Source organism: Barbus barbus (assembly GCF_936440315.1).
Source record: "Barbus barbus genome assembly, chromosome: 15".
NCBI lineage: Eukaryota > Metazoa > Chordata > Actinopteri > Cypriniformes > Cyprinidae > Barbus > Barbus barbus.
In genome coordinates, this window is record NC_136743.1 from 30,802,089 (window position 1) to 31,090,446 (window position 288,358).

Consider the following 288,358-nt stretch of genomic DNA (forward strand, 5'->3'; position numbering starts at 1 on the left):
AACATAATTTATTAGGTTAATGTTTGACCAGGAGAGCACAAATAAACTTACATCAGAGTCAGCCACATGAGCACTCCCGTTGTCATCAACACTTACAGTTGTGTAAAAAATACGTCACATATTGTCTGTTCATATGGCATGTACTGTGTATATGCTTCAAAATATCTTTGCTTACTATTTTTATGCACAATAGCTATCCCATTGCAATGTATATATTCTATATTGTTAGGATTTGCATACTTTGCCCATGTTTTATCAACAAGTCATGCATTTTGTGGGGGGGGGGACTGTTAAATGTCCTACCCCATAGCTTTAAAAAAAATCATTTTATATAACAAACCAATGTTTTGAAGGCTTTTAAATGCGTGTTCTGTGTGCATTTATTGGGTCTTTTTACTCAGTCCTGCATTTGGATGATCTGAGGACTGTAGACTCTTTCCACCCATCCAAACAGCTGTTTACCTGCCAGTCATCATACTCTCCAATGCTTGCATCTAGTGCACAATGTCCACATCAAAGTAGTCAAGACTGTTATAAAAGCCCACTTGTAACTGGGGGAAGAGCTTCACAGCTGTTGCTGTTAATGGGAGTATTGTTTGTAGGTGAGAAGGTCAAATCCACAGCTTGACTGTTTAACCCATTAATTTCTGTTCTCTATACACTATCACTTCCTTGTTAATGCAGGTATAAATAATGTTCATGCCAATGTGCCATGTAGCCTTTGAGCACCACCTTCAGGCTGGTATGAGCATGCACCTCAGTAATACTGGAATCACATTGAGTCGTTTCTTGTATGTATGTCAAGAGTTAAAAAGCTATTTCATTGTGTAATGTTGTTGATATGAGTATCTGTCTTTATTACACTTTGTTATAATTTAACATTTCACTGCACATTTCTTGTATCACTTTTCTAACAATGTTCAAACATACACTGCCTAATTCAGTATTCTCAGCAAAACTGGCTGCTTTGTTGACAACTCCAGTCTGTCTCAATCTTCATCTGCTTGAAGTTGCAGGTTACCCAGGGCTGCACCAATTCTCAGAAATCTATCCATTTTTGGTGTAAGGTTGATTGACACGACGTGTGAAATAATTCTGAGATCCTTCAGTCTGCATATAATCCACTCCACGTGATTTGCTGGTGGTGTCTTCTTGTTTAGAAGAAAGTAAAGGCAGGTATTGTGATGTTCACCTTCCTTTCACATAGTTTTACATACATGCTGACTAAAGTAAAATAGTATATCAAATCATTCTATCTTTCATAACATAGTTGAGAATTATCTTTGTAATGATCGAGGAATCATCAAAGTTTGTTTAAAAAAAAGCCTGAAACTCTAATAATTGATTGGTGAATAAAGTAAATAATAATGATAATTATTATTAAAAAAACATTACATTTTTTGTCTATGCATGTGTTTTTTATTCTTAAATCCTGGTGTTCTCTACAGAGGACATAGTATTAAATAAGAATAAAATAATAATCTTTTCTTTCTTTCTGTCTTTCTTTCTTTCATGGTTCTCAGGAGGATGTTACGCATTATTTTGAACACGTGAACTGTTGTAATTTATGCTTAACATTGAAATTGTATTTCCTTTTCGAAATAATCCATTAAACAAGTCGCCATATTTTAGTTCCGTCTCAAGGACACGCCCACAATTTCAGAAATATAATTAATATTCATGAGGCGCCGCCCAGTGGAACCAAATATTTTAGGAACTCAACAGATTGTAACACCGGCCTAAACCGCTCCGTGATCACGTCAGATATAGGATGTGGTTTCTGTCTTACCCTGAAAGTGAATTCTCATTTTGAAAACGAAATTTGATCTCAGCAACTTACTTTTGGCTTAAATTATTCTGTAATAGACCTACCACGAAACCGAAAGTGAAAGTGTAGAACTTTCAGTCGCTGGAGAGATTTGCTTGGTGAGTACTTTTATGAAGGTACGATGCATGTTCTGTATGATAAATGATAAAACTGTAAATATGTAAAATGATGTCTGAAGATAATGTAGAAATCACCCGCTTGACCAGTAGCGTGTTAATATTAATTGGCAACGCGCGAGGCTACATGTTTAGTGGCACATCCGTTTTTCAGAGGCATATTCCACAAAAAGATGTGGCATGCACCACTGAAAACTGCGGAATGTGACATCTCCAGTAGTGACTGACATAATGTACATACTGAACATATGCACTTATGGCACGACGATATTTAATTGCTTGTACTGTGATATTGCTTTTTAAACATATGCTTTAGGCCTTCTATGTTGGAGCTAATTTATACAACAACCATTAGGCTTCTCCAAACTGCAAGGTTTTATATCTGTCTCGTGTCCTGCTGTGTTAATACAGAATGACTTGCAGTAATATGTACTTTAACACTAACCCAATACAAAATAATGTGTTAATTTGTTTTGCTCATACATCCTAGTTTCTCCAAAATGCATAACTTAACACAGCTTTTGCTATTTACATATGTATTGACAGTTCAGTTGAGCTTTGCCATTTGTTATTGTATTTGTTTGTTTTAATTTAAAAACAGAGGCCACAAACTGACTGCATTTTTGAAAAATGTTATTATTTAATTTACATCATTAAAATAATAGATTAATTATAAATGATTGCCCCTTTCCCCACAATGTAAATAAAAGTCATTAACAAATATTTGCTTTCTTTTTTAAAAAGTTATATTTAAAATAAAGGCCTACATATTACAATACATAGGCCTATAGTGTGGCTTAGTTGTGACGTCAACATCTGGAAGACTAGCTAGTTCCCTCAAGGTTTTCCCATGGGGTTTTATAATGGAGGTTTTTCATTTGTGAGTAAAATAAGATCTGTGGTAAATGTAACTTGACGAAACTTTAATGCTAAATGTTTGTTGTCATGTTATTCTACTGATATAGATGTGCCAGTGGCTTTAATGTGTCGTCAGACTGCTAAATCTTTAAATTAATATTTATAATTATTTTATTATCGTTATGTTTTTCAGGGGGAATTCACAATATTTTTTTATTTGCCTGGGGTGCACTGACATCACAATGATGTCATTTATGATGATGCTCTGTATTCTCATTCTAGTCACATTACCTTTAATATTAATATTCATGATTCATATTCATGAGTGAAACTTTTATGTTTATATTAGTTCTTAATATTAACCATAATTATATTGCAATATTAAATCATTTATATGAAGTCTCTGAGACCTCTGAGATCTCAAATGTGTTAAATAGATGTTAAAAAACTATTTAACTCTTAAAACTACAGCTATTTATAATATCTATGCTTTGTGAGCCATATTTATCAGCCACTGGTGAGGTAGGATAAAAGTGCCCAAGGACTTGAAGCAGAGCATGTTGGTTAGAAATTGTGTCCTTTTTGACACGGCCCTGATGCCACATCACTGTGACGCTTGCCATCAAAGTGCTGTGAGAGTGAATCAAGAGAAGTTGGTTGGCAATAGGCTTGTTTGTGTGAGATGAGCAAAATCAGTACAATCAGACTGGTGATCACCACAAGATGCATGATAGTTAGAAATGGGATTGTTTTCACATTAAATAACAAGTACTTTGGGTGTTTTGTTCATCATATTTATTATCATATGACTATCATATGATGTATTATCATATAAAAGCAATAGAACTTAAATTACATCCAGTTTATTATAGCAGCAAAGCACATGAGCATGAATCATGAAAGATCCCGTTGACTAATACGAGAAGGGAGAACTGTTTTTCACTCCTCTGCAGCCACATTCTCTCATCTACTTTTGAGGCGAGACACATCTTAAATCAGCTTAAATTCTGCACTCCTCTTTTTTCTTCTGTTCTTTTATAGCACAAATATAAAAATACATATTTAAATAAAGTGATAATGAAAGTAAAGCGTCGATTACAAACAGAATGCAGAAAATTTGAACTTCAGAAATAAGACAATAAACCTCCTTTATTTTAAGAGCTTTGAAATTAAGATAAAGATGAAGACAAAATAGCTTGGATGTATTGTTGGTTTTCTTTCCTAAAAAAGCAATGATTAAGGGATTTTGACAAATAAAGTACTGTAACGAATGTGAAATTGTGCAAGCAGCAATAAAAAAATTATAATAAAGTACTCATTGTTTTAGAAACCAAACAACAAATCCTTTAAGAAACGAGAAAAACCTAAATGCAAGTTGCAGTTAATACATTTAAAACATTCAATCCAAAACAATTGTGTGGATAATCCCAGAAAATATCAAAAGTTACATGGGAAATTGAACACACATATAAAAAATAAATAAATAAATAAATAGTATATTTTAATATAAGACGATTTAGCTGAGAAACAGTCAAAAAAATTATTATTCTCAAACCAATTGCTGAAAAACTGTTTAATTTTGTGATTCCAGAAATCTGAAAAACTTTTTCAAAACTACTCTATGTGTTAAGACCAGGTGTAAATGCTCTCCGAAACACTTTTGATTTAAATCTGATTGATCAAACCACTTCAGGAGGTGGTCTGAGCTGCTTTCCAGATGAAACTGGACAAGTTTAAATGCATCTGGTTGTTGAAACCACATATGTTCAAATAATAAACGTGTAAAAGCATAATATAGACTATATGATATGACATGACATGCTTTTGGTCAGTGCAGCTGGGGGAAAGCAACTGCGCTCGCTCAGCTGACTCACAGTTGCAAGAGATTTTTGGAATATGTCATCGTGACATCAGAGCAAGGCAGACTGTCCTTTGGACACATTTTTAACTGGCATGTGTCTTGCTTGATTTGTTCTGCACATATTTAGCTCATCTCAAATGTGCCTCTTGTTAGTCTTAACAGTTACTGATTATCATCACCTGTGTCTCATTAAATTTTTTGTTCAGTTATTTTGTAAATAGATTAATAAATCAAATCAAGCTTATTTATGCCTCCAACAATCTCATTTGTAAGAAGCTGATGCAAGACTATTCAGCATTTTGGCGGTTGCAACATAAGCTCATTGGAAATACGTGCCTCTACCTACATTTCTGTGAAACTCCTCAAAAAATGTACCTATACATACGAATCGCTGCACTTTCCAGTTGAAATGAACACTAGAGGCATGTAAAATTCTGACAACTTTTATTCTTTTTCACACAAAGTATGATTTGCAGGTCCACAGTTTTGATTAATATAGTGTAATTTTCACATAATTATTTGAGGAATATTATGTTATGAACTACACTATCAGGTAGGTTTAGGGTTGGGTTTGGTGTAGTGGATATTTCCAACACGATAGAGTATTAACTTTTAGTGACACTCGTTTGAATTATGAACCACCGCAATACATGCCTATATCAACGTAACAAATATGTGCTTTTGAACCCACAAATTTAGTGCCACTCATTGGAAGTTTCACTTTGAAACTGCCGCGAAATGTGCAATAAGGTACATAATAATAGTGCTGAAGAAATGTATTTAGAGGCATGTATTTCGAATGAGCCTGGGTTGGGCAGATAATAGCCTGTCTATGTGCCCAGTGTTTGTACGCCTACCATTGTGTGTTCAACTTAAATCATGCAGACAGATGTCTGTTTTAAAACTGTGGTTGAGTATTTCACTCCTTGATTTGTTTAACAAAAGCCTACTTTGAGATTATGTAGTAAATTAGCTAAAAAGTGAAATGTATATAAATAATTACCTTTATTCAACAAATCGTCTCCTCTGCGTCAACCTGGAGCCTTTTTGGAGAGTATCCACTGAACGTAAACAACGTATGCTGTTCTGTGTCAGCTGTGTCATGCGGATACGTTGTTTACTTTCAGATCAAAGCGTAAACAACGTAGGCAATGTAATAGCGAGAGAGAGATTGTATTAGATCAGGGGTGTCGAACTCAATTCCTGGAGGGACACAGCCCTGTAGAGTTTAGCTCCAACCCTAATTAAACACACTTTATCCAGCTAATCATGTCCTTCAGGCTCAGTTGAAAACTATATGGTTTGTGTGTTGGAGCAGGGTTGGAACTAAACTCTGCTGGGCCCTCCAGAAACTGAATTTGACACCCCTGTATTCGATTGTCTGTGTTAGTAACAGAGAGAGTATGTGTTTGTGTGTGAATTACTTGTGTATGTGCAGCATCTCTTTAATAACAGAAAAGCTGTTTAGAAAAGTTTACTTCAAAAACATTATCAAACCATTTAAGTTTTTTTTGTATGCTTTATTTCATTATTAAATTAAATATTGTGTTGGTCACTGTTCATTCACACATATTTTATTAAGTCTTTTTGTAGTTTAATAATCACAGACTCAAGTCCATATTGTGATTTTTAATTTAATTAATTGTATAGTCCTATTTTAATTTATTTTTTATTTTTTTAATTTCATGCCTGGGATTCTGCGATTCCATCTGTTTTGCACATTATCGAAATTACAGGGCAATATTGTAGTCCTAATTATCAATTCAAACATAGGCCGATGTTAATTAATTACCTTGTGCAAATAATTCTTCTACTGATTCAAAACTTTGTTTTTCTTTTGTGAACAGTTGTGTGAGGGATTATCAGATCTGTGTGCAGTCCAAGTGTGTGGTGTGTAGGGAGGTTCTGGAAGATTCAGTCTCTATAACCTGTGGACACAGTTTCTGCTAAAAATGCATCTGTTACTTGGAGAAGTTGAGACGAGCAGAATATTTTGATTGCCCTCATTGCAAAAAGAGATCCAGAACACATTCTGTTCCACAAACAGTCATGAGAGCATCCAGTTCTCCTGACTCTAACACACAAGCAGCCCTACAGGAGGAGACCGGAGACCAGCAGAAAGCAGAAGATGATAAACTTAAGAGAGTCAAAGACAAGCACAAAACCAGAATGAAGAACAAGTACGAGAGCTTATTTGAGGGAATGAAACTCCAAGAGAATGAAACCCTCCTCAACAGGATCTACACACAGCTTTACATCATAGAAGGAGAGATTGATGGAGTGAATGAAGAACATGAGGTTTTACAGATGGAGAAAACAGCCAGAACACAACACTCAGAGGACACTTCCATCTACTGCAATGACATCTTTAAAGCCTCACCTGAACCAGAATGTGAGGAGAAAGACAAACTCAGGGTAGTTCTTACTAAAGGCATTGCTGGAATCGGAAAAACCATCTCTGTGCAGAAGTTCATTCTGGACTGGGCAGAGGGAAAAGCCAATCATGATGTAGATTTCATGTTATTACTTCCATTTCGAGAGCTGAACTTGATTCAAGATCATCAATATAGTCTTCACAGACTTCTGCTGGACTTTCATCCTGAACTTCAAGATCTGGACTCAAAGACTTACGAGGAATGCAAAACTGTGTTTATATTTGATGGTTTGGATGAAAGCAGAATCACACTGATGTTTACAGACACTCAGAAAGTTTGTAATGTGAAAGAGACTTCATCAGTGGGTGTGTTGATGTCAAACCTCATGCAAGGAGAGCTGCTTCCCTCTGCTCTCATCTGGATCACTTCCAGACCAGCAGCAGCCAATCAGATCCCCTCCAAATACATCAACCGTCTGACAGAAATTCAGGGATTCAATGAGTCTCAGAAGGAAGAATATTTCAGAAAGAGAATCAGTGACCAGCATCAAGCCAACAGGATCATCTCACACATCAGAAAAGCAAGAAGTCTCCAGATCATGTGCCACATCCCCGTCTTCTGCTGGATCTCATCAACTGTGCTTCAAAAGCTCCTGAAGGAAGATCTGAGTGCAGAAATCCCCCAAACTTTGACTGAAATGTACATCCACTTTCTGCTGATTCAGATCAACATGAGGAATCAAAAGTATGAAGAAAAATATCCAGAGAAACTCATGCAGTCCAACAGAGAAGTGATTGTGAAACTTGCTGAAGTGGCTTTCAAACAGTTGATGAAGGGCAATGTGATGTTCTATGAGGAGGACCTTAGTGAGAGCGGCATAGACGTCACTGATGCCTCAGTGTATTCTGGGATTTGCACTGAGATCTTCAAGGAGGAATCTGTGATTCATCAGAGGAAAGTCTACAGCTTTATTCATCTAAGCATTCAGGAGTTTCTTGCTGCTTTTCATGTGTTTTACTGCTACTTAAGCTGTACAATGGAGACCCTGAAGGTTTTTGATTCAATGCATTATCTGCATAAAGGAGCAGTAGATAAAGCCATTGGGAGTGAGAATGGACAGCTGGATCTGTTTCTGCGGTTCCTGCTGGGCATCTCACTGGAGTCCAATCAGAGACTCTTACTGGATCTACTGACACACACAGAGAACAGCTCAGAGAACATCAGGAGAACGTCACAGTACATTAAAGAGAAGATCAAAGGCGGACATGGACTCTCAACAGAAAGATCCATCAATCTGTTCCTCTGCCTGTTGGAAGTGAAAAATCAGACTCTGTCCAGAGAAATTCAGGAGTTTGTGAAATCAGACAAACACTCAGAGAAGAAGCTCTCTCCTGCTCAATGCTCAACAATCGCCTACATGCTTCAGATGTCAGAGGAGGTACTGGATGAGTTTGATCTGAAGAAATACAACACATCAGATGAGGGTAGAAGAAGACTGATACCAGCTGCGAGCAACTGCACAAAAGCTCTGTGAGTACACCATAGTATTACAATGATAGATTTTATAAAGTAAAAAACAATGTCTTTTGTTAAGTTAATGATGCAGCAACATGTTATATTAGGCTTCTATCATATTAAGACAGAATGCACAGATCTATTAATTTTACTGACACTCGTCTAATTCAGACAAACAAGAAGGGTGTGTGCTCAGAAAAATGTATGTCAGAGCATGTGAATACAATCTTTTGTTTTAACAAATACATTGCCAAATGTTTGGCAAGGCTTTAAAATACATACAAACAATACATTTGATTAAACAAATGTAAAAAACTGAACTGTCACCTGAATGTAACCATGATAAAGATAAAAACTATAATAATCATAAAGTAGCCACTGAACTGCAGCTGATAGATCTAATATTATCATATTGCACACCCCTACATACAGATTTGGAGTGACATGAGGTTGAATAAATAATGACAATTTTAATTTTTGGATGAATCATACCTCTAATGCCTGTTAGAAATAATTAGCATTTAAAAAATCAACTGACAGCACATTTTCATACTTTTCCCCCTAGATTTGCTGACTGTAGATTCACTGCTCAGTATTGTGAGAGTTTATCCTCAGCTCTTCAGTTCTCAAACTCTGCCCTGAGAGAGCTGGACCTGACTAATAATGACCTACAGGATTCAGGAGTGAAGTTGCTCTTTGATGGATTGAAGAGTCCAAACTGTAAGCTGTGGATACTTAGGTATTTATTAGGATTTAGCTGTTTAATTTAGCTGTGGATTTATTGTTGATAAAGGTCTACACTTTCTAAAAACAGCAACAAAAAATATATATATAATGGCCCCGAGAAGCAGTGTCTCCTTGCCTTCTGAGAACCATGGTTACATGCGTAACCTGAGATGTTCCCCTTCAGGAACTCGAGCTGCGTCGAGCCGCTATGGTAACGAGGTGCCCACGCCACCAGACTTACAAATCCCTGCCTAGTATGGAAAAGTACAACTAAGGCAAGAGAAAAGGAGCCAGGAGTGGCTAAAGTGGGCGGGGCCCATGTCCCGAAGGCCAACTTCTGGAAGACTGAGTCTTGATCCCCAAGGAGAGGGGAGATCAGAGGACTCGAGGCTATGGAATAGCATCCTGATCCACCACTTTGCATAAGCTTCTCTGGCTGGAGGCCTCAACCTCAGTGCACCACGGAGGAAACGTGTAACTAGGGGATGTCTACCCACTGCCTGGCCTCGAGAGGGGCTTGGTAGGCCACAATGTCCGCCACGTAGGCCATTAGGGTGGAGTGGGTCAACCCTGTGGAGAATCAGGCCTGCAGGTACTCCAGCACTGTACCAACTGGGCAGTTAACTGGGTCGAGCTGGGAGTCTCCGCACCATGAAGTGAAGAGTCTCCACTTCAGTGCTTATAGTTTCCTTGTTGAGGGAGCTTTGGATTGGAGGATGACCGGAGACCGGAGGCTATGAGCTGTGCCCCCTCAGAGGCCACATCCACAGCCTCCACAGCTCTGGACGAGGGTGGACGATAGCCCCGCCTGTGAGAGGTGATCCCTCCTGACGGGAAAGGTGTACAGACTAAGCCTCGGCCAAGAGAGAACCAGAGGGGACAGTGCGATGTCTTTTGAGTCGCAACAGGTCCACCTGAGCCTGGCCAAAAACTCTCCATATCTGCTTCACCACCTCGTGGTGAAGCATCCAGTTCCCGGGCCTCGGGGGACTGCTCCCATATTGAGATGCCCAGGAATGTGAACTGCTCAGCGAGAGGAGTTTGCCCTGGAACCACATAAGGATCTGGTGTGCCAGCCTGTAAAGGGGGCGCAAACACAGACCTCCCTGGTGGTTGATGTAAGAGACCATCGCTGTGTTGTCGGTGTGCACCAACAAATGGTGATCTCTTAGGTCCGGGAGAAAGTGTTTCAGTGTTCGAAACACTGCCAGCATCTCCAGGCAGTTGATGTGCCACGTGAGATGGCGACCGCTCCACAGTGTTGATTGAGCTAATATCAACCAAACGTCGATGTGCTTGAGTATGCCCTGGAGTCACAGAGGAGCCAAAGCAGCATCCACACACTTTGTGAAAGTGCGGAGTGAGAGTGCAAGGCCGAAAAGAAGAACCCGGTATTGGTAAGTTTTGCCCCCAAAGCAAACCTCAGGAACTCCCTGTGATGGGAAAAGATGGAGATGTGGAAGTATGCGTCTTTTAGATCGATTGTGACAAACCAGTCCTCGGACCTGGTCTGAGGCACGACCTGCTCGATAGAGAGCATCCTGAACTTCAGTCACATGACTGAGCGGTTCAGTTGACTCAGATCTAAAATAGGCCGCAACCGTCCATCCTTCTTAGGAACGATGAATTACTGGCTGTAGAACCCAGACTCTCTGTCGATGGGAGAGACCACCTTTATGGCCTCCTTCCTCAAGAGAGTATTCACTTCTTGTTCTATTACCAGAGCCTGCTCGGGAGCCACCAGTGTGGGAATGACCTCGTTGAAAGGCAGCGGTGGAGCGCCGAACTGAATGCAATAGCCTCTTTCTACAGTGTGCAGGACCCAGAGACACATTTGCCAGTAGTTTCCATGCTGCCAAATAGTCTACTAAGGGAACCAGTCTCTTGAGACTGTCCTCTGCTGTGCTTAGAGCTGCTAGCTCTGTGCCCTGAAGCGGAGGACCAGCAGGGGACGGCCGCTCTAGCTGCTCTAGTTACGTTTGTGGGCAGAAGAGACTTAGAGAAGCGCTCGCTGGAGACCGCTGCGCCCTGGAACACTGGCAGGGTTGATCTCCTGAGGGCACTGAGGAGAGACGGGCACCGTGTAATGCGGTGTACCCTGCTCTTCCCCAGAGGGGCCTGCCCTCATAAGTCCTGGGCCATGGGCATCAGGACTGCCTCAGCTAAAGTCTCCTCTCTCCGGGGGGAAGAAACAGCGGGACGGGCTTCTGATCCCAGAGAGCGGGCGCTGGATCTGGTGGAAAAGGAAGAAGATAGGGGCTCGCCTATCTCCATTCCACCCACCTGATCCATCTGCGATTCCCACGAGCACAGCCGCCGCTCCGCCTCGACGAAAGAGCTCCTTCCTCAAAGAGACCCTTCCGGGGGCGAAGCATTCACAGCGGCAGCTGCTCACAGTGCGGACACACTTCCTCAAGAGCAGACTCTGCTTGCTTTGCCCCCAAGCAGACAATGCACAGACTGTGTATCCCCGCTCATAATGTAGCGCGAGCAGGGAGAAACACACAGCCTGTAACGCAGCCCGCTCTCGCCCTTATGTTTAGTCTTTTATGCTGCTTAGACATTACATAGTGTAGGGACAAACAACACTATAGAAGACTCACAAACAGATAGGGACTGACACACACAGAGAGCTTGCTGAATAACAGGAAGCTGATGCCGGTTCCACCACACATGCTTTTAAGCATTACGTCACCCCACCCGTGATATCTTGCCCATCCATTGGACTGATTACACACGTGATTCAGAGCGTGGTCACACTGACGACGTTCCCATAGTGTCTCGACGCAGCTCGAATTCCTGAAGGGGAAACTTAATTTATTTCTGAAGCATTAGACTAGTACAGGTTAATTCTCACACATAGTATTTATAGCTCCTGACCAGCTGTGTGACAATGAAGAATGATTACATCAAAATTTATGTCAGAATGCAGTTTTCCCTTTTGTTCGCATGCCAGTGATTATCCTTCTGTGTGCCATAGTTTGCCGACCCCTGCTTTATACTTTGGTAACAATAATACTTAAAGGGGTGGTTGACTGTTTTTTTTCCTAGGCTTGATTGTGTTTATAGGTGCAGTCTAACATGTTAATGTTTCGTTTGTTAAAAAACACATTATTTTTCACATAATTTACCTTTATTTCCACACCGCTCTGTCCCTTCTCCTATAAACGTGCAGATAATTTCCTGCTTTTATGAAGCCCCTCCCTCAGAAATACATGATAGGCTATAATTGGTTAGCTGGCCCAGTGTGTTGTGATTGGCTAAACCGCCTCTAGAGCGTGTCTGAATGTCCCTGCCCTTAGCTCAGCGGCATGTGCTCCGGTTGTATTGTAAACAATGGCGCCATCTATATTGCTTATCAATTTGAGCCCGATTGATACTCGGAGTATATTAGTGAATAGGATCATGCAGAACCTGTGCAAGCACGGCTTTTAATGACAGGCCTAAGTTTTTTGTTTGTTGTTGTCTCATACTTTTAGATGCGCTGTTATTTGTAAATGCTATTGCTTCTGTTAGCTTTATTTATTCTGATTAAAGCTTTAATACAGTACGGCAACCTCACACGCGTCCATGTATAACGCTTCTCATTGCTACAGTATGTGAAAATGAGTGTATTCATTGAGCTGATGATCTGAATGAGAGAGAGAAAGAGCGAGGGAGATGCAGAGTGTGTGCAGAGCAGGGCGACACGAGCAAGAGTATTAATAACCGCTGTTAGAACATTGGTTTTGAAACTTGTGAATCCATTAGAATCGTAAGAAGACAGAATCGCGATTTATATATGAATAGATTTTTACGTGTACCCCTAGTTTTCTCTTCCTCTTCTCTAAAGAGGTCCCTGCTTGATAAATATGTCAGGAAAGCCTAGTAGATATTTACCGCATTTGATTACTACAGGCACTATTCTAGCCACACTAGTTGAGTTCTACTAGCTCAGTTTGCTACACAGGTGCTTGATTTGTTTGACTTCTTAAACTGCATTACATTAGACTTTGAGTTTGCAAAATTTATGTGGAAAAGGTGGAATGGATTATCTTAAAAGTGAGTTAATATCTGATCTTATAGTATCACTGTGTACATGCTTACAAGGTTTTCAGATACCAGTGGAAAAAAATAAGAAGTGATTAGTGTAATACCAACTCAGTTGGTGCATGACTCCTCTCTGGCTGATGTTTTGTGTTGTGCTTCAAATTTTGTCAAATAAAGTGAACTTCGACAGATATGCTTTGCTTAACAAGTAGGCAGTAGTCAAATTTCAACGAAACATTTAATTTAATCTTTTATCCATCATGACAATCGGCAATGGTGTCCATGATCACAGTTGCAAAACACCCGCATATCACATCCTAACTTTAGTTCCACCACAGATTATGTGATGTTCGTCTGCATTTGGCCATATGCTTCCCTGACCAGCCCTTAATATATAAACATTATGTAACAGTTAACATTTTAAAACATTTTTTAACAGTATGATTTTTTCTGGTATTGGTACTGACTACTGAACCTTTTGTGTTGTGACATCCCTAGTACTGATGTACTATCAAAGAGGGCAAATAAAACATTGTATAATAAAATGGCTGTGTAATGATTTTCCCCCCATTGTTCTTTTCAGATTGCCCAGCTGTAATCTCACTGGTCAGTCCTGTGAAATTTTGTCATCAGATCTACAATTCTCTAACTGTACCCTGAGAGAGCTGGATTTGAGTAACAATGACCTGCAGGATTCAGGAGTGAAGCTGCTCTCTGATGGACTGAAGAGTCCAAACTGTCAGCTGCAGATACTGAGGTGTGTAAAAAGAGTATTTTGCATAGATTAGGGTGCAGACTGCTGGGCTACTCTTTAGTTGTGTTGTATGTAATAGGAATTATGCAAGCACTTTGTTTGAATAGCAAAGAATTGCAATATGTTAAATGCTACTCACATGTAAATGTGTGTTGTTACGTTAAGTTACATTAATGAATACTAGCAATTGATATTGATAACATAATATTGAAATTACATTTCGTTTTAATTAACTTTTCAAAACCTAAGTAATACTGACCCAACATTTGAATGGTACCATGTTTGCAGTAAACAAGCCAGTAAGTTCAAAGGCCAAGTTAAATGTGAACACAGCCTGTTAAAGAAAAAAAAAATCTGTGATAAAGGATGCTGTGGGTTTGTTATGATATGGGCATAAGGTATACATTTTATTAATTAATTTCTTAAAAAGGTCTTATGAATTATATTTGATTTGAAAAATCTGAGGAGGTACAATTTGAATGAGCATGTCATTTCTAGTTTAAATGACAGGCACTTACCTGTTATTGGTTAAATACCACAGCACAGCTCGGTGTCAAACAAGCTGATGCTGAAAAATATATTATTATACATAAATTCTATAAGATTGGGGCTGGTCGATATGACTATATCATGACACAGGGGCATCGCTAGTGGGGGGAAAAGAATGACAGAGTGCCTACTGGCCATCGGGAACACCGGGAAATTCCATTCTAATAGTGGTCCGATCGCCAAAATGAGGGAGACCTCCCCGATATTAAGCGCTGTTTAGAATTACAGTGCATGCAAAACCGCATAAAGCAAATACTCCAAAAGTGTGAAGCAGAACTACCCGGTGCATCCGCCAGAGCCAGATCAGCCACAATTTATAAGTGATAAACAGCGCAAGTCGTGACATAGAATTGTGTTATACTCATGTGATATGAGAACATTAAAGGTTCTGTAGTGATGCTGGCTGAAAACAGCCACGACATTTAGGTTTATTGGAAAACGCCAATAGGCTTGTCAATTTAGCACCATAGTAATTAACTTGAAGTTATTAACACTGTACAAATAGCCTATGCGTTGACAGAAATGTATTTATTAAACGTGCTACTGTTATTACATATTGGGGAATATTTTAATTTTATAGAAGGTGTTTTGTAGTTTCTTCATGTTTACTTTTTTTTAACTACAAATTTTATAGTTTGTTATTACTTATTATTTATATTAAAAACCATATGACCATGGTTTTACTTCTTGTGGCCACCATTCTACTAATACTAGTCAGCTAAACTCTGGATTCTAAGCAAGAACTTCTTTCTTTTTAGATGTTTAGTTCTAATGAACTTTAATTGAAATAAAATGTTAATTCAGTAAGGCCCTGATCAAAGATAAATATCAGTGTCTTATATAAATTAGGTGTTTTTACAAATAATAAAGTTCTTAAAGGGAGATTCACCCAAAAATTAAAATTGTCATATTTACTCAACATCATGTCATTCCAAACATGTATGGATTTCTTTTTTCTTTAACATAATTTGAGAAATTCAAGAAATGTTTGTCCATATAGCAATCAAGAGTAACCAAAATGGTTTGGAAACATTCTATAAAATCTTCTTTTGTATTCAACAGAAGAAAGTTGTTTGGGACGACACGAGGGTGAGGAAATGATGACAGAATTTATTAGCAGTAACTTTCCAGCAGTCTAGCTCAAAATCAATGCTTTACTGTCAAGTGACAAAAATGCATTATTAAGTTTGTTGTATTTGTCGTGAATTCAGTAATATCTATCAGTATTCGTTTCTGTCCTGTTTTATTTGTTCATTTATTTACTCGAGTTGAAGGCTCTAGGACCTATCAAAACATTCAAGGGGGAATTTGTGGGCCGGATGGGCTCGATTTCTTGAACGTGATTTTGAAGGGGCCCCATAGCAAACTCAGTGCACAGGGCCCAGAATTCCTAGCAACAGCCCTGTCATGACAACAATATAAAATATAAATTACTAGAGATTTTGCTATAAAAATGGTTTTATTCTGTTGATATACTTGAACGGGTTTTTAACTTTTTTTTTAAAGGAATTTTTTTTAAGTTGCCAGCCACCACCAAAATTGATAATTTTCAAAGCCCCCAGAATATTTTGTTGTGTGAATATCTTAATATGTAAAATGTCAAAAGAAAGAACTGTTTTGTTTGTTGTTTTTTTTATTCTAGCTTCATGCATTTTGTTTTTATCAACACTTGAATATGGGTAAGTTTAATATAAAAAGAACAAAAAGCAGAGAAAATTGCATTTTTGTCAAAGACTACGTCTGGATCAGATTCAGATTCAATGATCAAAACATAGATGGAATGGATTGCTTCCATCAACACCCCCAAAGCTTGCATGGTCGTATACCACTTTCTGGATTGATGTTTTATTCGGTATCGTTAGGCAGTTTTGATTTATAATGATTAATGTTTGATGATCACATTATTTTACATATTTCTGCTTTCTGCTTGCTTGTTTTTGTTTCTTCTTCACTGTTTTAAACCAGACGTTCAATAATCTTTCAAAAGATGTATAATAGCGCCTCCTACCGTATACCAGTGAAATCACGGAAAGATGGAAAATTCTGTCAATGGTGGTGAAAGAGTTAATCACGTTAACCAAATTTAGCATTTTTAGGAAAAACGGCTTAAATATCTTTTGTTTTAATCAATAGCAGAAGAAGCTAGCATGCCATTAAAAAACAACAACAACAAAAAATGATGATGATTATAATGGAATCATATGGTTTGTTTAGATCAGGGGTCTCCAACTCTACTCTATCAAGCAACCCTGAGCATCTGGATTAGCTGGTTCAGGTGTGTTTGATTGGGGTTGGAGCTGAAACCTGCAGGACAGTAGCTCTACAGGATCAGGGTTGGAGACTCCTGGGACCAGATGCAACTGCTTAGACTAGTCTTAAAAAGTTAGTCATATAGTTAGTTTTTTACACGACTGGTCGTGACTTTTTAAAGTCAATTACTAAAAAAAAAGTACACTGGTCCAATTTAAATCAGAAAAGTAATACTTATTACCACATGGCTTACTGATAGTTGGTCAAACTAATTCTTAAGACGCTGTCTTAACATAGCGTCTAAGTTTATGCAACTGCCCCCTGATTTAGGCTATATTAACCTGATCCCTAATCCTAAAGCATAGGTTTTTAACCATGCTCCTGGGGACCCACTGTCCTGCAGAGTTTAACTACACACTTATCAAACATACCTGAACTAGCTAATCAAGGTCTGCAGGATCGCTTGAAAAATCACATGTTGAAGCAGTTTGGAAATAAAATTTGCAGGACATTTGGTCCTCAGGAGTAGGGTTGACGACCTAGATTCTAAAGCAACCCTTACACAAAATTGTGTACCTCATTGGATTCAAAGGGAAACATCCTGTGAAACATTTATGATCCTTTTTATCCAGTGAGAACACGCAAAATGTGTTTGTAGATTATCAGACTGTTGATGTGTGTGTGTGTGTGTGTGTGTGTGTGTGTGTGTAGGTTGTCTGGCTGTATGGTGACAGAGGAAGGCTGTGGTTTTGTGTCTTCAGCTCTGAGTTCAAACCCCTCACACCTGCGAGAGCTGGATCTGAGCTACAATCACCCAGGACAATCAGGAGTCCAGTTCCTCAGTGACAAACTGAACGATCCAAACTGCTCACTGCAGACATTCAAGTATGCGTCATGCTGTGTGTGGTGTAGAGAGTGAACATGCTTGTGTCTTGAAACAGAAATGTATAGAATACAGTGTTCATATTAGAACATTGTCAAGCCTCAGCCATTTGCGTTGTGTCTCCATTTTAAAGGCTCCATGTCTCAGGAGAAACAGGTATCAGGTCTTGTGCAATTAGGTATCTAGTTAAGGTATTGCTGTTATAAAAATTAATCAAACAACAACAACAAGAACATTTTTTTAAAAGAAAATCACTCACTTTTCTTGGCTGCATCCTGCTATATAAACAGCAAGTTGTTTGCAAAATGCTAGAATGTTGCATAATATACTTCAATATAATCCATTATTCCAATAGCATAAAAAATGCAGATTAATAAAAACAAAAGTTTTTTTTTTTTTTAATTAAGAATGACAGTGCAGACATGAGCAGTGTTAATAGAACTTTTAATACATAATGCGTATATGGATTTGCCAAACTGAGGAGAAATGCCACAAAATTTAAGTTTAGAAACCTGAAACTAGTTTATTCTTCATTGTTTTTTATGCTGACAGTTGTTAATGTAGTTCTTAAAATAAAAATGGATCTTTCATAATATAATCTAATAATTTATGTATTCTTAAAAACATTTGTTTTGCAGATAAAGCATCATGAACAAAATTGCTAGAAAAGAAGGGTTAATTAGAACAGTCTATGGCTACATTTGGAATAAAAAAAATATGGAAAGTGAGATCATGCTTTTGTATTTTTGTGTGTGTTTGTGTTTATAGTGTGGACCATGGAGCAGAGTTCAGGATTACTGCAGGACTACGGAAGTGTAGGTCTAAACATACACATTCACAGATAGTGATTGTTGATTTGTATGTACTTCTCATCTCTCTTTTTGTGTTCAGATGCCTGTGATCTCACACTCGACCCAAACACAGCACACACTCAAGTCATCCTGTCTGAGGACAAGAAGATGGCAAAGCATGCGCAAGACCATCAGTCGTATCCTGATCATCCAGAGAGATTTGAATGTCTTCAGGTTCTGTGTGGAGAGAGTCTGACTGGACGCTGTTACTGGGAGGCTGAATGGAGTGGGACGGGGACAGAAATATCAGTGTCATATAAAGGAATCAGCAGGAAAGGAGGAAGTGACTGTATGTTTGGATTCAATCAAAAGTCTTGGAATCTGAGTGGCTTTTATAAACGTTTCATTGCCTGTCACAATAATAACAGCACTGATATACCTGCCCCTTCATTTTCATCTAATCGAGTAGGTGTGTATCTGGACTGGTCTGCTGGTACGGTGTCCTTCTACAGTGTCTCTGACACACACACACACACACACATACACACATTCAACACCACGTTCACTGAACCTGTCTATGCTGGATTTGGGGTTTATTATGACTCATCTGTGTCTGTGTGTCACATGGTACAACAAGGATGTCAAACATAAAAATAGGATTTTTTTTTTTTTTTTTTTTTTATAAAACATATTGTATATGTTATTTTTTCCAGTTTTGTACATAATCTCTCTGAAAATGCATGTGCTGTACATGCTGTTTTCTAAAGGAATTTACAGACAGCCACTGAATAACTCCGAGCAGGTCCTCATTGTCACCTCATAGGGAAAGCAGGTCAGAAATTAATGGGGGGTTCTGTTATTTTGCCTTCAAAATTCAAGATATGGTTGTAAAAAATGCCACCTTTATATGTTCAGGTTTATGTATATATATGTATGTAAACATAGTTACGCGATATCAATCGAGCAACAATACTGTTTTTCTAAATATCAGCATTGCAAATCTGATATTGATTTTTTTATGTGCAATACACAAAAAGTGAATGTTAAGTGACTTACAAATAAATCCACAACATAAGTTTTATACACCCTCGGGCTGTTTGTTCCTGACTGAATCCCTCTTTTGAACGAATTGGTCGAGCCATTCATTACCATTCATAAATTAGTCCTTTTGAACAACTCAAATGATTCAAACAGTGTGTAAGTACATCTAATGCCACTTTAAATGCAGCTTCTGTGCCATACTTTTATGAATATATATGTGTTGTGACAGTAATAATACTGTTACATTTGATTAATAAAGTAATGTAGGTTACGTAAATTAGAAATGAATATATAATTAAATTAAATAGAATTAATATAGGTCACATAATTGAAATGAAATCAGCATGTTTTTAATGAACTTGTACATATGAATACTAAAGTATTTTAACCCCTACATGAGGTGTCAGTATAACAAAAACATGTCTGTATAAGAAGATCAAAATAACAGGAATTTGAATGAAAGTGTCTACATAATGCATATCATAATATAAATATAGCAGTCAACATTTGAAGTGGATCAAAAAACGTTGACTTAAACTGGTAGCCTATTGTTTTGGTTTTAGGACAACTTTGATGAAAGGTTTTGATCCACTTCAAATGTTCACTAGTGTATTTTAAGTAATTTTTAATTTTATTGGCGTAGGCCTGTATAGTAAATGAAATTGGCAGGTTTTCTCCAAACCATCTGTTCTATTTCCTTGAATTTTGAGTAAGGAAGTAAAACAGAAACCGAAAGTAAAAACATTACGGCTTTCCATTGACCAGGAGGGAGTAAACAGCAGGACTGGCGAGCGGGATCACAGTAAGTTATTCATTAAACACGGAAGGCATATACAAATCATTTCATAGGAGTTGAGACAATTAAACTGTAAGGATTCCAGTTTTTAAATCTGGTCCTGCGTGTAAATATGGTTGCTTTCTGATTTCGAAAAAAGTTGCTTTCACATGATCCTGTTAGGACTTCTGCTTTCAAGCAATTGTATAAATTATGCTACTAGATTATACATCCTGCCAAGATCTCTGTTCGACTTGATCTGCTCATGTTCCAGAACAAACCGAGTTGTTACAAAATAACATTTAACAGGTTAAGCTCTTTTAATTGTTTATAGTAGCCTAAATTACAACCACATCGGAATGATCCACCAGACGACCTTAAAAACTCATTTTGTCAGCACTAAAAATATTTCTGTATAACCAATTACAGCAGTTATTAGCCTATATTTAATCTCTATTGTTAGGGAAGAGTATATTTACATTATAAGGCCACACTCTTACCTTTTATGAAACCCATATATTTTACAGCTGAAACAGAATGACTTAAAGTTATCGGATTGCTGTTTTTAACACTGTCTGTCATCGCTGTTATCATTTCTAGTCAAAACAAATGTCACACATGACTTGGATCGCTGACAGGTCTCTTATTTAACCTGCTAGACAGGGTTGCCATTTCTCTGAGAAAAAAAGAAAAGAAAAAAGTCCTGCACAAAAAGGAAAGAATATCTCTATATATCTTGGGCATTGGTGGGCATCTCTCAGATTGCGCCTTTGATAATTCAAATATAGAGATAGTCATTCAAGTCAACGAACACTAATTTGCTTTACATTTTGGACTTTTGTCTGCATTCTTTGTTAACTTGTTCTTCATATTTGTTTCCATTTTGAGAGCTGATCTTGAAATGTGATCATCAGTACAGTCTTCACAGACTTCTTGAGTTTCATTTAACAGTAATACAGGGATAATATCTTGTAGTGTGTGGGCATCATTATATTTTGTACAGTTGTGCAACAGCTGTGGAGTTCTGTGGCAGTTGAAAAGTTGAATACATTTGCTGCAAAACAAAACTTCTCATCTTTCATCTTGATTACATTTTGATCACGTCTACTTTGATAAGTTGCCATTCCACATTGACTTGACAAGAAAATTTGTTCTTAAAAGTTTTTTTTTCTCTCTACTGAAATACTTAATGCTGAAAACTGAAATAGAATGTGTTATTAAAACCTGTTTCTTTAGTGAAAAGATGGATGATCTGATCCAGGATCAGTCCAGATGTGGAGCTTGTGAGCAGATTCTTAGAGATCCGGTCTCTATCACATGTGGACACAGTTTCTGCAGACAGTGCATCAGTTTCTACTGGGATCAGTCAAGAGTAGCCGAGGACTCTGACTGTCCTCTGTGCAGAACGAGATCTAGAACACGTCCTGTTCTACAGATGCACAGAGTCTGTTACACACCAGCAGTCCTGCAGGTGGAGAATGGAGACCTGAAAAGAGTCAAAGAAAAGCATAAAACCAGCATGAAGAACAAGTATGAGAGCTTATTTGAGGGAATCAAACTCCAAGAGAATGAAACCCTCCTCAACAGGATCTACACACAGCTTTACATCATAGAAGGAGAGAGTGATGGAGTGAATGAAGAACATGAGGTTTTACAGATGGAGAAAACAGCCAAAACACAACACTCAGAGGACACTTCCATCTACTGCAATGACATCTTTAAAGCCTCACCTGAACCAGAATGTGAGGAGAAAGACAAACTCAGAGTTGTTCTTACTAAAGGCATTGCTGGAATCGGAAAAACCATCTCTGTGCAGAAGTTCATTCTGGACTGGGCCGAGGGAAAAGCCAATCAAGATGTAGATTTCATCTTTTTGCTTCCATTTCGAGAGCTGAACTTGATTCAAGATCATCAATATAGTCTTCACAGACTTCTGATGGACTTTCATCCTGAACTTCAAGATCTGGACTCAAAGACTTACGAGGAATGCAAAGTTGTGTTCATCTTTGATGGTTTGGATGAAAGCAGAATCACACTGATGTTTTCAGATGCTCAGAAAGTTTGTGACGTGACAGAGACTTCATCAGTGGGTGTGTTGATGTCAAACCTCATGCAAGGAGAGTTGCTTCCCTCTGCTCTCATCTGGATCACCTCCAGACCAGCAGCAGCCAATCAGATCCCCTCCAAATACATCAACCGTCTGACAGAAATTCAGGGATTCAATGAGCTTCAGAGGGAGGAATATTTTAGGAAGAGAATCAGTGACCAGCATCAAGCCAGCAGGATCATCTCACACATCAGAAGGGCAAGAAGCCTCCACATCATGTGCCACATCCCCGTCTTCTGCTGGATCTCATCAACTGTGCTTCAAAAGCTCCTGGAAGAAGATCTGAGTGCAGAAATCCCCCAAACTCTGACTGAAATGTACATCCACTTCCTGCTGATTCAGATCAACATGAGGAATCAGAAGTATGAAGACAGAGATCCAGAGAAACTCATGCAGTCCAATAAAGAAGTGATTGTGAAACTTGCTGAAGTGGCTTTCAAGCAGTTGATGAAGGGCAATGTGATGTTCTATGAGGAGGACCTGAGTGAGAGCGGCATAGACGTCACTGATGCCTCAGTGTATTCTGGGATTTGCACTGAGATCTTCAAGGAGGAATCTGTGATTCATCAGAGGAAAGTCTACAGCTTCATTCATCTGAGCATTCAGGAGTTTCTCGCTGCTTTTCATGTGTTTTACTGCTATTTACGCAGTACAACAGAGACCCTTATGGTTTTTGATTCAATGCATAACCTGCATCAAGGAGCAATAGATAAAGCCATTGGAAGTGAGCATGGACATCTGGATCTGTTCCTGCGGTTCCTGCTGGGCATCTCACTGGAGTCCAATCAGAGACTCTTACAAGATCTACTGACACACACAGAGAACAGCTCAAAAAGCATTAGGAGAACTTCACAGTACATTAAAGAGAAGATCAAAGATGCACATGGACTCTCCACTGAAAGATCCATCAATCTGTTCCTCTGTCTGCTGGAAGTGAAAGATCAGACTCTGTCCAGAGAGATTCAGGAGTTTGTAAAATCAGACAAATACTCAGAGAAGAAGATCTCTCCTGCTCAATGCTCAGCGATTGCCTACATGCTTCAGATGTCAGAGGAGGCGCTGGATGAGTTTGATCTGAAGAGATACAACACATCAGATGAGGGTAGAAGAAGACTGATACCAGCTGTGATCAACTGCACAAAAGCTCTGTGAGTATATTATCTTGCAAAATTAAGTAATATTTGCCTTAGATGACAACATTTCAAAGGAATGAATTAATAGCCAACAAAACGTAAAAAAATTAAGAAATATAATAAGAAATATAGTTAAGTACATGGTATACTATACCACCATTCTTAATTCAGTATATCCTAAAGCATGAAACTAAATAAAACCTATGGACCTTTTAGGACATAACACTACGACTAACTGGACATCTGCATCATTTGTTCCTTGTTGTATAGACTCGCTGGCTGTAATCTTACTGATCAGTGTTGTGAGAATGTATCATCAGCTCTACAATCCTCGAACTCTATCCTAAAAGAGCTGGACCTGACTAACAATGACCTGCGGGACTCTGGTGTGAAGCTTCTCTGTGATGGACTGAAGAATCCAAACTGTCAGCTAGAAATATTAAGGTAATTATGTGGAGTATTTTTGTACACTGTTTGTTATGGCTGTAAATAAAAAACAAAGTGAGGCTATAGTGTTTACAATTAACTTAATATAAAAACAAAAGTCATTCAAATCAACAATGTTGTCTGTTAGATAGCACGTGTGTATATGTGTCTGTATGCACGTCCTGATTTTGCTGAGTTAGATGTGTTCCTGGATCAACATCTTTGTTGACCCTGGAACAACATTTTAATCCAAAAAATTTAGTCTTGACCATATCCCTACACCTAAACCTAACCTTAACCATGAGTAATACCTAAAATCAGAGGAAATGATAGATGAATGACACTGATGTACAAGAACCAAACACTGATTGTAAGCCTAAACTTCATAAAAGCTATAAACTGGTTCTTCCGATCTGATTGGTTAATCACAATGTTGTTCCAGGGTAGACAAAGATGTTGATCCAGGAACATGTTGCACTTGGTAAAACCAGGTTCTGCGTGTCTGTGAATAGGTTGTCTGGCTGTATGGTGACAGAGGAAGGCTGTGGCTTTGTGTCTTCAGCTCTGAGTTCAAACCCCTCACACCTGAGAGAGCTGGATCTGAGCTACAATCATCCAGGACAATCAGGAGTCCAGCTCCTCAGTGACAAACTGAACGATCCAAACTGCTCACTGCAGACACTCAAGTATGTGTTTTATATATTTTCAAACTTAATTTGATTGCCTCTCTGTTGCTGATCTCTTTTCAAATTTTGGGTTTGAATCAAAGTATGATCGCATCATTATGTGACTTTCACCATGAGCAGGAGATGTTTACGACTAAACTAACTCAGGCCAAAAGGATGCCAGCTTCATTGTTTTATTAATGCATAATGCATTGGATTTACTACAAAAATGACACATACTGTAGAGAGCAAATATACAATGTATACACTGAAAAAAAAAAAAAAAAAACTGTAAAAAGACTGGCTGCAGAGCTTCCAGACATATTCTGTTAAATTACAGAAAATAACCATTTCACAAAATAATAAGCAAAAACTGTAAAAATACAGAATAGACTTTACGGTCAAAATTCATTTAATTACAGAATATTACTGTTGATAATTTGTTTTTAAACTATGGAAAAACGGATACATTATGTCAAATTACATAGAAAAACAACCAACTTTCAGGTTAATCTCCATAAATGTTATGTTATTTTATAAAACTGATCTGTCCATCCACAGTAATTTACTTTAAAAGTACAGTTTTTCCATGTACAATAACTAAGAAATAATTGATAAAAATGCAGTAAGCACATATTTAAAAAAAGTTTGTATATTTATAGGACCAATCCTTTTTACAGAAACAATCTCACAACTTCAACCAATCTCTGTAAATTAAAAGACATTTAGAAGTTATTTTGTCTACCTAGAATAATCTCGTTAAAATACAGATATTAATAATTACAATAACCAAGAAATGTTGTATAAAAATGTAGTAAGTTCTTAATACAAAGACAAATGTCTGTAGATATACATTTTAATCGTTAATTTTCCAGAAATATTACAGTTTAAAATGTTTGGACAATAGAGAAAGGAGCATAGCACTTAGAAAAAATGTATAGCTAAATTTATAGAAATTAAATTAATATAATTTACTTTAACTTAGCTGCATCATATTACTACCTAGGGCTGTGACTGTCCAGGATAAATGCAATTTTCATAATCAACGATCCAATATGTGACAACAGTTTACTTATCCTCAGGCCTCAAGATGTATGTTTCATCCTCATCAGAACACAAAGATTATATAAATTATTACTTATAAGATTAATATGCACCATAGACATAATACCATAATAACGATCTTCAATGGTAGGCTAACAAAAACACTTTGATTGAATGATGTGGTTCAAAAATTTGTTTCCCTGTTTTGACAGGAATAATCTGTAAATATTAAATAACATTTTATGTAAAATTATACTACTCTGTGAAAATACAGAAAATTTCCATTTAAAAAACAGAAGATTTATGTACCAAAATACAAGCAGTTATCTGTAAATTTAATGGTGGAACTTTAAAATACAGAAAATATCTGTAACAACTTGTATTTCACCGTATAATGAAAAAAGGGAAAAATTCTGTAAAAAAAAAAATTTCCTGTAAAATAACTTCTTTTTTTTTAACAGTGTATGTCATATGTCAATAGCAGCTCACTTCTGTGATTTGGAAAAAAAAATTGCATTCATGTTTGCCAGCAGCTATCACTATGGAGCTCTTGCCTGGTCACCAACTGAAGCTAAGCAGGGTTGAGCCTGGTCAGTACCTGGATGGGTGACCATCTGGGAAAACCAAGTTGCTGCTGGAAGAAGTGTTAGTGAAACCAGCAGGGGGTGCTCAGCCTGTGGTCTGTGTGGATCCTAGCACCCCATAGTGACAGGGACACTATACTGTCAAAAAGCACCATCCTTCAGATGAGATTACCTTCTAAACCGAGGTCCTGACTCTCTGTGGTCATAAAAAATCCCAGGAAGTTTTTTGAAAAGAGTAGAGGTGTAACCTCGGCATCCTGGCCAGATTTTCCAATTGGCCTCTGACCATCATGGCCTCCTAATCATCCCCATATTTACTGATTGGCTGCATTGCTCTCCTCTCCACGAATAAGCTGGTGTGTGGTTGGCGATCTGGCACACTATGGCTGCCGCCGCATCATTCAGGTGGATGCTGCACACTGCTGGTGGACTAGGTGATCCCCCTCACAGTAAAGCACATTGAGTGTCTAGAAAAGCACTATATAAATGTAACAAATAATATCAACATGGAACCATACCACAGACCACTTTATAAAGTGGTCAGATTAGGGGTTTGAATTCAGTGTAGACAGTGAATCGATTCACTTCACGATTCATTGTTTTTCTATTCAATTCAGGAACAATTTTTGCAAATTCAGAACAATCCGTTTGAAAAAAAGACTTGTTTCAATTTCAATTATTGATTTGATTCTGTACTTTTTAAGTACATTCATAGAGGTGGAGACATTCCCTTTCAGTCTGTCAAGTTCGACGTAATGTCAAGTCACTGACGTAAATGGGATCCCTATGAAAACGCCACTATTGCTGACCCCCTCCAGTGCCCTACGGAAGCCGGCAAGTCCCCCCACACCAGTTGGGACGGAAGATAGGGCGGGGCTAGGCAGAGATGAAAGCCACTGCTGTTCCGTACAGTGGGTATGGATAACACAGGGAAAGCGTACTCCAAGTAGGGGAACGCTACGGAAGCCACATCCTGCGTAAAGGAGGTACCATATGGAGATTACACATATGGACTGGCCAAGGGCAGTACTACATATGGAAGTCTCTGAGGTAGACTCAGCCAGCCTGGGGTGAGATCAATACACAGCAGAGACGGCAGAAAGTCTCTTCCAGAGAAAGACACGGGCTTCTCAGATGCTTCTGACTCCAAAGGAGGAGATGGCGGGCGAGTTGCGACATGCGACAGAGACGTAGACTGCCTTGGTGGTTGATGTATGCAACGGTCGCAGTGTTGTCCATACAGTGTCTTACTAACACCTCTTCCAACAGCAACCTAGTTTTCACCAGAGGTCTCCCATCCAGGTACTGACCAGGCTCAACCCTGCTTATCTTCAGTGGTCAACCGGTCTTGGGCTGCAGGGTGATATGGCTGTGGTATATAGTTGGGATATAGTTATTTATGCTGGGGAAAAGGTTGTTATTGTAAGGCTGTAACTCTAGATGCCAGTGAAATGTCACAATAATTATTAAGTTATTCAATCAATAATAGTGATTCTCTCTTTTTCATTTGTTGATTGATTAATTAATGACACAGACAGCGGCAGGTATATTAGGCTGCTGTCACTTTAAGACCTAATGCACGTGTTTATATTCACTTAAAACATAGCCAAAGTGTTAATGTGATTACTTGGCAAGAGGGGCATTTTGAAATAATTATGTTTGAATTTGACTGTTCAAATGCAATTAAAGCATTTGATTTTAGTATCAGTTCCACACAGCTGGCAGTTGCTGCTCATGCATGCAACATGATCCCTTGAAATGTGATCAAATGTAATTGATTTGAATTGGTTTAACTCACTGAACTACAAGTTATTGTTGTTAATGGCACTCATGTTTCATTAAGCTGCTTTCTGCAAAAAAAAAAACAAAAAAACATGGAATCTTTTTGCATAACTCTTTCCTCGCAATTGACTTAAGTTTCCAGCTTCTAAAAGAGTACTGAATGTCTGGATCAAAACACGATTAAATAACAGAAACAAGTGATATCATATGTAAGCAGATGCATATGTAAAATAACACGATTATCAATGTTACCAAATGAAATGACGATCCACGAAGTGGTACTGTGTAAGCTTTGGGGGTTGTTGATACAATACATCTACTCTATCTGTTTTTTATCGTTGCTCTGAATATGATCCAGATGTTGTCTTTGAACAGAGCCTCTGCTTTTAAATAAGAAAAAAAAAGAGGATTTTCTCATCTTTTTGTTAAAAATGTTGCTTGTTTCATGAAATTTACCCGCATTCAAGTGTTCTTGTTTAAAAGCAGAGGCTCTGTTCTTTCTTTTGACATATTGCATGTTCAGTTATTCTTTTTTTTTTTCTTCTTATTTTGTAAAAAATATTTTTAAAAAAAGCTGGCCGTGGCTGGCAACTTTTTTTTTTGTTATACTGGTGGGGAAATACTTTGTATGTAAATGTGTGTGTTTTGTGTATCAGCAATATGCATTCATAATGTATGTGTATTGTTGTGTTTATAGTGTGGATCATGGAGGAGATATTAGGATTAGAGCAGGACTGCAAAAATGTAAGTCTACATACAAACACAAACTCGTACATTTATTTATTTATTTGCAAAAACAGATAACTCTGTATTTGTAAATTTTCATAAATCATGTTTTTGTTTTGTTTTGCATTCCAAAGTAATATCAATGAAACTGCAGATGGGTTGTTTTGATTAAGTAATAATAACAAAAAAATTAAAATACAGGTAACTTACAAAATTAAAGTTCATTGAAAGTATGTTTTTATATATATTAATTTATTATTATTATTTTTTTTTTACAAAAGCAGATAACTCCACATTTCATGTTTCAGAGGTAAACAAAATCAATTTCCTTTGTAATTGCTAAAATAGTGGGGCTTGGGTTCTAATCTGCCCTCGTATATTTTTCCCCCTCATTAAAACCAAATGTGTTCATCAGTGATGGTTTGTGTGCAGTTTATTTTGCGATTTCACCTAAATTAATAGAGTCTCCACAACATTTAACAATAGATTGAAGCACTCATCAAGTCGCCGGGCAACAGGTGTTGTGCCGAATTATGCACCGTGCCAGATTATGCACCCCCTAGGTTTAGGAGGAGGTGTGGAGGAGGGGTTAGGATTAGGCAATCAGGTAGTGATTTCAACGAGGGGGTGCATAATCTGGCAGGGGTGCAGAATTCTGCATAACACCGGCACTTATAGCCAATGAGCACTCAGCATGATTTTAAAATCAACATGTGTAAGCAGCAGATCACCACTTATTTTGAACAAATTAACACAATTAATACTCTGCTAGTCAACCTAGAGATATGTTTCATTTGTAATAGTTAGATAGTCTTTTCTAAAGTGACTAGCAGCCATGTCACCTGACCTCAATACTGCGCGCTGATTCGCTAAATCAGAAAACGTGTTTAGGGTTCAGAACGTGCTATATGCAGAGAATAACGCATGGCAGTCAGTTCATTTTTTTAAACGTGGTGTTTATCGGTTTTTGCAAATGAACTCTTCAAATGTTTCTCTCTTTTTCTCTCGTTCTTTGTGTGTTCAGATGCCTGTAGTCTCACACTAGATCCAAATACAGCAAACACCCATCTGATTCTGTCTGAGGGAAACAGAAAGGCAACATATGTGGAAGAGCTGCAGTCATATCCTGATCATCCAGAGAGATTTGAGCACCATCCTCAGGTTCTGTGTGGAGAGGGTCTGACTGGACGCTGTTACTGGGAGGCTGAATGGAGCGGGAGAGGGACAGAAATATCAATGACATACAAAGGAATCAGCAGGAAAGGAGGAAGTGACTGCAGGTTTGGATTCAATCAAAAGTCCTGGAATCTGAGCAGTTTTTATAAGAGACTCACTGTCTGTCACAATAATGACAGCACTGAGATATCAACCCCTTCATCCTCTAATCGAGTAGGTGTGTATCTGGACTGGTCTGCTGGTACTCTGTCCTTCTACAGTGTCTCTGACACACACACACTCACTCACATACACACATTCAACACCACGTTTACTGAACCCGTCTATGCTGGGTTTGGGGTTTATTATGGTTCCCCAGTTTCTCTGTGCTAGACTGAACAAAAGAGTTGAGGTACTTGGACATAGGACGTGGACTCAATTATGCAATTATGACTTAAACTGACATTTTGGAATGAACATAAAATGATGATAAAAAGACATTATTAAACGTCTCCCACTCAAACTCAGTCATTTAATCACTAGGTCTCAACTTAGACTCGACAAGGGGGACTCTGACCCAACCCTATGTGAACAACCTTTTCTAAGGGGAAACAGAACAACAACAAATTGTCACACACAATGTTTGATTTTTTTTTTTATTATTATTACTGCAGTATTCTATTTTTGCATCATCATCCAGATGACATAAATAAAACCTGACTGTTACAGCAACAGGGTCTTTAATGATGTTGCATTCTAAATACATAGACATATGGAGCTGGTGCCCCTATAGCAGCTATAACAGCTTCCACTCTTCTGGAAAGGTTTTCCAATGCGTTTTTGTTTTTTCATGTTAATTTTTTGCCCATTCATCCAGTTGGATCCTTTCCAGTTCATCCCAAAGATGTTGAATGGGGTTGAGGACAGGACTCTGTGCAGGCCAGTCAAGTTCTTCTACACCAAACTCATTCAACCATGTCTTTATGGAACTTTGTTTTGTTCACTGAGGCACAGTCATGATGGAGTAGAAAAGGGTCATCCCCAAACTGTTCCCACACAATGTCTCAGTATGCTGAAGCATTAAGATTTATCTTCACTGGAACTCCAACCCCAGAAACACAGCCCAATAGCATTAACCCTCATCCACCAAAATTTACAGTTGGCACAATGTGGTCAGACAGGTAACATTGTACTATCTGCCAAACCTAGACTTGTTCATCAGACTGCCAAACAGAGAAGTGAGATTTTTCATTACACAGAATAGGTTTCCACTACTCCAGAGTCCAGTAGCAGCGTGCTTTACACCAGAGGTTCTCAACTCAAGTCCTGGGGACCCACCGCTCTAAACAATTTGTCTCAATCTGTCTCTTATGCCGAGTTCACACTGCATGATTTTAAAAGTCGTCAGATCACCGTTGTTTTCACACTGCCCCCTGGGGTAGCATTAAGTAGCTGGTGTGTTCACATTGCACGATGGATCTGTGACAGGAGGTTACACACTGCATGACTACAATAGGAAGAATCGCCGACAACTCTCTCTAGTCCGCAAACTACATTTCACAACCAAACGTACGCAAGAAGTGATAAGGGAATAACGTCAGATCACGCTGATATTGTGGTCTATAACTCCTCCCCGAACTTCCCGCTGCCCTATAGCGTATCTTGTTGGCAAATAAAAATGTATACTTGTGCAGTGTGAACTCGGCATTACCTGACACACTTAGTAGAATTTCATGGAGTTTTCTTCTAATGAGCTGATAATCTGAAACAAGTGCATTAATATGAGAAAGACATACAAAATGTGCAGAGCACATCAGACACTTGGCATTGCACTTTGTGATGTGAGGCTTGCACGCAGCTTGGCCATGGAAACCCATTCCATAATGCTTCCACCAAACAGTTTGTGTGCTGATATTAATGCAGTGGAAGTTTGGATTTCTCTAGCTATGGAATCAGCAGAGTGTTGGTGACTTTTACGCACAATGCATCTCAGCACTCGGTGACCCGCTTTGTTACTTTACGTGGTCTTCCACTTCATTTTTGCCGTTCCTAAATGCTTCCACTTTTCAATAATACCACGTACAGTTGACTGTGTGATATCTAGCAGGAAAGACATTTTACAAACTGACTTATTGCAAAGGTGGCATCCTATCACAGGACCATGCTTTAATGTACTGTGCTCTTCAGAACGACTCTTTTTCCATCACAAATGTTTGTAATGCAGACTGCATGGCTTGGTGCTTGATTTTATACACCTGTGGCAATGGGTCTGATTGAAATACTGGAATTCAGTAATTAAATACCTTTGTCCATATACAGGATGTATTGTTTTTAGTTTAACATTACTTTTACTGTTTGAATTATTTGTTTTTCTAATTTTATTCTTTCCCACCTTGTATGTGTCATAATGATAAATAAATCATAAATCATTTGTTTGTCTTAGGCCTACATTTTTAGCAATGGGAGGATGGGATCAATTTGATAACTTGGAGTTAAATTGTAATATTATATTTCCAATAGCCAAATTGCCTCAACATGCCCACATACAAAATATTTGCTCATATTTGGAATTAGGACATCATGATAATGCAAACAAAGATCATTTTATGTTCATTTCTGAATCTTTCATCTCTTACATAGGCTCTTCTTGTTCATGTGATCAAACCAGAAGACCCAGTATGGAATAACAAGGGAATGGATCATAAAAGAAAAATAAATGGCAAATTATGAATAAAAATAAATAGTGAAGTCAAACGGTTCAGCACTGGACTATATGTAAGGCATCTTGGTTTAAATCTAAGATAAAGGTTTAATCAGGTAATTAAATTATAGCGAATTAGCCTGTATCCTGTATTTACTTTATTGTGAGATTGTGAGAGAGACTAGCCTTCATATTTTGTCAGTGTGTTGTCATATCTTCGAGCTAATCTAATTTTTTTAATTCATAATCGGTTAGTGCTATGCTAAGCTAGTAGGCTAAGTTGTTCTAACAATCTGTTCTAAGCTGTGCTAACAAGAAAGGATAAATGTTTAATTTGATGAAGAGAGTGTGGAAAGGGCAAGGTTTTTTTGTGTTGCCGTTAGACTGCAACTGTTTAACATTTTGTCTAGATTACATAGAGTGGATAGAATATTATTATTGGGTTCAACACCTTAAATGTGTGCTAATAAGGGCTTGGGGCAGTTCTACCGGAGCTGGAGTTTTGTTTTGCATTATGCAGTTTTCTGGATATAATGAATGGTATATAATGAATGAGAGTGTTTCTGAGGGTGCACCTCTTTGAGGAGTAAAGCTTCTTAAGACAGCTCAGTGTATAGTGAGCAGTATTGTTCCGTTACGCCCTTCATAATCACTTCCACACTTCATCTATCTATCTATCTATCTATCTATCTATCTATCTATCTATCTATCTATCTATCTATCTATCTATCTATCTATCTATCTGTCTATCTGTCTGTCTGTCTGTCTGTCTGTCTGTCTGTCTGTCTGTCTGTCTGTCTAAATTTAATATATTATGTTAATATAAATTGTTAATCATATTCAGTTATCATGTTTACTTATTCATTTCTTATCAAGGCCAGGAGACAGCACATTTCCACTCAGTCTATACATTGTAATTTGAGTCTTGTGACATTAGTGTGCAGTGGAAATACAGCCATTGAGGTAACAATCAGACATTATGTATAAATGCTGATAAGTATAAAAGGATTGCATTATTATTAATAGTTCAGGTAGCATATAGCTGTATATGTTGGTGTGAGTTTTCATTACAGCACAGGTGTAGATTGATCAGCTGCTCTCCGATCCTCTTTATGCTGAGCTCTGCAAACACATGCGCGCACACACACACACACACACACACACACGTGATGCATGCACACACACACACACACACATGCGCTGTGATGCATACACACACACACACACACACACACACACAGTCTCTCCTGTGCTCCATTTCACGCACATCCAGGAACAGCAGACAGGACGCAAAACAAGGTGACTCCTGCAGAGGCCATTCAAGCAGGTATATTCACATTTCTGCTCTTCTCTGCTGATATTTTCACTTTCATGTCACTTACTGTCATATGAAGCTACAGAGAGTAGATTTAATCAGACTATGTCCTCTGGCACTGAAAGTAAAGATAGGTCAAGTGATTGTAAATGTGACAAGTACAGTATCATCTGTCATGATATCACTATAGAGTACAGTAACATTAATCAAAACAGGATTATATATATTTTGTATGCTACTGCTACATGATATCTTTTTTATCAAGTGCTGAGTGTGCAGTTTTTCTCTGTGTTTTTGATGTCACTGAGCCAGTGAGATTTCTTTTATTATGCTTGAATTTCTGCTTAAATTTTTGCATTAATGTTTCAGCTGTGGCATCATCAAGGATAGACACATGAACAGAGTCTTATCTAATTAGATTGAAATTAATTATACCAACATTAAAACATGAATATTTAAATATATATCAAGGGTGAGAAGAACCAGAGGGGTGTAAGTTGTACGTAGATTATTGAAGTATGTTTTACAATAAAATACTATTTTTGTATACTATGTGTTACTTTGTTTATTTGTAATTATTCGTATAATTTACTGTACTTGCAATTATTATAGGAAAATTTAGTTGTTATTATAGGCAAGGTTTACAGTCAGAAAAAAAGTGCAAAACCTATCAGTGTGATGGTACGCTTTCAAAAGGATAACATTTAGGCACTAATATGTATACTTTAGGTACTAATACAGTATGTCCCTTTAAGGTACTAATATGCAGCTTTAGGGCTAAATAAGATACAAAGGTTTACTTTTGAAAAGGTACCATTGTATCTTTTTTTTCACCGCTAAGTGCTGATCCTGTTTTAGGGCTCTGTCAGTAGACAGATGTTCAGTACATTGTGAACTACAGTAAACACGCTTAAAATAGCAGTGTGTGCTGAAACCAGAGAAACCTGCAACATTATAAACCATCTCAAGATGAGCTGTGAGAATGAGAAAGTGGAATTACACGTTAAATTCAAATGAAGCTAAACTGATAAAGATGTAAGTGCATGTCTTACAGTAATATGCTGTTGACAGATGTCATCATTCCACTGAATCTAATACGGTCATAATCTTATAATCCCATATGCATAATCGTAGAAACATGCATAATTTGTTTTAATGCATATGTTCCATATACATAACGCACACAACAAGAAATTATTTGAACAGTATTACAAATCCATTTGTTGATGTTAATTGTCCACATTCTCAGCTCTGGGCTGCATTTCCCAAAAAGCATTGTATTAGATCATGCAAAACATTGGCATCAGTGTTCTCTATGATCTACTTAGGCTTATAACGCTTTTTGAAAGCATAGTTCTGGTCTTGCCAGTCTGTCTATATCATTCTATGCATTTGTTTATATTTATAACTTTTATCAAATGTTCTTCTTTTCTCATGAAGCACCATGTTTTTCCTATACCCTTCTCTGTTTTTCTAGAGCCAGATCAGTAAACAGTTTGGTGTCTATTGACACAGCTTCATCTGTGACCCCAGAGACATCATCATGTCAGGGGACAGTAACCAGGGTGACAAACCCCAGAGCAATGGAGTCAGAAATCACAGGTATACCTTTGCTTTCCTATCTCATTTTAAAGTGTGTATTCATTTTACACTGCCTATAAAAAGGCCAGTTTACAGTGTTTGCAGATGATTATTATTGTTGTTGCAACTGATTAATCGTGCTGTTAAAACTTCATTTTTTCTGTATAGGGTCTTTAAGAAGTCATAATTATTGTTTTCACAAATAAAGGCCTTAAAATGTCAAAATGTCCAGGCATTAAATGTTGCATACACTGAAGAAAAAAAAAAAAAAAAGAATGCCTTCCTCAGTATTTTTATTTCTTTTCAAGAATATGAAATATCTAAAGAAAAAAAAAATCCATATACAGTACATTTACTTGAGATGAAAAAGGAAGATATTAAGTCTTGTTTTCTGAGAAATGGAACAAAATTAAATGAGTTTATGTTTTAAACAAAAACAAATATCTGTCAATGGGCAATGCAAACTTTTTTTTTTGAGCGCATTGGAAATTGTTTGTTCATGTTTTAACCCTAAACTCACTTCAAAACTTCTTATCTTGTATAATTTTGCAACTAAACATCTTGATTTAAGGATCTTTAGACATCTGCACTGAATAAAAACAAGACAATACAGAGAAAGAGCATCTCTTTATTTGCAGAATGATCAGAAGGTACAGTAAAAGTTAATTGTTTATTTGTAGACCTACATTATGTAGCTTTAAATTTAATGTGGACAGCTACAAGAAGCCAGTGCAATGAAACCAAAAAGAGGAACAGTTTGGACTAGTAAAATATTATTTAATTTACATACTTTCTTATGTTGCTTACATGGATCTGCAAGTTGTGATTTAAGACATAAATGTTCTGCTCCCTTCTTGGTTACAGGGTTACGGGGTTAAGCCTGGTTTATCACAGCATTGCTCTCTGTCATGCAGCGATTGATTCAGCTCTAGTATATTTTTGTTGATGAAATTTCTCTAAAGTTACTCAATATGAACATTGTTTATTGAACTGTATCAACAGAATCAAATCTGCCATCGTACTATTGATCTAAATATCAGCATGGCTGTGATTAAATTAAGTGCTTATATTAAAAACAACAGTAATATTGCTTAAATATACTGGCTGGAATACATGTTTGCATGTGGTGTTCTCTGATTACCTGTGCAGTTCTGAACTCATAGAGAAATGTTTTCACTCTCCTACACTCCTACAATCATGCTGGAGTAGGTCAGCTCTTCCTGCTGCAATGTTCTCACGAAACAATGCCAGTATGTGGAGCGTTCTCAGAAAATGCATTGGGATGGTAAGTCAAATATGGCTATATATGCATAAATATGTTTGCATGATGTAAGCAGTGCTCTGGTTTGTGAAGTGGATCTTCTGCTGAATTATTTTAACTGACTTGAGTTGAATAATGACTACTGTCTTCAGTAGAGCTGCTTGAATTGAACTTGTTTTATAATTGATGAACTGTGCACAGTTATTAAACTGAACAGATGACATTTTTTACAGAATAATCTGTATTATAAAGCGCTATAAAGTAAAGGTGACTCAAGTTCTGATGTAAAAGCAGTCTGTTGATCAATTATTATCATCTTTAAATCTTCACAGGAACTGTCTAAAATCACAATGCCGGTGGTTTTTAACGAGCCTTTGAGTTTTCTTCAGAGATTGACTGAATACATGGAGCACACATACCTCATCCAGAAGGCCAGCGCTTCACAAGACTCCATCCACAGAATGAAGGTAAATATATTTGTATTTTTTTAGGCCAAGAAACCCTTGGTGAATAGAGAAATAGAGCAGAGACCTACTGAGTAAAACAGCGTAAGCCTGGCCTATATTACATGCATATGGTACCATTAATGTATTCCAGCATGATGTTTGCATTATAATGCCATTATAATGATTATGATGGTTACCAGAATTCAGATTTTACGTGGATTTTATGTTTTAAATGGGAGAGACGATAAAAATGAGTTTTTTAACTTCAGCTTTGGTTAAGATTAATTTTAGATGGTATAATTAGATTTCTCATAAAAATATATTTTAGGTCAAACAATAACAGGTAGGTGCAACTCATGGCTAAGACCTGAATTTAATATGCTTTCATTTAATTACCTTCAGTTTACAGAATTTGCATCATATAATATGTTGTATTTATATACGATTACATACAATTTATATGTATAATATTAATGAATTTTTTTTATAAATAAATAAAATATAATTAATTTTGACTTTAAGCAAAAGATCTGAAGATTTATAATTATACTCAATAAACCTGAAATGGTTCAGACATAATCACCACCAAAACTCTATGGTCTCTACAATCCCTTTCGCATGTTTATATAATCTTTTCAAAATATATTTTTCAGTGTGTGGCAGCTTTTGCTGTGTCAGCTGTGGCCTCACAGTGGGAGCGAACAGGAAAACCCTTCAACCCGCTGCTCGGAGAAACCTACGAGCTGCTCAGGTCAGTGTTTCACATCAGCTGATCAGTTATGAGCGAACACATCAATGTTTCAAATGAACTGTTTTTGTGTCATCAGAGAGGATCTGGGGTTCAGATGGGTCTCTGAGCAGGTCAGTCATCATCCGCCGGTCAGTGCCTTCCACGCCGAGGGCATAATGAACAACTTCATGTTTCATGGCTCCATTTACCCAAAGCTCAAATTCTGGGGAAAGAGTGTGGAGGCCGAACCGCGGGGAATCATCACCCTAGAGCTTCCTCTGTGAGTCATTTACTGCCTTACATGGACAGCAGTAAACATGTGCAGCATGTGTTTATTACTGTAAGGAAAGGAAAGGGAAGTGGTGTGTGGCCAAGTATGGTGACCCGGAGCAGTGGGCAGCCAATGCTGCGGCGCCCGGGGAGCAGTTGGGGGTTCGGTGCCTTGCTCAAGGGTCTCTCCTCAGTCGTGGTATTGAGGGTGGAGAGAGTGTTAGTTATTTACTCCCCCACCTACAATCCCTGAGACTCGAACCCATGACCTTCAGGTTACAAATCCAACTCTCTATCCATTAGGCCACAACTGCCCCTTATGAGAGGGCAAGAAGACTTCTTACATGTAAATTCAGCTACATGATTGACTTATGTATTGTTAATTTGTTGTTTTTCAGCCATAATGAAGCTTACACCTGGACCAACCCGATTTGCTGTGTTCATAACATTATCATGGGACAGCTGTGGATTGAGCAATATGGAAATGTTGAAATTATTAATCATAAGTAAGAGCATGTATTGTCCACAGAAAAATGTGGTTTGAAAAGAACAACTAATATGGAAGAACGACTAATAAGGTCAAATGATTTTACTGTGCTTTTTAACAGAACTGGGGAAAGATGTTGTTTGACTTTCAAACCGTGTGGCATCTTTGGAAAAGAGCTGCATAAAGTTGAAGGATACATTCTTGATAAAAGGTATGTAAACACTACTAAAACGACAGATATCTGATGCTAGTTCTGTCCCAGAGAACCTATAGTAACTAATTCAGTTTGATATGACTGTGAGGTGTAGTGCAGAATGTGACGTTAGCTCTGGTCCACTGCTGTGCTTTGATTGGATATGAAGTGAATAACAATTCATGTTGATCTTCCACTTCAGTCATTCTACTGACTGACTATAAGTAACTTTGCAAGTACATGTCAACTTATTTTAACCCAAACCTAACCGAACAGTCTACTGATACTCTAATGAGAGCTAGTTGACATGTAGTTGCAAAGTTACTAATATTTAGTACAATGTCTAAAGTGGATGATCAAAATAAAGTGTAACCTTGACTTTTTGTATCACTTTGCTTGTCTGTGTTCACTGCACCATTTAGGAAAAATAAATAAATAATTAGCCCAAAATGGGCAATTAAATAATGATGTCAACTTCTTGTTAATATAACATATATATTTAGTTTTTATATGAAACCAGTAGCACACTCACAATTATGAAATATAACACTCACAAATGTTATACAGTATGTAACAGCTGCTAATGTTCAGTACAGTAGCAAGATTGCAAGTGATGTATTTACATAATCATACAGATTTGACATGAACTGGTATTGATACTAGTTTTGACTTGATATTTGACTGAACTGAAAGGGAAAAAAAAACTGTAGGGCTGGAACTAACAATTATTCAAAAAGTGGTCAAAAGGAAAACATGGTAACACTTTAGACTAGTGAACACTATTCACTATTAAGTAGTTGCTTATTAATCATGCATATTACTAGTACTTATAAAGCAAATATTAATGCATGATCATATTTCGGATCTTTTAACCCTACCAAATACTTAAACATAACTACTACAACAACAACTACAACAACCTCAGTAAGCAGCAAATTATTTTTTTGACTTAATTGTGTTCCCTTAAAACATCTAAAAGCATAAAAAAGGTACATCAGTACATGGCCACATTTTCTTTGTCTGTCCAGCAAAAAAAAGGTCTGTGCTCTGTATGGCAAGTGGACGGAGTGTTTGTATTCTGTGGATCCAGCGACATTTGATGCTCACAGAAAATCTGCCACAAAGCGCTCTGAGAAGGACAGGAAGGGAAGCACACAGGTGACTGATCATGATCATGATTGTACTGCATGCATTTGATTTGTTGTATTTAATAACATCAATCAATGTCTAATGTAATGTGCTGTACAAGTGTTGCTGACATACAGACTTGGGTGTTTTGCAGAGTAATAATGCGGATGAGGAGCCGGATGAAATGCCTCCTCCAGAAGCCGAGACGGTGCAGGTGATTCCAGGGAGTGAGCTGATCTGGAGGATATCCCCACGACCACACAACTCCGGAAAAGTATGCAGACTATGCCATCATTTATCAACACAGACTATTGTTATTGTAATGTGATCCATTACCAAACATCATATCATTACCATTTTAGCATTAAATATCATTTGGGCTCGAGATGAGCAGCACCAGTACTTTTTAAGTGACCGTAATGATTGGTCATAATGTAACTTACTGAATTAGAATCTGAACTACAATGAATTTTCTGAATTAGAAAGAATTTGTGCCTCTGATTCCTTGAGATTAATTTCTAGTATGAGGGCCCTATTGGGAGGATTTGTATTGGCTATGGGACACACACACACACAGAGAGACACACACACACATACAAATATATATGACCCTGGACCACAAAACCAGTCATAAGGGTCAATTTTTCGAAAATTGATATTTATAGATGATCTGAAAGCTGAATAAATAATATTTCCATTGATGTATGGTTTGTTATGATAGGACAATATTTGTCTGAGATACAACTATTTGAAAATCTGGAATCTGAGGGAGCAAAAAAATCTAAATATTGAGAAAATCTCCTTTAAAGTTGTTCAAATGAAGTTCTTAGCAATGCATATTACTAATCAAAAATGAAGTTTTGATATATTTACAGTAGGGAATTTACAAAATATCTTCATGAACATGATCTTTACATAATATCCTAATGATTTTTGGCATAAAAGAAAAATGTATAATTTTGACCCATACAATGTATTTTTGGCTATTGCTACAAATATACCCCAGCGACTTAAGACTGGTTTTGTGCTCCAGAGTCACATATATAAGTGTAAATTAACGTTTGTTTCCACTCTGTAACATGCCGATTTTTTTTTGTTTGGCTTTTTTTCTTATTGCACCGATTAAGTTTATGTTAAACACAGACCGTAACCAAAATCCAGAAGCAGAACCAGAAGTGCTAAAATGCTAAATCCCTTCAAATGATTACATCATCAAAACATATTGTATGTAATCTCTGCAGCACTCTATAATAACAAATATGCATAATGACAAATAAAGGTCTGTATGATGCATAAGTACATAGACAATTATTATAATTTTCTTTTTATCATTTGGATTTTACCCACCCCTCTTAGTTAAACTAATATCTATGTATAAAAATAAATATGCCTGTTTTGTGGCATATCGTCACTCAATTTCTTAATTTCTTTCTTTCAGTATTATGCTTTCACATCATTCGCTCTGCAGTTGAATGAGCTGGACACAGAGATGGAGCGAGTTCTTCCACAGACAGACTGTCGTCTGAGACCTGATATCAGAGCCCTGGAGAATGGAGACATAGGTACATCAACCTCTTATAGACTTATAATGAAATACATTCATTTAACCAGTAAACTCACAACCACTGCAGATTCATTTACAGTCTTCACAAGAAATTCAGTGCTATGCGTTATCTTCAGCTCATGCATTGCTCTTGTGTCATGTGTTTGAGCTTAAAATTTGCATAAAAGTATTTACTTTTTTTTTTGTTAATTTAAATAAGGCTGAAATAAAATAAAGTATAAATATTATATAAAAGAACACGTAAACTAAATAATAAAAAAAAAAAAAAATATATATATATATATATAATGTAAACTAACTGAAAAAAGTTGAAGTTGAAGCATTACAATTAAAACTAAAACTGAGAAGAAGAAAAAAATTAATAGTAATTAAATAATAATAATAAAAAAAAAGCTTCAACTTCAACAAAAGTGTCAATTTGTGCATTCTCTTGGCTTTGCTATCACCATTGTCTACTGTTTGAGCTACAGGAACACCACCAATATGCTAAAAAAATAAACAAATGATTACAATTAAAATCTATATGTACTGTGTGTGTATATATATATATATATATATATATATATATATATATATATATATATATATATATATATATATATATATATATATATTTGGTCATTTAGCAGACACTTTTATCCAAAGCGACTTACAAATGAGGACAGCAGAAGCAATCAGTTGTAGTATTAAAACAACCAAAAACAAATCTAAAACTAAACGCTAAAACTTTATAAATACTACCTATACACGTTAAAAATAAAGAAATAAAACTAAAAATGAAAAATGCATACAACAAAAATTTAAAAACATAACATTAAAATGAAAAACAAAAATAAAAACAATTCAAAATAAAGAACAAAAGGTATAAGAGGATGATTCTAACAACATTAAGCCAAACACCAAAAAACAACTACATACACTGTATTGCCAAAAGTATTGGCACCCCCTTCTAATGAACAGGTTTGACTACTTTAGTAATTTCTATGAGTACAAATCTTAATGTTTAAGCATATAATGATATTCTAGGGAATTGTGTTCTTCTAATTTTATAGCAACAGTTTGGACAGAACCCTTTTCTAACATAATTCATGTATTTAAAAACTGTATTTCCATCTCTGTTGCAGCAGTTTTGGACGTGTCTAAAATGACAGTACCTTTATGTACAAGTGATTGGTGTTTAGTGATGAGTTTTTGGCTCAAGGTCTGCATTTAAAGTCACAGCAGTCAAGTTCTTCCACACTGACTCAATCAATCATGTCTTTCTGAACCGTGTCTTATACACAGAGACACTGTCATGTTAGAATAGAAAAGGGTTCTGTCCAAACTGTTGCTATAAAATTAGAAGCACACAATTCCCTAGAATATCATTATATGCTTAAACATTAAGATTTATACTCATAGAAATTACTAAAGTAGTCAAACCTGTTCAATAGAAGGGGGTGACCCAATACTTTTGGTAATATAGTGTATGTGTATGTACAACCACACACGCACACACACACACACACACACACACACACACATACATATATATACAAACACATTTATAAATTCAATATATATATTATTTCATTTTCATTTAGTTTGTTGAAGTATTAAAATAACACAAATTAAATAAAACAAAAATTTAATAAAAGACATATACAGACATAACAAATTCAGACATAATTTAACTACAATTAAAATAAATAACAAATACAAATCACGACAGTATAGTTTATCAGTAATCCTAAGAAATATCACTGCCAAACACACATGCTAAAACAACAACTTACTTATACATAGTCAGAAATTATTATAAAAACAGGAACAGAAGTGAAACAAGTACTACTAGTAGAAAAGAGGAGAAATAAAAAGCAATATTTATATCCTTTGCTGGTGTCCCAGAGTCGATGGTCTTTACACTCTTCGGTCTTCACATGAAGAGGCCTTCACGCGACAACTGCCGCGGTAAACTACGCTTTTTTATACCCGTCTAACTAAATACTAATTGAATTTAGCTGGACACACTTTCCTTATTTTTCCACAACAAATGGCCAAGCAAGCGTCGACACTGACAAGATACTCGAGACCGAACAGGATATCAGCACGTCTCCACACAGTAAACAAAACAAGCGTTTTCTAGCAGCGATAACTGCGCTAAACACTAATAAGACAAGTACATACACTAACAAGCTGCTTTTAACTTCCGCTGATAAAGACTGCTTCTCTCAGTATTTCTTTACACTATTTTCTGCTGCCGCTTGAACACATTTTCCTTATATATATATATATATATATATATATATATATATATATATATATATATATTTCAAAACATTAAAAAACTGCAGTAGTATATAAATAACACTATTTTGTTATTTATAAAACACACAATTTTGCAATGCTAACTGGATATTAAACACATCAACATCCTGCCCTCGAGGAATGTGCGACAGATCATCAGTTTATGTTCCTGTTTATATATAATGACATAATAGAAGACTGCTTAACTGTAATATACAATATGCATGTTCCCTAAATGTGGATGATTTGCATTGCTGCTGTTTCCAGATGCAGCCAGTGCAGAGAAGAACAGTCTGGAGGAAAAACAACGAACGGCTCGGAAAAATCGCTCCAAATCAGACGAGGAATGGAAAATAAGGTTTGAGTTAATAAACACCCAACAACAAAGCATATACTGATGGGTAAAAGTGCATAACTCAGTTCTGAAATGACTGTATAAGAAGACTTAGTTTTATATGCAGGTATGTAGGTAAAGCAATGGCATTTCATTAGTTTTGGACGTGTGGAGATTCCACAGCATTTGTTACAATAACATCACACACATCACAATGAACATGGTAGCACTTATTTTTACAGTTTTGTTCCACATGTACATACTGTGTACTTATTACAGTGATTACAATCACTTGGTAATAAATGGGTACTTACACATGTAGTCATTATATTACTTAGGTAAGTACACTGTAAGTACTACATAATAACGTGCAACCGTGAACTTAAGTGCTGTGAGTAAAGCCAGCATTTAGATACACAATGCCTTTATATGTTAAACAATGTGATGATGATTTGTCTTCATCAACATTTATTGGTTTTTCTGCAAGCTAATTTATTTTGAGGATGGACGGACATGATTGCATTGATCTTAACTTTAAGGTCAAACTCATGTTCACATGCAGGTGGTTTCATCAGGGGCCAAACCCTTACACCGGAGCCCCAGACTGGCTCTACACCGGCGGCTACTGGGACAGGAACTACTCACACCTGCCTGACATATACTGACCTCAAACTACTGCAAACATCTGGGGGAACGAAGTGCCCTGCTGCTCAGGAAATGCAGCTGAGTCTATATTATAAATGAGTGTCCGGTTTGGTGCTACACCATGATTATGACACAAAGTCATCATGACATACAGTAAGAGCACAAGATCTAACCTGAGCTTTATCTTTTAGCCCATTCAAGTGTAGTATTAATTTATATAAAACATATTCAAATATAACAATAGATATGTGAAATTATGTTTGTAACGGCACAATAATTTGTTGAAAACATTTGGAACATTTAAACATCCAACGTTTTCATTTTTATGGAAACTTTTAAACAATATGGATTATTTTCATACAACTAGATATAGAACAATAGTGTTTTTCATACAACTCATTTGAATAGAGTCTACATTAAAAGAAAGAATGATTCATGAAACATAAATATCCTGAAAACAAATATGCTAATATGATGAGTTCTGATGCACAAAACGAGTTTTCTTCTCTTTGCCATTAAAGTGAATGTACTTCATCTAAACATAGGAGCCTCTTAAACATGCTCATATGGTGTGCTCTTAAAATAGACTGAATTTTGAAAAGGGCTCTTTGTTGTGTATATATCCATTAAACAGCTGCCCCCTAAAATAAAATGCACATTTTATCATGTAAACGCTGTATTTTTCATTCCACATAACACTTTTTACTGTTGCTAAATAAAAGGCTTTCTGAAATGTTTGTGTGTTTAAATGTAAATTATATGGATAAATCTTATAAAAGCATGCCCGGTCCTGTTTCACCCACATTTTGCATTAAAAGAAGCTTATTTTAGGACTATTACAGGACTATGAAGAGGCACGACAGTAAAGCTCTGTAGTGCCTGGGTTACCACAATTTAAATCACACTTGGGGTTCATAACTCATCACTCATGAATCAATCTGTAACACGACAAGGAAAGGACTCTCCAATGGTCTGGCCATATTGACTGCAATCCTTCGGAAAAGACAGATGCTGGTACAGTACAGTATATGTGTACATCAGCATACACAGATGATGTTCTCCCCATATGTTTTGCCAATCATGGGGTTTCAATGTCACATCAGCCTCTTGTAATTGGGCAAGACTAACAAGTACCTTCAATCCCAGCACCTTCAGATCCTCAGGAGACAGTAGATACAGAGATGGAGAACCATGCTGTAGCCTGAGGAATTGTAGCTGACAGAATCCACGTTAAAGGTTCGCTGTATCTCCTCATACAACATTTAATTATATTATTCTCAGACTTTAAGACGCATACAAACATGGTTGCTCAAACACTTTCAGTGGCTTCACCTACTCCATCAGCAACCCCATCATATGTATTTAGACATAAGTGTCTTTTTTTCCCTTCAGAGTGTCTGCGTTTTCTTTCCTTACATGATTGCTGGAGCTGAGTGATTACAGATCGCTTGCTCGGAGAGACTGGAGACTAAATCTCTGTCACTCCCCTCATATACACTGATCCAGACTGACTTTCAGTACAAGTCCACATACAAAGCTTGATGTTTTGGCTTCTTTTGATACTGTTTTCACTGAAAGAGATTAAATACAAACATATCGCTTATCAATATAGCTTTTATAAAAACAATTATTATTAAGGGGATAGTTCACCCAGAAATGAAAATGCTGCCATCATTTATTCACCCGCATGTCATTCCTAACTTGTATGGAACAACATTTCTTCCTCGACATCTGTACCATTTCTGCACTCATCTGAAGTGGAGTGCATGTCTAAAAGCGCCCCGTTTGATGTGGCCATAAAGACGTCCCGCATCTAAATAAATGCAATTCTTGTCGAGAAAAAAAAAATACAGAAGGTGCAGTTGTGAGTGGGGTGACAAACCCTAGCTCCGCCCCTACGTTAAATATTTTTCAGGTCGTTAAACTGGAAAAATTAATCGCATGCGTTAACACGCTGACAGCACTGATAAAAACATTAATAATAGTGACCAGACACAATGAAAAATGTTGGGCAGTTTTTCTTTTTATTACCGTATGTTGGGTGATCTTTTAAAAGCGGTGTGGAGTATAACATTTTAGTGCATATGTCCGCTTCACCTTTCTTACATCATCTTTAATATGTCGTCTACACACAAGTTCGGGGAGCGTCCGGCCTTGAACCCGCAGGACGCGTCTGAGCCGCATGATTTAGGGAGTTTGAAGTTGAATGGGTTTGTGCCAGAACATCCCACCTGCTGGCCGCCGGGACTACAGACGCTCTCATCAGATGGCAGTTTTGGTGTTTGTAATGCAGAGCGGGTCAACAGACGTCTCCATCACAAGTATCCCTCTCGACGAAACTGTTCCTGCAAGATATCCTTGTACTCATCAAAGCCTCCATCCACACGGTGAACTCGCCCGGCCTCGCAAACCCAGAGCTCCTTACAAACTATCCGGATCAGGCGCTCGTCGTGGGACACCAGAACCACTCCACCCTGACAGAGAAAACAACTTATCAATTACAGTCAAACCAAACATTATTCAGACATAATTTTAGATTTTTTTTTTACTAGTGGGTGCAGGACACTATAGTTAATTTATATAAGTGAGAATAGCAAAATAAAGTAAACTGTGATATATATTATACCCAACAATTCTTCTTATAGTGGACTACCAGTAAAACTGAATAATTTTTGGTCCCAAATGTTTATCAGACACTTTGACCTGACCATGTTTTGTTTAAGTGCTTTTTCTTTAATTGCTAATGCGACCACAGCCTGAACAAAATTAAGCATTGCTTGGTAATTGGTATTATCTAATTGTGTACTTGCATTTAACAGCTGACAGCTATTCAACCAAATTCATTACATACCTTTCTATCAAAGTTATCTGATATTATCACGATGAATCTGTTCTGACACAGTTCTTGTAATTTTTTATTACCAGGCATTTTCTAAACTATAGCGAATAAACTGACGATGTGAGAAATGTTGAATGTGTCTGAATAAATTTTGGTTTGACTGTATATGATGGAGAAGCTTCGACTAATCCTGTAAACACATCAGAGCGCATTATATTTGCTGAGGGCAACGGGAGAAGATTCTGCTCTTACTTTGAAGTTGTTGAGGGCTTTTGCCAAGGCTTCAATCGTCTCCATGTCCAGATGATTCGTCGGCTCATCCAGAATGTAGAAGTTGGGGCTATAAACGAAAGACAGATTTGTTAACATCTGTCAAAATGAGGGTCATGATGTTTAAATGAGGTTTAGAAGGTGCAAATGAGGGTCATTCAGAAGGTCAGCCTGTGAAAATGAGGGTCAGGTGATGAAAATGTGGGTGTGAATGAGGGTTAGAGGCAGGAGCATTACAGTTAAAAAAAGAATAATTGGAGACTAAATCTCTGTCACTCCACTCATATAGACCGTTCCCGACTGGTTTTAAGTGTAAGTCGACATGCAAAGCATTTTTGTTACTTTGACATTAACAATTTTTTTTTTTTTTGCAAGTTGCCATAACAGCATTTCGCAATTTCATTTAGTTCAACTTGATGTACTAAACTAAAACTTAAAAGAAATAAAAACTACACAAATAAAAACAAACAAAGAAACTAAACAAAATGATAAAACACAAAATTACTAAAACTGAAAAGAAAACTGAAAAAATAAAAACTAATTAAAAATATAAATAAAAGTAACTCAATGCAACTAAAATAGCACTGATTAAAGGGTGATCCATATTGATCCCAGCGTGTAACATTTTAAATCAGATAACTTAAATGTGACCCTGCAGCACAAAAGCAGTCTTAAGTCTCTGGGGTATATCTGTAGCAATAGCCAAAAATACATTGTAAGGGTCAAAATTATCTTTTTTTTTATTTTATGCCAAAAATCATTAGGATATTAAGTAAAGATCATGTTCCATGAAGATATTTTATACAATTCCTACCGTAAATATATCAAAACTTAATTTTTTATTAGTAATATGCATTGCTAAGAACTTCATTTGAACAACTTTAAAGGAGATTTTCTCAATATTTAGATTTTTTTGCTCCCTCAGATTCCAGATTTTCAAATAGTTGTATCTCAGACAAATATTGTCCTATCATAACAAACCATACATCAATGGTTTACATTCATTCAGATGATGTGGAAATCTCAAAATTGACCCTTAAGACAGGTTTTGTGGTCCAGGGTCACAAATCAGAATTGTATTAGATAAAATGTTATTTCAGTTAACTAAAACCATAAAAAAAAAAAATCATTACTTAAACGTTAATTGAAAATAAAATATGAAAAACACGTTTTAATTCAGTTAGTTGCCTTTGCAACATTTCTCATTTTCATTTAGTTTAATTTGATGTACTAAAATAACTAATACTCAAACTGAGTGTATATACATATACATATACACTGAACAAAATTATAAACGCCACACTTTTGTTTTTGCCCCCATTTTTCATGAGCTGAACTCAAAGATCTAAGACTATTTCCATGTACACAAAAGGCCTATTTCTCTCAAATATTGTTCACAAATCTGTCTAAATCTGTGTTAGTGAGCACTTCTCCTTTGCTGAGATAATCCATCCACCTCACAGGTGTGGCATATCAAGATGCTGATTAGACAGCATGATTATTGCACAGGTGTGCCTTAGGCTGGCCACAATAAAAGGACAATATTAGGGATGCACAATATATCGGCCACCATATCGGTATCGGACGATAAATGTTCATTTTTCTGTTATCGTTATCGAACCGATAAGAAAATTAAATAATTTAAATTGTAACAATTAAGCATCAAGCTAATTAAACATATTAATGAATAAAAAATTATAGTTGCATGATACAATACTAAAAGAAAACTAGTTAGATGCAGCAGGAGCGAAAGCTTGACTCCATGAGAGTGTGTTGATGTTTGTTTTACCAGGGCATGGTCATCTGAGCGAAAGCCACGCGACTCTTCTGTCCTCCTGACAGACTCGCCACCGGCCGCGTGGCCAGTTCCCCCGTGATGCCATACCGGCCCAGCTGATGACGGTACTCCTCCTCTGTTTGACCTGATGCATAAAAACAGCAGTGTTCAGATAAACCTACTTCAGATTAGCAGCAGTAGTAGTTAGTTTTATTGCCATGTCAGCATCTATGGCTTCCTTAATATTGGACAGAACATTCAAACAGAAATAAATAAGATTTATTATAAATACATTTGAGAAATACTATGCTTCAGAACATAAAACAGCCGTGCATTTATCTACCATAATGTGTCATATTAGAGAAGCTGAATATTCAAGAGCAAGCATTGTAGGGGGAGTTAAATGACACTGTATTAGTTATTATTTTCTCCATCCAAAATAAGCTTAGAGACATTAAGAAATGTTCTGGGTCCAAATACTAATTTCACGTCGACTTCAAATGTGTCGGTCACAGATGATGTGACATAAGCAACAAAGACCTAGAACAACCGGTCAGCATCTCAGTGTGTGGCTGTGAATGATGGGACTCTAATATCTTCATTAATGAACAAGACTTGAGTGATCAGAAGGGTCTCTGTAGGGGTCAGTGATGTAATCCTGATGATTTCTGATGAGAATGTAAAGTGCCAATTTGAGGCAGTACCAGGAAATCTGTTCAGCAGCAGTTCTATTGAGCAGACGTTCAGGTCCAGCTGATCCACGTGATGCTGACTGAAATAACCGATCTTCAAGTTTCTGTTTGAAAAGACAAAGACAGAAGTAAGAGACAGACAGACAGAGAGGGTCTAGTGTCTTCAGCGTGAGAGTGAGGCTCACCTGTGAGCGTATCTGGTACCGTTGACCGGCGTCAGCTCTCCCATCAGCAGCTTCAGTGCGGTGGATTTACCAGCCCCATTCTCACCCACCTACAGCCAGACACATACAACCAATGAATGAGTGCAAAACAAAACAAGAAACCCTACTGTATCACATGACACATGGATTTCTAAGGCCTCGAAATGTTCAACATGATCAAAACTTTGCTGTTAAACCTGTCACACACACAATATCCTTCTTCTCTTCAACCAATGAATGAGTGCTCTCTGTTAACTGAGTTACTAAAGCAAAACAAGAAACCCTACTGTATCATGTTTCCTACCGCAAATATCAAAAAATTTTTTGATTAGTAACATGCATTGCTAAGAACTTCATTTGAACAACTTTAAAAGCGATTTTCTCAATATTTAGATTTTTGTTTGCACCCTCAGATTCCAGATATTCAAATATTGTCCTATCCCAACAAACCATACATCAATGGAAAGCTTTTTTTATTCAGCCTTCAGATGATGTATGAATCTCAATAAAAAAAATAATAATAAAGACCCTTATGACTGGTTTTGTGGTCCAGGGTCACATATTTTGTCTACAGTTTCAATAAATTGTTCCATTTAAAAAAATATATATAGATTTTTCCAATTACTATGGCAGCAAATGTCAGATCTCCTATTGCAAATACATACGATGCAGATGCGAGACTCCAGATCAGCCGAGACGCTGAGGCCGTTGAAGAGCATCTGGTCAGGCATGTAGCCGAACTCCACCTCATCCAGCTGCAGGATCGGAGGAGACAGCTTCTCAAAGTTATCCGGAAAACTGTGGGGAGATCAGAACAAAACTCACTTTCACTTCTGAGACGAGTCGATCCGTTACACAAATACACGGGAAGACGGAGCAGAACTGACCGTAGGATGACTTCAGTCTCCTTGACTAAGGGCTTGAGTTCAGGCCTGTGAGACACACACACACACACACACACGGTGAGCCTGCAGCGAGTGTGTGTTTGATCAATAATAAACGTGTGTTAGTGACGTCACACTTACAGTTTCTCCAGCAGCTTGAGCTTGCTCTGCACTTGAGCGGCTCTGTTGGCGTTATACCTGAACCGGTCAATGAACACCTGAGAGAGACACAACATTAACAGAAGATTCAACTTGAATGTTTTCGATGGATAATATAAATGCAAGTTGAATTTTTTGTATATTGAGAAAATATTGAGTAAGGAAGTGCTTTTTCAATTCTGGTGAATCAGTCAATAAAACCTCCACATTGATCAACTCCTGCTCACAATATTACTGATACAAGCAGACACGTACAATGCATTCAGAAATTAGGGCTGTAATCAACCAAAGAAAATCTTGGTCGACTGAAGTCCTGAAACTTTCGACTAAAAATCGACTAAAAATGACGTTGTGGAGAAAAAAAAAACGTACGTTACATTAATTAGATACGCACTGTGCTCAGTACTTGGTAGCCTTGTTGTCTGCCTAAATTAATTATAAATAAACATAAAAAACTAATAGGCTATTTGCAGTATATTAAATCGTTTTTGGCCTAATTATTTTGCACTGAAATGAGTCTGACACACGAGTCTGTCGTCTCTGACAGCGGTGCATCACGTGTACCTGCACAATATCATAGCCTGTGATTTCTGAAAACAGTACTATGTTGTCAACTAGTGATATCACAAGAACTTTTGAGGAATGTGCAACATAATTTAGAAAATTATTTTTGTCATATGTTATAAGTATAACTGTCAGACACTATCATTTCAGCCGCTCTGCGCAGCTCGAGAGCGAGGCTGAACATAAGAGCTCAGCTTCGCGGCTGAGACACGAATAGACTTAAAGCTTTTACTCTTAATAAACACAAAAGGCGCGTCCACTTTAATAAAAAAAGAATATTTATTAAACAAAAGAGCAGAAACCAAATAAAGTGCATAACTGAAAAATAAAGCATCTTAGGCTCAAAACTAACACAAACAGTGGGCACAGCGCAATTGCGCAATATTGTGAGAACTGAGAACTGATCGCGCGCTGTGTGAGAACTGAGAAAGTGGAGCACTTCTATCAGAGTGATTCCGCTAACTTTAAGTTAATCAACAACGAATTGTGACTCCTGGGAAAAACGGGATGTCTGGTCACCCTATCCCTATAACCATTCAGTTGCTGAGGCCATTGTTTCAGATCGCTAGTTTGCGTTTTGGTAGCGTATCCGCCCACTGCGGCTGCCATACTGTGAGATATACAAACGCCCCTCATCTGATTGCGATCCAGTGACAGGGACGCACATTTTAAAAGACAAGACAGTCAACTTAGCCTATAGGATGTATTTTGAATGTCCGGTAGTCCTCAAATAACATTTTAGTCCCGTCTCGTCTCGTTAACGAAGACGCGCATACATTTCGTCATAGTTTTTATCATCAGATATTAATTTTATCTCGTCAACTTCTCATCTTAGTCACAGAAAAAAAGTTTGTTAACGAATATTTTTCGTCGTCCTCTTCGTTAACGAAATTAACACTGGTTCTTTGGAAGGAGACAGCTTCTTGTTTTTACACTAGCTTGTTATTAAATAAATAATATTCAGCATCAAACCTTCTAAAGCCTACTTATCTGTCTCTCTTCTCCAGTGGGTTGGGCTAATCCAAAAAAAGTGAAAACAATGGGGGTGTTCTGAAAACAGACTGTTACCTGTGAAACAGGGGTGCTCTGAAAACACCCCCATTAGCAATTAGTGCTTTCCACCTGATGAAATGAGCGCGGCCAAACTGATGAAATGAGCGCGGCAAAAAATCGACCAATCAGATTTTTGGTCGAACCAGACCATATCGACCAATTAATCGACTAATCGACTGGGACGTTACAGCCCTAGAAATTATTTAGATCCCTTCAGTTTTCTTTCTTTCAAGTGTTACGTTACAGCTAGGGCTGCAAGATTAGGGGGGGAAAGAATATATAAAAATTCAAACTGCAATTTTCCAATAATGAATTCTAACTGATAAAAAAAAAAATCAGGTTTTCTTTGCTTTGTGTTTGTAGGGCTGCAACATCTGGTCAATTTTGTGATTTTGTACTTTATTTATTCACTTTTTAATGCCATGCCAGCATCAAGGCTATTTTCATGGCGATCACAGAATAAATTACACAAGGTATACAATTAACAAAAAGTAATAAAAAGACATTTCAGATCTACACTAGGCAAAACATTCTAAAATACAGTGGTGTGAAAAAGTGTTTTTTTGCATGTTTGTCACACTTTAATGTTTCAGATCAAACTAATTTAAATATTAATCAAAGACAACACAAGTAAACACAACATGCAGTTTTTAAATGAAGGGGTTTTTTATGAAGGGAAAACAAAATCCAAACCCACATGGCCCTGTGTGAAAAAGATTTCTTGTTTTCCTTATCTTTAGTGTGTTATGTAGCTGTTTGTGCATGTATAAGATCTTACAAAGCTCATAGTCTCCCACAAAAGGATTTATTCTATCTAAAAGAGAAGGCTGATCCAGACCGAGCTAAAACGCCTCATTCAAACACGCCCTCACATGTCTACACCACGATGTTGAAACATTTGCGTAATGCCGCTCCATATGTTCACGCACAGAAAGAAGATGTGGTTTCAGTAACCGCAGTAGTGTTGATGCAGCCGTGACAGAGAGATGCTGTGTGTTTCTGTGCGACAGCAAAAGCACTTTATTTAGCCTTCTGAAAGTAGACGCATTTAGGAATCATTGGTTAAGACTTGTTTACAACACAACAGCACAACCCTAATGTTTGAATTTGAGCAACGCATTTTATGGACGACAGTTTGTGAACCTAGGAGAGTACAAGGCTGGCTGTGAAGGCTATTTCTAAAAAAAGAAAAAGGGTCAATTCCGACTTTGCCATGACAATCTGGCGCTTCTGAACCAGCGTCTGTAAGTATGTTTTGTTATTAGTTTAAGTATTTGCTATTGACTGTTCAAATGCGGAGTTTTGCACATAGTGTGTGTGTGTGTGTGTGTGTGTGTGTGAGAGAGAGAGAGACAGGGTCACAGTGGAGTCAGCTGTCTTTACCGCGGCTTGTGTGCAAATAATTTGAAAGATGAATCTCTTATGGAAAGGGGCGTTACATTTCCGACACGTGCTTGTGGTGTTCGGCCAATCACAATGCACTGGGTCAGCTGGCCAATCAGAGCAGACTGTGCTTGTTGGATGGAGGGGCTTTGTAGAAAACGACGCGTTTGAGAGAGGCGGGGCATAGAGGAACTACAATAATGTACAGTATTTCAAAAACAATGTGTTTTTTGAACATTTAAGCATGTCAACATATTCTCTTACACCAAATACACAAAATAATGATATTTAAAAAGAGCATCATATGACCCCCTTTAAAATAAAAATAAAAAATAGCAAAATAATTTTCTTACACTTACTGTAAACCATCAATCTTTAATTTTGACAGAAGGCCGCAGGGAGCCCCTAAAGCTTTTGTCAATTTCTGTTGCTGTTCAGTAGAAGTTTAGGGAAATGGTTTCCGAATGCACGCTAAAAGGTCTCAGAGCAGATTCAGAGATTATGTGGATCATTTATTATGAACTGAACCACTATAAGACACTGACAGAACGGCGGATAATTAGCTGCTCATGTGTGAATGCTCATCTCTGAGACATGCAGCACATATATTTATATACTTAAATCAAAGCTTTTGCGATTTCAGAAAAGCCAAACTGCGATTTTGGTTTATTTCAATTAATAGTGCAGCCCTAGTTGCAGCCTCAATTCATACAGAACTTAATTAATTTAGCTTTATAATGACAGGAGGACAATAAAAAATGATAAATGAATTTTAAGGACTTGGGTGACATAATTGCAGTCTCACACAAATGTAACATCTGCTTTCTCCTCCTTCAGACATACTGCCTAGTCAAGGAACATGTTCTCCATCAGTTCTGCAGAGAGATTGGTTGACGTGCTCTGGTACCTGTATATGTTCTCTGTACTGTAACTGAGCTTCATATTCTCTATGCTGGTTCTTCAGTCGGTCTTCTTTCGTCTTGATGAAGTTCTCGTAATCGCCGCGGTAACTCTCCAGCCGCTGAGAGTGCAGGTGTATGATGTCTGTCACCACCGCATTCAAGAAGTTACGATCGTGAGACACCACGAGGATGGTGGACTGCCACGTCTAGAGAAATAGAAGTACAATTGCTTCAAAACTTTTCGCAGAAACTACCGTCTTACCATATTAATGAGGTTTGGGCCCTTGAGACATGTTGTTCCTATATTCATTTGCATTTATAACGGGTAAATGCCATAGCTTCAGCAATTAAAGCAAACTAGTGAACTCTCTGAAAAACACTTACTTGTAAATAGTTTTCCAGCCACAGAATGGCTCTTACGTCCAACATGTTTGTGGGCTCTGAAAAGAAGTGATGAATAAAAAAGCAGTGATGTAATATATCGATATTTAATGCTGAGTAGCAATATTACCACCATACTAAGAGTACATTTTACTCACCATCAAGTAACAGCAGATCAGGCCTGGAAAAAAATAAAAAAAATCACTGAAGCAGTACTGATTATTTAACCAAGCAACCTTTTAAACTAAACTAACTACAGTATCTCACAGAAGTGAGTACACCCCTCACATTTTTTGTAAATATTTTATTATATATTTTCATGTGACTACACTGAAGAAGTGACACTTTGGTGGAGGAGCGCAAGGTCTCTAACATCCATCAGCTCCGTGATGTCATGGAGGAGTGGAAGAGGACTCCAGTGGCAACCTGTGAAGCTCTGGTGAACTCCATGCCCAAGAGGGTAAAGGCAGTGCTGGAAAATAATGGTGGCCACACAAAATAATGACACTTTGGCCCAATTTGGACATTTTCACTTAGGGGTGTACTCACTTTTGTTTCCAGCGGTTTAGACATTAATGGCTGTGTGTTGAGTTATTTTGAGGGGACAGCAAATTTACACTGTTATACAAGCTGTACACTCACTACTTTACATTGTAGCAAAGTGTCACTTCTTCAGTGTTGTCACATGAAAAGATATAATAAAATATTTACAAAAATGTGAGGGTGTACTCACTTCTGTGAGATACTGTATGTGTGACCCTGGAGCACAAAAGCAGTCATGAGTAGCACAGGTATATTTGCAGAAATAGCCAACAATACATTGTATGGGTCAGAATTATCTATTTTTCTTTTATGCCAAAAATCATTAGGATATTAAGTAAAGATCGTGCTCCATGAAGATATTTTGTAAATTTCCTACCATAAATATATCAAAACTTCATTTTTGATTAGCAATATGCATTGCTAAGAACTTAATTTGGACAATTTTAAAGGCGATTTTCTCAATTTTTTGCTCCCTCAGATTCCAGATTTTCAAATAGTTGTATCTCAACCAAATATTGTCCGATCATAACAAACCATACATCAATGGAAAGATGATTTATTCAAATCTGATGTACAAAGATGATGAGTTTTTTTTTGGTCTAGGGTCAAACATTATAATTATTATTTAAAATATATGATAATAGTATAATAATATTATTTGTAATAAAAGTGCATAATTATTATTTATCAATGTTATAATGCTTTTTTTTTTTTTAATTCTGAGTAATAAACTTACCGTGCAAACAGGGCTCTTGCTAAAGCTAACCTCATCCTCCAGCCTCCAGAAAACTCCCTACAATAAACACACACATCAATAACCACTGCAGAAATTTATAAATCAGCCAATATTACTATTTACTGAAGAGATGAGGACCAGAGAACCATTATTGCATGGCTCGGACTCACTTGGTTGTTTGCTGTTGCATTTTGGCTGAAAAGCCTAAACCAGCAAGAATGACAGATGCTCTGAAAGAGTGTGAAAAAACATTTATAAATAAATATTGTATGATCTTTTCATTAGACTGTTTGACTACGCTTACATTGTAGTATGTCAAATACTACATAAGAATATAAAACTATTGTGAAACATGTATTGAATGATTAGAAGTCTGATCTACTAATCTAAGAAAACTGTAAAATGAGCTTACACCTGTCTGAAAAATACACATTAATTATAATTTATTTGATAATACACACAAATCATTTTCTGCTCACCTGGCTGGTGCTTTATCTGCTTCGATTTCTTCCAGTTTAGCATAAATTTCCGAAAGACGAACACTTTCTAACCCATCTGCACTGAAAGATTGAAGACAGAAACAGGAGTAGATACAATGACAACTGCAAATGTTTTAGCTGAAAGTACAAATGCATTAATCACATGCACCTGCAAGATGGTTTTTTTTTTCATCTTATTCAGTTATGTTTCTTTACATTATCTCTGCACTGTAAGCTCCAATATTACTTTCAGTTGAAAATTATCAGGTGGTTACAATTAACACCTGTTTGCTGTTTAAATGCCAAAACGGTGCACCTGCTAAATGAACGATCTGTTTATACTTAAAAATATATATATATTTTGCTTGAGAAATGTAGCATTGCATCAGTGTCTCAGCAATGGATGCTCTGCAGTGAATGGGTGCCGTCAGAATGAGAGTCTGATAAAAAACATCACAATAATCCACACCACTCCAGTCCATCAGTTAACATCTGGAGAAGACAAAAGCTGTGTTTGTAAGAAACTAATCCATCTAAAATATGAGCTAAAATACGAGTCCTTAATCCATAATAACACTTGCTCACTGCAAAAAAAAATTTATTACTCAGATTTTTTGTCTTGTTTCTAGCCAAAATATCTAAAATAAAAATTCTTAAATCAAGAAGGATTTTCTACACAAATAAAAATAATTCTAATTTTCAGAAAAAAAAAAAACTAATCAAAATTAAGTGAGTTTTTGCTTGAAACAAGCAAAATAATCTGCCAATGGGGTAAGAAAAATAATCTTGTTTTCTGTTTGACATAAGATTATTTTTCTTAGCATTATTTAGCTTGTTTCAAACAAAAACTCACTTAATTTTGACTTTTTTTTTCTGAAAACAAGACAAATATTTTTACTTGTCTAGAAAATCCTTCTTGATTTAATAATTTTTTTATATTTTGGCTGGAAACAAGACAAAAAATCTAAGTAAGAAAAGTATTTTTTGCAGTGCTCCAGTGAAAAAGTGTTCTGGTCTGAATCAGGAGAGAAATCTGCACAGATCAAGGACTGTTTACAAGCCAAAACAGCTCTGAACAAATATGTGGCTGGATTTTGATGCGAGAGACAACAGGAAGCGTTATGATGGATTATAGATTATTTTGGCCAGAAATGATGGTTTAAATTAAAAACGTTTTGATGGATATTTTTCTGACAAACACACAGCTTTTGTCTTCTCCAGATGTTAACTGATGGACTGGAGTGGTGTGGATTATTGTGATGTTTTTATCAGCTGTTTGGACTCTCATTCTGACGGCACCCATTCACTGCAGAGCATCCATTGCTGAGACATTCCTCCAAATCTGATGAAGAAACAAACCCATCTACATCTCTATTCCTTTAGAGATTAAACAAGGTTAAAAACAGCAAAACATCCAGCACATGACACTACATGATGGGCTGCAGGTGACGTACGTTCCATTGGCGATGTGTGCATTGAGAGTGCGCTCCTCCTTCAGCAGCTCCTCTCGAACCGTGTCGCTCTCTAGAACGCTCTGTAGAGCCACGGTGTCGTCTCCGGCCACCTCCTGCTCCACGTGCAGAATGGAGATGTGCAAAGGGACGCGTAAGCTGCGACTCGCCAACATCTTCAACAGAGTGGTCTTACCGAGCCCATTACGCCCAATGAGACCGTAGCGCCTGCCGCTGGCCAGAGACAGTTCAGTGCCCTGCAGCAGACACCTGCGAACCAACAAAAAAACACGCTCTGAATACACTTATGTTTAAAATACTTATCTAGTAATACAGCTATTAAAGCAATAAAGATATTCACATATGTTCTTGCAAAAGAAAAAAAAAAACATTCATTAGTCATCCATTAATTAGTCTAACTGCTTGATGCTTACGGTTGGCAAGCAATGTGGCAACTTTATTTGTACTGCATTAATATAAAATTCAATTATGATAGAAAGCATTAATTATTCCCATTTTACAGTGACTTTAAACGCGGCTCACTAATGAGAAATTAGAATTGGACCAATCGTTTCCTGATTCACTTTAAGTCATATTGTTGAGTTGAATGTGAGTTTGCAGTCTGATTAAACTAGTACTGCTAATTTAGCTCATTTTAAAAAGTTTCAAGAATCGATATGGTCTCAATATCTATTATACAACCCAGTTAGTGACATGAATCAGTCTGATGAATCCTTCCCTGAATTAACTCACTGAATCAGTTAAGTGTCATTACTTTTACTGTCGTGTGTCTCAAAACAAAGCCAGTTTTGTGTACTTCAGGTTCACAATGTCTGAAAAATCAGCATGTAGTAATTGTCTTACATTTCTGAAGTCCATTTAGTTTGGATCTAATACAACTCATACAGATCCCAAACATTTTCAGAAGAAATGTATTTTATAATTGACTAATTTTTGTGTTTAGTTTAGTAGCCAGTGTTTCTGATGATCATCAGTGATTTCTCACCTCTCCCCAAAAGACACGTCAAAATTCTCAATGCGGATGTCGTAACTTCGATTCTTCCCAGATGAGTCGACACGATTTTCTTTCTTACTGCTCGCCTGACTGGCCGAGGCCTCCTCCAAAACCCTTCAAACACATCCACATACAGAACAGCATCAGATATAAAGATATTACTCATCAGATCTCCACAAAATCAACATCATTAGTCGGCTGATTGCATTAAATCATTCTAACATGAAAACCTCAAGTGGGAGAAAAACAGCTCCTAATTCTCCCAGCAGTCAGGACCTTCAGTAACAGATCTCAGTACTCACAGTGGAGACGGTGAGGATTTCTGTGAGTCTTTCTCATTTCTGCGCTCATGTTTGGCTTTCAGTTTGGCTTCAGCTTTCTCTAGTTTCTTGGCATCCACAGTCTAATAAAACAGAAGAGGTTAATAAAGATAAAGGTCCTGGACACAGTAATCAAAGTTGTACAGGCAGATAAGAAGATCTTACTGTACTGGGATTCCTCTTCATCATCCAGATACCATGAACATCGTTAGCCGTTGATGCTGAAAGAGCAGAAACATCTGAGACACTGAAGAACAGTGAGGTATTTTGAACTGCACTAGAAACTTTAACATCATTTTCTATGCAAAGATATGGAAGCCCGTTTCCGCCACTGAATATAAAATAAAAGAAGGTTATTGTGACTTTTTATCTCACAATTTGGACTTTTTTGTATCAGATATAAATTCACAATTGTGCGAGTAATAAAGTCCAATTTTGAGGCGATTCTCTCTTCAACGATTCTGAGCTTGTTTTTTTTCCTGCATATGGCACATGTGCGGCCGGCTTCATTGCACAGAATTTGCGCTGTGAGACACGTGCACATTGCTTGAGAGTGTGTGCTTCCACCCGCCGTGTTTTACTTTAGATATGCTTTCATTTATGCTGTTTGTAATGCAGTTACTATTAGATGCACGAAACTCACGCACTGACAGACTGTCACGTGCGCTTTGTGTTTGTTTGTCCTGAAGCTCGATTGCTGCGGTTAAATGCACTTGCATTTTTGAATACTTTTATATGAAACTGATGTACACACAGTCAGTTATGTGTTCAGAGCAGGGCAAAACATCTGATATATTGAAATATATCTGTGCATTAGTGTGAATGCAGCCTGTTAAAGCTGCCACTGTCTATAATCTCGTCAGTAATAATCAAACAGCAATAATGCAGAGGAAAAAAAGAAACTATAGTCTGTAAACTTTCAGATACTTAAAGAGCACTTATTTTAAATAAGTAATTGTTTTAAAAAGTAGCCAGCTTATTTAATAAAAAAGTAAATTTTGCACAAAATAATTTTGATAAATGTGCAGTAATATTGAATTGAATCATGAAACCAAGATTCAAGATTCCCTACTTTTAAGATTGCAGTACTGTCCCACAGAGATTCCAACTATAAACAAAAAGCATAGAAACTCCATTTTTGGTTACGATGTAAAGTTGTAAAGATGTATTTGCACAGCAGAAGAATTAATTGGGGAAGAAATGTAGATCAAGAATCGTTTTGGAATCGGATCGTGACTCCCAGAATCGGATAGGATCGTGAAGTGCCTGAAGATTCCCACCCCTAGTTTATATCACGCAATTCTGACTATAAGAGTTTATATCACGCAATTCTGACTATAACTCGCAATTGTGAGTTTATTTCTCAAAATTTAAAGTTTATATCTCGCAATTCTGATTTTAAAACTCGCAAATGTGAGTTTATATCTCACAATTCTGAGGAAAAAAGTCAGAATTGTGAGATGCAAACTTGCAACTGCGAGAAAAAAAAGTCAGATTTGTGAGATAAAAAGTCGCAATTACCTTTTCTATTTTCTATTCAGTGGTGGAACCGGGCTTCCATACATAGATGATCATCAGGCATTTTCACAGAAGTTTTATTCAGATGTTTGGAGACACAGGAGAAATGGTTGTGTATTTCTGCCAAAACCTGAATCCATTACCAGTATGACTTATGCCATCTAGCTGTTGTGCATCATCACTGAAAGCATTAAATGAAGTATAATAAATCAAATGAATACTTTATCTGTGGTCTCACCGGTGTCAGCAGACACTTGTGATAACTGCACTGGAGCCTCCAGCAGCATCTGCTGCTGACCAGAGTCACATCTAGTCCTGAGAACAACAAACATGATAATGCATTAGGATTTGGGTTATATATGATGTTCTCATCTGCCATCCAGAGCACAAAGGTTCCCATTCAACGCTCTTATCAGAATCACGTTTATTGCCAAGAACAGTACATGTACGATGAATTTGTCTTGGTAAATCTGTACTTGACAAGACAACAGAAAATCAAAAATAAATAATAGAAACAATGAGGTAACAATTTAAAAGATAAATTTAGGAAGATAAAACAATTTAAATATAAAATACAAAATAAACATTTTGTTAAACATTAAAAACATTTTCTCTACATTTGTGCAGAATATGTAAAGTGAGGCAGTACATTTCTGAACTTGTGCAAGATGTGCAGTGAGGGGCCAGTGCAACTGATTACAGCCTGAGGTGTGTTTCTTATTGTAAAGTGTAATGTCCATGGGCGTGAATAAGAAGCCCTCATGGGTCCTGGGTATTGTTGATAAGGGCAGTTACGGATGGAAAGAAACCATGTTTGTGGTGTGAGGTCCTGGTCCTGATGGACCCCAGCCTTCTGCCAGATGGGAGTGCTTCAAAAAGTTTGTGTCCAGGGTGAGAAGTGTCAGCCACAATCTCCTATAGTCCTGGAAGTGTACAGGTCCTGAAGAGATGGAAGGTTGCATCCGATTACCTTCTCAGCAGAACAAATAACACGTTTCAGTCGGCCTTTGTCCTTAGCAGTGGCAGCAGCAGACCAGATGGTAATGGAGGAAGTGAGAATGGACTCAATGATGGAAGTGTAGAAATTAACAATCATTGTCTTTGGCAAGTTAAACTTCCTTCAACTGCCTCAGGAAGTACATCCTCTGCTGTGCTTTTTTAATTAGAGAGCTGATGTTGAGCTTCCACTTGAGGTCTTGAGTGATGATGGTGCCCAGGAAGCGGACAGAGTCCACAGAACACATTACACAAGATAATGGAGGCAGGTGGGGCTGGGCTCTTCCTAAAGTCAATCACTATCTCCACAGTTTTTACAGTGTTGAGCTCCAGGTTGTGCTGATTGCACCAGGTTACCAGAAGGTAAATCTCCCACCTATAGGCAGACTCATCCCCATCAGAGATGAGCCCAATGAGGGTGGTGTCATCCGCAAATTTCAGTAGATTGACAGACTCGTGACAGGAGGTGCAGTTGTTGGTGTATAGAGAGAAGAGGAGAGGAGAAAGAACAGGGAGCCAGTACTGATGGTTCGGGGGTCAGAAACATGTTTTCCCATTCTCACATGCTGCTTCCTGTCAGACAGGAAGTCTATGATCCACCTACAGGTGGAATCAGGCACATTCAGCTGGGAGAGCTTGTCCTGTAGCAGAACCGGTATGATTGTATTGAACGCAGAGCTGAAGTCCACAAACAGGATCCTGGCATAGGTTCCTGAGGAGTCCAGGTGCTGGAGGATAAAGTGGAGAGCCATGTTAACTGCGTCATCTACAGACCTGTTGGCTCTGTAGGGGGTCCGGGAGAGGGTCTGTGATGGATTTGAGGTGGGACAATATAAGGCGCTCGAAGGACTTCATTACTACAGATGTCAGGGCGACAGATCTGTAGTCATTTAGACCTGTAATCCTGGGTTTTTTGGGGACGGGGATGATGATGGAGGTCTTGAAGCAGGCTGGCACATGGCATCTCTCCAAAGAGGTCTTAAAGATATCTGTAAACACTGGAGACAGCTGATCAGCACAGTGCTTCAAGGTGGATGGAGAAACAGATTCAAGTGCGGCTGCTTTCCGAGGATTCTGTCTCTTGAAGACTCTGTTTACATCTCTTTCCTGGATGGTGAGACATTCCTATTCTGGGGCTGGAGGTGGAGGGGGCCATTAAGGTGTGGAGCTGTGAAGAAGCCTCAGCTCCTGCTGCGGTGAAGCTGATGAGCTGATGTTCAAGCTGGTGTCCCGGGGGATAGTATCAGGACTGTCCCGTCGTCTTTCAAAGCGACAGTAAAACTCATTCAAGTTATTGGCCAGTCGTTAGCAGAGTGGGGGGCTTTAGCTTTACAGTTTGTGATCTGTCGGAGTCCTTTCCAGACAGAAGCCGTAGTATAGCAGTGATCCAGAGTGTTCTTCTCTCTGGTGGGACATTTAATAGATGTCTGTATTTGGGGAGTTCACTTGTGAGATTTCCTTTGTTAAAGTCACAGAGGACAATAATAAAAGAGTCTGGGTATGTGTGCTCCACGCACAATATCTGTTCAGCAAGCGTACACACCGACCGGTATGAATGAAGCGAACTCTCGAGGGTAGTAAAAGGGCTTGCAGTTAATGAAAAGTGACTCAAGATCAGGAGAACAGTACTGCTGAATCACCGTCACATCATCGCACTGCATACGCAAAGGTGAGCAGACCAAAATTTCCAAAAAATTAACAGGTGTGTCGATGAAAATGGGATATAAATCCTTAGGGACTGTAGCTCTAATGTTCATGAGCTCTTCTCTGGTATACGAGCTCAATGCATCATCACAAAAGACCGTTTTAACAAACAAAACTACACAAAACAAAGCGCACCAACACACCGAGGCGCCATCTTAAATGGACATCTTACACAGACAGAGAAAGTGAACTGAAGGTGAGTATATGACTAGAAGCATTACTACAAAACAATAAATAAATAATTATAATAAAAAAAATCAATGTTAACAAAAGTTACCTAAACAAACATTCAAATGTATAAATTCTGCGCATCAAATCTAGGACACTTCAGCCATCTACTGGCCATTACTGTCATAACATGATTTTGACCTGATGTATTTTTCACTAGATGGCAGCACAGTGCTTGAGAGGTAATGACGTGTACCACTAACATTTCAGTTAATTAAATATTGTGCCATATGGGGAATTTGTAAAGTTCTTCTCATGCATTGTTTGTCATGAATGTGATTCCTGGATTTCTAAACTTAAACTAAAGTATAAGAACAACAGACATGTGTTCTTAAAATGAAATGTTAACTTGAACTATATATTTCTGAAACGTAACAAAAGTAAACAAATTTGAAAAAGTGTGTACTGATAACATAGGCCACATAAAAATGGCTAAACTAAACATTTGATCAATAAATATGAAATATGAAAAAGTCAGTGGAAATATCTAATACCATAGAAAACTTTTTCTTTTCAGTTTCTTCTTCTGAATAAAAAAAATAAGTGTAAATGACAAAGCGTTTGCAATTTAAATGGAAATTTAACTGTGACCAATTGTTCTAAAGCCTTAAATGAAACACATACTGCAACATAAAAAGTAACATTGTGATAAAAAGACACAATTATCTATTTTTTTTCTATTTTATTTGTATTTTTTAATAGGCTTCCAAATAATAAAATCCTTTCTAGACAAGGGATGTAAGCAGTTAACCAATCACCTCAAAAAACACCTCTGTCAGTTAATTCACATATTATTTACATATTTACAATTAGTTCAGTATGATTAATAAGGGTGCTACGAATAGTCATTTTAAAAATAATAAATGTTAAATGTATTAAAAAAAGGATCGTTTCTCATCAGTTACCTTGTGCTTTAACTTATGGCACACGCAGAAAAATGTCCTCTCACAAGACTATTATATGATACACTATGTTATTTATTCTCTGATAATTTCAGCCTGTATCACTTTCCAGCTGTTAGTCTATGTTTGGAGCTGGAAAGCAGACAGCAGGTTAACAAACATTTAGAAAAAACTGAAATCAAGACGAGTGCGAGTGTGAAGAAACAGATGCCCTGCTCATTAACTCTCAGAGCTGAGGAAAATATTATATTAGTCAAAAGCTGATTATGTGTTTCTAAACAAATACTAATCAGAAATAATGAAAGATAGTGTCTGATAAATGTATTACCCCTTTGTAGAAATCTTTTTTTCTCCCCACACACACAAACTTGTGCATGTTTATGCCTCATGCATGCTGTCCTAAATCTGCAGGATATTTGATTTGCATAATTCCTTTAGCAAACTGGACACTAAATCAATACAGATGGCTCATCATCATCAGACACTCCTCTCTGTTTCCATGCACAGCATGAACATCATAAACAACAGATTTGAGTAGGATCACTTACAGCTTGAGTGTGTTGAACATCTGGAAGCAGATTTTTCGGATGTCGTCTTCATTCTTGTCACCGACCTCTTGCAGAACGTCGCCGATGGCATCAAACACTTCCTCTCCATCCTCGAAATCTGAGCCGCCGCAGCCCAACACGCCTGCAGGGTAACACACACACACACACTTAGCACACCTGTGCCATGTTATTAATATACAGGAATCACAGCTGAAGAACTAGGCAATGCAAAGATGATTTACTCCAGACATATGTGACCCTGATCCACAAAACCAGTCATAAGGGTCAATTTTTCAAAATTGAGATTTATACTTCATCTTCATCTTTCCATTGATGTATGGTTTGTTATGATAGGACTATATTTGTCTGAGATGCAACTATATGAAAATCTGGAATCTGAGGGAGCAAAAAAATCTAAATATTGAGAAAATCTCCTTTAAAGTTGTTCAAATGAAGTTCTTAGCAATGCATATTACTAATCATAAATGAAGTTTTAATATATATATGGTTGGAAATTTACCAAATATCTTCATGGAACATGATCTTTACTTAATATCCTAATGATTTTTGGCATAAAAGAAAAATACATAATTTTGACCCATGCAATGTATTGTTGGCTATTCCTACAAATATACCCCAGCGACTTAAGACTGGTTTTGTGCTGCAGGGTCACATATTACATCTCTAGGTTATTTCATATCTTTACCAACATGCAGATATGCACATGAAAACATTCAAGTATTACAATACTTTTATTTGTATTTTTACTATAAAAATAATGGTTTGGTTTTAATTTACCCACTCTGGCCATTAAATACAAATGCATGCATTTTTTAATAAATAAATACTTAGACAAAAATCTATAAAATTGATAGCACAATTAATTAAGACAACTCTTTTTTAATAAATTGGATATAAATATTAAAAAACATAATTACAAAGGAGCAAGTGTCCCCAGAATACCAATATCCTCCCAAAGTGTCTTATTGTGTTTCACTTTAAGTTCAATAGGTCACACTGCTTCACAAAATACGTCTTTATTGCTTGTCATGTTGCTATACAGAAGAAGCAAAATAGGACTTATTCATGCATGCCACCGTTTCATATCACAACTTAATGACGTTTACAGTTTAATTCCTGTAAATGACCACCCAGATCTCATATAAAGGACCCCAGCAGAGGACAAATATAGCACTGGTTACAACTGCATCCTATATTAAGTAATCACAGTGGCACGGCATTTTAGGTCATGACAGCGAGATTTGAATGTCTGCTTGCATTTGTTTACTTTTGTTGATATTATTTCATCTTTCTGAATGACATAACCCATCGATCACGTGATCTACCTTTAACTGTTGGGTTATTGCTCGTTTAATAATTGTGACATATTATATAATATTAATGAGGAGACAGTCAATCATCTGTCTGGCTGGAAACATAACATTATTTCACATAAACTGAAATTATGACTTGATTGAATGTTTAACTCCGGTGTCTATTAAATTATTTAAAGAAGATTGTCAGGAACTCCTCCGATTCAATGACACAGTCTGTTCAGCAGCACTACTTTATATAACAGCGCACATACGGTGTAGCATAGGCATATTAATGTGACATATATGTACAGTACCAGTGATATAATCGAAGAGTTCGGAGTCGATCAGAGGAAACTCGTTCTTCAGTATCTCTACATACGCCGCCATCATTCACACACACCGGGCCGGACTCACTGCGCATGCGCGGCGGCGCACAAATAACACGTGCTCGACGCCGCATCAGAAAGCTTTAAACAGATTTATTGCTTTGAGTGATTAAATCTACTAAATTTACATCTTAATAAACACACCGAGAAAGTTCAATAGCACAAAGTAAAGATTAAAAAGGATTATTAGCCTATGCATAATAATCAGAATCAGAATCAGAATCAGAATCATACCCGGCTAATAATAGAATAACAGAACATTAATTTAGTTTAACATTATATTCATAGCATATTTATACGTATTACTTAGTAATTTAGCCTATTCATAAACAGACAGTAGAAAGAGACTAAATACTGTAGAATATCAAAACACTATATAAAACTAATATTGATTTGATCTGTTTGTTTTCAGACCTATTTTATTAATTATACTATAGTCTAACTTAATATTTTGAAGTGACATTTTTAGCATAACTCAGCATTTGCTGGACAAATACATCTTTGAACAATTATATATATACATAAACAAATTGTATTTATTTGCAAAGACTAATATGTTCAGTAGTGACAACTTTAGTGTACATTTACTTCAAAATCATGTCACTTAAATAGCATAAAAATCAGGCTCAATTAATAAAATCAGGCTAAACTGACTAAACTTTTGATTTCAGAAGCAACAGGAAAGTGATGCAAGAACAAACTATCTTTATTCAGTTAATGCTTTGGGTTTGGATCATAACATTCTCACGAAACAGTCAGCAATTAATATCATAATTGTTTTTTTTCCATTGTGGGACTAAAGTTTGAACAAATTCAGCAGAATGATCCTAAATGTTTACAATATGTACGATTCTTACTTCCGTGTGCTCCAGGAACCTGTTCTGAGATATATTTCTAATAGTTAAAGGTCTATGGTGTCCTCAAATATCATTTATCATTCTTCTCTATGATTTAATTGTCATTTCTCAGATTTAGATTTGCATTTCTATTATATAAACGTTACTGACTGCAGCTGCATGACATTGAGACAGTCAATTTTATCAAAAACACTTTATTTTTTCAAAACAGCACATTAAACAACTACAGAAGGAAACAATTGTGGCAATATATGAAGATGTAAAAAGGAAAGAGAAAAGAGAAAAGAAGGGGTCTAAAGAGCCATCAGAGAAAGCGAAGGGACTCATGACTGAGTGAAGGATGGAGGTTCAGTACTGGAAGCTGCGTTTGGTCTGAATGTCGTCCAGGATTTGCTGTAACTCCTCATCCTCAAACCGGCCTTCCAAACTGATGAAGAATAAACATAATATAAACAGCTCATTTTCAGTTCAACAGTCTCGTAAGACATCAACCCAAATGTATTGAATGTGTTCTCTGAAGAAAACACTCATATAGTCAATAAGCTGTTAACACTAATTAGTGCTAAATGAGTCTCGTTTCAGACTGATGATTAAATCAATGTAATTTCCCCGTGTGAGGTCTGTTTCTCTGTGTAATGCAGGCATGTTATCATGACTGGAAGCTCCAGCTCACCTGGGAATGAGGGCCTTGGCCTCCTCTGCAGCCTCCGGACACAGATTGGCTAAACTTGCCAACTCAAACTTATGAAGCTTCTTCTGCAGAAGCAAGCTGTGAAACACGGCGGTTATCATTCATATGAATATCATATTCACTAAATGACACTAAAATTAATGAGTACAAGGGGAAAAACACCACACTACATCTCAGAAATAACCATTTAGTTTATATTAAGATTAAAAAATGCAAGTCCCATTATCTTCTATAGTCACAATACGATGCTTAGAAGAACATGTGGAGGTGTTTACAATAGGGCTGCAAGATATGGCTTTCTAGTACCATTGTCAAGTTTAATTAATTGCAATTTAATGCTCTGTGGTTTACCAACTGAAACGTAAATAACAGTATTATAATATTACAGCAAACTAAAATTATTTTTATTACTCTTTTTTTTTTTGTATTCATTTAATAGCATTATTACAATATATTTATTTTAGTTATAGTCACACTGAAATTGGTCAAATATAGTGGAAAGAGATTTTAACTGAAATTGTTTTTTTTGTAAAAATCCAAATATTCAAGATTTTCCCAAACCATTCAGCCCTAAATTGACTTTACACACAAACAAATAAATATATCTACCCACTAACGAGTGGGATCCTTTTTTTCCCTCAAATTCTCTCAAAATGTTCATCTGATGAAAATTCCTCAATGTTGTCATATTGCAAAATATAAAGTATTGCAAAGTTGTTGTTTTGTTTCTTTCAATATCAGATAGCCCTAGTTTTTTTTATATTGATATGGTGCTTTTAACAGTACAGATTGTGTCAAAGCAGCTTTACAGTATTAAATAGGAAAAATGTGTCAATATTGCAGAAGGAGTAAATAGTAAACACTCAATTTTCAGTTAAAGGCAGTTCATCATTGAATTCAGTGATTTCATCATCCAGCTCAGTATTAATATCACTGCTCCTGCTCGGAGCATGCAGAGCAACTGCTGCAGAATCCAGAACTGCTGCTATAAACAGATATAAGAGCGTGAGAGTAGTGTCAGCTGTGAATTCAGCACGTGTCTCTGTATTATCCAGTGTACTGTGTGTAGGGCTGACCTGCGCACACTGGCGATGGTCTCTCTGTTCTTGAAGCGGCTGAATCTGGCGGTGTAGTTGAGGGTCTTCATGAAGACCTCCGACAGCTCCTGCTCGTCCTCCGCGCTCTCGTTCTGCTGCTTGCGATGCTCCAGCAACATGTGGACCTCCGAGTTCAGCAGCGTCTCTGCGTTCTCAAACTCTGAGACAAATCAAACATCGTGAACACATCTCCACAACAACACCCTGAACTAGACGAAGCAGTCAGGAAATCAGACCACACGCGTTCAGACGGTGCATTCTGACAGTCGATTCAAACACAAGGTAACAAGGACAATTTTACCTTATTTTGGTGCGTGATGGAGACAGTCAGAATGATCACAGCGATAGGAATATAAGCTATCATTTAACGGTATCACTGCTCTTTAATGGTAATCTTATTTGCTTTAAACAGAAAAAAAACCTGAAACAAATTAAGAACATAATTAACATTGCTGTAAATTCACCGACACTGTAAAAAAAAAAGTTGAGCCAATTTAAAATTAAGGCAACCAGCTTCAGCAGATTTGTGAGTTCTCTCAACTTATTTTTGTAGGAGATTCACAACTTTTGCTGTGTAAACTTAAAACAATAAGTTGAGAAAACTCAAAAATCTGCTGAAGCTGGATTAATTTTAAGTTTTTTCTTTTTTTGTTTACAGTGCGGCGCGGCGCTCTGTCGGTGAACATCATTTTGTAGAAAACTACTGTATAACACTTTATTTGTTCACATGTGAACAACAATAATAATAATAATAATAATAATAAGTGTTGAAAATAATAATGTATAGAAAAATAAGCCACATTAACTAGTTGCTTAAATTAATGCGAATATATAAAAGTTTACTAAACAGCAACTGCAACAACAACAATAATAATATTTTTATTACCACAGTAATATTAATAAGATGTTGTTTAATTAACAGTATCAATACTCTTTAACCGTATTCTTATCAGTTCATTTTTTAACGCCAAAAAATAAAACATAAAAATAAAACTGAAACAAATTAAGAGCAGAATTAACATGTATATTTTGAAAAAAAAAGAAAAATATATATAAACTTTTTTATAATTAAATAGTAATTCAACTAAACAGCAATTATTGAACAAATCACAATTATACAAACAAAACAAATGAATATAAAACATTTATTTGTAAATACAGCAGCGTGTTTAAGGATGATATACAGGTGTGGGTCATAAAATTAGAATATCATGAAAAAGTTGATTTATTTCAGTAATACCATTCAAAAAGTGAAACTCGTATATTAGATTCATTCATTACACACAGACTGATATATTTCAAATGTTTATTTCCTTTAATTTTGACGATTATAACTGACAACTAATGAAAGTCCCAAATTCAGTAAATGAACACCAGGATAACTCAGTGCAGGTAAAAGTAATTATTAAAGAGACACTAAGTACAGAGAAACTAAGTACAAGCAAATAAAGTCAACATATAAAACAAACATGCAAATACATTTAGGAGATCCAACAACACGAAACCTGACAGCATGTCCTTACAGTCGAGCTTATAATAATGATCAGAGTAACCTCTAATCTTCTCACCTTTAGGAAACATGAGCTGAGACGCGTCCTCCTCCACATCTCCCACATGCGCTGCTCCTCCTGCCGCCATCACACAATAACTACTGAGAAGAAGAGCTAACTGCACTGTTTACTACATACTACACCGCGCTCGGAATGAAACGCATTCTACTTCCGGTCATGAGAAGAAGAAGAATAAGAAGAGAGGATTGAGCCGCAGCGCCACCTAGCGCTCTGTGGTTAAATGCAGGACACTCGTATATAACACTTTATTTGTTCACGTGTGAACAACAACAGTAATTATAATAATGTGTTGAAAATAATAATGTATAGAAAAAGAAGCCACAGTCTCACTTGAAGCCAATCAGAATGTACTAAGACACACTGTCGTTGTTGACAGGCTGAACCCATGAAGGTTGAAGCTGAACTTTCGTTTGAAGATAGCATTTGCCTGTTCATTTACTTGACTTTTCAGCGGTGAGCTGACATATTGTTTTCCATTTTATAAGTTAATAATTATGTGCCATTGACCTTCACAACAGCAGATCAAAATGACTCAAAATTAAAGGTATATTTTGATAATTACTTAATTGTCAGTAACACATATATTTCATGTTGTTTTTTGTATGAACATGTTTTTATGCTGTCTTGGCTTGTTAAAAGATGTGTTCATCTTAAAATTGATCTTACATGCATTTATAAAACGAGTGTGCTGTGGCCATGTAAGCTAATCTTGCTCAAATATAGTAGGCCTATAAAACATATTTTCCCCAAAATGTGAATTTTAAATAATTGCTGTTTTCTTGCATTTTTCATTTCTCTCATACTGTGAAATCTGCAGTATAGTGTTTACAGTTCAAATGGTTAAATTATTTCATTGAATGATGCTGTTCGAAACATCTGTATTTCAACAGGAACAGTTGGGTAACAGTCCACGGGGAATAACGTTCAACTATGTCTGTCCCAACTATTTAAAGACCTGTAGCAGGCATCACATTTGAAATGAGCTCATTTTGTGCATAAAATTGTAAAATTTCTCAGTTTAAACATTTGTTATGTTATCTATGTTCTATTGTGAATAAAATATTGGCTCATGTGATCTGAAATTCTTTAAGTTTTCATTTTATTCAAATTGAAAAAGTGTCCCAACATTTCCTGAATTCAGGTTGTAAAGTGTACGGTCAGTCTGATGTAGGGCTCATTGTATGGCTAGGCCAAAACTCTGCTTGTGACAGCTCTGTTGCCTTGTGTTTCTCATACAGCTCTGGGATTTCAAATTAGTTGTGTGATGGTATTACATACCACTTGTTAAGTGACCGGATCAAGTGTGTTAGTTGGTACCATGTGGTATCTTATGATGAACGCTGTACAGCCAGCAGGAGCTCTGGTATTGACTCTGTCTTGTTGCTCTCTTGTTTCTGTTTTTCATAGACATAGATCACATTACTGTCTTGCAATTATGGGACCAAATGCCTCGTCTTTTTTCATTTTTTTTTTCATATTCGTCATCCTTTCCTATCAAAATGCTTGCTACAGATGTGAGAACCAGAAAATTTAACCTGTTCCAAAAATTTTTTATGACGGACGAAAGTTTCGGAGGCATTGTGTAAATGTGATTGACACAAGGTGAGGTCGTATTTATTTTTTAATGTGTGAAAATTTCGGACGAACATTTTTGACTCTGAGGAGGGATGAACCACAAATTGGTGACAGAGTGTAGGACGTCCAAAGCTTATCGATGGTAGAAGGTCTATGTGGTGACAAGTTTAATGATAGGCAGGTGCAGGCCGATCAGAGCGCCCATGATGACCCTGTCCTCAGCCCCGAGAATGGCCACATGAGCAACAGAACTGGACCTTGGAGCAGTTGAAGAAGGTTGTCCGGTCTGATGGGTCCTGTTTTCTTTTACCTCACATTTGCTTGGCGATGTAATGGCATGAGGATACACTGTGGGAAGATAACCAGCTAGTTCAGGGACTGCTCTGGGCAATGTTCTGCTGGGAAGCCCTATTTCCGTCATGCCACATGCCACCTACCTAAACCTCATTGCAGACCAGGCATTCCCTGATGGCAGTGGCTTCTTTAAGCAGGATATCGTGCCCTGCTGCACAGCACATATTGTTCAGGTGTGGTTTTAGGAGCATAATGAAGACTTCAAGGTGTTGTCCCCATCTCCAGTTTTTTCTGCTTGAGTATCTGTGGGATCTGCTGTAGCAACCAGTCAATCCATGGCAGCTCCACCTCCACCTACTTATTTGACCAGCCAAGGTACCAGCACAAAAACACACTAAGCTAAATATTGCTTAATTATCATTATCTAAATAAATAAATCAAAAACTGAGATATAATGTTTTTAAATTTCACACATCCCTAATCCACATCAATGTATCAATACAACTCTATTAAATATACAACTTAAGGTCCATAGGCTATTTTTGCATTATACTCTCAATTACCACTAACAATATTTTGGACTTGTTTGTAAAAATCATGTTAAATGTATTTAAATAGGACACCCATGCTCCTTCTCCAAGATGCTGTGGTTATAACACTTAACAGCAGGGCCTTTTGTTTAAAGCCACTTGGTAATGTATGATTTCTCCTGAAGGTAAAATAGCTGAGCACCGGTGAACAGGGTTACTTAGCCAGACTTAGCTGTTTGCAAGTAGTGCTTATCAACTGGTAATACAATCCTGCAGTATGGGAACAGTTAGAAAGAAACAAAAACAGCAGAAAACTAAAACAGGGTAAAAAGACAATATTTTATTAATTTAAACATAAAGTTATCAGGATGCTTATCCATTCAAATTCAGTAACAAAAATCCACATTCCAAGTAGCCTGAAAGAAAGATTAAATTACATATTTTCAAAGAAGAAATCTTTTATTTTTTAAAACAAAAACACTTCCTGAATTGATTGTGACATCAAATTTGACTGCGATACCTTTTACCTTTGTCAGAATTTACATTTGTAAACCCCTTTACAAGACATTCATCTAAGCTAATTTTAAACATTTAATAATTAAAGCCTCACCTGTAAAATCTTTTTTTCTTCCTTTCAGTTTTAACTGTATTTTATGGAAACATATGAAAGTTGTCTTTGACAAATTGCTTAGTTAAATTGAGTACTTTATTTAAATTGTTTTATGAACTGAACTTTGGAAGTCACGTTTAGTTACAATGGCTTATTCAATTTAGAAATTGGACATAAACTTCAAACAAAGTATATGCATTATTAGCAAATTTCAATAATGTGGCAGAGATGATTTAGAAACAAATGGTATTTTGGTAGAAAAAGACATTAAACTTAAGAAACTGAGGAAAAAAAAAAAGTTTAAGCACTTTAATCCATCAACCCACTATCTCCAACTGGTATCACTTAATACCTGAATTGGGCCTCAAATGTATGGGTTGCTTTCCAAACTCACTATCTGATGATAAATTAGAGAATATAAATATGAAGTCTTTCTGTTGCTCATTTCATTGAACATATTTAATTTGTATATCTATAAAACACCTCTTGAATATCGTGAAGATCAGCATCCACCTCAGTGTCCTCCTTGAAATCTACATTTGTCCTGTTATGTCTCTGTTCTACTGACTGATCTAGTATTTGTCATCATCTGCATCGCTGAGAGTTTCACCGCCAGCGAGAGAGACGCTCTGAGCCAATCTCTTCCGGAAGTGTCCGTTGGGCACCTGCCAGCCTATCCGCGACCTTGTGCGCATCGAGGCGCTGACCGTGTTCGCACGGCCTAGGCTGGTGGCCACTGCTGCCTCAAAGGTAAGAGTTTCCATAGGAGCGGCAGAATCAGGGCTGTGCTCTTCGTCTTGTGGGGCGAGGAAGGAATCGGAAGGATAGCGGCGAGCGGATGAACCCAGATATTCACCCACTTCAAAATGGGTACTTTCCTGCTGTCTTGCTTCCTGGTCTTCAGCACTGTCATCCCATAAAGCAGTACTACAGCACCCTATCATCTGCTGGATGGTTGCGTCATCATCGTCATCATCATTATCATCATCAGCATGAGATGAAGGTTGCGTGTGGCACACTAAGGGTGAGTAGGAGATGTGAGGGCGTGAGCAGGTGGAGGTCTGGGACAGGCGACGCTTGCCGCTCGGGGTGCTGGACTCTGAGGTGGAGGGAACAGGGCTTTCGGAGCTGTTTCCCTGCGGATAAATCAGATTTCAAGTATTTAGGATGATAATCCAATTAGTGTCATTTAAAGTTAAAGGGGTAGTTCATCCAAAAATGAAAATTCTGTCATTAATTACTCACCGTCATGTTGTTCCTTCGTTCATCTTCGGGAAAACAAATTAAGATATTTTTAATGAAATCCGAGAGCTTTCTGACCCTCCATAGACAGCAATGCAACTGACACTTTCAAGGCCCAGAAACGTAGTAAGGACAAGGTTAAAATGGTCCATGTGACATCAGTGGTTCAACCATAATTTAATGAAGCTACAAGAATACTTTATGTACTTTATGCGCAGAGAAAACAAAAATAACAGCTTGATTTCTTCTCTTCTAGTCGTTATTTTTCTTCTTCTCTTCTAAGTCGTTATTTTTGTTTTCTTTGTGCATAAAAAGCGCAAAATTGAAGTGACTGTTTTACCGATGTCGTTACTACGTTTCTGGGACTGGGAACATTTCAGTTGCGTTGCTGTCTATGCAGGGTCAGAGAGCTCTTTGACTTCATTAAAAATATCTTAATTTGTTTTTCTTATTAGTGAGTAATTAATGACAGATTTTTTTATTTTGGGGTGAACTAACACTTTAAGATACAGTAGGAGCTTAGGCTGATGATACAATACTTTTTGAGCAATGTTGCTTTCAACGGGCAATCTGTGAGACACAGGGCCCACGACCAATCTTAAGTATCCAGGTAGAAATTTGCTACCCATTCTCAATCGGAAAGTGCCCTAGCAACATCACTCAAAAAATTTTGCCCAGTAAAATTGCTCAAAAAGTTGTCCCATGTATCATCAGTCTTATAGTATCTTAAAGGGATAGTTCACCCAAAAATGAAAATTACCCTATAATTTACTCGCCCTCAAACATCCTGTGTATATGGCTTTTTTTCATTCAGACAAATACAATCGGAGTTATATTTAAAAATGTTATGGCTCTTCCAAGCTTTATAATGGCAGTGAATGGCTGTTGTGAATTTGAAGTCCAATAAAGTTCATCCATCCATCATAAAAAGTGCTTCACACAGCTCCAGGGGCTGAATAAAGGCCTAAAATGTTATTAACCGCTATCTCTAGCCTTCGCAAATTATCATACGCGCATTCACGAGAGTGGCATTCCAGTAGAATTTATGATGGATGGTTGCACTTTTTTCTAACTTCTGTTGGACTATTGACTGTCACCACCCATTCACTGCCATTATAAAGCTTGGAAGAACCATACATTTTTTTTTAACATAACTCCGATTGTATTCATTTGAAAGAAGAAAGTCATATGCATCTAGGATAGCTTGAGGGTGAGTAAATCATGTTATTTACATTTTTTGAGTAAACTATCCCTTTAAGCTGATAGCTGGTTTCTAGATGGCCAAAGCAAGTCATCTGCTGTTTGATCAGTACCAAAAAACAGCTTGACCCAGTCTTGCTCTGGATCTGAGTCTCACTGCTTAGTGTCACAGTTTGGATCTGGATCTTGGTTTATGGTCCCTGACGAAACCTAAACATAGAACAGTTCTTTCTTCTTTCACGAGTTCACACTTACATATATTTAGCACGAGTTACGTAATGCGTATTTGGCGAGTATGGTAATACGTAGTTGGCGTGCTGTCCTGGGGAAGGGCTCTGAGCTCGGGAATGGCCCGAACCCAGAGTATCCCCCCGTGGTATGGTGAGAACTTAGTGATATTGGTGGAGAAGGGGTGGTGGAGGGATGCTGATAGACCGTCAAATGAGTGGAGGTATGTCAGCTGTATTTATGTCCGTGAGTTGATTGACTTGATTGCGTACCACTTGTGTTTAATTAGGCTAAGTATCTGACGTGCTCCTCCCGAACTTTGTTAATAAAACATCATTTAATTTCTAGCTGTCCAGCAGGGGGCAGCATTTGTAGCATAATGTTCAGTTACACGTAAATGAAACATCCTTTAGTTTTTTTTCTTAAAAAGCTGTGAGAGATCATGTGAAAGAACCTTTTCAAATAGATGTTTGAGCTGCTTGTTTACCTGTCTGGTGACCCCATGTATGCGCTCCTCACTGGGAGAGCGGGAACGAGATTTAGAGTTCGATTTATCCGGAGAAAGTAAGAACCGTTGTTCTTTTGGTCGTCCTCGCACCTTTTCCATGTACTGTGTCTGGTCTGAGTGGGACACTGTAAATTGTGAAACAGATGTTATACATCACAGACAACATACAGTAGGTTAAAGGGTTAGTTCACACCAAAATGAAAAGTATGTCATTAATTACTCACCCTAATGTCGTTCCAAACCCGTTAGACCTTCGTTCATCTTCTGAACACAAATTAAGATATTTTTGATGAAATCAGAGAGCTAACTGAACCTCCATAGACAGCAACGCAACTGAAATGTTCCCAGGTCCAGAAACATAGTAAATACATCGGTAAAACATTCCATGTGACATTACTTTTTTTGCACAAAGAAAACAAAAATAACAATTTACTCAATCATTCTACTCCCCCGAGTTACGTCGTCCGCCATTTTAGAGAGTATCACAATGCATACGCACACTTTCGCCTAAGCATAAACAATGCTGATTATTTGGGTACTCTCCAAAAAAAAAAAAGTATTCTCGTAGTGTCGCAAAACTGAAGTTGAGCCACTGATGTCACATGGACTGTTTTAACGATCAATTTACTATGGTTCTGGACCTGGGAACATTTCAGTTGTGTTGCTGTCTATGGAGGGTCAGATAGCTCTCCGATTTCCTCAGAAATATCTTACTTTTGTGTTCCGAATATGAGCGGAGGTCTTACGGGCTTGGAACGACATGAGGGTGAGTAATTAATAACATCATTTTCATTTTGGGGTGAACTAACCCTTTAACTATGGCACACATTGAGTTATAAACAAGGGATTTAATATCTTATACTGCACGTATTTTCATGGGGATTCTCATAAAAGCATGACTACAGAACTGTTCAAGCCAAAGCAGAGCAAAGGGTAAGTTATTGTGCTATATGTGTATTTTATGTGCAAGAAATAGGTTAAATTGTTCAAATAATATTTTCCAATGAGCATGCTGTAACTTTCAGAACTTCCTCCTAGTCCTCTCTAGAGTGTTTGACGTATGAGCATGCAATTTATCAGCTCTTGTCTCTTGCAGGGTGACTCATTGGACAAGCGTTGGCTGGTGTATTTGTGTATTCTGGAGTTGTGCTGTGTCTTCTCACTTTACAAGGGAAATGCAGTAACCAACCTGCAGCTTTGTAGCTCTTCTGTCTGGTTCTGAATGCATGTTCAGGTGGGCGATCTTCCCCCCACATGCCATTCAACCCTGATTCATCAACCTGCGCATCAGCATCACATTAGATACAGTCAGCACAACATCTTGTCAATCTATAACTCATCATTCTATAGTTTACTTTTTATTATTTGTAATACTATAACTCATAATATCTATTCCAAGAAAATTATTTGTTTTTACTATTTTAAATTGTTAACCTCCTGATAACGTATTGTGTTGTAACCAGAAACCAGGTGAAAATAATAAATTTTTCCCTGTCAACTATTTCAATATGAAGACGTTTTAGCACCTGAGAGGCATCGTTGTCTTCACTGCTGTCTGTACGGTGGGTCATGGGCTGCAATAACAGCTCCTGTGGTGATATGGGGCTTAAAGCCACAAACCCTCCACTGGTCCTACAACACAGAACCACATCTTTAATACATACACAATACTGTGAGTGAAACTTTAAACACCTATAATGCAAGTCACTATGCAGTGTACATAACAGTATAGCTTATGCTATAGTTTTTATGCTATTAAGCAGCAATGATAGGAAACATTTGTATTGTGCCATATATTCATAAAATGATGCATGCATTGGAGTATATATTAATACAGTTCAGTTATGTGTTATTTTAGAACATGACCCTTCTTTGAAGACAACTAAACTTACAAGGCTGATCCAGCACTGTGAGATATCAGGGGCAGGGCGGCAATTTTCTGTACAAAAGAAAAAAAAAAGTGAAATTATAAAAATTTCTACTGTAGTATACACAAAACATGTAACATGCAAATAAAAAATTAAAAAAGCATGAAACGAGTACATAAAAGTCAGCCTACCTGTGCCTCAATCTGTTGCCTCAACTTCTTGGCTTTGCTCTGTTTAAAGTAATCCATGATCATCATAGAAGCATAGATCTTTCCAACCGTCATGTCCGTGTCTGGAGTTACACATATTCACAGTCATTATGAAAGTGCAACGGATTCATTTACATCAACCAAACCAAACTTTTAACATAGGCCAGTTTAATGCTCATAACACTGTTAAAATAGAAAGGTGTCATGTAATGCTTACGGAGAACCTAAAGGAATAAGGTGATGCCAAAAAAATGAGATGGCAATGCTTTTGCATTTCCACAAGAAACTTTGCATTTGCTTGCAAAACTTTTGATGGAAATACTATGAAGCAGGAACAAAAAGTGTAAACTTTCGTGAGCAAATGCAAAGTTTCTCCGGAGAATGCAATACTTTGGAAGAGAATGTTTCTTGTGAATGCAATACTTTTGCGAGCAAAATTAAAATCACTGAAAAATAATGCGTCCGAAAACGCTTAGGGAATGCCTTCAGCATGACCGCGCTCTGAATCACGTGTACAATCAGTCCAATGGAAGGGCGAGGCGTCACGGGCGGGGGACGTCAGGACCAGGAAGCTTAAAAGCACGTGCGGCGGAGCCGGCGTCAGTTTCTCTGCCATTCAGCAAGTGCTCTGTGTGTCTGTCAGTCTGATACTTGTTTTGTGAGTCTTATTTAGTGTTGTTCGTCAAAATCCTATCATTAAAAGAAAGCACTGTGTTCAAGGCCACACACAAGTCGAAACATAAGGGCGATCACGGATCACGTTTCAAGCTGTGTGTTCCTCCCTGCTCTCACTACATCACGAGCGGGGATACACACAGTTTGTGCATGGTCTGCCTGGGTGCGAGGCATGCGGAGTCGGTTCTTGAGGGAGCCGACTGCCCACACTGTTAGCGGCTTCCGCTGCGCACGCATCGCTCTCGGAGGGCTCTCTTCGAGAAGGGAGCCTTTGCGAGTGTTCCTCAGGGTGCTGGCCCCGCTGCTGCCGAGGCAGAGCGGCTGCTGCACTCGTGGGGCTCGCAGGCTGATCTGGCAGAGGGAATGGAGACGGGCGGGTACCTATATTCTTCCTATCCTGCAAGATCTGGTGCCCTCTCCTTGGATTCGGAAGCCCGTTCCGCGGTTTCTTCCCCCTGAGCTGAGGGCTCGACGCTTCATTTCTTTTCCTCCGAGGAGGTTGATGTGGTGAGCGTCGACGAGGATTCGCCTCCTCAATTGCCCCAATATGAGGAGCTGCTGGAGGTGGTTACTCGAGCGGTTGCCAAGTTAGACATCGACTGGCCCAACGAGAAAAAATCTGAGCTGCAGAGAAGCAGGTTAGATGAACGCTTTCTGCGAGCAAGGCCACCACCTCCACTCCGGAGCCTCCCGTTTTTCCCCGATCTCCACACTGAGATGTCGAGATCGTGGGCTAAGCCATTCTCGGCCTGCCTCTTCACCCCCGCGTCTGATTACTACTGTAATGTGGGGGGATTGAGTGATCGTGGGTACAGAGCGATGCCACGGGTTGAACAGATGCTCACAAGCTATCTGTCGTCCGGGGTTGCATCGTCTCTGAAGGCTCCGGTTTTGCCCACCAAACCACTACGTACTACATCTGCGTTGATGAGCAAAGGGTATGCGGCAGCAGGTCAGGCTGGTGCGTGTCTGCACACAATGTCTGTGTTACAGGCGTACCAAGCCGAACTGCTGAAAGAGTTGGATGAGGGCGAGGAGTTCAAGCCAGAAGATATCTCAGAACTCAGGAGGACCGCTGATTTAGCTCTCCGCGCCACCAAGGAGACCGCCCATGCCATTGGGCGCTCCATGGCAGCTATGGTGGCAGCGGAGAGGCATCTTTGGCTGACTCTCTCAAATATGAGTGATAAAGACCAAGTCTGCCTTATGGACGCCCCGCTTGTGCCTTCTGGCCTGTTCGGCAACGCCGTCAATGCAGTCGTCGACAGGTACCAGGAGGCCTGTAAACAAGCGGCGGCGTTCCAGTGGTTCCTCCCTCGCCGCTCTCGAACTCTCAGTTCGAACTCTCCCGCCCAGCGGCCTCCTCCGCATACCAGCTCCTCATATAGGGACACACAAAACCAGAGCCCCCGCAGAGAGGCCAAGGTCAGCGGCGCTCTGCGCCGGGGATTTCTAAGCCCAAGATGGACCTGCGGGCTGTCATTCAGGCTAGGAAGTCCTCGGCGAAGAGGTACTGATGTATGTGGTCCAGGACTTCTGAGGGCGACCCCTACAGGGGTGGAGCGGTGGACACCGCATTACACGGTGCCCGTCTCGCTTCAGTGCCGTCAGGGGATCGGTCTGCCAACCCTGCCGGTGTTCCTGGATGCAGCCGTCCCAGCGAGCATTATTTTCAGTTCTTTCCGCCCGGAGACGTAGCGGAGCTGAAAAACTCGCCACCTCTTCGGAGGTCTCTGCAGCAGTTAGATCAGTTGCCCCCTGCAGGTGCGCCGCTTCTAGCTGCTCCTGTTACACCAGAGGTCAGTCTCGAGAAATTGATTCCCTTAGTAGATTACATGGCGCCGTGGAAACTGCTGCCAAATGTATCTCTTTGGGTCCTGTACACAGTAGAGAGAGGCTATCGTATTCAGTTCGGCGCTCAGCTGCCGCCATTCAATGGGGTCACTCAGAATCTGGGTTAGGAAACTAACCCTAACCCCGACAAGAAGTTAATACTCTGCTGAGGAAGGAGGCCATCGAGGTGGTCCCTCCTCACGAGAGACAGTCCGGATTTTACAGCCGGTACTTCATAGTTCCAAAGAAGAATGGAGGGCTGTGTCCCATTTTAGATCTGTGTCAGCTGAACCGCTCAGTCATGCAACTGAAGTTCAAGATGCTCACAATCAAACATGTCGTGTCTCAAATCAGGTTCGAGGACTGGTTTGTCACGATAGATCTAAAGGATGCGTATTTTCATGTCTCCCTCCTTCCAACTCACAGGAAGTTCCTGAGGTTTGCTTTCAGGGGCGAAGCTTACCAATATCGAGTTCTTCCCTTTGGCCTAGCACTCTCACCCCGTACTTTCATGAAGTGTGTGGATGCGGGACTGGCCCCGCTACGGCTTCAGGGCATCCGCATACTGAATTATATCGACGATTTGTTGATCCTAGCTCAATCAGAGCAAACGGCGGCTCGACATCGAGATGTCGTTCTCGCCCACATGAAAGACCTGGGATTAAGACTAAACGCCAAGAAAAGTGTGCTTTCTCCATTACAGAGGACCACTTAACTGGGTGTGGTGTGGGATTCGACCACGATGCAGGCACGCCTGTCCCCTGCTTGTATCGAGTCGATCCTCACGGCAGTCAAGAGAGTGAAAGAAGGCCAGTCACTAACTATCAAGCAGTTTCAGAGACTGCTGGGTCTCATGGCAGCTGCGTCCAATGTGATGCCTTCTGGCCTGCTGTACATGAGACCCCTATAGTGGTGGCTCAAGACCCCTACAGTGGTGGCTCAAGGCTACAGTGGTGGCTCAAGACAAAGGGGACCAACCCACGCCGCACTTTCAAGGTCACGAGACGATGCATACGTGCCTTAGACATGTGGAGGAAACCTTGGTTCTTGTCCCAGGGCCAGGTACTGGGAGCTCCTTGTCGCCATGTAGCACTAGCGACGGACGCGTCCCTCACCGATTGGGGAGCAGTCATGAGTGGCCACCCTGCCCCGCGGTCTGTGAAGTGGCTGCCGTCTGACATGGAATATCAATTGGCTGGAGATGCTGGCCATGTTTCGAGCACTCAAACACTTCCTCCCAGACCTAAGAGATCACCACGTGTTGGTGTGCACCGACAGCACGTCGGTGGTCTCGTACATAAACCACCAAGGAGGTCTGCGGTCGCGACCCTTGTACAAGCTGGCGCACCAGATCCTTGTGTGGTCCCAGGGCAAACTCCTCTCACTGAGAGCAGTGCACATTCATGGGCATCTCAATGTGCAGATATGGAGAGTGTTTGGCCAGGCACAGGTGGACCTGTTTGTGACTATAGAGTCAGCGCAATGTCCCCTCTGGTTCTCTCTGACTCCTCCAGCTCCTCTAGGACTGGATGCTATGGTGCAGACTTGGCCGAGGCTTCGTCTGTACTCTTTTTCCCCTATCGCTCTGCTCCCGGGAGTTCTGGCGAGAGTGCGCCGGGACGAGGTCAGTCTACTACTGGTAGCACCGTTCTGGCCGGGCCGAGTATGGTTCTCCGACCTGATTTCTCTCCTCGACAGCACTCCATGGGAGATTCCCATTAGGAGAGATCTCCTCTCACAGGTGGGGGGCACTATCGTCCACCCTTGCCCGGAGCTGTGGAAGCAGTGGGTGTGGCCACTGAGGGGGCACAGCTCATAGCTTCCGGTCTCTCAACCGAGGTTGCTGAGACCATCCTCCAATCCAGAGCTCCCTCTACGAGGAAACTGTATGCCCTGAAGTGGAAGCTCTTCACTTCATGGTGCGGAGACCGCCAGTTCGACCCAGTTAACTGCCCGATTGGTACAGTTCTGGAGTTCCTGCAGGCCCGTTTTTCCGCAGGGTTAACCCACTCCACCATTAAAGTTTACGTGGCGGCCATTGCGGCCTACCATGCTCCTGTCGGTGGTAAGTCAGTGTGTAGACACCCCCTTATTACACGTTTTCTCCGCGGTGCACTGAGGCTAAGGCCGCCGGTACATTCACGTGTCCCCACATAGGACTTGGCTGTGGTGCTAGAGGCTCTTTGCAAGGCTCCCTTCGAGCCCATCGAGGAGATATCTGACAGACTCTTCACTATTAAGACTACCTTCCTTTTGGCTATTTCCTCTCTAAAGAGAGTTGGTGATCTTTAGGCCCTATCTATTTTCATATCTCTAGGGTTTAAAGAGAATGGTCTGAAAAAGAGAAAATAAACAGTGAGCAGCAGTTCTGTGGGGGAACATGCCTTGTTGAAGTCAGAGGAGAATGGCCAGACTGGTTCAAGCTGATAGAAAGGCACCAACACACGTCAAACCTCGAAGCAGATGGGCTACCGCAGCAGAAGACCACACTGGATGCCACTCCTATCAGCTAAGAACAGGAAGCTGAGGCTACAATTCACATAGGCTCACCAAAACCGGACAGCAGAAGACTAAAAAAGTTGCCTGGTCAATTTTTGCTGCAACATTCAGATGGGAGAATCAGAATTTGGTAAAACAACTTGAAAGCATGGATTCATCCTACCTTGGATCGATGGTTCAGGCTGACGATAGTGGTGTAATGGTGTGGGGGATAATTTCTTGACAAATTTGGGTCCCTTAGTACCAATTGAGCATCATTTAAACACCACAGTCTACTTGGGGATTATTGCTGACCATGTCCATGCTTTTATGACCATAGTGAATGATCTTGTGATGGATACTTCCAGCAGGATAACAGGCCATGTCACAAATCTTAAATCATCTCAGACTTGTTTCTTGAACGTGAAAATGAAATCACAATACTCAAATGGCCTCAACGGTCACCAGATCTCAATCCAATAGAGCACCTATGGATCTCGTCATGGAGGTGTATCCAACAAATCTGCAGCAACTTTGTGATGCTATCATGTTAATATGGACCAAAATCTCAGAGGAATTTTTCCAAGGCAGCTCTAAAAGCAACGGGGATCCAACCTGGTACTAGCGAGGGAAAGTGGCCGGTGAGTGTGAATGGAAGTATATGTCCACAATTAATTTGATAACATGTTGTCAACAAGGTGGTTCTGGGCACAAATGTAGATAGGCATAATTTGTTAAACAATTTTAAAAACTAAACAGAATGCTGGCACATCAGAAGGCACATTAATCATAGCAGCTGACAACAAAGGCATGTCAAAGAGTCAGACTACAAGGATTCAAAAACTGGAGACAGGTTCAACTAAAAAGTGTTATTTTGTCAGAGCAAAAAACTTGTGGGCAGCCCTCCAACATATAGCACAGTTGTGCCTCAGGCAACCTAAGTTAAATCACAGCTAAAGGGCCTTTGCCTGTTCTGTTCTGTTCTCCTATCTCTCCTCCCTGTTGTTTCCTGTCTCATCTACACTGTCCTGTCTAATAAAGTCCAAAAGTATAACAAAACATACTTTTGTGCAAAAAGACCCTTCAAACAAAAACTCTAAGGCAGGGTTCCTCAACTCTTTCCCTGAAGGGGCAATCTACTGCAGAGTTTAGCTCCAACCCTGATCAAACTCACCTACCTGTGATTTTCAAATGATCTTGAAGACTCTGATTAGCATGCTCAGGTGTGTTTGATTAGGGTTATATCTAAACTCTGCAGGAGTGGGCCAGATTTGAGGATCCCTGCTATAAGGTATAGGCCAAGATCAGGGGTGTCCAAACTCAGCCCAGGAGGGCCACTGCTCTGCAGAGTTTAGCTCCAACTTGCCCCAACACACCGTCCTGGAAGTTTCCAGTTTGCCCAGTTAGCTGGTTTATGTGTGTTGTATTGGGGTTGGACCTAAACTTTGCAGTACACTCGCCCTCCAGGAACAGGACTGGACACCCCTGTCCAAGAAGGTTAAGACCCAATCTGGAAAGTACCAATTAAAGACTCATGATCAAGTATAGAACTCAGGATACATCAGATCCTCAGTTTTACCCTGCGTGACCAAAGTTTGATCTGTCTCCCTTCTCAGGAAGTGGCCAACTCTTATATGGCCCCTTCTACCGTAATTTACAGTCTTAAAAATTTCGTCCACGTCCTAGTACTCTTTGAAGAATGTAGATTGGGTCTGTTGCTCTGATATCTTCAGGAACTGTTGGTACTGTTTGGAGTATAATCCCGAGTCCTCTAAAGTTATGCATCTCTGGAAAGGGTACAGGACAGCCAGAAGTGCTGTCTATGCCTTTTATTTTGTAGTTAGAGGCCACTCCTTGATTGCAGCAGTACAACTTCTGAGGGCCTTATAACTATTTTCCATTGCAACTGAGTCTCACCTTTGTTGATGGGTACCAGAAGATCCAGAGTCTTTTGGGACAGGTGTGGCCAGGTGACACTTATCTCCTTCTGCAATTCGATGTCCAACTGTAGCCGGTCCTCACCCCCTGATAGGACACATATGGCGTCAAATAAGAGATAAATACAGTAGATAGATAAAAAAACTGATTGCATACTTTGCATCCTTATAATATTTAAATGTAAGAGTATTTCTGTCACTTATGCAGTGCTGGGATTTCTGAGCATTTTGGGATTTCTCCCCATTTATTCCTCTTCACCAAGCTGTCATGTGCAAGACTGTTTTCTCATCCCTGGCATCTGCAAGAATTTCAGCCTCTTCTCCTGTCAGCCTAGTTTTATTTTTCTTTACGTCCTGCCCTGTTCACTCAGATACTGACGCTAGCCTGCCCTTCTAGACTCTGTTTGCCTGTTGGCCTGCTCTCTTGGCTCTGAACCTGGACTATTTCCTGGAATATCCATCTCTTTCATTCTCCGTGGACTATCTTGCTGGTTTGCCTGCTGACAATCTCTGCCTGGCCAAAGTCCAGGCTGTATTACAGTTTTTTACCATTCTTTTTCCTCATAGCTGTTTAATGTTCAATAATTTGCACTCCAAGTAAATTATCTGCATTTGACTCCACCTTTCACTGACTGGGACAGCCATTGGAATTCACTAAATAATTCCAATATAGTAATGATGTGGACTCTTGTTGCAGAGGTGTCGCCATATAATCATTAGTGTCCCAGTGTGTAATAAGCCAGGGTTCTTTTCAGTTCCCGAATTTATGTACACAATATACTGATGCACAACATAGGGAGCTTATAGAGACACACCCATACAGGTGTGGAGCAGTATGAATAAATTATGCTATAATTGTCATTGTACTTCTATTCTTTTAAAGTACTGATTTACAATTCTGACCTCTAGCGATTTTCATCTCCAGTGCAGTGCGGATCAGAGACATCAGTGTTGATGTGAAGTGAACCGTCATGTCCTCATCGACTGGCATATTCATCAGCACCAGTCTCTGCCAACAGCAGCACAGCGTGGTTGCAAAAATTTATGATCTAAAATGCTCAGGTTTTTAACAGTTATTAGTACTAACATTAAGTATTTTTTCTCTATATTTCAGTGGCACACAGCAAATACTATATTAAACAAAGAAATACATTTGCAAGATACAACTTTTCTACCTTGTAGGCAATTTTGGCAGGACACTTCTTTCCCAATCCAAGAGGTGGAGACATGTGGGTTAGCATCTCGTACATGGCAGTGTAGTGAATACGGCCACTGGAGGGGAAAAGCAATGGTATTCAGTTCTTTGTGATTCTCATATGAACAATGGAGAATAGCATTTATTCTTCTCCATTTTTGCATACCACACTTCTAAAGAAAGAAATGCTATCAAAATATGCCACATTATTTTGCTGTACAGAACATGCTTCCTCTATACTTCTGAATGTACACAAAACAAAATACAGTAAATCCAACATACTGTAAATTACAAAACAGTGATTATTAATTTCTCCAGAATGAAAATGACTGTTTTTATGAGTAAGTCATTGAGTCAACAATTCAACAGATTTGCTCAAAAAACACTAATTCACTTTCTCAATGTTTTGCGATTGTACATAGCAGTGAGGGAAAGCACCTTTCATTTGCCTGCTGTGACAAATGCAACAAAGTTAGGTAAAGCGATGTGTGCGGATGCTTAATGGATTAAAAAAAAGTCCTCTGCCATCAGAGGGAGGTGTAATGTTTGGGGACTGCATAGAGACTGAATCCACATAGACTTCTACCTGTGGGCTTTTGTAGACAGGAGTGGGATAAAAAAGTTGGAGGACAAAGTATATAATTGTTTTTTGCTTAAAAAATCCATCCCATACAAATCTCTAGTTGGCTACTTTATTTCAAGTTTTTGTTGTTTCAGGCTTTGTTGTTTGGGTCGCTGGGCTATGAGAAAAGCTATTTTCTGCACTACATGCTGATCTCCAGCTGTCTAAATTTGGCTTTATCCTTGGTACTCTTGATGCCAAAAAGCTCTTCAGTTCTTTCTGAAAAGAAACACCTTATGCTACATATGAAGTTTAATGAGTTCATGGAAACTAATATGATAATTATGAAAGTGAAATATGAGGGGTATGTTTACAAAAACAGTAGTGTTTGAATACACAATAAACATGAATAGCATGTTTTAAAAGAAAAAAAATCAGTATATCATTTTTCCACCCTATCACTGCATTAAAGCCTTTAAGACAAAAATATCCATAGAACCCAAGCCACTCTTGACAATAAACCCTATTCAGAGCACTTACTTTGCAAACTCTGTTTTTTATTCATTATACACCTATATCTTTACAAGAGGAGACAACAAATCACTCCAGGCCAATATTCAGTTCTGCATTCTATCCAATCTTCTATTAACACCTTTCTTAATGTTTATTTTATCTGAAATGTAACAGCATTAAATAAATACGATCTAAATTAACATCTTTGGTGGTCCTAAACAATTAATGCTGCAATCACACCATATTGTAATTACTGTAATTTCGAGATGGCAACACGTGATGTTCTACTTGGAGCTGTTCGCACCCTTGGACTCGGACCCAGAACTATCGCACTACAAATGCCTAAACATAGCGCCTAATGAATCTGAGGTGGTCAGGTGGTACAAGTCGCAGCTCTCATAAAGCTCCCACTTCACAAGTTCTAATTATGAGTTCTATGAGGACGTGAAGGCTTTTTACAAGTTGATATCTTGTAATAACGGTAATTACGATATGGCTTGAATGCACCTTAACCCACACACACACACAAAAGCCCTAACAACCATGTACTGGAAACTAATGAATACAAAAATTAATTGAAAATAAATAAAAATTAAATTAGAGTTCAAAGTACTTCAGCTTTATCCTTGCTAACAGATAAAACAGTAGGTACTGAGATGGCTTTCACAACATGCATTAATGAATTCCTTCATCGTACTCTTAAAAGAAATTGATCTTTTTCCATAGTTTCCTGACCTTACTGAGTTTAAACTAGCTTTGGCATGGAAATATATTACTTTTATGACCTTCAGACACAGCACTTTCATATAGTTGCTCTTTTGTTGGTTTGAGTGCTTCTGTTGTCCTCATTTGTAAATCACTTTAGATAAAAGTGTCTGCTAAATGACTAAATGTAAAAGTAGTCTAAATTCATAGATTTATAGTTTTAATCGCCCTCAGGTTGCATTTGGAAAATAACTTAACACCGATTAAAATCTAGTAATTTTAAATTAAGCAAATATATTTTCAACAGAATAATTGATAATTAAAAAAAATCTTTAGTTGCAGCCCTAGAGTGAATGCACATTGTTCGGTACATACTAACACCACACAGAAGGATGTTAGGGTAGGCACGTACAAACCCACCTTTCTTTGAACAATCGAGGCCCTGTCTTCCTTTTCATCTCACATGACATCATCCTTCCCTTGAAAGCCTGTAAACAGAAGGATGTGGCCTTCAGCTTTACTTACAAGGGACACCTGTTTGCTCAGTCATCCGCTGACTTCCAAACACTACGCTAAATTCCATCTCAACTCCAGCCCTGGAGCATACAACGATAACTGCAAGATCGGCTTCCATTAGCCTAGAAGAATTTTTGACTTTCTAAGTATCGACATACTGATGTCCACTAATTGCCATTCGAGGACAGCCTTATTGAACAGCTCACAGTAAGTCCTGAATCCAGCCCAGGCCAGTTTTTCTTCTGGCAGCACACAGGAATCTAAAGACCCGTCAGAAAATTACAGCAATTTCACCACAACAAACTGAAAACATCCGTCCGTGTCTGACGCGGTGAGAAATGTAGCCAAATGTTCTGTGCATATTTGGTTCAAACAACTATTCAGTTTGATTCAAGCACAACATGTTTTATGCCATCTGGGAAGACACAACAACAACTGTAAAAAGCAATAACGATAGTCCCACTCCTCCATGGGTTTTGGTAACAATTTAATAATCCATATTAGACATTCTACTAACTATTTACAACTCCATGTCCACTAGCAGTCATTAGAGTCTGCTTAATGTCTGCTAACACTTTTATTTTGATGCTCCCCAAAACACTGTTCTGACTATAGGTGACTTTGCACATACATGTCAACTTATTCTACTAACCAATGGTCTTCTAATACACTAATGAGAGTTAATTGGCATGTAGTTGCAAAGTTACTTATAGTTAGTAGAATGTCTATAGTGGATTGTCAAAATAAAGTGTAACCAAAATTTTTCTTGAAGGGTGAAGGCCCAGGATATTTGCATATTCATAACTACTGTTAAATGTACTAACATATAACTGAGTTGAACTACTGAACAGAGTTGCATCTGTATAAATGAATAAACCAAGCGAAATCAAAAGGAAACATGATTGTGGATGTTAATGTATTAATGTAATGTACTGGTGAAGTGCCTCTATGCGTATGACAGTAAGACCAGTACAAACCATTAGAAACTATATTATATCTGACTTTCCCGTAGGTACAGTAAGTGATCTGTTGTGCTTACCATGCAGCTCGGTCATATTCTCCCCAGATACGCACAAACTCATCCAGATGGTGAGGTCCAAGAATGGATGAGTCTCGGGTCAAATACTCAAAGTTGTCCATAATCACAGCCACAAATAGATTCAGCATCTTAGGAAAAATAAAGTGGCAATATTCTGGATGAAGACCAAGCGCACAAATTTCATTAATGTAATATTATTAAAATAATTACTCTTTTTTTTCTATTTGACTATGATTTAAATTTAGAGGGATAGTCCAATCAAAAAGCTTTCATCTTCAGAACACAAATTAAGATATTTCTGATGAAATCCGAGAGCTTTTTGACCCTCAATTATTAAGTAATTATCACATTCAAGGCCCAGAAAAGTATTAAGGACGTTGTTAAAATAGTCCACGTGACAGCTTCATGACGGCTCCATGTGAAGCAATGAGAATACTTTCTGTGACTGACGCGAAGAGAAGAAATCAAGTCTTTATTTTTGTTTTCTTTGCGCACATAAAGTATTCTCATAGTTCCATAAAATTACGATTGAACCACTGATGTCACATGGACTATTTTAACAATGTCCTTACTACATTTCTGGCCCTTTACGTGTCAGTTGCATTGCTGTCTATGCAGGGTCAGAAAGCTCTCAGATTTCATCAAAAATATCTTAATTTGTGTTCTGAAGATGAAGGAAGGTCTTACTTAATAAATGATCTTGTCCTGTTTAGCTTGTGTATTCATCTAGTTTATGCTTTAAACTTGGCATTGTTTGCTACCAATATTGTTGGCTTTTTATGACAAATTGCTTTCTTATCATTTCAGCTGACAGCAGACATCCCAAAATATAACTGGTTGTATTTGTTTTGCCCCCTGCGCTGATTCTTGTACTGAACTTGAGTAAGACGTAACGCAGTCTACCCCATGCTCCCCTGTACATTTCAGAATTCTGAACAGGACGTTGATAAAGTCTCACCAAAAATGAGCTGAAAAAGATGAATGAGACAAAATAGAAATAGGCAAAGTCCGTGCCACAGCCCCCTTCATGATCTGGAGAGGTGAAAAGTGGTGGGATTGAAGGGTCCAGTTCACACTCCTTCCCCTCGAGACACGAGAGCATGATCTCCTGCCACGACTCTCCTGTGGCACTTCTGCAAGACGTAAAGCAATATATCTAACTATATATATAACTAGAGCACTCAAACACCTCTCTTGTAGAAGCATAAGAATGAGTAAATGACAGAATTTTCATTTCGAGGTTACATTTACATTTTTTACATTTATGCATTTAGCAGACGCTTTTATCCAAAGCGACTTACATTGCATTCAAGTTACAGTTTTTACATTTTATCAGCTTTTGCTTTCTCTGGGAATCGAACCCATGACCTTGGCATTGCTAGCGCCATGCGCAACTATTTGAGCTACAGGAAAGGTTAACTGTACATTTAATTAAACTATACATTTAACTATAAACAAAAGAGAGAATGCTAGTCTAATTCTATTAAAAATAAAGCACATAAACAACAGTATTATTTTTTCTCTCTGTGTTTGGTGATCTTACCTAAAGAGCAGCATCAAGGCACCAAAGAATGTCTTGAAATTGTTGTGTTGATTAATGTGGCTCTCATCATTCAATTTAATGTTACCAAATACCTAAAGAAAAAGATAAGACAGATTATTAGAATCAAGCATATTGTCTAAACTATAGAACTTATTTCATACCACTATTCAAAAAGCCAGACTAGCAGGTTTTTGATTCTTCTAAATTTCTGGCATGTTGTCAAAATGGAAATAATCATCTAAATGTGTGCCCTAATAAAGATTTTGGGACAAAAGAATCACTGCAAAAGTTAGGACAGTTTATAACCTTTAAAACACTTAAACACACACCAGCTCATAGATACAGATGAATATACAGATCATTTATAGAGACTGAGCTGCCAAAATACAAGTACATTCTGATGTTAGGGGAAGTCTTCAGCCAATACCATTACATTATAAAGTTTATGGGTGAAGTTTACATCAGTTTGATGATATGAAAAACTTACTTGCATGCCAATAATGGCATAAATGAAGAAAAGCATGGCAATTAGAAGGCAAACATATGGAAGAGCCTGAAACAAGAAGAGATTGAAAAGAATGTTGTATAAATCTTTCCTTTATTTTTCCTTTCCTTCATTATATATACATATATATTATTTTTTTTATCCATGACAAACATTTTGGTTATTTATTTTACATTTCCAGACATGGAAATCACAATTTTAAAAGTCTGTGTTTTTTTCATGACCATGCAAACCCTGAAGAATAGTGGTGCATTCAGTACAGATGTGATTGTACCTTGAAGGACTGAACAAATGTCCACAGCAGAATCCGTATTGTGTAGCCTTGTCTCAACAGTTTAATGAGTCTAGCTGCCCGGAAAAGCTTCAGGAAACTCATATTGATGGTGTTCACAGACTGAATAAAAAGAGAGGGGCAAGAAACTGTTGTAGTAAAGATTACTTGATAGACGATTTAAACATGTATCTTATTTTAAGGATTTGTAGATATCTATTTACTAAAAAATGAAGGGGGTGGGGGTGGTAAAAGATAACATACAATACATGTGGCCCAGAAACCCCAGCACTGAAACGCACTTCTGATTCATATACCGTATTCCTACCTGTAAGTCTACCACAATTTCAGTAATACTGCCCAGCACAGTGATGAAATCAAAGATGTTCCATGTATCACGGAAGTAGTTCTGTGAGATGAGACCAGAGTGACAATAATGAAAATGATGAATCAATTCAAGTACGTTAAAAATATATTCTTCATTGAAGGGATAGTTCACTCAAAAATGTATTTTCTCACCCTCACGCCATCCAAGATGGAGGTGACTTTTTTTCTTCAGTAGAACATTAAAGGGGATTTGTAGCTGAGATTGTGGTCCTTGGTGATTCATGAAATGCAAATCAATGGCTAGCATCACTTTGAGAGTCAAAAAACCATACCAGGAAAATGAAAAGTGATATATGTTTTGTGAGATATGATTTTTGACTGTCAAAGTGACGAAAGCCATTGACTTGCACTTAATGAATCAGGCCACAGTTTCCACTAAAAATCTTCTTTACTGTTGTACTGAAGAAAAAATAAAGTCACCAACATTTTGGATGGCCTGAGGTGAGGAAACGAACAGCAACTTTTCGTTTTTGTGTGAACTGTCCTTTTACCATCAATGTGATGTTATTAAACTCACAATGAACCCAAAGGCGAAAATCTTTAAGATGCATTCCAGAGAGAAGAGCACAGTGAACGCTGTGTTGAGGTGCTTCAGGACAAGGTCGTAGGCAGCTGGCGCCGAGTGGAACTGAAAAGCATTACGATTATAAATCACAAATGCTGTATGCACCTCAAAATATCTCATTTAAACTATTTCAGCTAAAGATGAAGAACATGAAAACCAAGAGCAAATATAGAGCTTTACTTTTTCAATTTACACAATGCGTTCCAAGCTGGAATATTGTATGTTGAAAGTTATACCTTCATCATGAGCACTACTGTGTTGAGTGCAATCATGACTAGAACCGTGTACTCGAATGATGGCGACACCACAAAGTGCCACAATCGGTACTGGAGGGTCTGTCTGTTCTGAGGCATGTATCTCGTTAGGGGTTTTGCACTGATAACAAAGTCAATGCATGCCCGCTGGAAGAGTGAGATAAGAAAGCAGCGAAGGAACATGCAGGTTAGTACTGCTGATTAGAAACCTTTATTATTTGTTCATGCTTAGATCAGACTCTTCTTCATATTAATGACGTTAATATCACTAAATGAGGTTAAGGGCAGTTAATAAAACCTAGCTATGTGGAAAAATATGAAACAGCTTGATGTGTGATCCAGTATACTGGATACTGGAGTCGTAAATCACCTCGTTTTTCTCCAAGTTGCAGTCCTCCATCATTTTGTCTCCCTGCTCCTGGAATGTGATGATGATGAGAGCAACAAAGATGTTGACAAAAAAGAAGGGAAAAACCACAAAGTATATGACATAGAAAATGGACATCTCCATTCGGTTCCCTCTGCTTGGGCCGTGGTTTTCCTCAGTCACATCCACCGAGTGTTGGAGAACTCTGTAGAAAGCATAATGAACATCCAATGAATTCAACAAAAAATTATTTTGCCATTTATTTACTGCTACATGGACTGAATATGATGTTTGTTTTCCCAAAGCATGGCTCCGTTCTCATTCAACAAACCCGTGGACATTCCAGGGTTCTTCTATAGTGGTGAACGGAAACATTTCTATGACTTTCCAAATTGTGAACAAATATAGAGAGATTGATTGTGTTGGTCAGAAGAGAGAAAGATGTCAAATTTGACATTAGCCATTGTCACACTCGTTCTGTAAATGAGTGACAAAGTAAAATAACTCACAGTATAGTGTTACAAATGTATATTACATTTTTGAATTGCTAAATATATGATGGAAACGCATCATCTCAGTCTGTGAAAAGGGTCCATTTTCATTATTTAAAATCTGCAGCATTAAATCTCTTCCTGCTTCTTCACAGACATGCGACTCAACCCACGCTCAATTCGTCAGTGACAGTCCACATTATTTTTCCTGCCTTTCAACCACTGATTCTTGGCATCAACTATTAAACAAGCATCTCTCCACATGGATCCCAACTCAACATTAGTCTCTCTCAGCAGTAACACTGTAACATAAGAATCATAACAAACAGAGGTGGCTCGCCAATTCAGAGTCTAAACTGATGTTTTCCAACAGGTCATAAATGCTGACTGTACTCCAGAAGTCAATTGTGACACAAAGTCTTCAGACAGCCCATACTTTCTTTAAACAACTTGGCTGGCTGCTTATAGGGATTAATGCGAACATCTTTGAGAATTTGCCAATAATTACCAAAGCTAGAGAAAATAGTTGTAACAAGATAAGATCTGTTATGATATCCGCTCAAAGGTGGACCTGCAGGAACGGTTTCAGGAGATCTCTGAGCAGTTATCTAGACTGTGCACGCAGTTTATTATTGAATGCAATTAGCAGCATAATGGCTTTCATAACTGCATAACCTTGAAGAAATGTTTTATGTGTAGGCTAATCTTTCTATGAATCTCCTTTAAAACGATGGAATACAATCATTTAAATAACAGTATAAAAAAGCATTTTCTTGCCTGGAGTTGCAACATTTGCAACAACTATAGTTCTCTGTTACCCACATCCTAATTCTTTTAAATTATGATGAGTATGAAGTTGGATTAAACAATAGAAAGAAGAAAAGACCTTCGGTTGCATTTCCATTTCTTTAAAAGTCTGGAATATTAATATGGGTGTAAAAGTAAACTGTGTCTTCAGTCCACTGGAGTTTGCTCTTCCTTCTTTAGCTTTTTCCTGGGTTTGCTCGCACAACATTTGTTAAGATCGTTTAAGTACTAAGAACTCTTTAAGTTCGTTCCAAGCATCTTGGAGAAGGTGGCACAGTTTTTTTATGGATGAACCCCAGACTGACTTGAAGATGAGATCAGATCTCTGCGTGGGCCATACCATCTGTTGTGGGACTCCTTGTTCATACGAAAATTTCACTGGATTATAACAATATTTGCAAAAGAAAAAAACAAACAAAAAACACACTGGCATACTAAAACACAACATGAATAACTGTCGTAAAACTAATGTTTTTATGCCACATCTAATATGCAGAAGATGTTGCACAGTTCTTGTATGTTTCAAGGTTTTAGGAAAGGTTCCGGTAACTGTCGAGGGATTTTGTTCATTCACACTGCCAAAATCTTTCACAATGTGACATCTATTGTGCTCGACGAGAAGCCCAGCTCTTTCATGTTTGACATTTGCCAACATTTCTGGCATTCTGGATCCGATTTGCATTTCCACAGAAGGCTGTCCGGTAATTTGACTGCATTTTCCCAGAATCAAAGCCCAGTGCTTCATTCTGATGGCATTCACTCCTCTGATTTTGGATAGTTTAATGAGCACGAAAGCCTTTTTAACATATTAATTTATTTAAAATAAATGAGATCTTTCTAATTTAAATATGGTCATTATATTCCATTCACCATTATGTCTTTAAACAGGCACTTATGTACAGAGAAAAGCATTATCTTTATGAAATTGAATCCATTAGCAAACAAAAAATGCTCAAAAGTATTCACCTCTACATCGCCATTCTCCAGAGGAGGTTTAGGCAACCTGTCTGAAACCAAAACGTAGAGAGCTAAATCTCCACTGACACACATTTCCTTGGCAGATGTGTTACAAATACTTGAGAAGGCAGCAGAATAGCCTAACATCAATAGCCCTGCACTGACAAGACTCTTCCTTGCAGGAAAGTCTCTATCCCTCTCAGATCTCAGAACAATCTTGGGAACTGACCAAAAATGCATCATGATGCCAAATGCTCAAGCAAGTAAGACACATCCAGGCCTTCCTATTGAGCCATGAATCAAACCAAACATACAAGAAAAATCACAACACTCCAAACTTTGATTTGAAGCAAAAAATATTTAGAAAATCTGACAAAAAGACAAATAAATAAGTCTGTGTATGTAACGTCTTTAATCATGGACAGAAACTACAATCCCATGAAGCACTGTGAATGACAATCCATTTAAAGCAATGGAGAAATATAAAATAATCCATTCTCTCAATATATATATATACAGTATATATATAAGGGTTTTGAGAGAATAGTGATTACATCATTTGCAGTGCTTCATGGGAGTGGGCGGGGCTAAATATCTGGTTTGGCATGTTTGCTTGCTGCAACTTTCTGATTGGTGGAATTTTCTGTACTGCACCATGGGTAGTGTAGTTTTTCACCAGGGATTGTGCTGTTAAACACGATTGTTTTAAGCATAAGTTGAAATAATGCGAACTGACAGCTTAAAAAAAAACATATTCCTTCAACCCACAGTTAGCTGCTAAACTATGCAGAGTTTTGGCCTTCCAGGAATTGTGTTTACGACCACTGCGGATAACCCTGCTTCACAAAGCCATTAATAATTGTGACCTGATATATTAACAGGTTTACGAAGTGTTCTGAAACCATCAAGTAGTTTTAACCTAATAGCAAGGCAAACAGAGGTACTAATTTTAAATTTTTATGAAATATACAACAGTCTGGTGCAGTATATAATGAATGGACATACTGTGGCCATCCCTCTCCGGTGGACACAGTGAAGAGCGTCAGAAGAGCCCAGAGGACATTATCATAGTGGAACTCATGTCTCCTCCACTCCCGCTTCTTCACCTCCTTCCTGTCCCTCCCATAGTCAATGTAGTAGCCTCTACACAACACAGAACAATTCAAACCATGGCAGACAAACAAACAAAACATTCATGAGAGAATACTAATTAGAATATGGTGAAAAAGTTCATTTTTTCCTGTAACTTATTTCAAAAAGTGTAACTTTCATATATTTTAGATTCATTACATTTCTAAAATATATGAAAGTTTCACTTTTTTGAAATGTTACAAGAAAAAATTATCTTTTTCACCATATTCTAATTTTCTGAGGTACACCTGTATATATAAAGCACACGGTTGCACTTACTGGCATTCTTTTTGTGTGCCCATCGATGCGTCGGTACAGTAGAAGAACTTTCCCTTGAAGAGCTGCACTGCAATCACAGCAAAGATGAACATGAACAGCTTGTAGACGATGAGGATGTTGAAGACGTTCTTCAGGGATGTGACCACGCAATCGAACACAGCCTGCAGGACAAAAGAAATAATCATCATATCGCACATCCCTTCTTAAACAGATCTTCAACCAGCAATGCAAATTAGATACGTTTCATATGCAGCTTTTTGCCATTTACAGAATGATGCATTCCAGAAAAGTATATTATCTAATGCAATCAACATCACAATTTTACCTAAAGCCTTCAATTAGTCAAATTAGTTAAATTAGTGTAAACTGTATCATGATGAACATGATGCACACAGCATTGCATTGTCTACACTTTAATTTGCAAGTGATCAAATCAAATGTTTGTGTTTTTTTAGGCAGTACAGTCATTTTCTGGCATGCTGGTTGCTATAGTAATGATATCAAGTCAGTCCCATGTGACTTTGCTCTACAATGACTGGAAACTGAAAGCTGAATGAAAAAAAAATGTTTTAGACGAGTCTTTCTTTCTTTCTTTCTTTCTTTCTTTCTTTCTTTCTTTCTTTCTTTCTTTCTTTCTTTCTTTCTTTCTTTCTTTCTTTCTTTCTTTCTTTCTTTCTATCTATCTATCTATCTATCTATCTATCTATCTATCTATCTATCTATCTATCTATCTATATGTCTTTCATACGGTCTGTTTATGCTTCACTAACAGTTATGTTTATGGGTTGAACTGGTGGACCTTCATGCTTATATTTTTTTATTTAAAAATGGAACGCTTCCATACCAATCTAATTCATACAAAATCACCACCTTGTAAAACAGCTATGTAATGAATACAGGTGCATCTAAAAAAATTAGAATATGGTGAAAAAGTTATTTTTTTCTTTCATATATTTTAGATTCAATACATGTAAAGCAAAACACTTCAAAAGTTTTTTTGTTTTAATTTTGATGATTAGAGCGTACAGCTCATGAAAGTCAAAAATCAGTATCTTAAAATATTATAATATTTCCTAAGATCAATCAAAAAAAGGATTTGCAAAGCAGAAAAGTTCAAGTTCTTTAAAGTATGTTAATTTCTGCACTCAGTACTTGCTCAGGGCTCTTTTAGCACAAACTCCAGCATCAGTGAGGAATGGCATGGAAGCGATCAGCCTATGGCTCTGCTGAGGCAATATTGAGCCTTCAGCTCGTCTGTATTGTTGGATCGACTGTTTCTCATCTTTCTCTTGAAAATATCCCATAGATTCCATATGAGGTTCAGGTCAGGCGTGTCGGCTGGCCAACCAAGCACAGTAATATCATGGTCAGCAAAGCACTTGGAAGTGGTTTTGGCAGTGTGGGCAGGTGCTAAAGTCCTGCTGGAAAAGGAAAAAAGATGCTGAAAAAAATCAGCATCTCCATAAAGCCTGTCAGCAGATGGAAGCGTAAAGTGCTCCAAAATCTCCTGGTAGACGGCTGCATTGACTTTGGACTTGATAAAAGACAATGGACCAAGACAATGGACCAAAACAACTTTTGAAGTGTTTTACTTTACATGTAATGAATCTAAAATACATGAAAGTTTCACTTTTTGAAATAAGTTCCAAGAAAAAATTAAACTTTTCACCATATTCTATTTTTCTGAGATGCACCTGTATACTGTGGGGGTGTTCCTAGATTTAAAAAAAGCTTTTGACACTATCGATTATGGATTATTAATGATGAAACTGGAGAGATATGGTATAAGAGGTAAAGCTTTTGCTTGGTTAAAAAATTACCTCGATGACAGACATCAATTTGTACAAATTAATAATGTTAAGTCAGATTTAATGAAAGTTACTTGTGGTGTGCCACAAGGTTCGGTGCTAGGCCCTAAGTTGTTTGTACTGTACATAAGTTATATTTGTAAAGTGTCTAAAGTATTAACAATGGTTTTGTTTGCTGATGATACTAATTTATATTGTTCTGGGAAAAGTTTGGAACAGCTACTGAATACAGTGGAAATAGAATTGAGGGTTTTCAAAAAATGGTTTGATGATAACAGACTTTCACTGAATTTAAGTAAAACAAAGTTTATAATATTCAGTAATCGACAAAGTAACAATAAAGTGAAACTAATGATTAATAATGAGGAAATAGAAAGAGTGTACGAAAAAAAAATTGGGGTGTTATAATTGATCATAAATTATGTTGGAAATTACATATTAATCATGTAAAAACAAAAATGTCTAAATCCATTACAATATTAAATAGAATAAAACATATTTTGAATGACAAAACGTTATATATATTGTAATGTGCGCTCATAGTTCCATACATTACTTATTGTGTGGAGGTGGGGGGTCACACATATAAAACCAACTTAAATTCAATATAAAGGTTACAAAAGAAAGCTATCAGGATTGTTAAAAGGGTTGATTATTACGAACCAACAAATAGACTGTTTATTAATTTACATGCATTAAAATATGTCGATTTAGTTGATCTAATATACTTTAGTTAATGTACAAAGTTTATAATAATTTACTTCCAATTTGTATTCAGAGGCTGTTCAAAATAAGAGAAAGTCAGTATAATTTAAGAGGATTGTATATGTTCAAAAACGTAAGGGCAAGAACTAATGCAAAAAGTAAGTGCTTATCTGTTAAAGGGGTAAATCTATGGAATAAATGTGATAAGAAACTAAAAGTATGTAATTCACTTTGCCAATTTAAGAAAATGTGTAAAAACAAGGTGAAAAATAATTATATGACTCAGTATAAATAAATTGTGGTTGTATTGTTTAAAAGAGTGTGTATTTTTTTGCTTGTTTTGAATTATGTTTCATTATGCCCGTTCAGTTAATTATGTATAAAGGGTAGGCATAATAAGCAAGGCTTCTGCCTACTCCTTTTTTGGTAACAATGTATTTTATTGATTGATTGATTGATTGATTGACTAGGCCGGTAACTTTACATTTCTTTGTCATCTCGATCCCCAAAGATCTCTCATGATCTCCCATCTCTAATACAATTATGATTTAGTTAAATGGTCTGATGATAATTTTCATAATTCTGGCTCTGTATATGACTGCATATTCAAAATGAAAAATGTCAAGTACTGAAAGTTATATTTAGCCTACTTTTAATTATTCACAGAGGGATTACTCATATTTGGACAGCAGAGCGTCCTAATTAATTAATTAATTCATTCATTCATTCATTAAATTGTGTGTGTTTTTGTGAATCTGTTTCAAATGAATATTCTTGGAATAAGATATTTCTTGACTAGAGTTTCTGTTTTTGAAATACATTACACACAGAGTACATGGTACATTAGTTTAGTGCCATGGCAAAGTAAATGGAAGAATAAACATATAAAAGAAATACAGAATGGCATTTAAAAAAAAATATATATATATATATATATTGAATGTGGGATGGGATTTAGCACAGGAGGAACCAAGGCCTAATTTTTGAGACTCAAAAACTTTACTAATAACATCCTTTACATGCATTAGTAAATTTTTACTGAATTTTTAAACCCGTTACATAATGACTATGCAATGAAATAAATATTTATAATGTTTGAACAATTTTTCCAAAAGAGTAAAACTCAATACTTGCAGTTCATCTACTGTAATCCTTTTTTGGATACAGTGCAAATTAATCGAAAGTACTGAGTTTTACTCTTTTGGAAGAATTTATTTGTAAATTGCAATTATTACATGTGGAATGAAAAAGTGCAAGATCACCAGTTTGAATTTTTTCTTAATATTCAAAGTAGGCATAGTCAAACGTGTAAATGTAAGTGAACAGAGAGTTGGATTGTCCATTCAGGTTTTTTTTCAGCTACAAATGTAAAGTATATAAAGTGTGAAAGAGCAGATACCTTGAGCTTCGGAAGTCTTTTGATGGTCTTGAGGGGACGGAGAACTCTGAGAACCCGTAAGGACTTAATGGTCTTAATGTCTCGGCCTTTGTTGTTTCTGTGAATAACAAAACAAATTATATTTTAGAAAATGTATATTTTGGTGGGAAAAAACCCACCTGCACAGCTGTCAATAACTTAGATATGTATATTGAATTAATCAAAATAATTGCAATTAATCAAATATAAGCCCCTAAATAAAAAAAAAAATATTGCATGATTTGCCGGCATCTTTGCTGCTAGATATCAGTATAAGCTGACTGACATCATAAATAAAAACCTAAGTACTGCAAATTAATTACAAATGCTGTTTAGTGCTGGAAGAACCCACAGCCTAAGTGTTCAGGCTCACAAAAAAGACTAATAATGTCCTTTACATGCATCAAAGGACTTTGCATGCATTAAAGTATATTTTTATTGTATTTTTAAACCCGTTATTCAATGACTATGCAATGAAAGAAATACTTATTTTTGAATATTCAAAGCATTTCACATGATTCACATGAACAAAACATGAAGTGGCTCTTTAAGCTTGAACTGCACTGATGGTAGGAACATTTCTTATTATGGTACTTACTTATGAGTAAAAAGGCATGATTAATTGCATATTTAAATAATGAATCATACTATAAATGTTAAATTGACAGCCACCTAATGCATAGCCTAAGAATGTCTAGGCATGGCTGAAATGATTAGAAAATGAGTGAACATTTTACGTCAGTAAATGCAAACATGGATCAGACATCACGATATTAACACGCATAAATAAATGATGAACTGAATTCATATTAAAATGGACAGACAATGTGACAAATGAGAAGCATCTGCTGTTACCCCATTAAATTCCTGGCAGCCACAGAGACACAATCCCAACAACAACAGAGAAGCATTAAAAGAGAAAGAACACATGAACATCTCAAGAGTGTGTAAAGCCATTAAACAAGGAACCAGAGTAGTTTTATGATCGTCTGGAAAACCCTTTTATAGAAATACTTCCTTGAATATCAACACAAACACATTTAACAAGATATGACCCATAACATTTTGATAAACTATTGAGCAAAATCTTATTATCTGGTAGATTTGTCTAATGCTAGGCAGCTATCAGATCACGGTAATAAAACTTGGACTGCATGATTTTAGGGCTTCTCTCAAGGGTTTCCCAAATAGACTATTAAATTTAGGACACCATCATTTTTTTTTTTTTTTTTTTTTATAACTGATGCTATTTAAATGTATGTTTAAGATCATATAATCCTCCAAACTATACCATCTATTCTAACTATATATGTGTGAGTTTCGTCTCAGTTTTAGAATATATTAGCAAGCATCAAGCATTCAAGAGTATCACTTATATAACTTAAATGAGGGGCGTCCAAAGTCCAGCCCACGGGCCCATAGCCTGCTCTGAATCAACCCGCAAGATGCTTTAAAAATAGACCAGGATTTGGCCCACTATTAAGAAAGCACATGAAATTCATAGACTGCACTTTATATGTCTATACCACGTATAGCCAACACACCACCTCCACTAGTGCAGTCGCCACTGGCTTCTTCTTCTATTGCCTGAGTTTCACCGATGAAGCGGCGTACAGAAAGAAGAACGAGTTTCTTTGCTTTGTCAAACATATGCTATACACTTTTTGCATACACTCTTAAAAATAAAGGTGCTTCACGATGCCAAAGAATAACTTTTTAGTCTAAATGGTTCCATAATTATAAAAAGGTAAGAAAGAGATGGTCCTTTGACTTTGTAGAACCAAACATGGCTCTTCTATGGCATCGCTGTGAAGAAGCTTTTAAGCAGCTTTGTAGCAGTGGGTCTTAAATGATGACCTATTATACCTGTTTAGCCTGAATAGTGTACAAAAGTTAGTACGTGTGATTCTCTGGACTCCAACCCTCGGATCTATTGAATAACTCGTCCACACGCAGGACAGTCATTACTTACTATTCTCAGTCTAGTGCTGTCAACACATTTAATATTGCTTCGGCAAATTTTCATGGCAGTAATTTCAGCAGGAATCTACGCAAGTGGGATGATTCATGCGTGATGGGTTTTTAGTCTAATAAGGGATCCGATTTTGAACTTGTAGCTGTATAGTCAAGTGATTGCTATGCCAAAATGGCAAAAATGTAATGTGTAGCTAAAAAGAAGGAGAGTGACAACTCTCAAACCATGCAATGTTCTGCTTGAAATTAAAGCACAACACAAAGGTAAGTGCATTATTATTTTTATCATTCATCAAAAAGTTTGCTTGTTGCACTAATTACATTGCTTAATTCAATCAAATATACCGTTTTGTTTTTGTCTGCATTTGAATTGGCTTGATTGGTTGATGACACTGAAATTGGTTATGGTCTGTTTAGTATAGTATAGCATATACTACCTGTTGACTACCAGTTTCAAATATTTGACATACTTTAACATTTTCTACCTGTTTGGGTCATATTTGTTATTTTCTTTTACTGTATTTGCCATGTTTTGTTCTGTTTTTCTGTTAAATTGTTCTCCTGTTTGGGAAGTTGGTTTGAATTTGATCATTTCATTCTGTTACTGTTTAGATTTATGGAGATAAAATGCTCCTTATCAACCATGTTTGATATGGCAATGCAATTCAATCACATAATTTTGGCAGTGAATGTTTTGTGTGGGTTTTGCAGAGCTTTTGGACAGAAAATCTTTGACCCAATCTGACAACACTGACTGAGGGTCATTAATGAGTAGAGTGGCCTAAACTGGGTAGAATATTAGCAGAACTAAAATTACATCCTGCTTTCTTCCAATGTAGCATAGCATAGCAACTAACTCTGTTCATATGGTCGACTTCCAGCCAGGAAAATAAAGGTCTGGTTATCCACTGAGACCGTAAAATTAAAGTACTAATTAACCATATTCAACTCACAATTAATATCCAAATATAGAAGTTCACCTACTTACCTATATCTGTTAGATAACCAACTGTTCAGCCCTTAATTTCTAACTCTACACCCTTCCCCAGTTGCTTTTCTCTTGCTTTTGTTCTTATTTGGTATGTTTCTGTAATATTTAGTTGGGTTTAAGCAGTCTTGTATTTTGCACACACTAGAGTTTATACAAAGCTAAATCCAGTGCACAATGTATCATAATCAAAGCCCAGATTGCAATTACATTTATGCATGTGGCAAAACCCTTTATCCACACCAAATCCACTTTTACATTACATTCAAAGGATATATTTTTTTTTAGTTGCATTTCCTTACATGAATGGGTTGTTTATGTTGTAATTGGGCATTATATGCTTCTATAATGTTTGTTTGTGGTGATGTGATAAATGGTTCATATAATTTGCATTAATTATATTACATTTTTTAAAAATGTTACACTTATATACAAATATATATATACACACTGTGGACACATTTGATCAACTGGTCACAGTAAGATTAGATTAAACAGTAAAATGATCAACCCAGGCTCACCAGAAAAACATATCTGTTGCAACATTTCTGCAAATATGTAGGTTATGCTTCTTGCATGTTTCACAGCATTTTCAAACTGAGTGGTGTTAAAAAAAGCGTGTTTATGTTTTTCTGAAACTTATTGGTGTATCATGGTCAGTTCGGAAATTAAATGTCTGGTGAGCGATGCTAAAACGTTGTACCCGAGCGCTCTGTATTGCAAGTGCAATGCTGTACCAGGTGAGCGACCGAGCAAGTTTACTACATCAGAAAAGCCAAACATACACATACATATGTGATGTAAATGTTAAATTTGTGTTAACAAGCACAAACATTGTTGGTGTTTTACAGCCTCAACAGTTCCTTTGCAACTGAAAACTGCAGTAAATCGTATGTATTGGTAGTTTTGGAGTTTTGCAAGTAGGCACGTTTTTAAAAATGAGCCTGTGTTGAAAGATATCCGTGGTCTGGAGTCTGTCATATGTCTCTAAAAAGTCCAGATACATCTGACTTTATGTAAACAACAAGGAAGATGGATCTCATTTGTAATACTTACGTCAATGCAAAGGCAAATAAAGCTCCAACCACCACAATGAAGTCTAGAATGTTCCACAAGTCACGGAAATACGACCCATCATGAAGAATCAGGCCCTGGTCGATCATCTGTATAAGATGGCATAATGCACAATTATACAGAATATGGAGTATATATAATTTTCTGTATTTTATACCTATATATAAAATTATATATGTTATGTCCACCTACAGTATATACTTATACAAATAAGTTTTGAATAAGATTATTACAAAATAAAATTAGTATATCTACAAAGAATAATTCATATATTCATAACCAAATTTACTAAATGTATCCAGGTAGGCACACACTTCATATGCCGAAAGGGTTATGATTGGTCAATTGAGATGCTTGATTGGATAAAAGAGTAACAAAAATACAAATGAAACTAGACCTTCCATTAAAGTCTCAAAATACACACACACACACACACACACACACACTCTCTCACACACACACACACACACACACACACACACGTGACGATTTGCTAATGTAGATTCAACAAACGTTTTGTACATTTAAAACATCCAAAACTTTGTGTGAACGCTTGTATATGTGTTTTGCATTTATGAAATGCATTTTGTGAATGTCAATTTGGTTATGAATATATTAACTGTTGTTTGCAAATATACAATATTTTCCTTTATGCATTTATGGATCTTATTTTGTAAATATGTTTATTTTGAGATTTATACCACCTTTAATATGAAAACAATTTAAATAACGTTTGAAGCAGGAAAGCAGTTACCTTTATAATCATTTCAAATGTGAAAACACCAGTGAAAACATAATCAAAGTATCGAAGAACCTGCAAACACAGTAAATAAACCTGTCACAATCAGCTAAATACTCTCAGTCATTACGTTAGTCTTTATATGAGACCTTAAGTATGCAATATGCTGAAATGTAATGGGTTACTTTATTCCTCTCTGAATTGGTGCACACAGGGTCCTCAGCAGCCAGTGCAATGCTGCTGGCCACAATCACCAGGAGAATGGTCATCTCGAAGTAGCGCAGGGTCACCGCATAGTGGCAGATCCTCCTGATACTGCAGTCACACAAAGAACATGAATTTAGATGTTAGATTTGTCCTGTCCTATCATGCATGGTAACGGTACAAAAGCTAAAGGTGTAGGATCATGTAAAAATGGCAGCTTACGGATTTTTGCTTTTGAAAATGAACATGCTGTCTGGTATGTCGGGTTCAGGGGCAGTCGACTGTTCACCTCCATTCTCAACATCATCATCATCATCATCATCGTCATCATCGTCGTCATCGTTACCATCATCAGCTCTGTCTGAGTGAGAGGCCTCCACGTCTTTGAAGCTGACTGTGACGAGTCAAATCAAGAGTACAAAACAAATATTTCAGCATTTTATTTGCAGCAGGGTTTCCATCCTAAACATAAATATTGACTTGCATACTACTACAGTCAAAAGTTCTGGCAAAATGAGTAGTGAAATTAGATATGACTAGCTGAAATCCTCATAATAATGTTGTGAAACTACATGTTGTAAATTAATATTACTCAGTACTTAAATTTATAATTGCACTGTAACAAGGACATCTTAAAATTAAATGTACTGCAATTTTTTTTAAAGGCTACTGTTGTTGAACGTATTTCATTTTGTTGTTCTGAAAGTAATGCACTATATATATCGAAGTGGCTTTTTAGTAATTGTAGAGAGAGGTCTGCCACTCCACCCATGCATAACAAAATCTGAAAATCTTTCGGATTTGGATCAGTTTTTCATGCATGACTTCAGGTTTGGGTTTGTAATTAAAGAAAAATAATGTATATTTTAGTTGACAAGAAGTTCCAAATTAAACCAAATATATATATATACAGGTCCTTTTCAAAAAATTAGCATATTGTGATAAAGTTCATTATTTTCTGTAATGTACTGATAAACATTAGACTTTCATATATTTTAGATTCATTACAACACAACTGAAGTAGTTCAAGCCTTTTATTGTTTTAATATTGATGATTTTGGCATACAGCTCATGAAAACCCAAAATTCCTATCTCAAACAATTAGCATATTTCATCCGACCAATAAAAGAAAAGTGTTTTTAATACAAAAAAAGTCAACCTTCAAATAATTATGTTCAGTTATGCACTCAATACTTGGTCGCGAATCCTTTTGCAGAAATGACTGCTTCAATGCGGCGTGGCATGGAGGCAATCAGCATGTGGCACTGCTGAGGTGTTATGGAGGCCCAGGATGCTTCGATAGCGGCCTTAAGCTCATCCAGAGTGTTGGGTGCTCCAAAATCTCCTGATAGCTAGCTGCATTGACCCTGCCCTTGATAAAATACAGTGGACCAACACCAGCATCACTGACTGTGGGTACTTGACACTGGACTTCAGGCATTTTGGCATTTCCCTCTCCCCAGTCTTCCTCCAGACTCTGGCACCTTGATTTCCGAATGACATGCAAAATTTGCTTTCATCCGAAAAAAGTACTTTGGACCACTGAGCAACAGTCCAGTGCTGCTTCTCTGTAGCCCATTTCCTGCACACGCCTGTACACGGTGGCTCTGGATGTTTCTACTCCAGACTCAGTCCACTGCTTCCGCAGGTCCCCCAAGGTCTGGAATCGGTCCTTCTCCACAATCTTCCTCAGGGTCCGGTCACCTCTTCTCGTTGTGCTGCGTTTTCTGCCACACTTTTTCCTTCCCACAGACTTCCCACTGAGGTGCCTTGATACAGCACTCTGGGAACAGCCTATTCGTTCAGAAATTTCTTTCTGTGTCTTACCCTCTTGCTTGAGGGTGTCAATGATGGCCTTCTGGACAGCAGTCAGGTCGGCAGTCTTACCCATGATTGCGGTTTTGAGTAATGAAGCAGGCTGGGAGTTTTTAAAAGCCTCAGGAATCTTTTGCAGGTGTTTAGAGTTAATTAGTTGATTCAGATGATTAGGTTAATAGCTCGTTTAGAGAACCTTTTCATGATATGCTAATTTTTTGAGATAGGAATTTTGGGTTTTCATGAGCTGTATGCCAAAATCATCAATATTAAAACAATAAAAGGCTTGAACTACTTCAGTTGTGTTGTAATGAATCTAAAATATATGAAAGTCTAATGTTTATCAGTACATTACAGAAAATAATGAACTTTATCACAATATGCTAATTTTTTGAAAAGGACCTGTATATATATATTAGGGCTGTCAATGTTAACGCATGTGATTAATCTAAAAATCTTTACACGTTAATTTTTTTTAACGCAAATTAATCGTTTGATAAGGTTTGACCCCAACTTCTTGCCGTCATCGCAGCGTGGAAGGTATATATCATTCATTGGTAATCTATCATTGCCTGCATCCCAATGTACACACTATCCATCCTAAATTCTATGTGATATTAGTAATTTTCAATACTATTTAGTGCAGATAGGGTGGATAGTTGACCAAAGTGAAGCGAACGCAGATAGAGAGAGAGAGATATTATACTCGTATGTGATAAAGGTACAGTGAACCAGTGTTGCCAGGGTCACGGTTTTCCCGCACAATTGGGCTGTTTTGAAAATACAGTCGTGGGAAAAATTACAGAGCCGTGGGTTGCGATTTTTTTGTGTTACTTTAATAATGTACTGCGGCCGCCCAAAGTGTACACATGTGATCGCAAAAGGAAGTTATTACAAACACTCGATGGTGGTTTAAAGTGAGTTCTGAGTAAAAGTGTACTGTTAATCTCATAAATTGTCTTATGTAGCATGATGCTAATGTTAGCTCTAATGCACCCGCAGAACAGGTCCAATTCTTCTTCATAATGCATTTTGTCATAATACTTCATGTAAGGTCGCAAGAAAATGTGTTGTTGTATTATTTAGAAATACTTTTGATAATAGTTGGGTAAATGTGTACTGGGATTGAAGCGATCGTGGCTTGGTTAACGTTTTATTGCCAGTATAAAGGCTGATAATGGCTGAAAAAAAGAAAAGAAAGAGTAAGAATAAGGATTATGTCTCATACCCAGTGGAGGTGTGAAAGGTTCTGTTTCCTTTAACTAGTTTGTCATGCATTTCTTTATTTCAACAGATTTACAGGTAAATCCTAGTATTTTAAATTTGCGATTAATCATGATTAATCACAGTTCATGACTTTGATTAACGCAATTAAAATTTTAATCGATTGACAGCACTAATATATACATATATATATATATATACACTCACCAGCCACTTTATTAGGTACACCTGTTCAATTGCTTGGTAACACAAATTACTAATCAGACAATCACATGGCAGCAACTCAATGCATTTAGGCATCTAGATGTGGTGAAGACGACTTGCTGAAGTTCAAACCGAGCATCAGAATGGGGAAGAAAGGGGATTTAAGTGACTTTGAGCGTGGAATGGTTGTTGGTGCCAGACGGGCTGGTCTGAGTATTTCAAAAACTGCTGATCTACTGGGATTTTCACGCACAACCATCTCTAGGGTTTACAGAGAATGGTCCGAAAATATCCAGTGAGCGGCAGTTGTGTGACGAAAATGCCTTGTTGATGTCAGAGGTCAGAGGAGAATGGGCAGACTGGTTAGAGACAACAGAAAGGCAACAGTAACTCAAATAACCACTCATTGCAACCAAGGTATGCAGAATACCATCTCTGAACGCACAACACGTCCAACCCTGAAGCAGATGGGCTACAGCAGCAGAAGACCACTAAGAACAGGAAACGGAGGCTAAAATTCACACAGGCTCACCAAAATTGGACAATAGAAAATTGAAAAAACGTTTCCTGGTCTGATGAGTCTCGATTTCTGCTGCAACATACAGATGGTAGGGTCAGAATTTGGCGTAAAAGACATGAAAGCATGGATCCATCCTGTCTTGTCTCAACGGTTCAGGCTGGTGGTGGTGGTGTAATGGTGTGGGGGATATTTTCTTGGCACACTTTGGGCCCCTTAGTACCACTTGAGCATCGTTATCACAGCCTACCTGAGTTTTGTTACTGACCATGTCCATCCCTTTATGACTACAGTGTATCTATCTTCTGATGGCTACTTCCAGCAGGATAAAGCACCATGTCACAAAGCACAAATGATCTCAGACTGGTTTCTTGAACATGACAAGGAGTTCACTTTACTCAAATGGCCTCCACAGTCATCAGACCTCAATCCAACAGAGCACCTTTGGGATGTGGTGGAACAGGAGATCTGCATCATGATAAGAGGATGTGCAGCCGACAAATCTGCAGCAACTACGTGATGCTATCATGTCAATATGGACCAAAATCTCTGAGGAATGTTTCCAACACCTTGTTGAATCGTTGTCACGAAGAATTAAGGCAGTTCTGAAGGCAAAAGGGGTTCCAACCCGGTACTAGGTGTACCTAATAAAGTTACCAGTGAGTGTGTGTGTGTGTGTGTGTGTGTATATATATATATATATATATATATATATATATATATACAGTGCCCTCCAAAAGTATTGGAACAGTGAGGCCAATTCCTTTATTTTTGCTGTAGACTGAAAACATTTGGGTTTGACATCATAAGATGAATATGAGGTGAGAGATTAACATTTCAACTTTTATTTACAGGTATTTTCATCTGGATCTGATACACAACATAGAAGATAGCACCTTTTGTTTGAACCCACCCATTTTTCATGTTACGAAAAGTATTGGAACAGATAGAATGAACATAGATTAAAGTGTAAAAGACTTAATATTTAGTTGCAAATCCTTTGCTTTCAATAACTGCATCAAGCCTGTGACCCATTGACATCACCAAACGTTTGCATTCTTCTTTTGTGATGCTTTTCCAGGCTTTCACCGCAGCCTCTTTCAGTTTTGTGGGGTTACTCCCTTCAGTCTCTTCTTTAGCAGGTAAAATGCATACTCTACAGGGTTTAAGTGTGGAGATTGGCTTGGCCAGTCTAAAACCTTCCATTTCTTGCCCCTGATGAACTCCTTTGTTGTTTTGGCACTATGTTTTGGGTCATTATCTTGCTGCATGATCAATCAGTTTGGTTGCATCTTTCTGTAAATTGTCAGACAAAATATTTCTGTAGACTTCTGAGTTAATTTTGCTGCTGCCATCATGTGTTACATCATTAATGAAGATTAATGAGCCTGTCCCAGAAGAAGCGATGAAAGCCCAAGCCATTACATTACTTGTGTAATGTGTACTATAATGTACACCTGTGCACACTGTTTCAGATGAGCTTGTATGTTTGGGATCATGAGCAGAATTTTTGAGGCTCGTCTCTTATTCTTCTTGCTAATGAGTGGTTTGCATCTTCTAGCCTCTGCACTTTTGTTCATGAAGTCTTCTGCGAACAGTAGATTGTGATACCTTCACTCCTGCCCTCTGGAGGTTGTTGCTGATGTCACTAACAGTTGTTTTAGGGTCTTTCTTTACAGCTGTCACAATGTTTCTGTCATCAACTGCAGATGTTTTCCTTGATCTACCCGTTTGAGGTGTGTCACTTAGTACACCAGTGGTTTCTTTCTTCCTCAGGAGATTCCAAATGGTTGTACTTGCTATTGCCTCTCACACACCCACTCCCGTCGGTAGCCTGGTGAAGGGCGGCGAATACGGGACGGGGTGGAGATGATAATAAGGGGGGAGGCAGCCGACTCGTCACAATATATATAACACAAAACAATTAAACATGCATTAACATTTAACACAAACAACACGTGAAAACCAAAACAGTTTAATTAATTGGCTAGAGGTTATTTGCGGTAAGATGAACTTTCAAGAGAGTGTGCAATTTTGGGGTTTAGGTTGGTTTCTGTCTTAAAATTTGACAGTATTGATCAGGTTGGATCAGGGCAAATTGTCTCAAGTACAGGGAGAGTTTGGGCGTCAAATTAAAGCCTGTGAAAATCTCTAATTGTAGGATCTTATCACCCCTGTGTCAAAATATGCCTTCTTCCCCACTGTAAAAAGAAGCATGTTCGAATTTGCTATATTCAAAACAGCAGATGACCCAGTAGTTCCTATCTACCTACAGTAACTCATGAGGCCACAGGAAAGAAGTTGGTAATGCCAAGGAAGCATCGCCACTGATGGTGTAGGACACATGGCATACATGCCTACATGATAGAAGTATGTCTGGATCGTCATACTGCATGCATGCATACTTTATAAGCACTTTCATGCAGTCACAAAATAAGTCCTTCATCAAATGTAATGATTTTGCATGCTACAACAAGATTTCAGAGTTGCTTTGGCTCTGAAACTGTGAATGGAGTGTGATCTCCAGAGTAAATATATCAGACTGCAAATAACTGGCAAGTGTGTTGCAGGTCTCAAAGTACATATGTTTGGGTTTTCTCTGAACATGAATTGACCTGAACATATGAAACTTTATTTCTGAATTGTCAGTGCTCTATATGTTTCTGTCCGATATGTTGTGTAATTAGACTGTCTGTTGTGTAATTAGACTGTCTCTCTCTCTCACATATCTTTACAAATTAAATTCAAGTTTATATGATTTATCTCCTGTGATTGTTTGCATCCGAGATGCAGTTGGGTTTTTGCTTTTATTACAGGCTGGAAGCCATAAACCTGGGCCCACTGAGTGTCACTTTTTCTTTTTTATCTTATGTTGGATTTTGGGGGGTGGGGGGGGGGGGGGTAAATGGCTTCTACTGTAGATTTTCTCAAAGTGAACGTTAACCTAGATTTCACCCAACACCCCGCACGAAGCCAACTAAAGTAATGGAACAGAATACTCTAAAGGCAAACTGCTCTTTACTTTCTGAGACAGCTGAAGAAGCTTAGATTGCCACAGGCATTGATGACCCAGTTCTATGTCTCTATTAATGAATGTGTCCTCGCTTTAGTGAATTATCTGCTCTGCAAACAGAATCAATGGCTGCTGTCCACCCCTCCTTCAGGACGCCATCAGCAGCTGAACTACTTCACTATAAATCAACACTGCTGCACTCTGACCATATTCCTCTGAAAAACTGCTATGCAAATCAAACCAAACACAATAGGTACCTCATTGCTGAAAACAGCTTATTTCAGTAATTCAATTTCTAACCCATTCTTCATTCCATGCATCATATATAATACATATCCGGTTATAGAAATGGGTTTCACGGGTCTGTTCTGTTAACATTACCAGTGAAAACAATACTAAATGCAAAAAGGCACTTACTTTTCGGAGACTGGCATGTCCCGTGGCTTGACATGCTATTCTACATATAATGTCATCATTATGCATGCATGATTTTTAATTAAGACACAGGAATGTTTGTAATAAAAAATAAATAAATAAATAAAAGTATTTGTTACCACAGGACAAGATTTAAAAGTGACTAGTCATGGCAAAGGGTGAAAACAAACAGTTTTGGTTTGGACAGTTTTTAAAATGGTAAATACTTCAGAAGACCAATCCAGAGAAAACCTACTCTGCACAGTAAAGAACCAATTAAACAAGAAGAAGATGGATGGAAATATAGACGGATGGATGGAAGGAAGGATGGATGGATGGATGGATGGATGGATGGATGGATGGATGGATGGATGGATGGATGGATGGATGCATTGATAGATGGGCAGACGGATGGACAGATGGATGCATTGATGGATTGACAGATTGATGCACTGATGAATGGACGGATGGATGCATTGATGGATGTGCAGATGGACGGACTGATGGATACATTGATTGATGGATGGATGGATGCACTGATGGATTCACAGATGGATGCATTGATAGATGGACGGATGGATGCATTGATGAATGGACGGATGGATGCATGATGGATGGACAGATCAATTACCAGTCATTGGTGCCATTTCCAACAAAGGCTGGGTTGATGTCTCTCGTTTAATGCTGGTTTCTGTCATAAACTCATCCTGGTTTAGATAGCTGCCATTGTTCTCACTGTCTGAGACTTCCCCTGTCATGTACTTGGATTCTGATGTAAACTCTTCTTTGTGCCTCAGAAATGGAGTTTCCTGGCTTTCTGCTTGATCTTCCATTCCAGTGCAGACAGTATGTAGCTCCTGAAGGCCAGATGCTTGGGAAATCCCAGTCACATCAATCACAAACTCCCTAAAATACAAATGTACAGGTGTAAATACTTGATCTTATAAAATAACGAAAATATCTTTCATAACTTTGCTGTGTGTTGTGCCTAGCAAACATCAATTGGAAAACCAAGCTCCATTCAGCCATAAGTTAACACTTTATTTTGATCTTCATCTTTAGATATTATGGCGACTATAAGTAACTTTGCAATGACATGTCAGCTAGCAGTCATTAGAGTATTAGTAGACTGTCTGCTTAATGTCTGCTAACACTTTATTTTAAAGGGCCCAACACACCCTTTACTGACTATAAGTAACATTGGAAGTATTGGTATTAGTATTAGTATTGGCAACTTATTCTACTAACACCAACCCTAACCTAACAGTCTACTTATACTCTACTCTACTCTACAAGCTGGGTAGATTACTTACAAATTGTAATCCATTTCTGATTTCAAATTACATGGCAAAAATTGTAGTTAGTAACATAATCCATTAAATTAAACATTTTAGGCAATATAATCTGACTGCTTTCTGATTACATTTGACCTAACTTGTTTGTCCCATTGATAAAAGCGAATAATTATTTATTCAATATTGAAATGTTGAGAAAACGCTTCTTAAAATTTAAATTACTTTTGTAAAACCAATGGTCAAATGCAGTGTAGACTCTCAGATCTCCATCTGACTAGTGTCTGGTCTTTGTTTGAATGTCCATTAAACTGAAACACTCTCCGAATGTTTAGAAATTAACATTTTAAATATGAAAATTAAAATCTGTGAGAATCATTAAAATGTGAATAATTTATTGCTATTGTGTGAACAATACGTAATAATCTATTCAAAAAAGTAATTGTTTTCTGATTATGAGTATTTTAAAATGTAATATAATCAAGTTACAAGTACTTCATTTTTGCAATATGATTACATAGTCCAGATTACATGTATTCAGTTACTAACCAGCACTACTAATTACTGGTGATTGACGTGTAGTTTCAAAGTTACTTACACTCAACAGAATGAGACCATCAAAATAAAGTATTTTCAACTAGGGCTGCGTCTCCCAAAAGCATTGTAAGCTTAAGTACAGCACAGACCCATTGAAACCAATGGAGCTACGATCAATTTAGTCTTACGATGCTTTTGGGAAACGCAGCCTAGAATTGTCCCAGGATTGTAACATTTGTCGAAAATAGTAGGAAAAGTACTTCACCAAACCATGACATTAGCAGAATGTCATCACTGAATGTAAACTAGCAACTGCGCAATTCACTAAAAGAAAATAAGCCGTGATCTTGTTCTTACCTTTGGCATTCCTCCTGACTCTCAGTTTGCTTGTCAGACATGATTATTTCTGTTTCGCACATGTGCATCAAGTTTTTAGACTGTGTTTCATCAATTTTGTCCCCACCCTCCTCAGCCTGTTTCTCGCTGCACCCAAATTGCTGGTGATTCTCCACATTTCTGGCCTCTGTTCTGGACTCTCGATGTCTGTGGCGTTTGTGCCGCCCACCCTCTGCAACCCCTGCAGCGGCAGCAGCCCGAAACTTCCTTGCCACACGATGCCTCCTCTCTGTATTTGAATGATGGTTATTGGTGCTCGGCTTCTCCTCCACTCCTGATCCCGTCAGGGGCAAGGGCTCAGATTCTGGAGGTTCAGGGAGAGGAATGGTGATAGACATGGGCGGCTCTGGCAAGGGCATCCCCACAGACATTGGTGATTCTGGTAAGTGTAAAGGGCTCGTCTCTGGGGATATGCAGCTCTGTTGGTGATGATCACTCACTGGAGTGTCCAACTGGTCCTCTGTGGTACTGCTAAACAGCACCTCACGACTGGCCATCTTCCGACGTTTCCGCAGCTGGTTGGTCCGTTGCTCCCAGACGGACATGTTTATCTTTTTGCATCTTTCACGGCGGCCAGCAAAAGCATTGACGGGCTGCTCTTCCGCTTGTTTCCCAGGGGCTTCCTCCTCTGCCTCTGCAGGATTCGGTCGTCCTCGGTGGATGGCGCGCTTTCTGTATAAGTACGGTCTCCGTCTCCTTCTGCATGGACGTGAAACATCTCAGTCACAAGAGGAATATTGTTTGCAGCATGCAAATTTCACAATTCACAAGTGTGTGTGATAAAAATCAGGAAATTAGAATAAAAACAATGGCTCTCGATTCAGGTTAAATAAAACGGAATTCGAGAGAAAACCAGGGGAAAAATCTTGAATAATAAAAGTAAACAAACAAGAAAGAAAATCAGAGAAACAGAGTGCACAAAGGATGTCAGCAGGAAATTCGGAGTGTTAATGAGATGGACAGTGCAATGTTAATGGCAGACATGACAGATAAAAAGATACGTAGACAGTTTTACTTACAATTATGCGTATTCTTTTGTTGTCCATGAAACCAAATAAATGATTAATTGAAAATAAGCCATTAGTGTATTTGTAGATATGACATACCAAACAATCCATACTGGCAGACTGCATACAAGTCAACTCATAAGACTAGAAAAAGTTAAACCGGGGTTTCACACATCTGGCCCTCGTTGTCCACTGTCCTACAGAGTTTGGCTCAAACCCAAATCAATCTCATCTGAACAAGCAACGCAAGGTCTTCAGTTTTGGTAAAAAGTTACAAGTAGTTGAGTTGGATCAGGGTTGGAGATAAACTCTGTAGACATTGGACGCCAAGGTCCAGAATTGAGAAACCCTGTTTTAAACAGTTATAGGGTTCTTTGGCACTTCAATACCATTAATGCCACATCACGCATTTGTGTGAAATGTAATAGATGTTTTAGATAGAGATAGTTTTTGTCCAGTGTTCTTGGTAGTAAAGTTTGATATGTCAATGTTGCAATGACTATTGATTAATTTGTTGGTCTATTATTATGTGCCCTTTCTTTCGTACCATTGTCTTTTCAACTCATAATGCCAATAAGCTTGGGACTAGACAGTTACTGTACTAGATTGGTAACTAACTTTAAGCTGTCATTATGGAAGCAACTTCAATAATAACACGAGAGAAACTAATCAACTGGATGTGTTTCTTCATTGCTCAAAATAGTTCATGTTTTTGTCCAGAAATCACTCTGAGCAGAATATGAATATCTTCACTGAAGACAAAAGATGCACTGTTGTACTTAATCTGACTACAGTGTTAAATTAGCCACGATTCTATTAACTAATATCTAACATAAACAACACCACAATAGTGGTAAACAACCTCTTGGTGACCTACCATCCTACAGAGTTTAGCTCTAATCCTAATAAAACAGACCTGATCCAGCTAATCGAGGTGTTGAGGGTTATTTGAAAATTACAGGCAGGTGTATCGAAGCAGGGTTAGAACTGAAGTCTGCAAGAAGGTACGTAGCTCACCAGGAGCAGGGGTGGCTACTCCTGCCCTATTAGTAGAAGAATATGGATGTGGACTTGAGCAGCATATAGTTGTGCTTATATGGCTACCCCAAAACACACATACCCTGGTTGATTGTTATACAGCATAATCTTCTGCACATATAATATTACAAGACACCTGACCACACTGGCATCTTAGACTTGTGTTAAAACACCACATGCTTCAAGTACAGAGACTGATTCCAGTTGGTACAGTTGGTCAATTCCACTTGTTACAGAGATCAATTCAATGCAGTATAGCAGGGGTGGGAATATCGGGCTATCGGGGCAGAGTTTAGGTTTCTGGACAATACAAGGCAGTGTATTGGCATTTTAAAGCATCACATGTGCCAGAACAGTACAGATTTTGAACAATAAATAAGTGGTTCAATGGTTTTGCGATCTTACTTACCTTTGTAACTATTGGGGATAATATGATGCCAAGCTGAGATGCCATTGTGTTATCCACTAGTTCACAACTAATGAACCTACTTCATTAGCACCAGAGAAACACATACTGTATAGTTGACTACCACACTCAAGTTCATTTTGGCTTTGACAGCATTGCAGAGAAGCATTCTTGATTAGAACCATGCAGCTGAGCAAAAGTATATGAAGGCATTGCTGTTATTGCATCAGAACAAAGCTTGAACTGTTTTCCATTTATCACTACCACTACCCATTTTCCTCATTTCCTAGTCTTTTTAGATTTTTTTTTTTAATTGGTGTGCAAAAATCCTGCAATTTTCTTACACAGTTCCTGACATTATTTAATCTTACATTGATTTATCTGATATATGCCCTTTTTGATATCGTCTTTGATAAAGTTTGCTGAATATAAGTATTGTTACAGATCTGAACTGGAAACAAAAATGTTCGAGGTCACAAGGTGCAATCTTAAAATATAACAATTGGTAACTTGAATAAAGTTGCTCCACTGGGTCAATCCTTTGCCAAGGTTGTATAAATCAAATGAAACTGAAGTATTAAGACAAAACCGATCTAACAGACTAGTACTACAACAGAATTACATGGTCTCTAGACTGACTGAAATGTACTAAACTAATTCCAAACAAACATTTCATAGAAAGAATCTAAGATGACATTAATCATGTCACGTATATTCAGGAATGTTTTGGATACAAACTGATCACTAAGAAGAGTCAAAACAATTAACTCAGGTTTGATCATTGAAAATTTGACGGTTCACATCCCACTCGGAGTCAACCGCTTAGAGTAAGGTGCTTATGGTTATTCTAAATACTATCATGTTATGTCCCATGCCTTCTTTCCCATATGCTCCTCTATACACACTGAGAGAAGCTAAAGAGGCTTTCGCACTAGAGGAATGTTTTTATAGTCCCTATAACTATTGCTGGAAATACCCGCTTTTTGGTGTGTTCGCACCACAGGAACTGCTAACGACTATAGTTTTAGAAACGCCTTTTGTGGGGACTAAATTATCTCCTATTTTAGAGTAGGATCTAACCCAACAGAATAGGAACTACCAGTAATGCATGCCATACAAAACACCGGCACCCACCAATTTTATGCTATGGAGGAAATCCAATGCCCCGTCTCTGTCGGACGAGTCACTTCAGAGTTCCTACTGGCGGTGCGAATGCAAGCAGAAAAATGACCCTAGGGGAAAGTTCAGTTCTTGGAGGATGAACCCGGTGGCCAGTTTCTATAACTGAGTTCCTCTAACTACCTGGTGCAAAAGCCCCTCTTGTTGGAGAAAATATGAACTTCTTTCAATGTGTGGAGGTGTGGAGAAACTGGCTAAAAGGCACTAAACAACAATTTCAGCTGTTTACTAACTTCAAAATTCTTAGGTACATTCAAGTTGCTCAGAGACCTCTGCTCAGTACTGACTCTGTGACTTTATGTACTTTTAAAGCTAAACCGCACTGTCTACTGTACCAAGCTAATCACTCAAATATCATATTGATTTTCTTCTATAAAATAAACACACTATTCCCCCTTGGTTTAGGCACTTGAGTTTCCTAGCAACTAAAGATTAAAAAATAAATAAATAAAATAATGAAATTCTTACGCCCTCAATAAAGATTTAAAGACAAAGCTAAAATTATTCAGTCATTCCAGTTTACCAGTTGAAGTGTTTATGTGTTCTTCCCTAGCAAATTTGACCAGAACCAAGACTGATCAAAAAACATGACAGACAAATGGTACATTCATATATGACACTTCTGTTCATGTGCTTGATGGGTCTGAAAAATTACATAGTAGCACAGTGGCATAATGGTTTAAAAGCATGTCTCAAGCACAAGAAGATTTGCAACAGTCAGCAATCGAGACCAAATTCTTCTTAGTTTCTTAGAATGCTTACCAGCTTCTTAACACATGATATGAAACTGTATCCTTCGTTTGGAAAAAAATAAAAAATACAGGTTATGACAGACTAAATGAGAGAAAAAAACTTACTCTGAGAGGCCAAATTCTCTTGATTTATGACGCTGATTGAAGAACTCTTCCTCCTCTTCTTCCTAACACAAAATTTACTCTTCAGTATATCTACCTTAAAGCATACACTATGCACTTACTATTAATTAAGTGCATAAATACTAATTTTGCATATATAAGAAAACATACATTATATGCTATTATTTTTGGGATTATTACTGGTACACCACCACTGTTATTGCAAAATATTACATTTCCATGTTTATTAGACAACTGTAATGTGTTACTTTTCTTTGTCTAACCTTAGTTAGTTCCTGTGCATTGGCTAGATTATCCACAGCAATAGCCAAGAATACATTGAGCAATGTATCTGTTCACAGCATCGTTAAGAATTTGGGTAGATTTGAATGGAATGAGCATTACATGTTTCACTTGCTTGCAAAGCTGTTTTCATGTGCAACAACAAACTTTAATCAACATATACCAATTTAAGTTTTTTTAGCACATAAATGTAGTTATAGCTAAAAAGGATACAGTTCCCAAACAAGGTTAAAACAATAAAGTAGATCGAGGACCACATGCCGTACTGCACCCCTCCTTGTGAGCGAATCCCATTGTACATCACCTCATTCCAGTCCTCTCCAGTCAGAATCTATGTTAGATTAATCAATTTAAAAAAGCAGTTTAAATACATAAGCTTTATGATTCAAAAGGATTTACTATGTTTACATGCATAGTGATCTGTGGAGTCTTACCTGAAAGACGGTCATGATGGCAGCCGGAAACGTGTCAAAATTAGTAGGAGTGTAATCTTCAAAGATGAACCTGTGCAAGAGAAAGAAGTGTTTTAATGGCTTTAGTTAAAATGACATTTGTGTTTGTTATTTTATCCTTGTGAGCATCCAGATTTCATAAATAACCATTTGTTATAGCTTGAAGCACGGACACGTCACTCTGGTGAGCCAGTGGCAGTTTACATCTGTGTATGTTAGAGCTATGCAGTTTCACTAGTCAACTATTCAGCGGGTCACAATGTACCTTATATAAATCTCTCACAATATGTCATGCAGCATCAGTGTCTTTGCTGTTTCTGGCAGGTCTAATGGTGCACTGATGAAAAGTGTGTGAGCTGAGAGAATGTCCTCATAACTGAGATGAAGTGGGTGGGAAACGAAAGTGTGCATTTCTCCATTGACAGAAGCATGCTGCTTGCATTGTCATGTAAGATAATGTCTCATATTTCTGCATGCATGCTGTGTGGTATTTTGTGAAATAAATCTGGGATCACTCTATTTTTGCTGTCCTATAATTGTAAATATTCGTCCATTACAGCAGGTGATCTCAAATTCACTGTTTTTGATAATAAATTTGTAAATCCAGAAAAATTAAAACAGACAACTCATAATTTCTCAAAGAAACAAACCAACAAACATTTCATAGGGTCCTATTGTTTAAAAATTTAGTTTTTAAGTTGGCAAAGTATTATTAATTAAATTTGAATTTGATTTGGAATTTAAGACTGAATTTGAATGAAACCATTAAAATGGAATCCAACCCCCTTAAAAAAAAAAAAGGATTCAACCCTGAATTCAAAAAATGAAAACAAAAGTTCCAATGGCATCTAGGATCGCAAATTGTAGCAAGCATATGCTTAATCACTGTTATAATTATACAAATGATGGTGTTCTTGGAAAAGTTTGAGAACCCCTGCATTACAGGATACTATACAAAACTGTCACAGTTTCACTGAAACAAGTGTGTGGACAGTGATCTTCACCATGCATTGAATAAGCTCAACTGAAGTTATGTAATCGACCAGTTAACACACACTCACACACACACACAACACACACACACACAGCATCATGTAGTAACCTCTGTCTGTCTGTGTCTGTCTCTGTGTGTGTGTGTGTGTGTGTGTGTGCACCTGGTATTCATCACGTCCTGGGGACCAAATGTCCCCACAAGGATAGTAATACCAGTAAATCTGAATCTTGTGCGGACATTTTTTGGTCCCCATGAGGAAACAAGCTTATAAATCATACAGCATAAAGTTTTTTGAAAATCTAAAAATGCAGCATGTTTCCTGTGAGGGCTTAGTTTAGGTGTAGGGTTGGTGTAGGGCAATAGCACATACAGATTGTACAGTATAAAAACCATTACGCCTATGGGATGTCCCCATAAAACATGGAAACCCAACAAGTGTGTGTGTGTGTGTGTGTGTGTGTGTGAAAATTCTGAGGTGTTAGAGTAGGTAGGTTGGTCTCGAGGCTTCATTTAAATACATTTTTTTCGAAGTCTTTTGAACTGTATATTTGAATAAATTGTTGTAACATTTTGTTTTCACATTTGATTACAATATATTTTTAAGTTTGTCTATAGGAATGACTCTCTCACGTTCTCACCTTCCACCAAACAGCTGCATGCCAAGTAAAGCGAAGACTACGATAAACAGGAAAAGGAGGAAGAGCAAACTGATGATCGACTTCATGGAGCTCATGAGGGAAACCACCAAGTTCCGTAAGGATGTCCAGTACCTGATCAAACACAAAATATCACACGCTTCTTTACACTGACATTATTTGCCCATACAGTACAATACTAATAAAGTGCCTCACAAGAGCCTGATTGTTTAAACACAACTACATGTGAAAATGAATATAGTGCCAACCATCCAGTATAATATGGAATTGTCCCATATTTGTGACCTTGGACCACAAAAACAGTCATAAGTGTCAAATTTTCAAAATTGAGATTTATACAATATATATATATATATATATATATATACAAAATAAATTAATAAAAAAGCTGAATACATCATATGTCCAGTGATGTATGGTTTGTTATGATAGGACAATATTTGGCTGAGATACAAATATTTGAAAATCTGGAATCTGAGGGAGCAAAAAAATCTAAATATTGAGAAAATCTCCTTTAAAGTTGTTCAAATGAAGTTCTTAGCAATGCATTTTACTAATCAAAAATGAAGTTTTGATATATTTACGGTAGGAAATTTATAAAATATCTTCATGGAACATGATCTTTATTTAATATCCTAATGATTTTTGGCATAAAAGAAAAATCAATAATTTCGACCCATACAATGTATTTTTGGCTATTGCAGCGACTTAAGACTGGTTTTGTGCTCCAGTCCTAACCCTAACCCTAACCATTTAAGAGAATAAATAAAAAAAAATTAATTTGACCTATATTTCAGTTCATGATATTTGTGTCTGAGTCTTACTAAAAATATAACAAATTCAATAAAATAAATTAAATATGAATGCATTTTTAAACAACCTCTGTTGATAAATCAAATAAAAAATAATGTGAATATTTAGTTTCAAACTGACAAATAAATATATTTAAAATAATTTATTAAATACATGTTTGAAACTCTAGTTAAAATTGTAGTTGGTTATCATGCAAAAAAATGCATTGAAAAATACATCTGATACTACTTGGACAAATGTTATAAACTTACTTTGTTATCTTAAAGATTCGTAGCAGACGTAAAGCTCTGAGGACACTGATGCCAAAAGACTCTCCAGGCCTGAAGAATCCCCAAACCACTTCAAAAATACTACCCACAATCACCTGCACAAAACACAACATTACGCTTTCATTAGGATTCATCAGACTTATGGTTTGCAGGAGTATTTGTTTTGATTGGAAAAAATGCTCTGGTTTAACCCTTGTGTTGTTTTTGTCTTTTTTTCTGTCTTTTTAAAATTATTTTGCCTGTATTAATGCAATCGCCATAATTTTTGAAGAAAAAAATCTTGCATCAAAATTAATATTGTTACTAATCATTGACTTAAACAAGAACGTAAAAAAAACAACAACATTAAATACAGTGGCATTTAAAGGTATTTTTGGTAGTTATAACCAGGCCTGATGATAAAAATCTGTCAGTGTGTATAATATTATAATATATTATATTTTTATGGCAGTTTTCTGACACACATTTTTGTCCTCTAAGGACCTCCATGTTTTTTTTTTTTAATTGAAGCACTTAACACTACAGTGAACTCTTAAAAGATTCACTTACCCCACAATCAAAGCAGTTAAAGGACGAATGGAAGTAGAGACGGAAACCAAGGCCATACATTTTCAGAAACATCTCAGCAAGAAAAAGTCCCAGAAACACAAACTCTGTGTAGTCTGAAAACCGTAAAAATCATTTAAGTGTCAAAACATTTCTGAAGAGGTAAACACTTACTGCTTTTGAAATATTAGCACCATGTTTACTCAGACAGCGAGCACCAAAACTAAATTGCTCCCATTAATATCAATGAAACTCAATGACAGTTCTGGTGAGTTGCCAGATACCCCAAAATGTGTTATACAAATTAGTTTTTAATTAATTATTTGAAATTTTCAGAATAAAGTATTTGGCCTTAGGTACATCCCTACTTGTTGTCATTCATGAAAATTGCATATGGTGTCAACTCAGACAAAGGTCTCTGCTTGTCTATTAAAATAAAAATGCAGGGCCACTGACAGCTTAAGTAAGCCTTCATGACAACACCACCTGCCTTGAGCTACAGAGTGCTGGATGTCCTGTTGTGCCGTATGGAGTAATTTCAGCAACTCTTAGACCTGCAGCGACCATTAAGTGAATGTTCGTCGTCAAGACAAAGAACATTTCTGACATGTGGAGCAGCAGAGCAGCATTTTTCTGTCTGACAGGCCTATTTTTGTGTAGTCATTTATTAGCAGCAGTTTTGCTGGAGAACATAATGCTGCCCTGAAGTGCTTCTGTTAGTTGCAGCATGTCTCCTAATAAAATGTGTTTGTCACATGTTTGGTTCACATGTTTGAACTGAGGCAATACAATGATCTGTTACGACACATTGAAGAGCCACGAAACGGTATTTATAGTTTGAATTTCTTTAAAAATGACAAAATTTGAAAGCTGAGAGTCATGAGACCTTGTTTCATATCAGAAGTATCCTGCTATGTGTTGTCTGTCGGCACATTGTCAGTTTCCTCTTTGCTCTGCGATGTATTTTTCACTGCGTGAGAACGTGTGTAGTGTGAGAGCGGCAGTGTTTGTCGGGGATAGCAACAGTAACTAAAGAGGGCGGGTCTATTTGCGAACGGTCAATTGCTACTCAAAACGAGCACAATCACGGCCAAACCTCATTTTCCAGGGGAAATTGGCTCTAAATACACTCCAAAATCCTGTTCCAGGGGTCCTCCTTGGTCAAAATGGTTCAACCCTCTAACCCTAATTAAACACCAACTAATCAAGGGCTAGTCAGACTCACTAGATATATCTAGGCAAGTGTGTTGGAGCTGGTTGGAACTAAAATCTGCATGACGTTGGTCCTCCAGGAGCAGGATTGGACACCCCTGTCCTAAAAGCAAACACTATCACTAAACAGCGCTTATTCTTTCTTTCTGGGTAACAGATGGTGCTCTAGTTATGTACGCCATGGGCTGTTTGACTTGCATTAGACAAACCCTGAGGCTGTCTACTGATCATTTTCTGAACTCTCCACAAAACCTATTTTCAAACAATGAATATGATTAGCAAACTGAATGATACTGGTCTAATGCATCTGGTAAAATGCAGCCCTAAGGGCCAGATTTACTAACAGCTTGTGCCAGTGCAAACCCTCTTTTGGTGTAAAAAAACCCCAACTGCCAGGATTTACTAAAGAAACAGCAGTTATTTTTTTGCGGCTGACCTTATTGCATATGCATTTGTAGGAGTTTCCCTTTCAGATGCAAAATTTATGGAAGGAGAATATTTAAATGAATCATGCAATGTTATTAAGGTCTATTATGTTATTATATGTTATTACGGCAGTCAATTTATTTTGGTTTTTGCACCATTGTTTATAACCCCCCCCCCCAAAAAAAATAAACAAACAAAAAAAACATGTCTTAACCCATGCTCTTAGTAGATTGCATTGGTTATCATGAAAATGTTCTGGTTGTGTCTATGTTCTTTTTATTTGCAAATTGTCAGTAAATCACACATAATTTTACACTTTTTCACTTTTATGGGGTTGTGCTCTCATGCTAATGTGCCCTGTTTAGTAAATCTGTCCCTAAGTTGCTAAAAGGAACGGTTGGGAATGTTTTCTAAATGTCAGCTTTGGTTTCTTCCAGTTATTCCAGTTTAACTCACAGTCCAAAGGCATGTGGTTCTGGTAACTCAGAGATGTTCAAATTGCCTGTAGGTGTGAGTGAGAGTGTAAATGTGGGAGTATGTATTAGTTCCAAGGTGTTTCCCATGTTGAGATCAGCCCCAGCAGTCCCCTGTGACCCTACAAAGAATAAAGTATAATGTATACGGGCATAACTGTTTTGGAGAGGACAAGTGTCTTTCAGGTAGGATGGAGCATGTGTATAGGGGTAAGGAACAGTGAGATGCTCTGTTTAAGTAGCTTGAAAGCCCAGGGAAAAAAAAAAATGTTCCTTAGACTTTTTTTCTCCTCCTCATGGTTGTAGAGAGAACAGACTGGGGTGGAGGCTGTCCTTCAAAATGTTTGTAGTTTCTTTAGGCGCAGACTGAATGCCTTAGACTTTGGCTCGATCTGCTGATGTGTTGTGCAGTGTATGACATCGGCTGTAATGTCTTTTGGTTCACAGTTGTCAAACAGTAGAACAGGTTCTTCCCATGACACATCTGTAGAGGATTGTGAGGATGAGTGTGCTCATGTCAGACTCAAGAGTCTCTTGAGGAAGTGCAGTCAATGTTGGTCCTTTTTTACCAAAATGGGGGTGTTCTGGGTGAGGTCTCCTCTGTTACAGGGATACTCCTCCTCAAAATGCAAAATGGAAATTCTCAGATGTGCTATATATGACTTTCTTTCCTCAGACGAAAAATAATCAATTTGCTACAAGTGTATGGGATGCCCAAAGTTGACACTTTAAATACATCACAAAGTGAACATGATTGATTCATTAACTGAGGTTTTATGAATTACCATCACGTCAAGCATCAACTCAACCCATGTGTGTCAGTTGGCCGGAAGCAATGGTTTATAGTTTTTAAAGCTTTAAAGTCCTATTTTGACTTTAGAAAATACTGATTTGTCAGGTGGGGTTGTATCTTGTTCACTTTGTGTGGTTTTTGAAGCATCAACTTTGGAGGTGAATAATAATAAGACCTTACACCTCAACATCACCTTGGACAGAAAATCATCTCTGTGGTCTCAATGAAATTTAGAGCCAAATTGTTGACTTTGCACCACAGCTAAATGTCTCTCACCTCCTGTCTGCATGCTGTCTTGAAGTTGTGTAAAATGACCCCCCCCCCCACCATGTTATCCGAGAGATCCTTGACCCTCTGTCCATACATACCCTTGATTTGATTTGTTTTTTTTTATTTTGTTTTGTCACCAGATCTGAAAACTGCAAAATGTGCCTCAAGTAAGGAGTTCAGCAAGGAATCTTGACATTTATCCATAGTTTCCAGTTAGGTGCTATGGTTGCAGTGCGGCAACAACATCATCAACACAACTGTTAATGTTAACTGTTAATCAGTGGTGAGGCTGCTGCACACTTTGATTGATTGTCATGACCATTTTCTGGCTGATATGCAAGGATCTGCAGTGCAGAAGAGAGATCAGAGTGGGGGTGGAGAAATGCTTTGAACATTGTTCTCATATGTTGATGTAGACATGACCAAAGATGCCCGAAGTAGGGATAAAGACATGCTATGGAGGGCGAGAGCTGAGTCCAAATCATCAGTGCTCATTCTGCTAGATTTATCTGCTGCTTATGACACTGTGAATCATCAGATCCTCCTGTCCACCCTCTCATCACCAGAACTGCACTCCACTGGTTTGAGTCTTACCTCACAGGTCATTTAAGGTTGCTTGGGGTGGAGAGGTATCCATCACATCAACTTGTCACTGGTGTTCCTCAGGGATCAGTTCTTGGACCCATCCTCTTCTCTATATACACTGCACCACTGGGACTCATCATACAGGCAACATGTTTTTTGCTACCATTGCTATGCTGATGACACCCCAGCTCTACCTCTCATTACAGCAAACAGCTCAGATCTCAGACTCCGGGAAGGACATTTCAGCATTAAGTCACCTGCTATGAAATTTGCCTCTTGGTGTCTGGTCAGTAGTAGGCTTTAATTTGCTGCACTAATTTGTTGGTCCACTTAGTGGCAACACCCACAATTGCCCTGTGTTTTTTCACAGATCATCTCTTTATTCCACTTTATTATCTCATTTCCTCTGTGTATTCTTCTTTATCTTCTTTCTCCAAAAACACCAGGCACATCTTTCTTCATTTTAGTCCTTTTTATTCTTTCTCCTTAAGAACAAAGCCTGCACTGTCCTCTGCAGGTCAGGAGGAGTATCAAAGCAATCATAAGCCCCTTTCACACTGCACGTTGCTCCCGGAAAATTGCCGGAGTTCCTTCTGTGTGAATGCAAACACATCCCGGGATTAATTCCGGGATCAATCCCGGGTTGGGCACCCAGTAACATTGCTGGGTTCAGTCCCGGAACGAGCTCTGTGTGAACAAAAGCCAGAACCAATGCCGTAAAGGCTGATGACGCGCGTTATCATGCGACTCTTTTACCGGGTGTTTTGAAGGCAGATCAAAGTTCACACAACAAAAAATGTGTAAACTGGAATGAAGCATCGATCAGGGAGCTCCTCACTATCCGCGCTGAAGCTGAAATTGTTCGCCAGTTTAGTGAAATGGTGCGCGGTGCATTATACACCTCACATGAAATGTCACATGTCTTTACGGGGTCTTTAAGGGTTCTGTGTGAATGCACGCACAGATTCCGGAAAATCACTGGCAGTGTGAATGAACCAAAATCAAAGGATTCCGGCATGATTCCCGGAACACATTACCCGTGTATGTTCCGGAATCTCTGTGTGAAAGAGGCTAGTGTATATTCGTCAAAGTGTACAAACTGGCTCATGGATTATATGAAGTATAAATTAGAACACACATTGTGAGCTCTAATAGGAGCATAACAGCCAGGTCCTTGGAGAGACCCAACAATGAACACAGTTTCTTATTTAACACACCGATTTAATTAGTACTATTGAGTTCATCAGTTAAATCAACTGTGTTAAGAAGGCCATCAAATATGGGCAGTGTTAGGGTGCTCCATGATTGGGAAACATGACATCCAATGTTAACTTGCTCAGCACGGAGTGAGTTTGACACTGCTAAATATTCTGCTTATTCGGAGCAGTGGATAACTCCTATAACCGTGTTTGTGCACCCACATTTTTTGGACTCACACACACAGCCAGACCATTCCAAAGGTCCAGAAGGGAAGATGGTAAAATTGGCGAGTCGGGGATGCCATCATGCAACCACTTTTCATTGGAAAGTCAAAGGCAGCATTTGAAGTTGCGTAGCTGCTCAACCAGTTTTGAGGTGATCCAAACCATTTACAACTCAACTCAACCAAGTTGATTTACAAATTCTCTGTTGAGCTGTAAAGCTGTATACATGTCTGTAAATATACCCCATTGCTGTTCTGGAAGTCATAATATTAACCAGGAAGAAATGGTTTTACAGTAGCAACACAAATTAGCATGTTTGTATAGCTCAGGAGTGGCTGCTGTTTCCATGCATGCTTTTTGCTTACCAGATGTCTGTGCATTATTTTAATGCTTTATTATTAAATAATCTGAAAGCAAATGCACCTTAAGATATTTGATCAACAATACCCCAAAACCTTATCTAAACCTGAAAGCTTTTAATATGAATGATAAAATTAGTAAATCTGCAGACTTCAGATTGAATACGTATATATACCATTTATGAATTATTATAATGATTATTACTATTAGTGCAGTAGTAGTATTGGGGGGATTGAGATACTTACACTGAATAATAGTGAGCCATTCCGGTTGGTTGTGATGAACGATAGAAACACAGATGGTGTTGAGCGCCACCAGACTGAGGACTATCCAATAGAAGCTGTCGGTTTTAACCATGCGACGAATAGATATCCGCAACATGCGTTCCTTGCGCCGCAAGTAAGCAGCGGGCCCTCGTCTCGCTGTCCGTATACCAACCCTCGGGCGGGGACCACCTGACACACCAAAACAAATATTAGATATATCCATAGTCTCACAGAATGTCATTAGAAATGTAATCTTTGTTTCCTATTAGAAAGTCAGCGGTGTTATTTCAAAAGCCTGAAAAATGGAGATGAATTTATGGAGTGTGTGTTGACAGTGGTTGTTTCCTTCCTTTTAGACAAATTGTTAAGATGACACATGTTGAATTGTATCTCAAACATAAAAAAGATTACACAGTGTAAAACATGTCAAGTCTTAATGTGGATGAAAACAAAGAGTTGGCATTTATATTTTACTCACCAACTGTAGAGGCTTCAGAGTATTTCTCCTCTCCTGGTCCTCGACGCCTTGCATTTTTCTTGCTGGTGGCCCGTTTCAAAACTAAAAATGAAAAGGGTTAAATGGCACCACTTGTTGGCCTTATGTTTCTTATCATAATAAAGGATTAGTAGTTAGAAGAATATACAAATATGCTGTTACTGTATGGAAGTATTTGTTGTAGCTGCTATTACCTAGCTGACAAGGAACATTGTCACAACTTTCACTAATGTTTTAAATTTTTTTAAAGCTATATAAATGGTAAGGCAAAACGTCCCCAAAGTAATGTTTATGGAATGTTCTTGTAGCTTTATTAATATTCTTATAATGTTTAAAGAAAATTTTCTGAGATTCAATGTCCATATGATGTTATTTGTACCTGATGAACATTACAAGAAACATTTTTGTAACCCTTAAATAATGTTACACTCATGACAAGAATAATTGTTTAAATTGTGCTATATTTTGGATAAATTATTGTAGTAGAATTTTGTAAGAAACCTTAAAACAATGTTATAATCACAACAAGAAAACTGGACATTTCAACATTTTAGAAACATTTTAAAACACGTTTGCACAACATTTTTATAACCTAAATGTGTTATGTGGCTATAGTTTCACAATTCCAAAAAAAATATTTCTAACCAATGAACACATTTTAAAAATAATTTTTTGAAAATAGTTAATCTATGTTTATAGGTTCAGCCTAGAATGAGATTATTTTATGCTCTCTTCAACTCTTCCCCAGGTTATGAATATATGATTATTAATAACATATATAATAATCAACAACAGCAGTCCTTAAATCTGATTTTCCAAAACAGTTTTCTTTTACATTTTTAATTTCACATAAAAGGCTTGCATTTTAGTAACACATGTAAATATTTGTACTATCAAAATGAAATTCATACCATCTAACGCTGATCTCCCAGAATTCTTGTTTTCTTCTGCAAGCATTACTTCCTCTTTGAGAGAGAAAGAGAGAGAATTTATATAATATATTAACAATGAAGTAATATACACTGAACAAAATTATAAACGCAACACTTTTGTTTTTGCCCCCATTTTTCATGAGCTGAACTCAAAGATCTAAGACTTTTTCTGTGTACACACGAGGCCTATTTCTCTCAAATATTGTTCACAAATCTGTCTAAATCTGTGTTAGTGAGCACTTCTCCTTTGCCGAGATAATCCATCCACCTCACAGGTGTGGCATATCAAGATGCTGATTAGACAGCATGATTATTGCACAGGTGTGCCTTAGGCTGGCCACAATAAAAGGCCACTCTAAAATGTACAGTTTTATCACACAGCACAATGCCACAGATGTCGCAAGTTTTGAGGGAGCTTGCAATTGGCATGCTGACTGCAGGAATGTCCACCAGAGCTGTTGTCCGTGAATTGAATGTTAATTTCTCTACCATAAGCCGTCTCCAAAGGCGTTTCAGAGAATTTGGCAGTACATCCAACCGGCCTCACAACCGCAGACCCCGTGTAACCACACCAGCCCAGGACCTCCACATCCAGCATCTTCACCTCCAAGATCATCTGAGACCAGCCACCTGAACAGCTGCTGCAACAATCTGTTTGCATAACCAAAGAATTTCTGCACAAACTGTTAGAAACTGTCTTAGGGCAGCTCCTCATGCTCGTCGTCCTCATCGGGGTCTCGACCTGACTGCAGTTCATCGTCGTAAGCGACTTGATTGGGCAAATGCTCACTTTCGATGACGTCTGGCACTGGCACTGGCACTGGATGAATCCCGGTTTTCACTGTACAGGGCAGATGGCAGACAGCGTGTATGGCGTCGTGTGGGTGAGCAGTTTGCTGATGTCAACGTTGTGGATCGAGTGGCCCATGGTGGCGGTGGGGTTATAGTATGGGCAGGCGTATGTTATGGACAACGAACACAGGTGCATTTTATTGATGGCATTTTGAATGCACAGAGATACCGTGACGAGATCCTGAGGCCCATTGTTGAGCCATTCATCCACGACCATCACCTCATGTTGCAGCATGATAATGCACGGCCCCATGTTTCAAGGATCTGTACACAATTCCTGGAAGCTGAAAACATCCCAGTTCTTGCATGGCCAGCATACTCACCGGACATGTCACCCATTGAGCATGTTTGGGCTACTCTGGATCGGCGTATACGACAGCGTGTTCCAGTTCCTGCCAATATCCAGCAACTTCGCACAGCCATTGAAGAGGAGTGGACAAACTGATCAACTCTATACGAAGGAGATGTGTTGCACTGCGTGAGGAAAATGGTGGTCACACCAGATACACCAATACAGTAAAACTGCACATTTTAGAGTGGCCTTTTATTGTGGCCAACCTGTGCAATAATCAATAAGCATCTTGATATGCCACACCTGTGAGGTGGATGGATTATCTCGGCAAAGGAGAAGTGCTCACTAACACAGATTTAGACAGATTTGTGAACAATGTTTGAGAGAAATAGGCCTTTTGTGTACATAGAAAAAGTCTTAGATCTTTGAGTTCAGCTCATGAAAAATGGGGGCAAAAACAAAAGTGTTGCGATTATAATTTTGTTCAGTGTAATTAACTCAACATGAATTAAATCAATTATTGGTTTATTCACTTTGGTTTGTGAAAAAATGGCAATTTGTAGGCCCCTTAAAAGTGATCTTCTGTACTGTAGAAGCATCAACTATTCTGAGCACAGACAGGCACATATACAAACACTCCAGTCAGTGAGTCAGTGTCACCTTTCCGTTGACCCTTCACTGCGTGGGAGAATGAGCAGCTTCACACTCATGTTCACCTGAATGCTGTGTTCAGGTGGTGGGTGGCAGGGTGAAATGTGAAAAGAGTAGTGTAGGTGTAGTACACAATCAGAGCACAGTCTGTCACTGACCCTGGGTAAAGACAGTGAAACTTCGCTAGCCTGGCTGAAATTACTGAGCCAAAAAAACGATTTCAAAAAGCCAAAGATTACAAAAAATATTACATTTTAAAACAAGCACCTAATACCATAGCAGTGGACTAGATACTTTGGCATAGCAGCAGTGCAAGTTTGAGCATTCAGCAAAATCAAGCATCACAAATCAAGAGGATTTTGTGTGTTTCAACTAGCTACTGTCACATGTAATGTGTTACGTCAGCAGATATTACCGCATCAGCGGTCTAAAAATCACTTGATGCCTTCTTTCCTCTTCTCTCAAGAGCACTTTTAGCACTTGTCATAATCCACTCTCATTACTGACCAGTGAAAGCCTTCTGTATTTTTCAAGGTATTTTAATTAACCAAATTATTTAAAGGAACAGTTCACCCAAAACTGAACATTTGCTGAAAATGCTCTCACCCTCAGAACGTCCAAGATGTAGAGGAGTTTGTTTGTTCATCAGATTTGAAATGTGTCATTCCATCACTTGCTCAGCAATGGATGCTCTGCAGTGAATGGGTGCCGTCAGAATGAGAGTCCAAACAGCTGATAAAAACATCACAATAATCCACACCACTCCAGTCCAGCAATTAATGTCTTGAGAAGTCAAAAGCTGTGTGTTTGTAAAAAAACAAATCTAATAATTAAGACGTTTACTACAAACCTTTGCTTCTGGTCCATAATCAATAGTAACTCTTCCTCCAGTGAAAAAGTGCATCTCCTGTTGTCCCTCACATCACAATCCAGCCACATATTTGTTCAGAGCTGTTTTGGCTTGTAAGCAGTGCTTGATCTGTGCAGATTTCTCTCCTGATTCAGACCAGATGACTTTTTCACTGGAGGAAGCATCATTATGGATTATGGACCCGTAATTTAGTTAAAACGTCTTAATGCTGGATTTGTTTCAGCTTTTGGCTTCTCAAGATGTTAACTGATGGACTGGAGTGCTGTGGATTATTGTGATGTTTTTATCAGCTCATTCACTGCAGAGCATCCATTGTTGAGCAAGTGATGCAATACATTTCTCCAAATTCAGTGAAGAAACAAACTCATCTAAATCTTGCATGGCCCGAGGGTGTGTAAATTTTCATTTTTGGGTGAACTACTCCTTTAAAAGAATCATTCAATACCAGGAGCTGCAGGCTTGTTTCTCACCCCTGACGTTCAATACACAACATCTGACAAAAAAAGTGATAAACACACATACTGCATGCTGAAAACAACAAGACTGATCAACATGAACCACAAAAGACTAATAAACCAATGTGAACACTAGAATATATGCAAGAACAGCATACATACTTCATTAAAATCTCCAAAATACATCTATAAACATTTTATTGCTCTATTATTCACAACAACAAATTGTACAGTTGTACAAATATTATGCAAACGCAGACCAAGTCCCCAAATCCACTTTTTAAAAGCATTGTAAAATGCCAAATCTGAACATAAGTAGCATAACCAGTAATATTTGAGATAAAAATGATTGTCAGTACCTGCTCTGTCTATCCAGGCCCGGTAGCCGTTGAGTTCTCGCTCCACCTGTTGCTGGCGTCTGAGCTTCATGAAGGCACGTCTGTTCTCCACCCTCTCTCTCTCTTTAGCAAACTCCCTAGAGAAAGATGTAGGAAAAGACACACATGCACATAATAATTCCATAAATGATCAATAGAATGGAGATAATTGAAGTGCTTTTCAGGTCTTGACCTTTTACAACCTGTAAAGGCGTGATCAACCGAGAAACGCTGTGGAGGCAAGAACAGCTACAATAATCAATCCCTAGTGAACCAGTCATCCAGAGAGAGTCCACTTGTCAGCCCACCCACCACTGCACACTCACCACAAGCCAGTAATTCTCTCATTCAGTCAATTCTTCAAAATAAGCATTCGTTTTTTACAAATCAAACCTTGAAATTATTGGATGAACAAAAGATTAAAAATCAGTTGAAAAATCTATGCATGCTTTTCCTTGCAATTATAATGAATGGAGACTGGAGGCTTCAAGATTTGCAAAAGCACCGTACAAATATCTTTAAAGTATAAAACTTTGCTTTATTAACTTTATTTACATAACTTTTACGCTTCCTTCTGATGCAAAAAAAAAAAAAGTGACGCAAGATAAGAAATCACGTTTTCTGAGAAACGGATCAAAATGCAGTAAATCTCTAAACAAATATCTGCCAATGGGCTCAGAAAAATCTACTTAATTCATGTTTTGAATTGTTTTCATGCCCCACTGAGAGATAAACTCACTTTATTTTGTTCACTATCAATAGATGTTTAGATATTCATTTTGGAAAACAAGAAAAAAAAATGTGAGAAAGATACTTATTTCTGCAGTGTTTGCAACATTTAATGCCATGACTATGACGACTTTTTGCTCCAATTTAATACCTTTTTAAGGCCTTCATTTATGAAAGGGCAAATTAATACTGTTTTAGACCCTTCTAAGACCCACAGAAACCCTGATAATAAAAATTGTTTATAAGACTTCAGAAAAAGATTCAGAAGCTATATGACAAACTTTCATCTTTATTCACTAAAGTCCTAATATAACTATCCTTTATGGATTTTTGATTGTCCATAAAAGAAATAGTGTTGCTGAAAAGAAGTAGTGTTGTTAATAAACAAAGAGTTTTCTTCACGAATCAGTCTGATCTGTTGATGAGTTCACATCACTGTGATTGTTCAAACATACTGCGTTACTCCAGAAGATGACACAAGTTATAGTAATATAGTAAAAATATAGTAAACTTATTCAAATTTCTCCTTTGCTTTTAATGCCAGAAATCTGATTTGTAACAGCATGAGCATGAATAATGACAGTTACAATTTTTATAAAATATTTGTGAAATGCTTACCCAGAAAGGACACCCAAAACAAGGTTGAGCACAAAAAACGAGCCAATAATAATGAGAGGAATGAAATATATCCAATTCCACGTGGGCCCCAAAGCATCATTAGTCTGTGGAGAAACAACAGCAATCAATGCATTAAATAAAGGTTTAGTGGAAAACGATCATTTCAAGATTATCATGGTTAGGTGCTGTGTTAAATACAGTTTATGGATAGTATAGTTTATGTTTGTTCATTACAGTGTATAGTGTAGCATAGTTTAGTTTTATTTAATCATAGTAATTATAGCTTGTTAATTATAGTGTTATCATTTACTCTCCCTCTAGTTGTTCCAAACCTGTTTGAGTTTCTTTCTTCTGCCGAACACAAAAGAACATATTTTGAAGTATGTTGGTAACCAAACAGTTGACGGTAGCCATTGACTTCCACAGTATGGAAAAAAAAAAAATGAAAAATATGGAAGTCGATGGGAACTAGAAACTGTTTGGTTACCCAAATTTGATAAACTTCTATTGTGTTCAGCAGAGGAAGGAAACTCATTCAGTTTCTGAGGTGAGTTAATCATGATAGAAGTCCGTTATCCTTTATCAATAAGTCAAAGCAGCAACCTTGTCATATTTCACAAAGGTGTTCAGTTAAAGATATCATATTGTCATATTTACTGCAATTTTAGTAAATAACTTCATAAGATATACACTGCAGCTCAAAAGTTTGGAATCAGTAAGATTTGTTATGTTTTTTTAATGGAGACTCTGCTGCTCCTCAAGGCTATATTTATTCGATCAAAAATACAGAAAAAACAGTAATATTGTGAAATCTTATTGCAATTTCTAATATTGGTTTCCTATTTTAATATACTTTAAAAATATAATTTATTTCTGTGACGCAGCGCTGTATTTTCAGCATCATTACTCCAGTCTTCAGTGTCACATGATCTTCAGAAATCATAATAATATACTGATTTATTATCAGTGTTGAAACTGTTGTGCTTCATATTGTTTTTTGGAATGTGATACTTTTTTCTTTGATGAATACATAGTTAAAAAGAGCAGCATTTGTTCAAAATATAAATCTTTTCTAACAATATATGTCTTTACTACGACTTTTTATTAATTTAACACATTCCTCCTGAATAAAAGTATTAATTTCTTTAAAAAAAAAAAAAGAAAGAAAAAATGTACTGACCCCAAACTTTTGAATAGCATTGTATATTGTGACAAAAATGCTGTTCTTATTTACTTTTTATTAATCAGAGAATCCTAAAAAAATATCACAGGAAATACCCCCAAAAAACAACAAAACATAATATATTATTATGATTTCTGAAGGATCACGTGCCACTGAAGACTGGAGTAATGATGCTGAAAATACAGCTGCAGATCACAGAAATAAATTATATTTTAAAGTATATTAAAATAGAAAACTGTTATTTTAAATTGTAACAATGTTTCACAAAATAACAGTTATTTTCTTTATTTTTGATCAAATAGATACAGCCTTGATGAGCAGAAGAAACTTATTTAAAAAACATTTAAATTCCCAAACTTTTCAGCGCCAGTGTATGTTAATAAAGACAAACGATGAGTATCAGTGAGTATTAATGTAAATATTATCCAGTCAGTCAACTATAGGACTGACGTTTTGAAACGTTACTGCTGTAGGAACTCACATTGTACAGGACGGCAGTCCATCCCTCCATAGTGATGCACTGAAATACTGTCAGCACTGCAAACAAGATGTTGTCAAACTGAGTGATGCCATCATTGGGCCCAATCCAGCTGCCAATGCAGGTGTATTTCTCAGGACACCTCCTCACTCCACACGCAAACTCCACCTCAGAAGAGTCCACCGTCTCATTGTCTGAAGGAACAGCAATATTGCATGATGCATTCAGCATGATATGATAGTAAAAATGTTTTGACTGCCATCATTTTTATATACAGTCATTTTTTTTTTTTTTAGCAAACGTGAATACCTGTGATGCTTGCTTTGTTTGCCTTACAGTTAGGTTTTTAATAAAATCATCAGTTAGTTGCAACATGGGCTCATTAGAAATACATGCTTCTACCTACATTTCTGCTAAACTCAAAAAACATACCTATACACACAAATCGCTGCAGTTTCCAGTTAAAATGAACACTAGAGGCAGTGAAACTCCCACAACTTGTATTTCTTTTCACACAAAATATGATTTGCAGGTCCACAGTTTCGATTAATAAAGCCTAAATTTCACATAATTACTTGAGGACTATTATGTTATGAATTCAAAACAATTTTAACATGCAGCAAGATTTGAAAACTGCTACTTTTGAACACTGGCGTCACAGCTTCCAGCTTCACATGCATGCGTTTTCTAATTCACACTTCAGGTTTGTACCTTCATATTAAAAAGTCTTAAACAATTCCTTCTCATCTTTTGATGATATTCCTGTTAAAAAAACTGATAATTACTTGTTGTCATTTCGAAAAATGAACAAGATCTTAACCCTGCCTTTGAAAAGAGACAAAGAAAATGTAATCTTTGGTTATTAATGGAGGTAGAGTTCTTCAGGAATTTCTAGACTTACCTATATTGCTTCAACTATACATTTAGACAATAAAACTGTTAATACGATTGATCAGACTTTATTGAATTTTTCATGGAAGAATCGTGTGCACTATATTCGTAAATCTGTTGTCATAAATTCCCTTAAAAACGGCGGACTTGACTTTTTGGAATTCTCTACTTTAAATAATGCTCTCAAAATTAATTGGTTAAAATTTTGTCTGAATAAACCTTCTTTGTGGAATTGTATTCCTAAATTTGTCTTTCTTTTTTACTTATGTGTGATGATAAGATTGAGAAGTTGCCAGTGAAACTATCTGCCGTTCATGCTCAAGCTTTGTTGGCTTGGAAATGGATCTACAAGCACAATTTCTCTCCGCAGCGTTAGTTTATTTGGAACAATCTTTGTATTCTATATGAGCACAAAAGTATTTTTTTGAAAAGCTGGTTTGATAAGGGTATTGTTTTAGTATCTCATTTGTTTAATACTCAAGGGTATCTTATGACTTATGAGTTTCTTGTATATTTTAATTTTCCTGTGACTCCCAAGGAATTCTCTCTTGTTCTCTCTGCAATTAATTCTGGTATTGTTTCCTTTTTTAGAGATGTGATATTGGTTGATATGCCCATAGTCAATCTAGCTGATTCAATATGTGGTAAAATGTGTTTTTCTAAAAATAACAAATCTGTTCTCTATTTTTAAAGGAGGATACTATCAAAGCCTTGCTCTATTGCTCTTTGGAAACCCTAAGTGGGAAAGTGTTTGGTTATTACCTCATACGTTTTTTGTTACAAACAAGGTCAAATACATTTTTTCCAACATGATTAATAAATTCTATCCTGTTAAACAGTTTAGTTTAGTTACTGTACCCCACATCTTCTGGCACTGTAGTTATGTTAAAAATAAATTATGTTTTTAATTTTTTTTTAAAAACGTTAAACATTGTTCATGGAACTTTTTTTCTGAAATGTCTTAGTTCATCTAACATTTTTTTTTAAATGTTACTTGTTTCAGAATGGTCAGAGAACATAGAAAAGTAAAGTTCTCATAATGTTAGCAAAATTATAGAATGAAATGTTCCCTTAATATTTGTATAACCAATTTAAAACACGAAACAAAAACCATGATAAATGTTTCTGCCCCCACAGTCACAGCATGAAAATACTTTTAAAAATGAATTTGGGAAAATTACAGTACAATGCAGTGCAGTGAATAACGACCGTCTGTGGTCTCACAGTGCTTTATGTGATTAACTTATAACAAAACAAAAGCAAACATGCGCCTTTTTGTCTTGATGATAATGAAATTTGACAAGCTCAGTGCCGACTCATTTTCTGTAAATTCTTTTTCATAATTATGTGCTAAGGACTGTGGGAGATTGGAGGACACACTTGGAGAATGATCAAAATATGCTGAACGAAGGGGCGCAAAATGAAGGCTGCCTTCCAAGGATGCTTCAACCTGAGACAGCCTTCGATGCAGCCTTACTAGGACACAGCCTTCAGATTGAGAAACACCCCAGATTTCACCTCAGTCACAGTGTAAATGATGTGCATGCTGCCATTTTTCTCCACTGATGGCAATTCAAAAAGGTTTGTTTATTCAGTCAAAGATTACTTATAAAATTAGATGTTGTACCTACACTGGTTCTTTCTGGGAGTGTATAGCAGATCTACAGTATGACTTTCTTTGTCTGCTTGATATCACAGCTCAGGATAGACGCTAGTGAGAAGCTTGGGACTGTGGTGCTATCAGCAAATCACATGTGTTATGATATGATTTTCCAGTGGAGTTTGAGTGACAAGCCACATGGCATTTTGGCTCACGTGATTGGCTTAGAAAACTTGGCAGCAGAACTGAGCACCCAGGATCAAAGAAGGCTATTGCATGGCAGCTCCAGTATACTACAGCATTCCTGTTTCATTTGAGTTAAAGGCTGAAAAGATTCCCCATACCAAGTATATCTGGAGAGGGCAGGCAAGTGTGGTGTAATTTGCCACTGTAAAACTCCAGGCCGATGATAGCGAACATCAGGATGGCGAAGAACAGAAGAAGGCCGATCTGCAGCAGCGGCACCATCGCTTTAATAATGGACTTCAGAACTATCTGTAAACCTGGAGGAATTCACCTGGATTAGTTAAGTACATCTGGCCAATAAGTGGTTTTACTTTAAATACTAAATGCCATGTGTCATATGTGACAAGATGATTTTAAATATTATTGATATGGTGGATAAATAATGATATGAGTTACTTACTAGGGATACCGGAGACTAGTTTGAGGGGTCTGAGCACACGCACAGCTCTCAGGGTCCTCAGATCCACGGGGATATTCATATGAGATCCGGCAGTGGCCAGAATCCTGCAGACAGAACAAACACACAAGGAAAAGGGAAATAAGGCTTTGTCCACATAACCATTAAAGGGACAGTTCACCCAGAAATGGAAACTCTGTCATCATTTACTCATCCTCAAGTTGTTCCAAACTTATGAATTCTGTTTTGTTCAGAATTTTCATTTGTGGGAGAACTATTCCTGTAAATGTGGCACAAAACTGACCCCCCACCCCCCACCACCACCATACAGACCCCTTTTTCTATAACAGAAATATCTTTTCTTTTACATTTAACATGACATTTTTCAAAATTGCATGCTTGATTTAGCATCGAATTGTACAATTATTCATGAATTGCACTTTATGATACACAGAAATTGCAAAACGTATTTATTTACCATATAATAACACACATTTATTTACCATATATTAACACACATCCTCAAATGTTTTGGTGACAATAGAAGTTCAGATGTAAAAACAAAATATGATATAATACTTTAATCAACTTTAGTTAATGCTTTAGGTATAATACATTAATACATGTATAGCATTTCAAGTTAATGTAGTATATGAATAAATTAAATGAACAAATACTGTAGTGAGTATAAGATTAAATTATTATATTATATTTTATAGATTATATTATTTATTTACATTACTTTTATAAAGAAAGTGATCAAAGATCGTTCTCTTTATAATCTCTGGAGCAGTGTGAGTCTGTCAGCGATTTGATTTTTGCATTTTCAACCAAAACTCCTTTATTATAATCACTGACACAGTTTACAATGCTCAGTGAGTTTCATGTTTACATCATGTTTTCTCTGTGTTCGTTCTGATAAAAGCATGTGTGAGATTGCAGATCATTAAAAGTACTGTGTGCTCAGTAGACGAGACTGTGTTTCGCAACCTTTCATGCGACAGGAGTAGGTCTAAATATAATGCTACAGAATAATCAACACTTTTCACCATTAGTTCATCTTGGCAGCAGTTATAGTAAAATTGCAATGTAATGCTCATTTCATATGCAAAGACGTCAGCCAATCACAGCCGTGGGGGTTTACACTGACGTCTCACAGTAGACACAGCCTTCCAACAGCGAAGAAATCAGAGGAAAATGACCATTTATATCTAAATTAGGACCAATTGTGATTTAAAAAAATACATACTAAGATTGCTAGTGCACCTCTGGAAACATATGACAAAAATATAAAAATATATATTGTGAGGTATATCCAAGAGAAATGGCTACTCGAATGAGAAAAAAATCTCACGACAAATTCGTACATATTTTACGAGGTGGCTCAATCGTATTTGTGCTAAATCGTACGTATTTGTACGAGTGAGTTCGTACAAATTTGTACGAATTAGCCACCTCATAAAATATGTACAAATTGGTCTTGCGATAGCGTTGGAAAAAAAATGTAGGGCGGGACGTGATGTTGTGTATCTGGAATTGATTGGATCATTGAATTGTCCTTGTTTGCTATTGCTGGATCTCATGCTGGGGTTTATTGTATTTTTGTTTATTTATATTAAAGAATATGAGGCACATGCATTAAAAAAAATAAAATAATGATGCACATGGATAAATCATTTGGAAAAAAAACACTGCAATATTCCATAAAAACGAATAGTCAGTTTTGACTTTAAAGTAGCTGATACTGTGGTAATATGTCAGGGTAGGGTGTTTCACACATGCACGCCAGTTGTTCATCCTGATATGTGCTACATTTAAAAGGTCATGTGAACAACCTCACAAAAGAAATGGGAAGTGGGCACTTAGGTATCAGTCAGAGCTGTTACAGACTGTGCACTTCCCAGACACGATACAGTGACAAACACATTAGACAACAGTATCTGTGAGCACTAAGACAATTGCTAATATTTAGGAAGAACCTAAAGTCATGAACTCAGGGATAAATCTGAATAAGAGAATATTAATTACAGTATGGAAGAGGAAAGAGGAAAAAGCGAGCGTCAGAAAGAGAGCGAGCCGTGGAGCGAGTGAGTGGGTGAGTGGATGAAAGCAGTGCTCGGGGGTGTAAATGGTGTGAAAATTCAAGGTTGTGAATCTTTCTGTATCCTCCAGAGCTGCAGAACGTCCGTACTATTGTGCATCAACAAATCCTTCATATCGGCTACAGGAACAGAAAGGAGCCTGCTTTATTATGCCTTTTTATAAACATCCGTTTTTCTTACGGGAGCTTTCAATCTGTGATTCAAAGGAACTTATGTAATGCTTCCTGATCAATCAATGGACAAAGTACAAAATGTACTGCGTTTAAACCATAGGACAGTCAGTTTAATAATAGCCTTCTTCTAACAGAATATGTGCTTCCGTAGGCTTAACAGTGTTTTATATAGTCACTGTGGTGTCTTTAACACAAAGGCTTTTTGCAACTGAACCCATTTTGTTTTGTGCATGTCATAATAATCAATTACGTTTGTACCTGTGTCATTTCACACATTTCTATCAATCAGTGTAACATGACCAAATACTATTAATTATTTCACAATTTGATTTCTTTGTACCTGTCAGTGAAAAAGCTGAAATGCAAACATGAAATGAATACGGGCTCACCCACACATGAACACCTACACACAGAGCTGAACTGAGCTCTGAGAGCCAGTCAACGGGGAGGGGGATGGAGGAAGATGGAGGAATAACATTATCAACACTTAGTGGTGAATCATCAGCATATCTGCGGCAAATGCTTCATGTTTCACACACTATGAAAGAAAGGCTTCATGCCGAGTCTATGCTGCGTTGAGCGCACTGTATGCTCAAGCAGCTTTGAAGCAGCGCTCCGTTGTCCGCTTCCTCAAGACACGCAGCAGAAGTCCGGCTACACTGTAAAATATTCACACTTGATGCATTATCAAATATATTATTAGGAGAAATCTGAATTACTACTTCTATGAATCATTTAATCGGAATCCATAACACAGTGTTGTAGTCAAGACCACCTAATCCAAGACCATTCCTCAAATTCATCTGAAAGATCTAAATTTGCTGCTTGAGAAATGTCTTAATTTTAATCATTAAATACAATTAGAATGAATTCATTTTTGCAGTGCAGTTACACAGAAGCTGCATCTGAACTGGTACAATCATCAGTGTTGGGGGTAACGCGAGTTACGTAATCAGATTACTTTTTTAAGTAACTAACGCATTACTTGTTAATTTAGAAGGAAATATCTGAGTTGCTTTTTCAAATAAGTAACTCCAGTTACTTTGTTTTCCATGTATTGACTGACAACTGTCGTGTTGCCATGTTGAGAGAAATCAGGAGTAAGAGCAGAGTGTTGTGTGTGAACATGATCTTACTGTAGTTCTAGACTAAATATCAACATGATCTTACTGTAGTTCTAGACTAAATATCTACATGATCTTACTGTAGTTCTAGACTAAATATCAACATGATCTTACTGTAGTTCTAGACTAAATATCTACATGATCTTACTGTAGTTCTAGACTAAATATCATCATGATCTTACTGTAGTTCTAGACTAAATATCTACATGATCTTACTGTAGTTCTAGACTAAATATCAACATGATCTTACTGTAGTTCTAGACTAAATATCAACATGATCTTACTGTAGTTCTAGACTAAATATCTACATGATCTTACTGTAGTTCTAGACTAAATATCAACATGATCTTACTGTAGTTCTAGACTAAATATCAACATGATCTTACTGTAGTTCTAGACTAAATATCTACATGATCTTACTGTAGTTCTAGACTAAATATCAACATGATCTTACTGTAGTTCTAGACTAAATATCTACATGATCTTACTGTAGTTCTAGACTAAATATCAACATGATCTTACTGTAGTTCTAGACTAAATATCTACATTATCTTACTGTAGTTCTAGACTAAATATCTACATGATCTTACTGTAGTTCTAGACTAAATATCTACATGATCTTACTGTAGTTCTAGACTAAATATCTACATGATCTTACTGTAGTTCTAGACTAAATATCAACATGATCTTACTGTAGTTCTAGACTAAATATCAACATGATCTTACTGTAGTTCTAGACTAAATATCTACATGATCTTACTGTAGTTCTAGACTAAATATCAACATGATCTTTCTGTAGTTCTAGACTAAATATCAACATGATCTTACTTTAGTTCTAGACTAAATATCAACATGATCTTACTGTAGTTCTAGACTAAATATCTACATGATCTTCTTACTGTAGTTCTAGACTAAATATCAACATGATCTTACTGTAGTTCTAGACTAAATATCAACATGTATTTACTCATCTCACCTGCACTAAAACACATTCAGTGTTCCTCAAAATGAATAAAAACAGTCAAATGCAAACTCAAAATATTATGCAAACCTGCAATAATTAAATGTTTATGTATTTAAACCCATTTTATTAACCAGTGTCTTTGCTACTGACCTTCGATGATCCAATTCAACCATACTAAGCAAAAATTACACATTTGTGTTTTTGTTTTGTTTTTTGATAATGTTGAATAGTTTTGAACGTTCTTCTCCTGCGTCATATTCTTCATGCAATTTCTTTGAGCGGCGCCCTCTACTGTACAGACGTTAATTTACATTTCCTTCAGCTTGAAGCCTATTCATTTCACTTTTGGCGTAAAAAGTTATTTTACATTTGAAAAAGAAGATTTTTTTTATATTAAAAAACAAACAAGCAAGCCCTGCGCAGATTCAAAAAGTAACTCAAAAGTAACGTAACATTACTTTCCATAAAAGTAACTAAGTAGCGTAATTAGTTACTTTTTTAGTGAGTAACACAATAGTGTATTGCATTACTTTTAAAAGTAACTTCCCCCAACACTGACAAATATAAATACATAAGTAATTATGTTTTTAAAATGTACTTTTGTTTATTGAATATTTGTATAAAACTAATATCAAATTTGTGAAAATAGCTCTCTTGCTCTTGTGATATTGCTTAATTATATAAATTCTGTGGGTATTTGTATTAATTTTGGTGACATTTTTGACATAAATACTCATTCAATTCTGAGCCGGCATAACAGTATAAATCAGTGGTTCTCAGCCTCAATTTAAATTATTTCTAAGTGTTTTTTTTTTTTTTTTATGAATATACATCATATTTATACAAAATACAAAATATTTTGGGGGGAGTGGATGGTGGCCTTCAAATATTGTTGTGGAAAATAAGGGGGCATTGAAGTCAAAAACCTCTGAGATCCACTGGTATAAATCAAATAATTTATTATTTTTATTTAGTAATTTAATTAATAATTCACTGAATTTGAAGCAGGAAGTTTTACATCTACTCAAATTAATTATAGTTATAAATAAATCAGACAATGCACCGGCACTTTAGTGATATCCCCACAGTTGTGGTCTTGAAACAAAGTCCTCTTAGTCTGAGATGTGAGACCAAGACAAGACCGAGTACAAATGCAGTCGAGACCGAGACAAGACCAACACCTTCAAAAAAAAATGGTCTTAAGACCGGTCTTGAGTACTACAACACTACAGTATCGCTACTATGCAACTATTGTCTCTCTATAGCCATCTGTGGTTGAAACATATTATTGCATGTCACTTGCAGCGGACTTGTTTAAATCGACTTTAGGTATCATGCACTTGTAAATGGTTATTTAGAGAAAAATTGGGCATCATACACTGAAGGACTAGCAGACTTTCAAGTCATTCTGAATACAACAAACTCATGCTGAAACGTGGGTTTGTTGCTAGGAGACGCATGATAAATGAATACAATGTGTTTTAAGATCAGTTCAAATTTTGATTCTACATGACAACAGCGTTTACTGTAGCAACAAGATACAACCATTCCTAAGCACACATACCATTTACGGACATGACTATATATATGAAAAGTTCATTTGCAAAAACCGATAAACACCACTTTAAAAAGAAAAAAGATTGTCCACTTTCAAGGCATCGTGAGCTCACGTTTTACTGCAGAAGCCGACAAGCACCCTTGTGGTTTGTGAACAGAAGCCGACAAGTCCATTTTAGTGAATCAGCGCCCTGTGTTTAGGTCAGGTGACAAGGCTACTTTCACTTTGAAAAGACGTGCTATCTGAGAGCAGTTTCATCAAAGCTGACTAAAAGTGACCGAGGATGGATAATTTTGATGAACTTGATGAACTTGGGATATCTTCTTCAGGGCAAAAAGGAAACGTTTTCATGGATCCTTGCGCAAGCAGCGTGTTACAATGGTGAGGGAAAAGTGTAATCACATCCATAATCTATGATCACAACAACAACAACGTTTGTCAGGCATCTACATTGTCGTCTGAGGAGATTACAAAGATTAAACAAGTAGGTTTTTTTGTTTTGTTTTTTACTGTAAAACATGAAATGTGGAGTTGTCTGCGTTTGCAAATGAACTCTTCATATATATATATTAAGTGCATAACCTTTTTCTATTTTGAATTTTTAGTGTGAAAACACTAATCACACTATTTATACTAAAAACAAAACAGCATAGAGTAGTGCATAAATAGCCTGTGTGAACTGGGACACACATTCAGTGAACGGCAGCTGTGGCTGCCAGAAATGGAAAAAAACATTTTTTCTCTCTAAATTTTAAAGGTTGAAATCAACTTGACAGTAGAAAATTTGCATTTCTTTTAACTGAAATAATGTTGACATACCAAATTACAACCACCATAAAAACACAGTTGGTAATGCGAAAGTCACAAAGTTCATCACAACTAGATTTTCCACAAGCTGAAGTAAATACTAATATATAGGAGCACACTGTGCCATGCACACAAACAAAAAACCCCATCATGATAGCACACATGACAGTAAAATAATCCAATCAATATTAATGTAACAACATGAGATGTGACATAAAACCATAATGTACATAACCGATAAGAAAGAAACCTTATTTCAATGAAAAGCCATCAAATGTGAGCTGCTACAGAGAATTATGGGAATGTCAGCTATAAATTATGAGATGTTTTCTGTTTGAAAAACTGTACATTTAACAGTATTTTACTCTAAAATTGCATGAAATGCCCCATTAGATCTAGTACAGTAGTAAGCGAACTTACCGTTATTCAATTAACAGGTTTTTACAGTATTTTACCATTAATATTACACTTATGTTTTTACAGTGACACAATAGATTAATGACATGAACTTTGAATAGCCAAGAGCACCTTTTTCAAGGCAGGATTTTATGTAATAGCTCAATAATTAAATTGTATTTATTTTGAAACAAAAAATAACCAGCAACCACATGACACTGGGAAGCCTGACTACACTAATATAATTATTACAAACACTTCCACTTGTAAACTGCATGTTTATATAAATATATGTAGTAGTTAATTGTTTAAAATCACTTGGAAAGGTTTATTGTGTTTGGGAAGTTGTCTGTAGTTACTGTATGTATTACTGTATATAGTCCAACACTGCTTGAAGGATCATGAGAAGGAAACATACAGCAGCGAGGCGAGCTGTCACTTCAACATTATCATACTCGTATTTGTTTTATCATGTCAAATGCAAAGTTTCTCCATATGTTCCCAGCAGACCTGTGAAGGAAAAAATATCAAATTGGCCCTGTCCCAGCAGATTCGCTTGCAGCTAATCATTAATTTCAGACGAAATGAAAGCCACAAGCAATGGCCTACTGGCCTTGTTTCAGTTCCCAGATGAGTGGAATGACACATGTAGTTTTCTTTTAAGTCTGACTTACTTTCACTGTTTTTAAAGAGGTCAGGTATGTTGGAGCCAGAAGTGTGTCAGATGTGTAGCAGGGATAATCGGTTTCATTTCAGATTTTAGCAGCCACTCTAAGACATTTTTAGGAGAAAAACTGGCATTTAAAGACAGAACAGATAATAAGGTTGTGTAAAAACACAATTATTTTTACTTGGAAGTGAATCTTTCAAGACCAAACAAGTACATAGGATCAGACATAACACACAGTCAGCCTCATTCATGAGGCACGAGCAGGACACATTTCTCTGTTAAACCGCTCTGCAATTAATCTGAGAGCAGATTTATGAACATTTTACACAGAAATGTTCTGCTCATGTTTTATGAATGAAGCCCGATGGATGCACTTAAAAATGTCTATGCAACCTTTTAGAAATTACACCTTTCATTGATGTGATGTGTGTTAAAATCAGTGTCAGACCACTTCCCACCTTCTAACGACATTGATTAAAACCAAACATTTTATTATATTTTAGTGGACGCTTCACCAGTTTTTTAGGCGAGCTCTTAACAGCGTCAAATAGGCTTCTGTTAATTCAAAAGGTGTTTTCTTTGCTTCAAGGAGTTAGTGTGATTAGTCACATGGTCTTTACGGCTCAAGTGATTTGCTTAAAAAATGTTTCTAGAAACGACTGCCAATGAAACAAAGCAACCTGAGCAAAAGCCATTCAGATGAATGACTCGCTTTCTCACGCGTTCACAGACCTCAGTGACTGATGCCATAAATCTGAAGCGTATTCACAAATCTTTTTGTCTTGCCAGTTCAGAGTTAGCAGTACAATAGCAGTAAAAGTTTCCTCTTCAAACCTATTCACAAATCGGCTGAGAGCAACTTTTACCAAGGAATGGGAGAACTCTTAAGCTAAGAGAAAGAGCAGGGTTGAGCTCATTGCTAAGCTATGCCTACAGTGATTGGCAGATTGAGGATGGGTCTTTGTCAGTCATTCAATCATAGAAATATTGGAAAACAAGCGATCAGGTTGCCATATTCAAACAAATATTTTAAAATAAAAATGTTGCCCTATTCAAACAAAGGGACTCGGATTCATGTCATTGCTTACATTGCATGATTGCTCACAGAACCTGTGCAATGGGTTTAAATGGAACACCTTAAGCCATTGATCACTTGGAACCCGTTTTGCAGGTGATTTATTATTTACAGATTTTCTATATTTATCTTTTTATGCATCATTCTATAGACCTATGTGTGGAAGCATGCTTCCACCACAGAATTAACAAAAAAAAAAAGACAATTGCAACATTATCTCATAATTCTGAATTTTTCTCGCTATTCAGACTTTTTTTTTTCTCCAAATTGCATGATATAAACTGACAATGTCTAAGTTTATGTCCCACAATTCTATTTTCTTGCAATTCTGACTTTTTTCTTACAATTCTGACTTATTTTCTCAGACTTGCATATAAACTCACAAGGGCAAGTTATAAAGTCAGAATTGCAAGATATAAATGTATTCTCACATTTGCGAAAAAAAAAAAAAAAAAATCCAACAAATTCCAATTCTGAGGGAGAAAAAAAGACTACTTTCTTACAGTTGCAACTTTGTATCTCACAATTCTGACTTTATAATTCAAAACTACATGTTATAAATTCAAACTTGTGCGATACAAACGTGCAATTCTGAGGGAAAAAAAAGTCAGAAATGCAAAATAAAATGTTGCAATTTCCTTTTGAATTTGTTTTATTCATTGGTGGAAACCAGCTTTTATTTCTATGCTTGGAAAAAGTACATAAATAAATAAATAATACACAATAAATTTTGGGATACAGAGCTGCCTAAAGGGTATATATGAATAGGCTCGCTCCCTAAATAAGTATTGAATGAGTGAAGATCAGCAGAAACACTCCTCGCCCACTTAAGGAGGTGGAATGGAAGTGGAGAAGTGCTTAGGGAAGTTCTGATTGTGCAAGCAGATAGCAACTACAGGCCATGCCCATCATAGCTATGTTTTGAAGGGAAGCACACACCTATAATTTCAAACTATTCATAGCAATGAAGAATCAAAAATCAGTGAGGAGAAAGAAAATCTAAATGTCACTTACCCACTTAGCACAACAATGAAGTCCATTACATTCCAGCCGTTTCTGAGATAGGAACCCTTATGAAAAACAAAACCGAGCGCCACCAGCTTGATACCAGCCTCAAAACAGAAGATCCCAATGAAATAAGGCTCGGTCTTCTCCTAATGGACCCAATGAGAAAGAAACAGATCAAATGATTAAACAAAACAATCAATAGAAAATATAAAAAAGTGAAAAAGTGAAGTGACATACGGCTAAGTATGGTGACCCATACTCGGAATTCATGCTCTGCATTTAACCCATCCAACGTGCACACACACAGCAGTGCACACACACATACATACACACACACAGTGAACACACACCCGGAGCAGTGGGCAGCATTTATGCTGCGGCGCCCGGGGAGCAGTTGGGGGTTCGGTGCCTTGCTCAAGGGCACCTCAGTCGTGGTATTGAGGGTGGAGAGAGCGCTGGACATTCACTCCCCCCACCTACAATCCCTGCCGGCCCGAGACTCGAACCCACAACCTTTGGATTACGAGTCCGACTCTCTAACCATTAGGCCACGACTTCCCCAATTTGATAAATAGACACATTCTAGTGTTGATTTCACAATGATATCAGACTTCAATGTGAATGACATTAAGGTTTATAGACATGACATTAGGTTTATATTCTTCACTGTTATAAAGAAACAAGAGCATGGTCTTCTTTTCAGTAAAAGATAAAAAAAGTGCATATTTTATAACAAATTGCATATATAATTCTTCATCCTTTAAAGCAGATATATTTCTTTGTATAAACTAAAAACACATGAATCCTTATTCATCAAACCAAACCAACTTTCTTCCACGTTTCTTGTCATAAAAACGATCTACTTCTAAGACAATGGCACCATAATCCAAGTGTGAAGAAAATCATTTTACGTTAAGCATTTCCTCCCCCACAGAAAACTGTAAAGAAAATGCTTAACGTCACAAAATAAAGTGATCGCAAAACTCACTATACACCTTTTTGATGTTGCAAACTATATACAAACTCGCAGATGTGGGCAATATATATTCAAGCAATATGCAAAATTACATTTTAAGCATTTTCCTCTCTTAGAAAATTATTATAAAGAAAATGCATTCAGATAGTGAAACTAAAACTCAGTGTACTCCTTGTTGATGCAGCACACTGCATTCATGTTTTGGCCACATCTGCTTACCTGTATATACTACATATGTTTGAATAAACTGTATACTTTATATCACTGTCTTTGTACTTTAAGCCACATGAAGTGTTTCTGGCCACATCAGCTTGCCTGTATATAGTTTGTAGCATTAGTAAGATGTATACTGAAATTGGTCTTTTATTATCCCTGTCTTAATGCATTAACGTGGGAATGGATTGCAAATAATTTGTGAGTTTGGTTTATAAACTGAGGGGGTGAATTGCAAAACCGTGGCTATGGATTTGCAGGTTTCTTTTTTTTTGTTTTTCTCTTACAAGAGATTTCCCAGTGCTGTCGTTTGCCACTATCATCTGAGAAACAGTATGCATTTTATTTTGTATTCTCTGGATGCTGGGAATCCATTAATTTAGTTCAGTTATGTTGTATGCTTGTAATGCTTACCAGCCTTTTGGACATAGGCGTCTTGTCCTCACCAGGAAGATGCTGTTCCAGGGATAAAACGATGCAGTTGGCTATGATGCTGGCCAGGATCATATACTCAAATGGAGTAATGGCAACAGGGGTCAAGGCAAATATTACATCAGTGAAAAAAATTAAAAATTAAAAATGCATCGATGCATCTTCATCTCTGACGTGACAAAATGAGAATTACTGAATTTAAAAAAAGTTTACATCTAAACATTGAAGACTCCCCTCTTCAAGCCTGACGCACTGTAGTGTACACTTCACTTAACACATACAAAAATATTGTACACCTGCCTGCATTAATGCTGCAAATACACTGTTTACATAAACTCGCAGATGTGGTTTGACTAAATGCATACTAGGACTTGCATGCTTGCAGTAGTTGACAAGTGATCCAGTTGACCAGTCAAGATTAGCTTATGTACATGAGTCAGTGCTGCATTAATGGAGAGTGTGTGAGTGGATGAAGTGTGCATATCTTCACTGACAGACTCACTTTAGCTGTATTGTCTTGCTTTAGCTCCTGTCAGGACTGATTAACCTTGTAGCAGTTTACACAAATTTTGGCTCATGTGTGAACACTCTGAATGAACTGACAATGTCCGTAGACCCAGCAGTGCAGTTCACTTGTAAAAGCTTTGTGACCCAACGTGTCATTCACTGTCAACCAACCTAAGTTATTAATTACTAGTTGGTGCCACCCCAAATAGCACATTCAAGTAAGCCAGCATGAATGGCACTGAATGTACAGCAGCGTTTTGTTACTGAATGATTCCACGTTATGAATATTGAATAAATGACTCAATGACTCCCTCATTAAGACAGTGACTTGCAATGCAACTTTTAGTTTCATATTAGAGTATCATTTCATTAAAAAATAAATAAAATAATGATTTAAAATAATTTTAATGCTATAGCAACATTACAGCCTTAAACATTTGATGTTGATTCAACATTTTTTTTGTAATGTATTCAGTGCTTTTCTCAACTAACACAGTAATATGATCTTTAATGTTTTACTAAAGCCATTGGACAGGACTAGTATTCTAAACAACATTTAAGAAACCACTCTCATCATGTAGCGATTTGAATGGGACTCACATCTCTGTGGTGTGTTTATAGACGTGGGTGTTACAGAAGGACAGTGGTGGCGTCCATCACGAATGACAAATTATTTAATTTATTGGGTCCTACTTTATATGTGGTGTTTTTAACTATTGTGTACTTATGGCCAAAAATATTTAAGGTACAATGTATCTGTTGTGTTCATGTTGAATTGCAAAACACTTTTGCTGTTATTGAGGGGTGACAGAGGTAAGTTTAGAGACAGGTTTAGTATGATTAGGTTTAAGGGGTTGACAGGGTAAGTATAGATGTAACTACATAAATTAATTAGGGATGTAATCACAGAAAGGTGTTTTTAAATGTAAGTACAATGTAAAACATGTATAAGTGCATTGTATCAAATAATTTATTAAAATGTAAGTACACAGTAATTAAAGACACTTGTATATGAAGTGTGTCCATTTATTGTTTTCATTTTAAGTGATAATAAAATAATCTACACATTTATAGAAGTGATTTATAATAGTAATGAGTATCTTACCTGATGCCGATATTAAAATAGACAGTCGTTTTAGTTTCCATGACTTGGTTTTCCCTGTTTATTTAATATTTTCATTTTGATGTGTGCTGGCACTTTACAAAGTCATGTAAGAAAAACAAAACACGGACTACATCCCTATTTATAAGGTAATTGTTACACATACATTTGTATGAGTCCACAGTTATGAAAACTCATGTGTTGAGATGACGATCACAGTGGAGGTCGCATTGTCAGTCACATGTTTAAAATGTATTTTCTGTCAATAAAGAAATAAATTCTGCCACAGATTTTGAGGGGGACAACATTCTGGATTCGGATGGTGATAAAATCACCAACCAGCCCGTGGGCATGCATGTAAGAATATCCAATGATTTACATGAGCATCACTTTAACTGCTGATCAGATTTTGTCATTTTAACAAAAGTCTTAAAATGTTGCACTTACAGTAAGCAGTCTGCACTGGCTGTGTTATAGACATGAATGATACCTTAACTCATGCAGCTTGTAGAGAAAAGCAGTGCTGTTACTTTTCTACGTAACCAGAGGGCCACCGTTCTTGTCAGATAAGAAGATGGTTGCAAGCGAGGTAAAATACTTGGAAACTCTAATACAGCGACACAAAAATGGCATTATAAAATAATAAGCATAGTAATGTCAGTTCAGTCAGGGATGCACTAACCTAGAATTTTCAGCTTTTTTATTTTTGGCATCTCTCTAGCAGCGAGGATTGCTATGGCAACCTGCTTTCTACACTTAACCTCCTCCAGGGAGGGTTGACTGTGAGTTTGCTCACCTGAGAAACATCCAAACATTATCTCAAGTGCTGCTTGTAATGTGCTTTCAGGCTGAAGTATGAAAAATAAGTGCATTCCTCATAATGACCTGAAATCTGCTCATTGGATCGGTAGATGAATTGAATTAATTAAAGTTGAAACATGTCAGGAAACAAGAAATGTATTCAGTTTGTTGAGTGACATTGGCCAACAACTCAACAAGTGTTTAAAAGAATAAGTAACGGAAGACAGACACAGAGAGGATGGGCTTATACATGTACAAGCAATGGGAACTAAATTAGTTTGACAACTATTAGTTTAAAATAGTAGTCATCTAGTCTTATAAATGTTAGAATTTCCTCATATCCATATGTCTGTTTCTTATTGGGGTAACTGCCTGTTATTTGAGAGTTGTAGCCTATTTATTCACTTTGAACCTAAAACTGGTATAAAAAAACATGTAGGCTATATAACAAGCTGTAATACGCATACACTATATAACAGCATGTATTTGAGTGTAATACTAGTACAGTGTCTTGGGTTCTGTCCTACCATTGCATAATAGACGTTTTTTCAGTCTGTGTTCAAAATATAAATGAAATCTTTAGCTGTGTAATTGTCCAAAACAGTTTGCTAGGGAAAGACATTTGCGGTTTATTTTCCCCAAACACAATCTCAGAGGCTTTGTTACAATTATTATAAAATTTTCAATATAGCCTAGAGCAAAAAATGTTATCGTTCAGAACTTGTTCTTTTTAGAAGACTAAACTGAGTTGTCATTATGTTTTGTCTCAGATGTTTCTCCAAAAGTCCTAAAAAATAGATCAATGAGATAATTGTTGCATACTGTACAGTAAGAGTGCAGAGCCGTAAAAATGAATGCAGGTAGCTTTAACAGTTTTGTTGGTTCATATAATTATTAAACTGCACTTAGGTTCACTCTGTCACTCTGCTGAAGAATGCACAACGATCAACTATCAACCCAGCAAACTCTCTCCTCTTTTTGGTCAAGAACAGAGACGCATAGATGCATATGTACCATAATGAATATTTACTACTCTACCACTCCAAAAATGTACCTATACGTACAATTCAGTGCAGTTTCCATCGAAATTCCATTCAAATTAAGACTACTACCAGTAAATCACCAACAACTTTAATTCCTGTTCACAAAAATTATGGTTACAGGTTCAAATGATCCATTAATAGACTTATTTTTGCATGATGCTTCACAAGATACTATGCTACGACCTCAAAATACTTCCAGTGTGTGATTTATAAATGAACACATTTTCATATCTGTATCACATAACCATCTGTATCACATAACCATCCATTTGTATGCTTTTTCTGATGTTGTATACTTGCTCGATAGCATACCTGGTACAGCATTGCACTTATGATATGAAGCACTCAGGTACGAGTTCCATGAAACACAAGCCCTGATAAAATGGCATGGTAGATTCAGCAAATGCATTTTCATCTCAAAATTGCTTTTGTTAATACTGTCATTTAGGTTTAGTGTAGGTGCATTATTTTTAGATGCAATAGAGCACTAACCTTTTAGCGTCACTCACTGGACATTTCATTTCCAAACTGCTGCAATACAGACAATGAACATTGCCAGATTTATGTCCATCTGAACATTTCATTTTGAAAGTGTCGCAAAACATCCAAAAACCAATGTAATATCATTAGCAGAATATGCTATTGGTAGATTTTAAGGAGACTTCTCTCAAAAACATTTGTCTAAATGAGCCAGTCTAATTACAGGCACAGTCATGGTGAATGGTGTTCACAATTTTCCCTCAGTTTGGCCCAAGAATGTCAGCTTTCTCACTTCCATCTGCTGTCACGTTCACAGCCATGAGTCCACACTCATGCATACCATGGACCCTGAATCAGCACCCATATCTGCTACAGATGAGGTCATGTCCATCTCAAACCAAACTTGTGTACTATCAGCACCCAAGCTGTTCACATCTACAAACCAGTAACTCAAACTCCCTGCCTCAAACCAGAAGATTTGCTTTTCTGCAGCCTCTCCAGTTTTATGTTGTTAGCCATGTTTATTCAGATGCGTTTTGGTCAATTGGATTATAACCAGACCAGGGAGACACATTCCCATTTACACCTGGTGTTTTAATCGGTCTCTTTTGTGCACTTTTGACCACTTTTCTGATTTCTTTGAGGGCAGGGTCTATGGACGGATGTTTGAATGGACTTTTTCCCTGATCTTTCGAACTAATATTGCAAAATAAGCTTACGCAGTTTGCATATGTACACTAAAGGAGACAGCAGAAAATGATAGAATCAGGACTGGTAAGAGAACATTAACAGTTACCATTACCAGTTGGGGGTGTTCTGCTCCCCGGGCGCCGCAGCATAAATGGCTGCCCACTGCTCCGGGTGTGTGTTCACGGTGTGTGTGTGTTCACTGCTGTGTGTGTGCACTTTGGATGGGTTAAATGCAGAGCACAATTTCCAAGTATGTGCTACCATACTTGGCCACATGTCACTGTCAGATTGTACTTTTTAAATTTTTGGCCATCAAACCAAACTTTAAATCCCACCTGCTCTAACACATTCAACAACATGACCATTTCCACTACGAAAGCAATACTGTCAAATTTTCGTTTTCGACTACCACTGGACATGGTTAAAAGTGGACAAGCTCAAAACATTTCAGACCCATTTCCACCTGTATTTAGCTTTTTCGACTTGAGACTGGATTGACTAAAACGCACCTATAAAAGCGCTCCTAATATGTTTTTCAGCTTTAATTAGTGTGTAATGTTGCTGTTTGGGCATAAAAAGGTCTGCTCAAAGTTCACTCTAAAAGGAGATATTCAATAAATACAACAAAAGGCTTTTTTGGACTACAGCACGCTTCTTCCAGATTTTGTAACATCAAAGAGTATTTCATTAAATAATAAAAGGTATTCAGTAAAAAGGAGGCTGCTTTATAGCATGTTGTCGCTATGTCGCGGTTATGATGAGGGTGTGACATTTCTGCAACACGTTCTAAGCGGTTCGCCAATCACAACGCACTGGGCCAGCTAACCAATCAGAGCACATTTCATGTTTCAGAAGTAGGGGTTTCATCGAAACAGTGTTGCTTGTCCCTGCACAATCACTTGAAAAAAGCTCCACAATGTCTAAAAGTGCAGAGAAAACTAAGCACTTGGGCGAGAGATACGAGAGCTCGACTGTTTCGGCGAGTGTCGTCAGGTCTCCTCTTGCTTACAGAGTTTTAGAGGCCTCCGCTCGTCGGAGCACGAGGCAAGAGAGCTTATGTCTGTGGTGGATCAGAAGAATCAGAATCAGAAAGAGCTTTATTGCCAAGTATGTTTGCACACACAAGGAATTTGTCTTGATGAGGATGCTTTCAATAGCCTAGAGTCCTCTGCTTTCCCCTCTCTTGGGGACTAAGACTCACTTCTCAGAAGTTGGCCTTCGAGACGCAGGCCCTGCCCACTTAGCCACTCGTGGCCCCTTTTTTCTCTCGCCCTAGCTGTGCTCCATCCACACTGGGAAGGGATTTGGAAGTCCGGCGGCATGGGCATCTCGTTCCCATAGCATCTCGTTCGACGCAGCTAGAGTTCCTGAAGGGGAACGTCTCAGGTTACGCATGTAACCATGGTTCCCCGAAGGGAACGAGACACTGCGGCTCGGGACCATACTTCCGGTATCCCTGCGAGCGGTTGCTTCATTTCTGAAGCTGACGCCGGTTCCACTGCACGTGCTTTTATGCTTCCTGGCTGATTACGTCACCTGCCCGTGACGTCTCGCCCATCCATTGGACAGATTACACATGTAATTCAGAGCGTGGTCACACTGGAAGCGTTCCCAAAGCGTTTCGATGCAGCGTCTCCTTCCCTTTGGGGAACCATGGTTACATGCGTAACCTGAGACGTTTTGTTTTATGCCAAAAATCATTAGGATATTAAGTAAAGATCATGTTCCATAAAGATATTTTGTAAATTTCCTACCATAAATATATAAAAACTAAATTTTTGATTAGTAATATGCTTTGAACTTCATTTGGACTTCATTCCAGATTTTCAAATAGTTGTATCTCAGCCAAATATTGTCCTATCATAACAAACCATATTTCGAATGCCGTTGCCTAGTATGCATCTGGCGAATCTCTGCTCTCTACCCAACAAACGGACAAACTCTTTCTGTTCTCCCGGACAACAAGGATTTTTCAAACTCTGCTCCTCTGTGTTTCACGGAAACCTGGATAAATGGCGACATTCCGGACAGCGTACTACATCTGCCTAATTTCCAGCTGATCAGAGCAGATCGCGACGCGGAATCAACGGGGAAATCGCGCGGTGGCGGGACGTACTTTTACATCAATGAGAGGTGGTGTACAGATGTAACTGTGTTAAAGAAGATGTGCTGTTCTGACCTAGAAACGCTCTTCATTAACTGCAAGCCGTTCTATTCGCTGCAGGAGTTCTGCTCGTTCATTCTCGTGAGTGTCTACATTCCACCACAAGCGCACGTGAGCTCAGCTTTACAGAAACTCGCTGATCTGATCACAGAGAGTGAGCAACAACACCCGGACTCTGTTTTAATCATTCTTGGGGACTTTAATAAAGAAAATCTCTCCCGCAAACTGCCAAAATACAGACAGCACATCACATGTCCCACCAGAGACAGTAATATATTGGATCACTGTTACACAACAATAAAGGATGCATATCACTCTGTTCCGCGAGCAGCTTTAGGACTCTCTGATCACTGTTTAGTTCATCTTATTCTGACCTACAGGCAGAAACTTAAATCTGCAAAACCTGTATTAAGAACTGTTAAAAGATGGACTAATGAAACAGAGTGGGATCTACAAGCCTGTTTCTCTCTCACTGATTGGAGTGTTTTTGAAAATGCTGCCAACGATCTGGACGAGCTCACAGAGACTGTAACATCTTATATCAGTTTCTGTGAGGATATGTGCATTCCTACCAGGACTCATTTAACCTACAACAATGACAAACCATGGTTCACTGCAAAACTCAGACAGCTCCGTCAGGCCAAAGAAGATGCTTACAGAAAGGGGGATAAAGTATTGTATAAACAGGGCAAATACACACTGGAAAAGGAGATCAGAGTGGCAAAGAGGAATTATTCTGACAAGCTAAGGAACAAATACTCTTTCAGTGGTCCTGCTTCAGTGTGGAAAGGTATGAATGCTATCACCAGTTACAAGTTGCCATCCCCCAACGCTCTGGAGAATCAACAACTGGCAGACGATTTGAATGACTTTTACTTACTTTACTGTGGTGTGTCATCAGCCTGCCTAAAAACTTGTGCTGATCAGCTGGCCCCCATCTTCACACAGATCTTCAACAGATCACTGGAGCTGTGTGAAGTCCCCTCATGCTGCAAACGCTCCACCATCATCCCCGTCCCAAAGAAACACAAAATTACTGGACTTAATGTCTACAGACCTGTGGCTCTAACTTCTGCGGCCATGAAATCATTTGAAAGACTGGTTTTGGCTCATCTGAAGGACATCACTGGACCCTTTGCACGACCAGAAACAGAAACAGTTTCTTCCCTCAGGCAATCCATCTCATGAACACTTAACAATAAAACGCGGAACACACAACTCTATTATTTATTCACCACACTTGCTTACTTTTTTATTTATCTATTTTTTTTTTCATTTCAAATTTGCACATATCAGACCTGTACACCATATTTGTCTATATTATATACTGTGTTTTTGCTGTTTTGTGCATTGCCTATTTTAATATTTGTATTATTCTTTATTATCTGTGTCTTGTCCTGTTGCTGTCTCTCTGTTGCACTGTGGAGCTTCTGTCACTATAACAAATTCCTCGTATGTGTAAACATACTTGGCCAATAAAGCTCATTCTGATTCTGATTCTGAGAAGAGATAACATGCTCCTTACATTATCGTGTACCTCTGTGTGGAAAATCATCAAGATACAATGCAGAGATTCTTTCATTCTTTCTTCTGCTGATTGTCAGTGGTTAGTCAAAATCCAAGGGGATCTCTTCATTCAAACACTAGCCATTCAAATGTGCAATACATTTTCAGAGAGTTAATTTTGTTCTGACTGCTATCTATAAGATCAGAGATTTCAACCTGCATTTTGGACTCAATGTATGTTTTAACTTTATTTGGTAACCTTCTTTATTACTGTATCTGTACAATTTAACAAAATGTAATTATTTAAGATCAGTGTTTTTACGTCCCTGTTTGTTTTTATTCATATTTTATGTTTTGTGAATTTTAGTGCATCTGTTGCATAAATCATTATCTGTCTGGTGTCTATAAGCAACGCATACAATATATTTTCACAAATTGCTTGCATTAATTAACTAAAATAAAACAAATCTTTAAATTATACCTATAGCTTTAATAATTATACATGTTTACAGCCCATGTTTTCATTTAAAAATATGTTTTGTGCAAAGATAACTATGTGTAAATGTACAATAAAATATGTTGTGGAAATGTTGATAGAACAAACTGGTGTATGTGCAAAACTGAGAAACAGATATTTATGAAGATCAATTGCAGCCTCACAAGGCAAATGTATTTCAGTTCAAAAAAGTTGATGTAATACAAATACTTTTGATGTTTGTATATTTACATAATTGCTACGGAAAAAAGACATTGTGTATGTGTATAAATGTGTGTACATTTATAAAAGGTAATATTCTGGTTTCTCCGGCTCTCTGCACTGGCGTTAAGCAAAACCGGAAGTGTCTATGCCCACACTCGCTAGACTGCAAATCCAACATGGCCGGTAAATGCAACTAGCCAACAGGACCCCTTTCCACTGAGTTCTGTTCTCCAGGATGCATGAAGAGTTCCCTGAGGTTGTTTATGTCCCTGGGTTACATGTCACGACTCTTGTCTCAGGTCAAAGTGAGGGCAACCCTGCAGTCTGCGATAGACTGTGTTCATGTCACTGGTGCTATAGCTCCTGCCTCCAATGCCTGCCACATCCACCCATTCTCATGTCCACCCTTGCTTCTTTATCAGCCACACCAAGCCTTGCTCCCAACTGCATCTCTCCTGCCTATGCACTCTTGGCAGTTTGTTTCGAACAATGGCTTGTCACAGGCACCACCGCTTCTGCATGTCAAATCATGTCACTGTAATTGATACCCCAACCCATTTGCTTGTGTTTGCAATCATGGAGTCAGTTTCTACAGCCAGTGTAGATCACTATCCAGCACCAAAACAGCATCACAATCCAAGTCCACCACAGTCCTGAATCAGAAATCAGAAACATTCCAGGTCCACTTTAGCATCATGCCCAATTGCAACAATCCCAGATCACAGCTGTCATCAACCACCAGCCTTAAACCATCATTAAGATTGAGTTTTTTTTTAAAGTTTAGGTGGTTATGCAATGTTTTAGCCAAAAGAAATCCACTCCTACACTTTCAAAATGGTACTAACATGTACCATTAAAGTACTAATACTTGTAATATTTGTTATGCCTTTATTTTAAAGTTCTGTTCTTTGGTATTGAACTGTATTCAGGTGTGTCTTGTCATTGGTTAACTAGCCTCAACTAGGTCTTGTGGATTAATCTAGTCTTGTTACTGGACATGAATTCATCCTGTCCATGACAAAGAACTACATGCACACATATAGGGTCTGCCTTTCTTTGTGCATTTTTACACAAAGAAATGCACGTTTTCCACATTTTCACGTCAAGGTCAGATGTACAGATAATTCAGATTATTTGATATTGAAAGAACAAGAAATGTTTGCATTTGTATTGTCTTTTAAATGCACGGCAAATATGACAGAGGAGACACAGAGGATTATATTGTCATTTTTTAGAATAAAAAAGCTGCTTCAAATTAATCTCATTGTTTTCATTTCATTTTTAATAGATTAACCTTGATCTGGTCACTTAATTGGTGTCGTGGCAAGCAAAACAATTCATAAATGAATAAAAACAGTTTAATGTAGTAACTGTGTGTTTGTAGAGGTTTCCCAACTGATTTTAGCGTTTCTTACAATATTTAGATTTGTAAAGCTCTCACAAGCGGTTTGGACTATGAACTATGATTTATTAAACTGTTGTCTACCACAAAGTTTTACTTTTTTTTAATGGTAGAAACGCAAAACATTTTGCTAAGAGCTGAATGCCATAAGAGTCTAGAAAGTCTAGATAATCCTAAACAAATTGAGAGTGTCTTTTAATACAGAAATAGTTGCCAAAAGATGATTTTTGCAACTTATTTCTTTCTGTCTTTTACTAAATGTGTCCGAAATGTTTCCACAAAACGGCTGACAGCAAAAAGGCAGGTCACTTCAATCAAAAGACAAAATAGTTACGACAACACAACCATCAAACAAGTAAAAAAATTGGTGATAATTGCATGCAATTTGTAATTGTATTATTCGTACAAGGCTTATGAAAGGATATGGCCACTCTATAATCCTCTTTGCATATTTTCTTATGATATTATTCTCAGCGAAGATAAAGAGAGACCTGTTGACGGTGAGACAGTTGTGTTTGGCTGGGATGGGGTTGTAGAGAGCCATGGTCCGAGCCCGTTTTATTATCTCCCCGGCGGACTCGCTCTCCTCCTTCCCCTCAGCGCTCACCTCCTTAGTCATGTCTTCAGACTGAGCCATGTCTCAAGATCAGGAATAATCAATCCCAGCTTTCATAGACGATCCCAGCTTTACTCCATTCTTATAACAGCAAACCAGCTTGAAGAAAATCTCACGAGGTCTGCTCAGTCCTGCCTGTTGCGCTCCGTAAAGAAACTTTTTGTGATTTAAAAAAAAATGAAGAAATTTTAAACACAGTCCTGTTTATCAGAAGGCTGCCTGTCTTTTTTGAAGCCTTGCATCCTTTTCTTGGAAGTGTTCTGCCATGTTTCTCTTGACAAAGATCCTTTTAAAATGTCCAAAAATGACACTTCTAAATCTTAGGCTATTAAATGTGAAATTCAGGCAAAACCCAGCCCATGTTTCTCTGCGCGCAGATGAGCGGTGTAATGGAGTGCGGTTTGTAATACCTGTTACACTGGGACTGTGCTCTATAACAGTGAATGTGGTCTTTTACCATCACATATTGCCTCATCTCTCGCACTCACCCGCCCCCATTTCTCTCTCTCGCACTCGCTCTTGCTCTTTCTCTCTCTCTCTCTGCCCCAATGCTCCCCCTCCCACACACACACACACACACACACACACACACTCATACACACGCTATGGGAAATCAGGACATAGGAAAACTGGTTACCATGGAAATGTATTTTACATTTTATAATGTGATTGTGCGAGTGGCTTATCATGTAGTTTGTCAGATGATGAACTGAAACAGATTTGTAGCACAGTTAAGGCGCCTGTACTCAGTTAGTGCAAACCTCAACAATGAATATATTTGTCTCTCTCATTTGTTCATCAGTGAGTTAATAAAATAATTCACCAGCGAGTTAGTCTAAAACTAAATTATTGAATGGATAAAATAAGAAACACCTTGTAATTTGAATTGTATCTTCATAAACGGTACAGTCCCTTAAAGTTGAAATGTTGCTCTCACACCAGCATCTAATAAATGCCTAATTTGATTCATAGTATGCATAAATAAATATGGAGAATGTACATTTATTTTTGCTCATCTTACCCTGGAACAGCTGTAAGTGTCACAGTAGCTTGGCAATGCCTTCATTGTGATCACATGGTTGAACCAGGCTACAGAAATGTAGGTTAAATTCAGGCATTTGGCAATATTAGTATTTGCACAGCTTGTACTTTTCCAGTGTCTTACATACTCAAACTGTGACAGCCGTCCTGGAAAGTCTAAGCTTGAATTTGTCTAAATGCCTCTCTCCCATTTTAGCACTGAATATTCTGACTACATTTCTATTCAGTGCTGGGTATGATTACATGTAATCTGGATTGTATTTGTAATTAGATTATATTACATTTTAAAATGCTCATAATCAGATTACAGTTACTTTTTTTATGGATTGCATGATTGCAAATTATTCACACAATGGCAGTAAATTATTAATTATTTACTGATTCTCCCTAATTCCTATTTTTTTCTTCTTCTTTCTAAAAAATATGATAATTTTTAGCTTTATATACAGACAGAATATAGACAGAACACGTGAATGTCATGTAAAGTAATTTCCGATCCATGCTTTAATAATTAGACAAATAATTATTAAATGTACACTGCTGATATATAACTGAAACAAATATTAAAACCTAGAAGACTTTGACCATGTCATTGCTGTTTTCGTGTTTATTAATGTTTGTTCATGTAATGCCGGGATTCCCTAAGTTTTTCGTCAGTCTCCTTTGACCTAAAATATTTACTTAAAGTTTATTAAAATTTAATATTTCAACAAAATTTGCATGCTTATGGTTCTCTGATATTGGTTAATTTTCACATGCATGTAAACAAATAACGTGTTTCATATGTGATTTAATTTATTCATTTTAGTTTTTACATTTTTATGCTTTTATTAATTATTCGATTTTCATCAAACTCCTTTTTTATTCACCCTAGTTTAGAAAAAGTGATATAATGTCTAATTGAATTCCATGATGTTGATAACAAAGAACAGAATATATTTGATTTATCTCTCTTTAATAACAATAATCCCATTTAAATTAGGTCAAAAGTAATACAAAAGTAGTCAGAGCACATTACCTAAAATGAGCAATCTAGATTACATTTCTGATTACAATTTGTATAAACACATGTAATCAGTAACAGACTACAATTTGTAAGTAATCTACCCAGCACTGTTTGTATTTTTATTGCATTAGTGACGGCCTGCAGACTAAGTTTTAATTTCGGTACTACTGAACTATATTTAAACCATGAACAAAATACCTGCTACTTATTGATATGTCTGTTTAATCACCAGCATGCATTACTTTTGGTGTTTTTCTCCTGCAAGTCTCTTATTGTGGTATAGCCTACCACAATTGTCTTCTCAATACAACATGAACTGCAACGAGCTGCTTTCTTGACCAACTTCACAAAAATATACCTTTGGCTGCATGAAACTGCTTTATATCTGCAGCATTTACACTTACATGCAGATTTCTCAGTGTTTCAAACAGTAAAACAACCATAATCAGACTGTGCACTTTAATAACAGGTCTAAAGCTAAGGGTTTTAGTTTTAGTTTAGGTGAGAAATGGTGAAAGAGCTGGAAGTGAGTCCAACTGACTCCTGGTGGGTTGAAGAGCTCTTCCTCACATTGCTCTCGATCATATTCAGTTTGCTCAAACATCATGTGGGCCTATGGTTTATAAGAGTAAGTTTCCTCTGAGTCATCACCGAAGACTTTCAAAAGATTTTAAAGACTGACCTTGCTTTGGCAAGGAGTCCCTGAACATGTATCTCCTACACCACGTTTTCCAGAAGCTGTGTCACGCGTAGGCTATCCAATTATTTTCCATCGTTCCTATAGACACGAACAGAAGAGAAAAGCTAAACTGTGATGAAAAGGGCCCATAGTATAGCTATGCTCACAAATACAGATTCAATTCACAATTAAATGTTTGCCCGACACATTTTGGAGAGCGTTGCAACACAAGGTGTGTTGGACATTTTTACCATACGTGTGCCTGGAGCACAAAAGCAGTCTTAAGTCGCTGGGGTATATTTGTAGCAATAGTGAAAAATACACTGTAAGGGTCAAAATGATTGATTTTTTATTTTATGCCAAAAATCATTAGGATATTAAGTAAAGATCATGTTTCATGAAGTTATTTTGTAAATTTCCTACGATAAATATATAAAAACTTAATTTTTGAATAGTAATATGCATTGCTAAGAACTTCATTTGGACAACTTTAAAGGAGATTTTCTATTTAGTTTTTTTTTGCACCCTCAGATTCCAGATTTTCATCAATATTGTCCTATCCTAACAAACCATACATCAATGGAAAGCTTATTTAATCAGCTTTCAGATGATGTATAAATCTAAATTTGGAAAAATTGACATTTATGACTGGTTTTGTGGTTCAGGGTCACGTTTATCATCCTTTTGTGAAGCTGTATGTTATTGTAAACAATATAAGTGATTTACAGGTTATGAGTGATCAGGTTAATGCATTATCTTGACTGAACTGGTCTCATCTGAATCAGCAGATTCTCAAAATGAGACTGTATTGTGACGCAAGTGTGAAAGTGACTAACATGCACACGCGCACACACACACTTGATATAATGTTTTAGATGAATACCACTGAGCAAGAAAATTACTGAATGCCCAAAATGTTAAGACACTAATGTAGTCACAACACTGACTTAAAGCCTACTAATTCATATAATAATATTCATAATTTGCATACATTTCAGGTTAACTTACAAAAATGTATTGATAATTATTCTGTTGCCATAGAAACACGGTTCAGGATCATATATTAGCTTGATGATGCATTCATATAGCGCTTTTATTGTGTATTGCTGTACACCCAAAGCGCTTTACAATCATGTGGGGGTCTCTCCTCAACCACCACCAGTGTGCAGCATCCACTTGGATGATGCGACGGCAGCCACAGTACAACGGCGCCAGTGCGCGCACCACACACCAGCTACAGGTGGAGAGGAGAGAGAGATAGAGCCAATCAAGTGGATGGGGATTACTAGGAGGCCATGATAGAGGCCAGTGGAGGGAATTTGGCCAGGACACCGGGGTTACACCCCTACTCTTTACGAGAAGTGCCATGGGATTTTTAATGACCACAGAGAGTCAGGACCTCGGTTTAGCATCTCATCCGAAAGACGGTGCTTTTTTCAGTATAGTGTCCCCGTCACTATGTGGGCGTTAGGACCCACACAGACCACAGGGTGAGCACCCCCTGCTGGCCTCACTAACATCACTTCCAACAGCAACCTAGTTTTCCCAGGAGGTCTCCCATCCAGGTACTGACCAGCTCAACCCTGCTTAGCTTCAGTGGGCTGCAGGGTGATATGGCCGTGTAGTTAGTTCATAAGACATCTTCTTTGATGTGCAACACGTAGGCTTTCTCTGTATGTGCTTACAGTACATCACCGCTTACAATTTGTTCACATTCTGTTCACTTTTATTTTCCTTTGCTTATCGCAGGGGGACATACAGTAACAGAGGGAACACAGGAAAAAATTATATAGAAAAGAATGCATATTAAAATCATCATAATGAATAATTAAACATCATAAATAATAATATCAAATAAGAGATATCAGCTGCAGCACTTTAAAAAAATCATAGAAAGCACAGGCTCACAGTGTTAACATTTAGTATTTAAGCGACAATAGTTTGGAAATACTGATTTATCCACAGTCAAAAGACACATTTGCTTCACAAATCGCACCAGTATTCACAATTTACCTCTCATCTTTGCCATTTCTTTTTTATAAATATTTTGGATTAAGTAACAGAACTGTTGCAGTAAAAGTATTCTGCATCTTCCTCCTTTTATATTTTTAATGACCTGATGGCCTTTGACCCCAATAACATCTTATCACAAGTACCACATTTTCAAATTTTTAACTGAAAACTATTGATTTTATTGTGCAATTTCATCACAGGGGAACATAACACACCAAATATTAATATTAACATGTTACTGCAGTGCACATTGACAAACTATTCAGGAGAGTGTTGCGGTGGGTTTTGTTGCTATTTTTGGAGATAATCATCAGGCTTTAGCCCCATTGTATTCTGAGTTAAGCTCTCTTTTACAGCATCTCTAGCATGCTGTCATTTACCACACACAATTATTTTGACTCATCCCTCAGTTCATAAAAACATCTATTAGCACTATTTTAATAAGAGAAAATCTTCATCCTCAGGAATTATATCATTAAACCTGTTACTCCACAAAGTCACACATCAGCTTTACAGATTAAATAATAAACATGTGTACTTGTTTCTTCTTTTTAATACTCCAGTAGACTTGCTTTAGTTTGGTCTTTCAGAGGTTTCCTCACTGATAGTTAGCAGCGGACGGCTGTATGAGAGCGACAGGTACAGTACACACCGATGACCCACTGATCCAGTTTCACATGCATGTGCTGGGCTATTAATAGAGACATTCAAGCTGTAACGTGTACATCAAAAGAAATACTAATACTAATGTCTAGTATAATTTCAAAACAAAGCTGGACAAATAGTGTGTTGCTAAACAACAGTACAATCCACTGAACACACTGTACATCAGTCCCTAAATATATATAAATTCTGTTTCATTTTTTTCATTTGTGTCAAAACACACACACACATACATATATATATATATGTGACATACAAAATTAAATGTCAAACATAAATTGTCTTAAAGGGATAGTTAGGAACCAAAAAATAAAATAAAATTCTGTCAAACAGTTGACTGTAACCACTGACTTCTATATCTGACCCTGCAGCACAAAAGCAGTCATGAGTAACACAGGTATATCTGTAGCAATAGACAACAATACATTGCATGGGTCAAAATTATACATTTCTTTTTATGCCAAAAATCATTAGGATATTAAGTAAAGATCATGTTCCATGAAGATATTTTGTAAATTTACTACCATAAATATATCAAAACTTCATTTTTGATTAGTAATATGCATTGCTAAGAACTTCATTTGAACAACTTTAAAGGAGATTTTCTCAATATTTAGATTTTTTTGCTCCCTCAGATTCCAGATTTTCAAATAGTTGTATCTCAGACAAATATTGTCCGATCCTAACAAACCATACATCAATGGAAAGATGATTTGTACATTATGACTGGTTTTGTGGTCCAGGGTCACATAATATTTGTTTCCCTGCTTTGGAAGTCAATGATTACCAGCAATTGTTTGGTTACCATCATTCTTCAAAATTTGATCAAAACTGATGTTTTGTAATTTTCCATGTAATCTTTATTCTGTCTTCCATAAAACTAGCTGAAAACTAAACTAATTAGAGAGAAAAACATGTGATTTTCAGCAGTTCCCACTACTACCGATGGACCGAAGATACTTTTTCATTGCATGCATGAGAAAAAAAATGATAAGGACAAACGATCCAAAAACTCTGATCCAAAAAGACAGATGGGACAAACATAAATCAAAACACAGTCTGGTATCAGACCTAGGCATTCTCAGAACAAACTGTATTTAAGACAGATTCTTACTTAACTAACAGATTTAACCAAGTATGACCAGTATTGTTTACCATGGGAACTGATTATTAACTAATAACTGAATGAACTGAAGCAATGAGGACATCTGTTGGTAGCAGAGAAAACTGACTTGTGCTTAATATTAATTGATTTTGGTTTTATTACTATGAGCAAACAACATGTGGACTGGCCTATGATTTGCATGTTCAGCAATTTACTCTGTTAGCAGTAAAATAATGAATTTCAGTGAATCTGACAGAGCTTTGTGTTGCAGTGTGTTTTAAAGCTCATCCTGAAATATAGGGCAGAAGATCTGTCTGCACCTTCATTAACATGACTTTGATTTGCATAAATATTTGAACGGAAATAGTAACCAAATAACACCTGAAAAATAAGTTTTTTTTACATTAGATTCTTTTATGAGCAACAACTGAGTAAAAAGTTTTAAAACGCATAAGAAAAGAAAACATTCATTTGTTCATTCATGCATGTATTGTTCTTTCTTTCTCTCTCTCTCTTCCTTCCTGTGATGGGATTAAAGCTATGTATTTTTGTTCTGTAGGCTGAGTGGAGGTATGCAAATACATAGGTTGACAGGCAGATAGGGCATCCAATCATTGCACACGGACAGAATGTATTTTTGTAAAGTCCTAACTTTGTTATACAATAAGACTACTTTGAGTGTTTGCTGTTTGCAGTGGTTACTATTTTTTTTCCATAGTGTTATTATTGTTGTGATGTGAACTGTGTTAAACATCAACCATGCAATCACATTTGACCATAAAATAAATGGAATTGAAAAAAAGTCATTTTATTCAGATGTGCTTGCTTGCATACTTGTTAAGCAGGTTTTCTTTTACAGGTAAAATAAATAATAATAATAAAATGTATTAAATGCCCATAAGAATCAGAAGAAATTACTAAATGAAGGCATGGCCACTGGACAAGAAATGCTCATTGGGGCAGCAGAGTCACAGAAGAAAAGACTTGGGGAGATGAATTATGTTTTAAAGAATGAATTCATACACATATCAATTTAAAAGAAATATAGAACAAACATAAAAGCTGAGCAATGGGGAGATGTATTAACTATAATATTCTAGTGAAAGCAAAGGCTTACAGCACCTGGTATATTTATTTTCTTTCATTGTGTCTGATTTCTGTGTGGAAAAGGACAGCTCATCCTCCTCATTCTTGCTTTCTCCTCCAGAGAGTGATCGAGAGGTCTTTTCCTCCCTACAGCTAGACCAGATGTCCCTAAACCTTTCTGTCAGCTGAACCCCATAAACCTACTGATTTACAAGAAGTATCCCTTTAACTTAATATTTCAATCATTTAACGGCACTTGACATGCTAGCACACAAATCAAATTTAGTTTTTATTTAGTTTACTTAATTTAAAGAATATCTAATTTTATATGCATAGGTTCGCAAACCTCAGTTAAGAGATCTAAAATATAGCTACTAAATGGTAAAACTGTAATTATATACAGTACGTATGTCATAACCATCCATATATTATTATTACTATTATTATACATTTTTTGTGTGTGAAAAAAAATAGGGTTATGTTTATATATTAAATATATTTATATATGATATAATATATACGACGGTATAAATGATATAATTTATACGATGCTGTTTGTGTGTATCTTATACGTATATACATAATAAATATACACAATCGTTTGACAGCACTAATATATACTGTATATATATATATATATATATATATATATATATATATATATATGTACATATGTATATAAATACACATAAATAATACATACAAATATACATAATTTTATATATATATACACACACACACACACACACACACACACATATTAATATATACATACATGTATATAAAGCATTTAAAAAATCCTTCCATAAAACTGAAATCCATAAAAAAAATAAAAAAAATAATGGATTTTTCACATTTGAAGAAAAAAACAAACACACTTTATTTGTTGTGAGCATATAACACATTTGAATAAAAATAAATAATGAATATAACCTAAATGTGGGCTACTGTAAGATTGGAAATTTATTTTATCGCCCCTAAAATAAATGTAAAAATATATTTTAAATGTTGAAAATAAATATATTTTCAATTTCAAAAATATATTTCATTGAGCTTTGCGGTTTACAACATATATTCAGCATATATTTAAAATGTGTTTTGGTCATAAAAAAAAAGCCAAACAAAACATGTGTTTTTATTACATATATCTTGTGAAGTTCTTTCTGTAATTTAAGACCTCCATAGATATCTAAGACCTTTTAATGCAATTTAAGAGTTTTTAAGCACCCGTGGGTTCCCTGGTTCTCTCTCTCTCTCTCTCTCTATATATATATATATATATAAAGCCTATAAACCAGCTATTAGCTAAATTAATTTGAAAGCTAAGGAATGCCTGAATAATTTTATGTATGAAGGGAATGGTGAATGGAGATCAAAACACTGGATTCTTTGTATGAAATTGCAGGTTAGGTTTGGTAATAACAGTGTGCTGTACTGACATGCCCAATCACACCCATGTACATCAATATCACAGTAATTCTCAGATACAGAGTACAACATTTATCTGAATCACACACACAACGGATGTACAGTCAGGCTAGAAGAAAGCGGTTACATGCACAATGAGGCCTGGCCACTCGTAAATACAGTCTTTGACTCTGCATTTACAATAAAAGAAATATGGCTTTTCTGTAGGTACTTATTGTGTATATATACATGTCGTTCCATTGTAGAAAAACTTGAATTGTTAAGGAAATAATACTCCTTTCTGTTGCCTGCTGCCTACAGACAGGATTATGGAAATGCAACAGAAAGGTGTTTTCTGTCCAATCTTACAATAGCCTATAGGCATTACTCATTATTATTTGTCTTTTTCTTTTAATATATATAGCCTCTCTATATATTAATGCTTTAAAAATATTTTATTTTTTATAGAAAATTTACCAAAAATGGCCAAACATATATTGGCAGAAAATATATTTACACAAATTTATTTTTAAACGTATATATATATATATATATATATATATATATATATATATATATATATATATATATATATATATATATATTAAAAATACATATTTTTGCTGTATAGGATGTACAATGAAAGATATATGGATTTTATGCATGTACTTGTTGTGCATTTACATGTTTACAATTACACCCATTGTACTTTTTAAAGAATCTGAATGTGATTATTTATAATTACAACCCTTTTAAATTACAATGTGTCTTAAACCTTCCCCTAAACCTGTCACAGCCTCAACAGCAGCAAATGCATCTTGTGAGAGTTTTCCAGAACAGCATGTATGTGCAATAAATACATTGTATTAAATGCTTATTTTTGAAGTACAAGACACTTAACATAAAGTGGACTGATGACTTTGCTATTGTCACAACTTGGTTGTTAAAAGTCCAGGAAGAAGAAGATCAGGTTCAAAAAGTTAATCCACACTGAAGATGATCCATCAGAGAAGGCAAACTAAACACAACCACAGCACAGACAAGACCGGAGAAACTGACCTGAAACAAGGGGAACTTAAATACACAGAGACAACAAGCTAAATGAATAATACACAGCTGAACTGAAATAACTAATCATCCGTAACCATGACAACTAATAAGTGGCGGGAAAACAAAGGAAAACAGGAACAAATGAATACAAATTAAACTACATGACACACATAACATATAAGTCGTTACAGCTAATAGTGCCTTCAAGACATATGAACTATACTTTCATTTTTTTCCCTTTCATAGTCCACATGAATTAAACAATATTTATTCAATAAATAAAAGACCTACAAGTTGTTGAATACATATCAATTGATTCATTTTTCAAAAAAAATCTAAAGAGTTAATTCAGAATGAGTGTAACAATCCCATCTGAATAGGCTTTAATGTGACTGCTACAGCAAAATATGAACTTGTTTTGTTGGATTGTGAAAGAACTAGCTTTCTCAGAAAAAAAAAAAAAGCTGGGGCGGAACCCTCTTAAAAGCTACACATCTGTACCTTTTAACCCCTAAAGGGTGCATATAAGCACCTTAAAAGGTATTATATACAGTACCTAAATGGTACATATGTGTACTTTTGAATAGGCACCGCCCCACTAACAGCTTTCATATCTTTTTTCTGAGAGTGTCCTGCATTTCCAGAGTCCTGTCTGTGTCCACATCCTTCACCACACCCAAACACATTTAGTTTTCGTGACATGCCCATGCAGAGAAGGGAAGAGCTGAAGTCTGTAACCGGAGGGCATGTTTTCTTACGCACGGGGCGTGTGGAGACTTCTCTAGACTGGGTGTGGAAGCTGAGAAAACTAACGTGAATCATTCTGATCAATGTGTAACGGCGTCTCAAACACTCACCGTTTGTCATAGTTACTAACAATGATGCATTAAGACAGCTGATGAATAAAAAACATAACATAATAACAAATGTAAGAGCGTCTTGGGGAGATGACAAGAAATATTAATATGAAATAATATTCACTTTAATTTAGGAACCAGTTCTCACTATTAACTATAATTGCTTATAAGCATGCATATTACTAGAACACTGGCTGTTTATTAGTAAAGTAAAAGTAAAGTCGTGACGTATTGTCAAGTATGGTGACCCATACTCGAAATTGGTGCTCTGCGTTTAACCCATCCAAGTGCACACACACACAGCAGTGAGTAGTGAACAAATGCACACACACACACACACACACACACACACACACCGTGAACACACACTCGGAGCAGTGGGCAGCCATGCTGCAGCGCCCGGGGAGCAGTTGGGGGTTTGGTGCCTTGCTCAAGGGCACCTCAGTCGTGGTATTGAGGGTGGAGAGAGCGCTGGACATTCACTCCCCCCACCTACAATCCCTGCCGGCCTGAGACTCGAACCCACAACCTTTGGATTACGAGTCCGACTCTCTAACCATTAGGCCACGACTTCCCCAATTAGCACTCATAAAACAGATGTTAATGCCTTATTCTGCATATTTTAGCTCCATGAACCCTACCCCATATCTAAACTACTACCTACTAACTATTAATAAGCAGAAAAGTAGGTAGTTAGTTAATAGTGCATATTGGTCCCTAATATAAAGTGTTGCCAATAATTTAATATAACAACAAAATGTGATAGAATAAATTCAGCAACCTCAGTTAATGCATTAAACACAATTAACTAATACATTTTAGCATTTCAATTAATTGCATTATAATGAATAAATGATCATTTAAAATAATAAAAATAATATCACTACCTATAACTATTAGTTAGCAGCAAATAAAGGGTTTATTGAGACAAAAGTCATAGATAATAATTAATAGTGAGAATTGGTCTCTAAACTAAAGTGTGGCCAAAAATATATATTTAGTTTGGGGAACAATTCTCACTATTATTAACTATTATCTATGATTTTTGCCTCAATAAACTCTTAATTTGCTGCTTATTAATAGCTGTTACGTTTAGGTATAGCGTGGATTAAGGGATCTAGAATATGGTCATGCAGAATAAGACATTAATACGTGTCCCTGGAGCACAAAAGCAGTCATAACAGGTATATTTGTAGCAATAGCCAACAATACATTGTATGGGTCAAAATTATACATTTTTCTTTTATGCCAAAAATCATTAGGATATTAAGATCATGTTCCATGAAGATATTTTGTAAATTTCTTCAGTAGCCAGAGCAAGAGATAGGAGAGATTTCTTTTGAATATCTAACAGTGTAACATTAAGCAGAAGTATTTCGAATGAGTTAAACCTCCTGTATCCTGTTTTCTGAGTAACATTGAGAATATCACTATATATTGTTGCAACACCGCCGCCACGACCAGTCTGACGGGGCTCATGTTTATAACAGTAGCTTGGTGTCGTTAACCCCTGCGTGCAGCACGACAGCACCGATGTTCTTGTCGCCCTTCAGGATCGCGGGTATCTGCGCAGAAACATTGAGAACACGAGCACCGGGGAAACAGTGAGTGTGCACTTTACCTTCAGCTAATTTAGCACGGACGTGCCGGACGATGGAGTCTCCGACGATCACAGCATTGCGTTCCGTCTCGCGGAGGGGAGCGAAGCGGTTCCGGGTGGAGATCTCGAAGACCGGCGGCGGAGGGGGAGAGGTCTGGGGCCCGGGGCCTGGCTTGCGTCTTCCGCTGCTGGTGCACCCAGGGTCCGTGGCGTCCCGGCGCCGGACTGAAGGACATCTGGGAAGATCGCATCCTGGGTGCACAGGGTCTGTGCAGAGAAACACACAGAGTAGAGGTGGTGGGAGTGTTAGAAGCATGCTGTATACTTACCCTGGACTTGTGAGCGTCAGCCCGGGATGTTTCCAGCGTGGCTCTCCGCTCTCTCAGCTGGGCCTGCTTCTCCACGGTCTCCAGCTCCAGCTGCACCGAATGCAGCTCGATTGTGTCCTCACCTGCACTCAAAGATAGACACAAATCCGCCATTGTAACAGTGAAACAATGGTAATGTGTGTGAATAGAGTATTAGCAATCTAAGGGAGATTAGCGGCAGCCATGCTACAGATGCTAACGGGCTATAAGCTAATAGCAGACTCGAGAAATCAAAATAAAACTAGTGATAACAAGGCGCTCTGATTGTTTTTTTTTTTAGAATGCTATAGGGGATATATTCACACGTTATTGAAACGAAAATGATAGTGTATAAAATTGTTTTTAATTAACTCGATGGAGCTCAAACTCAAAACACACAGTCACAAATCAGCGCCGACACCATTTCTCAGGTGTTGAGTACAGTACAGTACACACGTCTGTCTGTCTCTATGGCACACCCGAGCGTGACTCAGCTCCAGGTTCATCTGAGGATGACGCGTCCGGGGCGTTTCACTGCGTCTTTAAGAAGCGCACCTGAGCGCGATGCGAGTTATTTCACGGGAATGTCAGGATCAGTAGCGTGGAGGAGCTCAGCACTGAGGGCCCTTGCGCTCGGGGCCCTGCTGGCTCAGGTTTGTGGAGGACCCAGACACGATCACAGGAGCGAAGTCAGCGAACCCGCGGAGTGGACGCAGAGACTTCAGTATCCCGCGGTGAACGACGCCCAGCGCGTCCAGTATCCATCTCTTCACGACACACAGCGCGTCCAGATCCCTTCAGTGGACGAGCCACAGGTACAGAGACAGAGCTGATGATCTTTGTGAATGAAGGATGGGTATTCATTGAAATGAGATGATAGACGAATGGCGTTTTTGTCTATAATTTCGTTCAGTTTTCATAATCGCCAGAACAGTTTTGTTTAATTTCTATACTGTATACAGAGGTCTGAAGTACTTACTTTGAGAAAGAATATCAATAATCTTGTCAAATATGGACTAACCTAACTATAGGGTTAAAATTGAATGTAAAAATTTAACCCAACATTTGGGTTAGTCCATATTTGACCCAAAGTTGGATTGAAAAACAACCCCCAGCATTTTGTAGAGTGAGATGATTAAAAATGATAAAAGGACAGATTTGAGATTAATACCTAATATGTGATAGCCTGGCATTGATAACTGTGATTTAATTTGATGAGTAAATGATGAAAAAAAGATCCCTATCCCTTTGAGTATAATTAAATGTGGAAACATTTCCCCCCACTTTTATGAAACATTTTCACCTCATATGTTATACAAAACATATAATACTCAAATTTCACCAGTAATCAGTAATTGATTTCTTCAATCTCTCATCAGAGATGTGCTGCTGGTTACTATCTGGACAGAAGTGGTCTGATTGCTCGTTGTGTTCGCTGCTCCTGTAATGGTTTCTCTAACGAGTGCGAGGAAAACACCGGCCGATGTCTGGTAATAATGTGCTCTTCTTCAGTGTTGCACCATGGATTTGTTGCCTGTGTTTGTGTTTGGTTTAGTAACAGGAATGCTCTGTGTAACAGAACTGTGGTGATAATACAGCAGGTGATCAGTGCGAGCGCTGTAGAGATGGATATTACTCAAGCGCTGCTCAGAGGAGATGCAGCGTGTGCCCATGTCCTCTCAGCAACAAGTAAGACTCACATCTGGGATGGAAACAGCACTGACACTTTTGAGGAGAGACACTGCAGGCTAAAACATTGTTGTTGTTTTTTGTGTGTGTGCATTGATGTTTTGGGCTTTTTGGGACAGAAAACATCCAAAATACACATTTACGTATAAAAAAAATACACTTTATCTATTTGTATCTGTAGATTTCAGCTTTGATCACAGTAATTACATTTTAACAGATATTCACATAGAACACAGGCATTTTAAAATGTAATAATATTTCACAAGTTTTTTTACTGAATTTTTGATCAAATAAATGCAGCCTTTGTGAGCAGAAGAGAGGGTTTTACTGAGGGGTTTGTTCGTGTTTCATTCACTCGATTTTATTCCTAAAACAAATGTGTGTCTGTGTGAGTGTTTTGTTTTGTTTTGTTTTTCAGCTGTTGACAGCATTTTCTGATTTATGGAGTGATAAAAAGAGAAATCCAAAATCCCCTCTGTAAAAAACTTGAATAATTAATCATTTCTGTTATGGAAATGTATGCAAAACAGTGCATATTTAATAGGATAATGACTCATTTGCATGTTTGCAATTCTTAAAGTAATCGATCAGCTGGGGAAGTATGGTGATATCCGTTAGTTAAGTGGATATTGTGCCCCCTATTTATTTCAATTTAAATGTACCAAATAAAATAATGCCTTTATGTTGTTAACTAATGATGGCCTCTCTTTCTGCAGTTTTGCTCTGGGCTGCACTGAAACCGATGGCAGACTTCTGTGTCTGTGTAAAGACGGTTACACCGGAGAAAGATGTGAGCGGTGAGTGATTCACTTTCCTTAATTTCCCAAAACGGATCTTTCCCTCAAATATCCCTGTGTGCTTCACATGCTCTTTGCAGTATGTCAAAATCTGTGACTTGTGATCAGTCAGCTCTAAAATGAAATACAAAACCTGTGCTGATTGAAAGAAAACAAACTGATAAAAAGATGCTTTTTAAAAGGCTGGTTGTTTCTGACTGGGAGCGCTGCATCTGTTTGATGTTATGTGTGTGTGCTGTAGAGATGAATCTGTTTGTGATCATGTCTCCTCAGATGTGCTCAGGGATATTACGGCGATCCTCTGGTCTCCGGTGGACGCTGTCGTCTGTGCAACTGTCCTGGAAACCTGTGTGACTCTAAGACTGGAGGTGTGTGTGTGTTATATGCATTTAGCTCTTCATGGGTTAATATCACATTTCAACTCAAAATGATAACAAAAAATAGAACAATTGCATTAAAAAATATAAAAAACAAATTCCCATTTCACCCCCAACACAAACCATTTCTCAATACCACAGCAAAAATATTCAAAAACATCATAATGCAGATGGATGTTTTACTTTTAAGTTTTTTTCATAATTCCTAATATTCATTGCAATTACCATAATAGTTACTTTTAATTATTATTATTTATTATTTAAACAAAAATAAATGTATTCAAATTCTATAGTAATGAACATTTGGTTGGAAATTTGCCATGAAAATAATGTTCTAATGCAAATAAATTAAGAAAAAAAAAAACAGACAGATAAACAGATATAAATAAATATTTTGATCCTTTAAGTTCTTTGATTTCCTTTAAGTAACATTTTTAGTTCTTATAGTAAATGTAAAATAAGATCTGAACATCTATGTGAAATTCACCCACAAAGTATTTTTTTTCTCTCTCCCTTTTTTATGGCTAATGCCAAGCTTGTCTGTTCTAGATTTTTTTATGTATAATGGGTAGTTTTATATGAATATTGCAGCTGAGAGTTGAAATAATCAGTTGTGTGAATACTTCACAACCTGTCGTATTCCTCCATATAGTGTGCAGGAATTCTCTGGAGCTCCAGGACACAAATACAGAAGAGCAGTGTGAAGGTAGCATCACACAAACCACTGGGCTTCACTGTTTTCATTATTCCCTTTTATTATCTTGTCCTGTGTTATAACGGTGTGTGTGTGTGATTTTTTTTTTCAGAGTGTGATAACTGTGCACAGACACTGCTGAATGATCTGGAAAAGCTTGATATTGAGCTCAGAAGAATTAAAGATCAACTGGATTTCGACTCTCTCAGACCTTCATCTAAAGAGCATCTGAGGAAGCTTGAAGAAGCCATTACAGCCACAACGGTATTCCTTCATCTCCTTTCCTCCTTTCTTATTCCTCACTATCTTTTTTTCCACCAGAGGCAAAATCCACATAATGTAGTCATATGACATTGTTATATCAAGTCAAAAGTTATTACTGCACAAGTGTGATCCAGTACATTTAAAGGGTCTGTCACTCACACACACACACACACACACACACACAGAGCTGTTCATTTCTTGCTGTTGCATGATATAAGTATGTGGTTTAAAATATCACAGCGTTTATCATTTACCTCAGAATCCACATCGGCTCACTCATCAACACGATACACCATCAGATTAAAATGAGTCTGGAACATTCTGTGGGCAATTCGGTGATTCAGTGAAATTTACAGACATGACTGAACATTTGCAAAACTTGAAAGCGTGTTTCAACCACTAAGAAAAGGTGTAGTCAGCAAAGATTACTTTGATAAAGTGTCTAACATTATTTGCAAATTAAAAACCTCAGTGGTATTTATGAAGAGTACAGACATGCATTTAGTCCGTTTTATTATTTATTTTTCATGTGCTTTCACTGCAAACAGGCTGTAAACCTCATTATTCTCCTGTCTTTTAGACAAGAGTGATTGACTACACTTTAGAAAACCATATAAAACCTTTCCCAAACACAATAAGCATCAACAGAACAGATGTATTTTTAATCTTTTCATGATGCAGTGACAATAACGAGCCAGACTAGTTTTGTTAATGCTGACATCCAATGTTTTGAAGAACATAATGAATAGTGCACAACAAATCTCACTCAGCTCTTTATATTCATGATGTTTTTCTTTCAGAATCTGGTGAACACGTTCAGCGTCACCGTCGACAATCAGGTGCCTAAAATTAACCAGCTGGAACAAGATGTTATTAATCTGGGTGAAGATATGGACAATCTGAAAGAACAGGTACTAGAAGATGTGTTTTCTGATACAAAAACATGCAGCTTTCATGTAGAATACTGTTTATAAGCAAGTGAGAAATCCCATACATAAAAAAATATAGTCTTTCAAATAATTTCATAATATACAAAAAATGGCCAACAACTATATTTGTTAAAATATGTCTAAAATATATTTACATACATTTTTACTTTTATTTTATTTTTTTTTGCCATTTTTATGGCCATTTTTTTTTAAGCATTTAATTGTTTTTTGTTTGGGGTTTTTTGCTCTCCGTATATATCAGTCCAAGAAAATATAATCCCATTTCACATTTTAAGAGAAGAACATACTTTACAATGTTTACAATGTTGTTGTTTTTTGGTATATGTTGATTTTCCAATTTCAAAAATATCTTTCTTTTTTACAACATATATTTAGCATATATTTAAAATAAATTTTGGACAGAAATATATATTTTTTTGTTGTATGGGATGTTTGCTGTTCAGCTCTGAGATGTGTCCATTGTCATTACACTCGCTGTGGATCAAATAATTCATCAGACCGTTTTATGTCCAGGTCAGAAAGCAGTCTGAGGATTCACAGAAAGCTCTGGCTAACACTGAAAACAGCCACCAAAGAGCAAAAGATCTGGACACCGAGACACAGAGCCTCCTCAGAAAAATACAAGGTAAGAACACTAACAGATGTTTTATGTATAATAATGTGTTACCTGTAATTCTGTGTGGTATATGAGAACAGACGTGTTTTGTAGAGGTGTTCAATTAATTGGACACCAGTTTAGTAAATAAACCTTCTCAGAAAAGAAGGTATAAAGCAGTCACTTGGGCGGCACCTGTCCAAAGCTACTAATATGTCCTTTTAAAAGTATTAATATGCATGTTTAAGGAACTAACTTGTACCTTTTAGGGATAAATAAGGTACAGAGATTGCATGGGTTTGTCAAAGCGGGTTAGCAGTGCTGCTTTTGTGTGCTGAGTTGATGAATAGCCGCAGGTGTGCTGTGTTCTTGCTGCATCATTGATGACTGTATAGCAGGCCTGTCCCGACAGATCCGGTGTGCTGTGAACAATCCCATAATGCACTGCCCCGAGCTCAATGTCTCCAGCCACTGTTCCTAAAGGCTGCAGTTTACGTGATCCCTCAAAACACATTCAGATCATTTTGACCTTATATATATATATATATATAAACGCATAGTTTTTAGTGATGGAACATACTTTGCAGATATTTATGCATTTATTTATGTCATCATTCATTCATTTAGATATATTTTACAATTATTTTTAGGGAGCTATTATTCTCCCTAAAGTTTTATAAAAAAAAAAAAAAAAAACTATACACATTTTGTTTTTAGGCCATTTTGCCCCGGCATATATGGAATACCATTAGTGTCAAAAATACTTTTTGTAAAATGTTAAATGAGGTTATATTATATATATAATATACATTTAGTTTGAAGTCTATTAGTATTTTTATTTTTTTTGTAATTTAGTAATTTGTTGTTTTGTTAAAAATAAATATGTAGGTTTCATAAATGTGTTGTTTTTGAGCAATCATGAGTTATAAATTCAAAAGGAATTGAATTAACTTGCATTCATTATGCTTTGTGTAATTTGAAAGTTCTACATTTTTTAATGACTTAATAAGACATAAATATATTAATAACATGGTTATAACACAGCAACATTTAACAACTCATTAATATGTGAATGTGAAAGATGTGAAAACATTTCAAAGTGTTGAATGTTACTATGCTATCACCATGTTATTACTGCATTTACCCCTGCTTTTTTAGATAATGATTTCTCGGGTTTTAGGGTTAAACACCCACATATATGGTAGGCTAATAATGTCTTTTTAGATTCAAAACGTAAGATTCCTTAGTAGAAATTTTATCATTTATATCAATTTGAAAAAAAGTGTCTAATAATGCTTAAGTAATCAGTACTGTATTTCTGACATATGTCCATGACTGGTTCTTCAGAGCTCCTGAAGCAGCTGATAGACTCCGAGAGCAGTGGATCCGCTCTGCCCAACGCTGATCTAGCCAAACTCCTGGAGCAGTCTCGGAGCATGGTGAAGGAGATGGAGAAGAGAAGCTTCACGCCGCAGAAAGACGCAGCGAAGAAAGAGCAAGCTGAAGCAAACAAATGTACATTTACTGTGGATTTATCCCGTGCATGCCTCAGCTGCTTATACTAATAATGTAATAACAATTACTGCCAGTTGCTGTATTCATGATTGGTTTTCATTGCAGTTCTGGAGAATGTTAAAAACATAATTTCGCAGTGCGATGAGAATGAGGCGGCGTCGAAGCGTGTCGACAGTCTACTGAGCAGCTATGAGGCCAAACTGAGAGAGTTAGAGGACTTACTCCGACAGGCTGATAATACGCTGAAGAAAGCCAGCAATCAGAACGACATCAACGCAGAAGGCCTCGGAGATATCCTGGTAAGAATCAAGAGCTTTACAATCCTCAAAAACACATGCTGTCAAGAGAGAATGTACATTATGGTTTGCTCTTGCAGAAGCGAGTGAAGGATCTGGAGCGGGAGCGAGACCTCGTCCAGGATCAGATTGTTCTTGCGGTGAAACAGCTGAAAGACACCGAGGACGTCCTGAACATGTTCAATGACAGCAAAACAGTAAGCATTCACAAACACATTCAGAGTATAAGAGCCTAGGAGCGTTGGACACATTTATTAACACCTCCGGGTTTGGCTGGATGGTCAAAAAGAAACATATATTGTTCATTCATTCAGTGCGCATTTCCCACATAATAGCACAATATAAAAGTATTTATATATATATTAATAGTTATATATACAATTTTATATATGTATATATATATCACTGTTATTTTAGTATCATTAAGATCACTTATTTTTGTTAATATTTTCCTTTTATATACTTCTTTCATGTTCATTTTAGTTAAAGTGTTATTTTTTTTAAGTGTCTATATAGTTTTATTCATTTTTTTCCATTTTAGTTTTACTAGATGAAAATGAGTAAATTGCCTTGGAAACTATAGTTTACATTTTGTATATGTTATTTGATTTAATTTCAGTTTACATTTGTGGTATTATAAGTAATGAAAATTTAATTTGGGGAGAAATCTGACCCAGACATTTCCTCATGAGGTTTCCCCAATACTGTAATTAACATTTGAGCAACCTTAATTTTTATTCATGCAATATTTACATTTAATACTATTTTATCATGTATGCATTAATTGGCTCCAGTTACAGATCTTTTATATGATCAGCTACAGTTTTAGTGATTTCACTGGTGACAAATCCTCTCATGTTCCCTCAGGAATACGAACAGCTTGAGGCACAGCTCAACGGAGCAAAGACTGAGCTCAAGGATAAAGTCCAGATCATCTCACAAGCAGCAGCCAAAGAGAAGATCGTGAAACGGGCAGAAGAACATGCAGAAAACATGCACAAACTGGCCAAAGAGCTGCAAGAGTAAGAGACTTCATTAGTTTACACACCTGTCACAAGGTGCCTCTCGTATTCCTACACTGTGTCGCTTTCTCAATATGATGCCAGTTCCATTTGATCGTCGTATAGACTCTAGAACATATTTTTCCCCCAGAGGGAAGATAATTTGCAGATATATTGTTGATATATGGCATGTAAGTGCTGTTTTTGTCCTGAACAGGGCTGTACAGAATGTGAGTGGGCGCTCTGGTGTGCAGACTGCTCTCTCTGGGATAGAGGCGTACAAAAACATCACCGACGCTGTCAACGCTGCAGAGGAGGCGGCCAAGAAGGCCAAAGAGGCGGCAGACAAAGCGCTCAAAGTAGGAGACATCACCGAATGTGCATTAATGCCAAAGTTAGGCAACATACAGCGGCCCTGTAAAATATTTGGATGCTGAAAAATTTCTGAATGTCATTGCATTTGATAATAAAAAATATCAAAGCAAGTAAAGAAATATAGCACAACCACACTTTACAAGCCAAACATTCACAAAAAGAAGTTTAAAATGATAAAACAAGGGATTAGTGTTATAAAGTGATACAAAGTCTTGTGAACTTATTTTATGGTGAAACAATAGTAGAGCATAGTTAATGAGATAAATGACTCTGTTAGGAGTTTCAGATTAAATGGTCCTGAAATCATGTAACATGTAAATCATGTTTGTGCATTTTTCATAAGAATTAGCTTAAATTTATATAACTCAGCAATAATGTGGCCAGTGGCTTCTTTCAAAAGAGACCAAACTTAAATATGTGCTCCAAAACATTCAAGATTTAAGACCGTTTAAGTTGAAAATTTAATTTGATCTTTGCTTAAAAAGTGATTAGCAGGTATTAAATGGATCAGAACTACTGTATAAATATAATGTAGTACAATTAAATACCCTAAACATATAAATTATTAAATAAACAACAAAAAAATAAACTCAAATGTAGTACATTCATGTAACTGGAACAAAAATATCAAATTAAATTAAAATAAAATAAAATAAAATGGTCATCTGAGGAGCCCCAGAGTGTTACGTGTGACTCAGTTTTTAAGCACTTTCTTGGGCCCATGTATCATGCCAAACATACATGTGTTGATTTCTTTTTATTATTATTATTTTTTCAGGATGTCAGTGAAGGGGACTTAATCAACAGGGCAACGAATATGAAAAACAATGGCAATAACCTCCTGAAAGATGCCAAAAGTGCATCTAAAGATCTTAAAGGTGTGTGTGAATCCAATAAAAACCCAACTCTGTTAAGATCAATCTACGTATTGAATTAGCTTTTATATAATCAATCATTTGTTATTTAAACGCTGTATTCTGTCTTTATCAGGAGCAACTAAAGACCTCAATAATCAGAAGGAACGCCTGCAAGCTGCAGAAGAGAAAAAGAAAGCCCTGGAGAAGGAGCTGCTCTCTGTTCAGGAGGGTTTGAAGGGGATTCAGAGAGGTGAGAGAAGAGCACTGCTTGACAAAACAAACCCATTCCATACGAGACAGTCTCACACAGACCCGCTCATTGAGAGGTTTGGTTTACAGAAGCTGTATGAAACGACAAGTGCTGGCATGTTTGATTTACAAGCGCAGTTTTCTTGCTTAGACTTAAAGAGACAGTTCACACAAAAATGAAAACTCTCATCATTTACTCTTTCTCAAGTTGTTCCAAACCTGTTTGAGTTTCTTTCTTTAGTTGAAAACAAAATAAGATATTTGGAGGAGTGTTGGTGACCAAACACTTTATGGTAGCCATTGACTTCCATAGTAACCCCCCCCCCCCCCCCCCCCATCCTATTAAACTCTTTGGTTTCCAACATTCTTCAAAATATATATTCAACAGAAGAAAAAAAAATAATACAGATTTGGAATGACAAAAGGGTGAGTAAATGATGACAGAATTGTACTTTTTTGGGTGAACTTTCCATTTAAGCCAGTTTTTCAGCAGAGATATGAATATCCTTGAGTTTATGTTTTGATTCTGTCCGATCACAGATGACATTGGTAACATTATTGACGCGGCTAAGAAAGCGGCAGCGGCAGCCAATCGCTCCGCGAGTGACACAGTGGACCAGCTGAACAACATCAAAGCAGAAGTTGCCAAGATCTCCATTACTCCTACTCTCTCTAATATGGACAATGTTCTCAACAGCGTGGAAATGACCGGTAAGCGCTGCACCTGTTGTTTTTAATCAGTTTCTTCATCATCTACCTCTTTAACTTATGCATTATTTTCTCCTTCTGTCTGACAGTCAGAAATCTGAGCGGCTCCATCCCGTCCCTGCTGGATAAAATAGAAGAGATCAATTCTGAGATTAGCGCCGGGAACAACGTGACTGATAATATTAATAAGATAAAGGAGCTGATTGAGCAGGCGCGAGATGCTGCTAACAGAGTAAGACTATTCATTTTATATAATCTATAAATTCAAGCCATTGAAAATGAAGTGTAATGTGACATAACATTTGATTTTAGAAAAACTAAAAAAAAAAAAACAGTCAGTCTCCATTGACTTCCATAGTATTTATGGTTATTTTTTCATACTGTGGAAGTCAATGGCTTCCAGTAACGGTTTGGTTACCAACATTCTTGAAAATATCTTTTGCGTTCAAAAGAAAAAAGAAAGGTTTGGAACAACTTGAGGGAGAGTAAACCATTTTCATTTTTGAGTGAACTATCCCTTTAAATTAAACCACTTAACTCAGATATTACCATTTTTTAAAGTGTATAACGTTTTCACAACAGGTTTTTTTCCCCCTCACAGCCTTGTTTACATTCAGGTCTACCCTAAATTCATTTAAAATACATTTATTTCATACTAAGTATAGTTCAAATTTATTAACATATTTACTGACACGTTGCTCAAGATTTACTGATATAAAATCTATAATTAAACTTTATTTGGTGCGCTACTTGTGTACAATGCACACATTTCTTATTATTAAGCCTAAATGTGTTTTAATGTCACTGTTGATAGTATGATCTTTGAATAACATCATTCTTTAATTGTGAGATAATTAAAGTGTACCTGAAGTATAATTGAACATAAAAAAACAAATCTCTAATTATGTAGTTTGTATGAAAAGGTGCATTTCTCTATCAAAGGCACATCCATTACTGTGGAGATGGAGAGTCAGCGCCGGTGTTTGCAGCCGACACAGACTGAGAAAGCACTAGTTTAGTAATACATCATTAAAATGTCTTATTTTTCCCCGACGCATTCATAAATATTATTTTTGCCGGTGCTTTGCGGCAAGCTTTATGTGTACGCTTAAGCGTGGACTATAGGATACAATACACCTAAATACATATTAAAAGATGGTTTAGTAGGTCATTATTTTAATCAATTTAATGTAAACGTGCAACTAGTTGACTAGAAAAATCCTTAGTCGGGGGCTAGGCCTACTTGGCACAAGGAACCGATCCATTTTTAAAATAAAATGCCATGACATTACAAAATGTGCGATTGCAAGTCACATCACGTCATATTGCATTGCATTGCACAAGTTATGCATGTGTTACGAGTATTTCTTTTTTTATTTAATCTTTCTTAATGTATGGGGGTGCCTTGGTCTTTTACTGGAGCACCTGCTAGCCCTCTCTAGCGCCGCCCATGGGTACTAATATGTACACTTTAGGTTCTAATACATATCTTTAAGGAACTAATATGCACCTTTTGGGGGTAAATAAGGTACAAAGGTGTACCTTTTGAAAAGGTTTTGCCCCAGTGACAGCTTTTTGTCTGAGAGTGTTGTTCTCCTCGTAATGTTTCAAATCTCTTGCAGATTGTTGTGCCTATGAAATTCACGGGTAAAGGGCATGTAGAGCTGCGTCCGCCGCAAGACTTGGACGACCTGCGGGCGTACACCGCTCTCACCCTGTCCCTCCAGAGACCCGAGCAACCCCCCAATCGGCTCGATGGGAGCGGTCGGCGGCGGCGGCAGACTAATGACAATCTGTTCGTGATGTACCTCGGAAACAAGGACGTGAGTGTGATTTTACCATCAACGTCAGATCATTCAAACTTATCAGGCTACATCAGGTTTTTAGCTTGAGCCTCATGCATTCGTTAAATGTTCTCGCAGGCATCCGGAGACTACATCGGCATGGCTCTTCGCAATAACATCCTACATGTCATCTATAAGCTCAATGGACAGGAGTACGATATCGAGGCATCCAGCATCACCGAGTCTTCATCTGACGTTGCTTTCTTCGACAAAATCGACCTTTACAGGTATAGTAGCATGCATCAATTACAACAACTATTGATATTTTAAGATTTGTTTATTTTAGGCAGAAACAGTTTGGTTTGAATCCCAGTGTTTCTCCATTACGTCCTGAAAGCTGTGTGCTATTGCTGTCAATAAAATGAAAAATTACTTTTTTCGGTACTGCATAGTAAGTGTGATCATTATGCAGTAAAAGTGGAGTTGCTGCTGTATCATTGCATCCACTTTACCACACGTGTACCACAGTTCATTTGAAAAAAAGCAGTATTTTACATTCTGAATGTAAATGTATCTGTTAGTGTCTCCAAGAGCATCTGTAAGGTTTTACCTATGCATTATTATCTTTACATTTCCAGTATAATCTTGGTAATATGCCGAATGCATAATGTCTTAACATTATGCTGGATTTGGATCCATCATCTCTGCATTCATTTATATGCAAACAGCTGCGTTTGTGCAGACTGTTTTGTCACAAGTAGCTGTTCAAGTTTGCGTCTATTTAAAGTAATAAACTATGTTAAGTCCTTTTTGGGGCTTTTGTTTGCTGGAGCCATTAAAATAGTGTTGCATCTGAATTATAATGTCACTACTAGTATAGTTGTACTTGCATTATACCTTATGCACCTATTTTTATTTTTGCCCATGTGTCATCTAGAATTTATCAAGATGCACAAGTCATTCAAACGAAGCAGTTCACGTCAATCAATCCGAAGTCTCCGCTGCTGAAAGAAAACCTGGGTGAACTGACACGCAACCTGCTGGACCTCAGGCCAGATAAAGTGGTCTTCTATGTCGGAGGTTATCCAGATGACTTCAGGGTAAATATGCATATATTCTTTATCCTATAGCATTTTGTTGGGGAAAGGTACTTTTAAAAGTAATGCATTACAATATCGTGTTTCTCCATAACAAAATAACTATTGCGTTACTAGTTACTTTTTATGCATTACATTACTTTTGCATTGCTTTTTGTCTGAACTGAGCTTGCTTATTTGTTTTTAATAACAACAAACTCAGCTATTCTGTTGTAAACTTAAAAGTAATGCAATACTTTACTAGTTTCTTGAAAAAACATATTTGTTTTTTAAAAAGAGCATTTCTCTCCTTTTTAGCCGCCAGCCTCTCTCAACTATGGCAAATACATGGGCTGCATTGAGCTTTCCACCTTCAATGACAAATTCATCAGTCTGTACAACTTCAAGAAAGCGGTTGATATTAACTTAGAAATGCCTTGCAAGAGGTAAGCTCTTAACATGTGACTGGAGATATGCTGATGTACTTATGAGTAATGATATATTCACAATATAATCACTACTGGTTTGCATGGACGAGTTCAGAACAGTACATTCAGTAAAATCTGCTTCTTTTTCATCAGACAAATCCCACAAACAATCTCAGGATCAGATTACTATGAAGGCACCGGTTACGCCAAAGTCCTGCTTGAAAAATTCCCCACCGTCGTGTTGATCAATCAGAAAGTGGAAACGAGAGCTAAGGATGCTCTTTTGCTGTATTTAGGAGACGAGGAGGATGTAAGAGTTTGTTCATTTAACCTTTTCTGATGCGTCTTTCATACAAATTTCCCATAAAAGTATTTATTATTTTATTTATTTAGTTATGTTTTGAAGAATGTTTCATTCTTGTTTTCTTCTATCAGGACTTTTTCTACAGCGTCTCTCTTGAGAACGGCTACGTTGTTCTGCGTGGCCAAAACAAAAATAATATTTTGGAGCCTGTAAGAAGTCAAGATAAACCAAGCCTTTCTCCGGTAAGGAAGAGCGAAGTTGACTTTTTTCTTTAAGATGGTGTACGTAGTCACGGCAGTGATGATTAAACTGCACTTTGTCTTTTGCATTTCAGGAGGCAGATGTGAAAGTTTTGATTAATACAGGAAAAGAGTTTAAAGTCCGAGTAGGGAGCACTGAGGTCAAAAGGACGGACGTCATTCCACAAGCGTTCAAGCACTTCTACGTCGGCGGGATACCCAACTCTTTGCGTGAGAGGTCCGTATCTTTCTGTAATCTCAGGGGTACTTCAAGTAAAATCATATTCGATGAAAGAGGATCAGATGACAAAAAAGTCTGAGTGATAATTGAATGGTTTCTTTGGTAGTTGATGCAGCGTTGAAACATTTGTTCACAAAACTGGAAGATTTTCTGACTGTATATAAGCGGCTATATTAGAAAGGAACATTTCTAAGTATATTATTTTAAAATGTAATTTAATCTAATTACAAGTACTTCATTTTTGGAATCTGATGATGGAATCCAGATTACATGTAATCAGTTAGTACCCAGCTAATAGGCTATTTTGTGTTAATGTTATGTTATGATAGATACAACATCAGTGTCCCGGCTCTGAAAGGCTGTGTGAAGATCGGCACAGCGGGCGGCTCCACCCCGAGCGTTCAGGAGAAAGTAGGCGTCGGCAGAGGCTGCACTAACGAGCTGCAGGTAATCAAGTTCATCTTTCATTATTCAGATTTATATTTAACTGTAACATGCTAGCTTGGTTTCTTCAACATTCACAAAAAGAGAAAGGCGCTTAACCATCATGCTCTTTTCCAGATTCTCAGGAAAGCGGAGTTCAGCCTCGGGAGTGCACTGGAGAAACTCCATGAAGATTTCAGCTTAGATGATGTCAGTCTTTCTCTGGGCTTCAGGAGTACAAAACCAGACGGCATCCTGCTGCAGAACAGCAAAAACGTGCGTATCTCTTCCACTATATGATCAAATGCATGAGTACGTTCTATTCTCATTAGTGGGTTTGGCTGTTCAAAGTCTAAAGGCCATTGCACACTGCCTCCGAAACTTTCATACATCATAAAAAAAAACGAAAAAAAAGAACAAGTTCGATTTTCTGCTTTTCGCATCCGTAGCAAGCATTTTGATAGGAAGGGATGACGAATACGAAAAACGCATATGAAAATTTGGGGCTCAGTGTGAAGGACCTTAACTCGTAATGCGAAGAGCTTGAGTCTTGTGTGGGAAAACGGAAATGTTCAGAAGAGCCACGTACAGCATAAACAAACAAATACATGAAATATACATTTGCTAAAATATATTTTCTACCAATATATTTTGTGACCATTTTTGGTATATTTATGAAAATATTTAAAGTATTTAAAAATGTATTTTGCCCTCCATATATTTCAGTCCAAGAAAATACATAAAAATTTGTCACATCTGAAGAAATACTTTATTTGTTGTCTATAGGATATGTGACAGATCCTGAATAAACAGGACACATTTGAATAAAAATCTGTAAGAAACATACAATATATATATATATTATTGAGCTTCACTCTTTAAAACATTTATATAGCATATATTTAAAATAGCAGAAAATCTGATCACCCAGATTTGTGTATTAGAAGAAAATACAATTGTGCTACAATTTCTAACTTTTAAAAAATCCCTAACACTTTCTATTTAATATCAGTTTTAAATGAAATAATTGTATGTTTCATTGGTGGCTGTATAGACTTGTTTATCACGCAGCACGTCTCATTGTGTATTTATCACTGACACTGTGATTTCTCTGTGGCAGAATAAAGACATGGAGCTTTCCATGGAGAACGGATATGTGCTCCTCAAATTCCAGGGCAGCGTCTGGAAATCTACTAAGCAGTACCAGGATGGAGGATGGCATTATCTCACTGTTTCCGGACAGGGCCAACGGTAAGATTCATTTGTCTGGAAACAGATCATTTAAAATGTCATATATTTTTGCCTGATTGCAGTTATTAATATGATTTCACAAAGTACAATAGGATTAGAAACATAACATTTGCATTTTTTTTTTACATTTATTCAAAATATTCTTTACTTGCTTTTGGTGAAAAATAACAAAGAAAAGCAATTTGCAGCCAACGGGGACTCGTTAAATAAATTAAATGAGGGTTAAAGTACTTCAAAAACACTTGAATGCAATCAATTCTCCATATATTTATAGATGCAGACACGTGTAATTAAGTATTTAAATTGTGAATAAGTTCTTTCTATGTACATATATTTTTTCATACTAATGTTCTCCTTTTTGTTTTAGCATTGAACTTCGAATCAATGAAGATGATGTTGGCCAGAGAGCGACAGCATCTTCCTCTGGACTGTTTTCATCCAGCGTAATCCTGGGCAAAGACACCTTCAAGGGATGCATCTCCAACCTGTATCTGAGGAGGTCATTTTCACTTTTTATGTCTCCACTTGCTTAAATGCCCTCATAAAGCTATGTTTACATTATCTCTGGGTTTATACCAGTGAGCGTGCTCATGTGTGTGTGTGTGTGTGTGTGTTTGCAGACCTGCTTCTCTATACAGAGCGGAGGATCTGAGCGCTTACTCTTCCACAGGAGACGTGCTGTTGAACACATGCAGCAATATGTAACAGCGCAGCTATCAACAGGTTGGTTTATTATCACCATTAAAACAACATGACAACATTATGTTTGATTCAACTGCAAACTCAGTGTGTTTTGTGTTCTTTGCTTCCAGGATCGAGGAGTATCTGATGCAGACGTTTCACATGGAGATCTCTGGAAGAAATACTGTTATATTACAGCATAACCAACTCACTTTAACTAACTGCTGCATTTCATTTGCATAATTAAATATATTTTCATGGCATATCTGTGGCAGTTTTCATTTCATGGTCCCATTGGAGATATAACAATTGCATTGCAAAAGAGAATCATATAACAATTTTGCAATACTGGAAAGCTTTGCTGTGTTTTGGAGCTCATCTAAATTGGCTTCAGAATGTTTGCCTGTACTTTTCCACCGCATTTCAGATTATGCATTGTGATTAATAGCATTGTTGTAGTGATGAAATACAATTACATTTTAAACATGGAATAAAATGTATAAAATAAAACTGCTTTGGTATGGCTTGCTTAATAACTAGAATTTTATGTGGACAAAATTAATCCGTATTTTCATGTCATTATATAGACTAACATTTGGCTGCTACAAGTTGAAGTGCTATAAATCTTGCATGGTGTTATATACACTCACCAGCCACTTCACACCTGTTCAACTGCTCGTTTACGCAGATAGCTAATCAGCCAATCACATGGCAGCAATTCAGTGCATTTAGGCATGCTGACATAGTAAAAATAAAAACTATATTTACAGTCATGTGAAAAAGTTAGGACACCCTATTGAAATCCATGGTTTTCCCTATCAGGACAGGAGCAGTACAGCCAAACTAATTTCCCTATTATAAAGCCTTTTAAGGTAATAAAATATTTAAAAAGATGGTGGATATTTAGGCCAAAGTGGGTGAAGATAAAAATCTTTGTCATTATTTTATCTTTCTTATTAAAAAATAAGAACAAAGATACACATTAGAAATACACACTATATACAAATACAACAAACAGTGTTTTATTTTCAGGTACAATATGTGTATTTAGCAGGAGCATTCAAGAAATTGAATAAACAAATATAAAAATAAAACACTATATAGACTGATTCCTATTAAAACAACTGTATTAAAGTTTTTCAGTCAAGAATAGTGAGAGATTTTTCTCTTTGTGTTTGGTGTTTTATTAACATTAAAGGAATAATTCACCCAAAAATAAAAATAGTGCTATTTTTATACCATCGATGATCATTTACTCACTCAAATGTTGTTTTAAACCTTAATAAGTTTCATTCTTCTGCTGAACATAAATGCTATTTTGAAGAAGGTGGAAAACCAATCAGTTGCTGGTCCCCATTGACTTCTATAGGATTTTTCCCTAATATCAAAGTCAATGTGGACCAGCTACTGTTTGGTTACCCAGATTCTCCAAATTATCTTCTTTTGTGTTCAGCTAAGGAAAGAAATTAATAGAGGTTTGGGACGACATGTGAGTGAGTAAATAATGACAGAAATTAAATTTTAGGGTGAACTATCCCTTTAATGACAGTCGACAGCACGTTTAGTGTCCTGTCCCTTTAAGAGCTGCACGCATCCGTTTCATTTTAGACATAACCAACTGAGTCTATACATAATAAACCTTGTCTGGACAGTATTAGCACAAAAAAATAACTTAGTTCAGATATCAGGCGCTGTTTGACGGGCTTTAAAAGTGCAGAATAATGCACTTTTGTGATTGTGAATAAGTGCAGTGTCCCGTGAGAGTAACTCTGAATGTGGCGCAGTACATAGAGATGGTAGAATGAACAATACTATATTTCTTCAAAAAAGCAGATCGTGGAGACATTTTTATCGGCCACGATCGGACCTCAAAGGGGCAGGGGCTCCACTGGTGTAATGCACCATAATGGCCATATAATGCACAGCAGCACGTTTGGTGAAGACCTAAAGATCATATCAGCACAAACACCTCAGAGCAAAAGTCAAGCATGCTGGAGGAGGGCTGATGATTTGGGGTTTGTTTAGTAGACACAGGACCTGAGCACCTCACAGTCATTGAGTCGACCATGAACTCGGTATTCTACAGTCAAACATGAGGACATCCATCTGACAGCTGAAGTTGGGTCATGCAACAGGACAATAGTCCCAAGCACTCCAGCAAATCTACAACAGAACAGTCCAGTCAAAGTCCACAGCTCATCCTGACTGAAATCATGTGGTGAGAGCCACATCTCAATAAACTGGAGCAACGTAATAAAGAAGAGCGGGCCAATATCCCTCCAGATCAATGTGAGAAACTGATAAGGTCATACAGAACATTATTACTTCAACTTATTGTGGCTAAAAGTGGATCTACAGGCAACTGAATATCAGGATGTCCTCACTTTGTCACCCATGTACGGAAGTTCTAAGCGGCCATGCATTATTTTTCTGTCTTGTTTTGTCGTGATCACGACTTAATTTTCTCGTGATCTCGACATAACGAAAGTTGTTTTGTCGTTATCACGACTTAATTTTCTCGTGATCTCGACATAAAGAAAGTTGTTTTGTCGTTATCACGACTTAATTTTCTCGTGATCTCGACATAACGAAAGTTGTTTTCTCGTTATCACGACTTAATTTTCTCGTGATCTCGACATAACGAAAGTTGTATTGTCGTTATCACGACTTAATTTTCTCGTGATCTCGACATAAAGAAAGTTGTTTTGTCATTATCACGACTTAATTTTCTCGTGATCTCGACATAACGAAAGTTGTTTTCTCGTTATCACGACTTAATTTTCTCGTGATCTCGACATAACGAAAGTTGTTTTGTCGTTATCACGACTTAATTTTCTCGTGATCTCGACATAAAGAAAGTTGTTTTGTCTTTATCACGACTTAATTTTCTCGTGATCTCGACATAACGAAAGTTGTTATCTCGTTATCACGACTTAATTTTCTCGTGATCTCGACATAACGAAAGTTGTTTTGTCATTATCACGACTTAATTTTCTTGTGATCTCGACATAAAGAAAGTTGTTTTGTCATTATCACGACTTAATTTTCTCGTGATCTCGACATAACGAAAGTTGTTTTCTCGTTATCACGACTTAATTTTCTCGTGATCTCGACATAACGAAAGTTGTATTGTCGTTATCACGACTTAATTTTCTCGTGATCTCGACATAAAGAAAGTTGTTTTGTCGTTATCACGACTTAATTTTCTCGTGATCTCGACATAAAGAAAGTTGTTTTGTCATTATCACGACTTAATTTTCTCGTGATCTCGACATAAAGAAAGTTGTTTTGTCATTATCACGACTTAATTTTCTCGTGATCTCGACATAACGAAAGTTGTTTTCTCGTTATCACGACTTAATTTTCTCGTGATCTCGACATAACGAAAGTTGTTTTCTCGTTATCACGACTTAATTTTCTCGTGATGTCAACATAACGAAAGTAGTATTGTCGTTATCACGACTTAATTTTCTAGTGATCTCGACATAACGAAAGTTGTATTGTCGTTATCACGACTTAATTTTCTCGTGATCTCGACATAACGAAAGTTGTTTTCTCGTTATCACGACTTAATTTTCTCGTGATCTCGACATAACGAAAGTTGTTTTCTCGTTATCACGACTTAATTTTCTTGTGATCTCGACATAGAAAGTTGTTTTGTCGTTATCACGACTTAATTTTCTCGTGATCTCGACATAACGAAAGTTGTTTTCTCGTTATCACGACTTAATTTTCTCGTGATCTCGACATAACGAAAGTTGTTTTCTCGTTATCATGACATAATTTTCTCGTGATCTCGACATAAAGAAAGTTGTTTTCTCGTTATCATGACATAATTTTCTCTGTGTATTCGGCATGAGAAAATGCTATAGAAGCAGCATCATCGCAGCATCATGGATGATCGTATTCGCTTTTACTTTGATCAGGGACTCACTCAAACTGAAATAATAAAAATATGGTATAAGTACCATCCCAAATATTGAAGGTGTTGTGTGTGTGACTGACTACATTGATCCATGATAGTGTTCATCATTCTTCTGTTTACACAGCAGTAGTGTTACTGTAGTTGATGTCTGAAGGAAAGGAAAGTCCGTTTCCCTCACAGCATCAGCTACTAATGCAATGTTGAATGAACCATATGTAAAGAGAACTGTAATGTTGGCTCCATCTATTTTCATTCATTCATTCAAAAAAACAAAACTCTTTTTGAATGACATGAGTAAATGACAACAGATTTTCATATTTAGGTGAACGATCCCTTTAATAACTGGTGAAAATCCCTGACCTCAGCACGGTCAGTCAACTCAATCAAACTTAACTTGAAATGCAAAATGACTTGTAAGTGCAACATCTTCAGTGCAGAAAAAGACTTGATTTTAGTAAAGCATATGCTAATATACAACATTATCGCTCACTTGTAGATAATAGTGTAAAACAACTGTTATTTAACATTTAATGGAGCTGAAACATGAATTGTCAGGAATGTTTTCAAGATCAATGTTCAAGACTCTAGTTTGAATATTGGAGGAAACCAAAGGAAGAAGAAGCCAAACTAATATAAATGTCACTAATAATTGTTTCCTGCAAGATAATAACAGTCTCATCCTCTAGTGTGCATTTGAGAGTAAATCAGGGATGTTTATGCACTAAAAAGTACAAATCTCATTGTTTCTATTTATTCCTTTCTTACCTGAGATAAATGTGGAAATCAGTAATCAAGGAAATCAGTACTGCAGTCAAGTTTTACATACAACTCTGTATAATATAAGCAAATGCATATTTATTCATTCACAAAATGGGCCAAAGGTGTGAAATCACGCTGTGATTAATAAGATACGGCAACAGTGATAAAGGCAACAGCAGAACTCCAAACTTAAAAAGACAATCAATCAGTCATAGATTAGGGGGCGTCCAGGTAAAGAAGTTGACCCCGCGCAGTTCCTCGGGGAGATATTCTTGCTCCACCGGTCTGCTGTAGTCTGGGTTGTATTTGTATCCTTTGGCGTAGCCCAGGTTCTTCATCAGTTTGGTGGGAGCGTTGCGTAGGTGGAGGGGAACAGCCGGTAACGGGCCCTGATGGTTCCTCAGACAGGACTTGACGTTGTTATAGGCCTTGTACACCTCCACAGACTTGGGCGCTTGGGCCATATAAACCACACACTGTGCCAGAATGACCTAAAATAAGATGTAGGAGAGAATGAAGATGAAACGTTAGTGAGGTAATCAAAAGCTGAAAATTTGGTATTTTGTATTATTTAGTCATTTTTAAATGTACTTATAATTAAAGAAGCATAAATAATTAAACAATTATATAGGTGTTTAAAGAAATAAACTAATAAGAACAAATGTACTTATAATTAAGGTAAAAATATTTTATAATATATTAATATTTAAAAAATTTAAACAAATGAAAAAGAAAACAAATACTTATAAAGAAAGTGTAAATATGATTAAATATAACTGTATTAATATATATATGTACAAAGTTAAATTAATAAGATAAAAAGTACTTAATTATATAAGCATAAATATAATTAAATATTAACGTATTAATTTGTGCTGTCAAACAATTAATCGCATCCAAAATAAAAGTTTTGTTTACATAATGTGTGTACTGTGTATATTTATTATGAGTATACTATATAAATACACACACATACAGTATATTTTGAAAATATTTACATCTATTTACATTTATATTATATTTAATCTATAAACATAACATTTTTCTTAAATATACACATGCATGTGTGTGTATTTATATATACACATAATAAATATACAGAGTACACACTCATATATTATGTAAACAAACCTTTATTTTGGATGCAATTAATCACGATTAATCATTTGACAGCACTAGTATTAAATGTATATTTAAGAAGTTAAACTAATTACTAAGAAAATAAAATAAGTAATGGGGTTAAATGATGAGAAGTGTGTAGATCCTCTCTGCGGTGTGTGTGTGTGTGTGTGTGTGTGTGTGTGTGGTACCTCACACTCAGGCATGCCGATGAAGTGACAGGCCTGGAACGCTGATACGGCCTGAGTGAGCGCCGCCGGGTCTGCCAGACCTTCAGGAGAGTCCACAACACATCTAGTCTGTCAAGACGCTCTTTTGGATTAAACACTAATCATGAAGTTTCTATTGTGGTAAAACAGCGGTTTTGGGAAATGTTGAACAGTTTCCCTGTAACTCCGTTAATAAGTTGAACTGAAAAGGATCGGCTGCTTACCGATATCCTCGCTGGCGAAGCGGACGAGTCTGCGGGCCACATACAGCGGGTCCTCACCACCCTCCAGCATTCTGGCCAGCCAGTAGAGGGCAGCGTTGGGCTCGGAGCCTCTCATTGACTTGTGCAGGGCTGAGATACAGTTATAGTGCTCCTCGCCTGCGTGCGACACACAACAATCCAAACTGTGGATGTGATATAGTATGCACAAGAGCATTACACAATCAATTTTTTAAGCATTTAACAAAAAATAGTGGTGTTTGCTTGCATCTTGATGTATAGTTTTCACCAGCATCTCGAAAGTGTTTAGTGGCAAAGAATTGCAGCAGCTTACCTCAAAAAAAGGTAATGCATTTTTATTTCATTAAGTGTCAGTGAGAGTAGGAGTACAATTACCTGTAAATATTCATGTTCATAATGACAATATGGAGTAAATATGTAAATGCACTGGAATATAAATACTGTATATGTGTATAATTTTAACAAGATTAAAGAGATCATACAAAATGCATGTTATTTTTTATTTAGTACTGTCCTGAGTAAGATATTTTACATATAGTCCACAAGAAAATAGATAAAAAACAAAATAGAACCGGGGGTTGAAAACGTTTTGAATTTGAAGATCAAGGTAAATTGTACTTAATTTTGTTTTCCGGGAAACATGCAAGAATCTTCTGTTGCATCCGAAGGGCAGTAAAAATGGGGGAAAAAAATATATATTTCTACAAAATAAGAAAAATGTGGACATCTTCATCCTGTTCAAAAGTTTTCCCCCCCGGCTCTTAATGCATCGTGTTTCCTTCTGGAGCATCAGTGAATGTTTGAACCTTTTTTAATAGTTGTGTTTGAGTCCCTCAGTTGTCCTCTGTGTGAAAAGATGCATCTCAAAGTCATACAGTTACTGCTGGAAAGGGTTCAAATATGTAAAAAAAATGCTGGAAAACTGAAGATTCTGCAGGACATGGAGGATTTTCTGAAGAACAGTGCTCAGTTTAACTGTTCAGAACAAACAAGAGACTCATGAACAACCATCACAAAACAAAACAAACAAAAAAAACATCGTAGATCATCCAGGTAACCACACACTGTATTAAGAACCAAGGGTTCCCAAACTTTTGAATGCGGTTATTTTAATCATTTCAGCTATTTTTTTGTCTTGTGGACTATAGAGTATGTAAACATCTTTAATGTAAAATATCTTATTCAGGACAGTACTAAATAAAAAATAACATGCATTTTGTATGATCTCTCTTATTTTGTTAAAATTATTCACATTTTCTGCAAGGGGTTCCCAAACTTTCACATGCCACTGTGATTACTGGACAGTGACTTGAGTGCAAACAGGACACACCTGCTTTATCGTAAAGGATGTGGGATCTCTGAAGTCCTTCTTTAATGTGCTGCTCACGCACTGTTATTGGCTGCGAGCCGGTGTCTGGTTTGGATGGAGCCGTGCGCACCTGTGCGACACACGCCTGCACCGCCAGCTGCAGACCATTGAGAGCGGCTCGAGCGTCTCCGTCACACAGGTGCGCCACCGTGTCCAGCGCCTTCTGCTCGATACACACCTGAGATCTGAACACAGACAGCACACCGAGCTCAGGCCTGCTCAACAAACCAGTTTCCCAATCTTTTCTGTCTTATGTTAAGAAATACGCAAAATAATCAAGAAATGTACAATGCAATTAAAATATATATTTAGAATTTATTTTACATGCATTTTACAAACAAGGCTGCATGATAATGCCTAAATGGTTAATCAAGATTACTTTGCTCAAAAATGTAAATCACATGTATTAATGACAATTATTTTATTTGTATTTAGTTTCTTATACGCTGTGTCAGAATTATACACTGCATGCAGTTTCTTTAAATCTCTTACTCGACAGCAGCTTGGCTCTTGTGCATTACATGTGACACAGTCAGCAGAGACATTACACAAATCAACATTTAGCAAAAAATTGGGCCAGATTTCCAACTGTGGCGTCCGTGTTTACACATTTTGAATGATCTTTGATTCTCCATTTCATGACCCCTTTAATGTTTTTCTTTCCATTAAAAAAAAAAAACGGGTGAAAGAAGGGACTCACGTCATACTACACTACAATCTGTTTTATTATTATAAACCAGATTTAGCGTCGCAGTGCCTCTGGACCACAGACCCATCATACCATCCCAAATGCTTTCTTTTAGACATTTCTATCATAAAATATTGGCAGAGACTGACAGAGAAAAACCGAGCATCTTGCTGACGGCGAGTGAAATGGACACTTTGAGAGACTTTGGATCTCTGCCCTAAAGTTTAACTGGGGCACGGCTCTCATCTTACACACATTTATGGCAGCTTCCATTAATGAAAGCGAACAATAAATACAAATCTGACCTGGCATACAGGGCTACTGCCAACTTGAATGGAAATATGTTAAATGTTGAACATTATTAAACACATTTAAATTTTTCTAAAAAAAAAAAAAGACAATCAATCAGTATGCTGATAGCTATACTGTATACTACATAGCTGTCATACATTTATACATAACATCTTTAGATTTGTATTGTCCATCTCTACACTAGTGGTGCCACTCATCATAAACTTTTACACCATATGAGAAAAACTAACAATTTGATTCGATTTGTATTCACAAGTTTGCAATCGGATTCAATTACTAATTTTAATTTGATATTAATTCATTTGTAAAAATAGGCAACTTTTTGACTCGAGGGCCACATCAAGTTTTCCACATTAAGTGAGGGGCCGCATAATATTTATGACAAATGAAGCTTTGATTTTTTTTTTTTTATATATTCTAAAGTATAATGTACGTCTTGATATATTCCATTTACTGACAAATTTAAATAAACCAATTAAATTATAAAAATAATTATTACAACCACATTAACCACTTAATTGTAGAAAAAAATACAATTATTTTTAAAACTTTTTTAAAGGAATATTCACACAATTTTTCTACCATATATTAATTTTAACAGTAGACCTCTGTTTGTTTGCCAAAAAATAAAAGGGTTTCATTTTCATTTGATAAAAAATAAATAAATGTTTCATGCCTTCATTTGATTATCAGAAAAAATAAAACACACAAGAATTTCTGGAAAAAAATAAATAAATTATAGGGCCCTATTGTTCAAAATGTTGAAATTGAGAATTTTGGACTTATGTTTTCACTGAAATTAATGTTTTTGTTATTACACAGAGAGTAAAGTACTGAAAAAAGGTACCGTTGGGTACCGGTACCGAATTACAGGCACCGATACCGGTTCAAATGTGAACGGTACCCAACCCTATAAACGCCCAGCATTAAATATTTAACGTGAAACTGAAACTAGCGGCGTGATTGCTGGAAAATGCACAATACAAACTCAAAACAAACTCACTTGCCTTTTCTCATTCATCACCAATCCTGCACGCTTTGCGCTTGACCTTGATTGCTTTATATAAGTCGCCTTGGAAATTGCAGCACGTTTCAGATGAAAAAAACACAATTTATAATCCAGAAAAACAGTACTATATCCATTTTCATAAAAATGTGTCAGGAAAACAGAAGAAAGCATATCTTTGCAAGATAAAATGATAAATTATTTCCATGTTTTCCCCACACAATTACAGCCCCCGTGAGCAGGAGGATAACGGGGTAACACTGGCATTTGTTCTGATACTGGAAAGTCTACAGAGCTTTTATTTCAGTCTTATTTTATTCTCATCAGTAAGTCACAGGCTGTTCTTCAGACTGAGAAAACTCATAAAACAATGAGAGCGTTCGGTTCAGCGAAACTCAACACCGCTTGTGTTTACTGTGGACGCTCCCATGACTCCTGAGGGCCCTAAAACCTGATCTGCAGTACTTCACAGCTGGTCCACTCGACCGTTTGTCCTACTTACCAATCCAAACCACTAATAAATCATCAAAATGAGGCAGTGAGGTCAGAGGATGGGCCGTCTCAGAGCCGCTGTGATAACAAGGGCACGGCTAACACTTACTCTGAGCAGATCTCTGAAGCGTCCCGCTCCACCGCATCCCCGTTCAGCACCTGCAGTCCCAGAAACTCTATAGCCCGGCGCAGGATCGAGCCCATCGCTTCCACCGACAGCCGTTCCAGAACCAGAACCCTGCAGCGGCTCAGTAGCGCACTGTTGACCTGGAAGGACGGGTTCTCTGTGGTGGCGCCAATAAGAGTGATCGTCCCGCACTCCACGTGAGGCAAGAAGGTGTCCTGAGACGAGAACAGAGCAGACATGGGAGGACAAGAGAAGATACCATACACCCCGAAAGTGCAGAAATATCAAAGGTGGGTCCGTTCTACAGTAAAGATGACAGTGTCTTGGAAAAGCAAAACAGGGTAAATGAATAAAGCAGAACTCAAATTTGCAAATCAAATAAAAACGTTTAAATCGTGAATCGAATCAATACTACACAAAGATTCACACCTCTACTACTTTTTTGCACAGATCACAGATTTAATGAATATCAGTATACAACAAAATAAACAAACAAAAGCTTTTTATTTATGTTATGTTTTAACTTTAGCCCTGCTGGTAAATTCATCATCTGTACTGATATGTGAGCTAAATAGCACGATTATCCCTTAATGGCCATCAAAAGTGACCTCAGGATACTCAGGATAGTTGGTTTGAGTGTATAAATGCATCAAAGAATAATAAGTTATGCGTATATTCGTTATGGCTGAGTGATGCAGATAGAGCACAAACTTACTGTCATATTTCTGTTGACCTTATTTTTATGCCACATATTTTCTGTCTAATAGTTTCCATCTTTAGAGCTAATAAGCCACTATGAGGCCACTTTGTGCCACCACACAATAAAGTCCAGAATACATATAAATCTCTGTTTATTGGAAATGTGGTTCAGGTTCTTTGAATCCAGGCTAAACAGGAAAGCATGAGGAGGGAATCCCTTTGGCTGGTCTATTGTGTGCTGCATTTATGAATATATTTATGGATGTATTTAAAGCCGCTGACGCTGTGGTTGAGGATAAACTGTCCTGGCTGTCAGGCATACACAAATAAACACGCTTCCAGAGAGATCCTGTGCCAGCTGTACCTACACCAGACATCTTACTACATGAATTCTCACCTGTTGACACACACTGCTGCTAAAATGTGCTTGGAGACACGTCAAATATAAAAAGATTTTTTTGACAAATCAAGTTTCTGTATCTGAAATGCTATAGGATCTTTTTTCCACTTTTCATCATTTTTGTCTTTGAATCAGCCAATTTTTTTTAAAGTCTGTTCTTCTCACATTCACACAGATGTCCTAGCAGACAATCACATTGACTATCAAGATGTTTCACAAAGATTATGGGGTCACAGTACCAGTGCCCTATGATTTCCATGATGCAGAAAACATGGACGGAAATTTTGCATGAATAAATCAAAAGTAGGTCTGTACACTTAAGTCTTTGTGTCTCTCTTAAAGTCTCTGTGTGAATGAATGGCGCAGATGCAGTGTGTGACGCTTTCAGTGTTTTCAGCATCTGCGGTCTCACTACATCTCCAGAGCTGCTCTGAGAGGCACTTCATGAGCATTTTACCGTTTTATTGGAGAAATATATTCCTATTGTTCAGTAGAATGTACGTAATAGCCTACTAAAATGATTAAAACCTTATTTTTAAGGAATAATCATAAAATATATCTGTAATATTAAAGCCCCTTTATTTTCCAAAAAAATAAGATTTGTTTAATTTTCATTAATTAAAAGATAAATTAAATGAATGATTTTATGCCGGAAAAAAACGGAACACCCCCCCCCCCCCCCCCCCCCCCCATTTAATTTTAGTTTGATTAAAAGGTAAATTAATTAAATGTTTTATGCCTTCATTTGAATACCAAAAAATAAATACAATTCAGGGGGTTAGTAAGTAAATAAAGTTATTATTATGCATTCAATTAATAAACAAACTTTCTGATTATTAAAATTTAATTAAACCATTAAAATGGAATTAATAAAGAAATAATGGAAAACATGTTTCATACTTGATATTGAATTGTATGTTTCATGATTTCAAATAATTACACATTTTTTGACTAACAAAATTTAATTCATCCTTCAAAACAGAGTCTAAAAACGGGGAAAAATGGAATTTAGAAAAATTTAAATGGAAAAAATGGAATTTTGAGGAAATTTGGGAAAAAATAAAACCGATTTCATAGGGCTCTACTGTACCTGTAATGTGATGTAACTGACCTGCTGGGATTTGTTAAAACGATGTATCTCGTCGATGAACAGAATGGTCTTTCTCTTAAACAGACGGAGCTCATTCTGGGCCTGTTTGATGACCTCTCGCACGTCGCTGGTGGACGCACTGGTGGCAGAGAGAGGCACGAAACGTCCTGTACCTTTCTTCTTAATGGAACTGGCGATAATATGGGCCAACGTGGTCTGTAAACAACAAACAGAATGAGATTCTGATATTAATTAAGCTGACATGAGTGTTTTTGAACCTTTTTCTCAGGGGCTTCTCAGGAGTGACTGGCTCAATGGAAAGGAACAGACACCCAACATTTGCTCTACTCTGCTGTAAATCCAAACGTGACAATCTATAAAACACCAAAATAAATAAGTGAAACCAGACACTTGACACAGGAAGGTCTGTTTCTGAATCTGCCAAGTTGGCTCATCCATCACGTCTCCTCTCGTTCATGAAGTGTGTTACTAACACAGCACAAACTGAACTATCCACTACAGCAATCAAAAATAAGCTTCTCGTCTGAAAACAGAAAACACCTGCCACTGAAGGCAAGATCATAACCTGGTGAATGTGAACCTGGTGAACCATTGGCAAAAACAAAACCAAAGCCTTTTGTATGGCCATTACGTTTCTTTACACTGTGCCATTATTATGAGAGTTAAGCGCATTACTCGTTCTCATTACTGCAATACAGGAAAGAAAATCATCCTGTCCAGCCTTTTTAAAAATAGCACATTCACTAAATGACCCTCAGGGACTATTATTCTAGCACATGCACCTGTCAAGCGCTAATCTGAGCCTTTTCACATGTCTTAACGAGTCACTTTAGAATAGCATGCCATCGGGCTAACGAGCTCAAACTAAACCAAAGACTTCCCACGATGTAACTTCTCAATTATTATAAGCAAAATTAGTGATTCTGATCTGAATAATACAGAAATAGGCTCTTACCACCTACAAAGAAAAGATCCAATAGTCTAAGTGTTATGAGAATTGGGGTTGATTGTGCTTATTTGTCATTACTAATAAACCTACATTTTCTTTAAGCAAAATTTTTCATTATAATTGTCAGTATCAGGAGACACATTCATGTTCTCTTAAACACAAGAAGACAATCACATCTAGGCAGTATGCAGTATTTCATCCACAACAAAGACTCCAAACAAGGAATGGAAAGGTTGCACTGGAGTCAGATAGCACTGGCCTTTACTGTATACAGTAACAAACACAGTTACTGCACTGAATAAAACACATCATCCCACCTGCTGTGACACACATCAGTGATTATTCCACAGCAGCTGAATGATACTGAACCACTGGCTCGGTGTTTTAGGAGTCTCGTCTTAGAAACATATAAAAATAAAGAAAATGAAGAGTACATGTAACAGCAATGACATGCAAGATTGCAGCAAGCATGCAACATTTTGGAGAAATAATAAGAAATGCTTTTTACATTTACATGAGATTTAAACATTTAGTTCACCCCAAAAAATGACATGCCTTCTTTTCTGCTCAACAGAAGAAAGAAACTCATACAGGCTGGCGTAAAATATTAAGTTCACCCCCAAATTAAAACTCTGCCACCATTTACTCAGGCTATTCTAAACCTGTATGACAAAATAATTGTGAAAAATGGCTTTCAAAAAAAAAAAAAAAGTTTTATTTTGTGTTCTGCAGATAAACATAAATCCATACAGGTTTGGAAAGACATCACGGTGTGTAATGCGTGGTTAACGTTAGGTAAAATATCTCATAGTATATTTTCAAGCTATTAAAATAGATTTTTGAGGATTTTATAGGTCAAATAATTTTCAGAAAATGTGGGGAGAAAAATCTAAATTCAAGTAAACAATCAGCATACTATATAAATGTACTAATTCTAAACGTGGAGTCTCTGGGACCCCAATAAAGGCCTTTTGAAACATATGTGACCCTGCAGCACAAAAGCAGTCATGAGCAGCACAGGTATATTTGGAGCAATAATCAAAAATACATTGTATGGATCAAAATTATACATTTCTCTTTTATGCCAAAAATCATTAGGATATTAAGATCATGTTCCATGAAGATATTTTGTAAATTTCCTACCATAAATATCAAAAGCTTCATTTGCTAAGAACTTAATTAGAACAACTTTAAAGGAGATTTTCTCAATATTTAGATTTTTTTGCTCCCTCAGATTCCAGATTTTCAAATAGTTGTATCTCAGACAAATATTGTCCTATCATAACAAACCATACATCAATGGAAAGATGATTTATTCAGCTTTCATATGATGCATAAATATCAATTTTGACAAATTGACACTTAAGACTGGTTTTGTGATCCAGGGTCACATATTATCAAGTTGAACTCTTGTTTATAACATGTTTTCTTTAAGAGATAATGGGTCAAAGACAAGACGTCCCATTTCGGTGTCCATGTCCAAAAGTGGTTTCATAAACATGCGAAGCATATTAAATATAAGTGTCTACTTTAATGTGTCAAATGACTTTTGCTAAAACTAAATGAAGTGAACTAATGCTCCATCGTCATTCAGAGGAACAGATACAGGCTATTTATGTAAAAATGAAACAAACTTCTTCTGACCTGTATTTATTAAAATAATGTGATCACACCCAGTCTAACGTTATTATATTAGAAATTATTTAATACATCTTGCTGATAAATGTGTGAACCCTAGTGGTTTGAAGGATAGAAGCAAAGATTGGTAAAGATTTAATGTCAATTAGGCCTAATAACTAATGATTCTAGTTCTAAATATGCCTGAAATATGAGTTTTTGGTATAAACTATTGTTACACTTAATGACACTTTAGGCCAGGGATAGGCAACTTTGGTCCTGGTGGGCCGGTGTCCTGCAGAGTTTAGCTCCAACCCTAATCAAACACTCCTGAAGAAGCTAATCAATGTCTTCAAGGTCACTAGAAAGTTACAGGCAGGTGTGTTTGATTAGGGACCCCGAAGTTGCCTATCCCTGCTGTAGGCACTGCATTAACTTGTTGTTGTTTTGATGCTTGGAATTTGATCACACCCCCTTAATAGAGCACAAGGCTTGAAGGTATCTGGTGCACAGGAGTGAATGAACTACAAACCAGAGACCTTTCCACAGCCCGGTGGCCCCCAGAGAATGAGAGAGGGGATCTCCTGTGACTGCAGCAGGGATCTGAGCAGGGTCTGCTCTCCAATCAGCTTATTCTGGCCGAAATACTCCTCCAGAGTGCTGGGTCTCAAGACTTCTGCCAAGGGTTTGTCATTATTCAGCCTAAGCGCTCTCGGTGAAGATGAAGCGGGTCCATGTGGACCCTCGGGTGTCTCCATCACTCTCAGAGCAGGACCAGAGGTTTCTGCAGGGTCTCTGAGCACTGACTCGGTCTGATCGCTCGCTTTGGGTCTGCTTTGAAACAGGGAGAAGACTGCAGTGCGGGGTTTTTTGGATGGAGGTGCTGATGGTTGATGTTGAGCTGTGTCTGTGTGATGATGGTGAACACCACCGCTCTGTAAACACTCATCCAAGTGCGCGTTAATTCTGTCTGGATCAAAGTCACCGGCGCAAACCGGACACTTCACGGTAACACTATCTGACACTTTCTCCGCCATCGTCGCGCGGAGTCCGCCTGTTTATTAGTAAAAGAGCGCTCTTCCGAGAGCTTATGGCAAGGGAGAATTGTAATCTCGCGATATTCTTCAAGTTATGAACTTCGAACCGCAGCCAAACCTTTCTGAATCAACCAGACCTTCAGTTAAACTACTAAAATATCCTGACAGTGTTTCCTGCTCTGTTTGTTCACTGCAGCGAGAAACAGAGAGCATGGCTTCCGAGGTCTACATCGATTCATAACTCAATGGTTCTTCTTCTAATGATGCTTCATGGCGGATGGCAAACCAACTTTTGGTGCATTTACCGCCAGCAACTGGACTGGAGTGTGAAGCACCAATAAATAAAACAATAATAACAAATAACTTCTACGGATTTTTTTAAATATATTTTATAATAGCACCATATATTTGACCTGGTTCTGCATGCTTTATCAAAAGACTTGTCAAATTAAATGATTCAACACCTATATTTCTTACTTCCTTAAAGAGTTTAAACCTTTCTTTTTCATATTTTTTTACAATTTATTAAAACATGCTCTATAGTTTCAGCCTGATTACAATAAATACACTGACCTGTTTCATGTTTTCCTATATTAAAAAGAGACTGATTTAAACTAATGCCATATTCGGATGCGAGAAATAATTGTATCTTCTTTCCTATTCCTAAAAACACTTCTTCCATTTCCTACTTGCTGCTGAATATTATACACGTCTACCCTTGCTATCACAGTTCCATACTTCTTGCCATTCATTGTTTATGAATTCTTTAATTTTCCCTTTAATCTCATTTTTACAAAGAGTCACTTGAATATCTATTTCTGTGTGTTTAAGAGCTTAGCTAGATGAGTTTACTCCACATGCATGGCTCGATATTGCTGCGTAAGAGTCAGAACATATGACTACTAACCTTGGTTTTACATCCTCCATCCACTGGAGTGCTACCACCATGGCAATTAATTCTGCAGTATACACGGATACATTATCAGGTATTCTCTTCTTTGAATCTTAATTATTATTTGTATTTGAAAATCTACTTTTGGTATTGGAAAGATCCATGGTGCACACTGGATAATATCACAGTTAGGCTCACCTCACAATCTGCAATATGCCATCCAAATATTTTAATTTCCATGCTCCCAGCATTCTTCAATCACTCCCTTTACTGGATGGCTCTCTTTATGTCCTTTAAACTGACCCAATAATTCATTCTTATTTTATACCTACGAAGGAATAAAGGAGCTTCCCCAACTTCAACCTGCATGGCTGCAATGGGAGATGTTTTGAACGCACCACAACATATTCTAAGAGCTTGATTCTGTATTGTGTCAATCTTTTTGAGTGTGGATTCTGATACAAATCCGTAAATATTACTTCCATAATCTAAACTTGGTCTGATTAATGTACAATAAATTATTTTCAAAGACAATCTACAAGCTCCCCATTCTACCCCAGATAGACATCGTAAAATATTTACACCTGTTTTACATTTCTTGATCAGTTTTTAGCATGCATTGCAAATGTCAATCTAGATTCCATCCATACACCGAGATATTTAACTACTGATACTTCCTCCAGTTCCTGTTTATACAACTTCAACTTGGTACTCTTTTCCCTTTTGTGAAACATATAACTTGAGTATTAGCCACAGATAATCTGAAGCTCCAATTATTTGCCCATACCTCTACTTTATCTACTGCTTTTTGTAATCTTTGAGACACACGTGCAATCTGAATGGTTCTTATGAACCGATTCCTTTTAATGAATCGTAAACATAAAGTGCAAACGTGTAGTCCTAATCCCGAATGGAATGATTTTATTGAATCAAACACATACAGCTTGCAACTACCTGAAACTTACAGCGTCGGCCTACTTCATATATCAAGTGGAGAAGCAGCCATATAAACATAAACTGTGTCAAGGTCGCAATGAATTAAGATGCAATTTTGAGAAATAAAGTGTAAATTCTGAGTTTTTAAATGACAAATGCTGCATGTAAAGTCATCTTTTAATAACCTTAAGCTTATGAACTATATCTAAGTTCTGCATGACTGCTTTTTGTTTGTCAGCCTTGATGAATTCAACATAAAATGTACAATAATGGTTTACATTTGAGTTAAATCCAAAAACTTGTTCTAAGAAAACGATAAAAAATAAATGATGAATGATTTAGATTTTTTTATTTGGTATTAAGTGCTGTTTTATCAGTTGATATTATGTCAATTGCTAAGCTAAAAAAATTAATATATTTCACAGTTAAACATTTATGTTCAGTTGCAGAATTTTATTGATGTAGTAACAATTGTTTGTTTGTTTGTTTGTTTGTTTTACACATCCAGCTGTGGAAAGAAACTAAGGCATGAGAGGCCAGTGCTTGACCCAGACCTGTTCAGAAACACAGAGACTCCAGGTGAATCTCCTCGAGTCAAACGGGCCAGACTGAAGGCTGTGCATCGGGGGTCTGAAAGCATCGTTCTGGGCAAACTGGCCTTTTTCCACTATCTGGAGAGAGTCGAGACCATGCGCTGCTTCTGGGAGCTGAAACATATCGAGCTTGAGGGCAAACAGGTAGAAATACAAGAACACACACACATAGACAAAGACTGCTTACCACTAACAAACATGCAATGCATATTATTTACATCTCATCAAATACATATATTACATTTGATCTAAGCTTCTGAATTCATGCCAGTCATGCCTTGTGTTGTTGTAGCTCAGCTGCTAAACATGGCACTATTAACACCTAGATTACTGGTTTGAATCTTATACAATGTTTAGATTTTAATGTCTGCCAGTCCATAATGTGCATTTATGGTAAAGTTTGAGGTCTTTTTCTCAAACCTTAGCTCCATAGTGATAAAACACGGTAGACTGCTGCCATCCAGTGGAAGGGTTGTGCTACAGACTCACATTAAGCACATAAAGCTAAAAGTGAATACATGGAAATCAACTATGCAAATGTGTATTGGATCTGTTGTTTGTTTGTTTTTAAAGATTGAGTGTACATTCCAATCCAAATAACACAGATATTAAACAGGTTGCAATGATAATAAGAGTAGCTTTGTAGATCACACCAATGCATGATTGTAGAACAAAGACAGAGAATCACAATTTGCTGATGACTTGGTCATTAATTAAACTTGATGACTGCACAACTATATGCAGGACCAGATTGTGTATTTCTATTGTTCCTATCTTTTTAATTTATCCCACTATCTGACTTAAAACGAAGGGTTGAGGCACAGCGGCCTAACCACCTAAAAAGGCCAAATAAAATAGATACAATCATTTTGAAATGTATTTTGTTATTTTATATATACTAATTTGATATTTTTTAATTATTTAATAATAATTATGAACAAATAGCTAACATATATAATTAAAACAAGAATAAATAGATGCATGAGTAATTTATTGATGAAGTAGCTTAAACGGGTTTGTACATAAATGTTACAATTCTGAAATGCATAGGAACGATGATTGTGGGAAAGCCATGCAACACCTTTAAACTCTTACTTGACAGCTCAGTTGCAACCAAACTTCAGCTACTGTTTGTGATCTTACAGCATGAAGCGTCATGAAGCACGCAGTCTCATGAATAAATATGAGATATCTGCGCATTGTCATACTATAGCTGTCACGCCTCCATCAGGCTCTCCACCTCCATCCACATTCTGCTCACGTTTCCTTCTAACCATCCACCCCTGCAAACAATTACTGTAGCTCGTTAAAGACCGGAAGTGACCAAGTGTCTCCCACTCAGTGTTTGATCCCCATCTCGGTAAGCCCCTCCCCTTGAAAGCTGATGAGCCAATAGCAGTTGAGTATCAGTTGCACAGGGAACAGAACTCTTTAGGTCAGACATCTTTAGGTTTCAGCACCACATGAAACATTGGAAGATACAACGTTTTCATCGGTTTGATGGTGTTTATGTTACAAAAATGGAAAAACGATGTGCCTGGGGTCCTTGTAACACTGATTCCGATATCCTGAGAGGATGGGCAATTTATTTTATGACATTTCCTAAACCCAAACAAAACAGAGCAAAAATGTCCCTAAGCATTTAACCCCAATCCCAATGAAGACGAAAACATTCATTTTCTGGTTGTCATACTCTCATTCGGTTAAATTTTCATCTGCTCAAGCAGAACGTTAATGCCATCTTGTACTTCAGGAAGGTATCTCTGGCTAAAACTAACGTTAAAGTTAGTGAATCAATGCATGATTAGCGAACTGTTCTCATGTCATGTACAGTGTGGGTCAAAAACACATACATGAAGGTATATATTTCAGTGCCTCTCCATATTAAACTGATTAAGTTGAAATTAATTTAATCTTACCCAGCTGTACATGAACAGTGTTGATCTGGGATGTTGTCATTGCGCTCGTGACGAGACTTCTCCTGTTTGCATTGTGATCTGTATTTGTACATATTCATTTTGAAATATTTTATATATCCCTTCTTGGCATATTTAAAGGGGTCCTATTATGCTTTTTCACTTTTTGAATTTTAGTCCGTGTGTAGTGTGTATGTTTGGGCATAAAAAGATCTACAAAGTTACAAATCTCAAAGTCCACTCCAAAGGGAGATATTTCGTTTAAAAAATATATAATTTTTCAAGAACTACAACGAATGGCTTGTTTGGACTACAGCGTTGATTTCCAGTGTTTGTGATATCACAAAGTGGTCCATTGATAGTTTTCAGTCACGTGACCGGCCGAAGACCTGGAGGGTAAAACATCCATAGAACTGCTGCACAAGCGTGTCAATTTTTCTGTAAAAATAATAATCTGTTTCCCAGCCGCAAATATTTAGATCACCTCTTAAAAGAATAAAACAAAGGTATTTCTGAACAAAATGCAAGTTTTGGCCATTTGCAATCCATATTAAGCACCCGCGGCAATATTTCAATCATAAACAGTGTGATAAAACATTGTAAAAACACTTAAAAGTGCCTTAATATATTTAAAACTGTAATATTAAAAGATCAAATTCAGTAATCACCATATTAATGATGCATAGTTTACACAGGCAAGCAGATGAGGCCGGGAATATGAACGCAATCCGCTTAACGGTTCACTGTTTTCCTTCTAATGGTTTTCTTTGGAAAGCCAACACATTTAGTTTTTCGGAAGACGGGCCTTCATCAAACCCGGAACTAATCGAGCCGTTTGTGTCAGGCTGGGGAGAAAGGTATTGTAATAATGTAAATTATGTGAAAAATAATGTGATTTTCAAACCACCAAGCATGAGAGCATGTTCCAGTACACCCCCAAAACAAAATCAAGACTTTGTAAAAGAGCATAATAAGTCCCACTTGAATGATGGTCCTTCTGTGTCCAAAATTGATCAAAAATATTGTTTTCACACTGACAGCTGCCATTGTAAGACAGAAGCAACTCCGTTTGTTTGTCCGAGTTAGCAACAGTAACTAAGGGGGGCGGGGCTTACAAATAGGACAATTGGAAATTGTTTCATCATCCTGCCATAAGTGCTTGGAATGATGTCACACCCGAGTTGCTGTTCCTGAGATTCTGAGTCAGAATTTCAACTTGAGTTCCAGTTAAAAGTTTCTATGGGAACTCGGAATTCTCGACTTCCAAGTGCAAATGGAATGCACTATTAACTTTCCAGGTGCCGCATTTGATGCACTAGCTAAGCATTTTTGCCATTCTTTCACTCCAATGTCATCCATTGTCACTCCAGCCCAAGCTCAGCAGGAGTCCTTGACATGACCAATTCCTATGTACTTCCTCCTCACCGTTTTCTGCTCTGGTGAGTGCAGCAGGTTCCTTCTGCAATGGAGATGCAGCTGCATATGTTCCCCAACGAATGATGCAAAAATTGCATTACCATCTCCCTTCTGTCTGTCATGATTTGAGAGCAAGGCACCCTTGCTACTTGCTCCACCACTGCATTTTTCAGGAGTCTTCTCCCATCGTGCTGAGGACTCCCATGCATTCTGACTGTTCCAAATGTGTCCCCCATTCATAGGTATGGAAGTCCTTCCTCTCACTCTTTGGTGTGTCTGTCAGCCTCTCGTAAGGATATCACTTGCAGACAAATGGACAGACGTAAAATAAGATGCAGCAGACTGGCCGCTTCCTCTGAACTTACTGTCATCGACATCCACTCACTAGGCAAGGCAAGGCAAGTTTATTTATATAGCACATTTCATACACAGTGGTAATTCAGAAAAGTACTTTACATAAAAGGAAGTAAAACAATCATAAAAAAATCACAACAATAAAACAGGGAACTTAAAATCTTTTTAAATGATTTAGAAATTGATTTGGGTCAGCCCATTTCCAACTTCAATCGCGTGTATCTGTGATGTTTATATTGCCTATGTGTTAACATTCACCGTGAGTCGCAGACAAGTCCAGATGTCCAGCTGCATATTAAAATGAAAGAAAGAAATTAAAAGAAGTATTTGGAAAAATGAAACTAAACTTCACTTTGAAAAACATCCTTGGAGCAGCATTGAGGAAAATATATGCAAAGTTAATGAAACATTTAAAAGAAACAGGACTGATGGAGTGAATATAAAAGGTTGAGTTTTTTTTTCTTTCTGCCAAATCTTCTGATCCAGAGTTCTGTCTGCAATCTCCAAAAAAACGTTTGGTGAGTGAAAATCGTCCCTAAAATGTTAGCATACATACTTCAGTCACTCACCATTGCTGTTCCTCTATCTTGACACTTTTTACTTAGCCTACTTTTCAAAACTATATCAAACACAAACCAGCAGCTAGTTTTAACCTCATTGCACCATCTTGGTAAAAATCAAACAAAATGTATGTTTCATGAAGACTAATAAAACCCAGTGCACCTCTGAATCTCCTAATGTCCTGTTAACACCAGCCACCAGTGTACAATATGCATTAGCTGGTCTGTGAGCTTAATTTGGGAATCAGATTAGGACTACATTTATGTCTGTTTATGTGCTAGGGGCTGCCCAATACCAAGACAATAACAGCTTATTATAGTTCAACCTGAAGTATATATATGAACTGTTTATACCTTTTATAACATAAAAATACCATGGCCAGACGTGTGTCCAAACAAAGAACTGCACTGTGTATATTTGGTGTTCACAGAATGATGTTGAGGACATACTTGGCGAAGTACAAAAATACGTTTCTGTTGAAGGAGCTGAAATCTGAAGCTTCATCTCATGTAAGCTTATCATATGCACTTTATTTTTATCTGGTCAGAGCTGAAGGGGCTATATGCAGAATTCAGAATCCCTTGTTATTAGCGACACCGGTGGCCATTAAGTGAACTGCAACCAGCAACTCCTCGCTCGTGCTCGTACTCATGTAACGCACAATAAACTGAGGTTACACTTCATCTGAAGGAGTTCTTAATTAAATATTCAAGTACTGAGTAATATTCAGTAACTTCATGTACTTACTATATGGTTAGGGTTACTTGCATGTAATTATGCATAATTTATTGTTATTATATTAGTAAGTACATGTAACGTGTAACAAGGACACCTTAAAATAAAGTGTTACCGAAACTGAATGTGATTCAGTTTCTCGATAACCTCACGGCAAAGTTATTTTCTTCACTTAAACATATAATGAAGTTTGAAAATCCTTTGCGACAATATATTGTTAATGAACATCCAGACATTGTTCAAATCGACGTTTGGATGAATATTTAAATGTGTGCATGCTTTCCTTTCAGAAACAAAATAAGCACAAAAACAATGACAGCAGTGAGAAAACCGCAGGTAAGAAAGCATCGTATCATGGCGATGTGGATGTTTACATGAGCTCATGTTGACAGATGAGGTAATTACACTGTTAGGATATTTTGATTATGATTATTGACATGACAAAGATTGTAGTTAGCAACATAATCCATACATTACACATTTCAGGTAATATAATCAGACTACTTTTTGATTTACGTTTCACCTAATTTGTTCATCACAATGATTTAAATAGGATGATCTTGATATTGAATATTGATAAAAAAAATACAAAAATACATATTCCATTTGTTGTTATTAACAAAATGGAGTGTATCAAACATTACATTACATCAAAGTTTAAAAAAAAAATAATAATAAAAAAAAATGCTGGAGGTTTGTGAGTTTAATAAAAAAAAAATATAGTGCTGGGCAAATCACGATATTCACGAATATTCGCATCCAAAAGTGTTTTTGTATATAATATATGCGTGTGTACTGTGTATATTTATTATGTATATATAGACACACACATACAGTATATATTTAGAAAGTATGTATTTTTATGTATTTACATGTATATATTAATATTAATATAATTTATGTTATATATAAATATATTTCATATATAAACAACATATTTTTCTTCAATATAAATGTGCATGTGTGTGTGTATTTATATATACATAACAACACAGTACACACATATATTATGTACAAAAACACTTTTATTTTGGATGCGATTAATCATGATTAAAGTTTGTGCAGCACTAATAAAAAGCTAATCATTAATTAAATGATAAAAATGTAAAATTAAAATAAATATATATTTTTAAAATTATAAGCAAAATAAAACCCTTCATAACAGATTTAAAATAATATGCTTGTTTGCGTGCATGTCATGTGACCATGGGAATAATAAAAAAGTAACTGTGATCTGATTATGAGGGTTTTAAAATGTAATCTAATCTAATTAAAGTACTTAATTGTTGAAATCTGATTAAGCAGTAATCGGTTACTATCAAGCACTGCTCATAGGCAACCCATAGGAAGTCGAGGAAGGTCTTGTTTTTTAAGTTTTGCGGCAATCTGTTCACACATTGGAAATAAAAAGCGATTAATACATGACAAATCTTACATATCGCCCCTTTAACAGCAGCGTTGGCATCTGAAGTGGAGGGAAGCTGGCTGCCTTGTCGAGCATGCATGAGCTCATTGCATAAGAGTTGTTTAGAGATCACAAGGATGATGAGTGAGAGTGAAAAGAGAGCAGCCAATTCACACAGCCTTATCTCTGCACCTGTCACTCCCACTTCGCTGTCCCTTCGGTCCTTCCAGTGGTCACAAATGGAGGGGGCTTGAGAATGCACAGACATGTGAAACAAAAAGAGGACGTTTTTTAAAGGGAGTCCCTCACATTGCGAAAGCTGCACTCTGTGCATTGAGTTTCCTATAACAGTCCTAAAGAAGACATAAGAAGTAACGAATGACAATGGAGTGTTTCTTCAAGGGCAGATACATTTGGATTGTTGGCAGCGTGTGTCTTATGGCCTCGTATCTCTGGCAGAGAATCTGGGGTTTACTCTCATACCGGAGAAAATCCAGATCCGCCAGTGAACAGGTAAATGTTCTTTTTTTTTACCACTGATAAAAGCTGGAAAGTTGTAAGAACAACAACTAGATTTGCTGTTCATTATACCTTCAATTTGTAGTTATGTGCAATCTGATGCATTTGCAGCTACTTAAGTGAATCATTATTAGAGTCAGTTGAATGCGAATTCATACTGACAGATGCATTGTTACAAATTTAATGATTGCTCAAGTTTGCAACCGGTTTGTTCCTTTCAAGAAGTTCATAATCCTGCTTTGTAAACATTGTACATCACACTGTCCCTGTTCTGTGTGATGCACTGATAATTGAGAGATAAATAAGACATTTTTAATGCATGCAGTTCAAATGATAATTTTCATTTGACGTGAGCAGACTTGATTATTTTTGAATAATTGATTTATAAATGATTTATACAAATATAAATACCACATTTGTTTATTAACCAAAGTTAGCATAAAATAATCATACTTCTAACATTCTAACTGATGCAGTGCTATATTTAAGCACAGCGAGTGCAGTCATGCCTATGGAAACAATGTAAGCATTTGGCAGAGCACACTAAAGTGATGTAACAGTCACAAACTCATTCACCAGTTTGACAGATAGATTGAGATTTGATCAGCAGTGACGTAAAGACGCTGTCAGCACCTGATGCAGTGAGTCACGCAGCTTTAAGACTTTACAACATGCTGACAAATGCCATGTGCTGAGGTTTGAATAGTCTCTCATTTCACATGAGTGTGAACTGGAGTCATGCATAATCCAATGATCCTCGAGATCGTCCCAGGTTACGTATGTAACCATGGTTCCCCGAGGGAAAAAGACGCTGTGTCGGAAACACTAGGGGAACGTCTTCAGCGATGAAGAATCATATGTGTAATCAGTCCAATCGATGGCGAGACGTCAGGTGCGGGTGACGTCATGACCAGGAAGCTTAAAAGCATGTGAGGTGCAGCCGGCCTCAGCTTCTAGAAATGAAGCACAGCTCTAGTAGGGATGCCGGAAGTATGACCCTGCTACGGAAACGCTAGGGGAACGAGATGTCCATGCCGCCAGACTTGCAAATCCCTGCCTAGTGTGGAAGAACACATCTATGGCAAGAGAACAGAAGAGCCAGGGGTGGCTCGCAAATCTAGGTCATAGAACCTGACGAACGTGAGGGGCGTAGACCATCCCGCAGTGCTGCAGATGTCCTGCATAGGCACACCTGCCAGAAAGGCCTTGGAGGCCGCCACACTTCTTGTAGAGAGAGTCTTGACCCCCAAAGGTGAGGGGAGATCAGAGGACTCATAGGCAACACTAATGGCATCAACTATCCACCCGCTGCTTGGAAGCAGGATGACCTCTCTTAGGGGGACCATAACAAACAAGCAGTAGGTCCACCTTTCTCCACAGGGCAGCTCTGTGGACGTATGCGTCCAGTGCTTGCACTGGACACATACAAGTAAGCCTCTGCTGGTCGGGCTCCCTGAAGGAAGGAGAACAAAAAGCCTGAAGTACGACAGGCCGTGGTGTAGGGGAGGGGACCTTAGGGACATACCTCGCACAAGGGTACAGAAAAACTTTGGCCAGACCGGGCACAACGGATAGGAAGGGACTACAGAAAGGGCCTGCAGATCCCCAACTCTCTAATTGCTAAGAGAATTGCAGTCTTAAGCGTAAGAAGATGATCTGATATCTCCTCGGTAGGCTCACAGGGAGACCTGCATAGAGCTTCTAGCACCACAGCGAGGTCCCAAGGAGGGACATGAGATCGTACCTGAGGCCTGAGCCTCATCACACCATGGAGGAAACGTGTAACCAGGGTGTCCTTGCCCACTGACTGACCACCAAGAGGGGCGTGGTAGGCCGCTATAGCCACCACGTAGACCTTCAAGATGGAGTGGGTTAACCCTGCGGAGAAACGGGTCTGCAAGAACTCCAGCACTGTGCCATCCAGAGAGCCATAGTGCGCCAGAACGCCCACCACACACCAGCTTATTGGTGGAGAGGAGACAGTGATTAATCCAATCAGTAGATATGGGGATGATTAGGAGGCCATGATGGTCAGAGGCCAATGGGCAAATTTGGCCAGGATGCCGGGGGTTAAACCCTACTCTTTTTCGAAGGACATCCTCAGGAACTCGGTTTAATGTCTCATCAAAAGAAAAAGCAAATTAACATAAGATAGTAAATCTTGTTTTATAAGACAATTAATCAACATGAAGTGAGTTTATGATTAAAACAAGAACAAATATCTGCCAACAGGCTCAGAAAAATCTACTTAGTGTCTGTGTAAAAGGTAAACAAGTTTTCATTCCACATTGTTTCCCATTCACCATTTCATTCCTCATTGATGTTTGTTTTATTTTAAGCATAAACTCACTAAATTTTGTTCAGTTTCTCAGAAAACTCCATGTACAGTATGTTCAATTTGCATCTCAAGTAAATTAATCTTGATTTCAGGATATTTAGATGTTTGTATTGGAAAACAAAACAACAATACTCAGGAATGCTTAATTCCACAATACTTAATTTGTGGAAGGGTAAATTAGGACTTTTTATGATCCACATAAACCCCACAGTTAACAAATATTTAAGTATTTTTATTCAATGATACTCACAGGAATATGTCTTTTAGATGTAAGTTGAAGATGACAGTTACATTGATTGTTGTATAGAGATTTTTTTTTAGGTCTATGAGGACAATAGTGGGGATTGTAAGAGTAAGCAAAATGCAGTTTCCAGGAGTCATTAAATCTTGGGGGTTTTCATCCAAATGTTAGATTGTTTTCTGCTGTTTAGATTCCACTCCAAATCAGGACAGCACAAACGTGCCAAGACTGTGACAGTTGACATTAGCTCAAACTATTTAACTCCAGTGCTTTTCAAAGAATGTGATGAAATAGACAAGCCAATTCTTATTTTTCATTCATTCTTCAGAAAGCATGCAGAGGTTGTATGTGTACCGTATCTGCATGAGCATCAGAGCATAACACCAGCGTTACACACGGCTCTTGTGTTAGACCACCTTGGCACGTGTCGTGTCTCGGTTCCATCATTGGAAAATTGGCTTGAGCGCAAGAAAAATGATACTGGTACTGCGGGCCAGGGGTCGCAAACCACCCCCAAATGTCCTGGGACAGAGTGTCCTGGCAGGACGGAGGGGTGATCAAGAATCCCCTGCAGAATGGGTGTCCCGATGTCAGACTGCACTCGTTCACACTCTGTGTTTATATGTGTCCATCTCTGGCTGTCTTTGGTACTCTCTGTAATTCATTAATCAGATCTTATAAACAACATGAAAGCTGCTCGTCTCTCTGTCTGTGTACATACAGTACATTTACTCGCTCTGATGGAACAAGTTGTCACATAAAAAGATACACCTGTCTTGGAATACTGTGGATGCTTTTATTGTAAATATACTGTAAATCGTGCTTTATGTACTTTTTTTCTACAGAACATCAAATTAGTGTGTACTCAGTACAATAACACTAAAGGAATAGTTCAGCAAAAAATTAAAATGTGCTCGCCCCCTGGCCATCCAAGATGTAGATTAGTTTGTTTCTTCATCAGGTTTGTAGAAATGTGTCTCTGCATCAGTGTCTCAGCAATGGATGCTCTGCAGTGAATGGGTGCCGTCAGAATGAGAGTCCAAACAGCTGATAAAAACATCACAATAATCCACACCACTCCAGTCCATCAGTTAACATCTGGAGAAGACTAAACCTGAAACAAATCCAGCATTAAGACATTTTTAATTAAAATATGAGTCTATCATACATAATAACGCCATAATAAGTCCAGCTCATGTTGTCTCTCACATCAAAATCCAGCCACATAGTTGTTTAGAGCTGTTTTGGCTTGTAAACGCTGCTCTCCTGATTCAGAGCACACCACTTTTTAACTGGAGGATGCATTATTATGGATTATGGATGCAGATTTTAGCAACAGTTTGAAGTTAAAAACATCTTAATGATGTATTTGTTTCTTACAAACATGCAACTTTGGGCTTCGCAAGATGTTAACTGATTATTTGTGAAATATTTTGATGTTTTTATCAACTGTTTGGACTCTCATTCTGATGGCACCCATTCACTGCAGAGGATCCATTAGTGAGCAAGTGATGCAATGCTACATTTCTACAAATCTGATTAACAAACAAACTCATTTACATCTTGGATGACCTGAGGGTGCTTAAAAGACATTTATTATTGATATTGCTTGATAGATGACATCAGGAACAGAAACAGATTGAACCCAAGTTTCCGTTTGATTGTTTTGTTTTTTCGTCCTGTGCTTCCATTGTCCTGTAACGATTGCTCTCTTGTGTTTATCTATTTACTCAACTTCAACTTTTCATCTTGCTAAAAGAACAATTCGTGCTTGGGCCTGACTGGGGATTTCAGCCCATGTGTTGAACTACTTCAGGTCTCAAAACATTTGTCCCACCTTGTCCAAGAGATGACACATTATGCCTCAATCTCTAGTTGCGTATTCATTACGGCACAACATGTGTTATTTAGCTTTCATATCAGCTCATGAATGGTCTGAATGCGGTGTATGTCAGCTTGGGCAGCTCTGCAGCTTCTTTTCCACGTGTTCGTCACTTGCTCACCGCAGCACGGCACAGTAAAACTTGGCCTAATTCTCAGTATGGCTGTATTACCTCCATCTATCAGGTTTCACTGTAAACTGCTAGTAATATAAACTCAAGAGAGCTCTTCTTCTAGCTCCTGTTTACTCCACAGCTGCACGGTTTTGTTGTCTTGAAATGGTATGGGCCTCCTCTGGCGTTTTGTGTTACTCTGACTGTCCAAATTTATACTCTGGCTAAGAGAGCTGATGTGTTTTTCTTGGATATGCTGATGGGCTGACATATCAAATACTTTGCTGTCAGTCAGACTCATGCTGGAACAGTGCTGCATGTAAAGGCACAGTGTACCCTGACAGCAATAAAATCATTTCTAAATCATGTATGTATGATGTAACTTTTAGAATTTTATTTAATATAATTATATTAATTAAAATTAGAATTAATTTTAATTAATATAATTAACTGAAAACCTAAAAGTTTGTAATATTATTTTATCAAATGAAATTTGACATTATTTTCATGAAAATTGAGCATAATTTGGCTGAAAATGACTGTCAATGAGTAAATCTATTATTATTAGCCTTAATTTGGGGAAATTTAAATATTAAAAGAAACAAATTATTAAATTAACAAAAATTATTGAATGAAATTTACTGTAAAACATTATTATACTATAGTAATGAGAATCTATGACAATTATTTTACCCAAACATTTTTCCCGATTTTAATTCAGTGGTAGTATGTTTTTTCCAGGTTTCTGAACAATGATGCATTAATGTACTCATTTTTATAAAGCAGATGTCCATGGATTGTGTCCCTGAACACGTTTGTGCTGTCTTATCACACAGTATCTATTTAGTCTTGGACAACGTAGAATGACCGCCGTCTGCATTTCTACTCTGTCATCTGCTGGTTTCCCAGGACAGGTGATGCATACCCTCATGTAAATGATGTCCCACTATTCACAGCACCGTCAGTGTCTGATGTCCACTGCCAGAGCACTGTGAAAATAAACTTGACTTGCCAAAAGACTTGTTAATGGCCAAAGCACTTTTTTGGTGCAAATATTTAAATACATTGTAAAAATCTATTAATGTCAGTGTAGTTGTGTATGCCTTATTCTGTATGGTACAAATTTGTGTTTATATATATATATATATATATACAGAGTGTGTGTCTGTGTGTGTGTGTGTGTGTGTGTGTGTGTGTGTGTGTGTGTGTGTGTGTGTGTGTGTGTGTGTGTGTGTGTGTGTATCCACATTAGCACCATCTATAAGTCAAATGATACATGTGACTATAGAGGATGACTGTGGTGTTGGACTCGCACCCCTGTTTCTAATGCTATTCTGGGAGAAGACATCTGGGTTTGCAGCATACAAATTAAATCTGACAAATATGTAATTCAAGAGGATATTTGATATCTTTCAAGGACAACATTATGACTGTGAACTCAAAAATCATTTATTTATGGTGATCTGAACTGGGTCAAGTGACCTGTATTATAGGGCAGAGGTGGGGAGGGTGAAGGGGGCTTTATATTTCATCCTCTAAGTTAAAATCAATCCGTAACTGTCTTATCCGTGGATGAGTAAGCTGTTTAAGATGACTGGAGAGGGTGAATCAGTCAGAACACTGGCTCTAGTTTCAGTTGTGAGAGGGTCAAAAGTTTTCCACAGGCTCCTGTTTTCCCGTAGTAGTGTGCCATCATATGCTGCGCTGTTTGTAAATCAGAGGAAACATAATCTTATTTATATGCAAAAACAGCCTCAGATTAGGTTGTTTTGTTTGGAGCCCCTAAAAAGGATGTGTTGATGGTAAAAACATAAATGAATACATTTAAAAAAAGGAGATGGGAAGAAAAATTTTGTGATGGAAATAATATGTGGTGAGAGGGAAGTTTTACTTAAATTAAATTTTCATTTCTAATTTCAATGCTTTTGTGAGCAAAAGCAAAGTTTCTCGGGGAACGCAATGCTTGTGCAAGAGAATGCAAAGTTTCTCTGAGGAATGCAATACTTTTATGAGAGAATTGTGAAAACTTTTGAGGGGGTACAAACGTTTGTGAGAGAATGCAACAATTTTCGGGAGAACACAAAAGTTGTGCAAGAGAACTCAAATGCTTTGTGAGTGAACGTGAGAGAATGCAACATTTGTGAGAGAATGCAACATTTCTTAGATGACTGCAGTGTTTCTTGGGGGAACACTACTTTTGTGAGAAAATGCAAATGGTTTGCAAGAGAAGGCGATGTTATGTAGGGAAAAGCTGTACTTTTGCGAGAGAATGCAAAGTTTCTCGGAGGAACACAATGCTTTCCAAAAAAACTAGGGTTGTCAATCGATTAAAATATTTAATTGCGATTAATCGCATGATTGTCATGAGTTAACTCGCGATTAATCTCAACTTAATCGCACATTTTTATTAGTTCTAAATGTCCCTTAAATTAGTTTTTAATACTCTAATCAACATGGGCATGGACAAATATGGGTGCTTTATGCAAATGTATGTTTATTATTATTGAAACCATAGTCAACATAGAGCATGAAGACTAGACATGTTTCAAAGGTCATAGATGTTTTTCAAAGAACTTGTTCATGTCTATTAGACACATGAATATAAATAAATACCAGGTTCCCATTACTTCTCTTTCTTTGCACTAAGCAATTTACTGACACAAACCTGTTTACATTTTGCAGGACAGGGCAGCTCACTTCTTCTGAACATGCAAAATGTATACATTTATTTTTTATTATTAGATTTGTTTGCCTGTCTGTGCCCACATACTGTATTTTGATGCAGCTAAATTCCCAATAAAACTGTTTTCATTGATATATTTTACTGTTTCTGTTGTCAGACAATGAAATGAATATAAAATAGTGATTGAAACGTGACCCGTTAAGACTACATAACCAGCTCTTCCTTCCAAGATGTTAATCTGCACAAAAATCCTAATAATCGAGCCGTCATCTGATGAAATCAAATACACATAAGACAGTGACAATAGCTGTGCTGTGATTTCGGCTATACTTGCATGTAAAATTAGAGAAGCAACATAATATCTGTGTTTAACTGAAAGCGCTACTCCTCCCCAACGCTCGCTGAACAGAGCAGATGCACAGAGAAAGAAAGGTGTGTGCGTGCGTTGGGACAGCAAGACCTTGTGCTCGCGTGGCAGTACAAGCGAGTCTCAATAACTAAATAAGATTTGGGCAAACCCAGATTTGTCGCTAGGCGCTTTTTTGAAGAGGGGGGAAAATGTGGCTAAAGGGGTCTGCAAAGTTGCTAAGTTGGCAACACTGTGCATTTCCATTTCTCCAACTACAGGCTTTGCCACTGGTCAAACAGAAAATGCGTGCTGCGTTAATCGTGCGTTAATATAATTAGTAGCCTACCCTTAAAATGAATTTTCGTTAACGCGTTAACTTTGACAGCACTAAAAAAACCCAAAAGCATTTTTCCTCCCATCTCATATTTTTGTTCCATCACCATATCATCGCCCTCTGTATTTTTCTTCAGTTTTCCCCATCATTTTTAATTGATCTCTTCATGTGCTCTTGGTTTCCCCAATTCCTGGCTTCATTCCTTCTGAATTCAAGCCCTTGGAATTCCTGGCAAGTTCCATCAATGTGAAATCTTAAAATACATGACGTCTCTGATCAAACCTCTCAAGGTGAAAGAGAAGTCAGTGCTCCAATTTCTTTCCATTCATTTTCTGAGCAGCCCTTTCTGGAAACTGGGTGTCTCCGGGGCCCCTTTGACACCTGGTAGGGAGGCATCTGACATGGCTTTAGCACTGGGGTAAAGATATCACACTCAGATATCACACAGCAATTCCTGAGCCAAACATAGCCCCTCCCCGGGACCTGCTGACGTAAAACCCCCCATACCATTTACATTTACTGAGACCGGCTCATTCCATTCTTAGTGTGACCTCCACTTGGTAGAGGTTCATAGAGCGTTCAATGGAGAGGAAGAGATGGACGGATCAACTTGTAATTGGGGGATTTAAAATGTCTTGTTTTTGTCCGGCTTCTGTCTCGTATGAGTTTTCCGCTTGGCTTATTGTTGGATTATCAGTGCATTTTTGATCCACCTACATCCTCTACAGGTGCATTTATGTTAGTTTGTCCACAAGTCTAGTTGGTTTTAGTTGAGACCATGAGTTCTGCTAACTCTAGCACAGGTATTGGCCTGCTCCAGGTCAGGATTGATTCCTTGAGCAGCAAAATGGACAGGCTCATAAGTATCCAGGAAAAAGTGCTCAGCCGACTCGACGGCATGTCTCAGGACATTGATGGAATTGAGAAAGATGTTGAAACTCTGAAAGTGGAAAAGGAGGAGATCCATTTTCCTGCAGTTATCCGTACAGGACCTGCCAATGAGATGAAGGAGATCTGCCAAGAAATGAACAGCATCATGTTGGCAGTAAATCAACGCTCAGAGCAGCAAACCCAAAAGCTGGAGGGAATGGAAAGACTGGTGATGAGCATTCAACAGGTGGTCAGCTTTATTGGAGAAACTGTGAAAACTTCCAAAATCATGGATATTATGTTCAAAGGGCCAGCTTCTCGGAAGAGCAAAGCAGCTTCGGGCCTTAAGTCCAAGGAGTGTAAAATCAAACTGATCAGCAAGTGCCAGGCCTCAGATAACAATGAGCCTGTCACTATAAAGGTGAGTTAAATCCCCTGATGGAAGATCATCAGAGTATGTGCAACCAGGTGAAACAGTGTGCTGGCACTTTGTGAAGACAACTGAATGGAAGAAGCAATGTTACGATTCCATTCATTACATGGAAACTTTCTTAAAGTAGAGATAGAGGATATGGTGCCAAGTTGAGGGTCTTCAAAAGGTCACTTGGCCATTAAATTGCATATTGAAATAATTGAAGTCAGTTGGAATTATGTGTTGGGCTATACTTTCAACTTGAATCTGGCATTACCCCCCCCCCCCCCCCCCCCCCCCAACTGTTTGCCCTTCAAAATACCATGCGTTGTGTTATTGTAGATCCCCTCACTTCATCCACCAGGCTAAGGGAAATACTTCAAATGATAGTGCCAAATTAGGGAAACCATGTCATTTATGCATTAATTTGCCTAATTTGTATTTCATATGGCAGAGCAGATTAACAGTGCTTCTTTAACAACCCATCCCACTCATTTTGTGTCAATAACAGGAAACTACCTGCACTAAAAGTTCTAAAGTTCCTCTTGAATTAGGGCCCAAAAAATATATCTTACAATCTCAAACATCTTGGATAAAAACATTTGCTTGCTTCATTGTGCTAAGTTTATAGATGTATGAACCGTACGGTTGTGCATTTTACAAGAATTGTGATGTCACCGGTGGCACCCCTTGAAGACTTGCAAAAAATTGCTTTACATATTTACTTTTTTTTATTTTTTATTTTGTTGCAGATGAACACAAATACCTTTTTACACTTACACTTAAACTACTTCCGTCATCTTTTGTCTTTTGCTATATTTAAGCTACGAGATCACAAGGTTAAAGATGGGAAGTTTCGTCTGAGCCTCAAAGGCCTCAAAGCACAGAAGAAAAAGAAACCACCCGATTCAGCAGGTAAAATACAGTAAAAAAAACTTGAAAACATGACACTTACATTTAATACCTCCAGACAAAAAGCTTATTAAAATGACATGGCTGAATACCTAATAACATATACTTGATGCAAAAATCATTTAAATCACATCAGGCATAATTATTCAGTATTTGTATGTGTTATACATTGATATACTTTTAATTTACATCTAGTCTTTTGCTTTACTATGTTTACATTGTGGTAGATGCAGTCTCTTTGAAGAAGCAGGCACTGTTGCTTGAAGAGGTTCAGAAACTAAATCAAGAGAATGCAGAGCGCTCTGAAGCATCCCAACATCTGGAGAACAGCGTGCAGAAATCAGAGGATGGCTTGGTTACTCCAATTCAGCAGGACCTTATCCTTGAGGAAGCCAAGCTGCTTGAACCTGAGCAAGAGAAGAGTTCAAAAGAAGAAAATGCGGTCACTCTAGAGCTGAAAGAAGATGAGATGAAAGACACAGAGCCAAAGATAGAGGAGGTCCAAGCTGAAACACCTAAATTAGAGGAAGAAGAGAGTAAGGAGCTGCCATTAGAGACCACAGACATACTCAAAGATCAGGAGGTAGAGTGTACGGAGATCCAGACGATTACCAATGGTCCTTCAGAACCTGAAATTTCTGAAACAGAGCCTGCTACGCCAACTGAGAACTCAGTGCAAAGGTGAATTGTGAATCTAATTGGGTTTACATGTCATATACAAAATAACCAAAAGTATGTGAACCCCATCTTCTAATTGATGGGTTTGGCAAGTCCAATAATTCTATTAATGACAAACCTCAAATACTGCATTCTAGAGAATTCTGTGCTTTCATCATTCTGATGTGATTATGTGCACAAAGCGAATATCCATATAGAAATGGTTTACTGTGTCCACTGTCCAGTGTAGAAGAACTTGACTGGCCTGCACAAAGCCTAGACTTGAACCTTTATTGAACACCTTGGAGGTGAATTAAAAGCTAACTGTGAGCCAGATCCCTTCACCCCACCTCACTGATTTTCTTGCAAATAAGATTTGATCTTTGGTTTTCCTGTCTTCAGCCTCTGTTCTATTTGTGTTATTTCAGCATTGAGTCTGAGCAGACGGATGAGGTGACCACGAGCAGCAAACGACATGTGACAGAAGAAGATCTGGGTTTGGAGGACCACAAGAAGAGCAGGGTTGAGGAGGGGGAAGACAAGAGCGAGGAGGAGCCACAGGAACCTGAAGATCTGCATGGTGTTTTCAAAGCCGATGGTGTGGAAATCGAGTTTGATTTCAGCAAACTGAAGAAGGAGAGCTATGAGGATGAAGATGAAGATCACAGTGATCACTTCTTCATTGGTAAGTCCGCTTTAGATATTCTACTAACTTTAAGTAACTATGCAACTACATGCCAGCTAACTCTCATTAGAGTATTGCTAGACTGTTGGGTTAGGGTTAATACAATTAGTTGAGAGCTATGTGCAAAGTTACCTATAGTCAGATCAGTGTTTTGGGCAGCAGCAAAATAAAGTGTTAGCAGACATTAGGTGGACAGTCTACTAATACGCCAATGACTGCTAGTTGACATGTAGTTGAAAATTTACTTGTAGTTAGTGGAATGTCTAAAGTGGGATATCAAAATGAAATGTTACTAAATAGCGGAACATATATCTTGCAATTTCATAATCCATTTCATAATCCACCATTTCATTAATTTACCAGTTTGCTACAACAATTATCTACAATGTATTGTGTAGGGATGCATGATATTATCAGAACGTTATCAGAATTGGCCGATAATGGTTTAAAATGTAAATATCGGCCCAATATGAAAAATTATGCCGATATGCCTTGCCGGTAAGACAAATAACTCACATTTTGAAAACTTCAATACAAGGAGGTCTAAAAGAGTTTTTTACAACTGTTTTGGTTTAGACCATCTAAAAATGATTTTTATATTTTATATAGATATAGATATTTCTATTATAAATACTAACTTCAAACAGCATTGTTAACCAATGCCAGTCAATTATTTGGGCTCCTACTCCTTCTTTATGACTATTTTCCATATTTTGGAAAATATACTCTCTCAACCATTTTCAACCATCTTCATGAACAAGTTCACATTATGATACACATTTGATGATGTTTTTCCTACTATCCACTCCAGATTTAATTTTGGGAATTTGAGTTTTGGAATGAAATTCTTGCATAATGAAAATTTATATTTTTGTCTACAAAACAAATTTCAAATATTTGAGAAACTTCAAATATGTGTACGTCTTTAACTAATCAATCATTAATCGACTATGTCAATAATTTCAAAATGTGCAAATGAGCAGCCAATTAATAGGTTAGTAGCACAGGTTCACCAAGGGTGTCTTGAAAACTAGTTTAGCAGCCCATTGTTCATCCCATGTTGGGAAACAACGTGTGTCTGGTCAGCAGGCATGTCAACTATTTAACCTTCATGTTTGTTCTTCTTCTCCTGTCCTGCAGATTGCACCCCACCTTCCCTAGCACCCTTCAGCCACCGCGTGGTGTCTGCCAAACCCAACCAGATTAACAACTTCTACACTATCAACCGACAGGAGGTTCTCGGAGGGTCTGTGAAAGTATTTTCTTGCATTTTGTAACCGATTGCTGAGAACAGAATGTTTTAGAGACGGTGTAAATTCTGCTAATCCCCTCAAAGGCTAGTTGCATAACCTTACAGTCGGTCTCCCCTCACCCGATTCATAACTTCAGTCAAGCCAGTTATTTTTACATTGAGATTTCAGGGTATGTGAAACTGTACCTCTGCGCCAGCTGGAAACTAATCACTAGGTGTTAATCCATCTCTTCAAAGGGAATGTTCTTCTTGTTGTTAATGCAATAGTATCTGAAAAATACGACACCCCTGCTGCTTTACAACAGAGTCCCAGAAGTCCTTCCTGGTCTGCGCCTCTAAGTCTTTTAAAATGTTGTTTCGCATATACAGTGGCTCTAAAAATGTATTTGGACACTTAAGTCACACTTAGACATGTGTGAATGTCATCGCAGATAAAAGAAATATCAGAGTGTCTATATCTGTGCACAAACGCTGCAGGATCTTTTCTCAGAACTAGTGTTTACTTTCCACTTGGTTACATTTTATTTTGACAGTCCACTTTAGAGATTCTACTAACTATAAGTAACTATAAGCAACTACATGTCAACTAGCAGGCATTAGTAGACTGTTATGGTAGTTACTAATAGTTAGTATGATGTGTAAAGTGGACAAAGTGGATCAATATAAAGTGTAATCATTTTTATAGGTGTCTTAACTGTCACTGATAACTGCTTTTAACTCCTTTCAGTGGTCGATACGGTCAGGTGCATAAATGCATTGAAAATTCCTCTGGACTTACTTTGGCTGCAAAGATAATCAAAGCTAGGAGTCAGAAAGAAAAGGTACAATTTCTATTTCTATTTTATTTATTTCAGTTTTCGATGTAATGGAATGTGTTACTTGTCATTTCTTTGTAATTATTTGTGAAATTTACTAGCAATTTCTGAGTAAAATTTTTTTTAAAGTAAATCTACACAATTGCTTAAGTGTTTATATACTTATTAATATTTTCAACTGTAATTTCTGTTTTCATGTTTTTTTGTTTTGTGCTTTTGTTATGTACTATATGCATATATGCCTAGTTCTTTAATGAAACTCTAGATGGCGCAGACTGATGGGTCTAACGTAAATTATGATATTCACAGCGTTAAACGACTTAGCACAAACTGATTGGTTCATTTTGCATACACAGCCAATGAGCTTGCTGCTTTATGTTTAAATGGCTGGTTAGCATCCACTTGCGCATTTTGCAGCACGCTGTCAGAGTTCCTCTGAAACCCTCCACCTTCCCCAGCTCCACCTGTATAGATCTCCTACGGGTTATTTTTATGCTATTTGTGAAGCAGCAGTATGTCTAAAGTACTCATAGCACCGTATCACATTAGCAGTAGCAAGTTCCTGTACTGGCTTGCAGCAGCAACAATTACAGAATCTACAATTACAGAAATAACTAGCAGCAGCAGCAATTCAGCAGCAGCATTAATTGCTGTTGTGCTCAGTTGTATTCCGCCAAGACCGAATACATTAACATTGCCATATCTATTACCATGCTAAAATCTTCAGAGAGTTGTCATGATAGAAATAAAATGTTTATATTTTTATTTCAGTTTTTGATTTAATTCATTCATATTCCTTGCCATTTCTTTGTAATTATTTGTCAAATTTACTAGCAATTTCTGAGTGAACATTGTTTCAAAGTAAATCCTACACAAAGTTTTTGGTGTATAAATTGTATTCTACAGGCTTGGTGGTTTAAACATAGTGCTCAGTTGTAAAATAATATTTAATTGTGCTTTATCCGACAGGAGGTGGTGAAGAATGAGATTCAGGTTATGAACCAGCTCGACCACGCTAACCTGATCCAGCTCTACGCCGCCTATGAGTCCAGGAACGACATCATCCTTGTACTTGAATAGTATGCACATTTTTATTGGTTCATTCTTATTGGCTAGTTTTCATTAAATATAATAAATCATGCAGTCAATTCAAATTCTGTTCAAAGTTAATTCAAATTAATAGTTTTATATATTCTTCATAATATTTAATGTTTAATTCAAACCTGTTTTTATCCAATTTTCATTCTTCTTTATATTAAAGTTTGTAATGTTGTGATTAATGTAAAATCATAATATTATTATGTAATTTATTCTTTCACACACACACACACACACACACACACACACACACACACACACACACACACATATATATATATATATATATATATATATATAAGTGTTGTGAAAAGGTTCTTGCCCCTTCACTGCAAAACTCAGACAGCTCCGTCAGGCCAAAGAAGATCTTTACAGAAAAGGGGATAAAGTCTTGTACAAACAGGCCAAATACACACTGGAAAAGGAGATCAGAGTGACAAAGAGGAATTATTCTGACAAGCTCAGAAAAACATTATCTTCCAGTGACCCTGCTTCAGTGTGGAAAGGAATGAAGGATATCACCAATTACAAGTCACCATCCCCCAGCACTGTGGAGAATCAACACCTGGCAGATGACTTGAACGAGTTTTATTGTCGTTTTGAAAAATCACCCCACACCCGCTCTGAACACCTCGCCACACAACCATTATCACCTCCAGCAACCCTCCTCTCCCCCACACCTACAATTCAAATCAGTGAAGAAGATGTGTGCCAGGTCTTCAGAAAGAAAAAAAGAAGGAAAGCACCAGGCCCAGACGGTGTGTCACCAACCTGCCTAAAAACCTGTGCTGACCAGCAGGCCCCCATCTTCACACAGATCTTCAACAGATCACTGGAGCTGTGTGAAGTCCCCTCATGCTTCCAACGCTCCACCATCATCCCCGTCCCAAAGAAACCCAAAATTGCTGGACTTAATGACTACAGACCTGTGGCTGTAACGTCTGTAGCCATGAAATCATTTGAAAGACTGGTTTTGGCTTATCCGAAGGACATCACTGGTCCCTTACTGGACCCCCTGCAATTTGCCTACAGAGCAAACAGGTCTGTGGATGATGCAGTCAACATGGGACTGCACTTCATCCTGCAGCATCTGGACAGACCAGGGACTTATGTGAGGATCCTGTTTGTGGATAACCAGCTTCCTGACAGACAGGCAGCAGCTAGTGAGCAGCTAGTGAGGCTGGGAAAATACACATCCAGCACCCGTACGATCAGCACTGGAGCACCTCAGGGCTGCGTTCTCTCCCCACTGCTCTTCTCCCGCTACACCAACGACTGCACCTCGAAAGACCCCTCTGTCAAGCTCCTGAAGTTTGCAGACGACACCACACTGATCGGTCTCATCCAGGACGGTGACGAGTCTGCTTACAGACAGGAGGTTAAGGAGCTGGCTGTCTGATGCAGTCTTAACAACCTGGAGCTTAACACGCTCAAAACTGTGGAGATGATTGTGGACTTCAGGAGAAACCCCCCCTGCACTCCCCCCACTCACCATTATGAACAGCACTGTGACTGCAGTGGAGTCATTCAGATTCCTGGGCACCACCATCTCTCAGGACCTGAAGTGGGATATTCACATTGACTCCATTGTCAGAAAGGCCCAGCAGGGGTTCTACTTTCTTCGCCAGCTGAGGAAGTTCAACCTGCCACAGGACCTTTTTTTTTTTTTTTGAGCCATTCAGAGGCCCGTTTTTTTTTGGTCAGCAGTGGCTTTTGCCTTGATACTCTCCCAATTACTGCCGTTTTTGCCCAGTCTCTTTCTTATTGTTGAATCATGAACAATGACATTAATTTAGGCAAGTGAGGCCTGCAGTTCTTTAGATGTTGGTCTGGGTTCTTTTATGACCTCCTGGATGAGCCGTTGTTGCACAAGGTTCACCACTGTTCCAAGTTTTCTCCATTTGTGGATAATAGCTCTGACCATGGTTCGCTGGAGTCCCAAAGCCTTAGGAATTGCTTTCTCATCTGTTATTTAATTTCTTTAGATAGTGGCATGATGTGTTGCTCTTTAAGCATACTTCACTTTGTCAGACAGGTTTTATTTAAGTGATGTCTTGATTCAACAGGTCTTGATTCATTTGTGGGCACAGAGAGGCAAACAAATCTAATAATAAATAATAAATGTACATTTTGTATATTCAGAAGAAGTGAGCTGCCCTGTCGTGCAAAAATGTAAACAGGTTTGTGTCAGTAAATTGCTCAGTGCAAAGAAAGAGAAGTAACGGGAACCTGGAATTTCTTTATTCATGTGTCTAATAGACATGAACATGTTATTTGAAAAAACATCTATGACCTTTGAAACATGTCTAGTCTTCATGCTCTATGTTGACTATGGTTTCAATAATAATAAACATACATTTGCATAAAGTATCCACATTTGTTCATGCCCATGTTGATTAGAGTATTAAAAACTTGAAATGTATTAATTTAAGGTACATTTAGAACAAATAAAAATGTGCGATTATATATATATAGTCCTACAGTGTTGCAGAGTGACTAAAAGTAGTGATGGTACTTTTTCTTTGACTTTACCATTGTAAAAATAAAAATTAAGTAGTTTTATACTTCTGATAAAGAGTAACTTGTAACCACAAGTAAGGATTGTAAAGTTAATTAAAAAGATTGTGTGCTGATCTCTCTGAACAGTGTTGATGGAGGTGAACTCTTCGACAGAATCATCGATGAGAACTATAAGCTGACGGAGCTCGACACGGTTATGTTCATCAGGCAGATCTGTGAAGGCTTGCGCTACATGCACAAAATGTACATCCTCCATCTGGACCTAAAGGTACAACCAGAGACCCAGCATAATGCAACAATAACAACACTTACATCTAAAAAATATTATGTGTCATTGGCCCTCAGAGGAGAAAAACGGCCGACATTCCTCTAGTTTTAAAGCAAACAACCAGAGTAACCTTCATAACCATTACTGTTTCTTGTGGCCTGCAGCCAGAGAACATTCTGTGTGTCAGCAGACTCACAAATAAAGTCAAGATCATCGACTTCGGACTCGCCAGGAAGTAAGTGCGCTCACGGCACTGATGTCTTTGTTCAGAAATGAGAAAGCGTATGAGTTAAGAGACATTTGTTCTCTTCAGGTATCAGCCCAGAGAGAAGTTACGGGTGAATTTCGGGACGCCCGAGTTTCTCTCTCCTGAGGTGGTCAACTATGATTTTGTGTCGTTCAACACAGACATGTGGAGTCTGGGCGTCATCACGTACATGCTGTGAGTCACATATGCTGTTACACACGCTGTGAAATGTTCTGGCTGAACTACAATTAGCATTTAACAAAACTTCCCTTTCATTTTATGTTTTTAATTATGCACTGTATAGTTTATTGGAGTGCATTTTACAATAATATACTACTTCAGACTTTCTACTTCAAAATATTGCATTTTATTCAGTGTGTTTAATGAAGCCTCTTCTTTATATGTTTTGAGACATTTGCAAGCAATTTCTAAGTGAAAAATGTTTTAAAGAAAATCCTACACCATTTTTTTTCAATGATTATATATATTTTTTATATCATTTAGTGTTTTATTTTCATATTTTCTGTCTACATTTTTACATTTCCATTTTTGTTTCAGTTTTTTTTTTTTTTTCTTCAGTGTGTTACTTTCCATTTCTTTGTAATTATTTGAGAAATTTACTAGCTATATTTCTGAGTGAAAACTACTTAAAAGTAAATCCTACACCTTTTTTAAAATAAACTATTATCATATTTAGTAATATTTTGACTTTTAATGTGATATTATTATTTATACATTTATTTTAACATGTTCAGTTTTCATGTTAATTTTAGTTTAGGTTTTAGTAGTTTTGTTTTGTGTTTTTGTCATTTTTGTTAGTTTTAGTTTTTTTAATATGTCTATATGTCTATATCTTTATTTTTTTATTTATTCTATTTTATATGATATATATTTTATAAAATATGCTATTTTATTTATTAATTCAGTGAGTTACTTTCCATTTCTTTGTAATTATTTGTCAAATGTACAGTAATAATTCATTGAAAGTAAATGCAACACTAATTTGTCTGTGTATAATTTGTATTTTCCAGGCTCAGTGGTTTGTCGCCGTTCCTCGGGGACGATGAGAACGAGACGCTGAACAATATTTTGGCCTGTCAGTGGAACTTCGAGGAGGATGAATTCTCAGAAGTCTCAGAAGAAGCCAAGGATTTCATTTCCAAACTGCTTGTGATGGATAAAAGGTGTTTAAGAGATTAATACACGTATTAAAGAGACAGTCGAGATCGTTTTGCTATATTACTCTGCATGATGATGATATTTGCTGTTAGTTGCATCATTCACATTCAACCATTTGAGTATTACTATCTCATAGTGCAGTGGCAGTTGTTCATGCATCAGTCTTGCAGGACTGGAACTCAAAACCTTGTGTTTTCTTTTTGTGTGTGTAGTTGGAGGATAGGAGCCACCGAAGCGCTGAAGCACCCCTGGCTGTCGGATCCTGCCGTTCACTTCCGCCTGCATCAGAAGGTACAGCCTGCGTTTAACACAAGACGCTCGCATTGTTCTGCCAAAATCTGTGAATTATGGGATTTCTTTGAACTTCTAAGAGTATCTTGGTTTTCTTCACAGAAAAATAAATGCCGCTCGCGCAGAAACTCTTGTCTGCCTCCACCTGAGAGCTAATGTAAGTTCACTGTCAATATATCACATGAACTGAGGAAATGTGCTGTTTTATGTCCAGAAACAACATAATGTTGACGATGTTTTATTTTCTGTTTCAGGGACCAAGTCTGCTGTGGAACCACGAGGATTACTGGACATTATATTACATACAGACACACTGCGTTCACTGAATCTTCCCCATTAACATTTCTTGAATTACAGCTGTATGTCATTGATCCTATTCCAGAATTTGAAGTGAAGATGTCATTTGATTTTGCAGATCTTATCCAGCCTCACAAAGTTTGGGTTTCATACACTGATGATTTTGAAATGAAGTAGAAATCAAAATGGGCAGTTCACATAAAAAAAACAAAAACACAATTTTTTGAATGAGCCTTTATTATGTACTTTAAAAAAACATATTCTACACTGATGGGAAAATATATATATATAAAAGCAGTGTAAAGCAGTAAAGCAAAAAAAAAAAAAAACATACTTGAACCATAAAGCAATCTAAATCATAACATGAAGTAAAATTTTACTTAAATTTAAAGCTTTTATATATAATGCATTATAAAAGTAACAAACTTATAATGAGGCTTTTAATGCATCTCATGTAACAGTTTTAATACATTATAATACTTATCTATTCAGTGTTTCAGCTTTACTGCATTAAACATATAACAAACAAACCTTCATATATTGTAATGCATTTACACTTTTGTTACAATTATTTATGCAATGCTAAAATTAATTACAATGTACATTATGAATACCTTTATAATGCATTTTACAGAAAGGCTTTAAGTAAAGTGTTACCATGGCTTTTGACTATTATAAATGACTATAATAAATAAACTTTAGCGCCATTGCTGTAACATTATAATTATCAAGCTTCCTCAATAGTATGCTGATTTTTGAATGCACCTATATACCTGAATTATGAGACATTATTGAGTGAATATTGTTGTCACAAATATTGTTTTTTAAGTTTAACATGTTCTACAGAAATGAAAAGGGATGCAAGATGTGATTGATCTTGCAAGATGTGACAGAAAAATGATCATGTTAAAGCTAATATATATATATATATATATAAATATATATAGTCTTTTTTCACTTTATGTTTTGAATGTTGAGTATGTGACATTGCATTATATGCACTTTAGAACATTATTTATTATGAAAATGATCTTAACAGATTCAAAAGCAAAAGTAGTTTTAGAGATCTTGTTTTATATGTTAACGGTGTTTTCCATGCAAATGTGAATTAAAACAATATTGTAGAATATAGAATATAGAGTTTATTTTCCTTTGTTCAGTTGGTCTTGCAAATGACACAACCACACAATTCAAAGTAAAAATATATTTTAGTCTCTGTTCAGGTTTGTCTTATTTTTGTATTTGTATTTTGATGAACATTGTATTTTGATTGGTGTTTAAATTAGTCACACAATAGATTGTATAGACAGGGATTAATTAAATTAAATTGAACTTTAAGTAATTATTGGTTTTGTTTTATAAAAAATAATATTCTGTTTATTCACGCATGCAAAATAAAAGCAAGACCTACCAAAGAGCCGTTCACACAGTTCCAGTGCAGACGCCGGTCTGGTCTGATGTGATGTCTGATGTGAGCGGCTTCATGTCTGCTTGAGACGTCTCAGTGTCTGTGTCCACTAGAGGGCAGGACTCAAGACACAGTCTCACCAGTTATGGTTTCTTTAGTCGTTAACTACAACGCTGCTGTTAGCATCATCAGCATTTCACTGAACAGTTGTACCATATTTCAGTCAAAACAATGATCCAAATACTCAATAGCTCTTCAAACATTCTCACCTCTCTCCTGATGAATTAAGGTTTGTCTGGTTAGTGTGGGTAATAGCTCCAGCTCGATGATATAACTGCACCTTTCTGTGTGCAAAAGCGTGTTCCTTTGTTGACAGCCGTTCAGAAGTGACTGTATTCTGATTAGTTATAAATTATTTACATTATGGGCCTCTGACTGCCAGAGCCTGACAAGGAAATAATCACTGCAAATTCAAGGCAGAACACATTTTTGTGATTCAGCCAACGCTAATTTGTTGATTTTTAAAGCTTGTTTTTGCAGATCCTGTTGTAAATAATCCGTTTTTAAAACCGTTCTTCCATTATTACCCCTTGGCAGATTTTGACTCAATTCACAGTTCTTTATAATTTTCTCCTAATTTTCACATAATTGCATCTTTAATTCTCATGTTTCTCGTATTTGTGAATTTGTTACAAGTGTTTAATTTTAAAAAGTGCATTTTGGGTCATTTCTAAATAGTATTTTGATTTGTAAAGATGAGTAAATACATGTTCACGTTTACTCTAGAGCTACAGTAAGATCTTGTTCACACATCAGTGCACACTTACTCCTGATTTCTCTCAACAAGACAACACGAGAGCTGTGAGTCAAGACATGGGAAACTAAGTAAATGGCGTTACTTATTTATTTATTGTTTTTATATATTTGCTCGTAATTAAAAAAAAGTAATGCGTTACTAGGAACTTGAAAAAGGTAATCTGATTACATAACTTGTAATGCATTACCTCTAACACAGATTGCAGACGTATATGAATTTGACATTTTTATAAATCAGCACTTGACTAATTGATTTTGCAATATGAAATTGCCCTGATATGGAAAAGTAATGTTTTGGGTTTGAACTGTGAGATTTCATTTTTATGTTTTAAATTAAGAGGTGCCAAAACATATTACATATATATATATATAACTTCTCTCTGAATGATTTTTCTATAGTTATGACTGTTTAATTTAAGGTAAATAAATTCTGACATTTTCAGCACTAAATGCATGAGAACACAAAGTGCATGTGTTTTTATTTATTATAGCATGACTCCCACATTCCTTCTCGTGTCTCTTGGACAGTGTGAGTCGACTGCAGAGATTTGAACTGTTAAAGAGTTGCACAAGAGACACGTTCAGACTCGTTCTCACCCTGAAGTGATCTGATGTGGCCCTTTGCTTCAATATTAGTGTGTGAAAATGCACTTTTAGGTCAGGGTGGATAGATATACACAACTTCCACTGTATTATTTTCTCTGGAGGAAAATCCATGTCCATCTGTCTCTCAATATTAAGTATTTATATATGTAATGTGGTGAGACTTTGTCAGTTAGGATCATTATTTCTGTGAAAAGTCAGTCCTCATATTATATAGATTTTTTTGCAACTTTTGTTTTTTATTTTTTTGATAATGGAAATATAAAGGTCTCTGTGGTCTGTGGAGGGCAAAGGTCACATGTCCAAACCATGTCCATGGTGATGAATATACAAAATACATGTCTCTTGGCCAAAGCAGGTGACATTATTTCTGTTCAGGTGTTTATTAATGTGTCTGTTTCACAGGTATTATGTGAGCACTGAAACGAGAATGAAATGAGAAGTGTTTGTCTACTGTCTCTCTTTCTCTTTTTCTGTCCATTCCTTCTTGATTTCTGTCTCTCCAGAGTAAGAGGGGGTTCTGGAAGCTCAATCAAAACCAGATGGACTTATTATGGCCTAAAGACAATAAATATCATTGTCAGAGGGACCACCAGCATAAAGCCTTCATGCGTGCACTGTACACACACATACGGACACACTCGGATATAAATATATAATTAAATATGTGATACTAAAGATGGCATGCTTTTGAAACAGCTTGTAATATGCTTATCTCAATGTCATTATTTTAATTAAAAATGCATTTATATCAATCACTGCAATTTTGATTGATTGCTGTATTTACATGCGGATATCATTCCCAATACTGCAGTGTGTACATGGCTACTGGTCCATAGCAGCATGAGTAACAAATTCAATGGCGTATGGTAAAAGCAAGAGCTGACAATCTGAGCGATCAGTCCAATCCAAGGATTACATGTAATATTGTAAATAATGTTCAGTTTCTTGCACAAACCGATCATTTCGCTTCATAAGACCTCAATATGTCATCAGGAGTCATGGGTATGAATTTTGTGTTGCCTGTATATGCTTTTTGTTTTACTCTCAAAGTGACGGTAGCCGTTGACTTGCATTTTATGAATCACCAATGACCACAGTTTCAGATAAAATAATTTAAAAACTTGCCTGATGGTGAGCAAATTAACAGCAATTTTATTTATTTATTTTTTTTGGGGGTGAACTATGCATTTAATAGTGAATATGTGTACATTAATTTGAAGAAATACTGCCCCTAATTGTCCTGTTAATAGATCCGACAGAATACAGCCACATCTGTCACAGCTGATAAGCTAGACTTAAATTGAAAGCAGAGATTGTTGTGAGAACTGAGAAGTGTTTTAAAATAATTTGCGTCTGCATCAGTAATTCATCTCAAAAGTAACCGAATCCTGGATTTCTGCTGAGCTCAGTTCACCACATTAGCTTTGCACAACTGTACAGCACACTACACTAGTAAAACAATCATTCGCTCTCTCTCTCTGTGATGGTAGTGCTTTGTGCAATTTGTCAAATGTGACTTATGAAATCCAAACAAGGCGTAACATACGCTCGTACGGGGGTGCTCTGGGCTCCGGCTGGGCCTGCTGTTCTTCAGAGGCCTGATCAAATGTAGAGGCAGAACCGAAGCCGTGCTGTCAGAGTCCAGCTGTGTTTGGGCTGAGGGCCAGACTGGTGGATCTGATGGTGTTTGTGTGGCAGCGGGGGTCTGCTTTACCCAGGGTGGGGTTCTGCCGGAGGGTCTGGACCTCAGCAGAGAGCAGAGTTAATTCATCGGGCAGTCGGTGGTAATGCTTGTCTTGAGTGTTCATTTCTCCAAAGATCACGAGTGCAAATGGAGGACAAGAGACTTTGAACACATGAAGAATCTGAAGTGTTAGTATGAGGTAGACCTATGTTTGCGCACAATCTAGGACTGGGTTGAAAAGATAATTTTTAAAAATATGAATCAATTCTCATTTTGATGAACCCATATTGATTCTTTAATCCCAAGAATTGGTCTCTTAAGGTCATTGCACACTGAGTCCAAAATTTTCACGTGTATTTTTTCATTTTCCTCATCCTTTCCTATCAAAATGCATGCTACGGATGTGAAAACACAGAAATTCGAACCTGATCCAAATTTTTTTTATGACGGCCGGAAGTTTCGGAGGCATTATGTAAATGTGATTGACACAACGTGAGGTCGTATTTATTTTTAACGTGCGAAAATTTCGGACTCAGTATGCAATGACCTTTGGTCTGTTGATTTATTTTGATGCATGAACAAAACTTCATAAAATGTTAATCATACTGAATCTACCATCCAATAAATTGCAGTAAGCTTTGTGCCTTGTTACTATTAATATGAAACAAAGTCTCAGCTTTCAAATTTTGTTAATTTTATTACCAAATTTAAAAATACCATTTTGGCACACTTTAATGGGATAGTTCACCCCCCGAATGGAAATTCTGTCATCATTTACTCACCCTCAAGTTGTTCCACACCAGTATTAATTTATTTCTTATGCTAAACAAACAAACAAACAAAAAAATATATTTTATATATATAAAAATATATATATAACCAAACAGTTGCTGGTCTCCATTGACTTCCATAGACTGTGTTTTTCCTTTTCTTTTCTCATATTATGAGAGTTGTAACGGACAGGGCGTGACAATGGAGGTGTAGATCCAAGTGCTAACTTTATTAAAACAGTTAGTGGTCAAGACAGGCAGGGTCCAACACCAGCAAACAACGGTTTCCAAGACAAGGCACAATAGCAGGCCTAATCCAAAAACAGGCAATGGTCAGGGCAGGCAGCAAACAATCATAGATACAATGAAACAGTCCAGAGTCGAAAAATACAGGCAAGGCAAGACAAGGCAAGGTTAAACATGAAAACACTCAGAAATGTCCACATACAGCAAAACAATACTTTGCAATGTGGGTGTGTTTGTGTGTGTGCAGCATTTATAGTCCTCCTGATAGAAACAGCTGTGCAATCAGTTCCTAGGCATGGGGAATTATGGGAAATGGAGTCCGGGAAACAGTGGCAAAGGAATGAGATGGAGTGCCCAGTTGGACATCATAACAGAAGTCAATTGAGACCAGCAACTGTTTGGCTACCAACATACTTCAAAATATAATATTTTGTGTTCAGCAGAAGAAAGAAACACATAAATTTACCATATCACCATGTCTAAAAAAACATAAAGCATTACTGTAACCATGCCATTACCATGGTACCACGGTCAATTTGATCTGTACATTTCAAACATACTGGCTAGCAGAATCATTAATTCTCTAGTTTAGGACAGAGGTGCATATCAGATGAAATAATGTTGTCAATCATGGCTTACAATGGCTGAAGGGTGCAGCTAAAAATTGGGAGATCGACCATATCCTCAATAATTCAAACATTTTGAAACAGTCTCTTTCAATCAATATCCCACATACAGTAATGTGTAAATTTGTACTTTTGAAAGGAAATATAAGTACAGCCTTCTGCATTTCAGGACAGTAACTGTCATCCAAACTGTAGCCATAGTTTACATCAGAACATCCCTCCAGAGTACACTGTTATAATGACAACATGACTAAGCAATTTGACTGTCTTATTACACAATGACACAAGGACTTGTCATTCTGATGGCACTGACGTGTTCATCGACACAGATATTTATTTTTGAGAGATGAAGTATTTTGAGCAAGAGACTGGCTTTTGCAGGTAATCCATGGTGTTTTGCTATTTGTACGAGTTGTTTTGAGAAATGCACTTACTGTTCTGCAAATGTCAAGGATGATTCGAGAAATGTACCAAAGCCACTGAGAACAACTGTAATATAGTTCATGTTCAAACCAATCCTGATAGTATAAAATGTGTAATAATTATATATTTAATAATTATTATAATTTGATCTATATTTCAAATATACTGGCAATGAGAATCATTAATTCTGTAGTTTGTTGCCATTATGACATCACTTCAATTAACGAAGATATGTAAAACCTTTTTTAAATAAATAAAACTAACTATGAATGGTATTAACATTTATGAATTCATCATGTCTATGAAACCATGGTAATATCAGAGTGTATCTCTAAGAAACCAATGGTATTACTATGATACCATCTATAAAAACATGGTATTACCACAGTCTTGTCCAAAATCCATGGTATTATCATGATAGTATGTAAAAAAAAAAAAAAAAAAAAAACATGGTAGCCTATTATTATATTAAATGTCCAAAAAAAAAACATGGTATTAACATGTTTACCATGGCATTATCACTGTACGAGTTCATAAAAACAATGTTATTACCATGGTGCATGTCCAAACAAATCACGGTAGAATGATGTAGCTGTTGGTGTTTTTATCTCTGGCCATCTCTGGCTGTCTGTGGCGGGGCTCCAGCACTGTGTCGTGATGGATGTGCAGAGCCGCTGGAGCAGATCTCATGCCTGTGCTCTGTCTGACTCCCCCAAGAATCACAGCCGCCTCGGCCAACACAAACACCCGCCGCGCAAATGCCCCGCCACTATTGTGCTGTGAAAGTTTCCCACGGAATGACTCAGACAAACGCGGACAGCCGTCATGTTACAGCCGCTGTAAAGAGGGGTCTGTTTGTGCTCAGTGCTGTGGATTGGGTGGCCAGAGGCCCCATTTACCCCAGAACAGATTGACTCATTTAATATGGCATTCAAACAGGCTTGTGCTGATTACATATGAACATTCATCATCTTTCACACATTTATTATTACTATTATTGTAAGTTTGTGGAATCAATTAAGGAGGAACGCGACATTGCGTCCGTGCTGATAATGGCGGCCGTGGTGTTCAGTCAATTGCCAACTCTGGGACATTCAATTTTATTGATCGCAACTCCGGTGATTAAACCCGCTTGTGAAATGGCGGCCATACCCGAACGCACTCACATAATGGCGGCGACAGTGGAACCCATTTACAAAATGGCCACCACAACGATGCTCCGTCATGTCACAGCTGCCATTCATGAGTCCAACCAAGTCACAGCTAATATTCACAAGTCAAGTCCAGTCACAGCTAATCTTCACGAGTCAAGTCCAGTCACAGTTAATCTTCACGAGTCAAGGCCAGTCACAGTTAATCTTCACGAGCCAAGTCCAGTCACAGTTAATCTTCACGAGTCAAGTACAGTCACAGTTAATCTTCACGAGTCAAGGCCAGTCACAGTTAATCTTCACGAGTCAAGTCCAGTCACAGTTAATCTTCACGAGCCAAGTCAAGTCTCAACTGATCGTCACGAGGCAAGTCACGTCTCCGCTGAACTTTCAGAGTCTCTTCAAGTCTCCGCTGACCTTCCTGAGTCTCTTCACGTCTCTGCTGATCATCCAGAGTCTCATCACATCTTCCAGAGTCAGTCCTTCAGTATCCTAGTCTTGTATCCTTGTATACTGGTGTCTGCACGTGCAGCTGGTATACTCAAACCAGCTCACTTTAACCCTCCTGTTCCTGCACCTTCACAAGGCACCGAAGCAATGACTGTCCAATGTACCATTGCTCCGGATGTATGTTCACTACTGTGTGTACACTTGGATGGGTTAAATGCAGAGCACAAATTCCGAGTATGGGTCACCATACTTGGGTCACCATACTTCCCTTTCCCCTTTGGGAAGTCATGGCCTAATGGTTAGACTCGTATTAGTCAGACTCGTAATCCAAAGGTTTTGGGTTCGAGTCTCGGGCCGGCAGGGATTGTAGGTGGGGGGAGTGAATGTACAGCGCTCTCTCCACCCTCAATACCACGACTGAGGTGCCCTTGAGCAAGGCACCGAACCCCCAACTTCTCCCCGGGCACCGCAGCATAAATGGCTGCCCACTGCTCTGGGTGTGTGTTCACGGTGTGTGTGTGTGTGTTCACTGCTGTATGTGTTCACTTTGGATGGGTTAAATGCAAAGCACAAATTGCGAGTATGGGTCACCATACTTGGCCGTATGTAACGTCACTTTCACTTTCACTTTCACTCACTTTCACTTTCATGTTGCGTACACCAATTCATAACTGCCCCAGGCGATGGCACCCACTGCAGCTTCTCCAGTGGTGGCGGCACATGCTGCAGAACCTCCCGAAGCGGTGGTGCTCGCTTCAGCTACTTGTATGGTGGTGGCGCCCAGCAATGTACTCTCAGCCTGTCGTGTCACGGTCAAAGAGACTGTTACCACTGTAGAACCTCCAGAGGTGGTTGCAACCGCTGCAGAACCTTCGGAGGTGTCAGTAGTATCCACTCACCAAGGGCTGTCCCTGACTTCCCATCCTGTCCTGTCAAGGCTATAGAGGTCGTTTGCGAATCCTCGTCCTGTCCTGTCACGGCTATGGCGGCCGTCTGTGAATCCTCGTCCTGTCCTGTCGTGGCTATGGAGGGCGTCTGTGAACTCTTTGCCTGTCCTGTCGCAGCCAAAAGGGCTGTCCCTGAATTCTCGACCTGTCCTTGTCGTGGCTACAGAGGCCACTTATGAACTTTTGTCCTGTACTGAATCAGCCATGGGGGCTGATTTTGAACTGTCCATTTGTCTAGTCTCATCTAATGTATCTGGTTTTGAACTGTCTGTCCTGCCTGTTTGCGTGAAGGAAACTAAACTTGAGTTGTCTGTCTGTCTTAATGCTGCTGTTGAGTCTGAATTTGAACTATCTGTCAGTCCCGATTTAAGCATTAATGTGTCTGATGTAGAACCATGTGTTTGTCCCATTCCTATCTATTAATCCGTTTTTTGCCTCACTAGTCCAGTTACGATCCCAGAAACCTTACCCGAGCTCCCTGTAGGCTCTAGTAGCCATGTCACAGCCCAAGGACCCACCATGGAACTCTTAACCCTGCCTGGCCCGGACTCAGAAACCATAAATGCACTTTATGTCTGTCCCGTTTCGACCAAAGAACCTGATATTCAACTGTCTGCAAGTCCAGGTTCAGTCACTGAAATGTCCGTCAGTCCAGTTTCCTTTAATGAGTCTGTTTTTGAATTGGTTGTTTTGTCAGGTTCTGATTCAGTCTCTGTCAATGCACCAGATTTTGAGCAATCTGTCAGACCAGTTACAGTCTATGAACCTGATTATGAACTGTTTGCCCGCTTGGTCATCAGGGAAAATATTGATGGACTTCCTATGTTCCCTGCCTTGGTCCTTGAAACCGGATATGCTCTCTCTGTCTCTTGTATTTCTGTTTTTCCTAGACTCCAATCTCTGCTGTGGATTCCTGATCAGGCTGTTCCATCGGGGTGCTCTCCTGTTCCGTCATGTTGCTCTTCCGTTCCGCCCTGGTGGGCTCCTGCTCTGTCTGCTCCTCCGTGGAGGTCTACTGCTCTGTCTGCTCTGCATTGGTGGTCCTCTGCTCCATCCTGGTGGGCTCCAGTCCTGTCTGCTCCACCCTAGTGGGCTCCAGTCCCGACTGTTCCACCCTGGTGGGCTCCAGTCCCGTCTTCTCCATCCTGGTGGGTTCCTGCTCTGTCTGCTCCGCCGTGGTGGTCATCTGCCACACCCTGGTGGGGTCCAGTCCCGTCTGCTCCGCCCTGGTGGACTCTAGTACCGTCTGCTCCACTTTGGTGCCCTGCTTTGCCTCAGGGTTGTGGGAATGGGGGCTTGTCATACTTGTTGTGTGACACTGCAGCCACGATAGCACTGTAGAACTGAAGGATTGTTTTTTTTTATGTTTCCTCCTTTTTATTCAAAATATTCCCAAATGTGTTAACAATATCATGACATATCTTGATTCTCAAATATGTGTAAGTACGTTTTGCAATATTTCTAGACCATGTTAGCTGATCCATAGTGGGTGATGGGCAAAGTAGTCTAATGTCAGTGTAATCTATTAACTACACATAAAACCTGTCTAGTACCTCATATGGATGTAATAATGCCATAAAAACACGTCTTTCTCTGGCTCAGCGCCAGCCAGTGAATGCAGATTTGAATTTAACAGCTGGTGATGTGCCGCACTGAATGTTCTTATCACACCGTTGTGATTGTGTCAAAAAACAAAACAAACAAATAAAAAAAAATATATTCAGCTGTTTTTTATCTTTTGGAGGCTGCATTCAAAATCTGAGGGGGCACCATTTGTGTATCTCTCCACTGTCTTGCCCCTCGGGATTCACTGTTTCCCCTACACCGATGCCTGGTCTGTGTGTCCCCTTAGGTTACATTACAGAATTCTCCCTATGTGGTACTTCCTTTGTAAGTCCATAGTTTGTTTTGACATGTTACTTTTTTGTTTTCACGTTACCCCCGTTTGGGCAGGAGGTTACCTCTGTTGCACCTTATTTCCTTGCTGATAAAATAGACACTTCCCAACGTTGTTACCAGGACTTCAGCTGTTCTATTCTGTTTTTGTAACAAGGTGAGAAAAGGCTCCGGCTGAGGTAGCCTCTGCCCTAGTGGCGTCTCTTCTGGGTGTTGAAGAGTGAAGTCATGCGTCCTGGACGTTTGAAGGTTGCAAGAAGGTGAGGTGCATTTGGTTATGACATGCTAGGCTTGTTATCATCTGTGTTCCCGTGCTCTCGTAACCCAGTCGTAGAAGTTGTGACACATAATACAGGGACCCTAGTGTCGTATCATTCGTCACAACGTTGAAGTGAACAACTGGAAGGGAACGTCTCGGTTACATATGCCGATCCTTGTTCCCTGATAGAGGGAACAGAGATGTTGTGTCGTTTATGCTACAACTCCGAACTGCCTCTGAGTGGGATGAGATGCTTCTCGACTCTTTAGAACAGAACGAGTCAGCAGATGCTGCGCTGACCTAGATGTCCTGGGCTTGGCCAGCTATGCAAATTCTGCACACCCAATTTCATTGGCCTTTTCTCAAAGATGTCAGAGGTGTTTGGGCTCCCAGAAGCATGTCTCCATTACCTCCATCAGGGAACAAGGGTTACCATACATAACCGAGACATTTGTCACCTCTGAAAGTAAGGCAACTTTTCATTAAGTGTATAACTATTTGGAGTAGCTTTTACTATAAGCTCAGATAATATGGGACACTGTTTGAATGCAAAATCTTTATAGGAAATAATAATACCTCTTTTTTTGCTGAACCATTGACTTGATAGACACTCCAACCATTGGATCAAAATTAATGATTTTGCATGATAATTACAAGTTCAAACTTACTTAAACTTCTCTCTCTTGTCCATTGTGATGTTTTTGATTATCTTGTAATTATGTTTAGTATTACCTGGTGTGATTTCTTTGTTCTTACTTGTTTTTCAAGAGCTCCTAGAGATGAATGAATGTATTAATGAAAGATTCAGTAAAACTTTACAAGTTAGGTAGATCTCATTAGTTAATGAACAATGAGCAACACATTTGTTACATTATTGATTAATAAAACTATTCAACGACCGTTAAACTGTTCATTGTTAACTCATGTGAGCACAGGTCCATTTAATAGTATTAACAGAAACAACTTTTGATTTTAATAATGTATTTGCAAATGTTGAAATTAATATTTAAGAATAATAAACACATACATGCTCAAACAGTAGCCCATGGCACGAACTAACGATGCGAAGATCATAGGTTCAATTACCAGTTAGAGCAAAAATTACGATCTGACACAAAATGCGTGCATTGAATAAAATTTATGTGGCTTTGGATAAAAACATCTACCAAATCCATAAAAATGTAAGTGAATCTGATTGTGAAGTATTGCCAAATATTTTACTGCTGTTAATGAAAAGCCACACATTGATTCATTTTAGCATGATGAGGTTTGCCATAGAAATAAATCATTTGAGTCTGAAGATGATGCACAACTAAGAGTAGAAAACTTGACAATTCCTGAATGTGGCATTTGCATTAGTCTTTGGGCCTGTGAATGAGTTGTGTTTTGGCAATTAGTCCAGCACTTCTCATTAAGCTTGAATCTCTTCCTGTAATGTGTTTTCTTTTTTTCTTTGCTATGGCCACTTAGACAGGGAAAACAGGAAGAGTTCAATTTTATGGCCTATTCTTTCAACCAGACCCACTGTCTACAAGATATATTTGTGTTGCTCAATCCTGCTGATTTACTGTACTAGTGTCCTACAGGATTTATTTCTTGATAATTTTCCTTTTTCTTACCTAACAGGATTTTGGCATTGATATGAAATTAGCTCCCGTATGTGTGAGGTCATTGTTATTGAGGAGTGATTCTCATGGGTGCTGTGATGTTTTATAATGACTAGTGAGATTCTATGCTTTGCAATTCACTGTCCACATGTCTAGTCAACACTGAATACTATTTTCATTCTTAAGCCAGACAATAGTATTCACAAATAGAGTTTGTTATGTCTAAAATAAAATAATGGAGCTAGAGCACAAAGTATTGTGCCACTGTGTTTGTGAAGCAATAAGGCTGTGACAAACCAAGCCGGTTGGCCAAAGTCAGTGTGTTTTTGCAGTTTGTTTGCACTAGTCAGTAGAGCTGCACAATTCTGGATAAATTGAGAATCACATTTTTATTTGTATTTTTTTTTTAAGAGATCATGATTCGTCCATTATTGCTGGACTAAACAAAGTAGTTTATTAGAGGCTCTGATAAAGTATTAATTGCTGCAGTCTATTTAATTAATTTGGAATAATTATTTAAAAAAGTATATGGTTTAAATTAATGATTGAATAACTCACTCATAAATACTTCACTTGTTTCTTCATTTGCATCACTTACTGAATTAATCTGCGTTTTTGACAATCTCTTCACAAATTCAGATAGGCTGCCATTGATTTTATCATTCATCAGATGGAAAAAAAATCTATCTGAAAGGCCAACGATATTGCTCCTTTGTGCCGCTATAGTTATAGTTGTGGTGTGGACTCTACTTTTAAGTTTCAAAACCATTTTAAAAAAACAAACCTTTGTAGTTATCATTACATTTATCGTCATTGTTGTGAAATGGTTCTTAGTTCCAGTCCTGGGAATCCACTGCACTCCACATTTTGTAGGCTATGTCTTCCTTATTCAATGCACCTGATTCAGATCATCAGCTTTGATCAAAGAAATCAATTACAGTTTATCATATATTCACTTAGAAAACGTCTTGGGTTACGCATGTACCCATGGTTCCCCGGGAGGGAATGAGACACTGCATCCTCTAGTGGACACTATGGGGACTGCCACCAGCAGGACTGTTGTCTGAAGCACGCGTGAAACAACTCCAATCTAATTGGCCCACATAGCCCATGACAACACAGGCCGGCGCCTGTATAAAAGCGCGCCTGCGTAACACATCACCAACTTAGTTGTCTGAAGGAGATGTGAACAGGCAGGACAAAAGCATGGCGAGAGGGCCACAGCGTCTCATTCCCTCTCCGGGAACCATGGTTAAATGCGTAACTCTAGACGTTCCCCTTCCAGGGAACTCAAGCTGCATCCTCTAGTGGACACTATGGGGAACAAAATGCCAACTATGCCATGCCACGGCACATGCCTGTCCACCTGGTGAGAGTGCACAAAGGAAGTGATAGACATGCACCTAACATTTCCTCAGAAAGGGGTCAAGTCACTGATGCCCGGGGTGCTCACATAGCTTGGCAGAAATGGGGAAGTAGGGTGACCACCCGTCCCGCTTTGCGTTGTACTGCACAGCATTTTCACCCCTTGTCCCGCACGTCGCATATTGAGAAAATGTCCCGCATTTTCATCAGTCTGTTGGTTAATTGTCATGTCAAGAAAACGTGCATGCGTTCTTTTGCCTTTTTAAGAAAGCTTTTTATTTATTCTTTTTACAGCATAGCTTCAAGTAGCGACCCGCCTCACACAAATACAAAAGACTCTTTCTTTAAATCCTATCCAATGGCTAAAAAAAAAAAAACGGAGTAAAGTTCACTAAGAGGCTGTGATGGCTGTCAATCAAAATGTGGAGTGGATGATTCATTCCCTGTGTTCCCTGTTAGAAAACAAACGTTCCTATGTTCTGGATAATTCTTAAAGTAAAAACTATTTTACAAGGCATCATAATAATGGCAACAAAAAAGAGAAAATATTATTTTAGTAAAGATTGGGCTCAGTCTTTGTTGTAAATACAATCTTCTGGCACTTACCAGAGCGCAAACACAAATGCGCACTGGGACATTTACCAAAACTATTTAGCAAATTATTACAATTTTAACTGATGAGTGTTTTTCACTGCACGAGAAAATGGACGTATGGTGTGAGTGTGAGAGGGTGAGAAAAGTGTCAGTTGCGTGAGTCTCACGCTGAAGCCCTGCACTGTAAATCAGTATTTACATAGCATAACAGTAGTAATGTATCTGTTTCACACGTGTCCTGCTTTGTCCTGCAAAATCACATCTACTGTCCCACAACAGATCTATTGCCAGGTGGTCACCCTATAGAGAAGCCAGTTCAGATGAAAGAGGAACATCCACACCAAGTTAAGAACACAGCTATCCTCAGCTAGCTATGAAATGTGAGCAACACTGAACACTGCCCAGACCTCAGAACATGTTCTATCTACTTAAAACCCTAACAGGAGAGATAGCACTATCTAGGAGGCTAAAAGACCGCTACTTAAACCCAGACAAGGGGGCAGTAATGAGCTGAAACACAGCTATCCTCGGATAGCTCTCTTCCAAGACAAGGACTCAGTGCCTAGTGGGGAGAAACCCAACGTAGTCATAGAAGCCAGGCTGGAACACAGCTGCCCACAGACCGCTATTCCAGAGCAAAGTAAGCTCGAGGCTGGAGCATAACTATCCACAGACAGCTACACTCTGAGCAGGCGCTGTCCACTTAAGCCCTGAGATGAGGGAACAGCCTACTCAGCACAAACTTAATATGCAGGATTCAGAGGGACCACCCACTTAAAAACACCCAGAGACCTGGGGAGGCAGCCCAGTCCTAAACCCATCTGGCTCAACAGAGGAAGGGACATTCCCCCAAAACAGCTAGGAATATATCTGTCCTCAAACAACTATTTTCCAAAGCAATGGGCCATCCACTTGAAAGACCCTACAAAAAAAGGGGGAAAACCCATACTTAGCATGTGACATTCAGGGGGACCGCATGCTTGGAAATACCCTGAAATCTGGGGATGCCGCCCGCCTTACTACCCAGCGCTGAGAAACGCTCTGGAGGGGAAGTGAGGTATCATTTCTGCGCTCGACACCTGAAGGGGGGAGAGGCAGGAGTACTGGCTCACTAGCCCTGTCTATGGTCCTCAGATCATGATGGGCCATATCCCTCAGAGGTAAAGAGGACCTAAACTGGCTAAGAATTAACATCTGTGCCCATGCCTTCTTGAGCTCATAGACCACTGTCTCAATGGATATGTCAAAGGCCAGTCTTCCTACAGAGGCAACATCATGTTCATCATGGCCACCAATGCTCTCAAGCATTGGGAGCAGAAAACTGAGTGAGGCTCGGCAGAACAGCTGTTTCAGGGGACATCCCCAAACCAATCTAGATCACTAAAACACCCTAGGAGAGAAAGCATCTCTCCACAGAGCATCTTAATATATCCACGCTCTACAAGACTCTACACACACAATAATATGCATATTAGAAAGGCACAGCCAAGCTGAATATAACTCCACCTGTGATTTCGCAATCTCACAAGCTCTGAACTAAAATCTACTTGGTGCTCAGCTTCATCCTCATAGCAAAGCGAGCACTATCTGCGTCATCAGGCAACCAGATTATAGAGGGTATGCGGACGCCGCAGATCAAAGCAATTTCAGCGACCTGAGATAAACAGTGCCACAGCAACGGCTTGCGAGACACAAACGCTTTGTTCCACATCTCTTGGGAATAGGAACAAGCTCGAGCCAAGCCTTAACATTGTGACTCATCATCACAATGAGCGCTTAGCACTGAATGCGCATGCTCGCAGAGACAATAACGCAAAAGTCAGAATATACCCTCAAGTGTTCGAAACCAAACACAGAGGGACACATTCCCCAAAGCGCTGCTCGACTCACCAGGATGATGCTTCACACACGCTGAACAAACAGACGGCTCCTGAAGACAACAAAAGTTGGCGACGTGTTCATCAGGCGTCCTTTTATACTTCCGGGCACCCGCCTGTGATGTCACGGGTTACATGGGCCAATTAGATGTTTCAGACATCGGTCCTGTTGGCGGCAGTCCCCATAGTGTCCACTAGAGTACACAGCTAGAGTTCCCTCGAAGGGGAACAGTTATTTTAAACTGTAATACTATTTCACATTTTTGCTTGTTTATTACTGTATTTTGCTCAAATAAATGCAGCCTTGTTGCCCAATACAGACTTCTTTCAAAAACATTAAACATTTTAATTATTCCAGACTCTTTACCGGTAGTGTAAATATATATTTGGTTTGGTGGTGTACCGTATATGTGGATTTGTGAGCTATCTGCTGATCAGACTGTGTGTGGGCCGCTGGTCGTCCCATGGGAGAGCAGGAAGCCACAGTGAGAGGGCAACAATAGCCCACACACATCCTGTGAGTGACACAGCGCTCCGAAGACCCCACACAAACAATCCACTGTCACATTCCCACATCCCTGTCTCTCCTGCAGTGTTCCAGCTTTTGTTCCAGTTGAAATGTTCTGCAACTTTCCGTACAGCTCATTAGTGTGTGTGTGTGTGTGTGTGTGTGTGGTTATTTTTAGCTGCTGTCAGTGATCTGATGGAGTGATGGATGGGTTTGTGTGCTCAGGAGTGAGTCTGCGTGGGAACTTGACTCACTGGACTGTAGGATCACAGCGGCACAAATAACAGCCTACAGCTGCTTTTGAAAAAAATTAAAAACGTTAGTTGAACTTAATTAATTTAGGTTCATATAAGACTACAAGAAGTACAGTAGCTAGCAAAATGTTAGCATGCTAAATATAATTTGATGCATTATTGTATGTAAAGTATGGGATGATTAAGTAAAAAGAGACCGTTTTACTCTTCAGCACAGTGCTAACCCCACAAAACATAACTGAATATTAAATACTAACAAGTCTTTCCCCTCTCTCAAAAACACATTAAATACACCCTGAAAAAAATGATGAAAATAGAGCACAATTTACTGTTAATATGAAGGATTTTTCTATATAGGTTTTTCCAGGTGTTTTACCTGTATGTTCTGTAATGCATTGCATTGTGTTCTAGGATTAAATATCTGTAAATATAACAGATAATGTTTTGCCAGAAAATTAGTATATTTTCGATTTTCTGATTTTTTATTTATTTATTTTTATGTTTTTATTGCAGTGTTTTTATTAGGTCAACTTCCATTTTACAAATTACATTTATTTAAATTAAGATTTTTAATTTTTTATTTTTTAAATGGTGTCGCTTTAGCACATTTTAATTAATTGAATAAGAAGCTAAACTTTTTTTTTTTATTTATTTATTTTTTTTTTTTTAGTGTGGTTTCTTTTGGCTTCACTGTCATCATAAACTACACTAGTTCTACTACTAAATTCTATCCAACCAGTTATTTAACAGGATTAAACAACAAGAATCCTACAGCTGAATTCTGGTGCATATGTCTGATGGCAATAATTTATTGTGACCTTTCTCATATTCAGCTTCATTAGATCAATTTTAAAAAAAAAAAACTGTCTAGATTGTTATTTTATTTCATTAATTTATTAGTTAAATTATTGCTGCTCAAACCCTTAATATTTTCACAAAATTAAATCAGTTAATTCACTATAAACAGCTGAAATTCTAAGCATGTACATCATACATTTATTTGGTTTCCATCATTAAAAAAATAAATAAAACTAAAAGATAAGAATAGCAATATAACAGACAAGACATGCTTTTAGCCTAAAGGAGAAACATTCACAACCTGAACGTTCTTCTTACTGTGGATAGATTTGACCAGATTAAGGATGGAAACATGAATACTGTTTAACTGGTTTTGATTTAGAGTAGCTATATATCAGAATTAAAACAGGGATGCTGCAGTCAGAAGTTGTGACGGGTTTGGTCTACTCTACCACACTGAAATAACCAAAGGTCAACAATATATCTGCTTGTAGAAATAGTTAAGGGAGTTATGCGATGTCTACCAACAGAGGGCGCCACAGAGTTATGGAAACTGGAGAGACCATGCACATTCAACTCAATGGCAGCTTTACCGGTAGTGTAAATATATATTTGGTTTGGTGGTGTACCGTATATGTGGATTTGTGAGGTATCTGCTGATCAGACTGTGTGTGGGCCTCTGGTCGTCCCATGGGAGAGCAGGAAGCCACAGTGAGAGGGCAACAATAGCCCACACACATCCTGTGAGTGACACAGCGCACCGAAGACCCCACACAAACAATCCACTGTCACATATTAATTTTTCATAACATTAATTTTATTTATTTTTCTTTACAGATTTTAAATCTAATAAATACAGCCTTGGTAAGCAGAAGATGCTTACATTTTTTTTTTTTTTTAAGCAAACAAACATTAAAACTTCTGTTGTGTAGAATTATTTAATTATTGATCCATCCAATCTGCAAACTATATCCTTGCTCAGAAGAATGTCTTCATAAATTCATAAATACACTGCATTTGGATTAAAGTTAATAAATGCCGAACCCAAAAGCCAAATATTAGACGCCAGACAACTGAGCAAGAGTGAGAGAGAGAGCACAGATCCTTTGAGACTGATATAATGATTAATATGAATCTCTCACACACTCGTGTGTTGTCAGGCTCATAGTGCTGCTTTCATGTTGATGCTCACGGTTTCATCCGCTCATACTGAGGCGTGAGTTATGGATCTGGACAGCGTCGGGTCCCTCCTGCAGCTCAGGATTCAGGATCTGGGGTGTAAACACGGGCCCTGACCGCAGATCAGAGGAAAGATCTCTAAACACCAGCATTTTATGCACTGAGGTTTATGGGTGGTCAACGCTGAAATGTTTTTTCTGTGTTCTTTTTTATATTCCCTGGCTGCATTAAATGACACGACATGTTATGGCACCATATTTTCTGCTCAGTCTCCACAGCGCTGAGCTCCACTGCTGAGTTCACTTGATATTTGACCAAAAACACATCTGTGCAACTCTTAACACCCTGTTAGATACATGTATGAGCACTGGATGATGTGATAGTCATTTATTTTCAGCCCCAAAAAATACATTTAAAAACAGTAATATAATGAAATATTTAATAAGTGTTTTCAAATAAAGAAGCTCTGAATCATTGTTTCTATTTATGCCTCTCACTCCAGTGAGAAAGGTTCAGCTGGTGTGATAATTCAAATAAAAACATGAATGTGTTCATCAGTAGTTGATGCAATGTTGAGATATTAAGAACACTTATTACTATTTTTAAATGGATTGCAGTATATATTTTGCACTCACACTTAAAATCACTTTTTCTGTATGCTCGCATGGTGGACTTCTGTGACATGATCTTTCATCTGTATTTCACACTCCTTATACTTTGTCCTGGGCCATTAATATTTCAGCTTCTTCATATGACGCTCTGTGCACCTCTAAAGTCTGCATAGGATGTGATGCTTATGAAAATCTCCTGGGCTCAGAGACGGCTCTGATGTGGCAGTGTTAATATGCAATAAACTTTCCTGTTGTCATGATACTCTGTGCTTTGCGCTTTCCATCAGCTGTATGTCAGAATCAAAATAATTTTTTCCCAAAATAGTGATTGCTGTATAAAACTTTTACGCCACATCTGTGCATGAACACATTTAACCTAAGAACTGATTCTTTCAATCTTTATCTGAAAGTTTACTGTGATTCTGAGTGATTCCTGGGAAGTGAATCTCTCTTCACGAAACAGACAACTAGGAAAATATTCAATCTTGGAAATTTCATGAATGCATAAATAAAATGCATAAAAAAGTAATAAAATTCTAGGATACTCAGAGGAAAGTGGAAGTGGAAAAAAAAAAAATCTTTATTCTTTTGGCTGTTGAACGTAATATTCAAGTGGGTAGTAACTGATCACATGTAATCTGGATTACGTATTCAGATTCCCAAAATTAAATACTTCTAATTAGATTATATTACATTTTATAGTGCTCATTATCAGATTAGTTACATTTTATAGATTACATAATTACATACTATTCACAAAATGTTTTGATTTGCTCTAATTATTCTTTAATGTTTCATACACTTCATGATGCTGATAACAAAGAATGGAAAATATTTTCTTATGAGTTAAGTCAAAAGTAATCTAAAAGGTAACATTACCTAATATGTGTAATCCAACAGATTACATTACTTACTACAATTTCTGTTATGTAATTTGTCGGCACTGGATAGATTACTTATGAACTGTATTGTGAGTAAATGATCTACCCAGCACTGCAAGCACATCTGTATCAGAAGGTCTAAAATTTGATTTTTTTTTTTTTTTTTTTTACATTGGGACACTGAGCAGTCATGATTGGACAGTGTCTCTCTCTCAGCCATGATCAGATGATATTTCAGCCGTGTGCTCAGTCTGATACTGTGTGAGAGACTGTTCTCTGTCATGAAGCACAGACTCCAGTCCGCTGTCACTGGCTGTGTTTTCCACTTCATTCTCATGATCAGATTGCAGTCGCTCTGTCGGTCAAGAAAAGAAAAAGAGAGACAGAAAGGAAAAAGATCTCTTGCTGTCAAGCAGACGAGACACACATAATTCATCAGAGTCACAGCGCTGTGAAATATTAGAGTTACGAGTGATGACAGCGAGGGATGGGATCTACGTGCAAATATTTTAATGCATTTATTTTTCCATTTGCTGCTTTGCTACATTTGACCACTGAAGTGCTAATTATTTTTCTGAAATGCATTTCTTTTTCTAATGTTTAAAAGCTATCAGTTGAATGATTTATCTCTTGTGCTGTCAAAATGACTGGAGCACAACAGAAGGGTTAATTAATTTAATAAAAATCTTGTTTTATTTTCAAATATCAAAATCCATCATGAATATCGCAAATATGAAAATAAATAATGCATATCGTCTTTAAATGTCTAAGTAGAAATGACATGCTATGCATAACATTACATAATGGAAGACAAATGTTGTCCAAATCAGGGCAGTGGTTAATATTTTGTATTTTTGTAGTTACATTAATTCCCACATATTTGACATAACTGGAAACAGATTGTTTTAACAATCAGCAGTTACCGTAAATACAGTGAAGGAAATCAAAATATTAGACTGTGCTAATAAAGTTCAGTAAACATTCAACTGTGTTATCATATAGTAATATAGAACAAGAAGTTGCTTCAAAGCAAGATCATTATGAATGACTTTGAAAAATTAAATGACTTTATACAACTAGCAGTAAGTACAGTACACATAATAAACTTACTGCTCAATAGAGTATGTGCCAGTGCTCCTGAAGGGCACTTTTTACATTTACTGTACATTGCTTCTCGTTTCAGAACTGGCCGCTCGAGCTGACCTCGGATCCATTAAATGCAAACTGAGCAGCAGATTCTGCTCCAGACAGCTTTAATAGGAGCGAAGCGCTGCTTTACAGCGAGACTCCAGTGAGTTTGGTCAAATCCAGCCTTCCTCGACCCACCACAGCAACATGTGTCTCTGTCCTGCAGAAACGTTAATATGTTTTACATATTAAGGATATTAAGGATATCAGAAATGTCCTTCAGGAGCCAATAGTCAAGGGGGAAGAAATTTGAACACATTTACTTTTCAAGTCACCTTTAATTATATAGTGCTTTGTGCAATGCAGATTGAACCTAAATTTATTGAATTTAATTCAGTTCAATAACAGTGTCAATAGCTGTTTCCATACAAAATTGCAAATATAATTTATGCGGACATTTGTAATATTGCATACAACATTTGTGAATAAAGAGCTGTTTACATCCTATGTGTTCAAGAGAACACAAATGTCACTTCCTTGGACATTCACGCAAAATATCGGTAATAAAAATGAAAGTTGCTGATATCAATGAAGAAACTGTGGCTCTTTTGTCATCGATCATAAATGACTCGTGCAGACAAAATGCATTAAACGCTATCTTGCGTTCGGATGCCTTGTGTTTGGGAATTCAATGTGAGAAAGTTCTGGGAGGGAATTAAGTACTTAAACCAAATCAAGTTAATTAAAGCAAATCAATTTGCTGAATGACTTTGGCTCAGGCTTTTCAGAATGACTGAAACAACATTTGTGAGCTGGCACAATGAAATCGGTTCACTGGTTATCAAGTTATGCAATCACATAATCTGTTGAGGCAAAGTCCCTTGAGTTTTTAGTTGTGCATCGATAAATGTTTTCACCTCAGTTATATGCATATGTTATTTTATGTGCGCACATCTTGCTGTTTCCATCCAGCATATATTTTTTTAAATGCGATATCCCAACATTTGCATTAAAATAGGCTTATGGAAACAGCTTTTATTGCAAAGTTCATCAAGTTCACTGAAGTTCAATTTACATAGAACAGGGTCAATAAAAATAATACTATTTTAAAATGATTAATGGTATGAATAGATAAAATAAGAATGTGAGTGTGTATTTTCATTTTGTGCTTTGTTATATACTGTAATTCTAATTGCATTTGTTCAGATACTTTCTGACATTGTGAGGTGAATTTGGCTTAGAGAATTCATTAATGAGCCCTATATGTGTGGCCAAGTCTAAACACACACACACACACACACACACACACAATGCATGAAATGAGCGTAATCTGGCTCTGGAGCCGCGAGTGAGATTCAATCCTGAATCCCTGAGAGAGTCTGAGCGCAGGGTCAGAGGTCCTGAAAAAACGCCAGCCGATAAATTACATTTCACCATTTGTGGAAGCTTTCCAGAATATTCCCTGAAGCATGAATTATATGAATTATGGTTTGGATGTGCTCCTCGGTCTCATTGTAAATTTACATTTCACGCATATCTCTTGTGCGTTTCAGAGCGTCCGCTGCTCGTTCGTTAATGGCTGTTATTTGACCGCCAGCAGAGGAATAACTGCAGTAGACTTGGACGGACAGAAGATCTGCCACAAACTGTTCCACATGTCACATCAAAATCTAATGGTTCGTTTAGACTCGTGTGTGTGTGTGTCTGGGAAATGTGCTGTATCACATACAGATGTGACGTTTTTGGGAGTAACCAGATACTGAGCTAATGATGCACATTTTTGATGGTAATTTCCTCATATCAGGTGCAGTGAGTTATGTAATCAGATTACTTTTTTCAAGTAACTAGTGAAGTAATGCATTGCTATTTAATTTACAGTGAAATAACCGGGTTACCTTTTCAAATAAGTAATGCCAGTTACTTTACAGTTACTTTTCAATGCCAGTTACTTTACTTTACCTTACAGTTACCAAAAATATAACTTCTCAGTATATTGTTATTAAAAAACAAATAGGCCCAAATGAAAAAAAATAATGCAAAAGTAACTTAATGCATTACTTTTCATAAAGAGTAACTAAGTAATGCAAGTAGTTACTTTTTTATTGTAATACATTACTTTTAAAAGTAACTTTCTTCAACGCTGATCAGGTGTGAACATTTGACTGCTTTTTAAAACTTTTTACACGCCATTTAAATGTTTTTCATCCTAAAAAGATGTGCCTTATGTGGTAACATCTATATTAACTAGTTTTATACCAGTCAAAAGTCACTTCAAGCGTCAGATCCAGTAGAAATGGCTCTTTAAAGCAACAGCTGCATGTTTGTGTTTGTGCAGAAATGCATCACTCGAAGGCATTTTATAATGTTACAAAAAAATTTGTTTAAAATAAATGCAGTTCTGTTGAACTTTCTATTCATCAAAGAATCCTGAAAAGTAAATATTGAGCAGCACAATGTTTTCAACATTGATAACGATCAGAAATGTTTGTTGAGCAGCAAATAAGCATATTAGAATGATTTCTGAAGATCATGTGACACTGAAGACTGGATTAATGATCTTTAATAGAAAAAAAAGATCTTTAAAGAAAAAAAAAAAACACTCTGTGGATTTTTATCATTATAGGATGGATGTATACACACACTTCCAACACACATTTATGTTCAAACAACTTGTAAAGTGAATTTTTGCACCTGATGACCCCTTTAATAATCCAAAACCAGGGGTAACACAGGGCAAGCAGGAACACACACGTAGCACATAGCATGGACGACACCGGACAAAGGAATCACAGGACAGACTACACTTTAAATACAAGACTAAACGAGGGTAATTGACAAGACACACCTGAACCAAATTAACACAATCAAACAAGGGAGAAACTGGGTCACGGGGAGCACATGGAAAACACAACAAAACAGGTCCAGGGGTGTGACAATAGTATTATTATTATTATATATTTTTATTATAATAATTTTATTATTATTATTAACAATCTGCGTTTTCTGAAATAATACAGAATAGTCAGAAGTAAAATTAAGAATTTTGCATATAAATTCAGCCTCCTTAAGTACATATATAAGCTTATAATGTCTTCAGACATCTTTCAGCCGTAGGAAAGCCAGCAGGAGCAGCAGTGTGAGGTTCTCCTTCTGTCCCGCTGTGATCTGAATGATGACCGTGTGGGAAAACCACCCAAGACTTCTGAGCCGAGTGACGGACACACAGACAGAGAGAACACAAAAATGCCTTCCTATATTACTGATTACTTACAACTAAAACACACTTGACCATCTACTGTTCATTCACTTCAACACAAACAGCTCTTTCATAAGTGCTTAAACTCTACATCCACAGCTTACTGAATACTGAATGATTGTTGATATGCGTGTTGATATCATATTCTAATCAGCTCATGGTTGGGATCTTGTTTAGGCAGCTTTTAAAGAGATAGTTCACCGAAAATAAAAATGGCCAATATTTATTCAACCCCAAAACTAAGTGAGTGGTCACACTTTATTTTAGGTTTTCTTAACTAATTTCTGATTAGCATGCATATTACTAGAATATTAGCCATTTATTAGTAGTAATTAAGCACATATTAATTCCTTATTCTACATGACCTTATTCTGCCCAATACCTAAACTTAACAACTACCTGACTAACTATTAATAGGCAGCAAATTAGGAATTTATTGAGGGAAAAGTCGTAGTTAAGAGTGAATAAGTGTTCCCTATTCTAAAGTGTTACCAAGTGAGTTTCTTTGTTCTGTTGAACATAAAAGAAGATATTCTGAAGATTTATTTTGGAAACCAAAAAAAGTTGACGGTAGCCATTGAATTCCATTGTGCTGAAAAGAGTCATTGTATTATTGAAGTCAATGAGGACCAGACACGGTTTGGTTTCCAACATTCTTCAAAGTAAATTTTTGACTTTTTAAGCTCTAATTATAGTCAATTTACAAAAGGACATTACATGCTATGAATTAAAATGACTTTATATTTGTGCCACAATAATGTAAATTCTTTCTATTTTCATTTTCCTGCTTTAGCTTTATTAGATTCACTCTATGCTCCTTGTCAAATCTCTCTGCACTACATTTCACTTTGTTTCCTCAGCTTTGTCATCCAAACTCAAACATTTTTGCAAGCGTTTTTTCCTTAAATGGCTATTTTGGGAGCGTTCAGACATTTGACACGTCCAGGTTCCACATTATAAACTCTCTAATGTACTTTCTTTGGCGGTTTCTCCTGCGTTCAATTGTGGCAGTGAAGTTTCTCCAAATTAAAAGCGTGGGCTGCTTACTTTGGAGGAATCTGCATATGAGTGTCATCAGAGAAATGACGGGCCAGTAGTCAATTCCATCAGCCTCGGACAGACCCGCAGCACATTTGCTCTGTTCTCTACGGTGGCCAAGAGATTTCAACGCGCTGCAAATAGAAAAACGCCTGCAAATTAAGAAAACAACTTTGTCAATTTGACAACATACGCGCTGCAGATGCACACAACACAACAAAATAAAGAAACAGACTGCAAATAGAAAAAAAAACACCTGCAAATTAAGAAAACAACTTCGTCAATTTGACAACAGACACTCTGCAAATGCTCACAACACAACCAAATAAAGAAACGTGCTGCAAATACAATTCTTTATTTGTTTGTGTTGGGAGCATTTGCAGAGTGTCTGTTGTCAAATTGATGAAGATGTTTTCTTGATTTGCTGGTGATTTTTCTATTTGCATGTGTTTTCTGAAGTTGCAGCACATTGAGCTCTCTCGGCCACCGCAGTTCTCTCTCTCTCTGACTTGCTGTTCAATTTTTACTTTTTAATTAATGTTTTTTTTTGGGGGGGCAGCAGAGTACTTGTAAACATCCTTGTGGACAAAATGATTTAGTTTGTTCTGAGAAGACAATCCCAGAATGCATTGCAATGCACTATATTATAAAAAGAAGACTGAGTTGATTAGAAATGCTGTAGATTAAATAAAAAACCAAAGCAATAAAAATTACATTTTTGTTAATATAGTTAATATATAAAATTGATTCATTAATTTATAAGGTGATTTAAAATCTAAAGACTTTCTATAAAATACCTTTATTAAACAGTAATTGTACACATGCGTTTAGTTTTGTTATGACAGTTTTCCTTTTTAACCTGAGTGTTTTTGAAAAGAATAATCTAATTTATTAATCTTTTTGATCAAATTCTTTGTTAAATTCTTTATTAATGTTTATAAAATACTCATACTGTAACTCAATAAATGTATCACTTAATTTCATATTTTCTATACTTCAATTATTTACTTTTTGTAATATCCTCAAATATATATATTATTGTTTAAAATGCATTAAAAAGCATTTAATATAAAATCTATATTATTATTATTATTATTATTATTATTGCTCATAAAAAAAACATAAACTTCAGTAGACATATTACCTTATTTAATTTTTGTAATTTGTAATTAGAATTATATAAACATTAAATATAAAATATACACTAGTCCTATTGCTTTTAAAAAGCATAAACCTCAGTAAATGTTTAGCCTATTGTTATATTTATTTTTCAGTTGTTTATATTATTATTATTATTATTATTATTGTTTTGTCATTCATAATTAAAATTATATAATTATTTAATATAAAATATACATTATTATTATTCCTTATAAAAAAACGTAAACCTCAGTAAATGTATTACCTTGTTTCATATTACTACATATTGATTTTTTTAAAATAATTATAATAGAATTATAGAATTATATAAACATTTACTGTAAAATATGTATTTTTTTGTTGCTTATAAAAAGCATAAACCTCAGTAAATGTATATCTTACTATTTTTTATTATTTATTTTATGTTGACATTTATAAGTTGCAAATGATCATAACAAAGATAAGCCGTGTGTGTGTTTCTCATTCGCCAGTGAAGATGTCAAGAGCAAGACGTTTGGAGAAGAGCGTATATGTTGATGATGAACTGGCCAATTGAGTTCTCTGCTGGCCTAAATTGAGTCATTCATCTCAGATTTTTTATTTAGTCACTTTGTAAATCTTTCTCTTTGTTTATCTCTGATCACATATATCTAGTCACTTTGTAAATCTTTCTCTTTGTTTATCTCTGATCACATATATCCTCATCTGAGAGGATGGCTTTCTCACAGATTCTCTGCCGGAGTCTCCATGCGGTCCAGGTTCACGGAGCAGTCATATAAATCTCCCGCTGGATCGGGCTTCGCTGTGTGGGCTGAAAGCACCAGGTTCCTCACCGCAGTAGTCGAGGTCAAGCTGGCCGTGAGGCCTAAAAGATGTGTTTATTGTCGAGTCGGTGTGGCCATCTGGGTATAGACCTATGGTCAGCGCTTTGCAGAAGAGAGCGTGGCGTCAGCAGCCAGAGAAAACACTAATAAAGCAAAAAGAGTGCTCGATGGCCGCCTCTCCCTCTCAGAGATGGATTTCCTCGCTGTAATGACATTGGGGAGGTGTGGGAGGGATCTGGACGCGGTGGACGCTCTCCATTCTCCCTTTTTAAACTCTTGTCATGGTTAGTATGGCCGTCTCCATACAAACAAGGCGTCCAAAATGGTGGGGAGAAGGGGGAAAAAAAAAAAGAGAGAAAACCTGCGGACATTTTTTTATCAGCTCTGATATAACCATCAAAAACCTAGTGAGCTTATTAATAGTGCCTGGCAGAGGCAACCAGTACATTCAAAATGTTTAACTCAAAATCTAGTCATTTTGAATGAAAAAAAAAAAAAAAATGGTGTAGAGACAATTTTCACTCATAAATTGCTAGAAAATTGCACAATTTCAAACAATATATATATATATATATATATATATAATATATACAATTAGTTCCAAAAAAAAAATTCTCATTTTCATTTAGTTTATCTTGATTTACTAAAATTAATTCTAGGCTACAATTTCAATTTAAAAAATAATCATAATTATAGACATTAAAAAAACATAGAAATGACAAAAACACACCAAACATGATAACAAATTACTAAATCAAACTTTAACAAAATTGAAAATAAAAGCAGAAAATATTCTGCCACAATAGTATCTCAGTGAAACTAGAATAACTGCAAGTAACTCTGAATTACACATTAAGTTTTTAGAAGTTAAAATAGTATTTTCTCGTAAAATGTAATCCAATAATCTTTATATGTATATATATATATATATATATATATACAGTGTAATATAGTTCAGGGGAGTTCAAGGCAGACATGATGTGACTGTTTCATATACACATTTGTTCTATTTATGTCCACCTTGCAAAGACAATATAAAAAGGACATACATGTAAAAATATTAATGTGTGCATACTATAATGTACATGTGTAAAAATGAATGTTTGCATTACATTCATTTAAAAAGACAAAAATATACAAATGAATCAATTATTTATTAACTTTAATCAAATGTAATCAATATACAAATGTATAACTTGCTTCTTTTTAATTATTTGGAAAAAAAATAAAAAATAAAAAATAAAATAAAATAAAAAGTACTAGCAATTCTTCTTTAGTGAAAGACCCCAGACACCAGTAGAGGGCAGATCACCTGCATCATTAGCCTCAGTATGATTACTGTTATATTTTGCCTGTAAAAGCTACGTTACTTGAGCTTCCAGTTCTACATTAACTGTACAGAGAGGCTGGCTTATGCTGCTGCTAAATGTCTTTCTCAAGAGGACACTGATGACAGGAGATCTCAGCATCTCTCTATTTCACATCACCATCTTATTTCAAGAGCACAGCTAGGTCTTCTCTCTTCTTCACAACAAAACTTTACTCATTCATGCATGTCTGTGTCTGGATTGCAGAAAAACCCTAAATCAAAGAAATATAAAATGAGAATATTGAACAAGAAACTGAATATTGTTGTTAAGAAACTACTGTGAATTTATTTAGCATAATAACAAGGTCACAATATTATTTCTATTACATGATGCATGTCTACACAAATGCATTTTATATTATATGTTTACATGGTTAGAATTGTCCATGATCAACCAAATTCAAGCTTACTATGAATCTCAAAAATTTCTATAAACATTGTTTTGCATTGTTTAACATTAAGTGAGCATAATATCAAAATAATGCGTGAAAAGAGCACTCCACTCATATGGAATCTCAAAGCTCATTGTTATTATTTCTGTGCTTTCACTTCCTGCCAACCTGTTTTTTTTGTTGTTGTTTTTTTCTGAACAAATGTTTTCAACTTGAGGCTTTTCATGCCACTGGTGGCATTGTGCTTGGCATCCGTGACTGAACCCAACACAGCGTTTATCAGGACCAGTGTGTGTGTGTGTGAGAGACAGACCCCTGCTGTTTCAGCCAGGCATGCAGGGAACAGATAACCAAATCTGTGAAAAAAACAGACATAAAGGATGAAAAAAAAAAACTAAACTAAGAGGGTGAAAATAATAGGTCCAGTAATCTTACTTCACAGCAGAATTCCAGCAGGGTGTGAAGAAAAAACAAGTTCTCACTGTTTTGTGTATTTGAACACAGATTGAGTGCGAACATGAGAAAAAGCAGACCAGACAAGCGCAGATTGCCCATGTGATCATATAGCATCATCCATGATATAATATATGATGAAACTGAGGGTGCTATTTGAGCTTAAACATAGTTTTGATAAGGAAAGTACACTGCAAAAAAAAAAATTGAAAATTGTAATTGAAAATGAACTGAAATTTTTAACCCTCTGATGCTCCTTATTTGGGAGTCACACTTGTAATCCCCCGTAAAATCAATGTAACATATTTTTGTTTAATAATATAAATTATTTTTTCTTTTGGGAGAATATTGTGGTACTAATTCATATTTATGCAATAATTATGATCAAATTTTCCCATTGAAAATAATATATATATATATATATATTTTTTTTTATATATATTTTCCATTACTTTTCAATTATGGTAGTATTTATTTCATGTTAAAATTGAGTCAATGCCTTCAAAATCCCATTTTTGAAGCCAGATTAGTGCCATCTGGTGGGAGTAAAATAAGAAAAACCTCTGCAATTACATGGTTTAGTCCATAGATTCCTACATAGCTCTACATAAAAGTCCTATAAATGATCTAATTGTTTTTAGACATACATACTTATTTTTATTAAGTTGTGGGTTTGGATATATATTTTGACATTTTCAAAGACAACTTTTTTTGTAAAGGTTTAGATGTTTTTGGTTTGAAATGTTGATTTAAAGCATCAGTTTTTGAATTATTATTACTACAGTCAAACCTGAACACAGAGAAAGCAAAAATTCCCAAATGTTCAATATGCTCTCAGATTTTTGACCCTGCTATACATAGTTTGAATGTCTAAGCAGCACAATATTTCAGTTTATCAAAGCTCTGTTTATTGTAGCATGGGTGTTCCACAGGGCTATGTGCTTGGCCCTCTTTGAATCTTAATTAAACAGGCACGTGTGGCCATTGAGGTCTGCCACTAGGAAACAATTCATTGAAGTGTCCACTCCAGCGACACCACGGCAAGCATCATGAATCATCTTCAGACAGCACTGATGGACCCGCCAGGATGTGGCCTTTCAAAGAAACTGTTTGTTATTGCTGGGCCTGAGGTGAGAAGATAAGATATGAAGTGGCAACGTGAAGATGGGTTTTGACCTCTTAGCCAGAAATTCTGTGGAAAAGGATGTGTTGTAGGGTTATTATGAAGGATTAATGGGCAATGAAAGTACATTGAATATAAAGGATTTGCCAAGTCAAAAACACAGACACTGGGGTGGGTGGATTGCGAAGGAGAGTAATGCGATTAACATTGAATTAAATAAGCCTGAAACCTACACCACAGCATGGAGTTATTCTTTGGTGACAACAGAAAGTCTGTGGATATCAAACTCTTTGTTAACTTGTGTGTCCCTATTGCTATTAATCTTATGCGTTTGGTATGTTCATAACCTGTCAATGTGTTAGGTAATCTTATCAACTGCAAGACTAAGAAAGAAAATGCAAAAGAAAAGTATCTGCATTAGCTTGGTGGAATTCCACTGAATCCCTGCTTGCACTCCCCCTTCCTGCCTGCTAATGTAATCAGAGGGAAACAGTGGTGCTTCCCAAAGCTACGGCTTCCAGATAACACTCGTTTATCACACGTTGTTCCACTCGCTGGCCTTTTCAGACCTCCGGCGACTTTCAACCCCAGCTCCCTGCAGCCGCAGTCAGGATATGATAGCATAGTGGCTGGTCATGTTTGCGATATTAAGTCATTCTTGTTGTCGTTTTGAATATGTATCATCATATAAAAAGACTTTTATGCTATCAATGGAGAGCGATCTTTAAAACCTTGTTTGCTAGCTACTGTTGTTGGGTTAACATTTGAATCTTACAAGTTCTATTGCAGTGCAATTAATGCCGTAAACAAAGCATTTAATGGACCTGTGACTAGTCTTAATGGAACCAAACTCAGAAATGTAATTGGCTTTCAGTCTAACAAGTAACAAAAAATAAAATATGTGAAAGTGCCAGTGTCACAGAAAGGCCCCCTAATCTTATAAGTGAAATGCCTTGAGCTAACAAATGAGACGCTTTGCCTGCCATTTGTCAAAGTGCACCAGGGGGAAAATATGCTGGAGCTGAGCTGATTTGTCTTCTCAGTCAGTCCACAGTGGTGGCAAAAAGCCAGAAGCCTTATTACACACACACACACACACACACACACACATACTTGCTTAACTCCGTCCAGGAGGTTCCCATCTAGATTTCTTGCTCAGGCCTGGGTTTTGGCATCCTTGATTGAAGCAAACAAGCTCCACGTTGGGCAAACCCTGTGGCCTCGTCGTCTCCTCGATCCCACAGAAGAGTGCTGGTTTGAGTGAAGTGTGAGTCTGGTAAGTCCAGTGCCCTGGCAGTATCAAAAGAGGTCTTGTGTTTGAGGCTCTTGACTCAGCTGGACCTACTCCCTCTTTTCCTCCATGGAAATATTAAAGATCCTGGCATGACATCAGGAAAATATTACCTGTGGATTGACTTTTCTTTAGTGGGTTAAGGGATGCCAATCTTCATTGGTGGGCAATGCTTCAGGAAAGCCTGGTTAAAGCTGCCCATCTTTCTAGAGCTTTCCGTTAGATCCAATTCTCTTATGAAGGGCTGAAGAGCTAAAAATAGAGGCTTCTAACCTCGGGAATGTTTGAAAAACAACTCTGCTGTGTGTGCATTCACTTTACTTACTGAAACTCTAAGCCAGAAAGACAGAACAACCAGGAAACGTGCATGTTGAAAAATATATTCCATTGCTCAATACCACAGCTGCAGGAAAAGAAGCCCTACTTCTCAATTAAAAGAGAGCAACCCATTAGCGTTCCCATTCATCTCAGTGACAATTGCTCAGCTGGTGCAAGCAACCAATGAAGTATGCAGCCTAAATAGTGCCAACTTCATTTAATGTGCTCTCAGTTCTACTCATTTTATGTATTTACTCCTGAGCCATAAATGAAAATCCTGGCATTGATATAAGCCTATTTCACAATTTCCATACTGAAAGATGTAGTTCTGTACTTGTCAAAACATTTGCGTTTTTTATTAGCATTTAAATTATTTTATCCATTTATGGACAAAAACTTAATCAGTTTTTTTTTTTTTCTTAATCAAGACCCCTATTATCTGGGTTATCCACCCTGACTATAAAACAACTAATTCATCCATTGTTTTCAGGGTTTCTATGAGCTGATTTCATTGGTGGATAACAAGCGACCTCACTTCTCCTGGGTTCAAGGGTCATTTGCTCCCAGTAGTGAGTTGCGTTTTGTCAGTCAGAGAGTCAGGATGCTTTCTGGGTGTGGGAAGCTCCATAATAACTTTAGCAGAGGGTGTTTGGCTCATGGCGTAAGGAGCATGCATTCTCTAAAACCTGTTTTGAAGTCAGTGTGGCGATAAGCCACAAGTATGGATGCTGTCATCCATTGTTGGCAGAAACCTGATTTGTTGAAATATGGGACAAAATGAGGACTAGTCTACTAAAGATACTAAAGATGGTTGAAGAAAATGTTTGGCGGGAAGGTTGGAAAGGTTGAGGTGAGGCTGGCAAGTCATAATTTGGAAGAAATTGAGGTGGGAAACTGGACAGAAGGATAATGACCCTATTGAAAACCCTGATTGGCAATATTTTTACAAGAAGTTGCCGTATAATTATATATTGACCAGGATGAACGCTTGCCACTCTCAGAGGAAAAAAAAAAGGGGGTGGGATCGCATTAGAGATTAAACGGGACAGACTGAACATTGTGTTGGTTTCATACGGATTACTTCATCACAGAATGTTTTTTTTCGATAATAATTTTACTTAATTTAAAAGTAGACACTTCAAGCATTCTATATATATAACACCCATGTCTGTGTGTTGAGTTTTCGCTGAGTTACAGTTCATGTTTGTGACGTATTTCAAAAATCAGTTCGCGGAGACGGAGAAGACAAAGAGCGCACCCAGTTTGTTTTCTTTTTTTTCCAAAACCACAAAGTTTTGCTGTAATTATGAATGTACACAAAATGAAACACTTAACAGTTTCGATTGATGTATAACACTTATTTGTGTGACCAAAATCAACAGAGTATTTTTAGTGTCTTTTGCACTGATAAGAAAAAAAAGAGCTTGTCTCGCCGGCGCTACCGTCGACCCCAGAGAGACACATTTAAATGTTTTGAATTGAACACTTTGAGAATGCTTCAAAGCATCTTTCAATAGAAGATAGAAAATCTGAGCATATGTGCAAAGAATAAACATGATCAAAGTATGCGAAGAGTGAACAAGAAATGTGATTTCCAATGTCGTCTCAGACTTTTTGACTCCACTGTATATGACATTCAGGAATTCAGGCCTTTCCAGATTTGATTACACTAACTCTCACATGAGAAAAGGAAAGAGTGATGAAAATACTTTCCAGAAGAAAGAGATCAGTCTCTGTTTCACCTCAAGTCCGCCGCATGCACTAAAACCAAGCGCAGAAGGCCCACAGTTCACTGCACAAGCCCAAACAAACAGAGGAAGAGCGCAGAAGAACAAAGAGAGACAGAGGAACGGCAGTAGTCTGATATGGGTTGATCGTGTCAGTGGCAAGTCAGTCATCCAGACCTCTGTTTCATTTAATGTGGGAATTCGGAGGGACAGGGATAAAGAGAAACAAGGGAGAGAGGAAGAGGTGAAAGAGTGCAGTCTGATGAGAGCTTCCTCTGGGACGCGGCATGTTTTCCAAAGGAAGCGCATGAGGGCTAATCTCTGGCCCCTGGAGAAGACAGCAGCTCCTGCCGGCCCTCTGCACATTGTTCCGTTATCATCAGGCATGGCGGATGAGTCTCGACTCATTCAACATCTTGCTTATCGTGAGCTGCGGTCAACAACACCCAAATGCACACACTGAGTTTACAATTCTGAAATGTCACACACGCATATGCGCGACGTACCCCCGCAAACTCATATGGGCTAAAGTCTTGTTCTATTCTCAGCTGCTTAGTATACGGCCAACTTCCTTCCCGCTTTTCCTACACTCTTGCGTGAGGAAGTGCTGAAGAAGACAAGGATTCCATGTGGTCAATATATACTCGCTCCGGCCTTTCCTCAGGGACTCCTTCATTTTCCACAGTGTGTCCGCTGGAAGTCACATCTGCTGTGCTACAATGAAAAGAACGACCTGGACCTGCTGCTGTAATTATCTGTAATTAATGCAATCATTAGTAGTCGGCAGCTGCAAAGAACAGACAGCAGTGCACAATTCTAGTTTTTCTCTGTGGGAGGGTTTATTCATAGTGGTGTTGTTACAGCGTTATTGTTTTTCAATTTGCTGAGCAGGACAGTGGGTTAAAACTGACAGCCAAAGGAAGACTGTAGATGAGGTCAGATTGATACTTTGTTTGACAAATGGATGTAATTATTTCATTATAGTTAATGAGTAACTTTTAAGTAGTTAAGTAATTATATGAAGTAGTTTTCTACATTTTTTGACAGAACTTCATCACAATGCTGGGGTGTTGTGATGGTTGCCACAACAAGGCAGGGGTGTCTAATCTTGGAGTCTCACCTGACTCATACTGGAAAACTGTGCTAATTTTCCAGTCTCAGGTGGAAATTTTCAAGTGAAATTAGCTTATTTTCCTAGCTAACGTTAAACTTATGAAAATGGCTATAAAAAGCATATGGCTTTAGAGTGCCGACACTTTACAGTGTTGCAACGACCATCTGTTGGCCTCGCCTGCCAACGTTCAGTGAGTGGGTAAATGACATGAAACAACCCAAGGTTAAAAGTATAGTTCGCCTAAAAATCAAAACCATTGGTGACCATTTACTCACCCTCAGGCCATCCAAGACGTAGATGAGTTTATTTCTTCATAGTAACAGAGAATTTGGAGAAATGTAGCATTGCGTCAATTGTTCAGCAATAGATGTTCTGCAGTGAATGGGTGCCTTTAGAATGAGAGTATAAACAGCTGATAAAAACATCACAATAATCCACAAGTAACCCACACCTCTCCAGTCCATCAGTTAACCCATTTTACAAGACTGTGATGACGCGTTTCAACCGTCATCAGCATCGTAAAATATAAAGTTTTTTATATTTTGATAAAAAAAACTTTTATAACACTATACTGTAGTATGTATTATATCTCCTTTGAATAAAAAAAAAAAAAGAAGAAAAAAGTTAATGCTAATGCAAGGGAGTTTCTATGGGAGGGACTTTAAATTTGACATCGTTCTCTCTTCTGACTGCGTTATCAGTCTCTCTCATTTTTTTCCTTTTTTTTGAATGTTGTGAAAACACTATTGTGGAGTTTTTCTTTTGCTATTTGAGGAAATGGGAATGCAATATATATATATATATATATAAAATATATATTTGTGGTACTTTTCCATTCACTGCTCTCGAAGATAACCCAACTATGATGACTTCCGCTGCTCAGAAACACAGAAATGTGAAAAAAGGTATTTTAACGTAATGAGAGGACAATCCATCATTAAGGTGTTTTCACTTCAGACTGCTGCTTCCAACTAAAATAAAAAGTCAATAATCCATAATAATACTTAATAATACCTCCAGTGAAAAAATGGTCTGGTCTGAATCAGGAGAGAAATCTGCACAGATCAAGCACCATTTGCAAGTAGTCCAAAACAGCTCTGAACAAATATGTAGCTGGATTTTGATGTGAGAGACAACAGGAGATGGACTTTTTCACTGGAGTGAAATAAAAAGCTAGACATTTTATTTCCAGCTGAAATAAAAGCTAGTCGCAGTAAAATGGCAACAACTTTGATTCGTTTACATTGCAGGGGTGTCAAATTCAGTTCCTGGAGGGCCGCAGCCCTGCAGAGTTTTGTTCCAACCCTGCTCCAACACACAAACCATGTAGTTTTCAAAGAAGCCTGAAGGACTTGATTAGCGAGATCAGGTGTGTTTAAACTCTGCAGGGCTCCGGCCCTCCAGGAATTGAGTTTGACACCCCTCTTGTAAAGAATACAATTATTATTATGGGGCAAATCATTGATTAATAAAGACTTAATTTCATGCTAATCCTTTCACAATGCTATACTTCTACCTCAAAATGCTTTTACCATGGTGCATGATTTGCAAACTAATAAATTTTGACATTACGTCACATAACCAGCTCCATAGTATGCTATGTCTATTGTAGTATACTTGCTCAGTAGTGCACCTGGTACAGCAATGCACTTGTGATGCAAAGCTCTCAGATATGAGTCCTGTGAAACACGCGTCACAACACTCAATCATAGAGCTCATAAACTTGTAGAAGCAAAATTAGATGGCATGGTTGCTTGAGCAAATACATTTTTTACCTCATGTCCTCTTTTGTTAATACTAACAAGTGTTGGGTTTAATGTAGGTACATTAATTCCAAAGGTGACAGTGCATTATCCTTGTATCGCCACTCAACGTACATTTAATTTCAGAATTGCTCTTATATGTACAACAGCAAATGGAGTAAATTGTTTCCAGATTCACATTCATGTGCTTCAGATAAAACTACATGCATTTTTGGTATCACTTACCGAACATTTCACTTTGAAAGTGTTGAAACATGCAAGAATCAACAAACTATTTTGCAGAAATGCTGCCACAGGCATGTTTTTCCAACAAGATGGGTTGTTTTTAAGACATTTTTATTAAAATAGCTTAATTTAATAGAATTTTACATTCACTGTGCCATACTCTAAATATAATTAGTGTATTTTTTTTCAATACTTCAGGCCTCCTATCAGATTAAACTTCCATCACAGCCCACCATCTCCGTCTATGAGATCAAAACAGATCACATCTTTCATGTGCTATAAATAATACACACCATCACAGTTAGCAATGTGTCTGTCAGTGCAGAATTGCAGTGTGACTACAAATGAAGAATGAATTCGGCAGTGTCAGGATGTGTCTGGTTAAGCTTGTATACACAACTAGAGTTAGTTACGCTCCCTGCGAGTCAATGTGGGCACCTGTGTCTGATCACTGGAGCGAAATGTTACCATACGCTCACTCTATCCCTTCAATCAACTCCTCATTGAGGAAATCTGCAAAGGAAACTGGATTTGGAACTCTGACAGGTATGTTGGGATAATCCGGTCAGTGGGACAGACCAGAGCCATTTATCAGACATTCCTTACCAGATTAGCACGTGTCACCCAACAAGAGAGAAAATCTCAGCTGTCAACAGACTAAATGGAGAACAAGGGATCAGGGCCACACTTGGGTCTGTGGCTAATATTTTTATACTGGAAACATGTCCTAATGCATGCCGTATGTGCAGATGGTATGTCTGTTTTACTTAGTGTTTAAATACCCAAACAGTGAACAGTTTGAAAAGACCAGGTGTAAATGCCCTCCGAAACGCATTCGAGACGGATTTAAATCCACATATGTAAATTTTACTCCTCCCAAAATGCTAAAATAATAAACGTGTGATAGTGTGTTAAAGGCTATATGACATTATAGTTAGATATGACTGCGCTAATGAAACACGCATTGCTGCGGACGAGCAGCTGAGCATCTCTTCAGCAAACCGAGGCGCAAACTGCCGCGAAATAAACTGAAAGTAACACACAATCATCTTCATTAAAAGTAGTAGGACAAACTTATCTTTCCAGTGATGCCGCGCGCTCTCCTATTGCGGTCTTTGAACTTGAAATGAGCTGATAATTAATAAAATGCAGTGCTTATCTTTTGATTTCGTTGACGTGAACTTTGATTTCATAGAGCGGGAATTGAAGATCGGATTTATATCCGTTTTGCGACGACACATTTATGTGGCCAAGTGTAAATCGAAACGTTTTAACAAATCAGATAGATATCCAATCAGCGAAAACACGTGAAATGACCAGGTGTAAACAGGCCCTTATAGTTAGTAGAATGTCTGGTTACACTTTAATTTAGGGTCTCTTAACTAGTTGCTAATTAGCATGCATATTAATAGAATATTAGCCATTTATTAGCAGTAATTAAGCACATATTAATGCCTTATTCTACATCCCTATTCCTACTCAGTACCTAAACTTAACAACTACCTTACTAACTATTAATAAGCAGCAAATTAGGAGTTTATTGAGGGAAAAGCCATAGTTAATAGTTAATAAGTGGTCCCTATTCTAAAGTGCTTCCGAATGTCTAAAGTGGACTATTAAAATAAAGTGTAACCTACTTTAGTAACTTACTACAGAAATAAGAAACATCCCTATTCTATTTACAATATTTACAATAAAGAGTTTCTTCCTTCAACATCTGGCAACATACAAGTATTACACTGTAGTTGTCAGCCCTGTGTTCTTGTGGTTTTCTCCCAATGTGTTCCCTGTGACCCAGTTTCTCCTGTGATATATGCCCATATTTGGTTTTCCTGTTCCTGATCCCATTTAGTTCCATTTGTTTCACCTGTGTTTGATTAATTACCTCTAGTACTTAAGCCCTGTGTCTAGTGTCCGGTGTTTCCCTTCATTCTATATGTCTCCCAGTTCCCGTGTTGTACCTGCCCTGTATTCCCTTTGATTTGTTTTGATTATTAAAGTCTTTTTGTGGAAGTTTACTCCTTGCCTCCTCGCACCTCGCCTGTGAACTGTGACAGAACACCGGACCTATTATGATGACGCGGCTGAGGATCAATTGTGGTGCCTGCAGCAGGGGGCCGCTTTTGGAGAGGTATGTGGGGGAATTCCTCAAGCTCTCCATCCGGGTAATGTGTTCTTCTGGCATTCAAAATAAATTAATACATGTGGAAAAAAATCCCCTCCCTTCTTCCACATGCTCTCTGTTCTCTGCGGTGCCTTCTCCTAGCAACAGCCATTTCAAGCGCAAAATAGTTTGACTTTTTTATTTATTTAATTTTTTTTTGGGTCGCTAAATGATGGTGCAAATGCCAGTAATTTGACGAGCGCAAACACATTGCATGATTCATTTAAATATTTTCCTCCCATAAATTTTGCATCTGAAAGGGAAACTACTACAAATGCATATTCAATAAGGTCATTTGTAAAAATAACCGTGTCCATGCCTTTTCAGCGCTAATTCTTTACTGCACGTCTTTAGTAAAACCTGACAGTGCTATTTTAACACCAAAAAGATGGTTTGCGCTGGCGCAAGCTGTCAATAAAACTGGCCCTTAATATACTGTGAGTTAAGTGTGAACTGAATGTAATATTTTCTGAGACTTAATTACATGTTAGTTGCAAGTAGATAATAATGTATTATAGTTTAAATTTCTTAAATGTAAAATTTAACTATAATGTTTTGTGACCCACTTAAGTACATCTTTATATGTAATTTCAAATTACTTGCTATTACCTTTGAAATGAGTTTTAAGTGTAGTAAACTAAAATATACTTAAAAATATTTTTTATTGTAATTTGTATGGCATGTATGTAAAGACATATAATTACAAATTTGTAATGGTGAAGGCCAATTTACTACATTTAACATATTAATATTGAATGTAATAGAGAATAACAGTACAGTTAAAATTATAATGCTATAAAAATACAATTATAAAAGTATTTACATGTGCTTTAGTATGTTAGTCAATACATCAAAATAAGTGTACTTATTTAAAAATGCGGGGGGGGGGGGGGGGGGGGGGGTGCTTTAAAGTAAAACATTTAATTTGACAATTTTACCAACTGCACATTTTAAAAGTGCTCTTAAGTGTGTTAAGAAACATGAAAGTGTCTTTCTTTAAGTGCACTTAAGTGGCCTTTTATTATCTGTGTAACGGTACGTCGCTCCAGGAAACACAGGACGAGGGAATATATCAAAAGTGAGATTTAACAACAAAGAGCAGTGAAACAACGTTTCTAAATAACAGAAAATTACTTTTAGACTGGACAAAAAGACTCTGGAACTCAAGGCTTATAAAGACCACAAACTAATGAGCAAACCAGATGATTAACACAAGACAGCTGAACTGAAAAATAATTATTTATCAGTTAAATGCAGAACACAACATTTTTTGGTTTGTTTGTTTATTTGTATTATAAAAACTTTAAAATACTCTAAATAACATGTAACTTTCAGTTTAAACATATGCTGAAACTAGAGACTAGTGAACTAGAGGCTAATGAATTGTAATCATCATTACACAGTAAAAGTTGTGGTGGTCTTTTTCCCACAGAGGTGACAGGTGAAGATTGAGTAGATTTGTGTTTGTGACGGTGTGATGTCCTCTGAGACAAGTGAGAGCAGGAAATCAGGACGGCTGCTGTCTCATTAAACGTCACTGCACAGACAGGAAATGGCAGTGAATACAGGAAGTGAGGGCAGAGTCCTATAGCTCACACAACACATAGACATAAACGCTCATACTCAATCTATCATCTTCTCTTAGGGACTGTCATTATTACACACACACACACACACATGTCGGTGTTGTTATCTTCTTTTCCCAGGGTTTCCTATGGATTCACGCCCAGCCAAGGTCTCGGATCATCATCACGGATCACAGCGGTACAGGATACACACACCACTATGTTAACTCCCTTTATAATTATGGTCATTGACTAGAGTTTAGCTTATGTGTACAAACACATTAATATTTTACTGAAGAAAAAAAAAAAGCTCATCAAGCTGATTGTTTAAAAAAAAATAATAGCTCTTCACAACAACACAAAAATTATACCTTCAGATTTCCATCAAATTGCAACATGAAATAAAATTCAAAGGGATGTTTCACCAACACAAGATGGACTTTTAATAAAACTTGGCTGTCAATGAAGTAGAAAGAGAAAAAAAAAGAAAAAAAAAATGCTGCATGACTACAGAAAAGGCTAGAGAAATTGTGCTCCTCCAAGTTGGGAAAATTGGCTGTGGTGTTCTCTTTTACCAAAAAGGTAGGAACAATTCAACACCCATAATGCACTAGGCTCGATCTGACTGTCCGTTAGTGGGGATGCACAAATGCTGAAATAGGATCTGTAGGGCTGTCAAAAGTCCTTTTGCTGACAAATAAATGGCACTATCTGGGCGCAGGAGAAGGAGTGCAAATTGATCATTTACTTATACTACCGACACTGTAATAATATAAATCTGATTAAAAATAAGCAAAGTTACCATTTGCATACGTTTTGACATTTATGTGTCTTTTAACACACATGTAGGTCACTTCATCAATGTTGTCCTTTTATTTTACAAAAGAAAACAAGTATTTATCCATTTTACTTGTACTTAACTACAAATAAATAATTTTATAATATTTATATGTTATATTATATGTTTCAGCTTCTAAACTGAAATCTACTCTCATTCCCCTGTATTCTTATATGATTTCTACATTATCCAGTTATGTAATCTACATCAGGGTAATTTAAATTAGGTTTAAAGCATCCATGCTGAAAATAGAAAGGGGTGCGGCATCCTCACTGAGCTGGGGAAGTGAACTTTGGGTCGTGCAGAGAACGATTTGGTCCAAAGGCGAAGGGCCAGACAGCCATTGTCTCGGTGGTCCTTTCCTGCACCTCAAAGCAGGCCACCTTGTACATGGGTGAGACCTTTTTTAGGGGATGCTGCATGGCTACAGTTATGACATACAACAACCAACCACTTAAAGTACTGTTTGATAATCTATTTGTGCACCACAGAGTACAAGCTATGCTTACAAACCAATGTCACAATGCAGTGTAATATCTTCACTACCACTGTTATTTATCGTAGTGTTTCTCAGCTACAGTCCCACCTGCCTGAATGTTTTAGATGCCTCACTAATTAAAATACCTGATTTATCTCCTTAACTTAGTATGTTGAATAGGGAGAAATCGTATTCATTCTGAGAGGCGGGTGCTGAGGCTGGAGTTGAGAAACGCTGATTTGATAGTTATTTCTGCAACACTAGAACATAGTATACATGAATACTGTTTGTGCTAGATATGTATTTATTTATGTAGACTACATTTGAGTTTGGTGGCAGTAAATATTCTCTGACCTGAGCATCACAGGTATGGTACTTTGGTGGCTTCTCAGGCAGACCATTCAAGGTTTTGATTCAACTATGAAACCCAGATTCAACTATCCATACCAACAGGTGGCATTAGTCTGATTTGAAAAAGGACAATGGATAAGCTAGTACTGTGAAACTACAAATAAAGAGTGCTCGCTTGACTCTTGACTTTATCGCTTTGGTTTTCAGTGCTTCTGTTTTTCTTATCGTGCACTGGTGGTTTGCTAAAGCCTGGAATACAATACACGATTTTTGCCTCGATTTCCCCCCGATTTTACTGTCTGAACAAGTTGCCGCTAGTTGAGGAAAGTCAGAGCCAGTCTGCAGATTACAGCTGACAGATTCGACAGAAAATCGGGTAGTATGATGGCCACAGTCTCCGATTTGTTAGCTTCAGACTTTGATTCCATCCAGTCGGAGGATATCAAACATGTTTGATATTTTCAGCCGATTTTATAACGCATATTGTTTTCATTTGTCATGCATATCCTAGCAACAATGCACACATTTCTGTGTGAGTTTGTTGTGATCAGAAAGACTTTAAAGTCTGGTAGTGTATGATCCTCGGTCGTGTAGTGTATGATGCCCAGTTTTACTATGTCACTATTTACAAAGTCGGTGAGTGTACGATGCCTAGTGTTTTAAAAATCTGTTCAGATTTTAAAAGTTGTGTAGTATATTCCAGCCTTTAGTTGAACAGATGATCAGAAAGATCTCTCTCATCAACAGACTCCATCAGCTGAAACATGTTCAATTGGCAGCCCAACGTGTATTGGAGTAAAGAGTTTGGCACTTAGTGCATATTTACTTGAACACCTCTTTTCTCAATTAGTGTTCCCATAATAAATGTGCTTGTCTATGAAAATGAACTATATTATTTGACAGTAATTTGATCTTGAATCAATTAATTAGACGTTATTACCCTACATGCATGATGTCATTACCAGCAGTTCTATAGACATACCAACAAATGTGTAGCAAAGTTACAGTTTTTTTGTGAAACAGTCATGACTGGCTAGTTCATTTTTGATACCCGAGTTTAATAGGCCACCATAAACATGCCAGAGGTCAGAACTATTGCATTGCTGTAGTGACTGTTAAGTTTTACTCGTTTTTCTCACAAAATCTACATTGCTCTCTCTTGCCGTTTACACATACAGTTGAAGTCAAAAGTTTACATACACCTTGCAGAATCTGCTAAATGTTATTTTACCAAAATAAGAGGGATCATACCAAATGCATGTTATTGTTATTATTTACTACTGACCTGAATAAGATATTTCACATGAAATATTTTTACATATAGTCCACGAGAGAAAATAATAGTTGAATTTATGAAAAATACCCCATTCAAAAGATCACATGCACTTGATTCTTAATACTGTGATGTGACCTGGATGATCGGCATAAGAGCTGGGGGGTGAAAACTTTATTAATTTAAAGATCAGGGTAAATTTAACTTATTTTGTCTTCTGGGAGACATATAAGTATCTCCTGTAGTCTCTGAAGTGCAGTACTAAAATTGAAAAGATGTTTAGGCATAATAAGAAAAAACTTTTCAAACCATTCAAATATTTTCACCCCCTGGCTCTTAATGCATGGTTTTTCCTTCTGGAGCATCAGTGAGTGAACATTTTGTAATAGTTCCATATGAGTCCCTCAGTTGTCCTCAGACACTTATAACAAACAGCTGTTCGGACAAACAACACTAAATAAGACTCACAACAGAGAAAGATTCACACAGAACACTTTGCTGAATGACAGAAAGCTGACGCCGGTTTCACCGCACGTGCTTTTATAGCAGCTGGTCATTACGTCACCCTGTCCGTGACGTCTCGCCCATCCATTGGATAGGTTACACACGATATTCAGAGCCGCTCAGGCTGAAGGTGTTCGACTAGCGTCTTCGGACGCAGCTCGAGTTCCTGAAGAGGAACCATAGAATTTGTGGGAGCTGAAGGATTTTTCTGAAGAACAGCAGGCGGTTTAACTGTTCAAGAAAAATAAGGGACTTATGAACAACTTTCACTAAACAAATAAATAAATAAAAATAAAACAACTACAACAACAACAAAAAATAAAACCCCAATGTGGATCATTCAGGTAACAACACAGAATCAAGTGTATGTAAACTTTTGAACGGGGTCATTTTTTAAAATTATTTTTTCTTATGGAACATATGTCTTTTATGTGAAATATCTTATTCAGGTCAGTACTAAATAAGCAATAACATGCATTTTGTATGATACCTCTTATTTTGGTAAAATAATTAATATTTTGCAGATTCTTTAAGGTGTATGTAAACTTTTGACTTCAAATAAACATTTGCATACTGTATGTATTTTACAGTGAAAACAGCATTTATTTGAAAAAAAAACTATCAGACTATGTAGATAGCACGATGAATGTTTACTGTATAATAGCATGGGTAATGTTTATAAGGTTGTCAATGAATGAGATACTATGTTTTGTTCAAAATCCATTGGATATTAATGAAATTGATTGGTGTCCTCCATGATTCCTATGCTTTCCAACAACAAAGCATTTTAACATGAAAAACTTCATCCTCATGCCTTAATTACTTGTAGAAGTTTGTGTTCCCTCCTATTTGTCCAAATAACTTGGAATTGTGTACCATGACTATTGCTTGTGATGTTCCTCATTTGTAAATCGTTTTGGATAAAATTATCTGCTAAATTAGTAAACATAAATGTCCACCATGCTTCTTCACGGATCACGACTGTCATACTTACAACTTCCACACTTTAAACTTACATCCTGAATTCCCTGTCATAAAGTTTGGATTTACTGTATATTTTACCTTCAAAAAAGTAAGGAAGGATGAAAGAGAAAGCTAAACAGTTTCAGCAAGCTCATGTTCCAATAAACCCCATTCCTTGATCAGTTTGTGTTCATGACCCCTTTGTTGAGGACCTTGTGTGTCCTCACAGTCTCTTTGGAGATAGTTTGACTCGTATTCCTGCAGTGGAAGCCATTTCACGGCCTGCTTCCCACTACAAAGCCACTGCCACTGTCTCTCCAGCCAAGAATAAGCCTGTTATTACCATATAAAAGTCTAATGTAATCAATCCAACATTCAGCTCTGCTGTTTCTCATTGAATCTGGTAGCTGATATCAGGGCAGGATAGCAGTTATGGATATGTTTTTATTCTTCATTAGCGTGACACAGGGCTAGTAGAGGGCCTTGTAAAGATAGAAGATGTTTTAGGTTGAAATGGATGGACTTTTTTAAGTGATAACCAAGTCTAAATAATGCAAAGACACTAAATGAGTGAAGTTTTAAAGTTGCAGTATGTTTTCATAGTACAATAAACTCTTAAAACTGGTCGATACATACATATGATCTGCCCTGTCGGAGTGAATATGTTACAACATTACAAAGATAGCTAAGCCGAATCCTCAAACTGCACATCATTCAATTCTACAGGGGACAAAGACAGCATTATCAGTCACCTTTCAAAATCAGATTTGACAGATTAAATAAATTAAACATTGTAAGTCATTATCACCAAACCCATGTTTCAAAATGAGAAAGAACAAATAATAATTTGCTGCAGATACTGATGTGATATGATGAAATTCTGATGCTTGTAATGTAAATCAATGAGATCTTTATAACAGAGCAGATCCTTACATAACATGATCTAAATATCAGTCATCACTCTATATCTGCAATAATATGTCTGTAAGATGAGATTGACATGATCCAAACACAATGCAATGCTAAGATGAAGAAATACACGCTCCTCAGAAGATGTGAGATGTTTGGTTCGCCACTGAGGAACAGTGAAAGTAAAGCTTCTGGAAACAAACCTTCCTCAAAAGATCCTGATGATCAGATTTGAGAGGCATTGATTTTTCTAAAAAAAATGATTGATGGAGAATCAAATAAAGCTGAGCTGCTTCAGTCCAGTAAGAGTTCATCTGGAAACATGACTGCAGTTATTCTGACGTGTACTTGATACTAATTAGTCCATTTTTGACAGCAAAAAGAAGCACCTATTAACACTTGGTTGTTTACAATGTGTTTTTCATCAAAGTTTGGAAGAATTAAATATTTGTGCATCAAATATGATACAGTACAGGCTTTATAGGGTTAAGGAATGGATGCATCATCACATCATTTGACTAGCTTGTGTTGTTTTAGCACCTGCGATTTTTCATAAAATATCAAACCCAGTTATAAACAGTCTGAATAGAAAGATATGCGGAAGTATGTGTGCTCGTATACAGTATTTTATGTATGTATGTATTTCATATGTTGTTTATGCCCTTTCATAATCGGTAATCAGTTTTCAGCATCACTTTTTTAACTTTGCCTTTTGTTTTACAGATTTCTGTCAGGTATCAAACTCCTAATTTATGTTAACTGCTCTGAAATCTGCAGCACTGATGTGATCTCTATCACAGATCTCTACAGCTCCTGCATAAAGCATACCTGCAGCTCATAA

General features: G+C 37.4%; 9 protein-coding genes across 11 annotated transcripts; 5 read left to right on the forward strand and 4 right to left on the reverse strand.

Moving 5' to 3' along the window:
• Window positions 1-1,694: 1,694 nt before the first annotated feature.
• LOC306880756 (protein NLRC3-like) lies at window positions 1,695-19,626 on the forward strand. The gene is made up of 7 exons (XM_079434497.1): window positions 1,695-1,926; window positions 6,511-8,568; window positions 9,119-9,292; window positions 13,892-14,065; window positions 17,573-17,746; window positions 18,513-18,559; window positions 18,636-19,626. The coding sequence occupies exons 2-7, from the start codon at window positions 6,713-6,715 to the stop codon at window positions 19,184-19,186; spliced, it is 2,976 nt and encodes a 991-aa protein (XP_079290623.1). The 5' UTR covers window positions 1,695-1,926; window positions 6,511-6,712; the 3' UTR covers window positions 19,187-19,626.
• Window positions 19,627-21,591: 1,965 nt separating this feature from the next.
• On the forward strand, window positions 21,592-30,714 carry LOC306880757 (protein NLRC3-like). The gene is made up of 5 exons (XM_079434498.1): window positions 21,592-23,606; window positions 23,862-24,035; window positions 24,530-24,703; window positions 28,790-28,836; window positions 29,843-30,714. The coding sequence occupies exons 1-5, from the start codon at window positions 21,595-21,597 to the stop codon at window positions 30,364-30,366; spliced, it is 2,931 nt and encodes a 976-aa protein (XP_079290624.1). The 5' UTR covers window positions 21,592-21,594; the 3' UTR covers window positions 30,367-30,714.
• Window positions 30,715-33,863: 3,149 nt separating this feature from the next.
• LOC306881774 (oxysterol-binding protein-related protein 1) lies at window positions 33,864-45,650 on the forward strand. Its single transcript, XM_079436049.1, has 13 exons — window positions 33,864-34,001; window positions 35,467-35,591; window positions 36,780-36,855; window positions 37,164-37,298; window positions 37,931-38,028; window positions 38,105-38,287; window positions 38,676-38,783; window positions 38,886-38,975; window positions 39,986-40,115; window positions 40,240-40,359; window positions 41,524-41,647; window positions 44,203-44,293; window positions 44,832-45,650. Exons 2-13 carry the CDS (start codon window positions 35,533-35,535, stop codon window positions 44,932-44,934), a joined length of 1,317 nt encoding a protein of 438 aa, XP_079292175.1. The 5' UTR covers window positions 33,864-34,001; window positions 35,467-35,532; the 3' UTR covers window positions 44,935-45,650.
• A 1,264-nt stretch (window positions 45,651-46,914) lies between these two features.
• Window positions 46,915-68,189, reverse strand: abcf3 (ATP-binding cassette, sub-family F (GCN20), member 3). Its single transcript, XM_079435867.1, has 21 exons — window positions 68,092-68,189; window positions 66,462-66,603; window positions 62,322-62,398; window positions 60,731-60,786; window positions 60,548-60,648; window positions 60,237-60,359; window positions 59,234-59,500; window positions 57,780-57,860; window positions 57,471-57,530; window positions 57,301-57,357; window positions 56,180-56,202; window positions 56,025-56,080; window positions 55,646-55,846; window positions 51,721-51,797; window positions 51,583-51,627; window positions 51,361-51,493; window positions 50,678-50,766; window positions 50,505-50,596; window positions 49,813-49,945; window positions 48,006-48,093; window positions 46,915-47,388 (listed from the first exon to the last, which is right to left on the reverse strand). Exons 1-21 carry the CDS (start codon window positions 68,165-68,167, stop codon window positions 47,230-47,232), a joined length of 2,136 nt encoding a protein of 711 aa, XP_079291993.1. The 5' UTR covers window positions 68,168-68,189; the 3' UTR covers window positions 46,915-47,229.
• Window positions 68,190-68,678: 489 nt separating this feature from the next.
• polr2d (RNA polymerase II subunit D) lies at window positions 68,679-72,551 on the reverse strand. The gene is made up of 4 exons (XM_079435868.1): window positions 72,377-72,551; window positions 70,788-70,968; window positions 69,694-69,789; window positions 68,679-69,447 (listed from the first exon to the last, which is right to left on the reverse strand). The coding sequence occupies exons 1-4, from the start codon at window positions 72,444-72,446 to the stop codon at window positions 69,369-69,371; spliced, it is 426 nt and encodes a 141-aa protein (XP_079291994.1). The 5' UTR covers window positions 72,447-72,551; the 3' UTR covers window positions 68,679-69,368.
• A 3,409-nt stretch (window positions 72,552-75,960) lies between these two features.
• On the reverse strand, window positions 75,961-165,898 carry LOC306881071 (voltage-dependent R-type calcium channel subunit alpha-1E-like; the record flags this gene model as incomplete). The annotated part of the gene is made up of 45 exons (XM_079434971.1): window positions 75,961-76,524; window positions 78,546-78,691; window positions 79,756-79,846; window positions 80,093-80,198; window positions 80,459-80,505; window positions 80,626-80,726; window positions 87,547-87,654; window positions 88,470-88,575; window positions 88,742-88,838; window positions 92,097-92,224; window positions 93,055-93,229; window positions 93,640-93,731; window positions 94,127-94,192; window positions 94,419-94,538; window positions 94,744-94,824; window positions 95,320-95,430; window positions 95,604-95,768; window positions 95,992-96,193; window positions 99,249-99,386; window positions 99,654-99,814; window positions 103,566-103,662; window positions 107,602-107,708; window positions 108,374-108,433; window positions 108,544-108,673; window positions 108,785-108,956; window positions 116,381-116,655; window positions 117,936-118,673; window positions 122,462-122,523; window positions 122,728-122,810; window positions 122,975-123,092; window positions 123,196-123,265; window positions 124,846-124,977; window positions 125,928-126,040; window positions 126,495-126,607; window positions 132,280-132,489; window positions 132,779-132,859; window positions 133,708-133,761; window positions 137,209-137,324; window positions 138,574-138,677; window positions 140,238-140,428; window positions 143,070-143,228; window positions 143,372-143,475; window positions 153,252-153,391; window positions 154,849-154,944; window positions 165,668-165,898. 45 exons carry the CDS (start codon window positions 165,896-165,898, stop codon window positions 75,961-75,963), a joined length of 6,561 nt encoding a protein of 2,186 aa, XP_079291097.1.
• A 13,377-nt stretch (window positions 165,899-179,275) lies between these two features.
• LOC306880729 (laminin subunit alpha-3-like) lies at window positions 179,276-196,056 on the forward strand. The gene is made up of 31 exons (XM_079434463.1): window positions 179,276-179,546; window positions 180,111-180,221; window positions 180,311-180,420; window positions 181,137-181,217; window positions 181,491-181,585; window positions 182,247-182,300; window positions 182,401-182,552; window positions 183,353-183,463; window positions 184,016-184,127; window positions 185,445-185,612; window positions 185,718-185,911; window positions 185,989-186,105; window positions 186,776-186,930; window positions 187,127-187,268; window positions 188,063-188,162; window positions 188,275-188,391; window positions 188,931-189,101; window positions 189,188-189,330; window positions 190,721-190,921; window positions 191,021-191,169; window positions 191,820-191,982; window positions 192,277-192,404; window positions 192,540-192,696; window positions 192,822-192,932; window positions 193,025-193,167; window positions 193,500-193,617; window positions 193,732-193,869; window positions 194,714-194,844; window positions 195,212-195,343; window positions 195,465-195,567; window positions 195,657-196,056. The coding sequence occupies exons 1-30, from the start codon at window positions 179,316-179,318 to the stop codon at window positions 195,547-195,549; spliced, it is 4,020 nt and encodes a 1,339-aa protein (XP_079290589.1). The 5' UTR covers window positions 179,276-179,315; the 3' UTR covers window positions 195,550-195,567; window positions 195,657-196,056.
• A 3,707-nt stretch (window positions 196,057-199,763) lies between these two features.
• wrnip1 (WRN helicase interacting protein 1) lies at window positions 199,764-211,845 on the reverse strand. 2 transcript variants are annotated; one of them, XM_079434469.1, is made up of 7 exons: window positions 211,089-211,845; window positions 207,984-208,178; window positions 205,756-205,988; window positions 203,110-203,333; window positions 201,762-201,917; window positions 201,520-201,599; window positions 199,764-200,700 (listed from the first exon to the last, which is right to left on the reverse strand). In XM_079434469.1, the coding sequence occupies exons 1-7, from the start codon at window positions 211,584-211,586 to the stop codon at window positions 200,419-200,421; spliced, it is 1,668 nt and encodes a 555-aa protein (XP_079290595.1). In that variant the 5' UTR covers window positions 211,587-211,845; the 3' UTR covers window positions 199,764-200,418. The 2 variants fall into 2 exon arrangements, with proteins under 2 accessions (XP_079290595.1, XP_079290596.1); XM_079434470.1 differs by having other exon boundaries at window positions 199,771-200,700; window positions 201,525-201,599.
• Window positions 211,846-220,629: 8,784 nt separating this feature from the next.
• On the forward strand, window positions 220,630-240,669 carry mylk4a (myosin light chain kinase family, member 4a; the record flags this gene model as incomplete). Of its 2 annotated transcripts, none has more annotated exons than XM_079435070.1 (14): window positions 220,630-220,907; window positions 230,959-231,049; window positions 231,274-231,727; window positions 232,132-232,388; window positions 233,529-233,634; window positions 234,368-234,461; window positions 235,425-235,534; window positions 238,200-238,341; window positions 238,506-238,576; window positions 238,655-238,783; window positions 239,620-239,772; window positions 239,980-240,058; window positions 240,161-240,215; window positions 240,313-240,669. In XM_079435070.1, the coding sequence occupies 13 exons, from the start codon at window positions 220,773-220,775 to the stop codon at window positions 240,212-240,214; spliced, it is 1,875 nt and encodes a 624-aa protein (XP_079291196.1). In that variant the 3' UTR covers window position 240,215; window positions 240,313-240,669. The 2 variants fall into 2 exon arrangements, with proteins under 2 accessions (XP_079291196.1, XP_079291195.1); XM_079435069.1 differs by lacking the exon at window positions 220,630-220,907 and adding an exon at window positions 229,631-230,143 and having other exon boundaries at window positions 230,974-231,049; window positions 240,313-240,432.
• Between the last annotated feature and the right edge of the window lie 47,689 nt (window positions 240,670-288,358).

Bases quoted from the DNA above. Each gene is read 5' to 3' on its own strand.
- LOC306880729 (XM_079434463.1), top strand. From the start codon at position 179,316: ATGTCAGGATCAGTAGCGTGGAGGAGCTCAGCACTGAGGGCCCTTGCG. The intron at 181,218-181,490 runs GTGAGTGATTCA...ATGTCTCCTCAG, and splicing joins ACCGGAGAAAGATGTGAGCG to ATGTGCTCAGGGATATTACG. The intron at 195,344-195,464 runs GTCATTTTCACT...GTGTGTTTGCAG, and splicing joins TCCAACCTGTATCTGAGGAG to ACCTGCTTCTCTATACAGAG.
- polr2d (XM_079435868.1), bottom strand. From the start codon at position 72,446: ATGGCGGCAGGAGGAGCAGCGCATGTGGGAGATGTGGAGGAGGACGCG. The intron at 69,790-70,787 runs GTCAGCCCTACA...CGTGTTTCACAG, and splicing joins ACCATCGCCAGTGTGCGCAG to CTTGCTTCTGCAGAAGAAGC. The intron at 69,448-69,693 runs GTGAGCTGGAGC...ATTCTTCATCAG, and splicing joins GCCAAGGCCCTCATTCCCAG to TTTGGAAGGCCGGTTTGAGG.
- wrnip1 (XM_079434469.1), bottom strand. From the start codon at position 211,586: ATGGCGGAGAAAGTGTCAGATAGTGTTACCGTGAAGTGTCCGGTTTGC. The intron at 205,989-207,983 runs GTCAGTTACATC...TTCTCGTCTCAG, and splicing joins GTTTTAACAAATCCCAGCAG to GACACCTTCTTGCCTCACGT. The intron at 203,334-205,755 runs GTAAGTGTTAGC...GTCTGTGTTCAG, and splicing joins GCTTCAGAGATCTGCTCAGA to ATCTCAGGTGTGTATCGAGC.
- LOC306880756 (XM_079434497.1), top strand. From the start codon at position 6,713: ATGAGAGCATCCAGTTCTCCTGACTCTAACACACAAGCAGCCCTACAG. The intron at 14,066-17,572 runs GTGTGTAAAAAG...GTGTGTGTGTAG, and splicing joins TGTCAGCTGCAGATACTGAG to GTTGTCTGGCTGTATGGTGA. The intron at 17,747-18,512 runs GTATGCGTCATG...TTGTGTTTATAG, and splicing joins TGCTCACTGCAGACATTCAA to TGTGGACCATGGAGCAGAGT.
- abcf3 (XM_079435867.1), bottom strand. From the start codon at position 68,167: ATGATGGCGGCGTATGTAGAGATACTGAAGAACGAGTTTCCTCTGATC. The intron at 62,399-66,461 runs GTAAGTGATCCT...TGTTGTTCTCAG, and splicing joins ATGTTCAACACACTCAAGCT to GACTAGATGTGACTCTGGTC. The intron at 56,081-56,179 runs GTGAGTAAAATG...ACTTCTTTTCAG, and splicing joins TGATCTGCTGTTACTTGATG to AGCCCACAAACATGTTGGAC.
- LOC306881774 (XM_079436049.1), top strand. From the start codon at position 35,533: ATGTCAGGGGACAGTAACCAGGGTGACAAACCCCAGAGCAATGGAGTC. The intron at 37,299-37,930 runs GTAAATATATTT...TATATTTTTCAG, and splicing joins ACTCCATCCACAGAATGAAG to TGTGTGGCAGCTTTTGCTGT. The intron at 40,116-40,239 runs GTGACTGATCAT...GGTGTTTTGCAG, and splicing joins ACAGGAAGGGAAGCACACAG to AGTAATAATGCGGATGAGGA.
- LOC306880757 (XM_079434498.1), top strand. From the start codon at position 21,595: ATGGATGATCTGATCCAGGATCAGTCCAGATGTGGAGCTTGTGAGCAG. The intron at 24,036-24,529 runs GTAATTATGTGG...GTCTGTGAATAG, and splicing joins TGTCAGCTAGAAATATTAAG to GTTGTCTGGCTGTATGGTGA. The intron at 28,837-29,842 runs GTAAGTCTACAT...TTGTGTGTTCAG, and splicing joins TAGAGCAGGACTGCAAAAAT to ATGCCTGTAGTCTCACACTA.